At 33.8% G+C, this 243,007-nt stretch overlaps 35 protein-coding genes and 1 long non-coding RNA gene across 51 annotated transcripts; 17 read left to right on the forward strand and 19 right to left on the reverse strand.

The window, feature by feature from the left end:
• Positions 1 to 3,363: 3,363 nt before the first annotated feature.
• LOC658384 (uncharacterized protein) lies at positions 3,364 to 8,738 on the forward strand. The gene is made up of 7 exons (XM_964778.5): positions 3,364 to 3,898; positions 3,945 to 4,229; positions 4,282 to 4,442; positions 4,561 to 4,696; positions 4,745 to 4,950; positions 7,520 to 8,247; positions 8,296 to 8,738. The coding sequence occupies exons 1-7, from the start codon at positions 3,683 to 3,685 to the stop codon at positions 8,424 to 8,426; spliced, it is 1,863 nt and encodes a 620-aa protein (XP_969871.3). The 5' UTR covers positions 3,364 to 3,682; the 3' UTR covers positions 8,427 to 8,738.
• A 2,118-nt stretch (positions 8,739 to 10,856) lies between these two features.
• Positions 10,857 to 11,290, reverse strand: LOC103314691 (uncharacterized protein). Its single transcript, XM_008201315.3, has one exon. It carries the CDS (start codon positions 11,288 to 11,290, stop codon positions 10,871 to 10,873), a length of 420 nt encoding a protein of 139 aa, XP_008199537.1. The 3' UTR covers positions 10,857 to 10,870.
• On the reverse strand, positions 11,287 to 12,363 carry Mesh1 (Metazoan SpoT homolog-1). 2 transcript variants are annotated; one of them, XM_064359956.1, is made up of 2 exons: positions 12,170 to 12,363; positions 11,287 to 11,828 (listed from the first exon to the last, which is right to left on the reverse strand). In XM_064359956.1, the coding sequence occupies exon 2, from the start codon at positions 11,824 to 11,826 to the stop codon at positions 11,287 to 11,289; it is 540 nt and encodes a 179-aa protein (XP_064216026.1). In that variant the 5' UTR covers positions 11,827 to 11,828; positions 12,170 to 12,363. The 2 variants fall into 2 exon arrangements, with proteins under 2 accessions (XP_064216026.1, XP_064216028.1); XM_064359958.1 differs by lacking the exon at positions 12,170 to 12,363 and adding an exon at positions 11,951 to 12,067.
• Positions 11,911 to 16,058, forward strand: LOC658539 (gastrula zinc finger protein XlCGF49.1). 2 transcript variants are annotated; one of them, XM_964921.4, is made up of 2 exons: positions 11,911 to 12,052; positions 14,806 to 16,058. In XM_964921.4, the coding sequence occupies exon 2, from the start codon at positions 15,251 to 15,253 to the stop codon at positions 15,866 to 15,868; it is 618 nt and encodes a 205-aa protein (XP_970014.2). In that variant the 5' UTR covers positions 11,911 to 12,052; positions 14,806 to 15,250; the 3' UTR covers positions 15,869 to 16,058. The 2 variants fall into 2 exon arrangements, with proteins under 2 accessions (XP_970014.2, XP_064216016.1); XM_064359946.1 differs by lacking the exon at positions 11,911 to 12,052 and adding an exon at positions 12,072 to 12,141.
• Positions 16,059 to 16,081: 23 nt separating this feature from the next.
• Positions 16,082 to 20,264, forward strand: LOC103314692 (HORMA domain-containing protein 1). Of its 2 annotated transcripts, none has more exons than XR_001574610.2 (9): positions 16,082 to 16,216; positions 18,504 to 18,755; positions 18,807 to 19,032; positions 19,084 to 19,235; positions 19,292 to 19,429; positions 19,490 to 19,583; positions 19,636 to 19,879; positions 19,943 to 20,045; positions 20,092 to 20,264. XR_001574610.2 is itself a non-coding variant. In XM_008201317.3 (9 exons), the coding sequence occupies exons 1-9, from the start codon at positions 16,178 to 16,180 to the stop codon at positions 20,177 to 20,179; spliced, it is 1,347 nt and encodes a 448-aa protein (XP_008199539.3). In that variant the 5' UTR covers positions 16,082 to 16,177; the 3' UTR covers positions 20,180 to 20,264. The 2 variants fall into 2 exon arrangements, 1 of the variants encoding a protein (XP_008199539.3); XM_008201317.3 differs by having other exon boundaries at positions 19,932 to 20,045.
• Positions 20,265 to 23,044: 2,780 nt separating this feature from the next.
• LOC658826 (uncharacterized protein) lies at positions 23,045 to 26,588 on the forward strand. Its single transcript, XM_015978004.2, has 2 exons — positions 23,045 to 23,173; positions 23,222 to 26,588. The coding sequence occupies exon 2, from the start codon at positions 23,307 to 23,309 to the stop codon at positions 24,477 to 24,479; it is 1,173 nt and encodes a 390-aa protein (XP_015833490.2). The 5' UTR covers positions 23,045 to 23,173; positions 23,222 to 23,306; the 3' UTR covers positions 24,480 to 26,588.
• Positions 26,589 to 26,693: 105 nt separating this feature from the next.
• LOC658900 (opsin, ultraviolet-sensitive) lies at positions 26,694 to 30,594 on the forward strand. Of its 2 annotated transcripts, none has more exons than XM_015978005.2 (6): positions 26,694 to 26,842; positions 26,894 to 27,082; positions 27,138 to 27,484; positions 29,786 to 29,958; positions 30,015 to 30,280; positions 30,324 to 30,594. In XM_015978005.2, exons 2-6 carry the CDS (start codon positions 26,898 to 26,900, stop codon positions 30,436 to 30,438), a joined length of 1,086 nt encoding a protein of 361 aa, XP_015833491.1. In that variant the 5' UTR covers positions 26,694 to 26,842; positions 26,894 to 26,897; the 3' UTR covers positions 30,439 to 30,594. The 2 variants fall into 2 exon arrangements, with proteins under 2 accessions (XP_015833491.1, XP_970344.2); XM_965251.3 differs by having other exon boundaries at positions 26,732 to 26,838.
• A 56-nt stretch (positions 30,595 to 30,650) lies between these two features.
• LOC135267057 (uncharacterized) lies at positions 30,651 to 136,413 on the reverse strand. Its single transcript, XR_010335307.1, has 3 exons — positions 136,273 to 136,413; positions 30,918 to 31,040; positions 30,651 to 30,871 (listed from the first exon to the last, which is right to left on the reverse strand). It is a non-coding gene; the product is annotated as an uncharacterized LOC135267057 (long non-coding RNA).
• Positions 30,713 to 70,033, forward strand: Dhc16F (Dynein heavy chain at 16F). Its single transcript, XM_008201319.3, has 37 exons — positions 30,713 to 30,852; positions 33,668 to 33,752; positions 33,810 to 33,915; positions 33,967 to 34,171; positions 34,230 to 34,614; positions 34,666 to 34,804; positions 34,854 to 34,950; positions 34,998 to 35,178; positions 35,226 to 35,392; positions 35,442 to 35,668; positions 37,967 to 38,523; positions 38,571 to 38,699; positions 38,748 to 39,005; positions 39,051 to 39,620; positions 42,362 to 43,733; positions 46,594 to 46,865; positions 46,919 to 47,131; positions 47,179 to 47,972; positions 50,607 to 50,818; positions 50,871 to 51,799; positions 51,847 to 52,037; positions 52,089 to 52,261; positions 54,055 to 54,238; positions 54,296 to 54,623; positions 54,678 to 55,051; positions 55,108 to 55,353; positions 59,406 to 60,132; positions 60,185 to 60,357; positions 62,527 to 62,707; positions 62,766 to 63,514; positions 63,566 to 63,767; positions 65,330 to 65,570; positions 65,623 to 66,236; positions 69,002 to 69,274; positions 69,321 to 69,521; positions 69,576 to 69,693; positions 69,745 to 70,033. Exons 1-37 carry the CDS (start codon positions 30,713 to 30,715, stop codon positions 69,972 to 69,974), a joined length of 12,243 nt encoding a protein of 4,080 aa, XP_008199541.3. The 3' UTR covers positions 69,975 to 70,033.
• Positions 75,492 to 86,266, forward strand: LOC659045 (facilitated trehalose transporter Tret1). Of its 2 annotated transcripts, none has more exons than XM_008201321.3 (2): positions 75,492 to 75,631; positions 84,832 to 86,266. In XM_008201321.3, exon 2 carries the CDS (start codon positions 84,864 to 84,866, stop codon positions 86,202 to 86,204), a length of 1,341 nt encoding a protein of 446 aa, XP_008199543.2. In that variant the 5' UTR covers positions 75,492 to 75,631; positions 84,832 to 84,863; the 3' UTR covers positions 86,205 to 86,266. The 2 variants fall into 2 exon arrangements, with proteins under 2 accessions (XP_008199543.2, XP_970477.4); XM_965384.5 differs by lacking the exon at positions 75,492 to 75,631 and adding an exon at positions 81,394 to 81,509.
• Positions 101,141 to 124,207, forward strand: LOC103314693 (N-myc protein). Of its 2 annotated transcripts, none has more exons than XM_008201323.3 (3): positions 101,141 to 101,412; positions 103,526 to 104,319; positions 122,638 to 124,207. In XM_008201323.3, exons 2-3 carry the CDS (start codon positions 103,638 to 103,640, stop codon positions 123,147 to 123,149), a joined length of 1,194 nt encoding a protein of 397 aa, XP_008199545.1. In that variant the 5' UTR covers positions 101,141 to 101,412; positions 103,526 to 103,637; the 3' UTR covers positions 123,150 to 124,207. The 2 variants fall into 2 exon arrangements, with proteins under 2 accessions (XP_008199545.1, XP_008199547.1); XM_008201325.3 differs by having other exon boundaries at positions 103,529 to 104,319.
• Positions 124,449 to 128,273, reverse strand: LOC659205 (uncharacterized protein). Of its 2 annotated transcripts, XM_965532.4 has the most exons (8): positions 128,156 to 128,273; positions 127,878 to 128,034; positions 127,267 to 127,404; positions 126,679 to 126,914; positions 126,495 to 126,633; positions 126,333 to 126,448; positions 126,070 to 126,280; positions 124,449 to 124,764 (listed from the first exon to the last, which is right to left on the reverse strand). In XM_965532.4, the coding sequence occupies exons 2-8, from the start codon at positions 127,995 to 127,997 to the stop codon at positions 124,465 to 124,467; spliced, it is 1,260 nt and encodes a 419-aa protein (XP_970625.1). In that variant the 5' UTR covers positions 127,998 to 128,034; positions 128,156 to 128,273; the 3' UTR covers positions 124,449 to 124,464. The 2 variants fall into 2 exon arrangements, with proteins under 2 accessions (XP_970625.1, XP_064214736.1); XM_064358666.1 differs by lacking the exon at positions 127,267 to 127,404.
• Strump (Strumpellin) lies at positions 128,314 to 138,080 on the forward strand. The gene is made up of 10 exons (XM_008201322.3): positions 128,314 to 128,642; positions 128,690 to 128,792; positions 128,837 to 129,028; positions 129,081 to 129,292; positions 131,638 to 133,276; positions 136,617 to 136,846; positions 136,896 to 137,342; positions 137,394 to 137,599; positions 137,650 to 137,803; positions 137,850 to 138,080. Exons 1-10 carry the CDS (start codon positions 128,521 to 128,523, stop codon positions 138,004 to 138,006), a joined length of 3,462 nt encoding a protein of 1,153 aa, XP_008199544.2. The 5' UTR covers positions 128,314 to 128,520; the 3' UTR covers positions 138,007 to 138,080.
• Positions 138,081 to 138,362: 282 nt separating this feature from the next.
• Positions 138,363 to 141,698, reverse strand: LOC659420 (uncharacterized protein). Of its 2 annotated transcripts, XM_064358660.1 has the most exons (4): positions 141,634 to 141,693; positions 141,303 to 141,558; positions 139,945 to 141,250; positions 138,363 to 139,177 (listed from the first exon to the last, which is right to left on the reverse strand). In XM_064358660.1, the coding sequence occupies exons 2-4, from the start codon at positions 141,364 to 141,366 to the stop codon at positions 138,484 to 138,486; spliced, it is 2,064 nt and encodes a 687-aa protein (XP_064214730.1). In that variant the 5' UTR covers positions 141,367 to 141,558; positions 141,634 to 141,693; the 3' UTR covers positions 138,363 to 138,483. The 2 variants fall into 2 exon arrangements, with proteins under 2 accessions (XP_064214730.1, XP_970821.2); XM_965728.5 differs by having other exon boundaries at positions 141,303 to 141,698.
• A 580-nt stretch (positions 141,699 to 142,278) lies between these two features.
• LOC659487 (thioredoxin, mitochondrial) lies at positions 142,279 to 142,994 on the reverse strand. Its single transcript, XM_965791.4, has 3 exons — positions 142,740 to 142,994; positions 142,567 to 142,690; positions 142,279 to 142,516 (listed from the first exon to the last, which is right to left on the reverse strand). The coding sequence occupies exons 1-3, from the start codon at positions 142,904 to 142,906 to the stop codon at positions 142,397 to 142,399; spliced, it is 411 nt and encodes a 136-aa protein (XP_970884.1). The 5' UTR covers positions 142,907 to 142,994; the 3' UTR covers positions 142,279 to 142,396.
• A 36-nt stretch (positions 142,995 to 143,030) lies between these two features.
• On the forward strand, positions 143,031 to 150,870 carry LOC659547 (arf-GAP with dual PH domain-containing protein 1). The gene is made up of 4 exons (XM_965845.5): positions 143,031 to 143,233; positions 146,829 to 147,054; positions 147,112 to 147,890; positions 150,088 to 150,870. The coding sequence occupies exons 1-4, from the start codon at positions 143,152 to 143,154 to the stop codon at positions 150,150 to 150,152; spliced, it is 1,152 nt and encodes a 383-aa protein (XP_970938.2). The 5' UTR covers positions 143,031 to 143,151; the 3' UTR covers positions 150,153 to 150,870.
• Positions 150,871 to 151,079: 209 nt separating this feature from the next.
• On the reverse strand, positions 151,080 to 153,204 carry LOC659610 (uncharacterized protein). The gene is made up of 5 exons (XM_965901.4): positions 153,034 to 153,204; positions 152,853 to 152,978; positions 152,697 to 152,794; positions 152,391 to 152,639; positions 151,080 to 151,929 (listed from the first exon to the last, which is right to left on the reverse strand). The coding sequence occupies exons 1-5, from the start codon at positions 153,095 to 153,097 to the stop codon at positions 151,120 to 151,122; spliced, it is 1,347 nt and encodes a 448-aa protein (XP_970994.1). The 5' UTR covers positions 153,098 to 153,204; the 3' UTR covers positions 151,080 to 151,119.
• A 183-nt stretch (positions 153,205 to 153,387) lies between these two features.
• Positions 153,388 to 154,218, forward strand: Mnat9 (microtubule-associated Nat9). The gene is made up of 4 exons (XM_965963.3): positions 153,388 to 153,530; positions 153,577 to 153,686; positions 153,734 to 153,790; positions 153,845 to 154,218. The coding sequence occupies exons 1-4, from the start codon at positions 153,454 to 153,456 to the stop codon at positions 154,195 to 154,197; spliced, it is 597 nt and encodes a 198-aa protein (XP_971056.1). The 5' UTR covers positions 153,388 to 153,453; the 3' UTR covers positions 154,198 to 154,218.
• Positions 154,219 to 155,863: 1,645 nt separating this feature from the next.
• crc (cryptocephal) lies at positions 155,864 to 165,994 on the reverse strand. The gene is given in 3 exon segments (NM_001293577.1): positions 155,864 to 156,594; positions 164,217 to 164,543; positions 165,902 to 165,994. Coding segments are annotated over 2 exon segments (957 nt in total). The 5' UTR covers positions 164,443 to 164,543; positions 165,902 to 165,994.
• LOC659748 (pyrimidodiazepine synthase-like) lies at positions 165,904 to 169,055 on the reverse strand. 2 transcript variants are annotated; one of them, XM_966025.4, is made up of 4 exons: positions 167,567 to 167,735; positions 167,349 to 167,519; positions 166,999 to 167,303; positions 165,904 to 166,481 (listed from the first exon to the last, which is right to left on the reverse strand). In XM_966025.4, exons 1-4 carry the CDS (start codon positions 167,589 to 167,591, stop codon positions 166,269 to 166,271), a joined length of 714 nt encoding a protein of 237 aa, XP_971118.1. In that variant the 5' UTR covers positions 167,592 to 167,735; the 3' UTR covers positions 165,904 to 166,268. The 2 variants fall into 2 exon arrangements, 1 of the variants encoding a protein (XP_971118.1); XR_010336377.1 differs by lacking the exons at positions 165,904 to 166,481; positions 166,999 to 167,303 and adding exons at positions 168,709 to 168,879; positions 168,931 to 169,055 and having other exon boundaries at positions 167,567 to 168,213.
• On the reverse strand, positions 169,055 to 170,204 carry LOC659887 (pyrimidodiazepine synthase). Its single transcript, XM_966154.5, has 4 exons — positions 169,978 to 170,204; positions 169,762 to 169,932; positions 169,418 to 169,716; positions 169,055 to 169,371 (listed from the first exon to the last, which is right to left on the reverse strand). The coding sequence occupies exons 1-4, from the start codon at positions 170,000 to 170,002 to the stop codon at positions 169,147 to 169,149; spliced, it is 720 nt and encodes a 239-aa protein (XP_971247.1). The 5' UTR covers positions 170,003 to 170,204; the 3' UTR covers positions 169,055 to 169,146.
• A 199-nt stretch (positions 170,205 to 170,403) lies between these two features.
• On the reverse strand, positions 170,404 to 172,344 carry LOC659949 (uncharacterized protein). 2 transcript variants are annotated; one of them, XM_015978011.2, is made up of 4 exons: positions 172,209 to 172,344; positions 170,945 to 171,151; positions 170,700 to 170,899; positions 170,404 to 170,647 (listed from the first exon to the last, which is right to left on the reverse strand). In XM_015978011.2, the coding sequence occupies exons 1-4, from the start codon at positions 172,262 to 172,264 to the stop codon at positions 170,463 to 170,465; spliced, it is 648 nt and encodes a 215-aa protein (XP_015833497.1). In that variant the 5' UTR covers positions 172,265 to 172,344; the 3' UTR covers positions 170,404 to 170,462. The 2 variants fall into 2 exon arrangements, with proteins under 2 accessions (XP_015833497.1, XP_971308.3); XM_966215.5 differs by lacking the exon at positions 172,209 to 172,344 and adding an exon at positions 171,210 to 171,321.
• On the reverse strand, positions 172,276 to 179,377 carry LOC103314694 (putative ATP-dependent RNA helicase TDRD12). The gene is made up of 8 exons (XM_008201331.3): positions 178,923 to 179,377; positions 178,488 to 178,872; positions 177,529 to 178,087; positions 176,927 to 177,081; positions 176,756 to 176,881; positions 176,075 to 176,555; positions 175,562 to 176,027; positions 172,276 to 173,634 (listed from the first exon to the last, which is right to left on the reverse strand). The coding sequence occupies exons 1-8, from the start codon at positions 179,264 to 179,266 to the stop codon at positions 172,377 to 172,379; spliced, it is 3,774 nt and encodes a 1,257-aa protein (XP_008199553.1). The 5' UTR covers positions 179,267 to 179,377; the 3' UTR covers positions 172,276 to 172,376.
• A 193-nt stretch (positions 179,378 to 179,570) lies between these two features.
• Positions 179,571 to 187,406, forward strand: Polr3H (RNA polymerase III subunit H). Of its 2 annotated transcripts, none has more exons than XM_008201334.3 (5): positions 179,571 to 179,775; positions 179,822 to 180,005; positions 180,053 to 180,306; positions 180,362 to 180,413; positions 186,885 to 187,406. In XM_008201334.3, the coding sequence occupies exons 1-4, from the start codon at positions 179,665 to 179,667 to the stop codon at positions 180,410 to 180,412; spliced, it is 600 nt and encodes a 199-aa protein (XP_008199556.1). In that variant the 5' UTR covers positions 179,571 to 179,664; the 3' UTR covers position 180,413; positions 186,885 to 187,406. The 2 variants fall into 2 exon arrangements, with proteins under 2 accessions (XP_008199556.1, XP_971430.1); XM_966337.4 differs by having other exon boundaries at positions 179,577 to 179,775; positions 186,913 to 187,406.
• Positions 180,455 to 187,551, reverse strand: LOC660141 (uncharacterized protein). Its single transcript, XM_064359969.1, has 5 exons — positions 186,907 to 187,551; positions 183,159 to 183,450; positions 182,912 to 183,107; positions 180,938 to 181,086; positions 180,455 to 180,885 (listed from the first exon to the last, which is right to left on the reverse strand). The coding sequence occupies exons 1-5, from the start codon at positions 187,549 to 187,551 to the stop codon at positions 180,737 to 180,739; spliced, it is 1,431 nt and encodes a 476-aa protein (XP_064216039.1). The 3' UTR covers positions 180,455 to 180,736.
• A 2,612-nt stretch (positions 187,552 to 190,163) lies between these two features.
• On the reverse strand, positions 190,164 to 191,605 carry Dph1 (Diphthamide biosynthesis 1). The gene is made up of 2 exons (XM_966458.5): positions 191,458 to 191,605; positions 190,164 to 191,410 (listed from the first exon to the last, which is right to left on the reverse strand). The coding sequence occupies exons 1-2, from the start codon at positions 191,470 to 191,472 to the stop codon at positions 190,199 to 190,201; spliced, it is 1,227 nt and encodes a 408-aa protein (XP_971551.3). The 5' UTR covers positions 191,473 to 191,605; the 3' UTR covers positions 190,164 to 190,198.
• A 21-nt stretch (positions 191,606 to 191,626) lies between these two features.
• On the reverse strand, positions 191,627 to 195,196 carry Arpc1 (Actin-related protein 2/3 complex, subunit 1). The gene is made up of 3 exons (XM_015978006.2): positions 194,977 to 195,196; positions 194,594 to 194,924; positions 191,627 to 192,414 (listed from the first exon to the last, which is right to left on the reverse strand). Exons 1-3 carry the CDS (start codon positions 195,047 to 195,049, stop codon positions 191,691 to 191,693), a joined length of 1,128 nt encoding a protein of 375 aa, XP_015833492.2. The 5' UTR covers positions 195,050 to 195,196; the 3' UTR covers positions 191,627 to 191,690.
• A 416-nt stretch (positions 195,197 to 195,612) lies between these two features.
• On the forward strand, positions 195,613 to 197,262 carry LOC103314695 (zinc finger protein 142). Its single transcript, XM_008201337.2, has one exon. It carries the CDS (start codon positions 195,613 to 195,615, stop codon positions 197,260 to 197,262), a length of 1,650 nt encoding a protein of 549 aa, XP_008199559.1.
• Positions 197,263 to 198,406: 1,144 nt separating this feature from the next.
• Dnai2 (dynein, axonemal, intermediate chain 2) lies at positions 198,407 to 206,380 on the forward strand. Of its 2 annotated transcripts, XM_966625.4 has the most exons (4): positions 198,407 to 198,871; positions 198,924 to 199,137; positions 202,377 to 203,076; positions 205,529 to 206,380. In XM_966625.4, exons 1-4 carry the CDS (start codon positions 198,741 to 198,743, stop codon positions 206,347 to 206,349), a joined length of 1,866 nt encoding a protein of 621 aa, XP_971718.1. In that variant the 5' UTR covers positions 198,407 to 198,740; the 3' UTR covers positions 206,350 to 206,380. The 2 variants fall into 2 exon arrangements, with proteins under 2 accessions (XP_971718.1, XP_064216038.1); XM_064359968.1 differs by lacking the exons at positions 198,407 to 198,871; positions 198,924 to 199,137 and adding an exon at positions 201,983 to 202,068.
• Positions 206,381 to 206,503: 123 nt separating this feature from the next.
• LOC660449 (membrane protein BRI3) lies at positions 206,504 to 207,291 on the forward strand. Its single transcript, XM_966679.4, has 2 exons — positions 206,504 to 206,675; positions 206,720 to 207,291. Exons 1-2 carry the CDS (start codon positions 206,627 to 206,629, stop codon positions 207,004 to 207,006), a joined length of 336 nt encoding a protein of 111 aa, XP_971772.1. The 5' UTR covers positions 206,504 to 206,626; the 3' UTR covers positions 207,007 to 207,291.
• Positions 207,292 to 207,386: 95 nt separating this feature from the next.
• LOC660510 (uncharacterized protein) lies at positions 207,387 to 213,863 on the reverse strand. 2 transcript variants are annotated; one of them, XM_966737.4, is made up of 8 exons: positions 213,721 to 213,863; positions 213,330 to 213,668; positions 211,714 to 212,183; positions 211,475 to 211,666; positions 211,239 to 211,422; positions 208,767 to 208,873; positions 208,034 to 208,216; positions 207,387 to 207,985 (listed from the first exon to the last, which is right to left on the reverse strand). In XM_966737.4, the coding sequence occupies exons 1-8, from the start codon at positions 213,749 to 213,751 to the stop codon at positions 207,473 to 207,475; spliced, it is 2,019 nt and encodes a 672-aa protein (XP_971830.1). In that variant the 5' UTR covers positions 213,752 to 213,863; the 3' UTR covers positions 207,387 to 207,472. The 2 variants fall into 2 exon arrangements, with proteins under 2 accessions (XP_971830.1, XP_015833480.1); XM_015977994.2 differs by having other exon boundaries at positions 211,475 to 211,675.
• Positions 213,864 to 214,017: 154 nt separating this feature from the next.
• Positions 214,018 to 224,820, forward strand: Nak (Numb-associated kinase). The gene is made up of 10 exons (XM_008201338.3): positions 214,018 to 214,370; positions 214,424 to 214,542; positions 214,601 to 214,846; positions 214,901 to 215,104; positions 215,157 to 215,289; positions 217,127 to 217,230; positions 217,280 to 217,875; positions 219,712 to 219,989; positions 220,044 to 220,172; positions 222,522 to 224,820. Exons 1-10 carry the CDS (start codon positions 214,244 to 214,246, stop codon positions 223,925 to 223,927), a joined length of 3,342 nt encoding a protein of 1,113 aa, XP_008199560.1. The 5' UTR covers positions 214,018 to 214,243; the 3' UTR covers positions 223,928 to 224,820.
• Positions 224,821 to 225,427: 607 nt separating this feature from the next.
• On the reverse strand, positions 225,428 to 228,271 carry LOC660630 (uncharacterized protein). Of its 2 annotated transcripts, none has more exons than XM_008201339.3 (3): positions 228,092 to 228,271; positions 227,434 to 227,777; positions 225,428 to 227,382 (listed from the first exon to the last, which is right to left on the reverse strand). In XM_008201339.3, exons 1-3 carry the CDS (start codon positions 228,119 to 228,121, stop codon positions 226,968 to 226,970), a joined length of 789 nt encoding a protein of 262 aa, XP_008199561.1. In that variant the 5' UTR covers positions 228,122 to 228,271; the 3' UTR covers positions 225,428 to 226,967. The 2 variants fall into 2 exon arrangements, with proteins under 2 accessions (XP_008199561.1, XP_971939.1); XM_966846.4 differs by having other exon boundaries at positions 227,998 to 228,119.
• A 1,010-nt stretch (positions 228,272 to 229,281) lies between these two features.
• LOC660685 (mitochondrial import inner membrane translocase subunit Tim23) lies at positions 229,282 to 230,564 on the reverse strand. 2 transcript variants are annotated; one of them, XM_966897.4, is made up of 4 exons: positions 230,378 to 230,564; positions 230,086 to 230,326; positions 229,758 to 230,039; positions 229,282 to 229,409 (listed from the first exon to the last, which is right to left on the reverse strand). In XM_966897.4, exons 1-4 carry the CDS (start codon positions 230,439 to 230,441, stop codon positions 229,400 to 229,402), a joined length of 597 nt encoding a protein of 198 aa, XP_971990.1. In that variant the 5' UTR covers positions 230,442 to 230,564; the 3' UTR covers positions 229,282 to 229,399. The 2 variants fall into 2 exon arrangements, with proteins under 2 accessions (XP_971990.1, XP_008199564.1); XM_008201342.3 differs by lacking the exon at positions 229,282 to 229,409 and adding an exon at positions 229,440 to 229,711.
• Positions 230,565 to 231,286: 722 nt separating this feature from the next.
• Positions 231,287 to 233,427, forward strand: LOC660747 (centrosomal protein 43). Its single transcript, XM_008201344.3, has 4 exons — positions 231,287 to 231,783; positions 231,841 to 232,250; positions 232,302 to 232,349; positions 232,401 to 233,427. The coding sequence occupies exons 2-4, from the start codon at positions 232,170 to 232,172 to the stop codon at positions 233,250 to 233,252; spliced, it is 981 nt and encodes a 326-aa protein (XP_008199566.1). The 5' UTR covers positions 231,287 to 231,783; positions 231,841 to 232,169; the 3' UTR covers positions 233,253 to 233,427.
• On the reverse strand, positions 233,378 to 233,944 carry LOC660800 (uncharacterized protein). Its single transcript, XM_008201343.3, has 3 exons — positions 233,744 to 233,944; positions 233,626 to 233,694; positions 233,378 to 233,581 (listed from the first exon to the last, which is right to left on the reverse strand). The coding sequence occupies exons 1-3, from the start codon at positions 233,843 to 233,845 to the stop codon at positions 233,483 to 233,485; spliced, it is 270 nt and encodes an 89-aa protein (XP_008199565.1). The 5' UTR covers positions 233,846 to 233,944; the 3' UTR covers positions 233,378 to 233,482.
• Positions 233,945 to 243,007: the final 9,063 nt, after the last annotated feature.

The following is a 243,007-nucleotide window of genomic DNA, read 5'->3' on the forward strand; positions in this document are numbered from 1 at the left end:
TACCGTTTGTAGCATTAAAAATAATAATAATAAAAATGAAACCAAAAAAATGTTTATTTGCATTAAATTTTGAGCAAGCCACTTTCATTCATTGAAATTAAAGTCAAAATTATTACGTGGCAATAAATTGTTTGAGTGTCTGATTTCATTTATAGTTACTGAATTTAAAACGTGTCACTCAAACTATGACTTTTTAACACCGTATTTAGAGCCGGTGTACACAACATTGTAATTGCAATTAAATTTTATGAAATTATTGGTTTGTGAAATAAATAAACACGACACAATAATAAAATGGACGTACCTGTATATCGCTTCCACGTTGGCTACCGTTTGTAGCATTAAAAAAAATAATAATAAAAATGAAACCAAAAAAATGTTTATTTGCATTAAATTTTGAGCAAGCCACTTTCATTCATTGAAATTTAAAACAAAATTATTACGTGGCAATAAATTGTTTGAGTGTTTGATTTTATTTATAGTTACTGAATTTAAAACGTGTCACTCAAACTATGACTTTTCAACACCGTATTTAGAGCCGGTGTACACAACATTGTAATTGCAATTAAATTTTATGAAATTATTGATTTGTGAAATAAATAAATAAATACGACACAACAATAAAATGGACGTACCTTCATATCGCTTCCACGTTGGCTACCGTTTGTAGCATTAAAAATAATAATAATAATAAAAATTAAACCAAAAAAAATGTTTATTTGCTTTAAATTTTGAGCAAGCCACTTTCATTCATTGAAATTAAAGTCAAAATTATTACGTGGCAATAAATTGTTTGAGTGTCTGATTTCATTTATAGTTACTGAATTTAAAACGTGTCACTCAAACTATGACTTTTCAACACCGTATTTAGAGCCGGTGTACACAACATTGTAATTGCAATTAAATTTTATGAAATTATTGATTTGTGAAATAAATAAATAAATACGACACAACAATAAAATGGACCTACCTTCATATCGCTTCCACGTTGGCTACCGTTTGTAGCATTAAAAAAAAATTAAAACAACGCCAATAAAAAAAGCTTTATTTGCATTAAATTTAGAGCAAGCCACTTTCATTGATTGAAATTAAAGACAAAATTAATACGTGGCATTAAATTATTTCAGTGTTTTATTTTATTTATAGTTATTGAATTTAAAATATGTCACTTAAACTTTGACTTTTCAACACCATATTTAGAGCCGGTGTACAGAACATTGTAATTGCAATAATTTTAAGGAAATATTGGTTTGTGAAATAAATAAATACGACACAGCAATAAAATACACCTACCTTCATATCGCTTCCACGTTGGCTACCGTTTGTAGCATTAAAAAAAAATAATAATGAAAATGAAACCAAAAAAAAAATGTTAGCATTAAATTTAGAGCAAGTGACTTTCATCGATTGAAATTAAAGACAAAATCAGTACGCGCCGCTAAATTATTTGAGTCTTTTATTTTATTTATAGTTACTGAATTTAAAATGTGTCACTCAAACGCGATCACTAGTCACCGAATTTAAAATTTAAACCGGAAAATTTAGATTAGCTTGAGCACACGTCCGTTCGCAACAACGGCAAGTAACAAACTGAATAAATTGAACGAAACGGCACAATACACAATAATTTAAATAAACCGCCTCAACTCACCCCGCTTCGCCTCGCTTCGCCTCGCCTCGCCTCGCCTCTACTCTCGCCTCTCGCTCCCGCTCCCGATCTGACCCGTGCCGCTGCTCGCTGTCGACTGAAGCGCTCTCGCCGCCTGCGCCGCACACCTAACCTCGTGACACGTCACGGATGTGACGTCAGATAAATCTAAAACAGATCATTACCAGAAATATTCACTGGACAATTCGTCAATGTAGAAACCTTCATACACAGAATTATTAAAAATAGAACAGTATTGATCTAGAAAAATTAATTATGACAAATGTATTTGTCCATAAACGTCTAGAATTTTAAAAGTTTCGCATGCAGTTAATAGAAAAATAAAAGTGCATGTTTTTATTTAAAGAGAAACTGGCAATGTGAAATTTTGGTGCGAAAATTAGTGGGATCGTATAGCCACAAATTGTTTGTTTGGTTTGTTTTGTTGAAAATTCGGTTTATTCGAAAAGTGGGGTTATGTTGTTACCTGGAAATGTAAAATTTTACACTTTTACGAATTCTGTCTTTATTTCTGCTCTTTCAGAGCGTGATTTAGGGCAGAAATATATACCTTGTATCAAAAATTTATGTGCTGCCAGATAAAAACAAAAGTTAAGAAAGTAGAATTATGCTCTCTTCTGAAGTGTTAAATTTTAACTTTAATGGATTTTGTGTGCTTTTCTGCTCTTTCAGAGCGCTATTAATTATTATTGAATATGTTATGGGCAGATAAATTTATCTTTGAGTCAACGACATCAACTTTAGTGTGATTTATTGAAATGTATAAAAGGCAAAAATGAACATTTCGTTGATGAGAAAGGGCATGTTTCCATTTATAAAGGGCATGTTAAGGTGTGTTAAGTTTACCACATAATACAACATTAAGTACAACCTTTTTTCTATAAAAAGGATTTGGCAAAATTCTTATTCATTATTTTCACTATTTTCCTCTTTTCATTTGTGCAAACGAACCAGTGATGTGAAATTTTGGTGTGAAAATTAGTGATTTCGCCACAAATTTTGTTAATTTTAGGTCTCCAGAAAATTCGGTTTTAAAAGTAGGGTTATGTTATCATTTGGAAATGTCAAATCTTTCATTTTTATGGATTTTGTGTCCGTTTCTGCTCTTTTAGAGCGTTATTAATTATTATTGAATATGTTATGGGCAGATAAATCTATCTTTGAGTCAACGACATAAACTTCAGTGTGATTTATTGAAATGTATAAAGGGCAAAAATGAACTTTTCATGTTAGACATTTTGATGAATAAGGGCGTTTAATTGTTTACAAAGGGCATGTTAAGGTGTGTTAAGTTTACCACGTAATAAAACATAAAGTACAACAACTTTTCTATAAGAGCATTTTGCAAAATTCTAATTCATTATTTTTACTATTTTCCTTCTTTCCTGTATTAAATGATTTGCTCTTCGGGGGCAAATGTAATGTATTTTTAAAGATAAAGTTTGCGTTTGCGAAATTGGGAAATTTTAAAGAATCTTTAAAAATTTATTAGGGTCCCAAGGGGTGTTTGTCCGAACATGATTTTTTTACAGTCGAAGGCCCTATCGAAAGGCTTAATCTCCTGCAAAAATAAAAAAATTGAAGGCTATAAAGGGGGTGAAAAAAAACAGTTTGCATTGCTTGAATATGAGAATAAAAAATGCAGAAATTAAATGCAGTTGAGTTTTAATTTGTAATAGAAACACATTAGAATGGCCAGGAGATGTTCTACAAATATGATATGCAAGTCAGGGTAACAGCTTATTGATGTTTTTATAATGATTTACGATTATTTTATAATTTTCCTGGTGTGAACTTGGCTGAATGAGGGGAAATGGTGCTAGCTCAATGCGCGCAGCAATTGTCTGGTCGACTGTAATGTTCACAGTGCTGTCTTCACCGACATGATGTGAGAACTGTCATTGTCAAAAAATCACGGAATATTTTATTTCTAAAAATTCCGTTTTTGTAATTGAGATAAGCCGTGCTGTTTGTTTTGTTTATTGTTATGCCGGCGCGGCACGTTTCGGCACAATGGCCCTTTGTGAGTACAACAATTTGAAAGAGTGGGCCCCCTTGACTGACTTGTTCAGCAAGTTGCCTACAAAAGTCCAGAACGGGTTGTTCACTCAAGACGTGAAGTTGACCTGTTTGGACGTTTTGCCCGAATTTCTGGCGTTGGGGACGAACGTGGGTCTCGTCTATTGGTACGATAGGAAAAAGAAGGATTTGCAACGACTTCGTTGTGAGGTATTTATTTCTTCTTAGTTGATTCATATTAATGCATTTTTGCTAGAAACAAAACGTACAAATAACTGTGGTTCGGATCATATCAACTGTTGATTTTATGGTGGCTTGTGGGAGCACTGATGGGTGTATTAATATTTTTCAAATTCCTAAATCGCACCCTGACTCGATTCCGGATAATTTGAAGCCGAAAAGTAAGCAAGTGGAGAGGTTTACGGTTTCTGACTTGCACAAAAGTCCAGTGACGGCGCTCGAGTGGTCCAAAAACGGAATGAAACTCTTCTCAGGTGATAAAAACGGATGCATTGTTTTAACAGAAATTGACTTCTATATGGTAAGGTTTTTGTAACATTTATTGTTAATTTATCTCAAATCATACATTTTAGCACATTTGTAAATCAGCGGAAATTCTAAACGAATCGTATCAAGTAATCCAACTCAGTTACAGCCAACAACGACTCCTAGTCTCAACAACTTACAGAAGTATCATTTGCCAAAGACTGGACAAGTGGAAAGTGTGTCAAGTGGGCAAGAAAGACAGGAAAATGTAATGCACAGCTTACTTGTTGCAGTTTCGCTTCACCTGGCCCCATAGTAACCGCCAGGTGAAGGGAAACTGACGTCATTAAACGTAATGAATTTTCATCACTTGAAGCTTGTTATAGTTTAGGCCCTTTCGGAGGACTAATTCATCAAAACGGCCCTAAAACTACCGATGCGGTTTTATATTGCACGAGGCCGGGGCTTCGAATATGGGTGGCTGATTGTGACGGTAATGTCAATAAAACTCTCTTATTTAAGGTTGTATTTTCGCACAATTGAATAGGAATTAAACTGAAAGTTTTGTAGGATCTGTTGAAAAAAGAATGCTCAGAAGTGCCAATAATTAACCCGATTTCGCGGAATTTAAAAATGCTCAAGCCGTTAAAGGAACCCTCATTTGGTGTCCTGCTTCCGTTTAGTGAAAATTTAATTCTAACTTACAATAATGACGTGATTTATGTCCTAGATCCGGAACAAATGACAATTATTTCAACCATGAGCCATTTTCGCAGGTAATTACTTATTTGGGATTTTTTTATTACCTTGTTGCCTCAATAAGGCACAGCCTCGAGGTTAGATAGAGGGTAATGAAAGGGTCTATCTGTATATACATGAGCTAGATGCCCCAGCATTTATTTTCAGCTAAGTTAGCAATAATAATCCTTTTGGCTTAAAAACTAACTCCTCCAATAACTGGAATACAAGTATACCAACCCTTAACTGTTTAAAAACTATAGAAATGCCAACGTCGCATTTTCTCTAAAAGTTAGTTGTTATAAATGATTTGTGCACTTCAAACCATTAATAGCTAATGTAATACATATATAGTTTAAATAAGAGATCTAATCATTAAAATAGGAGACCAAGCTCCTCTACTTTTCCTCGTCAACGAAAGTGAAAATTATTTATTCAACATTAAATTCAAAAATCTGTGAATTTTGTATCCTGAAAGCTAAAGAATTGATCTGGTAACATAATAGTAAAAAAATTCTGTAGTTACAACTGTAACAACTCCACGAAAATGAAAATACAGGTAGGTGCGAAAACACTCAAGTACTGATGATGATGCCGATTTTACCAAACAATTTTGTATTTGTAAATTCGATAAAAATGACGATAGATTTTATTACATTCCTGGTTTCCTGAAACGTTGCCTAAACTAATAATGTACCAGAGAGCTTATGTGCTATTTTGCATAGACGCTGTATATTTTCGTTGATTTATATCTTCATTCAAAAATTGAAAAATTGAAGGTTGACTTCAAGATTCAAAATAAAAAAATAACCTATGTATGTGTGATTAGCTGGTCATAAAAACTTACTTTGATTTTTTATCATTTTCCAAAAGACGTAGAGAGTAGAGAGAGAACAGTGATAACCTTCTTGATAATAAAAAACATTTTTTACGAATAGTGTTATTTAGAATACTTAGACTGTTTTTCTCGATGGTAGTGATTAATTTTGAATTTGTGTGTTTTCAATTTTCGACAAATTAGAATGTACTCTAGATATTATTATGGATAATTTTAACTAAATTTGCGCTCATCTTTTTGCTACTAAGACTTTACTCGTGAAATTTCTCTAGCGAAAGTATTCGGACATTTAATTAAAATTTTAGGGATTGAAAAAGAAATTTTAATTTTCGTATTTGTTAATGCACAGCGTTGTAGAATTTAGATTTTTTTTCATTTAGTAAAGAAAAATATAGGGTATTTTACTTGGAAAAATTGCTGGATTTTCAAGTGGCAACATTTGCAGCCACTTAATTAAATATAATAACTCACAATTATCATAAATGATTGTTTGGAGAAGTTTAAAAAAAAAATCACATGCATAGAGAAAACAATTAAGTACGTCTAGTTGTATTATCAGATAAATTCAGTTTTAACTCCAACACAGCCAATTTTTATTAAAAAAACACGACTTGTTTCAACCAGAATGTGGTCATTCCCAGATGAGAATTGCTGTGAAATTGGGTTTGTGTTCAAAAAATAAATAAAGTAGATAGTAAATTTTTGAGATACAATACTTAGGCTTATTTGAGTTATTTGTTTACTTAAAAAGTGGAGTACTATCGACAGTTTTTAAGGAGTAAGATACGGTTTTTTTTAATAAGGAATTTTGCGCTGTATATTCTATTTCTAAACTAATTTTCTCTTCTAACTGATGGATTTTCATGGCACTAAATTTAACACCAGTTCCATTATGTCATACAATTTTTCCTGTTTATGGAAATTGAAAATACAGGGATATAATGTTCTAATGCCGGCGTCTAAAAGAAGTCGCGTACGACAGAAGACTTAACTTACAAAATCGAGACATGCATATGATTCTTGTGTGTTGTTATGAGTATCAAAGCCCAGTGATAGGGAATTGTCCTTAATTTTTTTGGTAGGTGGCACTCAAGAAGTTGATGAAAAAAGTTACCCCCAATTAAAAAAATTTTTTTTTTGAGTTTTTAGAATAAATGTACAGACTGATCCAGAAATACTGAGTCTGTTGGCAACACTGGACTTACATTTTTAAGGATACCAATGGAGTACGCTTCCAGTTAACAACAATTTAACATTTTTGTGGGGTTGTACGTCAAATAATTGTCAAGAAAAATCGAATTCGGTTGCAATGACAGACTCAGTATTTCTGGATCAGTGTGTATAAATCAAAGAAAAATATATGTAATCAAGCTCTAAATGCTCTACAAGTTTGCCTTGAAATTATTTAAATACCTTTATTAGTTATTGAGAAACAAAATTAGTTACGGGTTGGTGCCCATGTATTTCAGTTATGGAGAGGCTGGCGATTTGAAATTTTTCCAAAAGTTTTTGTGCCAAAATGTTATAACGCTGACATACCTACGAAAATAAACGTTGGATTGGGGCATTTTGTCCATGCATACTTACTGTTTCAAAACTAAAAAATGGCAACAGCACGCTTACATTTTTTTGGGGTCAAAGTCATAAATTAAAAGTTTATGTGACCAAGAAAACACACTAAACATTGTTTTTATAGTTTTGAAACAGATATTATACGGCTAGGCCTTTCCACGATAAGTGATTGTGTTAAAAATTGAATAAATTAACAGTGTTTTGGGTGTGGCGACCCACAAAGACGAGATTTTCATTCTGGAAGAGGACCGAAGTGTCGTCCGAATCTCCTATAAACCGGAACAAATCCTCGATTGTGATCAAAACTCTGCTTCGCCTGTCGCTAGTATGTTTCTTCCGATCACAACATCGCTTAAAGATATCACAACTAAGCTCCAAACCGGAAATATCCTCCCGGATGTTAACATCCACACTGACGAATCTCTCATAATGAACGCCGAGGAAGCGAAGGAATCGCCCATAAAAACACGTGCGAATCCCGAAATTGAGAAAAAATTCAATGATATCGGACGACAACAATTCGAGGAGAAAATCCTGTACAGGCAAAGTAATAAGCACCGAAAGCGCATGTGTGCGAGTATGAGTAGTTTGAGTTCGAATAGTTCAGAGGAGAAGGAAGGGATCAAACCGACTCTGATGACTTTGAGTTCGGTCGGGGTTTTACCCGATTTGAGGAGTCCAGAGTCTATACAAAACGATATCGAATACAAAGAGCGAATTCTTGCCGATATGCTGAGTCTAGATACGATTAAGATATCATTAGATCAATTACAAGAGAATAATGAGAGCTGTGATGATGATTTAATCAATGAACCAACTTCAAGTAATCCCGAACACATTCCAGAAATTAGTGATGAAGTTGTAAAAGATTCTAGCCCACCACAAAGTAGTAAAAAACAAATAGTACACAACGAAGCACCTCCTGGTAAGTCCAAATAAGTCGAGTTTTCTCCCTTATTTTTGTTATTTTCAGTATGTTTAAACATTCCGAATGACTGGAAGTTGGCCGATATTCGTCTAAATGTTAAAACCGAACCGGAAGTAATTCCGAAAAATGATACGTCGCTGACTGATAATTCGTTAGCGGATTGGGAAATCGTCTAAAGTGAGTCAGTTATCTTGTTAATGATTATATTTGAGTTGTCATAAACAAATCGTGGGCTTACTGTAAAAAGTGGCCAAACTGGCCTTAAAAAAATGATTTTTTACATTTATTGATACCTTTTCATGCTTATTTTCATTTAAATACACATTAGTAATTATTTCTTTAAAGATCTTAAGAGGAAATGGCAAAGACGCATTTGCATGTTTTGGAGTGAAATCAGACTCTATTCGGAATTGAATTTAGCGTAAGGGCTAGGTTGAAAACAATGACCGTAAATGGCGGGAAATGTTTACTCGGATATTTAGAGCGTTGTACGAATTTTGAGACTTCTCAATTAATATACTGTCTATTTGTTTGTACGAAATGACTGTAGTATCTTTGGTGCGAATAACGAATGACTATATGTTCACTTTATATACTTTATTGTAAAATAAAAAAAATACATTGAAAAGCCTACCTTTTGAAACAGTCTACGTTTAAATGTATCAGCAATTGTTAATCTTAATTGCAGTCTATACAGAAGTATTGGTATGTGGGAGCCCACAATCTTTATTTTCTTCCAACATTGAAAATCGAACATTAGTTTTATACTTTTTTAATAAAAAAGCAGATTCTCTATAATTAAAATCTATTTTATAAAATTTGGAATCCCTTGATAAATTTGACCCCCACAATTAAGTTATATTTTTAATTTGTTTTTTTTTTTAATTATGTGTTTCGTCTTTTTAATATCGACACTTATTAATTACAAGTAAAATCTCTTTAATCCATCTAACCTCTTTTTGGTAAATTCCATACAGGTGGTCCATGAGTGATAATGAGCCTGAAAAAATTGAAACGCAACCCAAAATACATAAAATAAGATTGAAAGAATCAAACATTTTTTATTTATAATAAATGCAATAAATGCAGTTTTGTCCCTCGTTTCTGTCACGTGTTTGGTAAAAGGATGTTTTAACACGCATTATTGTTTCGGAGTTAAATGGTCCACACTATTCCATTCAATTGTTAACACCGGTAGCTGTTCGTCCTCGAGTTTTTTTTTTTTCGCAAATGGCCAGTTTTCTCTGAAGAAACTTTTTCTAGTCTTTTAAAAATGGTGTATGCAGGTGCTTTTCTTTCAGGAAAACATTGTTAATAAAGACGGGTTTTTTGGCATTCACCGTAAATTAAGAGCATATCTATCTTTTCGTCATTCAAATATATTTTTTTAATACTTAGGTATGACAGAAACTGACAAATTTTGAACTTTCCGTCAAATTTATGCATTATTTATTATATTTTTTATTAAAAAAATTAAAACAAGAATCTAAAAAGTAATGAAAATGCATGTTTAGTTGCGTTTCAAATTTATTCAGGCTCATTTTCACTCGTTGACTATAATTTTTTAAGTAACCAAACTTGTAAGTTTAAAGCAAAAAACTCCACAGTCTATAGTCGTAATTCCAAAAGAAATAATATTATTACTAAAAATTAAATTTCCTATGGTTTCCTGTTTTAAAAAATATTTGAAATGAACAAAACAATTTCGAATAAGACCATTGTATCGTCTTTTTAGAAGAGATAAAAACTGGTATAGTTAAACTTTAGGAAAAAATTCTTTTACTCGTCCATAAATCAAAAAGGAACAGACAATAAAATTATGCATTGTCTACCTTTAATAAAATAAAAAATACATAACACCGTAGTTTACTTAATTTAATTGAAAAAGTTAATTCGATACCTGTAATTGTTTTTCTACTAAAAACTGTTTGCAATTGTACACATTTTATTTTAATTTTAGGGATGAATAGTACATATTTGTAATTTAAACTATAATTTTTTATTATTTTAGAAACTTAAATTGATTTTCAAAGTGATCATTTTTGACCTGACCTGACCTGACGTGAAGAACGATGTATTTAAAGACATAGCTTTGTACAGCACAGTTATTGTAACGGTGGACATTAGTATGACCATATTTTTTGGAAAACTATAAACATACAGATTCCCACAACACATAAATGTTTTTTGTTTTATTAAATTTCTCACTAAAAGTGTATTTACAGAAAACAACTTTCAGGGCTGGTTGATAAAAGAGTTATTAAATCACCAATCTGGCAATCAAACACCCTATTAACTAATCACGTGGCCAAATTCAGCCAGTCATATGCGCAGATTCACGTCCTAATCTCGAATTCACTTTTAATTCAGCCTACTGAATTAATTTTGACTTGGTCATTTTTTGCAGAAGGCCACGAAATTCGCACTGTTTTTATTGTTTATTGCCTGACAACTACTCATTCAAGTATAGTTATTGGCAACTTATAATTCGCTGACTGTATTTTAACTAGTCATTTATTTTATTGTGCAATTATGCGATTTATATTTTATGATTTATTATTCAGTCTCTCTAATTTTTTGTCATAGGGAAATAAAAAAAAAAACAGTTGAAAATAATAACTTATCCTTTATAATCTAAAATACTTTGCCTCCTTAACAACAACTTGGCCCTAGTTTCGTCCACAGATTCGTACTCGGGGGCGTAGCACACGTGGAGGATCCCTCCATAGAACGACTTATTATCAAGCAGTCTTTTGGCCTTCCTTGCCACTTCAAACTTGTCGTAGACCACGTGGAAACATTCGGTGAAAATTTCAGTTTTGTGGTCTGCGACTAGATGAAACTTTGCTAACTTCCCCTGTTTGGCACAGAGGGCTTTGAGTTCGCTGAAAAGATCGATTTTAGGGACACCGTAGACGAATAAATGTCGCGATTCGTTCGCGATGGTGTAAGTTTTCACAGCAGTAAGTCGCCGGCCTTGTCTGTAAGCAGGCCTGGTTTGGCAAAGACTTTGCTGTTTGTGGTGCTTGACTTCTTTCATATTTGGACGCGATTCCGTCGGAAAACCTGGTCGAGGCTGCGTTCCAGGGCCGGGTTCGTGCCCCTCAGCCCCGCCACGACTTTGCTGCTCCAGGTGAAGTACTCCTGGATCCGTTGCTCGCTCCAGCCTTCCGGGGCAGAGTTCTCCAAGTCTCGCAAATTGTACAATTTGTCGGCGAGTTTCACGAGTTTGGCCTGGTGTGAGGCACCTGGGGCGTGCTCGATTTGTAGTCTTTTGCGCTCTTCCTTCGGCAGACTTTTATCATCGGTTACCTCCTCGACAATGTCACGGACTCGCCTCCCGAACACTTGCTCGATCTCCTCGAAAGTCGTGGCTGTGTCTTCGACAGTGTCGTGTAAGAGAGCGGCTTGCAGCACTTCAAGATCGTCGATTTCGGCCTCGTGTGTGAGGATGTAGGCCACTCCAATGGGGTGGTTGATGTAGGGCGTCTTTGAGGGGTTCTTGCGTCGCTGGTCTTTGTGTTTCTCGGCGGCGAAGTTGACACACTTTAGTAAATCCCCGGCAATGTTTGTCATCACTAAAAAATAATTTATTTATTGAGGTTATGGTACATTTTGACGTTTGGGCAAGATGGCGCATTGCGATTTAAACAATTTTGAAAATATTTTTGCTGATATTGAGAGACGATGTAGGACTTGCCTCGGTATTTGTGCCGAATTTAACGCGCTTTCGAAGTCTGTACAAGTCGGCGAGAGGAGTTTAACACTCATTGAGATAATTCAGGATTGTGCTTCAGTACAGGTAAGATGCTTGTTTTGTGTCATTTGAATGTAATTCAAGCCATATTTGGTAGTTTACCGAGTTATTAAAGACTTCACGGGCTTTATGTTGTAAGCTGATTGATTTTTTTTAACTTACCGAGATAATTTCAGTTGTGCTTCGGTGCAGGCAAAGTGTTGTTTGTATGATATCAGGGCTAATTAAAAGTTTATTAAGACATTTTTTTAGTTTTTAGGAGTCTGAATTTGTTGAGTAAATCCTTTTTTTGTCAATACTTGAGATAAAAGGTGGAATTTAACCTCTAAACATGTGACAGATATCACGTGACCCACCTGTCAATCAAATTTAGAGTTAAAAAAATAAATATTAATAAAATCCTTTACAATTCAAAAACCAAACGTCCTAGAGCAAAACGGTTTATTCCAGCGAATTCTACGGTTCATTTTACGTGTTACACATAGGATAGTTTTTATGTTCATTTGAGTTTTTGAAATTTTTTTGTCTAAAATTACTTTAAAAAAAAAACAAAAACTTAATTTTTAAAACTCATAGCAAAGTTTTATAAGCTTTTCGAAGCCTTTAAAACCTACTAAAGTTTTTAAAAATACAAGAAAACGCCAGTGAGTTTGATTTTAACATATTAATTTTTACTATTTTTGCGAGAATTTTGTCCAATTTCCGTTACCCGGAGCATTTACTGTGCAATAAATTGATTATCGATGGAAAGCTCTGTTAATTGTCTATATTTTTTGAAAAAGGTCATTGTTCTCCGACTAATAGTTTCCGCGAAATTTACAGCAAAAATAGATAAATTGGAAAAAAAGTCATAATTTAAAAAATTATTTTGAATTTGGCGATTTTCTCAACCCCAATCGATTCCCCGGATCATTTTACATAGGCTTACATGAAAATAGTTTGACTGTTCCGAAAAGTTTTACCGTTATTGAGAAAATAAAAAAAATGAAAAATTAAGAACACCGATTTTGAAAGTGTCTCAAAACCGATTAAAATCGCTTTGAAACGTGAAACCTATGCCATTTTGTAGAGTTGTTTAAGCCGATTCTAATAGTACTTGGTACTTTTTTGATAGCTTTAATAGTTTCGTAGCAATCGGCGCTTTGAAACGTAAAAAAATAACATTTTATTGAGTTTTTTTTTCGAAACTACGAGGATAAATTGAAAAGTCTCCGGCCTAGCTAGGGCGTTTTTCTTGGATTTTTTGTTTTAGCTGGTCCAGCAGGGAAGCATAATATGGGCCGTTGATTGTTTTTCCTTTTTCCAAATAATCTATGAAAAGAATACCCTTAGCATCCCAATACTGACTTTTCCGGCCGACCGAAGTGTTTTCGCTTTCTTCGGAACGGGTTCCCCCTTTGCAGTCCATTGTTTAGACTGCTGTTTGGTTTCGGGTGAATAATGGTGAATCCACGTCTCATCTACAGTTATAAATCTTCGTAAAAAATCCACCGGATTGTGTTGTAAGCGGGCCAAACACTCCTCAGAAATCATTTTTCTAATCAATTTTTGCTCTGGTGTGAGCAGTCGCGGCACCCATCGCGCAGATAACTTTCTCATATCCAACACTTCAGTTAGGATGTAATGTACCCGCTCCGTTGAAATGCCCACAGCTTCTGCTATCTCTACCAATTTTGACCGGCGATCATTCAAGACAATTTTATGGACTTTTTCTACAATTTCTTTGCACGTAGCGGTTTTTGGTCGTCCTGAACGTGGTGCATCTTCCGTGCTTTTACGACCACGTTTAAAGTCCGCGACCCAAGTTTTAATTGTCGTGTAAGAAGGAGAAGAGTCGCCCAATGTATTGTCCAGTTCAGATTTTATATCCTTTGAGGATAGCCCTTTAATAAAAAAATATTTGATCACTGCACGAATCTCAGTTTGCTCCATTGCGCACAAACACCAAACTACATCGAATTCAAACAACTGGCAAATAATTATTATTTGACCGATGTTTTTGATATTCCAAGGCACGACTAATAAAATATGAAAGAATATAATGCCATAATAAAATCTGCCAAATTTGCATCCTATCTAGGCTAGGCCGGAGACTTTTCAATTTATCCTCTATACAACCAAAAAAGCATCAAAACGTGCTTGAAATTATCTATTACCTTGTAAAAACCCGAATGCTAATACTGATCGATGTAGAATTTAATTCTCTACGATTTATTAAAATAATAAAACTTGTGGTATTTTATTTGAAAAAGCTGTGGGTGCTTAAAGTTCTGAAAACTTAACTTTTAACATTTGGGGTTTGTTATTCATTTTTAGAAATTTGAAAACACCAAAGAAAAGATCTAGGCTTCCTCTTTCAAATGAACTAAAAAATATTTTTAAATTTTTAAAAACTGCAGAGTTATCGATTTTTGAAATGCAAGGTGTAAATTCAAAAAAAAAAATTAAAAACCGTTAATATTTCTTAAACGGTCAAATTTAGGTACAGGGAAAGCTTGTAAAAACTATTGTAAAATAACTGCTAATCCTAAAAAGTATTAAAAACTATAGCTTTCCATTCAAAATAAGGAAGTTGATACCGACTTCCGATCATTATTAGACCCACCAATAATTTTAATGTGGGTTTAGACGAAACAAACCTTATTGGGAAATTCAGCACGAGATTTTACGTCAAAAAAAAAACATATTTGCTGTGATATTTATTTTAATTTGTCAAGAAATAAATGATTACTCAATTGGCTATGATAATTTAATAACTTGGAAAATGCCAAACCAATGAAAATTAATTTTCTTTGCAGATATCTGAACAAGACGAGTTTCCTCAAAGGATATGCGAAAATTGCAAAGATGCGGCAATTAAATCGCACTTATTTAAAACTCAGTGTGAAACATCTGATAAATATTTACAAACACTTGTGCAAAAAATCACGTCGAAAAAAACGCCCCCAACTGTTGAACCATCAAACACCGAGACAATAAAAATCGAAATAGAAAAAAACTTCAAAACAAAACACTCGTGTCACAGCTGTGACGAAACCTTCGCCTCAAAAAAATCCCTCTCAAACCATCTCAAAACGCACAACCGAGGCGACACCACCACACCCCGCACTTGCCCCATCTGCTCCAAAGTCTTCCAGTACCGCACCAGTATGCTCAAACACAAAAAACGCCACACTGCGCCCCCCAAAACTTGCACCTTTTTGCCCCTTTGAGCCCAGCAGCCCTAGCAACCTCTCCAAACATATGGAACAAACACACTCGCATTTAAAATCGTTCAAGTGTTCCCTCTGCTCGAAATCCTTCTTCAAGAAGGCCAACCTGCGCCTGCACGTGCAAGTGCACTCGGGGGTGAAGAAGCACACGTGCGAGATCTGCGGCATGTCTTTTGTGCTGCGGGGCAACTTGTCAGTGCACCGAAGACTCCACACGGGCGAGAGGCCCTACACGTGTTCCACGTGCGGTCGGGGGTTCACACAGCAATCGGCGTTGCGGTCGCACGAAGCGGGGCATTCAGACCGGAAGGATTTTGTGTGCCCCGAGTGTGGGGCCGCGTTTAGTCGAAAGGGGGCCTTGCGGAATCACAGGAAGAGGCACTCGGGGGCGAGGCCGTTTGAGTGCTCGGTTTGTGCGAAGAAATTTACGTTCAGTTCGGAGAGGAAGAGGCACATGTTGATACACACAGGGGATAAGAATTTTGAGTGTGAAGTGTGCGGGAGGCGGTTCACAAGGGGGACGAACTTGCGGGTGCATAAGCGGATACACACGGGGGAGACGCCCCATGTGTGTGAGGTGTGCGGGAAGGGATTCATACAAGCGCATTGTTTGAGGACGCATATGAACACGCATTCAGGGGGGCAGTGATTAATTTATTAGTAAAATAAAGGATCAAACTTTGAATTTTATGCAACCAGTTATACACGGTTTGCACCTGTCATCAAATCAAATTCAAGCGCATTGTTTTTGTACTCATCGTACTAAAGTTTTATTTTCCAAATAGTAATTGGAACGATTTTTATTATAATATCACAATTAAAATTTAAAATGGAATTTTCACCAGTTATTTATTTTTTTTTTCTTGGGTTGGCGCGCTGTTGGGTTCCATTTTTGATTTCGATTTTCAATTGTTTTCAATTATTGTGACGCGAGTTTAAGTTCGTAAAAAGTGGAAAAATGACCGCTACAAGGGTGAAAGATGGGGTTGTTTCGTTGGTAAGTGTTTTGAAACATGTTTTTCGTTATTTGTAATGTGTTTTATTGTATCGTTTTTACCAAACTTGTTCGTATTTGCGAGTTGTCGCAAGTGATGAAATGTTGGTTTTGCGAGTGGTTTTTCACAGACCAAACCAAAAGTAATGCATCAATTGTTATCTATTATTAGTCATTTTTCAAAAAAATCCTCAAACAGTGTTCCTGTCTTACGCCAAAATGCAATTCCGGCTTGCAAATATGTTGGAACCATTTCAAAGCGTTGCCAGTAGATGGCGCTGTACAAGCTGATTTTTTTTAGGATCTGCATTATAAACTTTTTTACTTCTAATATAAGTTAAACTTTAAAATTTTATATTCGATCCAAATCGACCATTCTGATTTCAACTAAATTATTTTCGAAATGGTTGAACTTTTGGAACGATAAGAAATTGGCACTAACTTTGAAATTTTAAATAGGAACCACCTATTTTTATTGCATTTTTGAATTCACCGTTAGAAACCGAGTAAAATGTACTCCTGTTGTTAGTACTTAATTGTCATAGTTTTTGACGTATGTCAATTTTTTATCTGTGAAATCTAAGAAAATAGAGTCGTTTCTTTTGAAAAAACTGTTATTATTATTATTTGTTAACCATTTTGAAAAAATCATACTAGCCTTGAATTTTGACAATTGACAATTTTGAAAACTTTAGAAGGCTTTGCAAACTTTTGATTATCGAATACAACAAAGGACTAGGTATTCACTTAACGCAGAGTTCAAGGAATGTGATATTTTAAATAAACCTTTTCTTGTGAATTTTTTTACTTTCTGATTTAATTATAAATTAAATTAAATTAAGTGTTTTTAATTAACTTATTCGTTCATTTTTACATTTTACTATTAAGTATCGGCAAAAACTGTTATTTCCTGTGTCATCTGAGAACAATATAAGCGATACTTAAAGTTGTTTTGTGATAAAAATCTTTAAAAAATGTTGTTAGTCTCAAAAAATAATGAAGTAAATATAAAAAATTCAAATAAGTTAAATAAATTTTAGTTTTAGCAAAAATTTTTATAAGAATTTTTTTCTCGAAAACATTATTTAAGCATTGTAGTTTTAGAACAACATTAGCAATAATGAAGGACTTTTATTTTACTATCATATGCAAAATGCAAGAAGAAAATTACAAAAAAAAATTTCTAGTGAAGTTTTTTTATTTTGTTTTTATAACAAATTAGTTTTATTTACTAAAAAAATAAAAAAACAAATTAAAATTAAAAATTATTATTGATAATATCACACTTATTTTTATTTAATTTTGTTTTTACTTATTTTATATGAGGCAATTGTTTTTTTTTTTTTTTTTCAAATTATTAACATTTCAACATATACATAACATGAAACCTAAACACAAAAGAAAATAAATAACGACTTTTTATGTTAACGATTTTTTTATTTCAGTATATTCTTTTTTGATTTTTCACTTTATTTTCTTATTTTTTTATACTTACCAAAAAATAAAGTAGTACACTATCAAACACTAAACAAAAATGTTGGTTGTTTAAAAATGACAAATGACGTCAAAAATGTTGATATGAAGTCAAAAATGTGGCATTCACAAAAATAAAATGAATCTGTTTGAGGATTTTTTTTTTGAAAAATGATCTGAAGGTATGAAATTTGTTTATTACTGTCGGTTCAGTCTGTATACAAAGTGAGTCTGTGAAAACTGTTTATTATATCTTATATCTCAAAAACTATAATGGTCGCATAGAGATGAGCGTTTAGTTTGAAAATATGTCCGGAAAAGATTCGTTGGTTGTAATTAAAATTTATATTTTTCTCGACATTTCGATTTTTTTATTAAATTTTCATCAAGCTACAATATTTACACGTGACACATGACACACATACCGCCTATACTGGCATTTTTTTCCTAAAAAAAATTACATAGAGATAAGACTATTATGTTTCCACTTAATTGCAAATGCTGAATTCTGTCTGATTATTAGTTTTTGAGATATTATCGCACAAATGTATCATGTGGTCATTTGAATGTATAATTAGAGTAGGCTTTAATAATCAAATAATCAAGCTGAAGAGTCTAACAATAAAATTTCAAAGGGTAATATTTAATCAGAATATATTTTTCCCCTCATCAGTTTACACTAGTTTTTCGTTCACAAATAGTTGTTAACGCCTACTCTAATTATATATTCAAATAATTGCATGGTACATTTAGCAAACTTTGCAGCAAAAATTTTGTTAGCTTTGTGAGCACCTGTCTTTAAAAAGTGTTTTTTTAGACTCTTACAAATAGTAACGTGAAACAGGCCGTTAAGTCGTACACAATGTCCAAGAGATACATAAATGTGATGCTCAGAGCATCTGTAATAAATATTTTGTATCATCGCCTCAACATTGACGAGAAGGAATATATCACAAAGGCTTTTAACAACGTCACTTACAAATCGTTCAAATCAAAATCGAAGAATCCTTTCATCCGCGAGTATCACAGTTACATGACTGCTTGCAAGGACGCTTTGGAGAAAAACTACGTGAGTATAAAATACGAGTAAATGAAACGACGCGAAACAACTATTTTTCAGTTGAAGGAGTTTTATTTATTCTTCATCGACGTGGCTTCAGGCGACATTTTAGAAAATTACAAGTTTTCTCTAAAATATCACACCGATAAAGACAGTCGCACACAAGTCCAAAGTGAAGACTTAACTGAAAACACTTGCGATTTGCTGAAAACTTTACAAGACTTGGAAAGGCTCGAGAAATTGAACACTGAGATACAAGTCAAAGTTGAATTTTCGTACTTTGACGGTTGGTACGAAAATTTGAGCGAAATTGTAGTTATTTGTGTTAAATTTTCAGATACTCCTGATGAATACGAACCTCCAGGTTTTCGTAATATTTCCCAGTCGGAAGCGTTGATTGAGAAACTCGGCACTGAGGGAAATTCGATTGTGATCGGAACTCTTTTTACCGGTTTTCACAAACTTAGATGCAGGGGAAGAGGACAGGTGGTGAGTTATTTTGGTCGAAAAATGCATTTTTTGCGATTATTGAATATTTTTTTTAGTTCAATACAAATACTACCAATAAGCGTACACCTGATGATGATAACAACGATTTTCAATTAAATTTAACTGAGGATGAGAACAAAGAATTGAACACAGATTCTAGTGTCATTGTTGCTGTTGATGGTGGATTGTTGACTGTATTTAAACATTTTAAATCTTGCTTAGAGATATTGATGTTGTATAATACTTACTTTTAGGAAGACTTGTCGGAGCCAGAGTTTAATAAACCGAATTCAACAAATAAAAAGCGGTTCGATGATACGTACATATCTCACGTATCTGAATACATTGGTAAGTTACCTGTTATTTAACTGATTTAGTGTTTGTTTTCTACAATTGCCAGATATTTCGAGTGATAATGAAGATGCTCCGGTTAATTGTCAGTGTGGAATACCAGCTTTAGATGATTGTTCTCTTGATAAAGTAGAGTGCAGTATTTGCAAAGTGATGTATCATGCACCTTGTCAAGGCTATTTGGATAAAAGTTTTATTGGAGGAACATTTTCCTGTATTAACTGCCGAGACGAAGTCGATAGTATAGTGGATCCAAAAGATGTTCGCAAAACGAAGACGGTCTACAAAGTCAGGTTGGTACAAAAATTATATTTTTATTTTTACACTATAGTATCAAATTTACAGGTTCTTTGTAGCTGTGATTTACAAATATGGTAAAATACCGGAAAGTCTTAATAAGCCATTGTTTAATCAAATAAGGAGAAATATCGAAACTCATAATGTTTTTACGATTGAAGGGTAAGTAAATTTAATGTGACGCTGTGTTTTTACCTAACTTTTTCAGAAATGAACTTGTCATTCAAAACATGAACGTGTTGAAGACCTTGTTCAAGTTTCACCACAAGAAACCAGATTTACGTAAACAAATATAAACATTAAGGGAGTAATTTAATTTTTGTGTTAATTGTTATAATTTATTAAAAGTTGTAAACCTAGAAATAGAAAATGTTAATTTGATTATGTTGTGGATATTGTTTTTGTAATAAATTCGTTACGCTGTCCAAACAAGTGTCGATTTTGCCCAAAATCAAATGTTTGTGACAAATTTTACTTATAAAAAATACAAATAAGACTGAAAAATTCGAAAAATTGATTGCAAATACAGTGATCTACTACACTAATTGTTAGTTTAGCTATTGCCTTCTAGGTGTCTCTGCCTAACAAAATGCAGTCAGCAATACAACAAAGCGCATATGGCTTGCCTATCTTTAGAAAATTTAAAAATTGTTTTTAGTGTGTAATTCTACAAATAATTTAAATAAAACTGTTTAAACAATAACAATGTTGTGTTTTTATTGTAAACATTACAACTGTTTATCAGTTTTAAATCGTTACCACTATCAAATGTTTTTAAAAATTTACAGATTTCTGTAATCTGTTTACTTAAAATTTGAAACATAAATAGTACTATTTTTTTTTTCCAGGTTTTTACAAAGCTATCTTTAGGCATTTGATGCAAAGATGGCGCAACTAATTTAAAATTTACAGTGTAAATTTAACAGTATAAATAAAAAATAAATAAAAACGATTTTAAAAACCGAATTAAATTTAACGAAATGCAATTTAGAAAACATGAAATATCTCCGTTCCTGTTAGAGATAGAGGGGTGGTTCTGCCCTTTTGAAAACCCTACTGCCCCGTAGTATTTTTCCTGGGCTATCGAATGGACTAGGTCCCGTTCCCGTATCTCCCTCAGGAATCGAAATAGCATTGCACATTTTTAAATCGGGAATCGGAGTAGATGACGTAATAGTGCTCCAAAAGTTACGTGTGCATGCAAAATTTCAAGTTGCTACGATAACAGAAAGTGTCTCAAATTTAAGTTCAAAATATTTATAATTCCGAAAGACAACAAACAAAGCAAATTGAATAAAAACTCTAATAAAAAACTTCAGCTTTTTTGTTAAAAGTCTTTATTTAATGCGATTTATTTGGAAACATATTTTGCGAGTTAATTTTGGGGCACTTCCTGTTATCGTAGCAACTTGAGATTTTGCATGCACATGTAACTTTTGGAGCACTATTACGTCATCTACTTCGATTCCCGATTTAAAAATGTGCAATGCTATTTCGGTTCCTGATAGAGATACGGGAACGGGACCTAGCCTATTCGATAGCCCGGGAAAAATACTACGGGGCGGTATGGTTTCCAAAAGGGCAGAACCACCCCTCTATCTCCTACAGGAACGAAGATATTTCGCATTTTGTGAATTGCAGATTTTCTTAAATTTTTATAAAAATTTTTAAAAGTGCGAGAAAATTGTGTTAATGTGAAACAATTTCGCAAAATTTTAAAAATGGATTTCGTATCAGGATCATAGGAACGCAAAGAGGTCACGAAATTTTTAGCGGCGTTTGCATGCAACCAATTATACATAGGCGTGTATTTTGAGTTATATATTTTTTCTCATTACCCTTTTGCGTTCCTGTGATCCTGATACGAAATCCATTTTTAAAATTTTGCGAAATTGTTTCACATTAACACAATTTTCTCGCACTTTTAAACATTTTTATAAAAATTTTTAATATTGAAAAAAATTTTGGTAGTTTACGTTGAAATAAAATAGTTTTGCTCAATTTTAAAAATTGATTTTGTAGCAGGATCACAGGAACCCAAAGAGGTCTTGAAATTTTTTACCTCTTTGCGTTCCTGTGATCCTGATACGAATCTTATTTCAAAAATTTTAGAGAAATTGGGAAAGTTAATAAAACAGAATTAGTAATTTTAACATTTAATCCATTTTCTGACAAGAAAAAATACAGATTCGCCGTCTTCATTCCCATTGCAATTTTTTGGCCGGTTTCGCCCTTGTTGGGGCTCATCAGTGCAGCGCAGTCCCGCAAATGGCATGGCCCCTAATAGTTATTTAAAAGGGATATTTGCAGGAGCCATATCACTCATGGGACAACCGCAGACCGGTTTTACTGCATTTTTAGGTGAATTAAGAATAAAAAAAGTTGCGACCCCACCTAGAATCTTTTGATCCATAATTGGACTTCAACTTATATATTTTTTTTTAATAAATAGAAAAAAAGTGGTCCAGATAAAAGAAATTGGACCCAAAATGTAGCAAATTCTAGAGCCAGCCCATTCCGTAGACACATACAGCCCCTTGATTCGCGTCCTACCGTTGTGTCGTTGTCACAAACGAAGTAATTACTGTGATTCAAACATAAATTTAATCCCGTAAAGTGTAAAGTGGAGCTCCAGACAGCTTCAATTTTGAGTCCGTTTTGGTGCAGTTATTATTATGAGATATTTGACCATAAGCGGGTGCAGCATAGGCTGTTTCCGAGTACGTTTTTCAAAATACATTTTTGTACTCTGTCTAAAAATTCTTGCGATTTTCCAGTTCTGGAAAAGTTAATAATTTAAAATTTTGCAATTTGCTGTAGTACTGTATGCAACCAACTATACAAGAGCGAGTATATCATATTGCCTGACTCTAAATTTAAAACAAAAATTTAGATAATTATGCCTTCGCTATTTGATTCCAAAAGACGTGCAGTTTCTCAGCGTTTATTCCCTGGCGTAAATTTCTTAAAATTTCGAAACTCGAATTTGTGCTCTATTTCACTCCAAAAAATGCAAATCCGTTGTTGCAAAATTCTACTAACAACTGAAATAGCATATAATTATTATTTATCACACTTTCAAATTACACTCTACTTACACTAACGAGCAAACGGTAAAAATCCAATCACTTGCGAATCCGCTGGCACGCCACTGCATTTCAAACCTCCCCTGATTTTGAAAGTAGACTCGCCCGACTCTTCGGACAGAATATTCGATTCAAACGACAATCGGTACACTTGGACTTCCTATCAAGTTGAATTCGGACGCAGTGTGCATTATTTGTAAACTGGTAATTATTGAAATAAAGGAAAAACAGCAACAAAACAACATTTTCCAGACTTCACAAGGTGTTAAACAGCGTCCAAATGCCATAATAATCTACAAAACTGTATCCAGCTCCGCAAAATTTTGAGGTTAGAAAAATGTTACCTGGAATTGGTTTATTTGGCACCGGCCCTATGGTAAAACTCCTCGTGCCAATTCTCCGCGAGAACGGCTTCAAAATCGAAGCTGTGTGGAGCCGCACTTTGCTCGACGCTCAAGAGACAGCCCGTGAGCTCAACATCCCCTTCTTCACCAACAAAATCGACGATGTTCTACTACGCAAAGACGTCGACCTGATTTTCGTTTTATGCTCCCCGAATTTACACGCCCAGATCAGTGTTAAAGCCCTGGGAATCGGCAAACACATCGTTTGCGACAAGCCAGCGGGGCTCAACCAATGCGACGCCCTTAAAATGGTCCGAGCTGGCCAATACTACCCCTCGTTGATTTCCCTTATCAACCACCCGTTCCGCTTTTTACCCGCCTTGACCCACATGAGGAAAGCCATCAAAGAGAATTATCTCGAGTCAAGCATCACTTTGATCGATATCAGGATACAGAGTGGTTCCTTATTCACTGACAGCGATTGCTTCGACTGGAAGTGTGACGATGTGATGGGGGGCGGAGCCCTGAACTTGATCGGGAGCCACGTGATTGACCTCGTGACTTACTTGACCAATCAGCGGGCGGTTCGAGTCCACGGTGTGGTTCGCACATTCACTAAAACAACACCAAATATCACCGGAATCAGGCACATCTCAGCCCCTGATTTTTGCACGTTTCAAATGGAGCTGGGCAATGGTATTCTGGTGACTGCGACCCTAAACAGTCACACCATGGGCGGGAACTTCCAGCAGGAGGTGATGGTGTGCAGTACCAATGGGCATTTGGTGGTTCGAGGGGGCGATTTGTTTGGGCGCAGGAACCGAGGGAATGAGGAAGTGTTGTATTTGGATGTGGAGGATTTGCAGTGTGCTGCCGTTGTGCCCAATTCAAGTCTCCCCAAGCCGTTTATTAAAGGGGTTTCGAAGATGGTGTCTGCGTTGAGGGAGGCGTTTTTGCCCGTTAAAGAGAAGGCAGGTTGGGTTAAGGAGCCTGTGTGTTCGGCTGCTAATTTCGATGATGGGTTGTATGTTCAGGCCGTTTTGAGTGCGATTAGACAGTCGTCGAATACGAGGCAATGGGTTAAAGTTGATGTTTTGACGAAGCAACCGGATACGAATGCTTTGTTGAGTGCGGCGGTTAGGAGAACGGCAATTTCCATGTCGTGAACGGGCGACTGTTGTTTGGACTGGGGCGGGTTAAGTACCTGGAGGTCCAAGGGTACATGTTGAAAACATCCATAACAGAAGAAATTAATAGTGTATTATACTCGTATTATAAGAATAGCTTTATGAGCAGATGCTGATAAAAAAATCAGTTAAAGCACATACTTACTGCTTCAAAACCACGGAGATGCCAATGTCGCATTTTACCGAATTATTTTAATATGGGTGATAAAAAGTAAAAGCTATTTATGATTAGATTTTTCATTAAAACTATAAATACATTAGCTGTTAATTTTTTGAAGTGCATGAATATAATTTATAACAACTAACTTTTAGAGAAAATGCGGCGTTGGCATTTCCATAGTTCTGAAACAGAGAGTATAGCGCTTATACTCTGAATAATACATGAGGGTGCCCCAGATTAAGTATAGGAGCCGTGAAGCACATGATCTTGTGTGAGATCTAATAACAAAATCGAAAGAAAAAAATCCAGGGTCAAATAGTTTTGCAGTTATAAATAAACGTTATATACTGACCAATCATGAAGCACTTGCAATTAAATTTTGTAGGTGTAATCTGAAAACTCACTTTGTTACCGAAGTAACGAACAAAACTTAAATGATTTTTATAACAATTCATTTTTATAAGAGTAGCTATTTCTATTTCCCAGTTTTGTGATAATATTGAGCTGCAAGGTAAGGTATTTTTAATAAGAGCTCTTGTATTGGTCAACTTATACTGTTTATAACTCAAAAACGAGACCTGGAAATTTTTTCTTTCAACATTGTTATTAAATCTCACACGTGAGTTTATATTTTCCTACACTTTATCAGGACCCCTCTGTATACTATACTTTTTTCCATTGTGTTAGAAAATCACAATTCCTGATTGACAAACACTTTACATTCTAAACAACATTTAATTTAATGCTCCTCTAAATTCGATTATGAAACTGGCCCTTAGCTTCTTGATCTGCAAAAATGATTTAAACGCAATCTGAGGTGAATTTACTCGAGTCAAAAGATTTTTCTCAGTGTTAAAATGTGTTAATAAAAGTATTTAAGAAACGCGATAGAACCCAGATACCAACAAGAAATTTTAGACGGAAGAGATACTGAACAATTGATGATTTTCTTAAAGCGAAATCAAGATGAATGTATACTCAGTGTCAAAAAATTGCAACACCAAGAAGAAATAGGATTTTTTTGACGAAACAAGTGGTAAGAGAGTTTTTAACACTTAAGCTGTTTTACCAGTAAGTGTTGTTCTTCCAATTTTTTGCTTTTCTGTTAATTTTTGCAGTGTTTTTTTAATTTGTTTAGTTTTAAATGTTATAAAAAGGAAAATATGCCTTGAGTTTGCCAAAAAGAAATTACCAACAATTAAACAAATTTTAAAAAAGTACAATTTTTGCCCTTGAATAGGGGTTTTTTCATTTAGAGAAATTGCGATTTGTTTGTTAAGTAATCCAAGTACCATTATGCGATGTTATTAGTCATTGATTAGAAAAGGCCCAGCATAACGCAGAAGAGGAAGCAGATTTAAAAAAAAACAAATAAAGTCCAAAATGGTCATCTTCAGATTATGGCAATAATTCAAGTACAAAAAAAAATTCTGTGCAATGGTGGAGTTCGAAGGTCGTCGTACTTCACTTCTGACTGTTTATCATCGAATTAGGTCATTTGGACTGCTTCTTGTTGGATTTTGTAGGTATGGGAAGGATGTGCAAAAACACAGCCTAAAAAATAGTCAGAAAAGCAAGAAATTGGAAGAACAACACTTGCTTGTAAAGGGACTTAAATGTTAAAAAAAAACTCCCTTACCACTTGATTAAAATCATTCAAATTTTAATAATTTATTACTCGCTAATAGTCGACCATTCGTGCCAAGTTTCGTCAAAAAATTATATGCACACATATTTTTTTCCATTTTGAGGAGATGGGTCTAAAGGTCCCAAAAATTTTACCGCCCCGACAGCCCAACTTAATCCGCCTCTAGATTTGGATGTGGCAGCTTGAATTAATTTATCTATTTATTTATTTATATCTTTGTTATTTTACGATTTTTACGTTAACAATTCATTTTAATAAATCTATTACTTTTTTTGATACATTTTTTCGTTTTTTGTGCCCCTTACAACAATATATACTAAAAAAACAGTCATCTCGTTTGTCCTCCACTTATCCATTTAATCCCAAAATTCCACGCTGCGATTTAATAATATTAAAACCGTGATTAAGGTCACCTCGATCCAATTAAACCTTCTATAAAATCCCTCACAACCCCCAATACCTTTGTCACTTTTGTGTAAATCTCTCAAAATGCTACACAACTTGACCGCCACACCTTTCCACCAAGCTAGGTATGTACGTAGTACACCCTTTCAAAATCATCCGAAATAAAGTAACAATTTTAAGAACAATGGAAACCATGGCCAACCATCTCGGTTGGAACGTCCCCAAAGACGAACTTATTCACATACCCCAACATTGGCTCGTATACCCCGAACCAGAAGCCTCCATGCACTTCCTCCTAGCTTTAATCTACATCGGATTTTTCATAATGGCAACGATCGGAAACGGACTCGTCATATGGATATTCTCAACGTAAAAATCAACTCTAAACTAGAAGTAATCTAAAAAAGATTGGACTTTTTTCCAGATCAAAAAGTCTACGTACAGCCTCCAACATGTTTGTGGTAAACCTCGCCATCTGCGATTTCGCAATGATGATCAAAACTCCGATTTTTATCTACAATTCTTTTTATCGTGGGTTTGCTTTGGGACATTTGGGCTGTCAAATTTTTGCGTTTATTGGCTCGTTATCGGGAATTGGGGCCGGTATGACAAATGCGTGCATCGCATATGACCGATATACCACCATAACCAGGCCATTTGATGGTAAAATCACAAGAACCAAAGCTCTGGTTATGATTATTTTTGTTTGGGGGTACACCATTCCGTGGGCAGTGATGCCACTACTCGAAATTTGGGGCCGTTTTGCTCCAGGTAAAACATTTTTCCGCAAAATCATCCTCTCATCTTTTGATTTTCTTCTTTATCCTTTGTACCCTCTATAAATTATTGTTTTATTTTTGTTTGTGTTTGTGTAAGCAATAGCAATAATAATAATAAAGGCTATTATTTAACGCCGAGTTTACCCCTTTTGTTCTCACTCGCTTTCTCATTTTATTCTTTCGCATGATTACTGTTTTAAAGTACTTCTGTTTTTTTCTCACTCTTTTATTTTTGTAACTTCTTGTTTATTCTTTAAATTTTTTCTTTATTTCGTTTCCACTCCATTTTTCCACTTTTTGTCTTTTTTTATCTTAATTTCTGTCCTTTCTTGCGTTTTCTTTTTCTGTTTTTTTTTCTTTTTTTGCGAATATGACAACTTGACAAGTGTTTTAACTTAAACTTAAACTTATAGTATCACAAAGTTACTACTCCTTTTCTATGTTTATTGTTTCATGTGCTATTACATTTACTTATATTTACTTTTGCTTGTTCCTTGATGTTATAAGAATCCTCTTTTCTCTTTCGTTTTGGCAGCATATTTAATCCTTTAAACTCCTTTATCATTTTTATTTTCCCCTGGCTTTAAAATACTAATTTTTATCAGATTTTGCTTGTTTTTTTTAATTTTTATCTGTCATCCTTTTTCTCTTCTCTTTTTTAATTTCTTGCTATTTTTTTCTTTTCTCGTTCATTGCCCTGGTATCTGTCCCTGTCCTTCTTATTCTTTCTTGAGATCTTTTTTTTATGCTCTCTTATCTCTAGACAATGCCTTGACTGATAGTAATTGTTTGTAGTCACTTAATATTTATATTGTTTCCTTGTATTTCGTTTTTTTTTTCTTTCTATTCTTTTCCTTCTATTTTCCTAGTACTCTCCTTTTGTCTTCTTATTTCCTTTCTTCCTTCTCATGAGATAAACCTTCCATTCTTGTATCTGCTCCTCTTCTTCTTTTTATATCTTAATATTTTTCTTTATACTTTTTCTTTTTCTAAACAGGTTGTCCGAACGAGTTGGAAAAGTCCATTATTGATGTTAAAAAATTAATCCTTTTTTTTTACAAAAGTCATACGTAAATACAAACCCCCTGACTCACCAAAAATTATTTTCTAGTATACAGGGTGTTTCTGAAATTAGCCTCTACAATACAAATTTTAATACAAGTTCATTAAAAGTTAAAATCTTTAAATGAAACACACTCGAGAATTTTTATTTTTTATTTTTGCATCTTATAATTTTTGAAATTATCTCTCTTAAAACATTAACAGTTAAGTGTTTTATCTTATTACTCAAAACATATTTAACTTTAATTAAAAAAATTTAATGTACCCCTAGGCCACTATTTGACATTTATAACAGTGAATTAACTAAAATTTTAATATTTATGGCGAATTTTTAAATCCCCGTATGAACTACAACAAATGATCTGTTGGTGGAATTGCTGTGGTTGTAGTGTGGTTTACTATTGTAACAATGCTCACGAATAATGTGCATTGTTGCTGAAATTAACTACATAAATATCTTTTTAGTTTTTAACTTTAGCCATTTGAAACTTTATGTTTTTATATAGACATTTTTAATAATCTCTGATAAACACAACAAAAAAATTGGGTGTTACAATTAACTTATTAAAGTTACTCAACGTTTAACAAACACTCTTAATTTTTTAAAGTTTCTAATGTTAAACAATTGGCATAGCTCTAAGTCTGAATTTTTCCCTTTAAAGTGGTAAACTTTTCTAGGATTCTTAATTTTTGTGTAATTTAAAAAAGACGTGTGTTTGTCAAAAAAATTAATTATCTAAAAAAATTAGCAACCAATAAGAATTTAGCTTAAAAATATGTGTTAAAAGCTACATCCAAATATGCAACCAAATTTTAAGTGTTCCATTTAAAAAACCATAAGTTTGTATTTTTTGTTTCCTTGTATCCCAGCATATTTAAAAATAATTTTGGAATTTTGGATGACGCAAGGGTCTAGTATCTACGACTTTCGTAAAAAATATTTATTTTTCAATTATTTAAAGGTCAATAATGGACTTTTTAACTTGCTGGGACACCTCTAGATATTACCTTGATTGGTAATTGTTTGTGGTCTCCGTTGTAGCTTTTTTCTTTTCTATTATTTTTCTTCCATTTTCATAGTCCGCTTTTTTTCCTCTTTTAGTTTTTTTGTATTCTTTTTTCCATTATTTTATTATACTACTTTCTTTAATCTATACATTTTCACTTTTTTTTTTCATTACATTGATGAAAATCTTTTGGTAATCAAATAAATTCCACTTTATTGTACCAGAGGGGTTCTTAACGGCCTGCTCTTTCGACTACTTAACCGACACCTTCGACAACCACATGTTCGTCACATCCATATTCATATGTTCCTACGTCATACCTATGTCAATGATAATTTATTTCTACAGCCAAATTGTTAGTAAAGTGTTCAGCCACGAGAAAGCCCTTCGAGAACAAGTATTGCAACCCCCTTTATTACCATTTTCCCTCCCAACTAAAGTAAAATATCGTAGGCAAAAAAAATGAACGTCGAATCGCTCCGAAGCAACCAATCACAACAAGCAAGCCAATCAGCCGAACTAAGAATAGCCAAAGCTGCTATTGCCATTTGTTCGCTATTTGTAGCCTCCTGGACCCCATATGCTGTTTTAGCTCTGATTGGGGCCTTCGGAGACCAATCTTTGCTCACGCCTGGAGTCACGATGGTCCCGGCTTGTGCATGCAAGTTTGTGGCGTGTTTGGATCCTTATGTGTATGCCATAAGTCATCCAAAATACAGGTTTTATAAAATTATGAAAAAAAAACGCGATGATTGTTTGCAGACTTGAGTTGCAGAAAAGATTGCCTTGGCTTGCGATTAAAGAAACAGCGGCGAGTGAAACTCAGTCAACGACCACAGAAAATACCACAACTCAAAGTGCTACGACTACGACTTAAAAATAATTTATTACAAAATTACCAAAAACAACGAACCGCGATGATTATGGTCAAGATTTTGGAATTAATTTTTATAACAATAATTATAGTACTTACTTACCTCTTCAGTTTTGTGTTAAATCCTTCTTGCTTTCGAATAAATTCCTGATTAAGTGATCTCGTTGTTTTCCTGGGGGAAAATTGAGCGGGTTGCCACGGCAATGAAACAACAGTTTTGTGAAAATAAAATTCGTGTATCTGTGTGAAGTGAATACAAAACTGTTAATTTTTCGAAATGGATGAGCCATTTGGTGAAATCCCGAAATCCAGGCTGAGTTCGAAAACTGAACACAGGTTTGATGAGCTCGAGCGGGTCGACGAGAAGGGCAAAGTCGAAAATAAGCTCATTTGCAAGCCCGTTCAGTCGTTCCACAGGTTAGTCCACTCACGGGGGCTGTAATTGTTAGTGAGAAGGGGGCGAAAATTCGGAAAAAACTTACATTTTGGTTGGAGAAAAATTTTGACAGGTTGCAACCGGACATTTTGGCCAAACAATGGCCGCTTGTTGCGTTGCTAGGGCTACGACGGTTGAGCTCACTGTGATTTTTTTCAAAAAATGACTTCTGAAAAAAAAGTTAAATCGAAATTTAATTCTCAATTCAAGCTAAAATTTTATAAAGCTTTCGATTTTATTGTTTTTCCTTCACAACATATTTGCACCAAATTGTAGATACAATTTTTTATATGGCAGAAAGTGATTCTGTGTCATTCTCCGGCGTCCTTATCGCGTATCCAAGAAAATTGCGACTTCTAGAGCACATTTATTAAAGTTAACAACGCGAATGGACTAATCAAATTGCTTCAATTTAGTCACGTGACCAGTTAATCAGGCATTTAATTGCGAATTAAATTAATGACGCTTCTATAAACTGGTCCCTAATGAAATAAAATTCTTGAAATTTTACACGTCTGACTGTACACTGATAAGAACTATTCTATAAATTCTTAGACTAGTAAGTGAATCCCCTACCTGCTAGCCCATCGAAATGGCGGCAAATCACAAAAATAATTTATTTATTTATATGGAATCATGTTTTTTTTTGTCTAAACCTACGTTACTTTACATTACCTTATAAAGCTATTCACGTAGCTTTAGACTTAGAAAAACATTAATGTTTTTCAACGTGATTTTTTCGTTTTTCTCGGAAGCTATAACATCTATTAGCTTAAAATTAGCAGTCTCCTAGTCAAAAGCCGGAGCCGCTCCGGGCAATGGTTGCAGTCACGGAGGCATTTTTATTTTTTTAATAAAAATATTCATTACTCGAATAACAGTGATAAAACAAAACATTTTGTTCCTGCTAATTCCAAGGTTCATTTGATTTATTATACTAATTTTTCGGTTTTTTTTGAGCTCTCTGCAGCAAGTTTTACGGATTTTTTTATGCCTTCTAAAGTTCTTATCTCTTAAAAGGGCTAGAAAACGTCAAAAGGATCGATTTTAAGAGATTTTATTTTACGATTTTTGTCGAAATTTTGATCGATTTCAGGTAACTGGAGCATTTATCAGGCAATAACTCTGGAACTATTTTTGCGGACTTTAATTTGTCTATTATTTGACAAAATAATTAATATTGTTTCAAAAAATCAGTCGTTGCTATGACTATCGTCTATCGATCCACTGCACTTATGATGAGGGTGGATTGGAAATGTAAATAATTTTACAATTTTATTGTGGAGATCTAGTACCAAAAAAGTTTGTATGCAAAACTTCCGCAAAATAGTTTTAGAGGACTCATCTCATTAAGAATTCGACTCCTTCGTCGCCTCGTCCTTAATCCGATTCATCCGCTAAAACAGTATTTTGCGAACTCGTTACATTAACAACTATTTTTAACTTTTGAAATTCGTTTTAATTATTTAACTTTCTAAAAAAATATCATCATGATCTTCCGACTTTAAGAGTTTTTGTGTAAATTGCTAATAAATGCAAAAGTTTATGTGTTAATTATTAGCAAACTAACATGAATTGTCCAATTTGCTTGCCGGCAATCAATTCTCCGAAGAGTCCGAACTATTTCAAAGTCGTTTGAAATACATCCTATTTGGCAGAATGTGATTTGCTCTTTACGAAGGAATAAGTCTTTTTCTTCTAGTTAATTTAGTTTCACCGTAATCAGCGTATAAAAATTAAAAAAAAAATCGAATAAGGTAGCGCCCTGGAAACAAATCGTAGAACTTTTGAAGTTCTAATGGTACCTATTGTTATTTTTTGTTTAGTTCCTATAGCTTCGTCGAAATCGGAAGTGAAAAATTCAACAGTGTTTTTGCGTTTTTCTTGAAAACCCTAAAACTTGCAAAAATATGAAAGCTTCGGAATGCGTTTGAAATAATTTATCTACTCGCAAAAACCCGGAACCGCTCCGCGCATCGGCTCCGGTTACAGACTTAGGGAGGCATTTTTTCAACCAAATTCTAAGTTTCATTTTACGTATTATACTATAGTTTTTACAACCTTTGAATTTAAAAAAAAATTGCCTAAAATTATAATCATTTCACTTAGATTCCAAACTTAAAAAAAATTAAAACTCGTTACAGCAACGTTTTATGCACTCCTCTGTGTCTTTGTGTCTTTAGAACCCTCTAGTATTCTCAAAGTGCAAGAAAATGTCTGTTGGTTTGACTTTAAATGAAGCGAAAAATACAATCTCCAGAATTAGTAACTAGATATTAGATATTTAGGGTCAGTTTTATTTTCGAATGTTGTATATAGTGTTCTGGATACTACGGATTTATTGAAAAAAAAATCACATTCTGAATCAAATTGATCTTAAAGTCCCTTTATTTTTCGACACTGTCAAAATTTTCGATTTTTCTCCTTAAGACAGTTTTGACAACTGTTTGGCATTTTTCAGTACGAAACGTCAGATTATTTTTAACAGTTTTAAAGCAATTTTAAGCCTTGTTGAGTCTAATACGAAGAATAAAATATTGTATTCAACTCGTTTTCGTGTTAGCTTGCGTACACGTAAATTTTGTCATACAAATTTTGTAGCATTTTGGCTTTACTTAGACCAAGGAGGTAGACTCGAGGTAGGATGTAGAACGTCCTTGATTTGAACATAAAGGAAACACTTTGTAAATACCAAAAAAATTAAATTTTGGGTCAATTTTGCCAAAATAAAAAATATGTTTTTATTTTCTTTATTCCCATTTTCCACAATAAAATTGTGCACCTCCTTATTTCCAGAGATTCCAATGTCATTTCATTTCACATTCCACACAAGAAACTTCTCGAAAAAATCGAATATAAGAAATCGCCACCCGAACCTTTGGTAAGTTGCTTCAAAAATTAAAAAAAAACAAACAACTAGAAATATTGCGGCTTTTAGGCCGGTTTCTCAAACATCCAACAAGACTTATTAAGTCGCAAACGAAGCGCTTCTGAAGACCTTAATATCAGTTCTTCGGACGACGAAGAATCAATAATCAGTGATGGTAATTTATAAAATAAAAATAAAATAAAATTTGACACGGATATTACTTTAGTTTCACGATTTGCTTTAAAATACCGACGGAGTACTCTTTCGCCGTCTGTGGCAAAAGAACCCGTCCTTCCTCACGCCAAACTGTACGATGTCATGGATCAAAACGAATGGATCGCAAAATTACGACAAGCCGCCGATGGTTATTTCATTTATATGACTTACACGGTACCACAATCTTCGGAACTTTACTCCCCTTACGCCCTTAGGTATACTATTAAACACATTAGACAAAAAAATACTTAATAGAACACGATTTTCTTGCAGCGTTGTGCCTTTTCCAAAAGTAGACAAGAGTAATTTTTTCACAATGAGTTCCAAAGGGGTGATGCAACACCAAGGGGTTGAAACGGTGTTCACCCCTCTGGACGTGTGGGAACGCGAGTTTCAAATGTACTGCAAACTGATGCACTTCCGCACATTTTATCGTTTCCGATTGTGGAAAGGTTTCTACGTTTGGCGGAAAGCTGTAGTTCGTAAAAAATTCAAATCGGCACAAGTTTACCTCAACGAAAACTTGTTTATTTTAAATAATGAACTGCGAGCGGGTCTCTTGGCCATCCAACAAATGTGCTACAAAATGACGGATATTTCCTTCATTGACGACGACACCATCGAGGATTTTCTCCTATTTTATTTCATTGAAAATCAGGTGATTTTTTCGCTGTGTTAACAAACTAATTTTGCGCCCTTTCTTTTTAAGATGGAAAAACTCGAATCAGTGTCGGACAAACTGCAAGAATTTCGCGAAGTGGCCAAAGATATTGTCGCGAATGCGTGCCATGGGGCTCTTTTAGCCAAAGGTTTCGTCCCAAATGAGTTACTCGTTGAGCCAAGCAAAGGTATTCAAAATTAGGATACAAAATCAAAAATTGCGACAAAAAATTTTAGACCGTAAACGTGGTGGTGTTGTGACCAAAGCTCAGGCCAAGAAAACCTCGTACATTGAGCAAGCGGCCAAGAAAAAATTCTGTATGCGTCTCACGTGGTTGGTTTGAGATAGTTTTACCAAAAAATTTGAACATCAAATTTCAGTTTTATTATTCTTGCCGATTATTTAATGATTGATTTGATGCACAATTTGATTACGCGGTCGACGCGCGATCTTAATGCCATTTTGGAAAAACACGTTCAGTTTTTGCCCTCGAAGGAAAAAATCGAGGCTGCGACCATAACGGAGATTTTGGAGGAGCCAAGACCAGAGGAGGCTCCTCAGGTTGGTATAATATTGACTGGTGTTTCAGAAATAACACTGAATTATAGCTTCCTTTATTTATCATTGATGTTGTTTTGAATGCGAAAAAATTGTCGCTGGATCCGTCTCTCAGAGTCACTTTGAACATTTTCAATCAAGTGATGGATTTGTGGCAGGAGCATTGTAAAAAAATTAAGTCGTTTACGGCCGATGAAATGTATCGGATTTTCACAAAGTAAGTTTCAAATTTTCAAAAGTGAGAAAAATTCGTTTGTTGTTTTCAGTCCGATAATAAATGGTAAAGAGGAGGCTCGTATTTGTGGCTATGGCCCCACTTTACATTTCTATTTAGACGACGATAAAAAATTGAAAGATTCCATACAACAAATCGTTGAACATTTCGTCCATAATTATAAAATGGCCAAACTCTACGTTAGTAAATATAATTTCATACGGGAATTTTTTGCCGAAGACGAGCAAGTCAAGGAAGAAGCCTTGAAGGAAGAAAGAGGTGAGGAAAATTGTCAAGACGAGACACAAAAATTAGTTTTTTCGTTGACCATTTCTTGGTGTCAATACTGATTGAATTATTTTGTCTAAAAAAAGATCTACATATTATACATATTTTTCATAACATAATTTTTTTCGTGACTTTGCTCTTTCAACATTTAATTCCTGCTTTATGGGGCTTTACAATTCATCACCTATCTCTTTCAAGTTCATTGAGGTATAGTCACTAAAAATAAAAATGACGCGCCCATAAACAAACGCACTTGATCAACCAGGTCCTATAATAAATTATTATTAGAGATCGTAAACTATAGAAATTTGATCTTTGTTCTTTGAAATACTTGATGATTTTTTGTCTGAATGGGTGGTTAAGACAAATGAGAAATAAAATTTGCAAGTTCGTGGCAAATTTTCTACACTTTGAAAGAAAGTAAAAAAATTGTTGGTTTGCTTGTAAATTTAATTCACTACATGAGCCGGGTTATAGAAAGCTCAATTAAAATTCAATGCTTTTCCACTCGGTTTAATTCGTTTTTAAATCATTTATTTTACAAGATTTGGTCAAAAAAGTCGAAAATCCACAAAAATGAGTCGAAATCTGTGGTATATTATTCACTTTTTGGGCGAAATTGCGAAAAAACCAAACAAACACAATGTGCTGTTATTGTCAAACGTGGTGTTAGCCTTGCCTTTTTAAGACTCCTAGCTGAAAAATCATTTTACCAATTATCAATTTTGCTCGATTTAGAGCTCATTATTGAACAAGAAATTAGTTGTACAGAAATTTAAGAATAAATTTTGGTTGTTAAACTCAATTATCCTCCGAGATTTTGCTAGATAACACCGAAAATACACCTAGTTAAGTCAATCACTACTTCAATTTTGTTTTGTTTTTTGAATGTTTTAGCATATTTTCAGTCAAACATTTAATTATTTCGCAAAATTTCGTTAAAAATAAGTTATTACTAACCAAAATATGTCGAAAATGGTAATATTTTTGTCTTTTTCAAGAGTTTCCGTACAATTTTTGAGGTCAAAACATTTTTTTAAATTTTACTCACAGACTAATCTACCATAAAGTTGGTCGAAAAATGTGTAGTTTTTATATTTTTCCAGCAAGCAAATACGTGTTATATTTAGCAATTATATTTGCAATTTCTTGTAAAAAAAATGAATTTTGTCGTATAAAACATTTTTTCTTTTTCGAATATTTTGAAAACAATCAGTAAAAGTATTATCTCATCAAAATTTTACGAAGTCAAACCAAAAGTTGAGTAAATTTGCGTTTTTCTAATTTTTAAACAAGTTTTTGAGACAAAAAATTTCGCTAAAAATAGTTATGATATTTCAACCAACTCTCAACCACAGATTGATTAGAGCTAAAATCTCGGTTTTTGTCTTTTTTTGAGCAGATTTTTCAGCCATAAACGCAATTATTTTACAAAATTTTGTAAAAACAAACCCCAATTATATTAAAAGGATGCTATTTTTGCTTTGTTCTAATCTTGTTAAGGTGAAAACTAAGTTTCTTTCAAAAAATTCGCTAGAATTGTATGAAAAATCACCGAATTTAATTGAAATTAATGTTATCTTAGGTCTTTTTTAGGTCAAGGCTGATTTATTTTACAAGAACTTGTCAAAACACCCAAAAAATCACAAAGTATATGTTAGAAAAATTTAATTAATCTTGAATTTGTTCATTAATTTGAAATGGTATTCTAAACAAAATAAGTAAGAATTAAGAATCCGTGTTTTGTTATACGTCAAATTTTAATCGCATCTTAAAACATATTTTGCGACTAGATACCGAATCAAGAGGTAAATACATTTATTTTTTTTTACTTTTCTTTAAAGTGTGGAACGCTGCGACGAACTTGAAAATAAATAGTTTTGTTTGTCATTTGTCCTGACCAACCATTTTTAATAAAAAATCTTCAGTTATTTCAAAAAACGTTAACGAAATGGCGAACTTCTCTTAAATCTAGTTCACGATTTCTGATAATTTGCAATAGGTGCTAGTGGATTTTTTACTGAATTTCCACCGTTTTTCTTGCATTGACAGTAAATTTAACTGCTATCAAAGTTGTAACTGAAGTTAACGATTAAAGTAAAGTTAAAAAAAAAGATTTGTCACTAAAAATAAAAATGTTTGTGGTCAATATTTTTTTTTGTAAATGTGCGATTAATGATCTCATCTATTAAAAGCACTCACTCGTTATGCTCGTTCGTGCTTTAAACAGTATCGATTACTAATCGTTTTAATTATCAAATTAATTTATTAAATTCCTATTTTCCCCAGATATTGAAACGTTTCGAAACATGTGTAACCGCTACCATAAAGAACTCGACATTATTGACGGTGTTATCGTATCGCAATCTCTTGGAATGTTAAATTTGCAACTGAGCCATTTGAAAGAATGTGCAAAACCGGAACCGGAACGCCTCATTTCGGCCCTTACACACATACTTCCTTGGATTGGTAAAAACGAAATTGATCGTTTGATTGAAGAATCGGAGAATATGGAGACGAGTCTCAACCAACAACCCGTCACAACAGTTGACTACGTCAAGTATTTGGAATATTTGGACGATGCTAATACCAAGCTGAACGATATGGAGAATAATCTGGACTATTGTAAAGAATTGTATGACATTATGGAGGAATTTGCGATCCCGGTGCCCGACGAAGACATGAACAATTATCTAGGTGTTAGCGTAACGATGGCTTCTTTGCGCAATTTGGTCGACCGAAAGTTGGACGAGATTAATAAAACCATCAAGAGTTTTAACGACCAGATGAACAAGGATATCAGTGCTTTGATTTCGGAAGTGGGAGCCATAAAAGACGAATGCATGGTACTGGCGTTTTATTTTTTCAATTTTAAATCATATTGTTATTTAAGCAACCTTGGTTGTACGATATTGAGTCAAATATCGGCGAAGTGACCGAATTTTTGAACGATTTGTACGAACGACTTGTCACTTGTCAGCAGAGAGCGGCTGAATTTAAAGGCTACCAGAAACAATTTAGGGTACTATGAACAATAATTTCAAAAATAACGTACTGAAGGCAATTTTAGTTGGAAGTGACACGTTTTGATATTTTGGACGAAGTTATGGCAGACGTGAAGTTACGTATGCTCCTGTGGGAGAGTGTCACCTCCTGGAGCAAAACCGTGGACGAGTGGTACCACTCTGATTTCAGCGAATTGAACGTCGAAGACATGAACTTGTACACGGCGAAAACTATCAAAAATATCAATCTTCTGGAGAAGGGATTGCCCAAAAATTTGATCGTTCCGAAACTAAAGGACGATGTCGAGTTGATGAAGACCAAGGTACTTCTTTGAAAATTTAATCAATTTGTTAATTTTGTGTGATAGTTGCCAGTCGTTGCATATTTGCGGAACCCAAGTCTACGACAACGCCACTGGATCCAAGTGGAGAACATCCTCAGCTACAAATTCAAGCCGGACGATGAAGTCACACTTGAGCTTTTGGAAAATTTGAAAGTTTTCAGTTTTGCGAATGAACTTCAGGAGATTTCGGGTCAGGCGAGTAGTGAGGCGAGTCTCGAGCAGCTTTTGAAGAAGGTGGAAGAAGCGTGGAAGACGCTCGAGTTTCAAGTTATGTTGCACAAGGATTCGAAGGATGTTTATATTTTGGGTTCGCTGGAGGAGGTTCAGAGTGTTTTGGATGATAGTACCATAAATATAACGACAATTGCGAGTTCGAGACATGTGGGTCCGATTAAATCACGTGTGGAGGAGTGGGCCCGACAGTTGGATTTGTTTTCGAGGACGCTGGATGAATGGGTGGCTTGTCAACAGAGCTGGCTTTATTTGGAGGTGATTTTTTCCGCGCCTGATATTCAAAGACAGCTTCCGAGCGAGTCGAAGCTTTTTATCATTGTGGACAAGTCGTGGAAGCAGATTATGCGACGGACCGCAAAGGTAAGAATCGTAATTTATGGTTGTGTTTGCTTGTTGTGCTAAGTAAAGATTTAATTGTATGCTGTTTCTATTTTAAAACACGGGCGTCGACCAGGTACATAAAAATACATAGTATTGGTACAGAGCCTTTTGCTTAAATAATGAATTAATGAATATTTTCCACAACAATTTGAAAAATATACCTACTCGTATCGTATTCCTATTTATAATATTTCTTTGTTGCTGATGTTTACTTTAAAATTACCTAAACTAATCCAAAATTAGAATAAACTGGTTTTTAACACGTTTTTTTCTTGTTTAGACAAAAAATAATTTTTGTATGATTTTAATTTCTTGATTGTGTGCCGTCATAAAAATTATATTGTAAACCAGTGTGAAATAAAGCGTCCGATTTACACTCAAATTCATGTAATAAGTAAATAAAACGGTACAATTGAAAATTAGTTATTTTGAAGCTTGTACAAGTGATTTTAAAAAACTACAAGCGCTGTAACATTTTTTTTATCATATCAATTATATTTAATTATTGATTTAAGGGTCGGTTTCCCCAACGATAAAGAAATCAATCGTCGATCAGTTATTTGACCCCTTTATTTTAATTTATTGTTTAATAAAAAAATTGTTTCAGCAATTATAAGCTCTTGTTACTGATTATCCAGTTAATTACGAATACGATGCATTGTTTTTAGTAGTGACGTTAGAAAAATTGTTAAATCTGGAATTTGTGCGCGTTAATTTGTTAAGAAGTTAATTTATCTGATACAACAAATTCTAACTTAAGTTGGTGAAACAACACATTTATTTATTTAAAAGATAACGCTATTGGATAGTTATTTTATTTAAATAGGTATGGTAAAGCCGAAACTATTGGGCTTGTAATGTAGTATGAGCTAATGCTTTTAAGTTTTTTTTAAATGTTATGGTATATTTTGGGTTATATTCAACTTTATTAACTTAAATTGTATTTGTAATTGTAGTTATATCTATTTTTCTTTTCATAATTTGAAAGATATTAGTTGTTTGTAACACGGTTGATTTTTACTGTTAATTAGAAAACAAAAATTGTTAAAATGCGCAAAGGAAACTGGTGGAAAAGTGTCTAGGTAAAATGGTGGATGCGCCGGGATCAATTTTTCTTAAATGTAAAATAAAATCAGCAAAAAAGATTTTATTTATACTACATGATTACATTAATACTAGGTACATTAAAAGGCATTTAATTAATATTGTTAATTTTTGTAATCGGAACAAATAAAAGTTTACAGCGCCTCTCGTTTTTAAAAACTATCCTGTAATTTTGTGTATTTTTGTATATCAATTTTTTATTAAAGCCAGCAATACTTTTTAAAAAATAAGGTAAGTCAAAGAATCTACAGAGTGATTTAATAATATCGGACAAACCTTCGAATGGTGATAAATTGCTAAAAGACGTTGAGCTAAACATAAAAGTGGATTCAGATTTTTTCAAGCAACTTAATTAACTTTTGATTACTGAAAAAAAATGTTTCCTTAAAAACTGTCTTAACTTTTGCTCTTTTGTTTCCAATGATATCAAATTTAATTTATTGACGAATTTTCTAATTCTTTAAATGTTTTATACACCAGAAAATAATAAGAAATAAGTTGGAGTAAGATATTTGTTTTTAACGAATCAACCTATTTTGCCTATTTTGCGATATTTGGCACTAATTCAATAAAAAAACTAGATTGTATATGTTACGACTAATGTGTATACTTGGCTTGTTTGTGAACTAGCTGCTTAGTTTGTAAACTGGCCAAGCCAGTGGCTATTTTAATAGAAAACACAATTTCAACTAAAATAGCAGCTAGTTTATAAACTATCCAACTATTTTATCTGTCAAGCAAATTAGCCAAGATTCTTGGTTAGTTGGTAAACTACCCAAGATTTTTAGCTAGTTTGTAAACTAGCCGCTATTTTAGTTGAAACTGCTTTTTCTATTAAAATACTTAATGCTTTGGCTAGTTTATAAACTAACCAGCTAATTTACACATTAGCCGTAACATATACATTTTTTTTGTAATTAAATCTAGAACATATTTGTGCAACTTTCTTGAATTTAACAAAGTCGCCAATATGGAGCACTAATTGAAAAAAAGAAAGGCCAGTCATTAAGAAATGTTGAATTTTTTGCATAACTTAACAATTTTTTACCAAGCAATTTTTTTAAATTTTGATATAGTTATCTATGGAAAAAAAATATGTTGAAATCTTTTTTCCGTAATGGACAACGGATTAACTTAACTGTCATGCATAACTAGATCAAAATTTTAGAAAATCGCACGGTATAGCAGATTGACTGCTGTTGAACAAAATCAGCCAAAAAATGTATATTTTAAAAGTTGCTCTTGTGATTTTCTTCTTCGATTTAATAGAATTCTCTTACAATAATCAATTAATAAGCGACGTGTATATGATTTGCTTCATCAAAATAAAGAACAAATCACGTTAAAAACCGCTCGTCTAAACTATATTTTTTTATATGTATGTATGTTGTAATAAAAAATAAAATAAACAAAGATATTACCTTCAGAAAAAATTGTTTTTTTGGCTTTATTTTATGTTTGATTCAAGCATCAAAGTGAATATCCGAAAAAAAGTTCTGTATTATAGCTTTGATTATTTTTTTTAGTAAAACTGAAAAAGTCGGCGCCTATATAAATATAAAACGCGTAACGTTTGGCTTGTTTGCCAAATTGCCAATTTTACAATTTTTTCCTAGATGCCCCTAGCTATTGAAGCCGCTTTCTATCCCGACTTGCTCGAAGAGCTCCAAAAAAACAACGCACTTTTGGAACAAATCATGAAGTGTCTCGAATCCTACTTGGAAGTGAAACGTGTGGCATTCCCTCGTTTCTACTTCCTATCAAACGACGAACTTTTGGAGATTTTGGCCCAAACCCGAAACCCACACGCCGTCCAACCCCACTTGCGTAAATGTTTCGACGCAATTGCTCGTCTAGAATTTGCAGCAAAAGAGGAAGAAGTCGGCATAACACCTGGCGGTGACGAAGATGTGAAAAAATCCAAATCTGTGACGATGCTCACGACAAATATTTCGGCAATGATCAGCCCTGAAGGCGAACGCGTGGCACTGACTAAGGGCTTGAAAGCGCGAGGAAACGTCGAGGATTGGCTGGGAAAAGTGGAATCGTCTATGTTTTTCGCTCTGAGACGTTTGATGAAAGGGGCACTGATCGATTTCCAGCAAAGTCGGAGAATTGAATGGGTGGTGAGACACCCGAGTCAGATCACCTTGACTGTGTCGCAAATCATGTGGGCCAGAGGTGTCCACGCGATTTTGGACCACGGAAACGCCCACAGTAATTTGGAAAAGTTTGAGCAGAAATGTATCGGAGATTTGAACGATTTGGCCACTTTGATTCGCTCGGATTTGGATTCAGTGACTCGAAAAGTCTTGATTGCGTTAATTACGATCGATGTCCATGCCAGAGATACCATCAGGAACATGGTCGAGCACGGAGTCAAAAAAAGCGATAGTTTCGACTGGTTGAAAGTCCTGAGGTACTACTGGGACGAACATCTTGACGATTGCGTTACAAGAATGTCTTCGGCTTACTACATTTACGGTTACGAGTATTTGGGGGCGTCTGGTGTCCTGGTTATAACCCCCTTAACCGACCGCTGCTACCTCTGTTTGATGGGTGCCCTCCAGCTGGACTTAGGGGGCGCTCCTGCAGGTCCAGCGGGAACTGGCAAAACCGAAACCACTAAAGATTTGGCCAAAGCTTTGGCCATTCAGTGCGTGGTGTTTAACTGTTCGGAAGGTTTGGATTATAAGATTATGGGTCGGTTTTTTGCCGGATTGGCACAGTCCGGTGCTTGGAGTTGTTTCGATGAGTTTAATCGAATCGATATTGAGGTGCTTTCGGTGATTGCGCAACAAATTATCACCATACGGAACGCCAAAGCTGCGAAATTGACACGGTTCATGTTTGAGGGACGCGAAATTAAGCTGGTGCAGAAGTGTGCCACTTTTATTACGATGAATCCGGGATATGCCGGAAGGACTGAACTTCCGGATAATCTGAAGGCTTTGTTTAGGCCTATTGCGATGATGGTCCCCGATTACGGTTAGAATTTGTTCTTTTACAGCAGTGCCGAGACTAGGTATAAATTGACGATTAGTTTCAGTTTGGCGCCCGTTGATATTTATTATTTTTAATGCAATATTTAACCTTCTGTTCAAAACAGAATACAAAAACCATAATAATAATAACTTTATTGCCAAAATACAAACGTAAAAAAGGCAAATTCGAAAAACTGAACACTTAAGATTTAGTACCAAGCGTTCGTTAACAAATAATAACAAAAGAAAAGAAAAAGTAACATAACATTCTTAAGATAGGAGAAAACATAAGATAACAGAATAAAAAAAGATATAAAGGAAGTAAAAATCGCTTAAAAATTAAGTCGTTACAACAAAAAAAATCAATCTCATTTGAAATACTGTTGTACGACTGTAAGGTGAGTTAAACCCATAGTTTATCCGGTGGAAATTAATATTCAATAAGCCGTTACAACGAATGGTATAAGGGGGAGCTCCAGAAGTAAATAAATTTATAATATTAGGACAATCCAATTTACCGTGAATCGCTTTGTAGCCAAAAATTATTGCCTGACTTTTGAGGCGTGATTCAAGGGATTGCAAGCCGACTAGGTACAGTCTCTCAGAGTACGGAAGACTATCTTTGTTAATTTTTAGTTTTAGAAGAATAATATTGATCATTGTTTTCTGTACTTTTTCAATTCTATAAATAGTTGTTTTATAAGTTTATAAGTTGTTTTATGAGTATTGTATAATGCTACAATATTCAAGTTTAGGTGAAACAAATGAACAAAATAATAAAACCACAAATACGAAAACTGTCAGAAATAATACGATCTATGTGAAGATTGAAATTTAGTTCAGAGTCAATAAGGATCAAACGCAAAATTAAAAAAATAAACAGTCTCATTGTTTTCCCCAATTTTGCCCAGATTTACTCACTTGTGAGTAGAAATGAATGCTTTATCTCACTAGTGAGAGAAATTTGATTTCTCTCACCGAAAACAATGGTATAATGTACCTAAAAAACTGCACTTGTAAAATAAAAAATATTTTTAGTCTGTGGACTTGAAGTCGTTCTATTGGATAATGAAAACGGCATGGCAATATTTCAAATAGCAAAAAAGTTATAGACCAATTACTCACTCCTGGGGCAGCCTATGTTTGGATATTTTTGGGAGCAAAAAATTTATGCTTTTTGAAGGGTTTTAGGTCGTTTTCGGTTGTTTGCTTAAAAGTTAAATTTGTAGGAATCTGTCTTGTTTTTTAAGACGCCACAAGCCCTGGTCCAGAAATAACATTTTACATTCTACTAACAGTTCCTTGAGATTTTTTCGCAGTTACTTTATTTATACAATAACTAAATACATACATGCTGTCCCAATGATCCAAAAAAGCTCCATAACTTGTTTAATATTAATGATATTGACTTTTATTTTTTTTAAACTAAATCTGCGTTCTTGCTGCATGGTTCTAAATTATTGCGGTCTATATACAAAGTATTCCAATTTAAAAAAAACACTAAAGTTATGTTTTTTCAAATATTAGAACACTATAGATTTTATTGCATTTTTGGGCGTAGCTTATATTGCAGATGATTTTAATCTTAACTTGTATTGGTCTGCTTAGTTTTTGAAATAATTAGTTTTTTTTGACAAATATGTTTTATTTAAAAATTTATTACACAAAAACTGAAAATCGCAGAAAAATAGAACTTTCACCACTTTAAAGGGAAAAGTTCAAATTTAAATTTGTTCCAATTGTTTAGCGTATTACAATTAGAAACATAGAAAAATTAAAAAGTTTGTTAAAAGATGAATAACTTGAAAAACTTAATGGAACATCCTATTTTTTGTTCTTGCTTGCAAAAATAAAAATTTGGTTGTTCCATTTAAAATTTTTAAGTTATTCAAATTGCAACAAGGCTCTTCATTTTTTATCTTCTTGATTGAAATAAGCTAATAAAAATAATACATTCTTGAAGTTTGAACTTTCTTCTTTAAAGTGGTCAAAACTCTACTTTTCTGAGATTCTCAGTAATCAAGTAATTTCAAAATCAAAGCAAAATCGACTAATAACTAATACCTAATAACAAACATCAGTATTAAAAGCTACTAGCAAAAATGCAAAAAGTATAAGTTGTTCCATTTAAAAAAAGTTTGTGTTGTAGCTATCTATAAACTTGAAAATAATTTTAGATGAGTCAGAGGGTTAGTGTTTAAGGCTTTCGTAAAAAAAAGATTAAATTTCTTACATTTAAAGTCCAGTAATAGACTTTCTTACATCGCTGGGACAGCCTGTATGTATATCAACAATAACGAAATATATTTCTTGCTGAAGACTGAAAATTTCTAAACTGATTATAACTTTACAACTTACAAAATAATTTATATCAGGAAATAGTACCATGCAATTTTTTTTAATTTTGATCTAGTTATCCATGACAGTTTCGCCAACAGAAAAACGAATTGCGTAAATAACTTCAGCATGGCTTTATCTTTAAATATGTCGAAAATGTTCACTGAAGAACATAAAATAATTATGTTGGAATCTTATTTCCGTAATGGACATCGGGTTAACGTAACTGTCATTGATAACTAGATCAAAATTTTAGAAAATCGCATGGTATAATCAGAAGCTGCACAAAACATAGTAGATTGACTGGAAAACGAAACTATATGTTTTTATATATACTTGTTTCATACTGAGTCACATTTTCATAATTTTTGAAAATAAAATTTAGTTAATTTAATATTTTGGGCCTTTGGGCTTCACCTATATCCAGTTTCGGCACTGCTTTTTAGTCCAGGAGATTTTGCACTTTTACAAAAAAATCCCCATCTCCTGGACTATTTCAAAATTAGAAACTCAAATCAAACTTTCAGCTCTCATCGCCGAAGTGATTTTGTATTCGGAAGGTTTCGAATCGTCAAAAGTTCTCTCCCAAAAAATGGTGCAAATGTATAAGCTTTGTAGCGAGCAATTGTCCCAACAGGACCACTACGATTTTGGGATGCGTGCCGTTAAGAGTGTCTTGGTGATGGCGGGCTCCCTGAAGAGAGCAAACCCCGACCGAAACGAGGACGTGGTTTTGATTTGTGCGTTGCGCGACAGCAATTTGCCGAAATTTTTAGCCGACGATGCTCTCCTTTTCCAAGTACTTATAATTCAACCACCCGATTTTTATCTCACGTTTGCATAATAATGTAGGGAATTTTGAGCGACTTGTTTCCCGGAGTTGAGTTACCGGAACAGGATTACGGTAAGTTCCAGGAGGCCATCGTGGACGTCATGGTGCACCAACAGCTCCAACCGGAAAAACCCATGATTCGAAAAGTGATTCAATTGTACGAAACCATGATTGTTCGATGGGGCGTGATGTTGGTGGGGCCCACAGGGGGTGGGAAAAGCACAGTTTTAAACGTGAGGGGTTGTCTTTTAGTTGAAAAAGTTTGAATAAAATATTTCAGACTTTGAATAAAGCCTTGACGAAAATGTACAATGATGGTATCGAAGGGCCTTATTACCACCCAGTTCACACTTATACCATGAACCCGAAGGCTGTAACCGCTGGTGAGTTGTACGGAGAAGTGAATATTTATACGCTGGAATGGCGCGATGGTCTCATGGGTATCATGATGCGAACTGCTGTACAATGTACGGAAGAAGACCACCAATGGATTATTTGTGACGGTCCAGTGGATGCTGTTTGGATTGAAAACCTAAACACCGTTTTGGACGACAATAAAATGTTGTGTCTTGCAAATTCGGAGCGGATTAAACTCACACCTTACGTTCATATGGTGTTCGAAGTGATGGATCTGGCACAGGCTTCTCCAGCTACTGTCAGTCGTTGTGGTATGGTCTATATAGACCCTGATGAAATTGGCTGGTTGCCTTATGCCATATCGTGGGTGCAAAGACGCGACGAAGAGCTTCTTAACCACGAATTGAAACAGTTTATGATTGGTTTGTTTGAATATGCTGTTGAAAATGGTTTTGCTTTTGTGAAAAAAAATGGAGATTACTCTATACACCAAGTGGATATAAGTAAAGTTGCAATGCTTTGTGCCATCATTGAGAGTTATTTGAATACACCGAATGCGTTGGAAAATATCGGCGAAAAGAGCAAAGTTAAAAGCTACTTGTGTCAAGTGTTTATTTTCGCCTATATTTGGTCACTTGGCGGGAATCTTACCGACGCGTCAAAGGAAAAGTTTGAAGTTTATGTGAGGGAACAGTTTGATGATCATCCAGATGCAAGGTTTGAAATTATCAACACTCATATTTTTTAAGAATGTTATTTTAATTGTATTTGATCATTTTTTGACAACAAATTAACCCTTCAAATGAATAATAAGAGAAAAATAAATTATCTTAAATCACGTAAAAGTTTAAGTAAATGCCCTTATCTGTTGAATACGTCATATCTCAAGAAATTATAAACTATAATAAAAACAAAGCGCAGAATGTTTCAGTTCAAAATCAACGTAAAAGAAATTTGTTGATTCAACGTTAATGTAATCAATAAATATTCAGTTTATTTAATTCCACTTACGTAGTTATTAATTAATTTCATATTTTCTCAATCCAGTTTTACCACATTATTCACCGGAAATCCTTTTTTTTTCATTAAGAGTGACAAAGTTTAGATATTTATAAACATGTTTTTACCTTCAAGATCACAATGATATTTAATCTTTTCAGAATGGATATTACTTTCCAATATTTGCTCTCAGACATGCTTTGGAATATCCATATTTTGAATTATGTATTTTCTTAATTGTTCAGGTCCATTTTCTTCAGAAAATCTCGCTTCAACTTCAAGAACAACTATATTTTATATAATTAAGTAGATTTAGAAAATTTTAGCAAACCTTGATTCTGTTCGATTTATTTAATTTACCACACACTGATTAAGAAGTTTTTAATTTTGTTCGATTTAATTAGATTCCAGTCTTGGATAATTGATCGAAAATTGACTTAAAAGCACGATTTTTGCTAAAATTATTAATGTTAATAAACTTTAGCAACATTTCGACTTAAGAAAAGTTTTGTTATATTATGTAGTTAACGGACTTCTTCAACTTTATTTATAATAATTTAAATAGTTTTCTACTGAAACCGGAAAAATGTTCAATTTGATTTCAGGTGTCTAAAATTAATTCATTCTGACCTATATTGTCTATTTTTGCTAGTTTTAAAATTAATTCGGTGTTTGAAGATTTTTTTTAGTTAGTCTTGTATTTATTGGGTTTTAGTTAATTATTATTTATTATGACTTTTGACTTAGTTATTAAGTTCAATTTTTTTAATTTAGTTCCTGATTTTTAGTTATAATTGTTTACACTTTGATTCAACTTCTTGATGTTTTTACTCGTTTTAATAATAGACCTTGATTTAGTTTATAAAATTATTGTTTATAAACAATTGCCATTTGTTTAAAAACATTTTGGACCTTGTGATTAATATAAAAAATTCGCTCTGTGCCAGGTTGTCTAGTTTAAATTTAGTTGCAGAGGAAATACACAGAACCGATTGTTAGTAACATGATTGTCTTTAACTGTGTATTAAATTCATCCAAAGTTGGTCAACCACGTCTGTAATATAAAACAAAACAACAATGGTTAAAATTCGCAAAGGAAATTAGTGGGACAATGTTTACATAAAAATGGTGGATGCGCCGGGATAAATCATCAATTAATAAACATGAAATAATATCAGCACGAAATGTTTTATTATTTATTTATTATTCTGTTAACTCTGTGTTTTATTTAATTATTATGCATTTCATTATTAAAAAAATGAGATCCAGACAGATAAATAAAAATTTACAGCTCCTACCATTTTAAAAACCGGCCTGTAATTTTGCATAAACTGAGAAATTTATAATTAAGGGCAGCAATCCTTGGTTAAAAATAAGATAAACTTTAAGGATCTACAGGGTGATTTAAAAGTGGTGAACAAACTTTCGAATGGTGATAACCTCATAAATACGTGTTTTCGGTTTATTTTCATAAAAACTAGTGTGGTGCAAATGACTAACCTGTTACCATAACAGCTCATAAAAATTAATGCCAAGAGTACGCTATTTACACGACAATAAACACAAAGAAACTGCGCGGCTAATACAGCTAAGCATGAAAATCGTTACAATTTTTTTTCAAACAACTAAATATTTAAGTTTTTATTGTTAAAAAAAAATATGTTGCTTATCATCGGTCTTAATTGTCGCTTTTTTGTTTTATTCTTTGTTGGATAATTTAATTTTTGACAAATTTGCTAGTTTATGTTGAAATTATTCTTTTTTTGCTTTTTGAAATAAGATCAAACAAAGTAAGCTGAGAAAAATTAAATTTAGAACATATGTTTTAAATAAGAGAAGTTTTCATAAAAAATAATCAGCTGATATGTAGATTAATTCAACAGAGAATGGGAAGTATCATTCAAAAATATGCTAGATTAGACGCTATATAAAAAAATCTGCAGTTTTTTGCATAGATTAACATATTTTTTAAATAAGAAATCGGTTGATGTTGAACACAATTAGCTTAGAAATGAAAATTTTAATAACTAGTATTGTGATTTAGTAAAATTCTCTTTCAATAAGCAACGTGTATTGATCTGTTTATCAAAATAAAGAACACAAGTTAAAAACCCATGTCTAAATTATATCTTTTTATTTATTTTAATAAAAAATAATTAGCTTTAATAGAAAAAACTATACCTTAATTATAATTCAATGTGGTAGAGCCCGCGCGGACAATTTACATTCAGCACCTCAAAAAACATTGAGCACCTGGCACCTCATTATTTATTTAAAAACTGTTACTCCCTAATAATCAAATTAAAAAAATGCCCTAGAAATCAAATTAAAAAAATGCACTTTGTGCGCTAGGTTGCCTCCAGGAGTCGACCTCTACGGCGTATTTATGAACACGCAAGACCACCGCTTGGACCCATGGGCAAAAATCCTCCCAACCTTCACCTACAAACAAGAAGTACCATTTTTCGAAATGTTGGTACCAACCAACGACACTGTCCGATTTGGTTACGTCATGGAACGTCTAATGTACGTAAATTATCCTGTACTATTCGTCGGAGATACTGGTACTAAACCTGACCCATACCTGGTAAATCCCTAACCCGTTAAAATCCCCAGGTGTTGGCAAAACAGTCGTTGCAAAAGACGTCCTTAACCGTTTATATGAAACGGGTCAATTTGTTCCCGTTACTATAAATTTTTCGGCTCAAACTAGCAGTTTTCGAACGCAGGAAATTCTCGAATTAAAGCTTGAAAAAAAGAAAAAGACACTTCTTGGTGCCCCATTGGGCAAAAAAGTGTTACTTTTCGTCGATGATGTCAATATGCCCAAATTGGAGACATACGGGGCCCAACCCCCGATTGAATTACTACGACAGTTTCTAACCTATGGTGGTTTGTACGATCGGGAGAAATTATTTTGGAAAGAAATTCGCGATGTGATTGTGTCGGCGGCTTGTGCACCTCCTGGGGGCGGCAGGAACCCGCTCACGCCCCGATTTGTGCGATTTTTCGCAATGTTGTTAATCCCACCACCGAATGAGTTCTCCCTCAAGGCGATTTTTAAGGCGATTTTAAAAGGTTTTTTCTTTGATTTTTCGAACGAAATCAGAGATTTGGCCGATTATATGGTGGGAGCCGCCGTTGAAATTTACATGCGGATTGCGACCGATTTGTTGCCAACTCCTGCAAAATCTCACTACGTGTTCAATCTTCGAGATCTGTCGAAATGTGTGCAAGGGGTGCTCCAGGCGGATTCTGGCACCATGAGGGAGGAAAGTGCAATGTTGCGTCTGTTCTACCACGAATGTTTGCGCGTTTTTCACGATCGATTGATCAATGTTGAGGATAAATCGTACTTTTACTTCCTGATGAGGGAGATTTGTGGTAGAAATTTCGGAACTGCGGTTCTAGCTTTGCCAGATCAGCCGGTTATAACCAATCCGCCTTTGCTACTTTTCGGCGATTTTATGCAATACGGCGCCAATAAAGAAGACCGGATTTATGAGGAAATTAGGAACGTTGACAAGATTCGAAGCGTTTTACAAGTAATCGCCCCTAGTCCAATTTTCCTAGTTGTTATTAAAAATTTTAGGATTATTTGGACGATTATAATCTTCTTGAATCGAAAGACATGCGGTTGATATTTTTCATGGACGCGATTGAACATTGTGTTCGTATCGCTCGAATATTGCGATCTGAGAGGGGAAATGCCCTCCTTGTGGGGGTTGGAGGAATGGGGAAGCAAAGTTTGACGCGATTAGCTTCACACGTGAATGCTTACAAGTCGGTTTCTTTTTTAATTTAGTTGGGAAATAATAATTGAGGCATTTACAGGTGTTTTCAAATTGAACTGACGCGAAACTATGACCGGTCGTACTTTTTTGAAGATTTGAGAAAAATGTATTTTAATGCTGGAGCGAATAATGCAAATTCGGTTTTCCTGTTTACCGATACGCAAATCGTGCAAGAGGATTTTTTGGAAGATATTAACAATATTCTAAATTCGGGTAAAATATTTCTAGTCCATTGAACAGAACAGAATTTTTGACTTAAAAAATAAGTACTTGTTTTCTTTATTTGCTGTAAACTTTAGAGGCATTGGCAACTTATCTTACCTATATCTTATGTTCTAATGGAAATTGAAAATATCGTTTGTTTCATACCTGTAGATTTAAAGAAAAAACTGGTGACTAAATCCTTTTCTCCAACAAGTTTTATTTGATTTAAGCTACAAAAAATGTTGTCGTTTTTGAGAAAGAAATCATCGTTTTCGGCACCAAAATTTCAGGTTTTCTACAGCAAGTTTTACTATTTTTGTGCAAGAAATTGTCCAAAAACCATTGATTTTAACAAGATTTGTTTTGAAATTGCGGAATTTTGCTAGTCTAAGGTGATTTTAACTTTTGTACATCGAGTTTTGCAAACTTTCCGGTGATAAAAATAAGCAAGATGATCGCTTTGATAGAAAAAAATCAGTCGCTTTTCATCCACAACCACAACCTCTCATTACAAAACCCTCTTATCACTCTCATCCACCAATTTATCAGTGAAGTTAAATGACCATCAACCGTACTGCTTTATTCAGGACAGTACTCCTTTTTGTAGATGCGTAATAGGAATAAAAAACAGCAGAACAAATGTTTTTTCAAGTTTTTTTTGAAGTTTAACCTCCTTCCAGCAAAGATTAGTAGGTAGAAAAAAGAAAGAAATATACTTGCGATTTCGGATAGAGAATAGAGCACAGAATAGAAGATAGAAAATAAGGATATATAATATACAGGATGATTCCAAAGTCGCGGACCATCTCTTGGGTACTACTGATAGTAGACATTTAACTTAGTTTAAAAATTTTTAAGACAAAAAATTGTTTCAGCCTTTTTTTCCCGAGATATATCTGTTCAAAGTTAGACTTTTGATTTTTAATTTTTATAATTATATTTTTTTGAATTTAGTTAGTAGAAATGACAGACTTTGCAACATTAAATAGATACCTACTGAAAAAAAAATCACCATATCTTATGGTGTATGAAATATTTACCAAACAAGCGAAATCTGATAACATGGAAAAGAAAAAAGCAACAAATGAGTGTGGTTGTAGAAGAGAAAGGAGACAAGTTAAACTAAAAAGAAGAGACAGAAATATCAGAGAGGGTAGGTAATAAAAGACAGAAGACATAAAATAGAGAAAATCAGAGTAAAAAAATAGGGCATCGATCTACAGAAACATTTTTTTTCTTTAACCTAAAGAAACACCCACAGTTTTAATAATTTTAATTGAATCTGTTATTGAAATTTTGTTGATTTTTATTTTATTTTTGCTTGTTTGAAATAAATATCTTCTTGTTAAAACCGGTAGGTATTTTAATATCACGGCCATCTTTTTGAAATAGGTAATTAATAATTCATTCGACTTTAAAATTAGAGCAAATGCTCGAGAGGTGGTTAAGACGTCGTAATTTCAAGTTTAAATCAAAATAACTTAAGTTAAACAACAGATATAAGTTATAAAGAAAGAAACGGTTTCTGCTATTGTAATTATTTAAGATAAAGTAGTTTTTTAAGTTGCCAATGACTTCAAACTTTAAAAAGCAAATTTTTGTTTTAAACATTATTTGAGATAGAAAAAAAACACCATCTTGGAGCACATTTTATCTGCTTTAATTTTGATCATCACAAATTTTATCGTACTGCGTACCGTTTCCAAAAGCCCAAAAAACAGACAAAAATTCTGTATTATTTTGAGCGTTTACTGATTGGACTATTGTTCAAATTGAACTTTATTTGACTGTGGAAATTATAGGCGAAGTTCCGAACCTTTTTGAGGCCGACGAATACGAAAAAGTGATAATTGCTACCAGAGATCCAGCAAAAGGTGCAGGAGTCGATCCTGCAAACCGTGACGGTATTTACGACTATTTTATCAGCAGAGTTCGCAATAATTTGCATTTGGTGATTTGTATGAGCCCGGTGGGTGACGCTTTTAGGTACTAAAGCAATTTTCAGTATTTAAAAAAACGAAATAATTATATAAAAAATTGTAGGCGCCGTTGTCGCATGTTTCCCTCTTTGGTCAATTGTTGTACAATTGATTGGTTCGAAAAATGGCCACATGAAGCCCTATTATCTGTGTCTCAAAATGCTTTAAAAGACCTGGGAAGTGAGGAACTTTGCCATAACTTATCGACGATTTGTGTGACGATACACGAAAGTGTGGAAGAAATGACTGAACGGTTTTATCTCGAAATGAGACGACATTATTACACGACACCGAGTAGCTACCTCGAATTGTTGAAACTGTACCGAAAATTACTCGAAACGAAAAAGGAACAAGTTATTTACAAACGATCCAGAATTAGTAACGGATTACAAGTACTGACGGTCATTTTTTTGTAATAATTTTTTGAGACTTTTGATTGATTTTAGAAATTGTACGAAACGAATTCAGTTATCGAAACAATGAAAGAAACTCTGATTGAGCTGGAACCAGTTTTGGCCGAAAAATCGGTCGCTGTGGACGAACTAATGTCAGATTTGACTACGGAACAACACCAAGCCGACAAAGTCCGAGCTATTGTCAAATACGACGAGGAAATTGCCAAAGCAAAAGCCGAAGATACTCAAGCATTGGCTGACGATGCTCAAAGAGACCTGGATACGGCAATGCCGGCTTTGGAAGCTGCAACCAAAGCTCTTGAAGCACTCAACAAAAACGATATCAACGAAATTAAAGTGTTTCAAAAGCCGCCGAAACTTGTACAGTATGTTATGGAATCGGTTTGTCTGCTACTAGGCGCCAAGTACGCTTTAGAATTAATTAATTATAATTTCAAGATAATCTAAATTGTGGTTTTAGAACTGATTGGGCCTCAGCTAAGATTGTTCTCGGTGATGTTAATTTCTTAAAGAAGCTTCAGGAGTACGACAAGAATCACATAACTGAACAAACTCTACGTAAGTTGAAGTCGTACGTTGATAATCCAGATTTTGTTCCTGATAAAGTCGGGAGAGTGTCAAAAGCGTGCAAAAGCATGTGCATGTGGGTGCGTGCGATGGATATGTATGCAAAAGTTTACAAAATTGTGGAGCCGAAGAGAAAGAGGTGAGTCAAATTTAATAGTTGTTTACATTAACAGTGAGGAAGGTGAAGCTTTCGTACACCACGTGAATTACGTGAACGAAAGAGACCTTACTGTCGAGTGCAATAATTGTTCTTGTTCGATACCTTCATATGCTGCGTTTCAGAATTACATTTAAGAGATTTAAGAGCCGATAATAGATTATGTCACATCCGAGGTGTGTGAGCTTTTGATAAATAAAAGAACCGATTCGAGCCAAAAGACATAAATTTTGGGAAAAACATCACCTTAAATGTCAAGGTGTCAATTTTGTCTAAGATTCTGGCCAATTTCGGATTATTTCTTGGTCTAAAATGAGTTACTGTAGAAATTTTCTCATAGTTTTACACTGTCTGAAAACGGTGAATTTCACAGCCACTGTCTTGAAATCGGTTGATTTTAGACAGCTTTTTGCTAACTTATGCATCATTTTAAATAAAAACGGTTGATTTTTTTGTTTAAAGCGAGAAAACAGAGGAGCCTGAAAACTACCCCACAGGAGATAGTTAAAATTTGTCTAGTACGTTTTGTCTAATAAAGCTAATAATTTATTTTTGTTAACATTAATATTTATGACATTACTAACTAAAGAATATTTTCTTTAACAAGGTTAATAATTTTTTTAATACAAATTAAATACTTCTGTACATAATTTTGATTGTTTAAAAAGATTATATATACATTACGCATTAGTACCTAGATGCCAGGTTTTGTTAATGGTTAACTTAAGGTATATTAATATTTTTAACAGATTATTTTATTACCATTTAATAAACTTTGCGACTATCCTTATTTTTAATTAGAATTCTAATAATGTGTATTATATTTTGTATGGATTTTTTTCTCTGTGTGCACTTATGAAACAAATTTGGAATTTGCGTTTTTGGGGTTGTCATTTCAAGTCACTCACGTCACAACCACTACAAACAAGCAACAAATCTGATGCAAATCTGAGAGCTCTCTCTACGACCTCAGAGCGAACCGAGTATGCTCTGCTAGCTCTGAAATGTTTTCGAAAACGCATAGAAATTTACATCTGTTTGCTCGCTCGGAATTAAAAGAACGATTAGAGAGCTCTTTGAGGTAAAAAATGTAATTCTGGAAAAAACAATAATTGGATCTTTGTATTCGAAATTATTTGACATTATTAACATTTAATCAAAAAAAATTAAATAAAAATAAATCACATTGTTGAAAAGAGAACAAAAAAATAGTGAGCGAAAATGAGTGGACGAAAGTGCACCCATCACTCACGGTTACCCATGAAGTTTGGTCACTTTCTAAGGAGGTATCGAACGAAAAGAATTTTTGTAAATGCATATTAAATAAAAATAGTAAAAATGATAACTAAATAAAATTTAACTGCTCAGTTTCGTTCAGTTAGAGTTAATTTATCTTGTCAAATACCGTGCGATTTTCTAAAATTTTTATCTAGTTATAGTAATAATAATAATCTTTATTGTCCAACGAGATCATCAGTTACAGGACAAAAATAAATATTGTAATGTTACAATAAATAAAAAATTATAAATAAAAAAATTATTAGTTATCCCTGACAGTTACGTTAACCCAATATTTCTTACGGAAATAAGGTTTCAACATAAATTTTTGTTCTTCGGTGAACATTTTGAACATATTGATAGATCAAGCGATGCTGAAATTATTTAATACATTTCACTGTTTAGGTAACTGTCATGGATATCTAGATCAAATTTAAAAAAATTGCTTGGTACATTTTTCCTGAAGTCAATGAAACAGAAATTCCTACATTTATTTAAAAGTTAACGCTATCTAATTTATTTTATTTTATTTAACCCAACAAAAGGCTTTAATCTACATTAAATAGTATTAAGTGATTCAAAAGTGATGGACAAACTCTCGTATTGTGATAAAAGACGTTCAGTTAAACACAAAATGAAGTTAAACAACTTTTTTTTGATATTACTACTAGTCTACATTAAGATAAACTGTGCCTGATAGTACAAAAAAAGAAGCATTCTGTAACATTTTTTATTTTGCAAAAATTGTTAATTACTGACACTTTATAATAAATATTATACAATGTTTTTAAATTTTTCTCATCTAGTCTGTGAATTTTCCATGTAAAATCAGAAATGCCGCTTTGTAGCATTAATGACAGGCATTTAGACACATAATATTACTTACCATTTTCCATTTATTAAGTCTCCAATTCAGAAATAAGCTTCCACAATAAAAGTGTTTTCTTGCACAGTGTAACAATTTAGTTGCATTTTAACGAAAATATTTTTAAATTTTATTCACAGTTGACAGTTCTAACAGAGAATTCAACTGAGCAGAGCGGCACAAATTTTTTTACATGTAAACCACTTTCAAAGTTAACTAGATGAGAATAATTTGAAAACACAAGGCAGACTTAGGGTTAATTATTATACCGGTACCCACCTGATTTCATCTACTAGTAAAAAACGTTATAAACTAATATTATTATTAATAAAACATTTCAAAAAAAATACATTTTTTTTATATTGAACTGGTTATTGGTACTAATATAATTTATTGTAAACATGACTCGGAACAAAGACTGAAATACTTGCCGAACTTACAAAAATAGTAAGGATATCGGATCTGGACTCAGACAGACGAATTTGTATTATGACTAAAAACAACTTTTCTTTTGGACAACTATAACTATTTATTATGTGTAACTAAAGTTGTCGAAATAAGGTTTAAGTGTACAAAAACAATTGTTAAGATACACAAAGAAAATTGGTGGAACAATGTCCATGCGAAAAATGGTGGATGCGCCGGGATCAATATTATTATACAGGGTTATTCATATTTGTGCGACAAAAAATGAACCTCAAAAAGGACCTATAAAATGATGCTAATTGAGATTATAAGTCGTGTCCTATCGAAACTGATAAGAATTTTACAGCCCTGGGAAGTAGGGGTATGGAAAGACGTTTTTGCACCATAACTTTGGAATCATTTGACCAAATATTACAAAACTTGATAGACTTACTAAAGAGAACATGCCTTTTAATCTGGTAATTATGAAAACCGGATACATCCACCCAGTTTCCGGTTGCAGCATTTCCGGGTCACATTTTTTGTGTTTTTCTAATTTTTGCCCTCTTAACACTACTTTTTTATTGCCTAAATCGATAGAGTAATCAATTGCGAATAAAAAAGGTATAACCTTTTACACCGCTAAAATTCACCATTTAATAGTTATTTTAATTAACACAGGCATGCACTTGACCAAAATCAAAAAAGTATAAATTTTGAGCAGACGATATCCGTAGCAACGAAAGTGCATCTGCACTCAAAGCGCTGTCAAGTCCTGTCAGACACTTGTCAACTTTAACTTTGGACAATTTGGGGCTCTAAATTGAAAATATTTAATAAAAGGGTTTAGTTCAGTCTCTTAATCTAACCTACAAAAAATTTAAACCAATCTGGTAGCATTTTTCATTGATTAATTCACCGAAAATTCACAAAAAAAGTCTTAGTCGGTACCTGATTATTTGTTCCATTCTGTACGTTTAATACACCAAATTCCGAATAAAGACATTAAAACTCTTGAAAGCGTACCCCTACTAAGTGGGTGCATCTACTCGCTTGTCTTCCAGACACTACAATATCGCTAAATGAACCACTCAGTTCACATTATTTTGTAAAAAAGCACCGTTATTTTTGACTTAAAGAATTTTTTTTGAAAATATTGTTATATAACGTTTAATTTATTGGTATGACCAGTTCAAGAATTAATTAAATAAAACGAAATAAGTTAAACAACTTTTGGATAATTTTACACAAGGTACTTTATTTTTCTGTTCTGTTTTTATTTTATATAAACTTTTGTACCTTTTAAAATAAAATAAGTAACCTGAATTCCGCGGTCTCTGACAATATAATGATATTATTTTTCGTGCTTTTTTCTTTTCTATATTCTTTAAAATTCAGTGATATCAATTCAATTTATTTTCGTAATTTTGAAGCACGAAGCAATAAAATATTATTATAAGATTATCCAAAAAATGTTGTAATTTAGATTGGAACAAGCCGAAAAAGAGCTCAACCAAGTGATGGGCCTTTTGCGCGAGAAACAGCGCCAACTCGCCGAAGTCGAAGCAATGATTGCTTCACTCGAAGCCAAATTCAACCAAACTCTGGCGGAAAAAGACGCCCTCGAGAACGAAATGGAATTAACCTCCAACAGATTGAACCGTGCCGGCCGTTTAAACGTTGCTCTCGGCGACGAACAAGCTCGATGGGAGCGTTCAGTCAAAGAGTTCGCCGTAGAACTCCAAAACATCATCGGCGATGCTTTAATTGCCGCTGCTTGTGTGGCCTATTTGGGCGCTTTTACCAGCTTGTATCGCAACGAATTGGTCGATCTATGGGTCTCGCAATTTAAAGAGTTCCAAATACCGGCTTCGGATAATTTCAGTTTGATTCGAGTTTTGGCCGATCCGTACGATATTCGCATGTGGAACTCTTTCGGACTACCCCGTGACACTGTTTCGACTGAAAATGCAATTTTGGTCACTCAGGCTAGTCGCTGGGCCCTTATGATTGATCCGCAGGAACAAGCCAATCGTTGGATTCGTCAAATGGAAGCTGCGAACGATTTGCGAGTGGTGAAACTGACCGATTCGAATTTTTTGCGCGTTTTGGAGAGCGCGATCCGAATTGGTAAACCAGTGCTTTTGGAGGAAGTGGGCGAGACGTTGGATCCGACTTTGGGCCCGATTTTGACCAAACAGACGTTTATGCAGGTTTTTGGGTTCATTTCGTTGTGTTTGGATGTGGTTTGATTGAGGTTTGTAGGCTGGACGGCTTTTGATACGTTTGGGGGATTCGGATGTTGAGTATGATCCGAATTTTCGATTTTATGTTACAACGAAATTGGCGAATCCGCATTATTTGCCCGAAATTTGTATTCAAGTGACGATTGTTAATTTTACGGTGACCAAGTCGGGGTTGGAGGATCAGTTGTTAGCGTATGTGGTTTTTTGACTACGAAAAGCGGGAGACAAAAAGGAACCAAAGATCAAAAACTCGTTTTTCTTTAATAACGTCATTAACTTCTTAATAAAATAATCAATTTTTTCATAGTCTTGAAACAGCTAATACTTACTTATAAACAACTTTACACATCCAAAGCTATATTTTTGTTATAAATTATCCGAGTGGCGTAACTAATTCTTTTTTTATTCGAAAGCTCTAATATTTTTAAATAATTTTTGTATCTTGGTTTTGAAGTAAAAAAATTATTTAATAGAATTGTCAAAATTTTTAACGTTTGTCATTTACTAAATTAATATTATTATTGTTTTATAATCCCTTTTTTTATATTTTGGTTTTAGTTATTTTATGTACGTTTATGTTAGGCAACTATAATGTACTTAATTAGATATGAATTTAACTAAAAATCTGCATTTTTTCACAATCATGAATTTATAAAACTTATTTGATTTCTACAAAACCCAACTAATTAAAATTTACAGTGTCGTTTCAAAAAACATTATAATTATTTCAGTAGCAACGATAATAATTAGTAGATAATAACTAAAACATAGTGATTTTTTTTAATTAATTATAGAAAATAATTGGCGAACGTTCAAAATGTTGACACGTCTATTTAAATAATTATTTTACTACAAAACCAAGGCCGATACATGCAAAAGTTTCAAAATGCACCCGTTTTCAAATAAGTGCCCCAAAATTTTTATTTTTTGTCACTCTGCAACATTTACAAGACTATAGCCAAAGTTTTATTAGAATAACGTGGCCAAAGTTATCTTCGATAAAGACTATTCCTTTAAATAATTTTTTACTACAACCATTTTTACAGAAAAACAAGCATATATGCCAAAATTAAACTGTAACCTCCACGCATTTAGAACTGGTATATTTTCATAAAATATAATTTTTGTAATTTTGTTGCTAAGCTCAAAACACCCAGTAGATACATTTTAGTTTGTCTTTTTTTTTGTTATCCCGCTACAACTGAGGGTTAAAATAAAATTGAATGCAAACCATTTACAAATTACTCAGAACAAACACTAAAAAAAACGTTAACAGATGCAAAGTATAATATCAATTTGAGTCTTGCAAAATGTTTAACAAAAATTAAAAAAAAATATCTCCCTTCAAAAATATCTGAATTTGAAAAAAAAAAACTAACAGATACTACTGTATTGGTTGAATTGTATTTTTTTAGAAACTATCGAGTACCTAAAGCTCCAGCAAATAAAATACACTCAGGCAAAGTAAAATTATTTAATAAGTATTTATACTAAAAAATACTGTCCTATGAAATTGTTTAAAATTATATTGCTTTTATCTAGTTCTTTTTTGGAACCATGGTATTGTTTTTGAAGAAGTTATTGTTATTTTTACACTTCTTATGCTAAATTATAATTTCACATCTATAACAAATATTATTTTTGCTACAAACAGCTGTTTTATTTTATACTGTATTATTCACTTAAGATTCCGTGCTTAACCAGGTAAAAATGTAACTTTACAAAGCATACAGACATGTTCTAAATTTAAAAATCAAATAAGCAATTCAAGTAGATTTCAATTAATTATGACATCATACCAGAAATTTAATTTGCAGTACCGATCCAATCTGTATTTTGTATTGCATTTTCTACTTGGTCGGCTGGAAGTCTTATGTGAATAACCCTGTATATTTTTTTATAATACAGAGGTGAGTCAAAAATGACCCATACAATTCAGATCTTTGTTATGAATTATTTTTGAAAAATGTCCTGAAAGAGGTCAATTTTATTTTTACAAATACTTGACTTTGACAATATTAAGTAGGTACAACAAAAGTTATGACACCACATTTTTTTTAAATGACGTCATTTCTTATTTTGTTAAATGACAACCGACGTTTTTATTTACTGTTTTTGATAGCACACTCCTGTATCTTTCTGGTAAGTATAAACAAAATTAAGTATAAAAAAATTAAATAAAACAAAATAAGTCAACAAAGTTTTTGATAATTTTACACAAGGTACTTTATTTTTCTGTTCCGTTATTTTATAAAAACTTTTTTATCTTTTGAACGATGCAACTTGATTATTTTGATTTGGGTCCTTTTTGTCTTTATAATTTCATTACACCCTGCGTATTTAAAAAATTTAAATTTCCAGAGATGTTGTGCGTTTAGAACGACCCGATTTAGAGTCACAAAGAACAGAATTGATTATACGAATCAATAACGACAAAACACAGTTGCAATTAATCGAAGATAAAATTTTGAAATTGTTGTATCAGTCCGAAGGTAATATTTTGGACGATGAAGAATTAATTGAGACTCTAAATGAGAGCAAAGTATGTTTGTCTTTAATTTGGTACTTAATAATAAAAATATAATTTGGCCCAATTGTAGGAAACTTCAGCTGTGATTGCGGCCCGTCTTTTAGAGACCGAATCAACGGAACGTAAAATTTCAGAAGCGCGCGAAAAATACCGAACTGTGTCCATCAGGGGCTCAGTTCTTTATTTCGTCATTGCACAACTGGCTGAAATTGACCCAATGTACCAATACTCACTGAAATATTTCAACCAAATCTTCAACACAGTGATTGAAACCAGCGAAAAAAGCAACGATCTTAAAGAACGGCTCAAGATTTTGTTGCGCGAAATCACCGCATTTGTCTACACAAACGTTTCAAGGGGTTTATTTGAGCGACACAAACTGGTTTTCAGTTTTATGCTTTGCGTTGCGATTCACCAAGAAAAGGGAGAAATTAGCGACAACCAATGGAATTTTTTGCTCAGAGGTCCAGTCGGGGCCAAAATTGAATTGCCCCCAAAACCGGATTATCCCCTAATTACGGACGCTATGTGGCTTTCGGCCAATTTCTTGGCCGTTTCGATTCCAGGCTTTGAGAAATTGCCAGAAGAGATCACAAATGTGATAAGTGTTCGTATTTCTGATTTCCAGCAGGATATTTCGGTGGTGCCAAATGCCAAGCCGAGTCGAGTCAAATGGAACGAACTTTTGGACGATTTTAACAAGTTGTTGCTTTTGAAAACCTTGAAAGAGGAGAAATTGGTGTTTGCCATCACCGAATATGTTAAAATCAAACTGGGGAAACAGTTTATCGAAAGCCCGCAAGTCTCGCTTCAAGTTTTGTAAGATGATTTTTTTTGCCCCAAATAAAGTTACGTAAAAATGTTGTTTAGGTATCAGGACACGTCAAATATAACTCCTTTGGTGTTTATCCTGAGCACGGGTTCAGATCCGTTTGGGTCGTTCCAACGTTTTGCCGATGAAATGGGTTTTAGGGAAAGGATCAAGTCGATTTCGCTTGGACAAGGACAAGGTCCTGTTGCTGAAAAGATAATCGAACAAGGATTGGAACGTGGCGATTGGGTCTTTCTCCAAGTAAAAAAACTATTTAAAATTTCGTTTTTTCTATAGCAGATGTTGAACTGATTCGTTATCAACGTTTTTGAGTTGATAAAATAGCACTTTAACCATTAAGGCAGATAAAATATTTTAATAGTAGTTTATTATACAAGTAAAGGAAAGTTGTACATTATAATATTTTATTCAATTAATAGTGCTTTTCTTGAACTTCTTTCACCATGTTATTGCTCTATTACTGTAAAAATTACAGCTGTAAACTCTATTACCCCGTTACCTCCTGTTAGCAACATTTCTACAGTAACATTCATTGTTACTGTATTTTTATGGCAAAAATCTTGCCATCTACAGTAACAGATCGTGAATTTTTGCGATGTTTTACCAAATTAAAAGGAAATTGTATTAAAAATGTAATATGTGTATAAAACTAAAATCTTAGAATCACGTATACAATTCCACCTTTGGTTGTTTAAATGTTAAAAATCAAAAAGGTAAAAAAATAAATTCGTATAATGGTGCAAAGGTAATCTGTGACAATGAACACCACTTAAAAATTATATGGGATGGCAAAATTTGAATAAATAAAAAATTTAACACCGTGTACTCTTCATTTTGGTTACATTATTCCGTGAGAATAAAACATGGATTTTTACATTCGTATTATCTATTCCAGAATACATTTTTTGTCCTTCAATAATTGTGACAATTTTGTCAAATTGTGACTCTTTGCATATATTAATTTGCATATAAGTTCTCTACACCACAGATTAAAATAATTTTAATTCAGTTCAATTATTCGACATAAAATCCGGCAAAAATTGTTCCAAAACCAAAAATGTGCTTTTCTTCCAATAACAAAGATATTCTTCGCTCTCCTCTTCACTTGTCGTTTGCATTCGTTTTTTTTTTCACGTTTTAGTGGATTTTTTGCTCAAAATAATAATAATATTATGAAAGCAAGTGAGAACATTGTTACCCTTATTTTAACAGATAATTGCAAATTAGACAGCTCTGATAAGCAGTGTCTATTGCTAACATTCTACATAAACGTAACAGAATAACAAAGGTATTTAGAGAATACCACCATAAATTTACAAATTCTAACATATTAATTTGAAAGATTAGCGGATAACAATAACTTTTTGTCTCAAACTTAAAGTCCTGCTCTAGAAAAAAATGTCTTGTTGTATCGTAAACGATAAAATTGTGTTTTATCTATTGTTTTCTTCATGGTAAATTGTCTAGAGACCGTCTAGAGGTATATGCTTCACAACCATTATTTGACGTTGACGACTATCAATGAAAATAACTCAATAATTCAATCGAAATAATAGAGTATGAAATAAAATTTTATCGTCTTGTATAATAATAGTTATTATTGATGCAAGACGATAAAATTTCATTTTACCATAAAGTAAACAGTGGATGAAATACCATTTTATTGTTTACGACGGTGACTGTTTACCTACTCGTGAAAAGTGTCCAATCGTGACTTTGTCACTTAACTATTTCACTCGTAGATGAACAATCTCTTTATTGTGTTGTGTAATAAATAACTATTACTTTGCCAAATTTTGTAGAATTGTCATTTGGCAACGTCTTGGATGTTGGCAATGGAACGCCTGGTTATAAAAATTGCCGAACAGTCGTCCAAAGTCCACAAGGAATTCCGCCTCTACATGAGTTCAATGCCATCGAAGTCGTTTCCCGTTTCAGTTTTGCAAAATTCGGTCAAAGTGACCAACGAGCCACCGAAAGGGATTAGGGCCAACATTAAAAGGGCCTTCACCGATATGCAACATGACTTTTTCGAAGATCATCGTAAGAGTCGAGTCAATTTTCCGGTTTGTCCAATTTTGACACAATTTTGTAGCTTTAAAGCAAGACTGGAGATGCATGATTTTCGGTACTTGCATGTTTCATGCAATAATACAGGAACGGAAAAAGTTTGGCCCTTTGGGGTGGAACATCACTTATGAGTTTAACGACAGCGATCGCGAATTTGCGTTCAATACTTTGAAAATGTTTTGTGCTGAAGGGACGATCCCTTGGGACGCTTTAGAGTATTTAACAGGGGAGATTACCTACGGTGGACGTGTTACTGATTATTGGGACTTGAGGTGTTTGAAAACGATTTTGAAAATCTTCTTCTCGCCTCAAATACTTAAACCGCACTATAAGTACTCTCCTAGTGGGATTTACTACTGCCCTAGCTACTCTAAACTTGAGAAATATCAAGAGTTTATCGACGGGCTTCCGATTTTGGAAGCACCGGAGATTTTCGGAATGCATGAAAATGCGAACATTGCCTATCAAATCAAAGAGACTCAGAACATACTTTTGACGATTATGGAGAGTCAACCGCACACTTCTGGCGGTGCTGAAGGGCAACAAACCGATAATATTGTCTACGATTTGGCGAATTTGGTTACTGACTCTTTGATGACGAAAATTTCGACTGACGAGGCTAACATCAGCATGTTTAAAGTACGTTTCTCTTGATTGTAGATTAGGAGACGAAACGGGGATACAAAATCGAACGATTTTATGTTCAAAAATGAGGACGCTTTGAGCGTTATACCGGCGCCAAATTGTTTTAAATTAATTTAAATTCAATCAGTACTTACTAATTATTTCAAAAAAAAATACAGAAATGTTGAGCTTTGCATACTTAATAGGCTGCAAAAAACTGTCGATTAAAATTTTCACGAGAAACATTTATCATATGCCTTTTGTACCACCTTATTGGCAAATTATAATCAGTTTTGTTGAATATTGTGCAACAAAAGAAGTAACTAAAGCTAGAAGTAGCACATCTTCATCTCGAAAATATTAATTTGCTTATTGGTTGTCAAATACTGAGGGTAAGGTGACCAACCGTCCTGATTTTGATACAAACACAGTGAAATGTCCCAATTTTAATATTTGCCACATAAAACACAATGTAGTTACATGAAGTTGTAAAAAAATATTTTATGTAAACGGCTTCATTGAAAAAATTAAACGCGTATCTTCAACTCATAAGGAACAAATTACATTTTTCTTTAACTTTTCATAGATTTTTTACAAAAATTTTGCAGAAAACAAAAGTAGCTCATTCAAAAAATGCAATGATAGTCTTTAAAATAATAACGAATAATAGTGAAAAAACTGAGATATTGCTTAATATTATTCTACCAAACTTTTAAATTTGAAAATTTGAAAGAATACCAAGAATGTCATTATTTTGACAAGCTCGGTATATTGGTACACATTGGTACTTTTAATTTGACATAGTGGCACCCTGGATGAGTTAGATTTTTTAACTCGAATATATTTATCAAGTAAAACTTTAAATGAATCCAAATTTTAAATTTAATAAAAAAATACAATTTTACTTTGTTTATATTATAACTTTCTCATTTCCTTTGAAGTACATTAAGAAGTAAGACAAATGGGGTCATTTTAATAATTATAAAAAAGAGTACAAATAAAGATAAATCACAAATGAATTTTTACACAATTACACAATTATCAATTTGCTTTCCACGTTATGTTTTTGAGAATACGATTGAAGATACAAAAAAGTAAGAAACACAGTTATAGAAAATTAATTTTCTTACAAAAAATCCGGACAAAATATTTCTATTTTCAATTGTTTAGATTTAAATCGAGGTTTAAGTTATTTTTCTAAATATTGACTATTGGTAAAATGAAAGGAATCCCTTTCTTCAACAGCTTTGGCAATAAGGTCTCGCGGACTTTTCTGTTAAAAATTTAATTTTTTATATATGTAACTGAATCGCAATGTTTTGAAAAATATGGGGCAGAGTGCATTGGTAAAAGCAGAGGTAAAAGTTTTTTTAATATACAGAGTGTCTCAAAATTGGTGAATTCCGAGTTCAGAGCGTTGTAGACAATCACTTCAGTAATCCAAATTACAGGGTGCTCAAAAAATGGCGCACCAACTCAATGGAGTGTGGTAAAGAATTGCTTACATATAAAGGTAAAAATAGTAAAAAAATTCTTTGCATTAAAGTTATTGATAAACAACGAATTTTAAATAAATGATATGTGGCAACATTGTCTAACAGTCGTGATCGCAATAAAATTTGATCAACAATAAAAATAAATTATTTTTGAAACGGTTTCCTAGGAAGTAACTCCCAGCGTTGGCACATCTACAAACTGTGATTTTTTTTGATGAATTTTAATTTTTTAAATTAAAAAAACTGCTAAAGTCTTATGGGAAATTTAAAAATAGTTATTCATCGTTGTGTTAGGGAACGATTACTTAGTGTGAAACATAGAAACATTAAAAAATAATGAAAACTGAAGAAGTTAACAAAATAAGTTTGTAGCTCCAGATTTTTTTAAATATGACTTTAGGAATTTTTTCAAGATTTTTCCCGTGATCTACACATGCTTCTCAACAACGTACCACTGAGTTGGTGCGCCATTTTTTGAGCAGCCTGTATATATAAAAAAAAATAAAGATTCTTATTAGCTTCCCCACAAAGATATAGCACTAGAGGTCTGAAGATCACTCTTTGAATTGCGTTTTCTTCAAATACAAGCTAAAAGTTTCATTGTTTATTGTCACCATTAGATGATTAATGTGAATAATAATGTAAAAAAACAATTTTACGAAAAATTTACTCTACTTTGGAGTAAAAAAATCCTGAATTTTTGTAATTTACCGATTCATCTTTAAGAAAAATTAAAAAAAATAAGATTTTTTACTCCAAAATAAAGCTATTTTTTCGAGAAATTGTTTTACATTATTATTCTTCACACTCATCTATCTACACCATAAATAACAATAAACACTAAAATTTTTAGCCTGTATTTGAAGAAAACCCAATACAATGTGCACCTTCAAACCAATGTATCTTGGTGAGGAAGCCCTGAATCTTTATTTTGTTTCTATATTTGAACTACTCAAGTAAATATCTATAACGCTCTAAAATCAGAATGTGCCAATTTTGAGACACTCTGTAATTCACGATGTAATTTTATCTCTTTTATCTCTTACTATTGAGAATTTAATGCTCCATCTGCCTGTATTTTTTTGTCTTGAGTTCACCGTTATTTAATCTTTTTTTTTTTCATTGGTTCCTCAAAAAACTTCCTTGTCGCTCTTTAGAACCATTAAGAACAGGAACGTTTTAATAATTAATTAATAAACGTTAATAACGTTATTAATAACCGTTGTTTTATATCTTAAGCTAGAGTACTGCGTAGATAAAATCATTTGTAAAAATTGATTTTAGAGAGACGACAAGGGCCGTTTGCCCTCACTCACAACAGTCCTAATGCAAGAAGTCGACCGTTACAACATTTTACTCAAACTGATACACAGTTCGATGGATAATTTGAAGAAAGCAATCAAAGGTTTGGTCGTAATGTCGGACGCTTTGGAGGAGGTCTACGTTGCATTTACCAACAATCAGGTGCCAAAAATGTGGAACAAAAAAGCCTACAATTCGTTAAAAAGTCTCGGAAGTTGGATACGAGACTTGGTGTTGCGGCTCGATTTTATTAAAGTCTGTTTTCGTTTTGTGAATAATTTTTTCCTAAATCAAATTATAGATTTGGGTACGATCGGGTCCACCGTCTTCCTATTGGTTATCAGGGTTTTATTTCCCTCAAGGTTTTTTAACTGGGACTTTACAAACCCATGCCAGAAAATACAACTTACCGATCGATCAACTCAAATTTGATTTTGACGTACAAAAAGTGTGGATTGAGCAAGAGCAAGTGAAGAAGGTTCATGATGAGGAACAACACGAAGTGAATTGAATAAAATTTAAGTACAATTGTTTTAATTATTTTTCCGATTTTTAGAATTTGGAAGTTTATAAAGGTTTGCATCATCCGGAAGATGGGGCTATAATTCATGGTCTGTTCCTGGATGCAGGTCGCTGGGATTCCCCGACTCATAAATTGGTTGATGCTAAACCAGGTGATTGATTTGTAGTAGTAAAAATATTGTATGTGATTGGTCATATTGTAGGTGAAATTAATCCATTGTTGCCGGCCATTTGGATGTTACCAAAGACTTCGTTACCTCCTAATGATAAGAGATATGTCACTCCGTTATACAAAACTTCAATACGTGCAGGTGTCTTGTCCACAACAGGGCACAGCACAAATTTTGTGATTGCTGTCTTGTTACCAACCGATAAACCACAAAGTTATTGGATTCTTAAAGGAACTGCATTATTAACACAAGTCACTGATTGATTATCTTTTCTTAGTTGTTTTTGCAATGTATTGTTGCTTAAGAATAAAGTGTTTTTTTTTTAACTTTCTCCACTTCCTACTAATAAATTGCTCATTTTAATATACAGGATGTATCAAGAAGAGTTAGATAAGACATTAAAAAAAAACTGATCTTATTTCATTTTCTCAAAACATTTTTTGTGGAATCTTTAGCCTCCTGAGTTACCCCAAAAATTCAAATTATATTTTAATCTTTAAAAACCTGTTTTTTCTTTTTTATAACCATCCGTTATAATTGAGATATTAAGCTTGAAAGTCCTAGCTGAGACACGCTGTGTTAAATCTTATTATTAGAACATAGATTAATCAAAAGGATAATAAATATGAAATAAAATAAATCAAAATAGGTGAATAAAATGTTTATAGATTTGATTCATTCTGCAATTGACAGTGGGAATAAAGTAACAAAAATTAAATTTAATTCATTCTTTTGACTCATTTTATTTAGATATTTTTGTGTTAAAGCTGACTTAGAGAAAACAAACTAGGCAGCCAACATAACACGTGTTATTATTATTGCTTGCCTACAAACAACTTCATTCCTGCGTTTTTCAATATAATTTATTAATTATCGCTCACAGTAATTAACTCATTAACGAAGCCTCTTTTCTTTCGTAACGGCATAAACACAAGCCCACTTTTCCTTTTCTCCTTCACATTAAAAAAATGCAAGACACAACAGTTAAAAATCAATTTGAGAGCCACCACGCCTTTTTTTAATTCGACACAAGTTTTTAATGACTTGTACTAATTGTATGCCCCTACACACCTGTAATGCATTTTTCGGCCTATCAAAATACCATTTCAAACTTAATTCAATCAAGTTTTGAGGAATTTAAGGTCATTTGAAATGTCAGCAGTGGCCTATTTGTCACCTCAACATTTATTTAGTTACAATTTTATTACAGCGATAAAAATCATTCGAATTATCAACAAATAAATAATGTGAACTACTCATCAAACATTCTAATGCATTTTTGCGCTATTAAGCAATAAAAATAACACACCAAATAATTATATAATAATGCGCCATAAATCCACAACAAAAACAGTGTAATATTATTGAAAAACATTTTTAATTAGATGAGGTCACTTATCATTTCGCGAAACGCAACAGATTTAAGGATTTAACCCTGACAAAGTCTAATAAAATTTACCATAATAACATTAACGCTGACAAAATTGATAAATTCGTAATCAGGAAGCGATTTTCAAAACAAATACGCGATTTTACGCACACACGTGGAAAACACACTAGAAGTAGAAAGTCGTGTAATTACAAGCAATAATAAAATTTTTGCAAGTGACAGTTGTTGTAATAAACAAATTTTTAGCTAATAGAGACATTAATAACGGGAGTGGCCCCAAATCCTGATCCGATTCCACATCGAGATTATTAATAATCACCTCTTAAGTAACAGAATTAGACATGTAAATCTTCATCAAAATAAACGACTCTATAAATTGTGACTGATTGGAACATTATTCAAATTTTTGTCATCCCGTTTTTACAAAACAAAGCCACATACTAATTAATTAATAAGCGAGAAAGTCGATTAAGTAATCGAAACTAAAATTATCATTAGTTGTGTCTTGGTGTAGGTAATGTACGATTTATTTACTTGAGTGTTTTTGCAAAATTTTATCAATTTCCTGCATCAAAACACTTTAAATTAGGTACACTAACCTTGTGTGTGTTTGCACACGCAAAAAGGCCTTAATAGAGTTTTAATAAAAACGGAAACTTTACACTAGTGAAACCGTTTATTATCTAATCGTAACATAAATACATTTACCTTGTGTTGACTTTTCACACTTCCTGGTAAATACCGAAAGGTTTCCAAAATTTAACTACTTATTTATTGGCGGCGTTTTTTCGAGGAATATTCAATTTTCAATAGAAAACAAACTAACAGTACAGCTGCTTGCGTTCTTTGTTGAAAGTCAAATACCTTCGACACCAAGAATAAATCGATTTTTAGGAATTCGAAAGCGATTATAAAGTGAAAATTCATTATTTAAAGAACAGATAAATCCTTGGTTGTGATTAAAAATGAATTACACTAATTAGTAATAAATTACAATAGCTTTATTCATTTTTGTAAGTTTATTAAAAAACTAAAAATTTTATCGAGAAGAAAAAATCCATGAAACTAAATTTCAATAAATAGGTACAAACACTAAATACAGGCTGAACCAGAAGTAACGCACACAATTCATACTAGTACTTTTTCAAAAAAATCTCAAACAGATCCATTTATTTTTTTATGCGACATTTTGGCATCATAGTGACATTTATGTATTTGTTTTTGAGTTGTGACGTTATTCTTTTTTTTTTTTTTAATGACAACTGACATTTTTGTTCACTGTTTTATTAGATAGTACCATGCGATCATTAGAATTTATAATTAGAGTAGGCTTTATTATTTTTTTAACTTGTATGAAAACGCTGATTTTCGTAATAAATTAAGCTGAAGATATAAATAATAACATTTCGAACGGTAATATTTTATTAGAATGCCAATTTGATCGGATGGTATTATGGTACGCATCTTCATCTTTCTGGAAATAAGAAAAAAAATTAAAAATACGTACAGTATTTCTAATAAAATAGAAAAATATTGACAATTAAACCTAATTAATATTATTATTCTTGTGTTTATTGGGATGATTCAGGCAAGTCTGTGAAATTAAAGTATGGTAATTTGTCGAAGTTTCGCCGATTTTTATTTTCAGCTTCTTCAGGACAGTACAACAATTTTAGTGTAAGGAAGGTTTAGAAAAAAAAAATTGCAACAGCGTATTTACATTTTTTGTGGTGGAAAATCTAATAATTAAAAAAACCAAATGTGAAAAGTGACTGTTGTTTTTATAGTTTTGAGACAAATGTTAGAGGTATTTTTGTTTTGTTTTCATTTTGTCATCACATTTATTCTTTTTTTTCGAATTTAAACATAGTTATATTTATTTTATTCTTTATGTATTTTCTTTTCTATTATATTGAGTTAAGTTGGAGTAACTTTGGCTAAACTTTGCCCTTAATAAAGACTATTTATTATTATTATTATTATTTATTAGGTTAGATTTGTTTTTAAAAATTAAATAACTAATGACTCTTATAAGATAAATTAAATTCTTAAGTTGTAGGTTTTACATAGATTTTAATATAATTTTTATAATTTACACATTTACAGTACCTATTTTTTTTTTGTTTATTATGCATCATTTCGCTAATTAGCCGTCTGTGGTTGTTTATTACTTAGTCTACAATTTTTGTGTTACTGATTTCTTTTCTTTTTCTGTTTTATCTTTAAGTTTATATTAAAAACTTTGTGTAATATGTAAAAGACTAAACAAATGTTATGTGGTCTGAATATGTTTTGGATTTTATTTGAGAGTACATAAGAAAATTTTGCATAGTTAACGTTTAATTTACTGTTGTTTTTAGTGAAGAGTATTTTTAATAATTTTATTATTTTTCTAATATTGATTTAACGTATTCATTCGTTAAATTTGTAATACCGTTCTAAAGAAGCTGAAAAAAAATCAGCAAAACGTTGACTAGTTACTGTAGGTATCTTTAATTTCACAAACTTGTCCAAATCATCCCAATAAACACAAAAATAATGTGTTTTTATATATTTTTTGTATAAATAACATGAAAACACTTATCTAATATGATACCTAAACAAAATACAAAAACAAAAACAATCACCTCGTATAAAATAAAGATAAAGCTCTCAAAAAATCTTTTTTTTTCCTACGTTTTTTTTAATTCTTTTATGCTTTATTTTTTTTGTTTTTTTATACTCAAGTACCAGAAATATAAAAATATGTAAAAGCAGTGCAGTCTCTTAGCGTCCACTCCCTAGTGTGAATTTCTAAAATTTCGCCTTTAAACGGGCAAATATGTTTAAAGAGCGACTTACACTAGCGAATTACATGCAAATTACACTAGAAAGTGGACGTAAAGGAAATGAAATTGCTATACTATCTAAAACACTAATAAAAAATGTTAGTTGTCATTTAAAAAAATAAAAAATGACGTCATTACTTAAAAACGATTGATGTCAAAAATGTAGCATTTAAAAAATAGAAGCGACCTGTCCGCATTTTTTTTTTTTTAATGACTCATAACAAAGATACGAATTTGGTACGTTACTATTGGTTCAATCTGTATATTAAGATCTTAGAAGTGAAATTGTTAAGTTTAAAAAACAAAATAAATTAAGAATTGAGAGGTTTTCTAATTGTAAATATACGAAAATCGCGGATTCTAATGCAGACAAAAAATTAGCATAAAGCAATAAAGGGCGGTTGGCGCCCTAGTCATGGCACATTAGATGTTTTCGAGTGTTGAATTCCGCCCATATCAGTAATGAATTTGATTGCAGTTAATTACAAGCTGCAATCAAGAAACAATCTCGCTCGTGTGTTCAAGTACCGAAAATGATGTTTGGCGAAGTCAGTAACACCGAATGAATGTGCGAAAAAAAGCTATTCGATGACGTAAATGCGACTCGGGCCAGTTCGCCCGACATCAATTAAAACTTTTAAGTTTTTGTGAATTACTCTCAAAGGTCACTAGAAAGCAAGCCTCCAGCACTGTCCGATATTAAAGAAATTGACTATGCTATGCGTTTGAGTAAAAGTGTGCAAATATTTCAAGGTGGGTCGGTTTTAGCGAAAAATGCAGCGACATTGTGAGATAAGAGTGCACAATTAAGGTGGTGACCGATTGCAACATCAACATGCATTTTTTCGCTCCACATTCATAATCATTTTCAAATGGACATTTCGATCTAATTGCATTATTAACGCACGCCTCTAGTCCAGATTTCTATGCAAAATGAAATGCTTTTATAGAGACGTGAAACGCTCGTAAAATGACACAAAAACTGGTCCAATTTCGAACGAAAAACAAATGTCAATGAACATTTCGGTTAGGTGACACTGCATGTTGTGGAATTTTACTAAACTTCCACATTCCATCAAATGATTTATACTGCGTCCATCAAGTAACGGACTTGACGAAAAATCGTAAAACTGAGTTTTTGATAAAGTTATTAATTGTCAAGGTCGTTTTTTACACACATTTTTTGCATAACCGGCCACTTCTGAAAAATCGACTAAATCTGTTACGTTACAAACTATAACAATGTTTTCCTGGCTAATTTTTCGTTTTTTTTTTTAAAGTTTTCCACTCATTAAAACTACTTAAGCGTTTTCAGATAAATAAATCGCAAGTGCGAAAATTAACAAATTTAAAAGCCCATTGTTACTAATAGTTTGCGACAAAAACGGAGTGTTTACACATTGATTTTTCCTCTTGAAACTCTCACTTTCATCACCAATCCTTGAGCTCTAGGTTACTTCCTTTTTCGCCGTTAATTCCTACATTACAATAAATTTCTCACTTTATGTCTCATCAAATTTACAACCCATTGTTTGGGAAAAAAGTACTCAACTCGAAATGCAATCATTTCCACGATGAGGTGGACTTTTCCAGAATCTGGAAATTGGACTTGCGCTGTGGAAATTCCAGACGATATTTCCATGTCGAACTGGAAACGCATTGCTCAGGTCATGTTTGGATATTTAGCCATCGAAAGCTCAGGGTATGTTGTTGGTGTAGTACTGACTGTTATTAGAGTATTTGTAGGTGCGTAACAATATGTCAATAATTAATCCTGAAGAGATACTGATATTGTTCCAATGAATTTATTTATAACTACCAGCATTGGTCAATAATTTTTTTCAATGGTTTAGAGGTGATTTGTGCATGCTTGGAGCAACACGTGGGTGACTATTGCGTTAAGTTTTCTTAAAAAAATTGGCTAATTTAGTGGCAGGCATTGATTGAATTTTCCTCTTGAAGGGTCATAAAGGGACGTAAACATCGTGTGATTAAAGTCTTGTGTGTTCATGGTAAAAATAGACCAAATTAATCTTTAATCAAATTGATCACAAAAGCATTAAATTTTAATAAAAATATTGAACTTTTTCCGCTTTCAAAGCGACTAACTTACTTCACACTTGTATTTGTTTGAATCAAAAATAAAAAAATATATTATTGTTGGTTTTAGGAAAACAGAAAACTTTTAGCATAAATGTATATATTCTCTAGGGTGTAAAAACGCCACAGACTTGGAAAAAATAAAAAGACGTTAAAAACTGATTTGTTTATAACGAATTAATGTCGATCGTCATTTACTTCCCGTTTTGGTTAGGAAGTCAGTGGCGTAGATTATCTACAAGCTGGTGAATTCTAAATATCCGAATTAATAGAACTACGAAAATTAAAGGTTTAGAAATAAAACATAAACACATTTTAAACCTGTTTTTTTGAGAAAATAATTTAGTCTCGCTATCGTCTGTTATTTTGTTAAAAAATTAAAAAAAAATATTTATTCTTTATTATCAAAACAAACATTTGAAAAATAAAGACATTATTAGAGAGGCACTTTTTTATGTAGAATTTAATAGTGTAGTCAGCGGTTTTTTACCCATTTATTAGTAATGACAAATTTAAATGTTTAAATAGAAATTACCTATAGTTGGCCATGACATTTTTGATCTTAAAAATATAGTATAAATGCAGTTCAGTACTTACTTTTATACAGCCAAAAAAAGGACCGTGCGATTTTCTAAAATTTTAATCTAGTTATCCACGACAGTTACTTTAACTCAATGTCCATTATGGAAATAAGATTCCAATATAAATGTTCTTCGGTGAACATTTTAGACATATTGACAGATAAAGCGATGCTAACTAGTAACTTTATTTACGAAATACGTTTTACTGCTGGCGTAACTGTCATGGATAACTAGATTAATTTTTTAAATCATTAGGATGACGTCATAATAATATTTTTTAATGACATGCTATTATTTTTTAGTGTCCATTATGATATATTTTTAGATTCTTACATAGGATTACTGATAAAAAAATAAAACTAAAAAAATACAAATAGTGCTCTTTTGGTAACACTATGGGCAGGTATGTGTTGAGTAAGGTATTACTAATTAAATTTAATTGATCTGAGTGACAATAGGATGTTTGCTTTACTTCCAAACTTTTTGAATTTTAGAGCTTTTTATTTTGGTTACTTATTTTAAAAAAGTTTAAAAATTTCGAAGTAAATTGTAAACACCCTACAGTAATCTAACTTAATTAATAAGTCTGTTGGACCTTGTTCATCAAGAAAGCACTGTTTGCATTTTTTGTTAATTTTTAAAACTAAAGGTGTGGGTAAAAATTTTTTAATTTTTTTTTAACAGTAATGCTTGAACCGATTTAGAAATAATAAGAATATGTAAGAAATTAAAAAGGAATCTTAATGAGCACAAAAAAATAACACCATACAGTTAAAGAAATGTTATTATGACGTCGCAAGTACTTTATTTGGGACACTCTGTATAATCAAAAAAATTTTCCTGAAATGCGTACTTGAGTATAAGTAACATCAACAAAATAAAATTGGCAAACTCTACAACTTTAATTCTGTTTTAAGACATTTGCTTGTTTTTTATTTCGTTTTATACATATTTACGAACTGACTGTCTACAATTTTATTAAATTCTCTGTCAAAAAGTGCATGTACAACATCATTGTTTCAAGCACGTGTCTTTTATTACAAAGTGGGATGTGGTGTTGACCAAAATTATTTTCTCAAGAAACATGCTCAAATGAGTTATTCGTTTTTTTTTCCAAACCTGTTGGTTTCAGAACATTCAAAATGCACCACTCTGTATACAGTCGGTTTATTTTAGTTAATTTACCTAAAATACTGCTTTCTTCACAAAAGCGCCCCAAGATACTGTACATTTTTTAATATGATAACAAGCGAGAAGAAGGGATGTTTGTTTTTGTTGGAATAAATTTTTGATTCAAGAGTTTGTTGATTTGTATGATCAGCACAGCACACGAGATGAGTTCGAAAATTTGTTTCGGGGATGTGCAATATCGAGGGAAAGTGTGTGGAAACGAGGGGAAATAAGCTCCGACCTTGTTATAATGCAGTTCAAGTATTCTCACCCCTGTGAGTCCCCTGAAAAATTTAAATAGTAATCATGTAACACACTGCCAACTCATTGAAAAACGCTTTGAATAATTTTCTCATTCAAAAAAAGGCACGCTTGATGTATTGTCATTCATACAAATCAGGTGGTTGGTCACTAAAATACATTTTTAACGGCTTTTCGGTCAACAAAAAATTGTTTTCGATTCCATCAGCGAGGAGAATTTATTATAACGGCGCTTTTTCTCACGAGGCATTATCTATCTGTCGATTTTTTGCTAATCACTGGACGTAATAAAAATGGATCAGAAAATTTGTCAACACCCACTTGTGGCAACTTTCTTTCTCTTTATATGCAAATGCGCGATAATGTCAAACAGTCACTGTCAAGTGCGCGATTGTTATCAGCAGTTGCGACGTTTCTGCAATTAAAAACGTCTATCTTCAGAGTATTAAGTAGTTTCTCTGAATGACCCATTTTGTCCGAATTTCTACTCACGACTTGACATCCGGGTGCAAACCTGTTGCCATTCGCAAAAACTTTTGTCAGTGGGGTTCCGCTACATATGAAAGGTTGAGAAATACGGTTTTTTATCTCGGGCCAATGTTTGATTGCAATCTTTAACGAGCTGTTAAATGGATACGTGTAGCACACTTTCGATTTTCGCTGCCGGATTTTTAATTACTTTTAAAGCCGGCGAACCAATTTTTCAAAAAATCCAAGAAGTTCCCACTACGAAAATGCGTTCAGTTCCCAATTTTTTTGCAGAAATTAAAGGTATTTTAATCTACCACACCTTGACATATTGGTAGTAATCGCTCAATAAATTAGCTTGATCGAGAGTAGTCTGTTGTTCCGATACTTTCTCGGTGTTGGGCGATACTAAATCTTTCGGATTGTTAGGCGAATAACACACGCTGGAAGTATTTTCTACGAGAATCTGGTTCACATTTGTCACAATGAAAGAGATTGGAATCGCAGACCGGTAATGATAAATAATTCTATAATTATAGAACAGATTCTTTCGGTATTTGGGGCCCAAGTGCCAAGAGGGCGCTCTAATGAGATATTATCAAAAACGCATTAAAAAGGTTTGATAGATAAGGGCGTTTAAAAATGAATTTGGAGTTTCCGGGTTTTGTCCATTGTTCAAAAAATTACAAAAACTATTTGTAAACTTTTTTTAATCAATAAATATCAAATTAACTGAGTATCTTCAAATCTTCAAATATTTTTGAGGTAATAAAAACTGCCATGTCACTTGAATTGTAAATCTTAAAACAAAATTGTTATTTACCTAATGAGTTTGAAAAATGCAATTTCTCACATAAACACTTCCTTTGCTGCACGAGCGTAGCGAGTGCTGCATGAAGTGAAAATGTGGGAAATTGCTTTCAAAACAAGTTGAGTACGATATTTTTTGTAACGAATCTCTTAAAAAAAATAAAAATTTATATTTTTTATAATTTAGTTTTTTTTGCTAATGGGTAACAAGACAATCAAAAAATTGACAAGAACTGTCACTTATCGTAAAAAAATAACCGTTTCCATCTCAAGGGTAGTGATACCAGCCGATTACATGTCCCTAGCCATTGTTGAAAAGTAAAAAACACCGCAGTGTTTTTCACTGTCTAAAAGCTATAAGTACAAGAACAAAGTTTTTGAGTGGCCAGTACAGGGTAATTCTTTTATGGCCTACACATGAAACTTTTTAACTTCTAAAATAGCTAGTGCCTTAAAATCTTGTGTAGGTTCCCAATCGACCATTCTGAGTTCAACTAAGTTATTTTCAAAATGGATGCACTTCCGGAACTACGAGAAATTGGCGCCAACTTTGAAATTTTAAGTAGTAATTACACAGTTTTATTGCATTTTTTGAATGTCCCTTTCAAAACTGAGAAAAATTTGTTTGAGTTTGCACTATTTGTTAATATTTTTGACATAAATATATTTTTTTTGTTAAAACTTTTATTTCCAGAGGTTTCTTTTAAATATCACAGCCCTTGAACCCGTTACGATAAGTGAATAAGTTTTTTTTGCATTTGATAACCTTTGGTTCGAAGAGCCTGCTAAAATTTTCAAAATTCTCAACTGTCAAAATTCAAGGCTAGTTTAATTTTTTCAAAATGATTATCAAAAAATGGCTATAACTCAGTTTTTCAACTACAACGATTCTATTTTCTTAAGGGAAATCGAAAGAACATTGTTATTTATGGTGATTTTTATCAACACGTCCTATACTATCTCTTACAGTTTTTGAAACAATTACAAAAAACGGATTTTATTTTGTTACTTTCATCGTTAATCAAGTAGGCCTTGCAAAATGGCCAGTAACTGTCAAACTTTACTTTATTTAGTTTTTAGCTGGTTTATTATCAAATAAGTAGTGAAACAATAATATTAATTTAATTATGACTTGTGAATTATGTAAAGTAACACACTCAGTCTGATGCCATTAAATTCTGAACTTCTTTAATGAAAATAGTGGACAAATCGAACTTTTCTTTTAATTACTAGCACAATTTTATCGTATTTTTCGAAAGTTGACTCTATTAATAATGAAAATAATGAGCTAAAATTCCTTTTTATGCGATTATTTCAAAAAATGTAAGAGGTAGATATAGAAAATGTGGATAAAAGTCTCTATAAAAATCGATGTTTTTTTATTTTTATTGAAAAAACACGGTCATTACTTTTGAAAAAACTATGTAATGATCATTTTTTGATTCACATTTTCAAAAAATCAGCCTTGCAATTTGACAGTTGACAATCTTAAAAACTGTAAAGGATCCTTCAAACCTTTGATTATCAAATGCAAAAAGAATTATTCGCTTATTGTAAAGAGTTTAGGAGCTGCAATATTTTAAATAAGACCCTGCAAATAAAACTTTGTATAAAAAAATTGACGTGCCTCAAAAACTATGACAGGTAGGTATGGACAATTAGGGTACATTTTGCTCAGTTTCAAACAGCGAATTCAAAAATGCAATAAAAAAAGTAGGTATGGTCATGGTTCCGAAAGTTCATCCATTTTGAAAATAATTCAGTTGAACTCATACTGGGCAATTTAGATCGTACACAAAATTTTAAAGCTCTAGCTAAATTAAAAGTTAAAAACTTTCTAATATATTCCGTAAAAGAACCACTCTGTATATCAAGTCCAAACAATCACAATTTATTATTAGAAAAAAGGTAACAAATTGCATTTATTACAATAAAACCTTTATCTCGTGCGTTTGTATAGATTTTCGTCATGAACATAAAAAAATTATAAAGCAAGATTTGCATTTTAATACAGTTATAATATTACTCAGAGTAAACGACCTAAAACAACGACTTTTATTGCTTATTTTTGAACAGTATGATTAAAATTTAATGATTAATAACTTCGACCGTAAAAAAATATTGATACATATAAAGAAAAGTCTACTTATGACTTCCACTTCGTTATTGTTTCCCCAAAATGTGCCATAGGTATGTAAACCCAACAATTATTAATTAATCCTAATTGCGTAATTATTGGCCAATCCATTGTACACACATGTTGCGCAGGTGTTTTTTCTTCTTGTTAGTTTAATCGGTAGTGACCTCGGACCCTTTTTACCTGCAAGCTCTTTAATTCCGGTCGTGGCATAAAATATGTTTATTTTTTCTAATGCAGTCAGGAATTCTTTCGACTGGAGTGATTCTTTGATGTATAAATTGGAGCCACTCTATATATAGTTGCTTAAAATGTAACACAATAATACCTCACTCAATTAACACCCACGGTCTCGAATAGCCCAACTTGACGTTATTTTTACGCTTCCAGAGGCTAAAAGAACCGTTTAACAGCTCTAATAGGTTTTCTAATGGGATCAATGAAAAGAATTATTGGAAACAAATTCGTAAAATATGCGCAATCATTACTACAACTATGATAACTCGATGCATTTTTGTTGTTGTTGTCATTCAAAAACCGTTAAGATTGGAGAAAAATTCAGACAATTTCAAGTAAAAATACCAAGATAAAAATACCACTAGTTCTGCCTGTAAACCATTAATTGAGTTATATCTAGCCTACCCCTACAATGATAATTACCACGAATAAACACAAAATAAAAATCGAAGAAAAGTGTACGTTATTGCTTCCCTCATTTTTCCCCCTTGGAAGAAAATAACAACTTTTGAAAGTTCAAAAGTTGTTAAAGCTCTCTAAAAAATTATACACTGAGGGTTTTATTTTACTGACATAACACAAATAACTCGATTAATCCTACGTTCAATTAAAAAAAATCATATCAATGCATTAGAAGAGTCCTTGGATCTTCTTACATTATATGGTAAAGAGTTTATTTCGCTGAACATTACATAACACACATAACACTATTAATTATTCCATAATCCTATGTTCGGTTTTCAAAAATCCAAATTCAGTTCAGGAAAATAAAATTTTCACTGTATGTATAACAGTAGAAAAAAGCCTTTTATGATTACTTGAATTCTGAGCAGAAATCACAAACTTATTTTTTTTTAATGAAAACTACCTAATCATAGAAAATCATCGGCTTATTTTTCGGAAAGAATTATCATAAAGACGATTAAAAGAAAATATCGACCATTACTTGGCTTTTTTAATAAAAATTTGTCTGTTACTGTTAGATTAGTGCCAGATATCGCAAAATCGTCTAATTTATCAAATGAAACAGACTTGGCTTATTCAAGAACAACTTTTGTCGATATGAAAAATCTCAAAAAGAAATTTCAAGTTTGTAGTTTTTGGCAAATTTCCATCGACTAAATTGGCTTTTCAGCAAGAATTGCTTTTTTCATAAACATTTTCAATTTATGCAAAAATAACGTTTGAAATGAGTTTTTTATTTGTTTATGATTTGGTTGATGAATGAATAAAATAATTGTTTTAATTTTTCTTAAATTATTGAAGGGACAAATTGCAAAAATGTGTTCTAAATTCAGTTTTTTTGTTTGTTTTGTTCGATTTAGCTCATTTTTTATAAATATCTCTTAGATTTGGACCAAAATGATTAACAAAAACAAGAAATAATTTTACTTATAGAAAATAATTAGAAAAAAAAGCCATAAGTGTAAGTAAACATTTTACATGTATGTAGGTAGTTTTTTATTCTTTTACACCAAAAACTAATGATGATATACAAGTAAATAAGTGAATCATTTATTAATGTTGAAAATTTTACAAAAGAAAAATTTAAATTTAATAAAAAAAACAAATAGAGTATTAATCTAGTTAAAATAATAGAAATAACAATTACAGAAACATTTGCCAGTAACAAATAAGAGAAGGTTTTTGCACATTTTTTGTTTAATTTTTGTTGTAATCATAAGGTTTTACTGCCTTTACTCTATCCCAAAAACTAATAATCACTTTATAGGATTAAAGTTTGCTATTAAATTAGAACCTACATTTTTCTTTCCATACTTTAGAAGAAATTATTTTTTTTTTGGTACAAAAATTGCAATATATTCTACTTTTATTAAAAAATACTTTTTAAAAACACTACCAAACTTGAGGAAAAATAACAAAAGTTAATAAAATGGGACTGTATGGTATCAGTTCATCAGGAACTGCCTTCATTGTTTTGTCAAAAAAGCAGCAAATAAGTCAAGTATTGCCAACATTATCGCAACATATCTATGCCATTAATAAAATGTTCATTTTAAAGAAAGAGTTTACTTATAAAAAGAATATTTTTAACGTCAATATTTTTATTCACATCATGCAACTAGGTTTTACTAGCTTTTATTAGACAGTTTTATTGTTAATAACTTTTCTAAGCAGCAATTTTTAGTAAAAGTATATAATATTACATATGTTTGTATCAGAAAAAATAATATATCTTTTAAATTATAACGAAAAAAAAAATGGGCCCCAAGAAAGTTATGTCTATATCTCTTACCTAAAACATACTATGACATTTAGAAAAATTTTAACAGCATAAGCTTACATATTAGCTGTTTCAAAACTATAGAAATCCCAACGTCGCATTTTCTCAAAAAGTTATATTTATAAATTATTCATGTGCTTCAAAAAGTTCACAGCTAAGGTAATTTATATTTCAATGAGAGATCTAATGATCATTAATGACTATTTTACTTTTTTATCAACTTTATTTAAAAAAATAATTCGGTAAAATACGGCGCTGGCATTTTTACAGTTTTGAAATAGCTAATACTGATTAAAAGCCATTTAACTATTGTTTTTTTTATTCTTAGTCTATCAATAAAAATTCTTCAGCGCCTGTCGTTTTAAAACAAATCACTCTGTATTTTAAATTAGTTAAATTATTAATATTAAGTCGCTGCTCCAAGAAATAATTACTTAATTAAATACTTTTAATTTTAAAGCTATAGCAAAAAAAGAAACTGAAGAAAAATTATAAAAAAAATACAAAATTATAAAGTATTTAATAGAAAATACTGAATTCTGTGTTCTTAGTTCTTAGTTTCTTAGTAGTATAACAAAACACAAATCTAAAGTATTTTTGATATTACAAGTGACTAAACATCGCGTAAAAAGTCTCGAAGAAAAGAACAGAAATGTATAGTTGCAATTTTTTGTATAAAAAAATAAACAAGAACACTATTATTTCGTTCAAATTCCGACACCCGGAAGTTTTGACTCTTTCCAAACTTAAACTCTCTCAAGTTTAATTAATATTTTACCGACCAGGTGTCGACGGCATACAAATTAATAACACCATTAGAATTACCAACTAATATCTTGACCATGACACCAAATCAAGCACCTGTTGTAACAACAAACTTCATTTTGTTCCAGATCCAGTGCCCCACGATGAAGCCCACTAAAAAATGCGCCTCTTCAATCGTCTCACTAACACCATGAGCGGCCAAAAATCGCAAATTTTCCCCCAAATCCTGGCCACAACCATCGTCTCCTGGCTCTCCATAATCGTCGGCTACTCCTCCGCCTACTACTCCCCCGCCGAATCAACAATGATCACCGACTTGAACATGACAAAAAACGAGGCGTCCTGGGTATGCAGCCTCCTCCCGGTGGGGGCCCTCGTCGGCAGCCTCTCCGGGGGGCCCTCCCTCGACTGGCTCGGCCGCAAGGGCACCCTCATCCTCACCGACGTGTTTTTCCTAACGGCTTGGTGCATCAACTATTTTTCGACAAACTGTTGGACCATGTACACCAGTCGGATTTTGAACGGTTTAAGTGTGGGGATTGCTTCGTTCGCACTCCCGGTATATCTAGCCGAGACGCTGGAGCCCGAGATCAGGGGGCGCCTGGGTCTCTTCCCCACAGCGTTCGGGAATTTCGGGATTTTGCTGTGTTTCGTCACGGGGAGTGTGTTCGAGTGGAGGGGACTGGCGGGGATTGGGGCCCTGCTCACGGTCCCGTTCCTGGGGGCTGTGTGGGTGGTGCCCGAGACGCCCCGCTGGTACATGTCCAAGAGGCGGGTTCAAAGGGCACAGAGGGCCCTCCAGTGGTTTGGTTACTCGGACAAGGGGTTGCAAGACTTGAACCAGAACAAACCCAAACTGAGATACTCAAAGTCGCACTTGAAGGTGCTAGGGATTGTGTTGGGATTGATGTTCTTCCAACAGTTCAGTGGGATTAACGCTGTTATTTTCTACACAACTCGGATTTTTCAGGAGGCGGGTTCGTCCCTAAACGCCTCACTTTGTACCGCAATTATAGGCTTAGTTAATTTTATTTCAACGTTTATTGCGGCGATTCTAGTCGATCGATTGGGCCGGAAGGCCCTTATGTACACTTCTAGTGCCGTTATGGCCCTAATGTTGGCAGTCCTTGGCCTGTACTTCTACTTGTTGCGGCAAGGAGTGGAGTTGGGGTCGCTTGAGTGGCTCCCACTGTCCTGTTTTATTTTCTACGTTTTGGGGTTTTCGTTCGGTTGGGGGCCGATTCCTTGGCTCATGATGGGGGAGATCCTCCCGGCGGTTATCCGGGGTCAGGCGGCGTCCATTTCAGCGGCGTTCAACTGGAGTTGCACTTTTATTATTACGAAGACGTTTCCGCTTTTTGTCGATTCAGTTGGCGCACATTACGCCTTCTGGTTCTTCTGCATCTTTATGATCTGTTCGATGGTTTTCCTCAAGTTGGCAGTGCCGGAAACGAAGAAGCGGACACTCGAGGACATTGAGAGAATATTGGCTAGTAGTTAATTAGCATACTTACCACTTGTACATATTCATCAACAACTGCAAATAAATTTGGTGCAACACCACATTTCGTGTGTTATTTTCCGGCAGCGCCGCTATTTATAAAGACGATCCGGAATTAATTAAGCGTTGGGTTCGGGTTACGTGTAAACGCGGCCTAAGCTAGTTTTTGCAATAAAACGAAAGTAACACGTGTAATTAAGCACATTATTATCCAGTCTATCGGCTTTTATGAATGAATTTACATATGGTACGCTCAAATTGCAATTCATGCATTTTATTATGCAATGAGTGATTAATCTAAAATTGTACAAGCGGACACGCACGGGAAAAATGGTATACAGGGTGTGTCAGTGAGGTTTCATTTGTGGCGACCTCAAAACAAAAAGAACAGTATTTTTCAATTAAAAGTCACGCAATTTTTGGTTTTTCGAAAGCTTAGGGAACGTTTTTGACACTATTTTTTGTCCAGAAACGCACTCGTTAGGCAAAAGGCATTCCAAAAATACGTTACAGGATGATTCGGATGAAAAAGACCAAGTTATCGTGTTTAGAAAGTTTAAGCACGTTTTAAACAGAGTTAAAAATTTATTCAATTAAGTTGAATTAAGTGAATTTTATTGTCACTTTTGTATTTATTTGATTGTAGCTTTTTTCATCCAAAAACGTAATAATTTCGTAAAAGGTCATCAAAATAAGGCAAAAAATTGCATATTTTTGCATTTTTCAAACTTTGATAAACGTTTTTGATCTAAAAATTCAATTATTTCGCAACATTTCGTTACAAACCATTTTTTTTTAGCTAAAAGCTTAGTTTTTCTCCAGATTTTTTTAAAATAAACCGTCTAATCGCTGAAATCCATATAATCTAAAATTGTAGGAAGTAGTTATTTATTATTTATTATATTTGCACAATATGGTTGGGTGTGTAAGATAAAATTTCATTTATGGTGACCTCTCTAAACTACATCAGTTTAAAAGAAAAACGTATTTTTTTAAATGGGGACGAAAAATCAATTTTGATTCTGCTTGAAAATTGTCGCTGTCCGTCCCTGTGTGTTCAATAACACTCAAAACTCAAAATAATAATAATAAAGCTCAAACTGCAGTTTATGCACTTTCTAATGCAACTAGTGATTAAAGAAACTATTTTGTGGCTTTTGTGGCGCATTTTTCGTCTAGAAACGCAAAATATCGTTGAAAATAAACCCAAAAATATCAAATTTTTGCTTTTCTCAAGCACATTTCTCACATTTTTCATCCAAAACCACATTATTTCCTAAAATTTTGCAATAAATTACAGTTTTTGTTTAAAAACTGAGTTTTTCTTGAAATTTAATAAACCGTAACGTAAAACATACTTTTTTTCCAAATAGATCCCAAAAATCTCTACTAGAAATTTGTCAACGTCCGTTTATTCAATAACACCAAAAAAATGCTCAAATTGCTCTTTTATTACGCAATTATTAGTGATTGATTTAAAATTGTACTATCGTATACAAACTGTAAATATATTCTACAGGGTGTGTCAAATGAGATATTATTTGAGGCGATATCAAAACAAGAAACAAGAAAAACAATTATTCCTTTTTCGAAAAATTACAAAAATCAGGCAATTTTTCGGTTTACGAAAGTTTTAGAAAAGCTTTTAAACCGAGTTGAAAATTCACTCAGATTTTTCTTCCAGAAAAGCAATTGCTTCGCGAAACGCATGCTGTGTTGGAGAGAATCATATTTTGGCGACTCCAAAACAAAAAAAAAAAGATTTTTGGTCTAATGATCCATGTAAAAAAATACTTTAATTAAATAGATGTTTTAGATCCTCATACTTTTAATTAATTTTTTCTACATTTGCAAACAAATATAAATAAAAGGATAAAGACCCAAAGAATTTTATTAAAAATTTTTATTCAAAGTACACTAAAAGTGTTTTAAAAATTTAATCATGTTTTTAGAAAAAAAAAACATTTTATCGCTTTTGTATAAAATTGATTGGCACTTTTCTTTAAAATGCACCTTGATCTACTTGACAAAGTTAAAAAAAGTAGTTTAACATCTACCATAAAAAAATATTGTTGACAATTTGGATACAAATTGGATTGCACTTGAGATATTACCTACTATTGAAAAATAATTAATTAAGTGCAAAATTTCGTTAAAAATTACCGTTTTTAAATTAAAAACTTAATGTTTCTAAGGATTTATTAAACCGTAACTTAACACAAACTTGTTAAACCAAAGGGAAAATTCATAACCTAAATTAACTCAAAACAAGAATTATTTAAAACTGAAATTATGTTGTCCCTAGTATGTTTAATTGTCACTTTTTTCCTCCAGAAATAGAAAAGTTGATAAAAAATAAGTCTCAAAATCGCCGATATCGTATTATTTTCGCATTTTTCGAGCCTTTATGCACAACATATCAATTATTTCGCAAAATTTTGTTAAAAATTATTATTTTTGAGCTAAAGTACATACCTAGATTTAAACTGAAACATTTTTCTGTAAAAAAATATAGCTGGAAAATTAATTCTTACTCCACCAAGGTTTTAAAGTTCGTCCCTATTTTGAGTAACAACAAGAATTAAAAAAAAAGGTTCCAAAAACGTGTCTTTTAAAATAAGTACTACTTAGATACAATTAAAGGGTTTCAGTAATGTATTTAAACAATAAAAAGCCTAAATTGAAAAAGCTTTTCCATTTTCCAATGAAAAATTCTTAATCTTTCGAACGGCACTGAAATTATTACAATCATATTAACAGGTTGTTTAGCAACATGCCACTATTGATCCTTATTTTTTACGGTTACTACGATACAACTTCTTGAGAAGTCAGTGGCGTAGAATAATAAGAAATAATAATAAACGATAAAGGGTTTAACAAAAATTGTTAACTTTGTTTCTACATATTAACGTCAAATAAAGTTATTTTATCTTTATTTATTTTTAAATTTGGTGTAATTGGACCACAGATAAAACAAACGAAACTACAACTCATGTTTGAACATTTCAAGACATTGAAGATTTGCTACAAGGTAACCTAAAAAAATAATCCACTCGATTTAAGCTTCCTTTTTTCGCAATTAAGTGTTTATAAAATTGTTAATTGGACCAAAGATAACACACACGAGACACTTGCCATTAAAACATTTAGATAATGATAAGCATTAGAGAAAGAAAGTGAAAAAAGTCTAAAAATACGTCTATTCAATGGTAAATATTTATATCGGGAGTTCTATTTACAAATAAAACGTGGAAGTATAAATTAGTGAAGCGTGACAAGTAGTAGAGAAAAGGAAAATGAAGGCCGATGAAAATGTAACACAGCTGTTGCTGGATTTTCGATTTTTTTAAAGTCGATAAAATACGCACGTGAAGTTTTGCGTTTTTTTTATTTATACACAATTCGAGGGCCCGGAATTTTTATTTCTAAGGGGTTATTCAGTAGTTTCCAGGTCAGACAAACTAAAAAAGGCGGAATAATTTTAGAAACTTTAAGTAGACGGAAAAAACTTTGATATTAATAGAATTCATGGGTGATGTATCTAGTTGTAAGCTCTTTACAGTAGTTTAAATTTGGTGTGACACGAAACGTCACCTGACTTTTCTTTTCAGACAAAACTCTCCCACTGCCACGTTTATTTTGAGGAGAAAATATTGATTTTGTTGTTGTGAGCATCATGTTGTGCAATATTAAGTGCATTTTGATGACAAAACACAAAAAAAATGCAGAAGTTGGGATGACTTTACATTTTTTATGTCTTGCGTTGACCATGAAATTTTCAAAGCTGTCACCGGTTGTCAAACCAAAAGTAGGTTACATCTGTCGATTAAATTATGAAAATTTCGGACAATAGCACAAAGGATAAATACAATCTACGTTTTAGTAATTACAAGGCTGTGACCACATCGTTTCCACTTTTTTCTAATTATACACGTGGTTTAAAATAAATGCGACGTTTTTCAGGTCTTGACCTAAAGTTCTTTGTCCTTTGCAAACTATAATTTCATTAAGTGCCACAATATTGTTATTGAGATTTTCAGCAAAAAATTATCGCATTCAGGGTGACCATAAAAATACTATTGTTATTACACTACATCTGAACATTTTTTTCTAAATTCTTTATTAAAACAACATTGACAGCATCAACCAATTTAATTAAAATCAATGATTTTAATGAAGGAATTTATTTCTCGATTATTAAAAAAATTAGTTGCAAAGTCAGCGAATTTTTCGAGCAACAAATTGGGCAAATTATCGCCAGACTTTGTACGCAGCTTTTGCGTCTTAGTTGCATTTATTTTTAATTTTTACGAACAATATTTTTAATTTTTTTCAAGTTCAGAAATCATGGTGACGTCAATTTTTGATAACCACTCAAAATCAATTTTTATTTATTTAGACGAGTGCATTTTTTTGACCTACTTATCGATAAGGAAAAACAAACTAATCAAAATTTCGTTATATAACTAATAGATAAGTCAAACCCTTTACGATTTTTTTAAACAGTTCGCATACCAACAATTGTCTTTTCGTAATCCGTATCAATAAACTTGATCTACTTTATCGCAGCATAGACATGCCAGATAAACTAATTAGCCAAAAATTTAGACGTTTTTATCAATGTGAATGTGGCCTTGAACTGTATTTTTAGACCGAAATCTAAATATTTGCAAAGGTCAGAATTGAAACGCAAAAAATGCGCCAAATGCATTGAGAGCAGAAGATTTTTTTCCTATTTCCTCCTGATAATAATAATGTATTGAGGCCACGTTGCATCGGTGGTCAATGCATTCGTTCTTTTAATAAACTGGTCTTCTACATTCACCACTTATTTGTTTGTTGATACGACGTGTAAACAACTACTTTCCCCGACCAACGGCTTGCCAAATTATTCTTAATGAAACAAAGTTATTTTTAAGATATGTCTCCTGACATAAATACTAAATGGCAGGTAATACTCTGCTCCAGTTCACTCATCGTATTTTTAGTTCAAGCCCGGCTCAAAGTACTTTTAATTAAAAATTGGTACCTACTTACTTTCCGGTGTATGTATGTACAAGTGGACACACCTTATACCGAAAACAGATAACGTGGTTGGCATTCCTGAAAACGCACTTGAAAGCTTTTATCTGTTCCCGGAAATTTTCACTTTTTATTTAACCATCTATAGGACCGCAAAATAAAAACATTTGTAACTAGGTATGAAGGTATGCCAAGCAGAACTTACAAAAAAGGCTTATTTTTTATTTTGTTTCAGTCGGCTGTGATTGTATTTTTCTATAAGGTGTCTCAAGAATGAGGTCTCCAAAATTTTTTATGATTGATTTTTTGAATTTGTCAAATAAGTAAAAAAATAAGTAAAAGTATAGGTTTTGTTTACTTTCAAGTAATTCCATTTTTTTGACATTTTTTTAAATAATAAACTTTTCCATTTTTTATAGTTTTATAGTTTACACTATAAATTATGTATTTAGTAAAGACGTTCCTTTTATTTAAAAATATTTTTTATTCATATATTTAAAAACTATTCTGTTAATGATGCTGTAAGTAATTTAAATAAAAAAATCACATTTTTATTTTTTTTATTTACCTTTAATCCAACGTATCTTTTTTTTTCTATATTTGGACCACCGAAATGGTTCTCTATAATGCTCTGAACTCGGAATTCGCCAATTTCGACACACCCTGTATATATTTTTAAGCAAAGCATTTTTAGAAATGATAAATTTACTTTTAAATTATTTGAAAAAATGGCAACAGCACATTTGCTTTTTTAGGTGATACTAGTGAAGAAATAATTACAAAATATAATAGTTTATGATAAATATTTGAAGCAGAACACAATCTAGAAAATTAAATAAAAAAAGAAAAAAAAACTAAACTTTAAATAACTACTTAACTATTATTTTAAAACACTCTTTACTTGAGGCGGTGCCAAATTATTACAATTTCTTTTAAAAAAAGTAAGCAAAAAAGAATAAAGAAACTGAATTTTTGTTGTATTTATTTAATTTTTATTGTAAAATATTTTTTATTGTAGTATTCTTAAACCGAGCAACATTCCAATAATAAGTGCAATTTTGTTCTTTCTACTGCAATATTGCCAAAGTATTTCATTCAAAAAAACACTATTTCACTATTAATTGAATTTATTTTTAAAATCGTAAGATGACTTTCTTTGAAATTCAATTGCATTATTGTCTATTGAATTTATTGTTTACACTTTGGTCACAACTTCACCAAATCATTGTTTTCTTCAAAAAAGATTAAAAAATGTACACATTAGGTAAAATAATTATCATAGAAGCTATTGCTTAATATAAACTGAAACCTTAATATGACTTAAGGTAAACAAGGCATCTGTAGTTTTATTGTTTAGTCATAATTTAACGTATTTATTAAAAACCATAATACCTACAAGTCGATAAAATTACCCATTTTTTTCAAATAATTTAAATAATCTTTTTTTTCTCTTATGTACTGGTATTAGATGAAAGTTTTCGTGTTTTCAATTCGCAAACATCATAAAAGTACCAATTTTTCTGACTAAATGTCATAAGTAAAAATTTTATTTTCACCCACAGAGTAAAAGTTCTATTTTTGTGCTATTATCATTCACCAATTTTTACCCTGTATCTCATTCTAAAACAAATAAGAAGCTCGAGTTAAAGAACGAATATATTTCGAATTGGTTTATCTTCAGCCCTTTTTTTAATTTGGTTTAAATTGCAAAAGTGAACATTTCCATTCAATATCTTCTCTCATGTGGCTTTACCACGGGAGTACGTTTTACTTTTTTAATTTAATTTTTGTTTTATAATTTAGTCTAAGATTAAAAAAAACAGCTGAATATGAAGCAGTTGGTTCGAAACTTGTTTTTTCTTTTCCATCTTTAATTTTGTTACAATATCGCCGTTAGAATATACTTAAGCAATACTGACCATTTTTCACCAATTTTGAAATAACATAACACTGATATTAGCTTGTTTTTGAAAAAATTGTCTTTGAAAACCCTATTCTAGAAAAATAGTAAACCGACTCTTCTTACTTCTCACTTCTTAGAACTTTTAACAAATTTTTTGGTTTTCTCAAAATATTTTGGCATTGGCTTCTAGAGGAATCATTTTTAGGCAAATCATCAGTCAAAATGTTATAATTCTTGTTAAAAACAAAGCTCATTAGAAGGGCCCTCGACTTTAAAAATATAGTAAACCGACAATTACTTTTTAAGTCTTTAATGAATTTTTGGTTTTGTCGAAATATTATGGCATTGCCTTGTTTTTAGTTGATTTTATTACCACTTATTATACGCAAAATTTTCCAGATTTTTGAAGGAAACAAAGCTTAGCAAATAAGCCTTCCATTGCAAAAAAGGTATTGTAGAAGTAAAAGCTTGATAAAAAAGGCTTTTACCTTTAAGTATCATTTAATTTACTTAGGATTTCAAGCTACAGGACACTTGTAGTTTTTAATTTCCAGTATTTTACTTTAGACAAGTGACAAGAAACAGTGTAGTGTAGACAGATCTAAAAATGCCTTTCATAGATCATCATAATTTTCATTTTACTTTTGGAAAGTTGCAACTTTTAATTTCCAAAACGAGTCAAAATCAATTTTTGAAAATTGTATCGAGGTCTCCACTCCCGGATATTCAATGGCCAATTTTACTTGAGCATAATTTCGCGCATCATTCACCGTCAAAGCCTCTTATCTCTAGCTAATCGCCAAATAGCCCACAATAGAATTCCAGGAAAGCCAAGAAGAACCTCTCAAGTCGGAATAATCTATCTGATCAAGTAAAACTAGCGTCAAATGAACATTTCTCTCAATAATAATAAGTGAATTTTTTAGTTCGATGACTCGGTGGTAAATGCACCGACCTTGGCGTTTATTATGCAATAAACCCAACAATGGGGGAATTAATTTAAATGGCCGTTACAAGATTTTCATTTAGATTTCGCGATCATAATACAGTTATTCCGAGAGGTTCGTGTCGATGATAATAAAATATGAAATTAGATTATATCTGATCGCTACAGATACCTGGATTACTGCAAGAATTTACAAGTCAAACAAATAAAAATTTTCTCGCAACTCGTAAATCTCTCTTATGGCACTCTCTCGGTGTCAAGAGAAAATCTACCTGCAATTCTTGTAAAATGCTGTACTTGGAATTACGGCCCTTTGCCGAGCTGGTACCTAATTTCTCGTATTACCTGCCACTTGTTTGGCTGGTTTGATGCAGTTGTGAGACTTCAGCACTAGTGTTAGTTTACAAATTTTATCAAGGTGAGTCCGATTTTTGGGTCAAATAAGATAAACAGATGAAATAGCATTTCGTTATCATCACAGACGAGTGGCGCTAAGCGAGGTTTACTTAGTCCCAAAATGATAAAGAACGAATTTCGACAGAAATCGCCGATTTTCTGGCACCTACAACCGTCCTACATTTAGGTTTTTGAGTTATATATTATTAAACAGTAATTTATGGCTGGTTAATGACATTGATTTTATTTTAAGTAAATAAAATTAAAGTTAATCCCTTTTGGGGCCTAGCAACAAATGTACAGTGGCTTATCGATGATTAGCATGGGCCTGGTATCTAATCGCCGATGAAGTAATAATTTCTAAGCCAAATAAAAACGTGAAAAATCTCCAGGTGGTTTAAATTTGGAGCTAATCAAAGTGGCATCGTTACCGCTTTCACTGCGACGTTTTAATGAAGCAACAACCTTCCTGAAGGATACACATTTAAATAATGCATTGAACTTGATTTCTGGTTTCGGTGTTTAAATAATTAGAATTATTTAAATTTCAAATTTAACATAGCGAAATTCCAAAGACGCAAAAAATTTTAGTCAATAAACTGGTTGCCAAATTGACTGATAAAGTTTATGCGATTTTTACTTATTCTCAACAACGCGGAATGAAAAAATTGGTTGGCAGTGGCGTAGGTGGCTGGTCTAACACTATGACTAAACTAATTTATTAATTTTATACACCGGCTTCTTCGTATTACATCTTGAAAATAAATTAATTTAAACTGTTGGTAATAATTCACCTGACAAAAACTGGTATTTCAACTTGGTTTATTTCCGATTTCGTAAAACAACATTAACATGGAAATATCAAAATTATTAAAAACATATTTTTTCAAATTGACGCGCAGATACGTATTGTTCTACAAAATCTAACTACAACTACTGAAAGCTTTTATTTCCAATGCCAATTTTTTTAATCACCCAGTATTGTTTTTTAATAAGTTGTATTGTTTCTTTCGGAAAACGAAGAGGAAACCATATTTTTACAAAAACGTAGTGCTTTTAATTTAATTATACAGACAACCAAAAGCAACGCACAAAAATCAAAACTTCAGTATTTTTTAATCAGTTTTCAAAAAAATCCTCGAATACGCCATTTTTATTTTTAAAATTCTACATTTTGACATCTTAATTTTTTTAAATGACTACCGACAGTTTTGTTACTTTTTAGTACACATCCTAATCTTTCTGACAATAAGAAAAAAATAAAAAAAAATAATATAATAAAAAATTGACGATTAAACATATTTTTTTTGTTCTTGGCTGATTTTGTAACACTTAAAGACACATAAACCCCTTATAAAATAAAACAAAAATGAAAAGATAAAGCTCTTTGTGGAATACTCCCAATAACTTCTTCTATTTTTGAATATTTTAATTTTTATTTAAAATACTAATCAAAAATGTCAGTTGTCATTAAAAAAAAATAATAATAACGTAAATACTCAAAAAATGAATGACGTCATAAATGTCATTATTGTGTCAAAATGTAGCATTTAAAAAATAAAATCGACCTGTTCGAGGAGATTTTTAAAAATGAGTCATATCATAACATAACAAAGGTATAAATTTTGTGCGTTACTTTTGAGGCAGTCTGTATACAGTGTATACAGGGTTAGTCTCCTAAAAGTATTTTTAATGTATTTCAAAAGTTGCACAGAAATCAGCGTTTGCTATTGGATAATTTATTTTTTTCTGAATGCATGTAAATTTTTTCAGAATTTTTCTATCTCGCCTTGTAATTAAAATTAATTAATTAAAAATATTAACAGCTATACAATTATAAAAAATTTAATTCTTAATTGGGTTTTCGTAATTTCTAATACTATTCTAAAATTAAAGGTACTTAAATGTTGCTTTGAGCAAAAAAATCTGAAGAAAATTAGTTAGTTCAGATTTTTAATTATTTCTTAACTGATTATATTTTATGGTTAATGACATTATTTTACGATTTTTTGCTTAAAACAACATTTAAGCATCATTGTTTTAAAATGACAATGAAATAATAATTTTTTGTACTTAATAGTAACCAGTTAATTAGGACATTATTTTTAATTAGAAGGGACTGTAGAAAAATTCTGAAAAAATTCATATGCATCCAGAAAAATATAACGAATTTGATAGCAAACCCAAAATTTTGTGTAATTATTGGTTTTTAAGATCTAGTTAAAATACACTCACCCTATATTTTTCTCAATTCATCATAAGATCATGCATATTTCAATAAATAATTTTTTTAACCGACCACTTTGGTATACAATAAGAAAAAATCTTCGACTCATCCCCATTGTTTTGTATTACGATTTTTTTTAATGTCTATGTTCATAAGTTTAATCTTTTTAATTAACATATTCTCAAAATGTACAAAATTCCAAATTTGAGTTGGCAACACTGTATTAGTCTATAATACGGCAAAGTCACAGCCAACTTTGATTAGGTAGTTAATTAAAAACGCAGTAAATTTTAAAAAAAGATATACCAATTTGATTTTGTCAATAAATAAAGCATAACGTTAAAAATTGTGTTTGCTCAAATTCTTTGATTTATAGAAAAAATATTGTATGTAAAATGTGCTAACAGACCTTTGAAAAACTACAAGTTTTGGAGGGTGTTATAGCTTGTAATTTCCAAAATTGTGTAGTTATTAATTCCAAGAAAAAAATAGTCGCATTAATAGGATCAATATGTGCCTTTTAGTTGAAACATAAGGGTACCCCTAGACTTTGTCATTTTCAAGTATACCATATATTATTACACTGAATGTAGTTCTTAATGACTTAATAAATTAAGAGGGTGATAGGTACAATTCATAGAAATAACGTGTGTTCAATTAAATGTTTGATCATAGTGGCCTGTGACATTGGATTACTAAGTTGTGTTTTGTTTTCGGTTAGTCATTTGTTGGTAAACATTACGCAATTTGCTTGGCAAAGAGGGCTAGATGGGAGCAGTAAAATAATGAACCCGATTTTGTAACATTATATCACTCGATCGATAAAAAAACAATGCTAAATTTCTTTATCGCAGTCTCGAATCGTCTAGTCTCCAATTAAGTGAATTTTTTGGAGCCGGTGTTCTTCCACCGTAATTAATTTAGCCCTTGAAAATGGTCAAAAGTTTCTCTAATTACCAAAACAAAACATGATTTAGTTATTCATTCAAATTAGATAGGTATAATAAACAAGACAATTTCTATTGTATAATTGAACATCCTCCGACGGCTTCAATTTACTAATTAGGACTGGACTTGGCCGAAAGGACCATTGACCGTTCTTGGAATTCGCTGCGAACACTGTTATTTGCCCAAATTGCCGTGCAGTAATGCACTTCTCTTCTCACACACACAAAAGCAGCCAAAATTCGTTTTTTTCAACGGTTATTTTGGCACCACTGACCCTGCTTTTACAATTCAGGAAGTGTTGTTGCCACAAATCAAAATACACGTGGGACATCAATTGTTAATTCAAAGTGGGTCACATCCACGTGGAAATTCAAATTGTGGCGACAGATCGTGTGCTGTACTCAAATTCGAATGATAAGAGAGTAATCTGATGACATGTCGAGGGTGCAGTTTAAGTAGGCTGTGACCGGCAATTATCGCTATCAAGACTTTAGCCACTTCCGTCTCATTTTTGTAAAAAGTTTCTGATTCGATGCACAATGACGCTTTTTATTTTCGTATTACTAGTTCACTATCATTACATGAATACAATGAGTAATGTTGTGCAATGGAAATTATTAATAGAAAAAATATTATATTCATGTGGTGATAGCATGTAGAGTTACAAATGTTATTTATTACCAATAACGAAGCTATTGTTTACCTTGTAATTAATATCACAAGAGGGTTAAATTGTGACTGCAATTCAAATTACGAAGAAATTAACTAGTAGAAACTTGTCTCGAACCCCAGGGGTCATAGGGATAAGATAGCCATTATGTCCAGTATTTCCCAAGATTAGAAAGCTGGAACTTCCACGAAAACTTGGCTATTAGCATAAACTATCGAAATAAAGCAACAGTTGGTTACATTATAACGGAATAAAGGTTGTCCTAGGAAGAAAAACTGAAAATGTTTGATTTTCCTTATATTATTTTGAAATTTTATTTGACTACCCAATTTCCTACCCTAGACGAGTCACACATGTCAGTAGCTTTGTATTATTGCTATAGAAACGTACTGAAGTAGTACATAACTATATCAACTGATATATTAAAAGAATAAAATTGTCATAGGAACAGTGCAATAGACAATACACACCCAGAGGCGGGTAATCAGCGTTTTTGGTGAACAAATATGTATTGCTAACGAAACTGTTTCTAAAAATTAACCAAACTTAAAAAAAATAGACTATTTTTTGAAATATAATGTCGGAATAAAAGGTACAGCAGGACAAAAAAAATGTGTACTGGATATCTGGATTAAAAAAAAAATTCAGAATTATCGAATTATGTTGCAACAACTTTATCGAGTTTCAATAAATTTGGCCGTTTATAAAATTTTTAGAATTCTTTATTTTTTTTTAGATTTACACCTTCCAATTTAAAAATCGATAATTCTGTAATTTTTTAAATTTTGAAATCATTTTCGCCTTATTTGAAAGAGGAAACCTATATCTTTCCTTTAGTTTTTTTTTCAAGTTTCTAAAAAAGATAGCAATCCCCAAATTTTTAAGGAACTTTAAACACTCATAACCCATTTTTTTCAAATAAAATGCTTCAATTTTTACTTCACCGAATGGTAGAGAATTTAATTCTACATCGTTCTGTGTTAACATTCCCTATTAAGTTTAATAGTTTTTAAGATACAATAATTTTTATTGGGACTGAGAAATTCATTAGCCAAATAGCCATAGATTTTTCTCATAGGTTGCCATAAAAAGCAAGGGAAAAATGTGAGAAATCAAAGTTTTTCAAACCAAAATTCAATGAATTTTCCAAAACGCAAACCAAATTTTGGACATAATTTGTCGTTTGTTTAATCAGAAATGTTTCTTTGGCAAACTATGCAGTGGCGTAGCTAGATGACAAAAGACCGCGGTGCGAAATGCTTTAAGCCCCCGATAAAGTTTATAACAATAATAGTAATATTAGTATTTTTTTTTAACTTTTACTCCTAACTGTCTCCTAAGCACATAATCAACTACACATTATCACCGTATGTAAAATTCTAATTTTTTCTATAGACAAAATGTCAGATAGGCTAAAAAATGCCTGGTAACAAATTAAAATTCACTTCAAAATCGTTGCAGGAAGTTTGTAAAAGTAAACTACCATGATAACAGTTAAGCAAGTAAGTGGCTGAAAATGGGTTGGAAAATCCCGAGTTTGTTCTCCGTTTCAGAAATACACCCAAAAAGCCAGTAAAAGTGCAATCTGAACGTGTATTCTTAACATATTAATGTTAACGTTGGAAATCAAATAAATATGTACTCTCAGATTATTTCCGGATTAGATAAAAAAGTTAAGGTAAGTTAAAAAAGAACTTTATCATTTCAAGTAGAACAAAGCACACTTGACAATCTGCAATGTAAAAAATAATTCAGTTACTGTTTTTAAACACACAAAATTGTTAAAAAAAATTTCGAGCCCTTCAGGGGCCCCTTGAGATACAGGGTGCTACCTTATGGCAGGTACGCCACTGAAACTATGCAAAATAGTTGTGGTTAGTAAGTCGTCCAAACTTAATCTTAAAATTTTAGAGTTTATTAACTTCTATTTCCAATTTTCAGCGCATTGAAGACAGATATAGATTTTCTATTTTATTTTTCCAAATAAGATTAGTTATCGATTTTTGAAGAGAAAAAGGCAAATCCAAATATTTTCAAAAAACCTTAAATATCTTGAAAACCGCTAAAGTTAGGTATAGGAAAAGCTGACAAAAATTTCCTTAAAATAACTCGATTAATCCAAATCGCAAGGAAAAACATATCTTTCCATTTAAAATAAGAAAGTTGAGTGATACTTCCGGTGTAACCGGAAGAACTAAACGATTGTGGCTAAGAACCAATTTCCAGATAAATATCATTACTAGAACTTCCAATACTTTTCATGTGGCGTTCAGAGGGAACAGTCTGTATATTATGTATTTCTAATAAACCTTCGTTTATCAGTTGGTGTTACTGCATTACTTTTATTTTTATTAAGATATTAGTGACGGCTATTTCCTAGCAATCGAATGACATTTCTCTTTAAAACCATGACATTTGGATTAATAGTCAAAGTAGCTAACTTTCTCACAAAACCCAATAGCTCGGCATTTTCCAGCGCAATCCGGTGTCAATAGGGCCCAATGCGCCCGAATCCGTCTCTGGCAAGCGCAAACATCCGCATCCAAGTTTGCACATCCTTGATCTCTCTATTTTGTACACCCCTGAACCGCGTCATGCCGCTCCGCTGCGAAAAGTAGTTCCCGAATTGATGTAAAATTTTACTGAAAGTACGCATCGACAGCCGGTTTGTGGCACCAAAATCGGTTAAACCGTTGCTGGTTAGTGTGTTAGGGAGCTGACAGTGCGTAATAGCCGGTTAATAGTGCAATTAGGAGCGAAAACGCCCAGGTTGGAGCGGCGCGGGGGGTCTCCTAACCTCGTCTACCGCCCATCATCCAAAGCCGGCTCGATGCCGGGGCGTGCAATGTGCTCAATTCTTCCTTCAAGTCAGTATTTGTTGGGCCGTTCAAGCTCTCAGGCGTTCAGGTCTCTCCAAGAGATATTTTTCATAAGCATGTATACAAAGTTGGTCATAGAGATTAAGGAGAGTGGTTTTATTAACAACGTGTGTCTCATATTTTCGTCGATCGCTTTTGTGTTACATACACCGTGTGTCCGAAAAAAACTGTAAAAACTGTACGAGAAGTGCTTTACTGAATACCTCGTAGCTTTAAGGTGAGTCTGGGTTTTCACAATTTCCACGGAAAATCGCATTTTTCAAAGTCGTGACTCGATTGTTCATGCAATTTCCCGCGACGCCGCCAACTTGTGCAATTTTGCGTCGAGACGAGCAACAAGTTCATTCAACGCTTCATAAATAATTTGTTTAAACAATTCGGTCATAAATCTGTGGCGAATTCCTCCAATTCCAATAATTACACAACGTTGCCGCCATCGACCCGGTCTTATGACGTTAGGTAACTAGATTTATAGTATTATGTCTGAGGATGGGCACAAACCCGACGAAACGTCACTTTTAAACACCTTGACACATAAATCACCTCACGTGGATAAGTACCCCAATCATGGTATTTCGGAAATTTCACATATGGTAGAGCAAAGCAATTAGCTGTGTAGGTGCAACTTTCATCGGAAGTAGACACGTTTACAGTGTTTCACATTCACCGCATTGGGAAAAATGGTTTTTGTGGCGACCTTGCCGATTATTTTCTCGGAAAAAGTTGGATGCACTTCATTTAGAGAAGTCAACACCTGTTTTAATTTTTTACAAATTCGGTTACTAGATTTTGACGGGAAAACCCCCTCAAGGACATGTTCGTAACACGTGTGCTTCGCCAATCCACCTTAATAAAGATAAATAAGATAATAGGTTTTTTCAAAGTAGCGAATGACTTTTTTACTACATTGTGGATTTTTTGATAACTAGATCAGGCACATCAAAATTATATGTTTATTTTTGTTTTTCTTACCGATTTATCTGAGTGCATACAAGTTTGTCCTCAAATTAAAAAAAATCTTATCACATTATCTGTGTTATAATTTTAAGCCGTGTTTTTATTTTCCTCGGAATTTTGTTTGTTGCAAGTGCATATTTTTTATTCATGGTTTCAATTATAAAATTTCCGAGTACATAGATTAGCAATTAATAATAATTATCGGCGCCAGAGCGTATTTTTATTTAAATCAGCTACAAACAAACGTATTGTTCATCTGCTGCTCGTGTGCTGGATAAATAAGAATGAAATTTTATGAAAAATTGTGTGCAAATTGTCCCATTAAATGGCCTTGGCTCGATGACATTAATATGGATTTTTTCATACATAATCCCGATTCACTAGTAGCGTCTAATTTCTTGAACATATTAACATTGCACATATTTTCCCGCCTTCCGTTGATTGCGTGACTCATGATAATTTAGTCGTAAGAGGATGATGCAGCGCTGAGAGGAATTTTGGACCAGATAACAAGATTTTTTACATACTATTAATTAAATACGCTCAAATTGTTACCAAGAATAAATAAGTGACTAAAGCCCAGTCTGCGTATAAGTGAAATTTTTGACTAGAAAAGTATTTAATTCAGTAAAAAAATTTATTTATTTTTCAAACATACTGGCTTAATTTTTTTTTTGAACAAAATGTAATTGTAATAATAAATAAATAAGTCACTAAAGCCCATCCTACGATGTTACAAAAAAAAACAATAAAAAAGTATAAGCAAAAATTTTGACTAGAAAACTAGATCTAATTCAATAACAAAAATTTTAATTAATTTTCAAACATGTTGGCTTCCTCTTTTTTCTTTTGAAAGAAAATGATAATGAATAAAAGAAAAATTAAAGTCACTAAACTCCAGCCTACAACGTGGCATCGTTTTTTTTTTTAAATGTCCAGTGTTGGCACATCCACAAATTTTAATTTTTTGAGAAATTTTAATTTTTTATATTCCAAAAATTGCTAAAGACATAAGCAAAATTTGATATTTCTATTCACGTTTTCTTCATTTTTGGATCAAGCAATGTAAGATTTTACGATTTTCGTAATTTACTAAAATTTTTTGTAAGGAAGAATTATATTTTTTAAGTAGAACATGAAAAAAAATAGACATTGAAGTTAATGAAGCGCCTTAGAAAAAATCTTGTATGCCACTCATGCGGTCTGGGAAAGTGCTATTGTCGTGATTTCTGTCCGAATCAAACGTGGGGTGCCGTCCATTACCATAAAAATACCCCCAGGTGGCGTCATCTTTGCCCCGTCTTTGATTCCGTAATACGGAATGAGTAATAGAAAGGCAGCTGCACTAATGTTATTTTCTTCTTGATTTCCAGCAGCTGCCGTCTCGGCGGGAGCCTCAAGTCAGGGCAAAATTGTGATATTAGTGATAGTGACGTAAAATAGTAATTAGTTAAAGAAAGTAGACGAAAAAAAATCCGAGAACCCATGGATGAATTTAAAATCGAGTTCGACGCGACGTTAACCGACGACTATCTCCTGTCGGACGACATCTGGAAGCAGTTCCAAATCGAAGAACTGCAACCGTTCTCGTCGTCGTTTGACTGCTCAACGACCTGTTCCTTCCTCTGCGATGAGAAGAACTGTCAAGTCAAATACGACTGCATGTGGAACGGCCACTGCAAAGGCGCCCACGGAAATCGAAGCTGTAATAGTAAGACAACACCTGGCGATGTGAAGCCACCTGTCGTGCAGGTGCCCCAGCAGAGCCTCCTCAAGCCAGACCTCAAAATAAGCGTGGATCCCAACACCGTGGTGCCCATGATGCCCTCCTTGCACTACTCGATTCAGACGCCGCCGATTTCCGACGATGAGGACACTAAACCCACGCAAATTCTGCAGAGCTTGCAATCGGCACTCTCTGAGAACGAGTTGGACGATGCCGATCTGTCCGATTATTTCAAAGACGACGACGCCTGGGGTTTCTTCGACGATGGTTTAGACGAGGAAGAGGAGGAGGAGGAAGAGGAAGAAGATGAAATCGATGAAGAACGGAGAAAACACGAAAATGACATGAGGGCCTTCTACGCCGCCACCGATCACAGCTACCACAAGGGGACGGCGCCAGTGCATTCCGGCAGTTTGGGCATCGACACGCCCTCTGATTCCGGTGAGTATTTTTTTTACGTTTTTATTGAATCCGACTTGGTCATGGAAATTTGATAATTTTGACAAAACTTGTCAAAAATTATAAATTGGTATTTCCCCCCCCTGTATTTTTTTAATTTTCACAAAGAAGTAGGTACATATAACAAATCTTCTAAACGCTTAATAAATGGAATGGTAATTGAGTCAGGCTATCAATTTTATTTTGCAATGACATTTGTTAAAAAATATAAGCTTTTTTGCGCCATTTGATAGGTAATTACAATTTATTTCTAATTCAAAATATGTATTAGACTTAGAGTTTTGCCGTGGTCAAATGACACAATTCTCTTTGAACGTTTGACCGGTCAGAAATTTTAATTTTGTGTGATATTTTCACAACAACATTCCATTGAAATTAAAAATAAAAATAATAAAAATTGTAGAAAAAAAAGAACACGCATATTTATTATATTGTCAAATAAGTCAATTGACTTTTTAATTTACCATTCAAATGTCAAAATTTGGCTGGTCAAATGTACAGTCACAATCGTAAAGAATGATACTTCTTAAACCGCAGCCACAAATCTTTTGTAAACTAATCTGTTTGTTGAAATTTGACCTAAAACATTTTAGTCATTTGCTATCAGGCCCGGTTGGTAGGGTTGACATTCTTTTTGATTGTGATTGTACAACTCTAATCACAGCCTTACTTCAGAGCAGTGTAATAATAGATAGTAATGATCGTTAAAAATTGTAAGATCCAGTGTGTTAGCTGCGTTAAAAACTTAGTGACCCTTAAAAACAATTTAAATTCATTGTCAATTTATAAAGAAATTACAATATACAGGGTTATTTAAAGTAGTTAAGGCATACAATTCGTATCTTTATTATTGCTCATTTTTTTGCTTTTTTTATAGTCCATGCCTCCATTTTTTTGGTAAATATAAAAAAATAAAACAAAAAATTGACAAAAGTTCCTAATACAGGAGAAAAACCGAAAATTGTAACAGTGTTGAACAATAAAAGAAAATAAAAGTAACCCTTTATAAAATAAGAACAGGAAGATAAATTGTCGAGAGAAATAATCAAAAGAAATAAAAATAAAAAAAGAATGTTTAAAGAAAGAAATAAGAACAAAAAGATAGAATATGTAATTAGTTAATTACTAATAAATTATGGATAAGTTTTGTGATTTTTATTTAATTTTTAATTAGGCGGTAAGAAAAATGTTAGATAATTAAAAATGACCGCTCACAAAGACGAATTTTATGCGTTACTTTAATCATATCTGTATTTAGCTTGTTATACTTTTTTCTAAACATTAAAAAAAATACCTAGGGGGCGGGTACCAGACTGAATTGTTTTAAAAAGAAAAAAGTTGATATTTTTTCTTAATAATGTCGTTGAAAAAATGTGAGTGGCCTTTGACTGTACGATGCGCACGTGTCAATCATATCTTCAGTGTGGCCAACTTAATTTCCAAGTCACAGGCCGGTAATTTTACACCGAAATTTGGTCGCGGCCAGCTGCGATCCGATTAAAAATCCTGGATTTCCTTGCTTGTACTACGGTCTAAATCGGGTCGTGGTGTGCGATGTAATTATTTATAACATGCGATCCATAGTTTGTCTTTTTTTTAAAGCGTCAAGGCCGCGATTTCGCAATTTAAATGTGTATACTCTACTATTAATACTCGGTTTAATATTTATCTATTGACGCTCGTAATGTCCGAATTTAACTCGAATTGGATGCGTTCACCTCTGACACTTTAATGGGGTCTCTTGACTGATTGGAAAATTTTGTCAGTTTCTCACGGCCATTCAATTTCCCACAAAGTCAAGCTTGATAAGAATAGTTGTAGTTTAATCGGTGTGTGAGCCGTTATTTGCATGCACATGTAAGTTTTAATGTTTTTCCGGTTTCGATTTTATTTATAGTGGTTTTATCGCGAAAATAACCGCCGTTATGTAATAGAATTTTGAACAACAAGAGGAATTTTCTATGCAAAATCCGTGCGCTGGCGACTAGCTGGAATTCCATTGCAAAAGCAAAATGGAAAGGCATTGAATGCATTCCAAGGAATGTAACGCCGGAATCCAGTCATCAAATATTAGTCATTTAAGCGGCCGGTCTCTTATAAACTTCGTGGAACTAGCACGCGGCCGGAATATAAAAAGTTTAGAGTTGAATGGTTGCGCCTTGGTGGCGGAGGTTCGGCGCCTTCTCCCGCCAAATGCGCACGCATTTGCTATATGCACCCAGATCTACTATGCAACGTACACCGGCGACTCGTTCATACCAGATAATCACTGGAAACGCTTTTGATTCATCGATACAACACAATTGCGACATGTGTTGTTGTTTACACTGATGGAAGCATTTCCGGTGGAAGGAATGCAAGACAAGGGTCAAAAAGCAACAACACCAATATTTTTCCACTAAACGGCCTTCCTATGAGCCGGTATTAAACGAGATTAAAAGGTCATGGTGGTATTATCTCATGGGTTGCGTAACAAGGAATTTTCCTTTTAGTCTCGTTTAGGGACAGAAATAGATTTTCAAGAAACATTATTCATTGGACCAAAAATAATTATTTTTTCTTACAACTTTCTAAGTTGATTTTTTTTAACAAGGTTTACGAGTACTTTACCTGGTTTTTACAGAAATAACAATTGATTTTGAAGAAGAACTTTTGTTTTTTAATTTTGTATAATTTTTAGACGATTCACAGCGTGAATGTGGTTGCAGTTTTCTTTTCAAGGTTAAGATTTTTTGGCAACGTGATGTTTACTGGACAAAATTTAGGACTCTAATGACAGACATGGCAGATTTTAAGGTTATTTATGAGCAATAAAAAACATTTAAATTTTTTGAACTCGACAAAATTTATTGATTATAGAATTATTAAAAGTCAAAATTACGATAGGATTGCAACCAGCTAAAATCTCGACTAAAATTTAAATTTTTTGTTTAACCGTTAAAATTCTGTGGTCCCTGTGCCTGTGAATTGTTTTTTTTTTTCACAATTCCTTAAGTAGTAGTAAAATTTCGATTTTAATATTTTTAATTTATTGATGTTAATAGATATTTTTATTGAATTGTAGTTATAAGGAGGTATAGAAAAATTCTCTAAAAAATCATACTCATGAAGAAAAATAGTTTAAAATTGTATTCAATAGCAAACGCTAATTTCTCTGCGGCTACCTTATAACAGACTCATCCTGTATATTCCGAATTTTGGACTCAAAAGTTGAATTTACAAATCCGGATTATTAAATTTTTACTTTTAGAATTTAAATGTTAATTTAGCGCTCAGAACTCAACTTTAATAATTTAATAATAAAAAAAACTGGTTTAAAAACAATGTTTTTTTTAAGTACTTTATGATGTATTAATTGTTTTTTTAAGGTACATAGTTTAGGTACAAAATCCTTTACTCTTGATGCTTTTACCTAACTCTGTATGCTAATTAAAAATCGATCTTTTTTTAATTCCGACTTCGAAAATTTACATTTAGAAATTGAGATTTTTATTTATAATTGGGTTTAAGAAAAAATTCCGTATTTGAATTGAAGTTCAACCATAAAAAAATTTGGAACTAAAGGTGCGAAAAGTTGAATTCAGTCGTCATTTTTGTTGCAACTGTTTTGTTAACATAACGACTTTCAAATACGTAACTTGTTGAAAATTTGACTAAAAACTCCAAAAAATAATTATATTGAAGATTTCAAAAACGCGGCTTGCCTTTATTTGGATTTAGGCTTTTGATGTTCCTTTTTTCCGTCTGAGAGTGGGTTTTTTGATGATATCCAATCAAAATAGACTTAGTTTTTTTGAGCGTTTGGCATGAAAGCAAGGCTCGTTAATTTGTGTTTATAATTACCGTCTCCTGACCCCAAATTCTGAAAATACGTAGGGCGTTTGAACTTTGTCACTTGCCGCTTCCGCTTTAGTAAAAACCGTCGACGCACGTGTTATGTGATGTGTGGTCACCACCCTTTATTTTAATGAATCGGTGCCAATTAAGGGCCGTAAAACTCGTCTCAAAAATTTAAAAGTTTAATTCAAGTAATAAATTAAGAGAGAAATATGGAAAAGGATCTGAACCAAAACCTATAAGTTGGGTGATTTACATTCAAAAATTAACTTAAAAATGGCCAGACGAATATATTAACAATTAAATTTAAGGTCATACGGACAATACATCTGAAGCCTTGTAGTATGGACAAGACACGTGCGTGACATTCCTCAAATTGAGGTGAAAATGAAGAAGAATTTATTTATCAATCGAATGCATCGTTGCTTAATTGGATTGTCATGGCTTATTATGCAAATGGCCGGTGGATTTCCTGTAGGGAGGGAAAATGGGTGAAGAAACCTGTTATGTCACATTTAACCTACTTGCGGACGATTGTTTTCCAAGCGACTTAACCTTTTACGACCCCCCTCTGATAAAAAATACGACTTTCGTCGTGAGAAAAAAAACCGTGATAAGTTGCTGCTGCTTTATCAATGAAACGCCACAGTGTTGCTAATTTTACACGGCGACACGTGTATTTTATACTACACTGCATTATTTGTGAAAAAACGAGATAACGTATCTCGAAAATTCAGATTGTTTAACCTTCCTCTTGACAAGGCGTCAAACGGGATAAAGCGTCTGAAGAGATGTCGCAACAGCTCGGAAACGGCTACTGATTATCATAGATAATTTCTTGGCGAAATAAAAAAGTGTTTGGTTTCGGTAGCGTGGATGTTTGGGGTTTTATTCCAAAGATATTCTATTTCGTGTAACAAATAACAAATCGATGTGATATCGGGCGTAGGGGGCGTCCTATATTCCTGTCGAAGCACAGATGGCAGATTGCGTCATGTCTTTCCGTGGGTAGTTAGGGCCCTCGAGTCTGTTTCACATTATCTCAGATTTATCCAATTACAAGTCAGCGAAGAAAAACCATCACTTTGACGAGATAATAACAAGTGCTTTTCCGTTTCACGGGAGAGTTTGACTATAATTAAGTGACCCCCAGATGTCGTATTACGTACCATATGTTTGGTATCATTTCGTTCGAAATGAAGAAAGTTTTACAATTAATTTAAATTTGCATTGTGCAAACACACCTACGAAGTGATATAGCCTACGCCAAATTTGCTTTGGCATTATTATTATTATATGAAAGCGAGAGATAACACAAAAGGCACGTGCGGTCTTGAATTATGTCTCGGGAGTTTACATGTTCGCTGAGAGATTAACACCCGAAAACAGGAAAAATATAAACAATGTTTTGGTAATCGATGTTAGTGGTCCACTTAAGAGGCGTTATCGCATGCTAATGGGTTTGTTTATTATTTTACGACACTCGGCTTGGTCTACAAACGAAAATCCACTGATAAAATAATCGTAATCCAGATGTGCAACCGCTTTTTTCCATAGTTTAAGTCCCAGTGGTTAAATTGTAGAATTTGAAGTCAATTGAACTCGGAATTTTACAAATTTTGACTTTGGAATTAGAATTTAGAATTGTGGGTTTTAAATTCTGTTGTGAATTTTGACTGAAACTTTGGTTGATCTGAAATTTTTGAATTTTTAAACCGGAATACTGATTTTTTACTTTGGATTTTAGAAAACCCCGGACTGTAACTGTAATTAAGTTTTATTTAAAAATTAAATCTAATGGTTTCAAACTCTAAATTCATTTGTCATTTAAGTGAACTAGAATTCTGATTTTTTTCTTTTGAATCCGAAAAAACCTTCAGAATTTCTTAACTTCTAACTGTTCTGAATTAGGAATTCTGGTTTTAAAGTAGCTGTACTCAAAATTCAGTTTTAAACATTTTTTTCAACAATGTAATTCGAAATTTCAACACTTGAACTTTTTGGAATTGGGAAATCGGATTTTGAAACAGTCAAAGTTTAGCTTTAAAAATCGCATAATTTTACTTTTTTAATGAAAGTCCACTGATAAATTTATCGTAATCCAGATGTGCACCGTTTTTTTTTCTATATTTTAAATCCAAGTTGTTAAATTGTAGAATTTGTTAAAGGTAATTGGACAAAAACCGGAAATTTGTGTTTCAAACTCAGAATTTTAGATTGTGAATTTGGACTGAAACTCTGGAATTCTTAAAATTCCGTCTCTAAGTCTAATCTGAAATTTTTGTGTTTTTAAACAGGAATTCTGATTTTTTACTCTGTATTTTAGAAAACCCAAAATTTGTTTTATTTTAGATCCAATGGTCCCAACCTTTATTTAATTTTTTCAATTTACGTCATTCACTTGAAGTAAATTTCTGATTTTTTCTTCAAAGTTCTTTTACAAGTTCCGGAACTTCACCACTTTAACTTTTTCGAATTGTGCAAAGTTTAGCTTTAAAAATCGCGTAATTTTGAGCATTTTATCAAAATCTTTTATTGGTGACCCTGAATGGTCTAAAATCGTGTGTAGATGAGGCGAATCGAAGGTAATAATTTTTATCGGATCATAAAAACGAAGTAATTTGGTAGCGCAATCGCTCATAGGTAAATAGTAAGTTAATGACCGTAATAAATTAGTTTCGATAAGTGTCGCTTATATCTCCGATAGCTGAAAACTAGCAACAAAGTTGCAGATTATCGCATTTAACCCAATTCCGTTAATTGCTCCGGCTTTCATGTCTCTCGTTATCGCCTCTTCACCCACGTGTTGCGACCACGTTTTCTTCATCAAGTTTAAGGTCTTGGCAACTTGGCTCAATCGATTTTTAAATCGCAAATTCGCTCGACCTATTCTTTCCTTGGCCTTTCGACGATTTGCATACATGGCAGTTTTTATCAGCTTGCGTCGCGAAAATCGTGTGTGATGATAAGAGCAAGGTTCGCGATTGGACGTCGCAATTCGGGTGTCCTTCTCCGAGTGTCGATGACCAGGAGAACAACGTAACTCGAAGGTCGAGTCTCTCTCTATTCGCGAAATAAAATCATTCATGAGCTAGCTGCTAGGTCAGACGGCGGGCAAATTTATTATTATAAAGTTTGGTTGGGATGAGGTGGAGAGAGAAAGGACGCAGACTCCGGGCCAGACTTTGTCTGCTGCAGCTGCCGGAGGAGAAGACGACGGGAACAGACAGGTCGCGACTTGTTCGTGCCCGCCGGTGGCATTTGCGCAACATTCTCACACAAGAATATTAATATTTTGCTTGTTTACGACGAGACGGTAAACAAATTTCAGGGCTTACAGACCATTTTTTGCCAAATTCAGACCTTTTTCTTTTATTCGAAGCGCTATAATATTTCAAAACCCGGACATTCTTTCGACGAAGGCATTTTAAAGAACCTTGGCTCTCGATATACTGGCGTGGAATCTCCAATAAAATGCATTCGATTGATTAAGCGTGCAAGTCTTCGGGTCAATTTTGATGACTTGGGTTTTGTTAACCTCTGCACTTAAAATTTTCCGCAGGGCGGATTTTTTTCGGCCAATTAAATTGGGATAAAAATTCTTTTAAGCAGAAGAACAAACACATCTTGATTAAATAAAATTATGGAATTTCGGGTGTATAACAACAACATTCCTAGTTTAGAAGGAGAAGGCGGAATTCTGCAGTAAATTTTAAGTTGAAATTATTAAAATTAATTAATTACTAAACAATTACTTTTATTACATTTATGGACGTTTTGTCGTAAAATCATCAATTATTTTTCGTGTAAGATTTTTTTTCAAAATGGATTTTTTGTAACACAAGACATCCTCTCTTTCATGACATTGAATAACAACATATAAATTCAAAATTTAGCTTATTTTCATTTATTTTATTTATTATAGTCGAAATTCTCAAATTACTCAAAGTTTTGGCAATATGCTGGGTTTCACATTCAATGCATGGAAATAATTTTGCAAGACCTAAATTCGAAACTACAAATTTAAAAATTAGTTAATTAAAAGTTGTCAAAAAGTGCTCGCACTTTTGAATTAAAGCTTTCAGTTAAAACACCACGAATAAATTTAAGAGAATAATTTCCATTGTGAAAGTGTAAATTCGGAATGTAGTCTAATTAGTGTAAAAGTGAAAATTCCAAATTTAAAAATTACAATTCCTGGATTAAAAACCAGAAATCTAATTATAACTATAAAATTGTGGTTTTAAATTTGAAATTTTGGGATTAAGATCGAAGGATTTTCTAAAAAAAGGTCTAAAAGACTTCTTCTTATGACCAAAAATTGTTAGTCTTTTCTACAGCTCTTCAAAGTTAAAAAAAAAAGTTGCTTGAAAAAAAAAACCTGCTGAAGTTGTTCCGACACTTTTGAATCACTCTGTATATGAAAAATCAGTCATATTTCCCGTTTTATATCAATGCAAAAAAAATAGTTCCCAAAGCCAACTCCAGATCTGAAAAGACGAATTTTGGACCTCGCATGAAAAATAAAAACTTCAATTTTAAATGTTAATGCATTTTTGGTGTAAAATTTCCAGCCAAAAAATGTTTAGAATTCGTATGTCGTTCATTCTAGCCTTAAAAGCAAAAAAATCTGATCCTAAATAAAAATTCCAAACAGACACTAGCAACAGAATACGATATTATCTTAAAACATAAAAAATCGGTAATAATAAAATAATTTATAAATATAACCAAAATTCACTCTTTATATTGAAAATTCAGTTGAAATGGGAATGAAATTTTCGATTTTAAATGTAATAAAATGGTACTTAAAATTGAGTTTTCGGAATTAATAAAAAAACGGACCTTATTTAAAATGTCTATTTCAAGACGGTGCTATTTCGTAATATTTACGAATTTTTCTTGGAGACAGATAACTGACGTAACAAGTCATCGTTTTATCACCGGTTAGTGGTTTGCGTTTTTTATATTATTTGCAAATTTTTTAATCAGTCATTTCCCGCAAACTTTGTAAATATTTATTTATTTTGAGGTTGATTTTCGAAGCCTTGAGAGTTCCTTTCCCTGCATCGGAAAATTCCCAATTTAATTACCCTCGTAGTCTTATTTCCATTTAAATCATTTATGATAAGAAGGGTCGTCTCGTCGCAATGCAGCACTCCATTCATTAAATTTTCTCGCACCTCGGAATTAAAATGCGCAGTTTCATTGAACTGGCTTCAAGTGTGCCAACCGCTGTTTTATTTTCGTCTATGGAAAAATCAAAGCTTTCGCTTTCCTCGTGTAACCTAAACCAGCCTGACATGTTGCACATTTTCTATTAATTTCGAGCTAGGAGTAAACCGATCCCATGGATATTCGTTACACTTCCGCTTCGTTTTGTGTCCATTCATGAGTTTGAAGGGTTGGCATGGGAAAAATTCCAAGTGGCAATGCCCTTTCGCGAGGAAGCGACACTCGTCCTTTTTTCGAGTACAGGTGTGCAAAACGAACCACTTAGCAAATTCATCTAGAAATTATTAAAAATTTCTGCTTCATGCACCACAATGCGAAAATCGCCGCTCTCGTTTGACCTCAACAGCTCTCTTCAAGTTCCTGTTTTTCGTTTGGATTTCCGTTATTTACCACCGACATTAGATAATGTTCAATATTTCTTCACGTCTTATCTTATCTCGAACTAGTCCATGAGAACCGTTTTGTAATCTCTAAGCGACAAACCCTGAAAATTGTTCGAAAACGCCAAATTAAAACAATTAGGAGGCGACTGCGTATTAAATTTTGACGGAAATGTAAGGAGCGTGGTAAGGACAACCATGAATTATTTAACATTATATTATTTGCAAAGTTTGTTAACCTTTTCGGAAAATTACATTACGTTTCATGAGCACCCAATCTTCAAGGATGTGAAATCAAGTGTGAATGATAACTAAAACACGACTTTTTATTGTAAATATTAAACGATTTACTTGCGTGACGTCACTCATCCTTTTGCATTATTAAATGTAAAGCAAATGTTGATGTTTGCTTCAATTTCCGCTAAAGTGCAACGACAAACATGCAAAAATTCTGATAACCGGTTATCTAACAGTTGTGGAAACGACCTGTTTAATTATACAGAGTGATTCAAAATTTATCACAGTTTTCATACTTTCGCAATACATTCACTCGTACATTTCCAACACAAAGCACACATTTTTTGGTATTTTGTAAAAATCGAAATAAATTTTAGATTCATTTCGCTTCATTGAAAATATTCAGAATACTGAGAACGTCTGAAGGCGAAGCGCGTGAACGCAAAATTTGAAAGAGTTTTTAAGAAAAGTAATAAACAAAATGTTTTTTACAATTGGATGTTGTTCCTAAATTGAATCATTTTAAATATTTGTAACCTAATTGAAACGGATTCAAACTCAGTTGATGTATTTTTCTATAAAAATTACGTTTAAATCGCAGAAAAAAATAGTAAGTTTCTGGCGGGCTTAGCAACAATATACAGGGTCTCCCAGGCGAGTTGAAAAAGTCTATTTTCGACCTTTAAATAATTGAAAAATAAATATTTGGTGACAAAAACCGTTATTTTCAATTATACAGAGTGTTTCAGAAATAAACTACAGTACAAACTTACGTTTTGTTAAATGGAGCACTCTAGCTTTTAATACTGATGATTTTGATCTAAATCTGTATTAGTCAATTATACTTAGATTTTGAAGTAATTTAATTTTTTTGACGAACATAGGCATTTAAAAAAAGTACCACTTTTAAAATATTTCTTAAAGTTTTAAAAAAAATATTTTCTTATTCATTTTATTATTAATTCTTGGTGACAGATTCATTTATGTATCAAGTAATAATTAAATTACTAATGTAATTAGTCACATTAGTACATATCAAAAAATAAATTACCATTTGACAGAGATTCTAGGCTAACAAATTTTCTTGTAACAAAATCTTGAAAAATATTTGCCATTTTCTATGCAAACCCCATACCATTAGAAAAGAAAGCTTATGCATTAAATGTTTCATTTGAAAAAAATGAGTTGCGCGCTTTGACACACTCTGTATATTATCTGCGTGCTTCAACTAAAAGTCGACTATTTGCTGAAACTACGAGGTATTCTAAGTTTTTCTGTTGCAAATTTGCCGGAAAATACACATACACCCACGTTTATTTTTAATAGAAGGTAAAAAAAATTCATAAAAAATTTAATTCTCGATATCTGGAAAACTAAAACTAAGTTAGCTTTGAAAATACTGTTATTAGCGATCTGTCACTTGTATATTATCCCAAAATTAAATAATTACTTTAACAATGCTACATTTAAGTGAAACGGAGCATATAGAAATTTTTATGATGGTTGTTTATAACGACAAAAAATCAAGAAATCAGTGGAAATCATTTTGAACATCTTTTTAACATTAACAACATGTTTTTCGTGTTTAAGCTTTTTTTTATTAACATGTATTCTTTTACAGTTAAAACTTATTTTCACAATTATTATTACTTATTTTTTGGACAAAGTTGAAGCGGCAAAGAGGTAACGAGAGATAAAGACAACAATTCCAAGGCTAACAAAACTTTACCTTTTTTAAAATATTATTAGGTAGTTCGATAAAAATACGTTATGCATGTGTTACACCATAAAACTCAGAAAAAAATCTCTTCTCAAAAATATAAAATTTGACCCTTCCTGCTATTTAAAAAAAATCAAGTTAGTCTTATATCCTCAAAACAACTGAAGATAGAAATTCGATAAACATCTCTCTTAAGAATATAGCAAATTTCAATAAGTTTTGATGAACAGTTTTTATAATATTAAACTGTATCCATACTTTTTAGCGACCCCTGTATAACTTTGGTTCACCACCCTGTATGCAACATCCTGTGCTTAATAAATATATTTTTAGTTTGTGAACTTCAACTTCAGCCTATATAAATATATAAAAAATAATGTCATTTAAAAATAAAATAAAAAAAACAACAACTGGTCTGTGAGGAAGTAAAAAACTATTTTGTTTATTATTTTTCTTAAACATTGCTTGTACAGTGTGCGCAGTGTAGTTTTCCCTTGAGGGCACATTTTCAACTGTGTCGGGTGTACCTAGTTTCGCATCCCCTTTATTGTTTTTTTGTGCAAAAGTCGTAAAAATCCGCACGTGCTGGGCCGGTGTTGCGTTGCCAAAAAAAATGTGTCAGTGCAGCGTGTCCGAGTAGGTGGCTTAATCTCCTCGTGTCCCTGATGGAAGAGAAACGGCCTGGCAGAGATAATCTGCGTGCACGCATGTCGCGACTATACTATACGATATAATATCCCGCGCTTTTTTTTTCATTCATTATGTCAAGGTCGCCGACGTCTATTACACGTGTTCGGTTTCCTGTCGCCGTCGTCGCGTTGCGAAATTTAACGCACGCGCGTCCGATGGGAACCCTTTCGATTTTTTTCCTTCCGTCTAACGGAAAAGGACTTCCTCTCCCATGTGTGAGAAATGCGCATTTTGCAAGTTCAAAACCGTGGCATTGACACTTGGAAAGTGGCTAAAAAAAGATTTTGCGTGTTTATTCAATTTTTCATTGAAATATCGTCGGCAATCGGTGCCAATTTTTGGACCGATTCGGAAAGGTCGGGTGATAATTCTTGTGATAATTTCTAAATCTTTCTACCGGTCAGGGTAAAAAGTTCAATTCCAAGAGGGTCAGGACGATACCGAACGAAATTTAGGATGCTTTACCAAAAATTGCCAACTGATAAATGTAATCCTTCAGATTTTGTTATTTATTATTTTATGAGTGATAAAAAATGCTTAATCCGGGTAAAAGTCAAAATGCATCAAAAATAACCATTTTCATAGTTTCACGGAACCAGCAAGCTAATTTCGTTTAAATGCTTTTCGCTTAAAAATACGTACGTTTGGTAATTTCGTAACTTGTATTTCAAGTTGTAAAACAAATATTTTCGCTACTATTGTGGGAATATGTACATTTTTCTTTACAAAAATACATTGAAGTTATTTTACTTCCAACTTTTCTGAAACTGAAACATTATATTATGATTATGACTCAATCATAACTGATAAAAAACATAAGATTTGATTGTAAGTGTACAAGTATGTAAATTAAATACAGACTGAACCAAAAGTAACGCACAAAATTCATATTTTTTTATGAGTGATTTTTCAAAAAAATACCGATCATGTCGATTTTATCTTCCTAAATGCTACATTTAGCACCATGACATTTCTGATGTCATTCATTTTTGAGTAATGACGTCAATTTTAATTTCAAATTAATTTTAAACTGTCATTTTTGATAGTGTTTTAGATAATACACGTTTTTATCTTTCTGTTAAAAATGAAAAATATTTGAAAAAATTGAGCCAAAAAAGACAAGGAAATAAAATAAAAATGTTTTAAAAAGTTATTGACAGTAAGAGTGAAACCTCCCTTAATGGACACCTCCGAATAACGGACACCTCTTCACAATGGACATTTTTGTAGGAACGTAACAAAACGTATAGTAAAATTTCTCACCTCCCATTAGTGGACACCTCTCCACAACGGACAATTAAAAATTCCCCATCGGTGTCCGTTGTTGAGAGGTTTTACTGTATTACACGAAGAGTTTTATCTTTTCATTCTTCCTTTATTTCATAATTTCTTAATTATTTTATAGGGTCTTTTTTGTATTGTCATATTATGTGTGTTTTCATGTCAATTACGCAATAAATAAAAAACTTGAACGGCACTAAAACTTGAAACACCTTGTATAAATATTGTATTTAATTTCTTAATAAGACAGACATGTCTGCGTAAAATCATGACAAATCGTTATTTAATAATGAGTACAATCTCGAGTGGAAGACATCTTCTATTAGTCTAATGATAGATATATGATATCAGTGAAGAACAAATCTATCTTCAGAATCTTTGGAAAAAAGTAAAGGTTATTGGTACTATTTTAGTATACGCCAAGCTATCACATTTCATTTTTAAAAGAGTAACAATTATTACTAGAACATACAAAACCGCAATAATACAACAACTCATAAAGTGAAAAGTCTTAGGGAAATTTTTCATGCAGAATTTTTTAAAAATTTAGTAATGTTCCTAACTTTTTTTGATAACTTTATTTTATAAGGGCGAAAACTGATAAGACTACACTTTTTGAATATTAATCTATAGATAATAGTTCGATGTTTGATGATGATACTTATAGATATATTCGGTTCACTTACATAAAAACTGTTGTGGTGCAAATAGCGTACTGTTGGCATTAAGTTTTATGTGAGTTGTCATGGTAACGAGGTTAGTCATTTGCACCACAATGGTTTTTATCAAAGTGAATCGAAAGTAGACTTTTGATTTTCAGAACAAATCTACTTGGTGCTTGTTAAGTAGCGACTAGATTTGTTATTTTCAAAAGTAACTTGAAGATGATTTTACTTAGTTGATGAATCTTATTAAATTTGTAAATTCTTATTCAATGCGAGCCACCCAATAATTTAAATTTAAAATTCCATTTTCCTTTAATTTATTAATTCCGTTTCGTTATTCATTCCCTCCTCCACCGACCTTATCAATATTCACCAATAAAAACCCAAATTTATTCTAATTATCAATTAACATTTCCAAAAGGTAAAACGTAACAGTGCGTCGTATCTTTTTTTAAATTTTACGTAATAGGTGAGTGAAATTTTCGAGCTGCGTCGTGTCGCGTCGCCGACCTTGAGACACCGCCGTTTTTCCCTCCCCGGTGGCGGCGGGAATACCCGCCGCCGGAAAAGTGCACGCCGCAAATACCGATCCATGCGTGGGCGTCGTCGCTTACGCATCGCCCTGGACCGCAGTCGTAAAAGCCCCATATCTAAATATATCGACGCGGCAAATGACCTCGACGGCTAGACGCAAGACATCGCGACGCATAAGGTAACCCCACGAGGGGTCGCCGCCCCCTGGCGGGGCTCTGCCCCTTTTCTCTGCAAGTTCATGGCCTGATGAATTTTTTTGTGAATTTCGGGCCGGAAGCGGCCCAATGGTCGGAGTGGCCTCGTCTGTTTATTTATTCAAATTCGCAGAAGTGCTTTGAAAAAGGCCGCAACCCGAGGCTGCAGCTCTTTTATTATAATAACGACAACTTCCGAGAAGAACCCCTTATTTAGCGCGTCGCAGGTAAAGAAATTGGGGCCGTTTTCGCAGAGAAACTTTGACTTTTGTGGAACACAGGGACGGGTCTAGATAATTTTAGCGCCTAATTCCATTTTTGAAAAATGGGGTGTTCAGTACAGACGAGTTCTGAGTTACGAACTTCCAAAATTGGTTAATATTTTGCAAATCTGTTTCATTAAGATGTGATGGCATGAGTTTTTTTTCAAATTAAAAGCTTTTTTTACTTGTGAAAAATTTGTCCATGTTACTACTGCATTTTTCCTCCTATTTTCTAAAACCGTACTCCCACATAAGTTATAGTTCGGGAGCTCGTAATAAAAAAGTGTAAGGTATAAGGTAAATGAGTAAAAGAGTAAAGGTACAAATTAGTACCAATCTTAATAAAAAAAATACAATTTCTGGTAATGCCAACCTGAAGGCTCTTTGACAGTTAAATATAAAAAGATAATCGACTATAGGGCATTAAAACGGGGATTTCAATTTCATTCGTTGTATCCTAGCATTCGTTGTAAACGAGTTTCACTGTATTTGAAGATCAAAGTGACTATTGCAGCCATGCCACATTTTCACTGTTGCCAACTTAATTTGGAAATGGCAGGCCAGTGGTCGAATTTCTTGGCGATTGCACATGTGATATCGACAGGTTGTCAGACAGAAGAACCGCATTTTCGGTCGAAAATCCGTTAGGTACTCGCGATGGAATGTGAAAGGAGGCAGCGAACGAAGAAACAAGAAGCAAAGCAGTTGGCGGATCCAGTTTCTTTCGGGGCAGCATTCTCCAAGAGGGACTAGAGAGCTCCCGTCTGATCTCACAATTAAAACTTATCGGAATAGCTTTATTACCGGTTACAAAATTCGGAGCGACTGTCGGGTAACTAACCGGTCACAGAGACATTGTTCCGCGTTCCTATTATACAACAAAACACCCACACTCGGTGCAGGTAAAACAGCAACAATGCCCTTAGCTGATTTTGAATACAATGCAAGGATCAGAACGACCCTATTCAGGGGGTACATCAAGCAAATACAACGCTTTTGCAAGAAAATTAAACTAGATTGAGAAAGGGGCCAGGTGGTGCCGGAGGTACGGCTCAAAAGGTCTTATCGGTTTTTTGCACCGAGATAAGGAGAGGGAAGAAATCTGTTAATTTTCCCCAAACTCAGAGTGGTACCGAGAGAACGCTTCAGAAGGAAGTCTTATCGGGGGTTTTTTGACCACTTTTTATGCGATAAGGCAGAGCTAAAAATAAAATCTTTGACATAGTAACGAAATAAAAAAATCAATGTCACTTTGTTATAAAAGAGGTTATCGGGAATGAGTAGAAAAAGTTGAGTCTATTAATAATCAGATCGTCTAATTTTAGAATAAAGTGAATAAAATTCGGCGTTTTTTGACTGAATCGAAAAACTGTATTAGCCAATGATGGATTCGATGATTTGCAATTTCGTCTTATAAGGGAATGTTAGGTCAGAAGCCGGAAAAAACCTGCGTTTAGATCATCGCTTTTGCGTGAAAATTTGTCGAAAATAAATTTTTGCATGATGGTAGGATTCCAGTGATTAGACGCTAATTTTACTATTTAACCTTCTACGAGATCAGTAAACTCTTTAAAATTGCCGACTTAATGCTCAGACAACGCATAATTGACGTGCTCCATGTTGACTTAACAACTTACAAGTTTATTATAATTAAATGTAAGCGATGAAAAAAACGCGCCGTACATACCTACACGCAAAATGTCAACTTCTCTTGAGAAAGTTTCATTACCTAAGTAAGAAATAATTACGTACATTAACGACGATTGCGAAAGGGCCCGTCCTCGTTTGCATTTTTCGGTAATTTTTGGAGAATCATGAGAACCGAGCGCTCCAATTTTACAAGAAAACAAATAGCTTTTGTCATTCAATTTTTTAAGAATCGGCGCATTCGCTTCCTTGTTTAAAATTAGAGGCCAGAATGAGGTCCCGGCCTGAAATCACTCGCCAATTGAATTTATCAAATAATGCACCTACTTTTCTTGGGTTCTAATTCATTTATTACATTGTTAAACAATTTTACATCTAGTTTTTCTCCACAAATAAAAAAAATCTAATATTAGATACCGAGTGATACTAAAACTAAAAATCGAAAATATTATCACTAGACGAGAGTTCTTTAGTTTAGGCTTTTAGAAAAGAATGAAGACACACGTGTTTCATACTTTTTAAAAATTCCACCCCCAGGAGGGTTATGTTAAACAGGGGTTAAAGTTTGTATAAAAATCTTTAATTTTTTAAAGTTAAATCCGTGATAATTGAAGTTTGGGTTTTCAGTTAAAGATGAAAAAGGTATTTTAGAATTTTCGTAATTTCCAAAAATTTTGGAATGAAACTTTTAATGTTGGCATGTTAAAATATTTAAATAAATTGTACAAAATTTATATTTTTTTACATAAAACGCCCTCTCTATACTGTGTGCATTTTTTGATATACGTAGTTGTTAATCACAATGTTTTGTTATTAAATTTTGCTAAGTTCTTGAAATAATTATTTCTCATTGACAAAAACAACACTTCTTTTAGTAAGTAAAAAAACTACAACATAAGAGACAATACAAACAGTTTTTACTCATTGAAAGAGTATAAATTACATTAGCTATTATTTGTTTTGAAGTGCATGAATAATTAATAACAGCTAAGTTTGAGAGAAAATGGCAAAAATTGGCAATTTTATAGTATACAGCTAATACTAGCCTTGAATTTTGACTGTTGATACTTTTGAAAATTCAGAAGGTTTTTGTGTTCGTTATAACCGAGTTCCACTGTACCAATAATTGATAGGAACAAAAATTCTTGCGATTCAATCGGATGATGATTTCACACGTCGAGGAATTCGAAACGAGTTTTACACTTAATTTTTTATTATCTCTAATTTTTTTATCGTTGCACTTGTATTTAATTAAGTTCTAATCAAGCCACCGAATTTTGATAATGATAAGGATTCCTCGAAAAACGTAGCCGGATGTAACAATGATTATCTAATACAAAATGAATTGTTTCAATCTGTTATCAAATCGATAAGCAAATGACATAATCTATTTTAACCGAAATTATTCACTTTGCATCCGGTCCCCAAACAATAAAAATTTTTGCCTCGAGCTCGCTACCACGCCCAAGTCATCGACGTCTAATGTCAATTCCACGTGGTCTCGCGAAAATGACGCAACGTCTGCGGGGCCCCCTTTGGCCTCGCTCACAGCCAACTCAAGTCATTACCCTCGCCCGAAATGACGCAGCCAAATTTACCACAACTTTTCTCTTTCAGAAGAAGAAGAGATCGATGTGGTGTCCCTCGAGAAGAAGCCCCCCGGTGGGGCCCTGCCCACCAACCCCTCGACTAAAGACCGCCGCCAGATCCAGCGCACGATGCAGAGCCGCTTCCCCCAGGGCCTCAAGACCATCATGCCGGTGCGTCAGCCCCCCAAGAAAGCCCCCCGACGAGTCAAGCAGAGCCGGCAGTACAAGCGCCGCCTGAACTACAGCAGCGACAGCGAACCCGAACCGTCGGAAAAACGCCACTTGCATAACAACATGGAGAGACAGCGGCGAATCGATTTACGGAACCTTTTCAACGATTTGAAGAAATTGATTCCCGATATCAGCAAGAAGCAGAGAGCTGCCAAAGTGCTCATTTTGCGGGGGGCTGCCCAATATTGTCGAGATCTGCAAAGCACCCACGAGGCGCTGGCGAGGCGAACCGAGGCGCTGAAGCAACAGCAGGCCCGGTATAGGGCGCATTTGGCCAAGTTGCGGCGAGATTGCGCCGCCAAACGCTAACTTATTCGAATAGGTAATAGCGCAGCCCCCTTGAAGGACAGGAAACTTTGTTGCAACATTTTCGAGGTTAGCGCAATTTTCAAGTGACAAACGTCAACTGAACAGACTTGTCTGTCCGGCAAGGGGGCTGTGGGTAATATTAACTGTGATTTATCAACGTTGTTTTGTTTATTACTGGCGGGGGTTTTGATTAGTTGCCCCGCCAACTAGGGGTAGGATGAATTTTGTGCTTGTTATTTTTATTTACCCGATTAGGAAATATTGTTCATTTGCAATAAGGCATGCATGTTTTCTAGTTTGTGATGATTTGAATTTGTTTGTGATACAATGCTCTGATCTATTTGTAAGAAATCGGTGTTTCAGTTTTGTTTTTCATTTTTCCAAGAGTTGATTTAGTCGAGCAATAATCACACGCAAATTGCTCCTCGATTGTACATTATTTATTTTAAGTCTTTATTTTAACAGTTTTTATATTATTATATGTTATGTTTGTCGAGGGATAAGGAAAATTTTTTCAAGGACAATATTTTTGTTTGACGGGGCCCACTAGTTTCCAGCCTCCTCTTTTTATCGATCAAAATTTACGATTCTGTGGCCATTGAGTGCCTTCCTAATCGAATGACAGTGGAATTTGTAAAAATTGGTTAATAGGCGAGGTTCGGTTCGGTTCACGCGCTACATGTTTTGTGATAGTAGATCATAAGTTTGTTTAGTTTCGTGGGCTCCTGTAGAATCAATTCACAGTGTGTATATTATGTGTGTATTTTATAGCGGTTTTTTATGTCATTGATTTGTATATATTGTCCATTTTTAGTCTTCCTGAAGCGCGTCTGCTCTGATAGTAGTCGTAAGATCAAGAGAATTGTTGTGTTCATGATATTTTACAGTATTTTATACTTTTGATAAATACGAAATTAAACGCAAAAAAATGAGAAAAAAATAAAAGAAAACACAAAAAAATTGCTTTGCGATGTTCGGTTTTTACTGCCATTTTCTGCAAAGTTCATGTACCTGTGATGTAAACCTCGCTGTTGACCAAATATATAGTTTAAAAAGTTTTTCCTCTTTTTCATACAAGTGCATAGTGACGCAGGGCAATTCTCTAACTTATGACCCTCTTGTGGTAGCGCAAATGTTTACAAGTTATAACCACATTACTTTTAATTTTTCGTTTTGTTATTTGTACTTATAATACAATAACTACTTGTAATCATTGGTTGTAATATAATTAGTCTTATAGTTTTTATCGGTGGTCGCGACCACTATTCTAGTTCCTTTAAGTTACGAAATACACATTGCTTTATAAAAAAATGGTTTATTTCTTAAGCTCCTCCTTCAACAACCTATTCCTCCTCTCAATCATTTTCTTGTGCCGATTTGACCTCAAATGCTCCCTCCACTGCAAACTACCGACAAAAATGCGCTCACAAATGTCGCAAAAATTCGTATCATCCTCAGAATTTGGCACTGAAGTTGCAACTGGTTCCACAGGAAGTGGCTGGTATTTACACTCACTCTGATTTATAAAACTCTGGATAATTTCAATCGCTGGTTTAGTCACGTTTTCCTCCCATTTATCCAAGTTGGTGACGTCTAAACCGTACATGGGAGGCACCTAAGTCAAGTGCTAAGTAACTGTCACACTTTAAAAATCACCTAATTACTGCCAATGAGTTGGAAAAATCCATTATTGACCTTTAAATAATAATTGGAAAAAAATTTTTGGTATATACTAACTTGCATCTCCTAAAATTATTTTCAAATAAACAGAACGTTTCGGGAAAGGAGCTACAATACAAACTTAAGTTTTGTTAAATAGGACACCTTTTTTTTATTTTCTTGATTGCAATGAGCTACAAAAAATTGATTGGACACCTTGAACACCCTTCTTTAAATTGGTGAAAGTCCCACTCATTCATAGAATTCTTAGTTTTGAGTAATAAATGTTTTAAAGGAGCCTGTTTTCTTTAAAAAATATTGAAATGGTATTTCAAAAGCTAAGTAAAATCGACCAATAAAAGTTTAGGTCAAAATCATCAATTCTAAAAGCTAGGGTACGGTGGGGCAGCTTTGGACGACTTTTTTTGGAAACCTTGAAATTTTTTTAAACGTTTTACAGTTTAAACGGTTGCATTTTTAAAGATCTTATATACAATTAAGTACAATTGTAAAAAAAATTTCAACCACTATATTCAAGTAGTTTTTGAATAGATATTTAATTTAAATGATAATGCATTTGTCCAGATGTGCCCCTACGGTGGGGCGTATTTTGGACATGGATGGTGTAGAACGGGTAAGCTAACTAGATAAAAAATAATTTTATTTAGACAAAAAACAAAAATACCTATCGAAGAATAATCTACTGAATTTAATGTGCAAAAAAAATTCGGCAAACTTTAAAAAAGAGGAGCTAGAAATTACAAAATCATGTGCAGTTATTGTCACATGAGGCAATATGCCAGCTTTCTGGGTTATAATGTAGGAAACTGAACCAAATTTTATATGTATTTTAGGACATTCATGCAAATAATAACAAATTAAAATAGTATATCCTAATAATGTTGAGCATGAAAATTTACCTTGAGACAGTTAAAATACAAACTAAACCACAAACCACACAATATCATATCATAGACATTGTTTCGAATCACTTCACCAATTAGTGCACGCCCAGGCTTAACAAAGGCCATAATTTTAAAATATCAACAGCTGCCCCACGTCCAATACTGCCCCACCTTACCCTATATGTCAAAATGCAAAATTAAAAAAAACAAACTTGAATTGTGTATAACCTCGGCTTTTGAAAAAAATAGTAATTTTCTAACATTTAAGAGGTCAACAATGGGCTTATCCAACTCGCTTGGACACCCCGTATAGTCCAAATGAAGTAACGATCAAAACAATTCACTGCAATATTTACCTCCCTGTCGCGTCGTCCAAGAAACCGATTTCTAGTCCACTTGTTTTGTTTTCTCGCATATCGTCTTGTGACCAATTTTAAATCCTCAATGCATTTTTGCAAACTGAGTTGGCCGTTTTCGGAATTTTTTTCCTCTTCGGACATTGTGAGATACGAATGAAACTCTTTGAAACCAATAGATTGGAAAACACCTTTCGTATAGTCTGGAATTCTAACGAATTGTTACCGTAAAAAATTCTTCCCTTGATTTTTAAATTTTTTACTCCGAGTTTTTGATCCGATTCTCGTTGTATAGTTTATGGAAGTTTGCGAGTTCCTGTAATAACCCTTGTTCCATCATTTTATCGACTCGATTATTCAATCTTTCGTTGAGTGTTTCCTGAAAATGCCGCTAAATGCCTGATTGTGGTTTAGTCAAGTTTTACTTGTTCGCATTCTAGTTTGAGAATCAGAGCGTTGGCGAATCGTAGGGGCCCCCCTGTGGCAGAGCCCCCTTTGGCCCCTTGCTGCTCGTTTAAAATTTGGCTGTGTGGTTTGCCTTTCTGCTGCAAAACCTCCAAAGATCTGGAAGAGAATGGTCGAAAAGTGCGGGTAGATTGGCATTTTCACCTCAAAATTTTGCGCTTGTTGTTGGGGTGCAGCCTGCGGGCCATGGCGGGGTCCAGAAGCTGCAATTTTTTGTGCAGCTCTTCGCTGGATAATTCATGGTCGATGTGTCTGGATGGTAGCGCTTTTACATGGTCCCCGGGTTCTTCAATTAAAATTTTCCACAAGAGGGACTCGATATAATAATTAGTTCCACCAACGATGATGGGTAATTTATTTTTATTTATTAAATTCTCGATCTGAATAAAATTTAAGGAATCTTGGGGAAAAAAGTGGGGCATTCTTGCTTTTATGGCTAATAAAATTCGGGCGTTTGATATGCAAAAAATGATTCATTTGTTCCGGGGATTAATTATTTTTTCAAATATGCTTCATGAATAAAACACCTGCTGCAGAGAGGAGGAAATAGACGCAACAGCTGAAATTGTAAGTAGGACCTAAATTTATTTTATAGTAATTTTATTTCCAAGGTCACAAATTTCGGTTTCAGCCTTGATTGTGTGGTGTAATGGACTACACGTGGAAATGGGTAGAGGAAACAAGTGACGAAATAAGCAAACGTGTTAAAATTTCTTAATTTCTGAAGGATACAATTTTTAAAGCGCTATTTCGGTACTGGACCACCGTAAAAGTCTCATGAGGCTCCAGAATGTCAATTAGGTGGTGAGGGGCCACGTTTTGTTCCTCTTTCGTTGCTTTCGCTGTTATAATATCGAGGCCTTTGTACACCTACATAATTTTTTGTTACGTATTTCGGAAAATAATTAATTAACTTTTAATGTCGTTGAACTTGGGTAAGTAAACATTTTCAAACATTCAACCGCAATGAAATCATAATTCAGACGATGATTTATTATTCCGACCTTTGCTCGGGACTTCTTTCATACAGGTGTTAACTTTTCGTCAAGTTAATCATTCTAAGTGCTAAAACAATTTGGTAGCCTTGAACGTGACACAATGACCGAGCAAGGCTACCGCCTTTGTTTACATGGAGTTTACGCCAATTTAACAATTTCTCATGTTTGAGACGGGCGGAATATTGTTAGAAAATTAAAAAAGTTATTAAATTTAGTGACCTTGAGTTATGCAACCCATTATGCAAGGTGTATAATTGGTTGCACACCGATTTAAATCAATTTTACCCATTTTTTTGTGATAAAAAAACAGAATTAAATAAATCATGAATTAAAATAATTAAATACCTGCATCGAGTCTGCACTTATTATCTCCCCTTTAAATTTCTGCGCCAGTTCAAGGGATAATTTGGTTTTACCCGAACCGGTAGCCCCCAAAATAACAACTAATGGTAACCTAAGGGCCATTATTGGGCACTAACAAAGTTTTCTCATTTATTTGGGGCTGGAATTAATAATTTTCACAATTAATTAACTTTTACACAACACGTGTTTTTTTTTAACAATTTATGAATAATTTGTACTTGACACTGTTAATAATAAATAAAAATTAATAGTATAATTACCTGATATCAAAATTAATAAATGTTGTTGTTTTTTGAGTTTTTATACCTCGTGTTTTGGCACTTTTTCTCAAAACTAACCTCAAAATGGACTGTCAGCTGATTGTACACTACAAGTCACTTTTAATGACCCCTGACTAATTTTCGAAAATTTAGATTTACATATGAATAATAATTGTGGTGTGTTGTATCGGGTGCAAGTATGTAAACGGTTGTCCAATTAATTCTGTAATTGGATATTAAATACAATCGTGTTTTCGCAAGCTCATTATTTCGTCCTATGACTGTACAACCTGTTAATAACTGTCATCAAAAGTGAGGTTATCTGTGATTTTTTTTATGTAAATAAACAAGATTTTTTCACGAAAATGCCGGATTTTCTGGCAGAAAATAACATTTGCGGCCAGACAATTCTCCAGTTAGTCTCACGAGGCAATGCCATCATTGCCGAACTGCTCCGCTTGAAAGACTACATCCCCCAAACTTACAGGTTTGCAAAACTAAAAATTTGATTTTTCTTGTATTAAACACTTGCAGATTGGGGAGCAAGGAAGAGGTTCAAAAATACGGCGAGATAATCATGGACTTTAGCTATTTTAAAATTGAGGAAGCGCAGAATTACAAAATTGAGAATTCGGAGGTAAGGCTGTTTTTGGACAGAGAAACTAAATTAAAAAAGTGTAGTTGTTGCAAGATTTGGATGAGGAGTTTCGTGATAATCACATCGAGATGATTAATCGGTTTTATCTCACGTTTGAAAGCATCCACACTTATATTACGGATTTGAACCACTTTCTTGACGAGTTGGAGGAAGGGTTATATATCCATCAGAGTCTAGAGACGATTTTTGCCGACATGGAGGGGAAACAACTGCTTGTAATTGGTTTTTACGTAATTGGGGGGCCAATGACGGAGTTAATTTTTCTAGTGTGAAGCTTTATTTTTGTACGGTTTAATGCTGCTAATCATAGACACGTATATAGAGGGCCCCATCCGTGAGAGACTCCTAGTGTCTTACTATCGCTACACTCCGCAAAGAAGCGACACTCAAAGCCAAATCGACGATGTTTGCCGATTATTACGCGACACAGGGTTTCACACGGCGAAAAAACCCAATAATTATCCTGAGGATTATTTCCGGTAGGTTTGTAATTCAATTCGCTGCTCTAGTGAACAGGTAACTTTGTTCTTACCAAAGTGTCTCACTTCGAAAAAATTACTAGATATGATGAAATTTCATTAGGCCTGGCAAGGCGACAGACATCTCGTGATTTTTAAATTAGTTATAATTTGAAAATACACAACCTTCTTTGGTGAACAGAATTTCAGAAGTCGATGGATTCAGGGATGTAATTATTTTGCATAAATATTATTATTTTGTAAAAGATACGACGAAAAATCGCCAAATTGTGTCTGAAAGGATGTAATTTTTACATTTTACGAGAATTTAAGAGGTTTTTAAATTAGGGTTTTGTGGAGTGTCGCGTAACCGGGTCGAAAAATCACTGAATTTTGGTGCATTTTTCAGCCAGAAATATATTTGTTTAGCGCAATTTCATCAAAAATACCCCTAAAATTGCCAAATTATTGCGAAAAATGAGTAGTTTTTTTTGCAAACTTTTGCTATATCGACTTGCAAAGATACTAAGTTGTATCGAAAATGACATCTTATTTTTGCATTCTATCCAAAACTTTTGGTGAAAAATAGGTCGAAGAAACACCGTTTTAGGCCCAAAATAACGTTAGTTCAATATGCTTTCAGCTAGAGACTGCATTATGTTAAAAATTTAAAAAATATGCAATTTTTGAATGCTAAACCACTTCTTTGATATAGAACGCAGTTTTTTTGTAAAATTTTGCTAAACTTTTGTTTAAACAAACACAGAATTGGATAGAAAATCATATTATATTTAGTCGTGATTACTGTATAAGCCGAAAAATCGCCGCTTTAGTATTTAAACAAAATTTTTGTTTAAATGTTGTTATTTTTGTCTTTCCCCATCTATGTATACTTACTTAAAGTCAGAGACTCAATTTCCTCAAAAATTATACAATTTTTGAATAGAAACGTGTAATTTTGCTGTACCATGTTGAAAAAACTATAAATTGAAATTGGAAAATGACATTTTTTGCCGTTTTGTATACAAAGCGATCAAAACGCCCTTCTTTCAAGTAGGCGTACAATTTGAGAACGTACAGTTGTGAACACAAAAAAAATGGGACAAGTCTTGTAGCAGATTCTCGATAAAAGTTAGTTCATTAAAACGGATTTTCATCTTAAGTTTTATTTGGGAATAAAATTAACTAAACGTTCTTTGGTGACGACATTTCGTACTTGCCGAAAACAGTACTGTTAATTTCTTACATTAGAGTTTAAAAGTATGTGGTGGTAAATACTAGTATTGCGTTTAGTTGTGCATTTTTTCGTGATTATAAAGTATTTGTGGATAAAAAGTGAAACAGATTTTATTTATGATTACAAAGTGTTATTAAAACAATTGCGTAATCAAAGACTATACGTATTAGATTATAATTTATAACGGAAAGCGAACACATGTTGGGCTCAAAACAAAAACAGTTAATTATTATTGAAGTGTGTGAATTTGAAGTTAGAATTTTTCCACTGAAAAAAAACATGAAACACTTGCGTGAATCTACAGAACTGATGAAGATTAACAACTGCTGATACATTTAAGCATAAATTGCTCTAAAAGGTAGGTTTTCAATATCTTGTTAATAATTATAATACAATAAAGTAAGTGAACAAACAGTCATTCCGTTATTCGTGTTTTTCTTGTGATTTCTAATGTGTCAAAATTCGTACCTTGCACCAAATATACAATAGCCCAAAATTCATACAATGCTCTAAGTATCTGAATAAATATTCTCCCGCCAAAAATCCAAAGTAATCAAAACTATCATCGTCAACATTAGCAATTTGGTTAAAAAGGAAATAATTTCTAAAGCTAAGAAAGGTTTCTAATCAAAAGCAAGATTAATTTACAGAATTAATTCTAATTATAATTAGAATCTCGATCGCCACGAGAATAATTATGTTACACCAGCGAAAAAAATAACTGACGTTATTATACGTAATAGTAAATCGTTTTTATCCCAAAATAGTCTTAAAACATTTAACTGGATTTTCTAAATACACCTCTTGAAAACTTGCAACATAACAATAATTTGCTTAATTTTTTTGACATTTGGCTTGGGTTCTACGCCTACTTAATAGAAGAACTTTTCGATCGCTTTATATTAGCACGAATCCAAAATTTTTCTTGAAAAATCCCTGCTTTTTGGCTCAAAAATCTAACTACAGTTTTCAGCTAGAGACCCGCTTTTATCAAAAAATATACACATTTTTTACCTCAAAGAGGTGCAAAAATACAAAAAATATATTAAGTAAGCTGTGTGTTCACTGAAGTTAAGAGCAAAGTTCCCTGTCCATTCAAAAACAGTAAAAAATAAATAAATATTTGTAGACGCGTTCCTCTTAAACCGAAATACGTTGACATCGTAATCGGTCATTTGCGCTCCGACGACATCTACGGACAATTATCAGTGTACCCCCTTCCGAAACACCGAAGCACCGCCCTCGCCCACCAAGCCTCAATGCTTTACGTTTGTCTCTTCTTCTCACCGAATATTTTACATTCTCAAACGGCAATTATGCGCGAAATCGTCGATAAATACTTCCCGGATAATTGGGTCATTTCCATTTACATGGGTTTTATCGTAAATTTGGCCGAAAGCTGGGAGTGCTTTAAGGCGGCGAAAATGGCCCTTAACAACACCCTTGAAACCGTAAACATCAAAGGTTACGCCAGTTCGTACGGAAGCAGCGTTTTGCCCCTCCTCAAATCCACAAATTTGAAGCTTAAAGAAGGCAACATCACTAGTGACAACCTCCTCAAAGACGTCAACAACATAATAAATCTTTTGAGGGATTGCAACTTCACGATTCGATGGCTGATGCTACACACACTCCTCAAACCTGGCAAAAACGACAAAAGCAAAAAACTGAAACAATTGAGAGAGCTGGTTATAACCGAATCGCGGTTAGAGTCAGTTCAACTGTTTAAACTGCTCCTCAATACGTCACAGTTAGAGTTAATCACGCGTGAAATTTACAAAAACTTGTTGCTGGAAAAAGACAATCAATGGTCGGAATTGAAAAGTGAGAGTTTTAAGAGTTTGGTTGAGTTGAGTGAGGTTTTCAGTGGCGCTAAACCTTTGACCCGAATTCCGAAAAATGAGAATTTGCAAAATTGGTTTTTGGAAATTTCGAAACAAGTCGATTCGTTGTGTTCACAAGACGCAGCTTCGTCTCGTAAAATCGTTCAACTGATTCAAGCACTTGAGGAAGTGCAGGAGTTTCACCAACTCGAGTCCAACATGCAAGTGGTTCAGTTTTTGTCCGAAACTCGCAAATTCCTGCACCAAATGATCCGTAACATGAACATAAAAGAGGATGTTTTGATTACGTTGCAAATAATCGGCGATTTGAGCTACGCCTGGGAATTGATCGATTCCTTCACTCCTATCATGCAATTCGGGATTAAAAAAGAGCCAACTTTGGTCATTAAACTCAGGGCGATTTTCCTCAAACTCTCCTCAGCGCTTGAAGTCCCGCTTTTGCGCATCAATCAAGCACACAGTGAGGATTTGATTTCAGTGTCGCAATATTACAGTAGCGAGCTTGAAATCTATGTCAGGAAGGTATTGCAAATAATTCCGAAAATGATGTTTGAGAAAATGGCTCGTGTGATTGAGATTCAGACTTGTATCTTGAAGGAATTGCCCACAAGGCTGGATAAGGATAAGTTGAAGGATTTTGCACAGTTGAATGAACGGTTCGAGTTTGCTGAACTGACGCATTCGATTTCGGTTTTTAGTCAAGGGATGAGAATGATGAAGAGTACGCTGGTTGGAGTGATTTGTTTAGATCCGAAACAGTTGCTCGAAGATGGGATTCGGAAGGAGTTGGTGTTATATATCTCGAAGGCGTTGCATACGGGCTTGATTTTTGGGCAAAGGGTTAAAGTTGAGGAGTTGGAGGGCAAGTTGGAGGCGGTGGGGGTGATTATGGATGGGTATAAGAGGTCGTTTGAGTATATACAGGTAGGTGGCGCTCTTTTTTATTTATACTGATGAGAAAATAAAATCGAGATTTATGAAAATTTAGGCATACAAGTAGAATCTAGAAAATAAACCAAAACTTTTTTCCAAAAATCAACAACCGAAAAAGGCCTAAAATCCTTCAAAAAGCATTAATTTTTATTCACCCCAAAAGTAAACACACGAAAAAATAGGGTAGGTTCTACAAAGTAGTGTTTTCCCAAAAGTAAACATTCAGAAATGATCTAAAAAACTTATAAAATGCCTTGTTTTTAAACACCCCAAAATGGCTTTTTATTTCTGGACCAAAATATTTAGCATCTTAAAAAACACGGTAGAAAATTACAAATTTAGCTGATTGCTCAAAAGTAAACAACCGAAAAAGGCCTAAAACCTCTCAAAAAGCATTAATTTTTATGCATCCCAAAAGTACTCAAATATCTGTAGAGCACCAAAAATTGGGCACATTAAAAAACAGGGTAGAGTCCTACAAATATAGTGTTTTCCCAAAAGTAAACAACAGGAAATATCTAACAAACTTAAAAATGTCTCAAAATGGCCTTTTATTTCCGGACCAGGATATTTAGCGTCTTCAAAAAGGCAGTACCATAAAAATTTTGCTGTTCTCCCAAAAGAAAACAACTGAAAAAGGCCTAAAACTAAATAGATGTAGACCACCAAAAATTGGGCACACGAAAAACTGTTGAAATTGCCCGAAATAATGCAAAATTACTTTAAGAACGCCCTAAAAAACTAACAAAATACCTTGTTTTTAATCTTTTTATTTCTGGGCCAAGCCATTTGGCGCATGTAAAAAAAGGAAAAGCAACACCAAATCAAAAAGGTATATTTGGCGCCTTACAAGACTAGGCAGAATTCTAAAAAATTGTGTTTTTCTAAAAGTAACAACCGAAAAAGACATGAATCCTTTAAAAATCAAAATTTTTATTGCGCCAAAAAAATACTCGGAAATCAATAGACCACCAGAAAACTGTTGAAAATTATCCAAAATCAAACATAATTACATTAAAAGCACCCAAAACTACTTATTTCTAGACCAGGACGTTAGAGCACTACTTTTTATTGATTTCGCGATAATAATTGGCAAAATAAAAATAAAGTTTTGTCTGAATAGGTTTAAAATTAGAATACAAAATTTTGTTAAATAAAAAATTAAAACTGTACATCTCTGATTATATTACCAAGATTGTCATCTAATAAAATTTTGGTAAAATCTCTTAACATCTATAACATATTCTGGCTTCCAAATTCACTCCATAAAGAATATTTTATTTTTCCAAACTTTGTCTTCTTCATCTACATGGATTCTGATAGTTTTATCTGTTTTTTTTTTCATAATATAGTTTAGATCAATTAGACACTAAAAACCTAGTAAATTCTTATTTAAATCCCCCGATTTTCAACACCCCAATATTTACAGACTCAATCTATTCTTGCAATGCTATAAGACGACAGCTTATATCGTTTATTGGTATGTCTATCGAGGAGAATCATCAGTACAACCATCAGTCCTGAATTTGTCTTCGACTCATAATTGCGTTTATTGCTCAAAAACACTCGAAAAAACCATAAGATAAATAAGATAGATAAATAATTAAGATAATTTTAACTTAAGAACGATTAATCATCTTAATTAATTATTAATACCTAGTATCTTATTATTTTAACAAAACAATCTCAAATAAAAATTGAAAATGTTTTGACCAGATTTTCTATTTGTTGATCTTAAAAATAAACTTGGTTACTTCAGAAACGTGTAAAAGCCAAATTTATTCATGTTTTTATCTAATTTTTTACGAAATTTTGTAAAATAATTGTATTTCTAACGGACGAACGTCTGAAAACACACGAAAATAGAAAATAAAAATAACGTAATTTCCAACAAAATTTAGTAATTTTACAAAACAAAACCACTATTTTTGAACAGAATAACGCTCAGAAAAAGCAAATTCGATATCATTTTTGACAACAAAACAAAACAAAAAAATCTGATAACAAAAAAATTGTTTTCTAATATGCCGAGGCGTTGTAAAGAACAAATTTTTACCACATTTGTTTTTTCGATTTTTTTTTAAATAAATTTTCGAACAGAGATCAGCTAGAATCCGGAATGAAGAAAATAACGTCAAATAACTTACATTTTCGATTTAATTTCGTGATTTTTTTAGGCAATTTGAGAAAACTTAAAAACTTGCTTACGTAATCGAAAAAAGCAAACCTAACGACGTTTTCTGCTTAATCTTGTAATTTTGGCTAGAAAGAGTACAAAAATGATTAATCATTTTCTTAGTTTCAATAGTATTTAGCAAAATCTCACAAAAAAACATAGAGAATTCCTATCAAAGACACCTTTTCGGCTAAGTTTTTTTTATTTTTGAAAATCAGTATGAGTTTGTGGCATCTTTTAATCAAAATACGAACTGATATCGAATGAAACAGACGAAAATAAGTTATATCTACCAAAAAGGCAAACTAATTTAATATCATTTTCCACGTGATATAATAAATACATTTTTTTAAAACGAGTCACCCTAAATATCTCAGAAAAATTAGAAAATCCTGATTTTCATTTTCACGGGGACACTTTTTTTTTAAACTTGTAACACCAACTCCCTTTGTAGTACAAACAACTCCTTTAAAATTTTAAATGGCATAGCCCCCTTTATGATACCTCAAATAAAAGGTATTTACACCAGAAATTCGGCTGTGATGTTGCCCTGTCTCGTGATTTTTTAATTTTTTGTTTATTTTCGGAGATATTCAGGGTGGCTCGTTTTTAAAAAATCACACTGTACATCAGTCATATCCTTGCACAGGGAGAATGTTTATTCTGTGTCAAGGTTATTTTTACAACAAAACAACAAAATCAAAACTTGATGGGCTTTCTGTGCAAAAAGTATGTATCCTTATCGTTGTTATAATTAAAGACATCGCAACATTTTTTTGCATACATATAACCTAAAAGAGAACTGACTAACCTTAGTTACTTGTCTTCAAAAACGGCTCGTAGCAGCTCCAGAAATCCGTATCGAACTAATTTTCACTGGTTTTGTCTCAAAACACGCAAAAATCAACCCGCAAACACGAAAAACTTAAAGGAAACGACGCGCATCACATACTAACTAACGCTTGACATCACGTCGCTGCCACTTGATTGGCTGATTCGTCGAAGCGCGCAATTTGAAATTTGCTAGCTGATTTAAAACATGTTATTGTGAATTCCTTTAACAAAAACGAGAACTTAATTAATTTTTGTTGTGGTGGTGGTACAGAAAGTGTAAAAATACCAGTTTTGGTTCTACTTTGTTCATTTTTCGGACAGGATTACATCAACATCAACGGTTTAAAAATCTGGCAAGAGGAAGTGACTCGAATCATCAACTACAACGTGGAGCAGGAATGCAACGGCTTTTTGCGCAACAAAATCCACACTTGGGAAAGCGCTTTCCAGAGCCGTTACGTCCCAATCCCGCTCTACCCAAGCACGGACTCTTCTAGCGAAAATTTCATCGGGCGATTAGCGCGCGAAATAATCAAATTGACCGATCCCAAGTGAGTCAAATTTTCGATTATTGTGCAATTTGCTCCAATTTTTTCCCAGACAGTCCGTTTATCTCGAACAAACATCGACTTGGTACGACATCAAAAGTCACAAACCAATCTTCAACAAAGAAACCATAGCTCTAGTAGCGTCTGCTATCGAAATTTCGGGCTTGGTGGGCCTTGACCGGCTCTTCTCCTTCATGATTATTTCAAATTTGCAAAAATTGTCCGGGTATTTGGAAATGAAAAACGCCAAAACGAACGCATGGCATAACGTTTTGGCGAGTATTCATAAAGATATGATCGGGAGCGAAAATGTGAACAACCCCATCAAGTTTTACCAGAACTGTGTTAATCGAACGACGAAAATTTGGAACGAGTTTCTTGATTGCATTTTGTTGGTCGGACAATTGCAGCTTTTGAGGAACTTAATCGCTTTTCATTTGAATAAATCCTGCAAGTTTAATGCGAAAAATTTAGAATCGTCTCTACGTTCACTCAATAAGTATAATATTTCGATTTTTTTTCACTCTCTTAGGACTTAAATAATTTTTAGGGCTTTGTTACTCGACATTGTGAACGGCGAGTGTGCCCCAAGTGAGGACATCATGTCCAAACTATCGCATTATTTCGATTATTCGGGCCTGAATAATCCCTTCAACAAAATATACATCACGTCAAAGTTTGACGATAATCATTACATTACTATTTTCGTTTTTGCGATTGCACATTTTAGTAAACTTTTTTTTCTACGTCAGTTAGGTAAGACACTTATTTGCTTGCTTAATCGATTTATTAACTTAAAACTTTAGGAAACGCCAACAAACGAAATGCGGATCAAATCGACGGAACCGCATTTACTGTCGCAATCCACACCCTTGTCAAACAATTCCATAATAAATTAAACGAAAGTTTCATCAAATTATTATCCAATTATGTCGTACAGTTGACTAGATATAGCATAAGGTGAGTAACACTTGTCGAGTTTTTTAAGTTTGAAGCATTTTTTCAGTATAAAAAATACCGAATTGCCTTTGGAGGTGTCACTAGCTATGAGTTTTCTGGAAACGTACACCAATTACTCAGAGTCTTCCCGAAAGTGTTTGAAAGAAGAAATTCCCGATGAAATTTTGCATTTACAACAAACTCTAGTCGCCTCTGCTTCCTAGACTGATTATTTAGGGGTCGCATTGTGTGGCGCCATCTGTTATTTTTTTAATAAAATGTAATTTTTCACTAAAAAGTATTACGTTATTTTATGCATTGATTATTTTATTGATGCGTTCCATCACAGAAAAAAACTCTTTTTAAAAATATTAAATTTGATCCATCTTGCCATTAAAAAAATAAGTTAGCCTTGTTTTCCCAGAACAAATGGAGATAGAAATAGAATTTAAATACTTTTAAACATATACCAAATGTCAATCAGTTTTGATGGATAGTTTTTATAATATTTATACTTTTTAGCGACCTGTACATAATGCAAACGACTTTTGAACATGAATTTTGTGAAATAAAACAAAAATTTACACTCAACAAATTGTTTTATTACGATCCACATTCTAAATAAATATCACAGCTTCAATCAGTGTAATTAAATTAATTAAATTAAAATTATGAAATGTGGCAAAATCAATTAATAAACGTCATCGGTCTTTACTGTGCTTGTGTTTCTTTTTATGTGAACTTTTCTTCTCTTTATGCTTCTTCTTTTCCTTGTGTTTCTTCTCTTTTGGTTTTTCCACCCACTCATCATCGGAATTATCGCACAATTTTGGTTTCTCTATCGAAGTTGCAGTGTTTTTAATCAATTTTTCAGGCAACTGTGGTCCATAAGAAAGTGGGTCTTGAACTTGTGGCACAGTTCTTGTTTCTTCATTTACTTCCGTTGCCTTCGATTCATCGAAACGTGAAAAATCCATATCTGACAAAATCCCCGATTTGATTGGTTTAATTTTTGGTAAAAACGAATCGGACAAAATACTCGTTTTCATTTCGGTTGTTTTATCGGTTTTTTCTCGTTTCTTCTCCTCTTCTTCATCTTCTGATTCGCTACTACTCAAGAAAACCGCTTTGAACAAATCCATGTTTTTGTCTACGTCGATCTTCTCGGTTATGTCTTTAGAAACCTGCGACTTTTCCTCAGTTTCTCTTTTTTCTTCCTCAATCGTTACGATTTTTTCTTGCACAATATTTTCATTTTTATTGTTGTCACTTTCAACGTCTGTTTCTTTTGTAGATAGGCCTGGCTTTAAGTCAATTATTGAAGCTTCAGCAAATTTCTCATATTCAAAGATCAGATTTTTTGTCCGTTTTCTAGTTTTCGAAGCGTTCAGCTCACTAAAAAAAACAAAAAACAACATTAGAGTTTAATTATACTGCACTAATAGTAGATTATGCAATTAGGAGTAAAAATAATAGTTTATTTGGCGATTTATTTTAAATAACTAACATGAAAAAACTTATGAGACGTAAACACAAAAAAAATTAAAATATCATATGTTATACAATAAAACCAGAACAGAAAAATCTAATTTTCTTTTTTTATCTATTTTTTTTAAATATTACCACAAAATTTCTTATCGGATTATCCAAACTTTGCTGTATTTTATTTTTTTTAAGTCATCAGAAAAATACACAAATAAAGGAATGTACTATCAAAAACATTAAACAAAATGGTCAGTTGCCATATATAAAAAAATGTGATTTCTCAAAAATTAGTGAAATTAGTCATACAATTTAAAATATGTAATGTTAGTGTAGTATTTATAAAAATAAAATCAACCTGTCCAAGAATTTTTTTAATAAACCACAACAAAGATGAATTTTATGCGTTACTTTAAACTCTCTCTGTAAAAGGTAAGAGACAAGAAAGCAACAACATTGCTTTGTCATGGTAAAAGTAAAAGACACTTAAGCACAAAAACAGAATTTTTACCCCATGGCTGAAAGGTAAAAAAATTTTCATTTGTAGTCATAAAAAGGGTCACTTTTGTGACATTTTTATACTAAAAGTGCTATCAATGAAGTATTAAAAAAATAAAAAGTATTAAAAACTGAATACTTTACGGAGTAAAATATTTAAAAAAAAAAACAACAAAACTTACTCAACGTGGGGCTCAGGCACGTTAAACCTCTTGCACAGAAGACTACAGGGGTGCCAATCACTGGAAATTCTCGTCAAAGGCCCAAACATCTTCATTTTAGCCGCATCCCTCATTTCTTGGGTTCCATGCATACAGTCAGACTTTTCCACCGTTTCGAGAATATTCGACGGATCTTCAGGTTTCGAAGCTGAGACAAACCGATCAAAACCAAGCGCCAAAGTGAGCAAATTTTTAGGCTTTTCTTCACTTATATTTTCCTCAACTTTGGACTGTTCTTCAGGTTTAGTTTGCTCAATTTTCGATTTTTCTTCAGTAACGACAGTGACTGTTTCCTCCCCCAATTGTCTTGCCCTTATTTCAGGATTCATTTGCTTCCTTTCGGGCGTTTCAGGGGTTGGTAACGGTTCAAACCGTGACCTTTTCACTTTGTGTTTCCCAGTGAAACTGTGCGGGATTGTTGGTGGTAAAAAAATTTCTCTTGGCGGTAAGGTATTTTTACTAGGGACGAAGTCGTCGAAAACGGTTTTTTCTTTGGTGGTTTTATCAAATTTGGTTGTTTTTTCGCTAGTTAGTTCAAAATCGTACCGACTCATGTCCTCTTTCACGTAAATATCTTCATCTTCATCTTCGAAAGCGCCAACACCGAACGCTTGCCCCGTTATGGAAATTTTCTTCTTGTTTCGCTCCCTTATCACCAAATTCGAGCTTTTAAACAAGTTCACGTGGCTCTTATCCAACCCAACATAACCCAGCCCAAAAGTGTTATCCTTAGGCTTTGCCAAATATTCCTTGTAAATATCCGGGATAACGTATTGGCAAAACTCATCATCTCGTGATATTTCATAAGTCTTGGGCATTTCGCACCCGTAAACCCTTTCCTCCCCCTCACTATTTTTCCCCTTCAACCCGATATTCTTCAGTAACAAATACCCAATCGTTTCGTTACCACTCGTCAACAACGAATGAAGCACAGGCTCCCCAGGAATCGGCCCCTCGTTAAAAACCTGTCTTTTCCGCTTCTTGCTCGTTGAATAATCACTGGTGGCCCTCACAGTCTGGGGGGCTATCCCAAACTGGCCCAAATCCTCATCATCCATGAAATCCTCCGGTTTTTGCGATTTACTCGCCGCTTTGTCTTGTCTCGTACTCTTAAACTCGCTAGGAGTCCAGCCTTCGAGGGACCCCACTGTGTTGAAAAAACCCGCAGAGAAGCCGCCAGTGAAGGCCCCGTGGAAGCGCCGTCGCCCTTGGGCATCGGTGGCGATCTGGTCCTCCACCGAAATGGGCTTTTTCTTGGGGAAGGAGTCTGAAACAGGCCCCCATTTTGTGGCTATTGTTTGCAAGAAAAACGGCCTTACCTTCATCATAGGGCTGCAGAGGCTTGCCGAAGAAACAATAGTTATCGTCTTCTGAATCAGACATGTTCACAATCAATTAAAAGTTGTGTATTTAGGGACTGTGGCGATATCACCTAACCCAACTTTTTGGATTTGTTTGGTTGGGGAAATTAGCTACCACGGCCAGGCATTTGAACTACTTAGAATGGGGCGAGTTTAATTAAAAATGTAGCCTTTTAATGTAAATTTTGCTCCTGCAAACGGTGATAACAGAGATCTGAAATCTCTGAAAAAATTAAAAATGTAGCCTTTTAATGTAAATTTTGCTCCTGCAAACGGTGATAACAGAGACCTGAAATCTCTGAAAAAATTGGATTCAAATTGGTTTTGTTTGAACTACTATTTTGAAATAAAATTATTGTTGGGGGCGCCACTGAGCTAGTGTTCAAAAAAATTTCTTTTTTTTTATTTGTTATTATTTATTAATAATTATTAACTATTCATGAGAGAAATTTAAACTTGGGTCACGCTGAATGTTCACTATAAACCATTTAATTACGCAGTAGTTGTTTTAATAACACTTTACGATCAAAAATTAAATCTTTTTCATTTTATATCCACTTTCAAATTCCATCAAAAAAGCATGAAAAACCGCATAAATAGAGCCAAAGCTAGTATTTACCATCACAAACTTTTAAACTAATTTTCTCTAATATAAGAAATTAACAGTATAAACGCAAAATTGCTAAACAATTATTAAAAAATTTACTGTTTTCGAAATATCAATTCATCATAGAAGTCCAGTTAATTTAACAAGTTCGGTCATTTGATCTACTTTTGAAAATCCATACTTTATTTCGTAAACTTCTATTGCAAAATTTGGCCTTATCTCTTATCACCAAGCTTTTAAAAAGTCAAGGTCGGCACATTGCTTCACTGGAATGATAAAAAATACAGTTTTATACCGAATTCTGGGTTAAAGAAAAATCAATAGAAATTTAATTAACACTCAACGTTATAATTTATTGTTTAAAGTTTTAAACCAGCTAAAGTACATCGTTTTAACAATTAAATATTTAATTTTGTTGCTTCTAATCACATATCGATCATTTTCCCTACTTTGCTTCCAAGACCTTGTCCACCCAGAGACTGAGTTTGTCCTCATCCTGTAGCCCAGTCAGCCTTTCCTGGACTTTGCCATTGCGAAAAACTACTAAAGCTGGAATTGTACTGACCTAAAACGCACTGCTGAGCAAAGTTTTACAAATTTTACTGATTTTTTTACCTCATATTTGGCGGCCAGTTCGCCCATTGAATCAATGTCAACCTTAGCCAACGTGATTTTGCCGTTTCTTTTGGCAACGATATTTTCCAACCTAGGTTCAAGGGCCTTGCAAGGGCCGCACCACCTGAAAAATCACAATTTCACTTCGTGACCTTTGAGCTGTGCAAACTCACGTCGCAAAGAAATCCACAATCACCGGTTCTTTGCTGTTCTCGACCTTTTCCAGAAAGTCCTTGTCGTCCTGGACCTTAAACGAGCCATGACGGACGCAGCCTAGGCGACTGGCGTTCACAGCCTTGGCCAGGCTTCTGATGGCGTTAGGCTTCAAAATCGAATTCATTTTTGTTTGTTATTCACACGCGAATTTTTACTGCTTAACGACCGAAACGTCAGGTTTGACAAGTCGCAGGAAATCCATACTGTGCAAAATACACACGCAAGTTAATTAGTATTTTTTCCGTTGCGTCACGAACGCCACTGTCAAATGTGTCAAAACAACAGTGAGGCAAAAATGGACGACACGACGGCACCATTGTGCGTTTGAAAAGTGTTTTGGTGTTGGTTTTTGTGTTTTACGGACGAATTATGGTCGATCGTAACGAGAAAGTGTTGTTGGAACTGTTGAAATTGCCGGGGAATAACACGTGTGCCGATTGCGGGAGCAAAAGTGAGTACAAGTCGGGACCATGGCTCCAAACTTGTAAACAAACCCACGAAAGGGAGCAATTTGAAGCTTTTTGTCGAAATAATTAGTCCCTTGACGCTTGTTTATCATTGCTGTTGTTGACTCTTGCAACGACTTATTTTTGTACCGAGGATTGAAGCACGTAGTAAATAACCGTTACTTCAATTTTATTAATGAAAAACGGTACCTACACACAGTTGGCGGCGACAAATTGTCATTTTTGACTGTTTTTGTCACAGCTAACTGTGACCTCGTTCCCACCTTATTAAAGTAGGAGGCAATGCCTTGACTTCTCTTTGACATACATCTGTCAATCATTTCTAATAATGCGTGACAACTTTTGTAATTATTCCAAAGAAATTTGATTGACTTTGAAGGGGACGTTGTTTGTTCGAAATGTTACGAGACTTAGTTGGCTGCGACAAAATTGGCCGGTCTACTACGATGGTCACACGTTTGTAAACAAAATGGTATGGAATTTGATAAATCGATTATTCCTTCTTGGAATAACAAATACGGAAATTTTTTAAGGTGAAATTTATTATCATTAATGTTCTACAAAAATTCTGTGTATTTATATTATCATTTGCACAACGTTTACTTTTGTCGCAATAGTAACTGAACTAATTTTAATTTGTTTGTTAATACGCTGAAACTATTCTCGTTTAAGAGAATAAAAAGTTGGAACTCTTATCTAGACCGGAATTGACGATTGATAAGCAACCGAGAAGTGGTAATCATGATCCAACGCCCCATGATTCAAGGGGATTGGATTAAAAAAAATGGTACCAAAAGCTGGTCCTTTTTGTTGTTTTTCCAAAATCAAAAGGAGCATTTTAATGTGTTTGTGTACTTCTTTTGACATTTAAATATCACGTATCCGTAGACGGTGTGATAGTGATAAGTATTCAGATAAAACGCTAAGTATGACTAAGGTGTTAAGAAAAACGTAAATGTTTCAGTTTCCTCAAAATATCAAAAAATTATCAGTTTTTTGGTACCAGGTGTTCGGTTTAATTTTGCATGATTTTGAAATTATGTTGGTAACCTGAAAGAGAAACAGGCGATGCCAAAGACTACTTTGACCAGTAATATAATTATTAAATTGAATACACTTAAAACTTTGTCATTTGCGCTATAAAGATTTGTTTTTTACCTAACTAGAAGTAAGTACATGCGAATATTTATTTTTTGGCAAATGTGGATGAATATTCAGAAAAACTGTGACATTTTTTATGTACTAAGGCAGTAAAATGGATCTTTACTGCCTTGGTAGTTTGTACATAAATAGCTATTATTTAAAAATTGTACTAAAAAGAAAAAATAATGTTTTTCAATATTTTAAGGAGAATATTTAGGGAATTATAAAATTTATGAAATGTTGGTATAAAATTAAACATCGATTTTAATCCCTTTACGGACTAATTGACTAAATAGAATTGCATTTTTACGGAGATTACGTAAGTGTGCAAAATTTCAATTCATTCGGACAATAGGAACCTTCTCAAATTTGGCTCGGAAAATATGAAACAGACAAACAAAAAGCAAGTCAAATAAAAGCTTTTAATTACAACTGTAATAAAAGTTAAATTTCGCAAAGGAGTGGTTTGTTTTATTATTGCAAATTCTTTACTTTGGGATTTTTTAATTTTAAACTAATAATTAATTAATATTTGAATGTAGCCAAAAAAGAAATTATAAAAGTACACCGACTTTTGCAACGTTTATTAGTCAATTTTATTAATATTTTGGTAAATAATTTATGTTTATTTTCGAATTATTAAACAAGAAAACAAATCGGTGATGGTGAAAAAAGAATATGTAGGTATTCGTAGTTTCGAGTATTTCAAAATAGAATAAATAACATGTTTTGCACCCTGGCTTGAAAAGGTCGAAAGGATTCCATTTATTTTTAGATCTTTAACGATTTTTTAGATACAAAATCACAGGCTCAAGTTGTTAACTATAGTCTAGAAAAATTGGTTTTAAAATGTAGGTAGTTATCCAATTAATATTGAATAAAAATTGTTATTCCTATATTTTTTTCGATCGAACGAGAGATAATCTTTTCAGTAAAGCATTTTTCTTTGGGTTTTCAGTGAAAACCCAAAAAGTGCTGCTTTCTTATTACAGGTTCTTTGAGACAAGAATTTTTCCACTTTTGATCAAAATAAAATATTCTTCAGATTTGAAAACATAAAAAGACTTAAATAGGTACTGTTGGAAAAAATTGTTTTTAGTATATTTATGTAATTTGAGTCTGGTAAGAGTATATTTTAAATTTTTTTATAATTCTATAATTATTATTTTTTTATATTTTTTTTAAATACAGGTCGCCAAAAAGTATGGATAAAGTTAAATATTATAAAAAATATTCATCAAAACTTACTGAGTTTTGGTATATGCTTAAAAATTTTTAAAGTCTATCATGTTTTCTGGGGATAAAGGCTAACTTGAGTTGTTTTAAATGACAAGAAGGGTCAAATTTAATATTTTTAAGAAGAGTTCTGGATGTAAACATGTATACCTTATTTAAAAAAAATATCGTACTAATAAAATTTTGATAGTTTTGAAAAAGTTGTATTTATCTATCGTTAACTCTTTATCGCCTGAATTTTGACAAAAAATATGTAAAAGTTAATAATAATTGTTAAAATAACACTTTTAATTAAAAAGTATACATTTTAATTGAAAAAATATTTAGCTGTATCCATACTTATTACTATTAGCGACCCTGTATAAATTAATTTATATCAAGTCGCTACAAAAATCTATTACATATTTGTACATATTCTTATGTCAAGCTATGCTTAAATTTTATTTGTACAAAAAGTTCGTAAAAAATGACACCGCAAAAATCAACAAATTTATTAAGAATTTTCTGCTAAAAACATTATTTAAATATTGTTGTTTTAAAAGCTAACTCTAGAAATAATAAATTTATATCAATTAATATCTTTATACTTTTAATTTTACTGTTACTATTAATATTGTCAAATAATTTTAATTATAAGGACGTAAAGAAGGGTGAAAAAAAATCATATCCATGGTGAAAAAGAAAACAAATCTTTAACAGCAAATGTTGATTTCTATGCGAATATTAGTTTTTTAGTATAAAAAAATACTTGCAGTTGGCTCCAAGTGGAGGCCACTTTTCATAGAAAAAAAAAAAAAACAAGTTAAGTGTTGTTTGTTGCTATAGATAGAGTGACTTAGCTAAGATTGTCCTGATAAATATCTGTTATTCATAAAAATACGTCAAATGTATAAACATAGTAAAGTGATTATACAGTGATATAAAGCGCAAACTACTCCCTTTTGTTGTGTTTCTTTGGGATGATCTGTTTTGGTCTTTAACATGTCATAATTTTTCGGACCCGTCCAATAACTTAATTCCTTGCACTTAATAAATAAAAATACTATAAAAAGTAATAATAAGGTTTATCTTGTACACATCTCATCTGGTAATGATTTTTCAATTTAGACTTTTGCTTAACTGTCCAATAACTATGCACTTTACCTAGTTTTTTTTGTAATTTAAGATAATTTTTTTACAACAAACTGTAATTTCAACTAGATCCAGAATGGGCGTCATACAACTTGGGCATCTTCATTTGCACCCGATGTTCAGGTGTTCACCGAAGCATGGGCGTCCACATAAGCAAAGTAAAACATTTAAAGCTCGATCGTTGGGAGGACTCTCAAGTCGAACGCATGAAAGAAGTCGGAAACATAAAATCAAAAATGAAGTATGAAGAACGTGTACCCCCTTGCTATCGAAGACCGAAAGAAAACGACCCACAGTGAGCCCCCTCACTTTTCAATTACCGTTTCATTATTGAAATAATAACAAATTTCAGAGTGTTAATCGAACAGTGGATCCGAGCTAAATACCAAAGAGAAGAATTCTGTCAATCGCAAAGACTAGTCTACGTTAGCGGTTACATGGAGGGCTTCCTCATGAAACGTGGCAAAGAGGACAGCCGCTACCATTCGCGCAAATTCGTCCTTTCCGAAGCCGAAAACACCCTCAAATATTTCGTACGCGAGAAGAAAAGTCCAAAAGCTGAGCTCGAAGTCTCCGAATTGAACGTAGTTTTCGCGCCGGAAAAAATGGAATATCCAGCTTCGCTCCAGCTTACGTTCCTCAAATACGGCACAACCAGGCACATTTTCGTGTACCATGAAGACGGCGAAGTGATCACCAACTGGTACATGGCCATACGTTGTGCAAAACTACATCGACTCCAAGTGGCCTATCCGTCGGCAAACGAGGCCGATTTGTTGGGCTTTCTCACCGAGGATTTTGCCAAAGAGGGCTGGTTGTGGAAGACGGGGCCCAGGACGAGCGACGGCTTCAAGAAGCGATGGTTTACGTTGGATAACCGCAAGTTGATGTATCACGATGAGCCGCTGGATGCGCATCCCAAGGGCGAGATTTTTCTTGGCTATGCCATGGACGGGTACAGTGTGAGGATTGGGGTGTCGGCAGGGGTGAGGGATCAGGGATTTTCGTTTGCGTTGACGACGCCAGATCGGGTGTTTAATTTGTCGGCTCAGACGGAGGCTGAGAGAGACGAGTGGATCGAAGTGATCGAGAGGGTGTTGGAAAGGCCGCTGACGAGGCAGGACGAAGCAAGTGAGTTTTTTTTATATAATTTTCTTTGTTTCCACCTCATTTAAGTTTAGTAACTTGTTGCCCTGAACGGATGTGGAATAAAATTGTTAAGTACAAAACTGTTGAACATAAAAATATGAAAATTTAATTCCTTACAACTTTGTTTTTTGCTATTTTTTTGTATTTTCATCTGAATACAGAGTGGATCGCAAATTGATATTTGCAAAAAAATGTTTGCACTAACTTTATTTCTGACAATCTATTTCACTTCCTGCAGAGGAAACGTTTTTGGATTGTACAGGGTGTCTCACCTAAGACTTTCGTGCGTAATATCTCAATTATTTAACAACGGATTTTTATGAAATTTAAAGTGCACATATTTTAAGAGGTGGTTTTTACAAGTTGAAAAATGTAATTTTAATTAAACCCAATTACCAATTACAGCATTAAACCCCAAAAAATAGATGGCCATTACTAAGCAACATTTTATACATCACTGAAAAAACTGTCAGTGTGTGCGCTGTTAGAAAAGTAAAATTAAATTTTGTTAAAAATAATCTGTTTTTTTAACTAGAAACTAATCTTTTATTCTAAAACATTACAAAAAAAAAAAAAACTACGTCAGAATCCATCTTTGGCTAGTTTCGCTCGATTTAGTTCATGTTTGAAATAGTAACTCTTTTATTTTAGTCAATTTTGTTAAAACACGCCCAAAAATTAAAAAAAATATATTTGAAATTAATGCCTGTTTTACTCAATTTAAAAAAATAATCCATCTAAACACAAAATTTGGTCAAGAAAGGTGTGTTTTATTTTTGAAACCTGTTCTTGATCTTGATTTTTTATCAATATTTTGAAAATTTATGATTTTTTGTAAGATTTCGCTATCAAACTAAGTCAAAATTGACATTGTTCAGCACTTTTTGTATAATTGTAGCTCGAATTTCAACCAGAAATACAATTATTTAGCAAAATTTCGTCAAAAGCAATTTGAAAAATTACAAAAATGGGCAAAACCTCATGAAAATTTTGATTTTTTTGAGTGTTTGAACATGTTTTAATGATAAAAATTGAGTTCGAGATTGATGTTATTCTTTTAAATATTGTTTATTCACTCGCTGTAGTTTGTTTTTTAATCTGAGATTAATCTATTCAATAATTAATTAATTAAATAAATTAATCCTACTATAATTACTGTGGTATTTTTCAAAATTTACCCCTAAGACAAAGTTATCCGACGATTGTAAAATCTGCCCTTAACCAGAGACAAAAATCACAAACTATTTTTGTTTTTTCGTTTTTTTTTTTTTTCAATCAGAAAACGCAATCCTTTAAAAAATTTTCGTTAAAAATCAGCCGCAAAATCACAGAATGTCACAAAATTGGTATTGAGTTTTTTGGGCGTTCAAGCATGTTTCTGAGCCAATAAACCCGAAATAAAAATCACTAAATTCTCATAAAAAAAATATGTGTAAGACATACAATTTTTATTCAACTCGTAGAAGTCAGTTTGTAGAAAGAAACTGAGATGGAAAAGTAAAAGAGTTTTAAATTATAAACTTAATTTAAAGTAGCCAGAGATAAAATTGTGCACACTTTATTGAGAACATTATTAAAAAAATATAATCAATTACTAATTTACGCAGTGCCTTGTATCGGAAAGGACAAAAGTAGTAGAAAATTAAAATTTCAAAAAAGTCCACGACGCCATATTTCTCTCTTCAACAGTCTAGGTTGTAATTATCTACAGCCTTCTATTTTCCAATTTTTTTATATCTTCAACGCTATTCGCAACGATTGAAAAATATGGGACGGAGCGCAAATATTAATTTTTTAATATTTTTACTCGTTTTTGTCGTGAAAATTTTAGTCGTCAAGTTCCAGCCTATTAGAAATGTAAGGCTTAACACTTGTGCATTTTTTTTTCAAGTAGTTGCTGAACAATTTCCATTTAAATTAGTCTAAACCCATTTTTTGAGTATAGAAATAAAATCGAGACATATATCCAGTTACGTCTCCTTTCTTCTAGTGCATATTTAGTTTTCCATAGTCTTGTATTTTTGAATGATTTTGTGATATATTTGTTTTTAAGGAGGTTAAATATTTATAGTGAAATTTTCTCGTTCTTTTCATTTATTTCCAAAAATGTTTGTGCTTGTAACAGCATTTGTTTAAAAACATCGTAATTTTGGACGTTATGTGATAAAATATGTTCCAGTTTGCACCCGCCTGGTACGGAAGAGGGCCAACACGAACTCAATAACCCGCTTCTCTCCGAGGTAGTCATAACATATCACAAACATTTAACTTTCATTCATTCATCACCATACCTAGTCCTGTATTTATTATACAATACAAACACATTTATCCATTCGTCATTCATAAATACTCATCTCGAAGTACAGGTAACTATTTTATATTATGTGAAGTGAAGTGAAAGTAATTTGTAAATAAATAAATAAAAAAACTACCCACTCTGGATGTAATAAATTGTTTTGAACAATGCTGTACTACTGTTGCTCTCTCTCTTTACAAAAAATATGATCTCAATAATTGTTTTGTTCAATTTTCTTCATTTCTGCAGTTATCAAGCAATAATGTCTCGTTATCTTTAATTTTATGATCTGTACAAGAAAAGGAAAACAATTGATACATAAATAAAAGCATTGTTTTAGTTCGATCACAATAGTTACAAATATATTTCACTGCCACTTATTTTCTACACTGGCTCAAATGTATCAATTTGTGTTTCTTTCGTTTATATTTATTTTATATTCCGAACGGGAGCGAGGATCAGGCGCTTCATTTTCTTATATCACGGGAAACGAACGGTTTTATTTTTAGTGGTTACAATCCCAAATATTATGTTATTTTGCACAGTGTTCGAGTTGTTTGTTTGACTCTTGCTCCTTAATTTTTTAATTATAAGTAAATATTTACAATGATAGGTACCATTGTTTGTATTATCCATTTGCCAAATATAAGATATACACCGCGCGAATTGAGCTTTTATTTCAAGTGACGTCAATGCGGTTTATTAGGCAATTAAACAATTGCGATAAAAATCATGACGCAAGCAAGTGTGAGGAAAACAACGATCACGCACGATTTTTCCAAAATCAAGGCTGCGGTGTACAACTGTCAATTTGACAATTCAGATTGCACGTCACAGCTTACTACCTACATTTTTTTTACCAGTCTAAGTAAAAATTTTCATTACAGGAAACTGTAATTTTTTTAATAAAAGAAACTACAATAGCGTCTGCATTTCTTCCATAAACTGCTTATAGGCGTCATCTTTCGTATGTTGCTCTGGGTGCGTATTTTGATGCAAATGGTACTCTTTCTGCTTCAACTCGTGCAACGTCCTCGTATTTGGCTTGTGTTTTTTATCCTCCCTTTTAACCCTCAACGCCGAGGGCACAAACCTCGTCACATCAGCACTCAAGTTGCGAATTTGGGGCTTCGCCGAAATCGTCGCCCCCTGTTTGGTCGACTCGACCCGATTTATGAGTTGGGGGGCTGCCGACAACACATTCGGGGTCCCTAAGGGCAAATTGGGGCCCCCTGGGAGCGTAGGCGGGGGCCCATGCAAGCGAATCATCCTAGGTGGCGCTGGTGGGATACGCAGCGGCATCCTAGGCGGCGGTGGTAATCCCGGTGGTGGCGCTGGGGGGAGAAGGGGACGGCCGGGGGGCGGGCCTGGAGGCAATCGAAGTCCAGGATTGGGGAATAGGAGTGGAGTGGGGGGCTGTGGGAGGTCCGTTCCGGGAGGGATGAGTGGTTCAGGGTGGGTTTTAGCCCGGGTTTCGTCTTCTTTTGTTTCGAGTTTTTTCTGGACGACTTCCATTTCTTTCATGAAGTCGTCGACGTTTTGGCCAGATAAAGCCACCATTTTCTGTTGGAGGGAGGTGGGCTTGGAGGAGGGGTCTGTGTCGGAGTCTTCAGTTGTTTCGTCCTTTTCGTCGTCGGTTCGAGTGAAGTCTTCCACTTCGCCGTCGTCGTTGATGTCTGGTGGCGGGCCGGGGGGGCACCCGGGGGGCTCACGCACAGGCTGGCCCTAATTTTACAAAAAAAATAGCAATTTTACTTTAACGACTTCTCGAATTTTTTCAATTTTTTTGCTACCTTAGTAGGTTGTAAAAATAATTTTGAATGTTTTTGCAAATGCTTTATTTTGGAGTTAAGAAAACTTTAGTGCGTAAAAATCGAGTGTCGAATAAGAGTCAGAGTGCTCAGAAAATTTTATAAGCATAAAAAGTGAAGATACATGAGGAAAAGCGAATTAGGAAGCTCAGATACATTTGAAAGAAGTAAAATAAGTAAAAGATCGCCAGATCGACAAAATATAGTGCCCACGATGGAATAGATAAAAAGAATGTTTGCATAAATGCTCGAAGGAATAAAAACAGTAAAAGAAAAATAAAGTAAAAAAATAGTAGTTATAAAATAGAAGTGTAAAACTTTCATTTAATACAAAGTTGTTTTTATTAAGTTGCCAATGCTTTAAAAAATACATACCAGTGCTTGCAACTTTAGCGCGGTGGCTATGGAATAAATCGTGTGCTCTTGTTTTCTTTCCGAAGGTAGCGGGATTTGCGCTGGGGCATTACTTGGTTGTTGGGGTAGTTGTGGCAGAGGAATTTCATCAACTTGGACTTGCTGTGCACTCTTAACAGACTCATAAAATGCGACTAATTGGTTCCTTTTATGTTCATAATCGGCTTGTCTTCGTTTCAAATCGGCCCACTTATCAGGATCGTCTTTATACTGAAAAAAACAACGATTCGACACCATCCAATTAAAATCCCTGTCTTCAGCACTTACATACATACTAAGAACTCGATCTAACGTATCCCTTAACTTTTTTCTCTTGTCTTTTAAAACTTTCTCATTTAAGGGCGACGGTTGATAAACATTATACTCTAAAAACACAAAAACAGTCAATCTTCCGTGTTATTCAAGCCATTACAAGAACTGTACCCATCTGATCAATTTTTTCCATTTCTTCTAAAATCTGTTGCGGGTCTTTGCCTTTCAAAACAGCGGCCCGTACCATCTGTCTCTGCTTTTTATTCTTTTTTAATTCCTGTTTCCGGGCTTCTTTTCCTGAAAATTGGCAAAATTTTGAGTGACCTAACCTCAAACCCAAACATCGTCTTACTGGCTTGGTCGGTGGGATTCATGTATTTACCACTCTTAGTGGTATTAATCGACCGGCGCCCCATTTTAACTTAATATCACTTTATTTTCACGTAAAACTCGTAAAATGCACTCAAAACATCATTGCAAACATTACATGGCGCGCGGTCGAATTGACTTGCAGCCGAATATTCTGTGGTCGAAATACAAAGTCAATCACTGAATTCTGTATTATCTTATTCTATAGAAATATGTTTAAACAGCCTACCAAAACATTATATTTTTCCATTTAAAAATGAAGCACCATTATTTAATTTATCTACAACAGTCAAAATATTTAAATTAATATTTAATTTTTCGGTATTCGGTCACAGATTAGAGTGATTCGGTACCAAAGTTAATCGGCTACAAACATCAAGACATAACCTTACATAATCTAAAAATGTTAATAAACAAAAACACACAAATTATCGGCTGCCGGACAATTTTAGTGCCTTACAAAGCCGAACATGTCTCAAAGTAGGTGAAAATAGCGTTGTTTCGTCATTTTAATAACAATTTTCAGGTATCACAGTTGGATGCAATCTGAAGAACTCCAAAAGCTGACGGCTTCGGAGCCCCTTACTTTAGAGGAGGAATACGACATGCAAAAGTCCTGGATGATGGACGAAGACAGTAAATTGGCACACTTTACTTTGCAATTTTCTAGTTCATTTTTTCAGAATGTACATTCATAATTCTTGATAAAGAGAAATACAACAGTTGTGGAAACGAAATTGGTAAATTAGTTAGTCTAGACAAAAAGCACGACGAAATAAATGCACTGTTTTAAGAGTCAATGATTGGCGACACAAATCTGTTTTTTGCAAACGCTGACGACAGGATTTGTGCAGAGGCTGAAATTATGATTGCAGAACAATGGGCTAGAGGTAGGAAATGCGGTTCTGAAGCCATGCTACTCATGTTTCTCTACGGAATTGAAACACTCGGTGTAAAAGAATTTGTTGTAAAAATTTCAGACGATAATGATGTTAGCATCCACATGTTCAAAAGTTGCGGGTTTATTGAAACTGGTCGTAGCGAGATTTTTAAAGAAATTACTTTCAGTAAAATAGTTGATGAGACGTGGATAGCGTGGCTTAAAAGTACAGTTGGCGATTATGAGGTGGTTGAAAATAAAACATAATTTTTTTGTTCATGCTTTAAATTTAGTGCCTTTTTGTTTCCTCACTTTTAATTCGGTCCTAAAGCTTATTCAAACTTTGCTCAGTATTTCCTAGGTTTTGTTGCCTAAAATCCTTAGACATTACTTGGAAATTTATATTTTTGAAAGCTCAAATAAAAATTTAAAATAAATAAGTGATTTAACCATTTACAATTTACAAAATACCAAATAAAATAATTGAAACATAAGTGACTTAATTTACATAAAAGGACACTAAAAACATATTCATTCACTAGAGAAAAATATAATTCGCGTGAAAGTAAAATAATAGAGGATGTTTCGTTTAAACCTCATATTAGAAGAAGACATCAATTTTGTTCTTTCAAACAGAAAAAAATACAGGCTGTTTCACATAATTTTAAGAGGCCTGCGCCTGTTAAATGCCCCCAACGATACATACTCCGGTACGAACTCGGTTACAAATTTTGAAAAAATGGATAGTCACCTCTAGCTTGTTCACCCTTTCAAAAATTACAATATGTTAAGTTAATTAGTGTTTAAATTATCTTAATAACTTAGGGCCGGTTTATAGAAAGCTTCATTAAATTTTAATTAGTTGTTAAAAGTTAACAACGCGAATAGACCAATCAAATTGGCTCAGTTTGGTCACGTGGTCAGTTAATCATGCATTTAATTCCGAATTAAATTAATGACGCTTCTGTAAACCGGTCTTTAGTCTCATTCATGCCATCTCTTGATAGAACATTGTGAAAAACAGCGTAGGCTTTAATATTTTTTTAACTTGTATGAAAACACTGATTATCATAATTAACCTGAGGAGCCAAATAAGAAAATTTCGAATGGTAATATTTAATTAAATACTTTTTTCTTCACTTTGCACTAGTTTAGAGTTTACTGTGACGCTAATAAGGCAAGTTTGTTCTTTATCGCTATTTTTTTTTCATCGTTTTTTTTTTTAATTTTTACTAACACTAATCGAAATTTAATTCTGGGTTTACAGCATACAATTTTTCTTTCATTTCTACATAGTTCATGATATACTTTTAGCCACAGAACAGCTAAGGGTTACTTTTAGCAGACTCACCTTGTATATAAACTGAAATAAAAAAATGATCGCGTACTAGTTACTACACAACGACTTTTATCTGGTGGTTATCTTAACTTTTATTAATTTTTTTTCTAAGGTTCAAATTTTCCTGAATGAAATTTCTTACATCTGGGGAATATTAATATTTTTTAAGTCTACCAACCCTGACTAAGTCATTGGAAATTTCTCTCTCGCCTTGTTCATGGGAAATTTCGCTAAACAAGTGAGTTTTTAGCCCACTATAACTGGTTTGAACATGTCTACCTAAAAAAATTAAAAACAAATAGTGCCCACCTAAAATTGATCCTTTATTAGTACTCCAAGTTAAACTACAAGTGTTAAGACATAAATGAGCAAGCAATAAAAATATTGGAACGACGTAATTAGCACATGCCCCAATATCTCATAAAAAAACTACGTAAAAACTTAAAACTAAACGATTAAACACTTAAACATCTTTCTTGGACAACAACAAGCTATCAAACATTACGGAGACGTAACCTAAATTTAAGGGAAAAAAACATATAAAAAAGCCTTAAAAGTAGATATAAACCTAAAAAGTGTTGCCAATTGTGTTTGTTAGTTGATAAGTCCCTTTGCTTTGAAGAGATCACGCATGAGCCCCTTCAAGTACTTGATTTCCCGCTGAAGATCGTTAATCTTCGCATCCAACTCCTCGTTCTTCATGGACAGCTGCTTCTCCTCCGACAGAATCACCTCGACTTCGGCTTTCTTCTTCATGCGATACCTCGTAGCTGCGTTCTTATTCTGCTCCTTCTTCCGCGACTTCTTATCCACGGGCGAGGTGCGCGAGTAGGGCTTTGCCCGCTTCCGCGCTTGCTTCGGAGACGAGGCGCTTCCGTCGTAGCTCTCCACCGGCTCAGGCATCCACTCGGGGTCGTCCGACGAGCAGTCGCTGCTGTTGGGCGAAGACGGCCCGCTGCTCCACTGCATGTCCTCCACGCGGGTGCGCACCAGCTCGTCGACGACGGCCAGCTCGTGGGCGATGTCGGGCTGCGGCGTCATCGCCGTGGGGTACGCCAGCTTTTCAGGTACAACGGGGAGCTGGAGGAGCGGCTCCAGAGTGGTGAGGATCTTGTAGTCGTGCGGGGGGCTCTGAGGCGGAGTGAGGGTCTCGTGGGTGAGTTCGACCACGTCGTAGACATTTTCGAACTCTTTGAGGAGGAACTGGGTGTCGGTGTTGGGGACGTACTCGAGCTTTGTGGGAGGTGGGGGGAGTATGGCACGGGCTTGGTCCACATCGTCCAGAATGTTGGGGAGGATTTTCTCGTCGAGGAGGAATGATGGTTCTGAAATGGGAAAAATCCGATTTAGTTTAAGAGGTTAATTTGCTTGAAATTGGGGTCAAGTGAATTCGACGAAGCAATTAGTTCAAAGGAGGATTCAATAGTGTAATGCACTTTTCTCAAGTTGTGAGTACAAAGTGGACGAAATTTTGTATAATCGGCACCAATTATGCAAAGTGGATCAAGGTTACCCCTAAACATATTGGTTTAACTTTTGGCATAAATAACGTATTCTTCTTGAAATCTACCTTAATCTGTGATAGCAGTCAGTTATGGTGTTTTGAAATACAAGATTTCTTAATTCCCTGATTGCCACTGGAATTTTAGATTCTAAAATATTTAAATTGCATTCTAAATGTTGCTTTACTTTTGTCAGTAATACAAATTAAATGTCACAAAATTCTGCCGAAAATTTAATAAAATTTAATTATTTATCGTTGTGACGTAAGTTCCGAATTTGTAGATGGCACAGAAAAAAATATTTTGTTTCGAGAAATAAAATAGAGTAGAAAAAACTCAAATTTCTGGGTTGTGTGTTTATACAGTTTCAAAGAACGCCAGCGGCTATCGTTAGATTTAGACAATTTTTGTCTTCTGTAGTCTTCACAATACGAAATTTTGGATGTACTAGTTTTTCATGCCCATTGATAGTACCATCAGTTAAAAAAAATCGCATACACTGACTTCGTTGGGGCAAATAGACCTTGTTCTCGTTTAATTAAAAATGTTAAACTTAATAGAGAACAAAAAAAATTATAACAGTGTTGATCTGTAAGAGAGCTGTTGCGGATAACTGATCAGAGTTTTTGCTCTGCTGATAAAAAAAAAGATAGGAACAGAAATTTCAACTCCTGAACAAGATGAAGCTTTCTCTAATCGCTTACGAAATGATCAATTTAAAACAGGTAGGGTTGCAGAAGAATTAACACTTTTAATTTGAAAAATTCAGCATGTGCCAGAAAGGAAATTTTGACAAATTAATAAACATAAACAAGCCCTCATTTTGTTGGAGATTTTTGGCCTCAAAACCAAATTGAACTGTGATCGGCTATTGTAGATAATTGAGAGAGAAGTTAAGCCTAGATCAAAATGTTTGGCAAAATTTGTTTTCTTCTACACCTCGGAGACTCGCTCATTGGAAGCAAACGAAGCAAAGCAATGACAAAATGTTCAATAAATTATTGATAATTGAAAGGATAACTGTTTTAGTTCTGAATTGAATACTAATTACTACAAGTGTGTGAAATTGGAAATACTAATGAATTCTAAGTTTTTGATCTACAAGTGTATTTGTGGAAAACGTTAATTAAATCTATTGCAAGAAAGCTAAAAACTTTTTTATTATTGTCTATTTTTATTTTATTTGTGACTTAATTTATTTGGTGCTTTAAAGATTCGGTACACAACTCAAAAACGAAAATATTTCGGGCGCTGTTTCAGAAGTAACTGTCTAGTGAAAATCACCAAAAAAAGTTCTGATTAGCTAATTATCTCTCACGCCGTCTGGTTTGTAGGAACTTATTTTCAGTTTGTTTCACTTTTTGACCTTTTAAATTGTTTTAACTTATCAAAAATATCACAAATTGCCAATTTTTATTTTTAAAAAAGAACGAAAGTGCATTGGCGCAGTGATACGAATTGCTCCTTATTTCAAAAGCTATCAGTTGATACAAAAAAAATCGGAATTTGAGTAGTCATTAGATTTCCATAAGACGGAAACGTTCTCCTTTAATGAGACTAAGCTATTTATAACCAGGAAACAGATACAATTATTTGATTTGTTGTGTGGTTTGTCGTTTTTTTGTGTGGAAACGGATTTCCTTCCTATTTTTTCTACATGTTGGTGTCTTATAAGAAACTGGTTAATGTGGATATAGATTTTGCTTCAAAATGATTTTCGATTTGTACTTTTTTGAGATCGTTAAAAATATATTTTTGAAATATATAGTTATTAAATATTTAGAAATTAGAAATAGTTTCTATACTTGGTTCATGTAGCCATGTAGTCAGTAACTTAAGAATAAGAAAAATTCAAGTAAAAAATTATTAAAAATAAAATGCTGGGTTTAAAACGACTTGAACCATAATCGGTAAACGGATAATCGAGGTTCCACTGTAACGCTTTCAAAGGACAAAAGAAAATCCTAAATCCATAAGAAACAATTCTGACGAAACTTTAAATGAAAAAAACTTTAACATAATATAATTTTTTAACGAATTTGTAAAGAACAAAACAAACAAAATTTGTGGCCATGTACTATATAAACTGCTACCAATTTAATCACTGAAATGTAGGCAATTTCGGTTTAATTAAACCACGAACTTTATGTTATTTTACCCATCATTGGTCTGATTAGTAATTACATATTTTATAGTTACCATAACAATATTAATTTTGTACGTTTTTGTGACCATAACTTTTAGTGCATTTGTGAAAGAAATGGGCGAAAGCACTCACATGTGCGACTCGTGTGGGATGAAAAAAAAAAGAATCTGCTAGTACAGAGTGATTCAAAAGTGTTGGCCCAACTTTCGAAAGGGTCTAAATGAGGTTCAATTAAGCATTAAAACGAATTCAATTTTTTTCCAGACAAATTAATTTTTAATATTCATTTTTTCCTTTGTCTTAATTATTGCTCTTTTGCTTCCAATGTTGTAGGTGTCGAATTGACTAGTGTGTTAAATGTTGAGCACACCATAAGACAAATTGGCGTTTTTTTCAACAGTATCTGTTTAACGTTTAACATCTGCCATTTCCGCTAGTTAAATTCAAGAAAAGATGATCTGAACCCCCAACTTCAACACTACCTAGCACCGTTTAAGAGATTTTTTAATCATCCTGTCGAGTATCAAAAATTTTCGAGTCTCGTCAATTTTTTGCTTTTTTCCAAAATTCAGTTTATTTATATTTGTCTGAAAATATAAGGTGTGTTACGTCATTTGCATAACTAATGGGATGACTTGACAAAAATGAAAACCAGATGCTAGTGTAAAACATTACGTGAATAAGACTAAATTTTGGTCAATTGAGGGAATTTAATTGATTTGTTGTCGGCGTTAGTGAAAGTCTTGTCTTACGGCCTTGCCTCAAAGGAGCACAGGAAATGTGACTGATTAAATGTATATTAATAACAATTACAAAGGCGACAATAACTTATCTCTAGTGATTTCCAAGTGGCATGTTTGTAATGTAAATTCATGTCGACATTGTTTTAATAAAAACATTTATGTAGGTACTTCATTTAGTGATTTTCCCTTTATTAAATCACGATTGTGCGAATTTAGGTGTGTCACCTGTTTCAGAAGGTCAAAATATAAATTTTAAAGCCGGTTGTATAAAAACACACGCATTTTCTATTTGACAATTTGTGCAAAAAACACACGAAACGAACTCATTAAAATAAAGAAAGTTGATCTGATATTACGATAAATTGGAACGTGTTTCCCACGGGGATAACCCGACGATGTTTACAAGGAATCGACAGCAAGGGGGTCAAAGTCCAGGATTATAATTCCAATTATGTAAAAAAATGTCTCAATGTACATAAATTGTTCCAAGGATTTTAAATGTTTCCATATTCATTCAATAAATGTCGCAGTTTTTTTCTCGCGATTTTTGAGTTTGGAAGAGAAACTAACGGTAGATTACGTTCAAAACAGGGCGTGTATGAAAGTTGTTCCAATCATTATAATTATCGCAAACTTTTTCTCATTGTATCACATTTGCGTAGCTGCGTATATCACAGTGGTAGGCCTTGAAATGCAGATTTTTTCATCAATCTGAGATAAACGCGTACCACCCGCACTCAAAATAACTTGCAATTTAATTTGAGCAAAAAACCCCAACTTTGACCTATTCTTCCGAGATTAGTTATCTCAACAAGACCACTTATCGAAAGGCAACAAACTTATTTTTCTCGAAAATTGCAGATTTATGCTAAGTTTATGCAAAATATTTCGCCGAGCAGTTTTTAATTAATTCCTTAAGCAATACAAATAATAAATTAATCGCGAATGAGTTGTTACGGCAACTAGATTACCTCGATTTGACCATGCGTAACACAACACCGCCCAACAACATTCACGAAGACATTGAGTTTATTCGCAAAATGAGAGTTTTTCAAAAATTGTACCAATTCTTCCGCTCCATAAAAAATTAATTGTTTCGTAAATAGGTCGGTAAATATGACAATGTTTGTGGTTTTCTTTCATTTTTACCGAATAGTAAACGTGGAAATTTTCCAATCAACCAATCTATTGAGGGTTCAATCACCAGGATATACAGTGTGATAAAAAACAGACGACTCCAATAATATTGTATTAGTAATCTTGTACATGACTTGCTATACTTTCGGTGAATGAAACTAGTACACTTTAAGTACTTTATCTCAAATACTAGTGCGATGATTCGCACTTTTTGGACTACTTCCTGCTCTCAAGTACAAAACATCTCGAACTTTTGTTATAATTAGAGATTGCGAAAAATCCGTTTGTTTGCGAACCAAAAGCGTGAAGGCCAATCTAGTACCGATTTATTTAAATTATCAACTCATTTGATAAAACCAAACCAATTAGTGCATTTTTAGCTTTCACCCAGCTTTTTGAAAGTTTGTCAAAATGTAATCGCCAATCAAAGTTCGTCCTGTGATAACAGTAACCATCCGCAAGCGTTCCTTGAACTGACTTTTAGCAATTCAAATATTTTGCTTTAGTTGCGAACGTATCCAGTCTTGGATCAACAAATCCAGGTCGACCTACCATAACAAACAGCCATTATGATGATTGGCAGAGGTCACCAACTATCAAACACACAAAGTCAACAATTTTATTATGGCAGTAGTTGTAGAAAAAAGAAATTGCGACGGCGTCTGAAGGGACTTTTGGACGATGATTTCTATCTAAATCAGCGTCTTTTCACCAACTTCTGTGAATTGAACACAATTTCCCGGTTCCAGGTGTAATGGTAGCTGCACTTCATGCTACACACGACACTGGTCATTTGTACGATAATTCATCAGGATCTGAACGCAGTTATTGCACTTTTACTCGAACTTTATACGAAATTTTTTCAACCACTCAAGAAATAAGTCGTTCGACTGATCGCTGCCGAGCTGCGCGTGGATTCCGGAACGAATAGTGGAATTTGACTGGATGTAAAGTGGTGAGTGGTCGTCCCTCAAGCGTCCCCACCAAGACACCATGTGATGTAAAGATACCAACTTGATAACAATGAATCTATTTATGGTAATTATTTGACCACTAATTGGTGAGATTATTTCAAAATTGAGTGGAAAACAGGTAAAACACGCACTTTTCTCTATGGAAAATAACGCCGAAACGGCGATAATTCGCTATAGAAAGGTCTAAGATCAATGTCGGGCATTTTTTTCACATTATCAGTTTCACAAATGTCCTTTATATTCAAATTCGCGATAATTTCCTGTAAATATCCACTCGCACGTTGTTTTTTCTTATGGAAATTACGTTGACTCAACTTTCTTTACATTTGTGATAAAAACCAACAAAGTAATGTTTTAATGTTTAAACTAACTGTTTTTTGTGATTATTTTTTCCCAAACTGGCAGCAAACAAATAAATACGCACATACGCGTTATCTGAAAAAAATCTAAATTAATGCTTTATTGCAACAACAGCAGGGTTGCAAATGAGCAAGGTTACTGATATTTAAAAGCTTAATAACAAAGCTGTATTATCAGGACCTTGGCTGTGTTTGTGAGTGGAAAAATGATTTTTGTAGACCGTTGGACATTAATTTTTTCAAACTAGTTATCGCATTTTTGGAAATTATGAAAAAACTCTACGCATAAACACACATTTATCAAGGAAAAATGACAATCAGTGAGGCACAAATGGTATCAAGTGCAGCCCCAGATTAATTTTTTTATCGTCTGCTAAATGCAAAAATTCGATCTATCTCAGTAAGCCATGGCCAGGTCACATGATATTTTACCGTCAAATGTTACCAAAACTTTTGATTATCTGACAAGTGCAACCTTTGTCCACATGTCCACCAAAATAACAAAACTGTGACTTGTTTGTGACAATTTTTTTTATTTTCAGGGTTAGTTGGTGCCAGACTATGAAACCTTAGTCAATCTAATTGGTGGTTGTCATGGCAACAAAACGTAATAATTCAACAATTTTTAAACTATTAAAAAATGCAATAAATTTACGTGTTCAGTATTTACTTCATTGGGGTAAAAAAGAAAAATAAGCCAAAGCTTCACAACTACATTTTGAGTTATATGAACTAAAATACATTATCACTAATAAGCATGGATGCAGCTAAATATTTTTATTAATATGTGTTCTTTTTTATTAATAAAATCAAAAAATTAATCAAAGTTCAGGCGGCAAAGAGCTAAACGTATGCTTGTGTTATATCACAGAATTCAGAAAAAAATACTCTTCTTAAAAGTAGAATTAGTTTTTTTATTCATTTTTTTTAATTTTTCAACAAAGTAGTAGTTTCAAGTGCAGGGTTTGTCTTGATTTGTGTTTTATATTTTAGGGATTTTTGTTGTTGTGCATTCTTTCTTTTTTGGATTCGAAGTATTTTAACGGGATTCAGAATTTAAATTAAGCGACACACTACGTTCAACAACCATTTTTGGACACATTGTATTAAAATTGACACTTCTTACCATTAAAAAAAAACGTATCCCAGAACAAATTGTCAGAGAAATTTGATAAAAATCTGAGGCACTAGAATTTAAATACTTTTAAGCACATACCAAATAAGTTTTGATCAAATATGTAATTGTATCCATACTTTTTAGCGACCCTGTATGCTCTTTTTCGTATTAATGCGCAGTAGATTGTGGAAATCTAAATTAACTTTATTTTGAAATTAAAAAATCAATTTTTTTGTAATTTGCCGTTTCATTTTTAAGAAAAATTACAAAAATTTAAATATAATCTAAATAAAGCTAATTTTTCGAGAAACTATACATAACAAAAAAACACTGACATTTTTTAGCATGTATTTGAAGAAAACGCAATTCAAAGAATGCACCTTTGTGGGGAACCCCCGAATTTTTTTTTATATTTGGACTAGTAAAGTGATTCTCTACAATGCTTTGAGCTCGAAATTTGACAATTTTGAGACACCTTGTGGTTCTAGATAGTACTCAATAAAATATTATTTTATTATTTAGTAAGAGTTATAGGGAGACCAAAAATTAAATTACAATACAAGGTGAATTGTGGTTTAGATGCAACCAAAAATAATAACATTCACTACTGATTTTAATTTTTTGACTTATTTGATTAATTGAATCAAAATTAGTTTTTATGTTTTAAATAATAAGTAATTTTATCAGAACTGTCAACGTCGACAATACTTAAAACAATGCAATCGTTGATCAACTTTGCAACTTTAGCAATAACAGATTTGGACAGCTGTATCTGACATTACTCACTGTGTAAAAAAAATCTGAAATAACCCATAACAGACCCCTGTATTTATAAGAAAAGTGAAATAATAGTGTTATTAATAGTTTCTATGGATATAAATCCAACAATGTATAATTGGTTGCCTAACTAAGAGTGGGAATTTTACCCCTTTTTATTACGATTTTTATTTATTTTTCCAACATACGCACCTTCCTTGATGAGTTCGTCCAAATTGATAAGATTTTCCAGATTTTCGAGCATGAGAGAGGCCACTTCCGCCTTTGATTCGCAAGGGACCAAATCATCTTCGAATTTGATGTGTTCGTGCTCCGTTGATGTTTGATAAAAAGTGTCATCTGAGAGCCATGACACCTCTTCATTGCTGAGAGGTGACAATGGCTCTTCCTTCCATATAATGAACGGCGCACAACTCATTTTGTTGTTCGCTGTTCAAACTTGACAAAGAAAGATTGTTTAAGTAGGTTTCTTCAGCCGAAAGGATTACGGCGGCGGGCGTAAGAGGTGCCATTTTGGCTCTGCAATAAAAATTATTAAGTTTTTATGAGAGTGATTTCATACAGGAAGTTCTTATTTTTATACGAACAAAAAAAGTTCGAGTATTAGATATTAGATAACGCCAATGAGAAGCTAATTATAATTAACACATGGTTTGGGAGTGGTGACTTGTAATTAAACCGTACGTACTCGAGACAAAAACAATTTGGGCGCCTGAACAAATTAGGCATTTTTTATATTGCGAATCAGAAATTTCAATAAAGTTGAAAAAGTCTGCTGTGAAAAAACAGTTGCATGCTAGCCTATCGGTAAACATAATACTATCTACAATCTGGATTACTTCCAATCTAGACTGTATAACGTAGCTGGCTAGGTCAAACAAAGCCGACTCTGTTATTGATTCATGACACGACTTGATAGAATGTTTGGTCTACAGTTTGGACGTACTAAATAATTCAAATTATTGGATCAATCAATCAACCAAATAAATATTTAAAAAATTCTTAACTATTATCTTCCACATTCTAACACAGGGTGTTCCATCTGAGATTTTCCCTTTTTTCATTCAAGTCCTAAAATCAATCAACATGAGGTGTTAAAATATTAATTGTATCAAACAAACTTTGACAGAATACGTAAGTGCAACCTAAATCGAACTAGTTTGATCTTGAATTGAATTTTAATTAATTTTTTTGTATATTTTGAGTCGCTAACCGGGTTATTCTTATCAACTTTTATGCCCATTTTTAGTTAACCAAGTTTGGCCAAAGCGAAAACTTTAGAAACCACTTCCTTAAACTGACATTTTAAAACCAGCAACCTACTTTTACTTTGGATGTTTTTACTAGAGATCGATAGTGGAATATATTTTAAGCGTTAGAATTAACTGGATTTTAATCACGCTTCTTAATTTAGACATTATCTTTATCGCTCATTACTAAGAACTGTTATAATACTAAGAAAAAAAAAAGAATAGTTTGACGTTTCTCGGAATTCATGGCATGCTTTGATGACTGAAGTTATTGTAACAATCGGTGAGACACTCTGTATACAATTATAACAATTTACGTCACACAAACCGCGAGATTAAATTACTGATAATGATAAATTATTAAACTATTAGAGAATAGTGATAGCAGTGATACGAAAGATGACAATTGTGTTAAAAAAATACACAATGACGCAGGTGTCCACCTGTCTGGGGCCAGGCTCGAACTGTGTCTGTTTTGATTAAAACCGTGTGAATTTATGCACAATCGCGGCATTTTATGACGATTTAAAATAGATGACGACATCCCACAATATGGTGAAATCATCCATCACAACACTCGCGCTACTAGTAAACATTAGTACAAGAGGGGAAAAACACAATACTTACTGCATTTTGAAGGTTGTAGTGGCACACTTGCGTGTGCAAAAACTTTAAACGCTAGTCCGACATCTTGACAATGCGATGAGCCGAGGAGAAAAATTAATTACACTTTACTTAGCCATTGATGAAATGATAATGGCGGTCGAGGAGGGCGGGCATTTTTGCGGAACCGGAAAACGTGCGCAGACGACTAGAATTTGAACGGCGAAGCTAAAACGCATGCGCACGGTTTTTGGCGCGAGGAATTTCATTTGAACTCAAAATGCTTTATTATGTAATCGATCGGAATTTACAATAATGTAATGTAATGAGATGTTATTACGCAAGCAAACGTGCGCTCCGATTCGCCCAAACACTTTCTCTCATCAAAACGTTATTTCGTTTTTAAAAAATTCAATTTTTGTTGGACAACAATCCAATGTTCTTCCGGTTCGTGGTAAGTTTCCTGGCAAATTGGATTTTCAAACATTGCCTTGTTCCATTTCTTCAAAAATTTAAGCTGATTTTCGTCGAAAGGTAATTGTTCGCCGTAAGCAATCGCTAACACACCCAGACGTTCGCAAGTGGGCCACAACAGGTAATCAACCTGTAATTAGTGAGAATTCAATAAAATTAAATAATAAAAAAAATTTCTTTTACAAGTCAAAATTTTAGGTACAAACATAATTATGTTGGTAGCACCGTGTTTCCATAGCTACCATCAAAATTGTTTGTATACAAAATTGTTGCAAAAATAAGTTTCTTAACAATTACAATTAGTACAATAATTACAATTACAACAATTTTAAAGAAGAGTTTTTTTTCACCGGAATTATATTCACTGAGCTGTTTGTTGTTTGTGTTGGCAGCAGCTTATTTTCCATAGCAACCAACAATTGTTTTTTTGTTTGTAAAAATTTTTGTTTAGTTGTTTACATCAAATTTGTGTTTTTGTGCAAAAATAAGCATTTAGCTTAAGGAAAATTTGTTTTAAAAAGGACTTGGAGGTATTAGGAAGGTAAATATGCCTTTTTTAAATTTCGTTTGACGTTTTTTTTTTTTGAATGAGACAAGTCATAGGTTATTTTTTAACATTGATTTAAATTTTCAATCTTCGACTTTACCATTCCAGGTGTGCGCCCCCCGAAAAAGGGGCTCCCTCTCGCTGCTAACTCCGTCTCAAATATCTCAAATTGGGGCACGAGTTCGGCCATACACTGCCCCAAAGTTTTGACTTTGTGGCTCAACACACATTTGAAAAGTGCGTCGCTAAGGGGTGATAGTTTTTTGACCAGTTCTTGGTCACGTTTTTTAGCTTCAGGCTCAAGGGGGTATAGGGGGTTTTTGGGGTACTGCTCGTCAAGAAACTCCACAATGTCAAGGCTTTCAATGATGATTTTTGTGCCGGTGTCAAGTGCTGGTACTTTTTCTAGCGCAAAAATTGTTAATTTGAATTTGAGTTAATTTAAGTTACCTTCAGGGTGGATTTTTGAGTACCATTCCGGCTTATGCGAGAGACTAATATTAACAATATCGTGCGGTATATTTTTAGCTTTTAAAACCAATCGAACTCGTTGGGCATATGGGCAAAATTCGGCCGAATAAAGTCGTAGTTTTCCATCCACTTTGAGTGGTTGTTGTGACCCTGAATCAATCAAACAATCAGTGTATCTAATAAATATAAATATTTACCAGTCGTTAAATGTGTTACAGACATGTTGGTTAATAACAATTAACTCACTCAAATAATTTTATTAACTGATTAGTGATTAGATATCAAATAATACAAGTCATGCAACAAGTATTCATTTATACATTATCGTACTCGGGGGGCGCTTTCCTAAATTTAATTTGTATAATTTTCCAGTATTTTTCCGGTCCGTAATACAACCCGTCACACACGGGATCCCCCCGCATGGCCTTCCTCCATTTCCTCAAAAGCGGAAATTGATCGGAAGCGAATGGCAATTGTTGGCCGTGAGCGATCACAATAGTACCAACCCTCTCACCCCAAGGCCACAACATGTAATCCACCATTCCTGGCTTTTCACCCCCGAAAAACGTAGTCCCCCTATTGGATAATTCCGTTTCAAATGTTTCCAAATGAGGGACAAATTCAGTGGCCCACTCTTCGAGTGATTTATTCTCGTTTAGAGAAATGCAACGCAAGAAAACACCATGCATTGGTTGGATTTTTTTGAGTAAGTCTTTGTCGCGTTGTTTTGAGGCGGGGTCTTGAGGGAAAAGTGGAGGAGAAGGGTATTTTTCGTCCAAAAAGTCGCAAATGTGCAGGCTTTCGATGACGATTTGGGAACCGGTGTCTAACGCGGGAACGTAGCCTGAAATAAAAATTTATTTTATACCAAGGGAGGAAAGATATGTTTTCCTCCAGAGTTGCGAGTTGAAAAAATAAAAATTTTCAAAAAAAAATAATAAGTAAAAACGATCAGTAATAATAAACAAACTTCACTGTTATTAAAAGCTAAAAAAGTATGGTGTTTAAAAAAATAAAAAAATAAGTTATTGTATTAATTGTATCTAATTTCAGAAATAGCCTGTATATAATTTTAGGTGAGTCAGGGACTTCCACGGCTTTTGTGAAGAATTATTATTAATTTTTTAACATTTAGAAGTCAATAATGAACTTCATCAAATCGCTGAGTTGTATAGTTTTTTCGACGGCTTCATCAGAAAGTATTATAATGTTTCATCCTAATATTCCATGAAAGTACGTTGTTTTCTTCCAAAGAAAGAAAATGAGGGAGGAAAATACTACGTTCCTGAGTCCCTCAAAAATTATTAACTAAGATTTTTTGTTTTTTTTTTTAACTTGCCTTGAGGATGTATTTTGAAATACCATTCCGGTTGATTAATCAGGTTAATGTTGACAATGTCATGCGGAATATTTTTAGCATTTAAAACCAACCGAACTCGATGCGCATACGGACAATATTCCATTGAATAAAGGCGCAATTTTCCCTCGATTTTGGGGGGCTGTGGTGACCCTAAATTAATCAGAAACTTAATATTTGTATCAATAATTTGTGCTCACCTACCGGTTGTCAGATGTGGTTGAGGCATTTTACTGATAATTCACATTCACATGATCACATGCGCATTAAATATTCAAGAGAAAGTCAGGGAAAGGAGGTTTGAGGATCACAAATAAATCAAAGTTGATAAAAAGTATGTAAAAGCAGATTTATTGTAAATTATAACATTATAACACATGACCCTCGTAAACATGTTTATCATTTATCACAAATCCATAATTAAATACTATCATAATCCGGTGGCAAATTCTTCAATTTCATCTCTACACACTTCCAGAATTTTTCCGGCCCGTTGTAGATCTCGCTGCAGATTTTATCCTCGCGCATCGCTTTCCTCCACTTCCTCAAACACGGAAATTGATCACTTCCGAAAGGCAGTTGCGCCCCGTGAGCTATCGCAATAGTACCAGCCCTCTCACCCCAAGGCCACAACATGTAATCAACCTGAGAAAAACAAAAAATAACGGCCCGAAATGACCACAATCCGTACCATTCCGGGCTTGTCCCCTCCGAAAAACGTGGTCCCCCTTGCGGCTAAATCTCTCTCGAAGACTTCCAAATGGGGGACGAAGGCTTTGGCCCACTCTTCTAGTGATTTGTTCTCGGTTTTGGCCACGCATTTGTAAAAAAGATCGGTTATGGGGGCTATTTTCTTGATCAATTCTTTGTCCCGGTTTTTGTCCGAGGAGTATAAGGGGTTGTTGTTGGGGTATTCGGCGTCAAGAAAGTCAGCAATATCCAGGCTTTCGACCACTATTTTTGAGCCAGTGTCGAGAGCCGGCACTTTACCTAAACAATTTTTTTAGTGTGTTTTAGAAAAACAATTTTTTGTACCTTCAGGGTGCACTTTGGTGTACCATTCGGGTTTGTTGATCAAATTGATGTTGACTATGTCGTGGGGGATGTTTTTTGCTTTTAAAACCAAACGGGCTCGCTGGGCATAAGGGCAAAACTGCATCGAGTAGAGGCGGAGTTTGCCCTCGATTTTGGGGGGCTGTTGTGACCCTAAACCAAACGGTGAATTTGTGTTATCTAACGGTAAATACGTACCGGTTGTTAGATGAGGTGAAGCCATTGTAATTCTGTGTAATTTAGCGGATTTAGTTGTAATTACGCAGCAATTATTCAATTCAAGGCCTTTTATTCTTAAAAAAGGGGAAAAAACGTTGATAAACGCCGTGAATCGATTAGATAGTTGCACACCTACAGGAATGCGGAGACTAAAAGCCGATGGAATTTCTCTCTGTCGCTCTATATAAGTGCGAAGGAAAGGGAGATAAAACAATGAATGTAAAAATAAACAAAATAGAATGCAGATAAACCGGTTTTGCCATCTTTTAAAACACGGACGAACTAAAGCGAAGCACTCTGTACATTTTTTTCCTAATAATGACGATTTTCAAACTCTGTTGCTTAGCCGCCTTTTTGACGTTTTTTTTTTCATACAGAATTGGAGACAATGGAATCGAAAACGAATTATTTTTATCATTTATTTGCTCTGATTATAAAACTTAAATAAAAAATCCGTAAATCGTTCATGACCTGTGTTTTTTCCTAAAATGCATTTTTAAATTGTTCATAATTGCCGTCCTCTGGAAGAGAACTTCTCGTCTACAAAACGAAGACATGATCGCCGGGCACTGATACGAAATATTTTCTTCACAAAGTGCCCCTTTTAGTGTATCATTCTGTGAGAATTTAAACTCACTTTCTGAATCGACTGCAACAAAAATCATCAATTGCAAATGTTTATTGTTATTTTCTGATCTTACGACAAAAAAATCCAAACAAGAGACAAGTCTTGTGCACCGAATTAATCAAGTAAATGTTTTCCTTCGGTTTGGCTTTAACTTCAAAATGTGCAACTGCCACGTTTCGCAAGTACGGCCAATGCGACAAAAATTCGGAATATTGCGTTGAGTACTTCCAATGGTCGTAATTGCCACTTTCTGCCAAGATTGTAAAATCGATTCTAGGGGGGACAGTGTAGTTGAATTAGTTGAAATTTTTTACTTACATTGTCGGGTTTAATAACTTCATGTTGCTAAAGTCGGCCACAAACTCCCACGCATCATTAGGGTGGGTTTCAGGGAGTACGACCGAAGCTTTGTGTTCGTAAGTTTTGATTCGGACGGTCAGGTAAAAAGAAACGAGGGAGATTACAAGGTAGAGGGTTCGTCTCGATTTCCACTGAATTCTGTTCATCTTGGCCGACTTTAATGAACTGGGGATACATAAAACATTGTCTGGAGGACTGATTTTAAATTGAAATCGGAGCTTACTGAAGCAGTGACTATTATAATTAGGTTTGTTTATCGGAGAGAGGTTAAGATAAACCAGCAGCCTACGCAAAGAGCGGTTCAGGAAGCTTATGGTACGCTAAAAAATGTAGGGTAAAGTGCACAGTTATTGGACAAGCAAAATCTCAACTCGAAAAATCAGTACCGCCTTTAGAATTAAAATATAGGTAATTCCGTGATTCCAAATTAAAAAATTGAAATGTGTAGAATATGCTAATTATTATACAATGTTACAAACTGGATTTAATTTTTTTCCTCAGCATTTTTATTTATTTAGTGCAAAAATTAGAGGTATTGGACGCCGGAACTACAATTATTGGACAGGGATTTTCATGCCCAAAATAGAAATAAAATCAAAGTTATTTCTTGTTTATGATTTTCAACAAAGTTTCAAATCTAATCTAATTCTTAATTAATAATTTACGTGATATAAATCATCTCAATCACGATCACTCTGATCATTTTGTTCTTTATCAGTTTTTTCCTCTTCGTGTTCGGGTTCTTTATTTCTTTTTTTTCTTCTTCTTTGTTAGTTGTGTCACTTTCTGCTTCTATTTCTCCCTCATCGGCATATATTAACTTACCCAGCTAACATTCACTATGGTCATCCCTATAACGGAGATGACATACGTGCAAGTCTTGATCTTCATCATTGGTAATATAATGCTCCCTATGTCTTCTGGGAACACAAGGGTTGTGAAAGAAGCTTTCGCACTTCACACATGTTGAGAATAATTTTCTTAGTATTTCTTTTAGGCAGGTTGAGCATATAATTTTAGACTTTGGAAATTTCTCTTGTTTGGTTTCCTCTTTCATTTTCTGTCTTCTCGATTGATCTTACCTTTTTTCTATTGTCGTGCAATATATTTTCGATGAGTTAGAAAATAGTACTCTTACCATTTGTATCTTTCCTTTTATTTCAACTATCAAGGTCCAATAACTGTGCACTTTACCCTATACATAAATTTTTTGATTACTTACTTGCAAATAATATTTTTCAAATGGGAGTTCAGTGAACCATGACCTTTCAAGGACATAATAAACAACCTTGTATCAAATCGTCGAATTTATTAAAAAAATTAAAGTTTGGTCATAATAAAACAAGAAATAAACTTTGGTAATAATAATGTCAAAAAATCAATTATAGACCTATAGATCGGACTCACTCGAATCGATCTCTTCATCAAACTCGCTATCCATGTCGGATATCACATGATACATCGGTGCTTCCCCGTCATTTTCGTCGCTCTCATCGTCCGTAATATCAAGCTGGAGGAGCTTTCGTTTGGCTTCTTCTTTAAACTCAGGCACTTCGTAATGAACAAACCTCATGCGTCTTTGAGTGCCCGTCAACTGTAACCACTCCACAGGCTCCAATTTATTCAAAACAACCACAACTTCTTGCCCCAACGCCCGATGATTTGCCATCTTGACCGGTTTGTGTAACGTAAACTTCAGCTCGTAATTTTTCTCATTGAGAAGCGAACTAAATGTAAAAATTCGTTTCTGAACCACGTTCGTTTTGTAATTTTCGACACCGATTAGCTTGATTTTAAGCTTGACGGTGTTTTCGGTTTGTGACCAATAAACGTCCGGCGTGAGACAATTACTTTTCTCAACAGTCTGGTCAATTTGAGAATTGATCGGATCATGAATGGTTTCAGTGTGATTTGAATCACTATTTTCTAAAGCTAAGGAGGGATTTTCACGACGTGCAACCCCCAAAACTTCGAGAAATTCCTCGGCGTCAATTATTTCCAAATCAAAATCGTCTCCAAAAATTTCTTCAAGATTAGGTTCTTCTGGACCCACCTCCAAACACCCAGCATCCGAATCCGACGATTCCTCCTCCACGGCCTCCGGTCTCGGTATCTCAAAATCATCAATTTTGTCAAAAATCGACGTCGCAAACCCACAATCCAACATCAACTGGTTGATCAAAACGTTGTTATCGCCAAACCCGTCCTTCATCAAGACGGAATAAGTCGTTTTAACTCTCATCGTCTCGGAAGCATCCTTACATAACGTTTGTACGTATATTGACCGGAAAACATCTGACTGGGGTTCAAACATGTACTTGTATAGAACATCAGTGGCTTCATCGTCCCATTCGCCCGAAATGGGGCTCAACCCATACAAGCGACACTGAATCGCTTGAAACGGCAATCGAATTAGGAATTTCGATGGCAACATTTTCAGTTTCGAAAGCTCGACTATGGCTTCGTCACCGTAATCCACGTAAAAACAAAGCGCCTTCGAATCTTGGATATTTAAAATGAGGACGCGCGAATACAACTCGTAGTGAGAGTCCAAGGCCAGGTAGTACTTTCCGATTTCGATGTTCAAATGCTTCTCGGGGATTCCCTTACTGATGCTCTCCTGAATGTCCCTTTCCAAGTTCTCCAACCTGTGAAACAGTTATTTACCTAACGTGTTTGGAAAATACAATTCCCACATAGGAATTTGTTTGCAGCACGAGCGCAGGGAGTACTGCATGAATGGCGAATGTGGGAAATTGCTTTCCAAATAAGATAGGTACATATTTTGTTACGAAAAACTCAGAAAAAATATAATTTAAATTTTTTTTGCTAACAAGTTGTTAAATTAGTGGACAAGGACTATCAGATTTAGGTTTTTGTCACTAAATTGTCTGTACCTGAGAGCGAAAACAGCCAAGTCTAAAATACTCAATATTCAAGACTAATTCCAAACAAACATTCTCGTTTAGTAAACAATGTCACAATTTTATTTTATGGATTTTTTTGTTGCAAATGGATCTAGCAGATTAACAAAGAGATATTTGATTTTATTCGATTTATAATTAATAAAAGGCAGGCACTAAAAGGGCTTAACACTTTAACCGCTCTATATATACAAAGTTTTTTTCAAAACATGTGCAAAAAGCTAAAATGAATTAACTCCAAGAGGTAAATTAATGTTTAATGCAATGGAATTGTAATGAATTTTTTTAAACAATTTAAATACAGTAGTCCCTCGTTATGTAATAGAAAAAATTATATAATAGATAATTATAAATATTATATTATAAAATATAATGTATACCTATTATATTTTTCTCCGAGACTAACACTACTGACACCAGCCACTACCTTTTTCAAAATTTCGTGTTTTTCTTTGATACCTAAAGTATCCTCTTCTTTTTTTTTGAGCCATTTTGAATATTTCCTGTTCTCCATTGCAGAAAAAATAAAGCAAAATAAAAATATAATTTGATGAAAACAAAAAAATTAAGCAAATTACTTTTATCCTAAATGAAATCTAATTCGGTAAACATTTTACTGAAGTTATTTACGCAATACATTTCACTGCTAAGGTAACTATCATGGATAACTAGATCAAAATTTAAAAAAAATCGCATGGTATTTAAGTCCGAGTCTTTTCTCTCGAATAAATTAATGTCTCTCGTAAGCAGGATAACTATTTTTGTGATGTTTAATATGCTGTTATTACATTATTCGGGATTTTGTTTACGGAATTTTTTTCTCTTTGGTCAGCTACAGTTATTCCAGTTTCAAACATTTTTTAAGAGCTTTCCGTAGAAATCCAGTATTAATTGAAAATGTATTAAGAAAAAATAATTTGCAGACTTTCACTTTTTGCGTATTAATTTGAAAATAAAAGTTATTGTGTACAGTTCTTGATCCTGAATTTGAATTTTGGTCTGAATTTTTTCTCGGTCTGTGTCTAACAATACTTTTGGCAAAAATCCGTAAGAATTTGTTGGCGTTGTTTTTATGTTATTAAGGATGTATTTATTCCAACGCAAATAACCACATGGTGGTTTATTGATTTTTATTTTGGTTCCACAATAATTTTTTTTTAAGTTAGTTACGATTCACCTCTCTTTTTTTATAGTGTTTTTTTCCTTTGCTAGTGGTAGTCATGGGGTCTGCTTTTAATTCCACTCTAAGTCTGTCAAGGAATTAAATTTGATTATTTAATTCTTTGAAATTTAATAAATTTCAAGAAATAATTTCCACAAACTTTACAATATTGCACAAAAAACTTCACGTTGAACATTACGCTGGAAAAAAATTTCAATATCTATAATTTTTGTAAATAGTGCTGTTTGCAAGATGTTAAGCATTGTTTCAAATAGAAAATGTGTTAAATGTTAACTCACTTTTAATTATTTATTTACTTTTTGAAAAAAATGGACTAGGCTGTTGTTGCTCTCAGGTACAGAAATACCATAGAAATAATAAATTTTACTCGTCAAAGTGACATTAAAGGCGTCAAACTGGCAGTTTTAATGTTAATCAAGTAAAATCCAGTTGGTGGTTTTTAAATTTGGAAATCAGGGGTTGGCTTACAGTGGTTGAAATTTGGCCAATCGGACGTAGAACTCCTCAGGACTGACGGCTGAGCTGAGGATCACTTCGTGGACATTATCGTCTAAGAAGGCTCGTTGCGCTTCGACTTCTTTTGCTTTCGAGGCCTTTTTTGCAGTGTGTTTGAGGTAGCAAGGGAGGGTTATGCCACATTTCTCACATAGTTTGTGCAGGCTGGTGATTTGATTCGAAGATAATTCGACGACTTTTAAATTCGTTAAATGCTTAGTTAGATTAAATTTAATGATGTCGCAACCATCGACTTGTAAAACTTGAGCGATGTTATTCAACCAGAAAGTTCGATCCAATTGCAGATAGATGTCACCGGTTAAAATCATATTTTTATATTCGACAGTTTGTAGGGAATTGTGAGTGACGTGAAAAGATCGCGCTGAAAACATTTCATCTTTGAAGGGGGGAATAAGATTGCACATAATGACATCCACGACTGAAAAAAAAAAGTTACACAATTGGCGATAAAAATGATCACCTTACTCTCTAAATTTGGCGGAAGCTCGTACAGTTTTCTCTGTAAAGTTTGCAAAACCAACTCATTTGCAAATTTGACTTCAACGAAATTATCGTTGGGGATGCTCAACACGTGACACAACATGAACACATCACCTTCAGGGGTGTAGTCACAATGTGCGTAAAATTTTCCCACTTTAATGTTTTTGGCACGTTTTTCTGAAACTGTGAGGGGTTTTCTCAAATCGTCATCATTAATTTCCTTCACTTTCCCCTCCAAATCGATGTGTCTAATTACCTGGACGGAAAACTGTGTCACATCTTTAATATTAAGAATCTTAAATACGAGTTTTCCACTCTTTGGCAGATTTTCCGAAACGTCCAGTTGTTCACAAACGAAATGTCGCTTCTCACACAAGGAATCGCCACATTTCCCAAACAGTTTCAATGTGTTACAAATCTCAATCCCATTGTCGATTTTCTCATTTTCAGTTTTACTCTTGAACGCCTGTTAATTAATTAAAATGTGCCACTTTGTGATTCAAATACCACGGAATCATTTGAATTTATAATTAGAGTCCACTGTGTTTGGTAAACTAGTGGAAACTGAAGGGAACAAAATCTTATTTTATTATTATTATTATTTAAAATTTAAAAACTAATAAAGCCTACTCTAATTATAAATTCAAATGATCGCATGGTACCTACACTGGCGTATTTTTGGTAACTTGGAGGCAAATCCTTGCTCAAGCGGTTGAGTAAATTGAGGACTTTTGTCATTTGTTGTTCGCAGTTTTCGTCAATCATCAAAAAACATTTGGGTTTGACTTCTTCCTACAAGAATTGTTAATTTTAAATTGATTCAGATGCGAATTATACTTCATTTGTTTCCCAAGGACTCTTGTAATGTGAGGACAAAGCGCTGAAACGTTTGATAAATCGGGTCCAAGTTGCGGAAAATGAGTAACTGACGAGCCACATGGCGTCGGTGATGCACAATAATGAGTCGAAAATAAAATCCGTGCACAGTAACACTGAAATTTAAAAAAATCGCCTCATTTTATTAAAAACAAATCATATTTTACTATATTATCAGAAGCTATAAAGTGTGTTTTCACCCGTAGTTGAAGGACAAAGATAAAGGTGACATTTTCAAGGCTAACAAATCTTTCATTTCTCAGAATTTTGTTAGTTCGATAACTTTTTTAAAGTTTCCATTATTCAATTGAGAAGAAACTGCTCTTTTTAAAAATATTAAATTTGACCCTTGTCAAAAAAAATTAAGTAAGTTTTGTATCTCCAAAAAAATGGAGATAGAAATTTGAGACGATAGAATTTAAATACTTTAAATACCTGTATAAATAGCTATTAAGTGAAAACTGTGGTAACGAATTACCAATGAAGGAACTTAATACAAACAAGTAATTTTAATTTGGTAATTAGGGCAATAATATCAATAGATGGAGCCACATTAAACCTACCTTTGTATTGGCCACCTCTCATAAAAGCCCATTCTTCCTCACAAACCTCGATTTGTTCCTTAGTCGAATCATCATTTAAAGCCATGACTTCGATGCCGTTTCGAACCAACCATTTATTCAAATCGCTTATTTCATTATTATGGCACACAACAATAGTTTTAAAAAGATGACTCTTGTCTCTTAATAATCCTTCAATGTAGTGTTTCTTGTTTTGTGACACTAAAAACTTTACTTCGAATTGGATGTTCCCATATAGAGCTGCTTCCAAATAATTCCCTATGCAAACAAGTGGTGTTACATAAATCGATTTGAGTAATTTTTGCAAATCCGATGTCCATTTTGTTGAAGCTACTATGAATTGGACTTTGGTGCTACACATCCTGTGTTCAAGCATTTCATCAGTGACTTCCAAAATTTTGTAAATTTCTTCGTGATTGTTTTTTAGTAAACAACTCGCGTCTTCTAACACCAAGTGACACATTCGTTTCAAATTAAAAGTCCGAGATTTAAGGCAATGTGTAAGAGTGCTGGGGATTGTAATCACGATATCAACGCTGTTCTGAAAATAACAAATGACTAAAAAATAGTCAAGCGCGATCATTTGAATTTATAAAAAGAGTAGGTGTTTTTTTCTTTGTGATTGTTAAGCTGGTGCAAACTGAAGGAAAAATCTATTTTAACTGAGTATTACCGTTCGAAACAGTATTATTACTTGACTCTTCGGCTTGATTAATTATGATAATCGGCGTTTTCATATAAGTTAAAAAACTAATAAGCCCACTCTGGTTATAAATTCTAATGATCTCATGATATGTTTCCCTTCACACGATTGGTCGCATTCGTGTTATTGCCATGGTTATCTGCTGTAACTATGGTTACAAGAGAATTTGTCAGTGGAAACCAACAGATGGCCCCACACAATGCGACCAGCTACGTGAAGGGCAAGCTGTGTGACTTACAATGTGGTGGACTGGATATGTCATGAGGGCAATTTTTGGTTTAGTGGCACTATTTTCAAACAGTTTTTTCATCAAATCGTATACATCTTCACAATGTTTGCTGTTTGGACAAATAATAACCACTAACGGGCCCTTGTACTTTGATAATTGTCGATATTTTTCCTCTTCAGCTGTACTGAAGGTACAAAGGGCCGGGAGATACGACATGGTTTTCCCCGACTTAGGCCCCCCTACCATAACAACATTCAATTGTCTGAAAATTGCGGGCCAGACGAATGATTGGATTGGTAAACTATACTTGTAGTTAAGGCGACCCAAAGCAGCTTGAATTTCGTCGCTAAAGTAGGTGTCTGTTAGCAACTTTACAGGCTGGGGGATCACCTCCCTGAAATTATTTTTCAATAATTTTAATTGGTCTAAAGTGGCGCAAAGTACCCGTGAACTAGGGTCTTCAAGTAGCTTTGTTTCTCAATTTTTGTCAATGTGCCAGGATTGAAAGTGAAGATCTTAGGGGTTTTCCCTGGATGTCGTGCCGATCGTAACAAGGGTTGAATCTTCCGCTCTTTGCAAACACGTTTGTGGTGCCCCTCGAACTCCAAATCCGGCGTTGTCCAGTCGGCGCTTTGGGTCCAATGGACGCAGTTCTGGCACTCACACGCCGGTTTCATGAACATCTCTGGATTGTCGATTTCGGGCTCAAAAGTCTGCTTTGGGGCTCCATCACTATCGGAGTGTTTTTGCTCGTCGCTGTCGAAAGGGTCTTTCTCCCTGGTGGCCATTGCGACTGAAAGGCCTTAAGTAGGGCAAAAACGTGTGCAAATTCACAAAAACACACCACAACAAAACACAACAAAAATTATTTAATTCTAGGGACTTCCAAATTTGAATGATGCAACCTGTTGCAAATATGAATAGTCTCCAAAAAGTAATTTTCGGAATTTCGGCTTTAAAACAATTACTGAAACAGTTGCATAACTAATCCCACGGTAAATTGTTACCAAATTCGGGTTTCTTATTGTAATAACTTTGCGAAATTAATTTTAAAAACTCTGGAAAATACGTTAGTTTATTTGGGTTTATAGATTGGTACCACTATTCCATGTGTTTTCGGCGCGTCCTGTGCAACACAACCTCAAAATTTCACGAAGCTGTTAACAAGTTTAACAATTGTTAAACGATGTTTATAGTGGCTGAAATGAAAAATGTGACCCGAATACCCCCCGAACTGTTCAACTTGAAACTAAACGACGCCATAGCCGGAGAATTAAACAAAAAACTAGCAAACAAGGTGAGATTAGAAGCACATTTCAGCCCCTTTTAACCCCCAGTTTAAGGTAGTCCTCAACGTTGGTTTGTGTATAGCTTTATACGACATTACCAGTCTCCAAGAATCGTTTATATTTCCCGGTGATGGGGCTTCACACACTAGAGTCAGCTTCAGGTACATCGTTTTTCGCCCCTTTATTGAGGAGATTCTCGTGGGGAAAATCAGGAGTTGCAGTCAGGAAGGGGTTCACGGTACGACAATTATATTGTGAAATGTTAAATATGATTGCGAATTTTAGTGACTCTTGGTTTCTTTGACGATATTTTGATCCCTCCCAGTGCCCTTCAGCACCCTTCAAAGTTTAACGAAACTGAACAAGCATGGGTGTGGGAGTATGACACAGGAGACGGGTGCAAACATGACCTTTTCATGGATGCTGGTGAAACGATCAAATTTCGCGTAACTGCGGAGTTTTTTAATGAGACTTGCCCCACTGGTAGTTTACAAGAAACACAAGACAAGTCCGAAAATAAAGTGCCGTATAGTTTAACTGTAAGAAAAAAACTTGGGTTTGTATGACTTGATTAAAATTATTTGTTTGTCACAGGGGAGCATAAATGAGCCAGGTTTGGGATTGTTGTCTTGGTGGGATAATTAAGGTAATTAATTTTATGGAAGGGATATAAAGTATGAACGTGTGTAAAATATCATTCTGATTTACTTGCGAAACATATTCTCATTATTTACACCACATTAACTAAATTAAAACTAGGGAAAAGTCGAATCAAACACGAGACAAGGTGACGAACGATACCGAATTAAACCGTAAAATCACAGCTTTCTTGATCAGTAACACATTGTGTGGCGCCATCTGTTGTTATTTTTCTGTCAATTTGTGATTGGTCAAGAAAGCCGTGTGTAAAATAATCGAGTGTTATTGCACAATCTAGTATCAAATATAACAAGTGGACAAGTGGTTCACTTATTCTATAACGAGGCAACGCGGAAGATGTTCTCTCAAATAATCGAAAAGTTCTTTTGATGCCCCTGGACAATTTGTTAATTCTAATTCTCTCATATGTCGTAACTGAATCAGACTTGATAAACCACTAGAAGTCAATAATGGACACCCTGAAATTTCGAATTCAGTTATTTATGTCATTATTTGTGGTATGTGGCAGACCTGCTAACGATAGTATTTGCAAATTTCTCATTCCGCATAAATGCTGAAGTCCAAAGTCTCGAATTTGTGAACACCAGCGCAGATAGAGTGCAGATAGAGACAACATTGTTGAAATGTAACCAATGCCAATGTCGGTGATGTGAACACATCTGTGAAATAAAGCGAATAAAGCGGATTGCGTTTTGATCAGTGGCCACCAGTTATTGCAACTTTAAAAAATACATTAAACACAATGCAAGTGTTTCTGCTAAAAGTATTTTTTACTATATCTCAAAAACTAATAATCGCATAGGAATCACGGTGTGTTGCTTTATATTTAATGTTTTTTTCCACACAAGTGAATTTTTTCAGAATTTTTTACCCTCCCTTATAGAGTTATTTATAAAAATATTAAGATCAGTATTAATAGTAATTAATACTAGTAATTAATATCAGTAATATCAGTAAAAATAAACATAAACTAATGGAAATTTTATTATTTATAGTGTTATCCTGAAACAAGGTTTTGGACAAAAAATTGATAATAAGCTTAATCTACCACCGCAGCATGTATTTAAATATTTTTTAATTAAAAATTAAAAAATAAAAAATTGGGAAAAATTACTTTTAGGATTTTTTGCACAAAATAACATCTTAAAATGCTTAAGAAATAATTAATTAATACAGATTGGAGTTTTATGAGGTTAAAACTTACTTTAATTAGGAAGCAAAAAATATTGGAAAAACAGAAATTACGTGTTAAAATCTGGTATTTTCCGATATATTTTTTTAATTCCTACATCAGGAATAATAAAAACATATTTTTTATTGTAAAACATTCTATTACAAAAACAAACAAAACGAAATATCTTTTGTAAAAAATTTTCTTGTTGAAAAAAATTGTTATTTATTGTATAAGGGTCTTAGATGTATTTTATCTCCGTAAAGATTTAAACTCGAGAAGTAAATTCGAGCGTTTAATTAAGGGGATAAAAAAAGAAGTTAATTAATCGTTTAACTTAAATATTGTTTTAAATTTGCTGGTGTAAAATTGGTTCGTTTTCTGTAAGAATTTCTTTCAACCAAAAAATGAACTCACTGTATCTATTTTTTATAAAAAAAAATTACACTACTTTAAACATTACAACATTAAAAAGTAATTTAGTCTGCAACTAGCATTTTTCCCTAGAAAGTAGAAGATACTGAAAATGAGAAACACTAATAATTGAAACACACAGTCTAAAATAAAAAATCAATATACTCGTATTAAGAGACTGAAATGCTAAAATGCTTACAAGCTGAATTAAAAAAATAAAAAAATAGTGAAATTGAATTCTATACACGGTGATTCAAAAGTACCGTACAATTTCTTGGGTGCTGAATTAAAAGTTCCTATGACAAAAAATTGTTTGAACCCTCTTTCACGAGATTTAGGTCTTCAAACTTAAATTTTTAAGTTAATTTTTGTTTCATATCATACTTTTTGACTTTCGTTAGCGAGCTCTTGCAACATTAAACAAATACAAATTAAAAAAAACAACAATTAATGTATAATGATGTGCAAAACAATTAAAAACTTGTAATTTCAACAATAAATTAAATTCAATAACCTAGAAAACAAAAGAGCAATAATCGATACCGTTGCTAAGGAAAACAAATTAAAAAATATATACTCTTTCAAATTAAATGATATCTCATCAGGCTGTGGAAATTTGAATTTAAGTTGGTTATACAGTTATTTTTAGTGTTTCATATATTTAATTAATTTGAAATATAAGGAATTGTAGAAATTTTTTTAAAAAATTCACAGGCACAGGGAGAAATATAAAGTGTTGAATAGCAAACGCTGAATTTTGTGTGGTTCTTAGTTTTAGAGATATAGAGATATACTTTTAATAAATGAATTTTTAGCTTAAAGTAAGGTAATTTTTGTCGTAATTATCTAGTTTTGCGTTGTGTTTAAATGAAATTGTGGCTTATAATTTGTTTGGTTACCGATCGAGTGTAAGCTCTTCTAATTGGTTGAGATCGCACGCGATATACTCCAAGGCAGCATCGGTGATTCGAGGACACCACGACAAGTCGAGCGATCTCAATTTTTGTAAATTCTCAGCTATGAGTTCGACGCCGTCGTCGGTGATTTTGCTGCATCCGGAGAGGCTGAGGACCGTTAGATTCGGGAGAGAATGAACTGCAAATTGATTTTTTAAAATTGTTTTTTTTTTCAATGAGAGTATGTTACCAATATTTACAACTCCGTGATTGGTGATTTCCCAACACGAGTGCAGTCTGAGGATATTGAGTGAGTTGCTTTGTTTTGGCGAAAAGTAACCTAAAGCGGCGTCCGTGACATGGTAGGCCTGGAGGGAGAATTCGTACAATGCAGGGAGGAGTTGAGCCACAGCGCCTACAGCTTCATCGGCAACATTTATACAGTCACTTAGTGTCAAAGAGACGATTCTAGGATTCAGACAGGCCCATAAACCAGCCTCCGTTATTTCATTACAGCCTGCTAGTTCCAATTCGTAGAGCGCCTGGAATACAGAGTTTTCGGTTTAAAACACTGAGAATTCGGACTGAAATCGTTGGTTTATTATGGAAATTTTATCGATCTGAGAAAGTTAAATAGCGTAGCATTTCGACACGACATTTTTTTAACGTAAAGAAATTATTTAGTAAAATGTAATAAGTTGGAAAAGTTTTAATTAGTGTTGAGTGTTGGAGTTTTATTTTTCCAGATAATGAAACAAATAACTTTTTCTTGATTTGCATTTGAAGAGAATTTATTGCATTGTTTGCTCGTAATTAAGGAGATAGTTTCATGGTTAACAAATCGATCCTAGGCTAATTTACGAGAGAATTACTCGAATCACTGGAACAAAAACAAAACTACAAAAGGCTGTTTCCGTTTTTCTCACCTAGCAACAGCTTCAACTGATGTACAATCTTTCACCCTTAAATCGAAGCTCGCGTCTCTTATTTCCGATACCTACCCAAAGGTCAAAAGGTAAACAATATAATGACCTTTGAAATGCTGTGAACAAACAGCTTCCGTACCGTAAAAGAACTAATGGTTTATTATCTCACATAAATTGGGAATAAGAGTCTTGTGTCGCTCTAAGCTCGTGATTTAAAGGATTTCACAAAGTAATTCAGCCCTTTCCGACCTCAATGGTTCGGATAATTATATTTTATAGCATCTTTGTGTGCTAATTGATAATTTCTGCGCTAATCCGATTTTCCACTGTTTTAACCCCGAAATCAAAATCAATACAATGTTGTGTCGATAAAGATAAATGGTTCAGCGGGCTTTCGAGGAAAAAAATGTTATTAATGACGTCGAGACGTCGTCGATTTTTATTAAAATGCTGCGGACGATATTGTTATTTGGACGCAAAATTTTTCGCTGCTTTCATATTACGTCAATGTGATTACATAGTCTATAATGGACAAAAATAAATGTAGACGATACAGTAGTAGAAAAAAAGGGACACAATTAACGCATAACCATATACAAAAACGTAATAAATTATGAGGAAAACTATTGTAGAGACTTGACCTTTACTGTTATTTCCTTAAAACGTTGTACATAGAATTAATACTACGGACCCCAAACAATGCAACATTGTTCAAATTTGGATGTAACTAGAGCGAAAAATAACATTTTAATTGATGACACACTTGTAAATTCATTTGTTTTTCTACCTATTAAAAAATAAAAAAAATATGTGCAACATTTGTTTAGTAGTATTTCTTAGAACTAAATTTTAAATTTAAATGAAGTTTGGTTGTTTTTGATTAAAGGATAATAAACATAATAATTAACAAAAAAATAAATTACAAATTTAACAAATTGTACTAACAAATTGTAATTTTTTGTAATTAAATTACAAAACATCATCATGGTTGGGTTCATCTTTTCAATTTAATAAGTTTCAAAAGTAAAATTTTTGTAAAAATACAACTGAAAAAGAGCTAAAAATTTTATTTACCGTTTTCTGTAGTTTTGTCACATTGTTCTTATTAATTTTTTTGCTGGAACTGTTTTGTATACAGAGTGAGTCTACTAAAAGTAGTTCCAAAACTAGTAATTATTTTTAGAAACCAGCGCAGCGTTTGGTGTTAATATTGTTTATATATTTTTTTCTCTCTATGCATTAATTAATATTGAATCGCTGAAAAGTAATATATTTTTTAATAATGTCAATAACAGCGGATTCTCATACATACAGAGTGTTCAAAAACTGGCGCACTAACTCATTGGTACGATGTTGCGAAATATGTGTAAAAATCTTAAAAAATTCCCAGTCATATTTTAAAAAATCTGGACCTACAAACTTATTTTGTTATCTTTTTCAGTTTTCATTATTTTTTAATATTTCTATGTTTCACACTAAATAATCGTTCGATGAATAAATATTTTTATATTTTACTGTCAGTATTGAGCAGTTTTTTTAAATTTAAAAACATTAAAATTAAAAACAACAATTTTTCCTAATAACTTTTTTTCAAAACGTTTTAGTTTTTGAGTTAAAATTATTTTAAAATAATTAATAAAATTATTTTCACATTTTTTACACGCCATTGGAAGCAAAGTTACCTAGTCGACTAGGTTATTTATTATTATTTTTCTTTGTTGGAGCATTTCATAAAAGGCTCGTCTATTTGTAGGGGGAAAAATGATTTAAAAAAATGCGATTTTGAAAAAATGGTACATAGAAAAAGTGTTTGTCTTGATGAGTTCTACCACTGGTTAAAATTAATGTACTCGTTTTGCTTCATTTTTCTGCCATATACCATTAAGTTAGTGGGCCGGTTTTTTAAAAACATTTTAAAAAAATGTCGAAGGGTACTATAATTATAAATTCAAGTGATTGCTTTGTGCTTTGCAAAATCCAAAAATCGCCGTAGTAGGTTGGCATGAAAAAAAAATAACTCTAAAAAAATTTTTCTTCAAAAATGAGCAAATTTTTTGAGTTTTTAAAGTTCTCTCTACAACGAACCCTCTGTATAGCGGACACGGACAAAAAAATCCCCAATTACTATGATATTAAACATCTTACAACTGACAGACCGGAAGAACGAACATATTTTGTAGAAATGGATAAAAAATTCTATACCGAAAATCCAAAATTAAATATTGATGAGTGTCTAAATTTTTTTGTTAGAAAAACCTGTTAAAAAGATTGATTAAGACGATTGTGATAAGGGGAAAACTTGGCTTAGAACCATAGTAAATTCATGCTGTCTGAATAATTTGAACCTGTTAAAAAATAGCTGAAATTATGTGTCTGTAAAAAATTATTATAAAAAGCAAGGCTCCTAAAAGCAACCACACAAAAATTGAAGATTTCAAGTAAAAAATCTGTTTTTTTTTTAATAATTTTAATTTTATCTTGAAAAGATTTTAGTTAATTTATTTAAAATTGTCCACCTCTCACCAGTGGTTACCTCTCCACAACGGACAATTAAAGATTCTTCACCGGTGTCCGTTGTTTAGAGGTTTTTTGTAATTAGTTTTTTTCGTAAGGTACGTAGTTTAGACACAAAATGCTTGATTCCTTACTTTTGCCTAACCCTGTATGAGCGTCGTTTGTTTCAGAATGTCATTACAAATACATCTTTTTCAGCGACTTAACAAACAGTTCTTAATTTAGTTATCTATTTAAAATTATTTTCAACGTTGAATGTCTCCCTAATTATCGTTGGAACTTATTAAAAAAATATCTGGTCTGAACTAATTTAAAAGTTTAAAAATTCGATTGTTTGTTTTTTAATAAATAAATTCAGATGTGATGAATCAAATTGTAATTGAAAATTGTAATAGAAAAATCAGTAGCTTTGAACTAGCGTTACTCGTTTACTTTTTGTAAGTGAACAATGAACATCGATTAGACTTTGGTGTGAATGACCAAAAAATGAGCGTGTTTGGTGTTTGTGTATAAGAAATAAACTAATCGAAAAAAAGGTGTATGTAACCCTGGACTAACCTGCAGATGGTCAAGCAGCGACTCGAGTCCCCGATCGGTGATGCTCGAACACCTCAAACTCAACGTATGTATATGTTTCGAAGCTAACGGAAACGAATTAATAAGATCGAGCGCATCTTCATCGGAAGCCCCCATCAGACACAAATTATGAAACCCCCTCCTCAGCAGCGACGAGTACAACCTGGAGCGCTCGTTCCCTTGCGCCGCCCTCATCTCCCGGCACTGCAGCACGGGCACCAGCCCCGTCCAAAACCTCGGCGACCTGTACAACACGTCCCTCCACCTAGTGCACACCTGCGCCAGCACGCACCGCTCGCACGGACTGAAATACAGGAAAAACCTGGCGAGGAACTTGTCGTCGACCACCAGCTGCTCCCAGGGCATGTAGGTCGGGGGCGGCCGGGGGCGGCGGCCCGGCTTGGGGCCCCCGCGGCCGGGCAACAGCCGCGAGGGCTTCTCGGGGGCGGCCACGGCCGCCGCGCTCCCGCCGCCGCCGCCGCCGCAAAACACGTTGGTGACGCGCTCCATGACGCTGCCCCCTTTGGTCGAGTGGTGCTTGCTGCCGCGGAGGCCCAGGCCGTTGATGCGTTTGGAGAGCTCCGCCGAGGCGCGCTCCACCACCCCCTGGGCCGATATCGACGACATGATGTGTAAGGGGTGCACTCACGAGGGCATCGCGATCACTGCACCACTCGATACGGTCGCGTTCACCCTCGCTGCTGATGGACCGATCAATACGGGAGAAAACGGGGGTGAGTGCCGACAAACGGCGAAAACGAACGGATAAATTCGGAGGGACAAAGCGTTGCGTAACTTGATTTGCACTGTCTTTGGATTTATCTGAATTAATTATTATTAATGTGATAATTGCTAGCGTAAATCGTGGACAAGAGTGCTTCGAATATTTTATGAACGTATGTCTTGAATACTAACTCCAGTTTTCATAAATTACGTTATTAAAGAAATTAATAAACGTTTATTAGAAAATTAAAACCATTTTTTTATGATAAGTAGCACTAAACAATAAACAAAGAATACAACAACATTAATAAAAATAAATTGTTTTTTTTTGTATAGGAACTATTAGAGTTTAGAGAATTGGTAAGGAATCTTATTTCTTTATTTTGAGCAAACATTGTTTAATAATAGTGGGAAAAAATCATTTTTCTACTAAAAATGAAGCAATTTTTCCCACAGTCTCTCCAAAAGTTTAATAAAACAAGGGTTACCATAATTTGACTACACAAACTGAACTAAAAATCATGTTTAAATTTTTCGCAATACCTACCGTAAAAGAGCGACCTCAGAAATTTGTAGTTGACCAGCAGAGTGACTATTTAGTAAAAAAAAGGGTTGCTTACTTAACATTTTTTGTATTATTTTCCTATTTTAAAATTCATTTTCTTTTTTTTTTGTCTGTGTCAAGGTAACTTTATAAAATCGGTTTTTATTCCATAAATATTTGCTCAAAGACCTTGTTCGTTGGCTTTGCAAAATTACAAGGTGAGTCTGCTAAAAGTATTTTTTTTTTCTCAAAAACTATGAATCATACAGAGATTAGTGTTTGCTATTAAATAAATAAATACATACTTAATTTTTTTTCTCCATGCAGGTGAAGTTTTCCAGAATTTTTCCCCAATTCTTTATAACTAAAATTGAATTGAAAGTACTAACATATTCTTAATCGAAATTTAATAATTTCTAGTGTTATACTAAAACAAAAAATTTACAAAAAGCCCAAAAATTACATTATAAAATGTAATCTCAATAACAAGAAGCTTTATGTAGCGATTATAATGAGCTTCAGTATGTATAATAAATACATATTCTAGTATAATAACATAGTAATGCTATGAACAATTTCCAATCAAATTTTAACGCGCCAAAGCTTATTTCGAAAAACACATTTTTTTTTTCATGAAATTAAGTTTTAATTAATTCGTACATATAAAGAATCGCATAATTAGCCACATTTTTTAACATATTTTTTTGTACAAAACAACATCAATTAACGTCATTTGTTTTAGAATGATGTTAGGAAAATGCAATCAACAACACCGATACGAACTCAGTTACAAAATTTGAAAAATTAGAGTCTTCCCTAGTTTATTCACCCCTTCAAAAATTACAAAGTTTTTAGGTAGTGATTATGTGATTAAGTTAGATAGAATCATATCCATTCAGTCTCTTGATAGAACACATGGAAATTGTTTCTGAAAAACTGTAATTTGCGGCTATTACTTAAACAGTGATTAGTTTGCCAACTCCTGTCATGGGTTTCATAAAGTTCTGTGAAACACTTTATATTTTTTTGTGCCGCGGCTTAGTATTAATTAATTTTAATTAGAAGGAATTATAGAAAACTTCTGAAAAAATAACATTTATAGAGAAAAAATAAAGTATTTCATAGCAAACGCTAAATTCTGTCTGATTATTAGTTGAGGAGACACAGTAAAAATATGCTTTTAACTTTTATACAAAATATCCTAAATTTCACCTTCCAAAAAATAAAAGTATGGACTTTTAGGTGGGTAAAAACCACGATAAAAAAAATCTTTTAACGCAAATGAGTAAGTTTTAATAAAATGCATTTAATTTAATAATTAAATTTCTAATCCAAGTGGTCTGTAGTTTTGTAAATTAACAATCTCGTGAATCCTGATGGTGTCTTCCAGTGTTGCCAGCATAATTTCCTAATCATAGGCTACCTCGTTCAGAAATCAAATTGAACGCACATTAAATGTCAAAATACCTACGAAAACACTAAACTTCCGTTTTAATAAAAAAAAATAATAAACGGAAAAAAGGAGCAGTGTTTTACTCATGATACCTCATCCATTTAAATTGTGTGGATTCGATTATCATTTCTCAGTTGCTTATCAACCGTTTATTCCGGTCTAGTTAAGGGTTATTATAACTTTTTATTCTTTTATACGGGAATGATTTCAGCGTACAAAATAAAGTAAATACAATATTAAAAATTATTATTAAAATTAAAAATTATAAAATATAAAATTATTAAAAAAATTCCGTATTGTTATTCCAAGAACATAATAGGTTTATCAAATTCCATACAATTTTGTTTACAAATGTGTGACAATCTCAGTGGGTCGGCCAATTTTGTCGCAGCCAACTGAGCTTTGAAATATTTTAAATAAACAACAAAATGTTACGTCTTATTAGGAATGAATGTCCTACTTTAATAAGATGAGAACGGGGACTCGGATTTTTTTTAATGATGATGAGAAAAAATCAGATTCGTAATTAAAATAAAACATTTATTTCTACCCTACTAAGGACATTTGCCACAGCATTTATCAATCTTATCAGCATCAGGCTTGTGGTTGGGGGTCCAGGGCCCCAGACTGGCATTTGCGTAAAAGTCCATTGGATAGCTAGCTCCCTCTTTATGCCACTCAGCATCCCCTAAAGCCACCGCCATTTCATACGGTGTTAGAAAAGGCTTCGAAAAAGCAAGCCCCCAATCAATCGAAAGCCTTGGACATGCAATTTGAACAAAAGCATCGCAACTAAATAAATCTAACTTTTTCGGAAAAATCTCAGACAGTAAAATCACGACTGCATTTTTCCCCAACTCTTCTAACCGTCGTTTCAAATAATCGACAACTTTGGGGCTCCCTTGCCGCCCCAAAGTCCCCATAATAACGCCATACAATTGCGCCTCTTTGGCTTTCATCACACTCTCTTTGCGATTTTTCTCCATCAAAGCGTGCTCGTAATATTCCCTTGTGAATTTTTTATCGTACGGATCGTATCGGTAAGCTTGCAATTTCGGATTTGCGATCATCGCAGCCTCGAGATGAAACCTACCATCCCCTAAGTAAATTATAACGTCGCAGCAGCGTAACACAGGGGCAGTGCACCCCAGAATCTCGCCGGGCGATAAAGGCTTGAACTGCGGTATCGAAACGTCAAAACCCACCTCTTTTAGCTTCTCTGCCACGCTTTGTAAAGTCGTGACGAATTGAATTGTGCTCACAAGTCCCACTTTTGTCGAAATGGGGAAATTTAGCTTCACAGTTTCGATGAAATGCCCCGGATCGATTTTTATATCAACGAAAATGTACAACACTTTAATCCCACTCGTCTGATCGATTGGGATAAGACAACTGTGCCCGTAGTGTATCAACAGCTCAACCCCCAAAGCTTTAGCCGTCAGATCGTCAATGCAGCAAGCCCCATACGTGACATCCCCCATAATCACCGAATCAGCCCCCGTGAACTCTTTGATAATATCAGCGAGGGTTGTGGCGAACAGCAACAGCCCCTCGGGCATCTGTAAGGCGACAGTTTGCGCTTGCAGCTCCCTAATCCGCCAGATTGTTTTATGCACTTCGAAGTTGTAGTTTTTGGGGAGGGATTCAATCGCAGCGTTGAGTTTCGTATCCTGGAGGATTGACTGAGGGATTTTTGTCATTTTCTTCGCCCCGAAAACCTTACGTGCGGGCTTTGCCCGCACCACAATAGCCGAGTCCCCCGACGCCTGTTGATATTAATTGTTATGTAACGCAACCAGGGGTGTTTACGCACCATTTCTGAAGTCATTTCATGAATGACATTGCGTTGTTTTGGAGGAAAAATGGTTAAATTATTACAATTATTGTGATAACAAGTAAGGTTATGTGACTGGTACCACACTGACGTGAACAAATTGCACCAAACAAATCTAGTCACTAGATTCAGATTCAAATGTCACAAAACTTTACTAACTTGTTTTATTAAAAAACACGTGTGATACATTTAATTAAATGAAAAATGCGTATTCAGGCGATTTTGAGCCCTTGTATGGCCTTCTCGAGCGAGTTGAGGTCCCAAATGACCAGTTGCCCGTCCAGCCCTGAGGTGCTCATCTTGGTGGCGTTGCCCTTGGTGCCCCCATAGATGCAGACACAAGTGATGGCATTCTGGTGGATTGAATCCAAGTTTGTGTCCGAAGTCTCGCTCCTCGCCTGCTTATCCAACGAGTGGAACATCCTCATAGCGGTAAGCCCCCCTGACTCCTTCTTTTGCGACGTATCCAACTTTGCGGTAAAGACCAGCTGGCCATTGTCGTTCAAAGTGTACAAAACCGGGATACAGCTGTGGCCCGCGGCCACGATTGATTTATTGGTGATCCAAGTGCAGCTCAAAAAGGGTAAAAATTCGGTTCGTAATTTAAAAACTGCGTTGCCTCGTGTGGCATCGGCCACGTTGATGGTCGAGTCGTGGGCCACCCAGCACACTTTGTTACCATCGGGGGAGAAGCTCACGCTTTGGACCCATCCGCCTCCGGCATTGGAGTTGGCGAATTCGGCCAAGAGGTGGCCTAGGGGCATTTTGGAGCCCCAAGGGGTGGGTTCGGGGGTCTTTTCGATGTCTTTGATGTAAGCCGAGAAAATGCGGACTTTGAAATCGGTGGATCCGGCGACTAGAAGCACGTTGTTTGGGTGCCAGTCCAGGGTGGTCACTGTGGACCTGATTGGCTTTTTGATGTGCTTGGACACCCACCTAGAGATTACGAAATGTTTAAATAATATATAGACATATCGGGTGACTAAATAGTAAAAAAATTATTGGCAACACTGACTTATTGGCCTTCCTATTAGTTTGTTACACAGAGCAGGGTTGTCAGGAGGTCGAGGGGTTTTTTAATTATTTTTTTTCTGCAAAATCTAGGTATTTAAAAAATCCAGAAATTGTTTTTTGCAATTCGCCTTATATGAATTCAACATTTCAATTCTTTTTAAATAATTCAAATTTAAAAATACAAGAAAAAAGATCAATTGGCAACACTGATTTTCCTGTTAGTCCTGTCTAGGGGTTTTTTCAGTTTTTTTCTGCAAAATCTCGGGCTTTTAAAAAATTTAGAACTTATTTTTTTGTTTGTTATTGACGTTATTGTATTCAGGGTTTCAGGTTTGAATACTTTTCAAATTATTCACATTTTAATGTAAAAAAAACGGAAAAAATTGAAGAAAACAAACATATCTCATTTCAGTTCTTAGTAGAATTTTGTACAAGCGTATTTGCATTTTTCGGAGAGAAATACAGCACAAATAGAGAATTTCTGTATAAGAAAGGAATTCTGTGTTAAACTGAATCCCAATGACAAATTTTGAGCCAAGAAAACCCACCAATTCAAAGAGAAAAATTATTATGAAAATGTACAGTTGTCGCTAAAGGTTAGGAAGATTATTGTAATTAGCGAAATTTTTGAACAAGAAAATAAGTAATTCCTATTAACGAAAGTGTCTCTTAACCAAGTGTTATAAATTAATATACCTTTGGCATTTTTCTACGCAATTCTCCCTATTTCTCTTTTCAGTTACAATTCAGAATACCTAATATAAAAAAAATGTTAAAGGTCTTTTACATTTATCACTACAGAGAGCCTCAGCGAGTTGATGAAGTCCATTATTGACCTTTAAGGGTCGCTTTATAGAAACGTCATTAATTTAATCCTCAATTAAATGCGTGATTAAATAATCACGTGACCAAAATGAACCAATTTGATTGGTCTATCGCGTTGTTAACTTTTAACAACGCAATTAACTTTAACTGAGCTTTCTACCGGGTGCTCAAAAACTGGCGCACCAACTCAATGGAGTGTGGTAAAGCATTGCTTACATATAAAGGTAAAAATAATAAAAAAATTCTTTGCATTAAAGTTATTGATAAATAATGAATTTTAAATAAATGATATGTGGCAACGTTGTCTAACAGTTGTGATCGTAATAGAATTTGATCAACAATACAAATATATTATTTTTGAAACGGTTTCCTAGGAAATAATTCCCAGCGTTGTCACATCTACAAACTGTGATTTTTTTGATGAATTTTTATTTTTTTAAATAAAAAAAACTGCTAAAGTCTGATGGGAAATTTAAAAATAGTTATTCATCGTTGTGTTAGGGAACGATTACTTAGTGTGAAACATAAAAACATTAAAAAATAATGAAAACTGAAGAAAATAACAAAATAAGTTTGTAGCTCCAGATATTTTAAAATATCACTTTAGGAATTTTTTCAAGATTTTTCCCGTGATTTACACATGCTTCTCAACAACGTACCACTGAGTTGGTGCGCCAGTTTTTGAGCACCCTGTATAAACCGGCCCTGAATGTTAAAAAATTTAATATTTTTTCCAAAAGCCATAGATACTGAAATTATTTTCATGTGTACAGGCTGTTTGAAAATTAATTACAATACTAACTTGGTTTTTTTAATGGAACAGCCTTTACAGAAATTTATTTTTTGATTTACTTTTAGTTTTAAGATTTTTTTTTAATTATTGCAATGAAAAAAGAAGTTATTAAAAGGTAAATAATAAAACCATCTAAAGTAAATTTTTTCTTGAAGTTCAAAATTTTGAGAAACTAAGACCCGTTTTAAAAAAAGCGAAATTAAAATTTAAATCCTAATTAAACAAATGCCAATTAAGATGTCATTTAAGTTGCGATTAAAACGTTACGTAAACCTGCTCTAAACCTCACATACTCACAACCTTAATGTGTTAAATTTATAGATGCAATTCATCTTTATCAGAAACTAGAAAACGCGTCACTGTAGAAAACGCAGTAGAAATTCTTTTGGTCTTTTATTTAAAAAAATTATTTGATAATCAAAGTTGCTACAAAATATTTTTCTCGATATAACAAAAGCAAATATAGAAAATCTCTTTACTCACCAGTCGTTTTCGGACTCGAAATAACACACAGAGATGAGTCTCGCGCCCGACCCTACGGCAAATTTATTCTCATTGGGGGACCACTTGACACAAGTCGCCGCCCGATTAATCCGCAAAAGCACCAAAGTTGGCTTCCATTTCTTGTCTTTATCCAGTGTCCACACGTATGCGTTACGATCAGCCGCACACGTAACGATACGGTTGGTGTTGGGCCCCCAATCAATGCCCATGACACGAAGATCGTGTTGGTTCAACACATCGAGGGGCTTCCAATCAGAACCACTCCGTTGGTAGATGTGCACTTCATGGTTATTGGGTGAAATGGCAATTTCTAGAAGAGAAAACAGTTTAACGACTTGAAGCCCCAATTTGGGGTTACTTACGAGTCTTGTCTTTGTTCCAGGCGTGACAAGTGATGGGGCTCACCACTGTCCCGAAACGGTGCTGTTCGGTCATTTTGTAAGAGAAACTAACCCTGTTTTCACACAATTCGCGGACTCTGGTCAGTCTACGCGAATTTTAATCGGAGTCAAGCTATTTTTGATAAGGGAAAGCCCCCAGATGAGTAACCGGGTGCGGTTAGTTTTTTTGACAGTTGCGGCAGTGTTGCCAGTCCAACAAAATCTAAAGGTGCCATATTTGAATTAATATTTTCTCTCGGATTGTGTGAACATGGCTGTAATGTTCATGGTGCCAGCACCATTTTTGGTGCTGTCTTCACCGACATAATTTCATATGCATTTGTGCCTAATTGTAACAATTTTTGTAATTCAAAAAGTTCTGAGGGATTTTTCAATTTTTTTAGGGATTTTGTCCCAATTAACCTAGTGGGCGTGGGAGTAATTAACAGCTGATTGTCAAACCTGTCAACAATCACATCTGATAAAAGTGTGAAAAGTTGGGTGAAAAAATGGTGAAAGTGCGTTGTTTCCGAGTTAGAACATTAAGCGAGCCACTGTGATGGAAAACCGTACGAAATAGCACCAGTTTCATTCAAAAATTGATTGAATTATGTAAGAATGGAAAGTGTGGAGGAGCCCCCTTGCACGTGTCAAGTGTGCGGGTTTGTGATACCACCAAGTCAGCTGAGCCACCACTATGAAAAATGCCACAATTCGCGCGAATTCAACTGTGACCGGAACCCCCCTGAAGCCTACTTTTGTACTTACTGCAACTACCATACCCCGTTTAAAGTCACCCTATACCATCACGTGAAACAAACGCATATCAGCAGGACCGACTCACTTGATTGCAATTTCAAGACACACACTTGTAGCGTTTGCAAGTTTCAAACGTCTTCGATTGTGTTTTTGCTGAAGCACGGGCTCGAAAACGACGAATGTGGCCAGGTATTGGACAAATCGTTTCGTTGCAATCAGTGTAACTACAAGTCACTTCGCAAGGCTACGTTGAAACGCCACGTTCAGATAGTCCACGCCACTGGCGACCCCCGCTTGCACCCTTGCAGTTTTTGCCCCTACAGAGCGCACACTAAAAGCACCCTCAAAGACCACATCAAGTTCAGACACACGCCCCCTGAGGACATCCAATGGTTCAAGTGCGAGTTTTGTTTGCACCAATCAAAAAGCAATCGCGAGCTCAAAGCCCACTTTGTGACCAAACACGCGGCGCCTGACCAGGTCACGTGGCACCAGTGCAGCCAATGCGACTACAAGACGAAACAAAAGCAGCTCTTGCGCTCCCACACCTACTACAACCACACCGCGTCCGACGAGATCAAGTGGTTCAGGTGCGAACACTGCGAATACCAGACGAAGTACAAGCACAACTTGCGCTTGCACGTGACTCGGAGACATCCAGCTGCGTTAAATGTGACGCAACAGTGGTTCAAATGCGAACAGTGCGATTTTAAAGCACGAACCAATTTCCATCTAATGGACCACATCAACGTGCAACACTCGGCAGGCGATGACAAGTCACTAATGTGTGACTTATGCTCCTTTAAAACCAATCACAAGTATTACATGGATCGGCACAAGTCAACGCACGAAATCAAGTGGCATCAGTGCCAGAAGTGCGACTACAAAACCAGGGTCAAAATGTGTCTCTCGCAACATATCTACAATAAACACACCGAACTCGAGGTGAAATACTACCAGTGCGAGTTCTGTTCGTACAAGACGCGGAACGGGGCCAAGCTGCAGCCCCACGTCGTGGAAAACCACTCGGACTCGAAGGAGGTGTTCTTCAAGTGCGAGCATTGCAACTACAAGACGAAGTTGAAGGGGCTGATGAAGTCGCACACGATTCGCAAACATGCGCCCCCTGACGAGATCAAGTGGTTTAGCTGCGAGCAGTGCGATTATAAAGCGCGGATTAAGTTTAATTTGACGCAACATATCAAGTCACACCACTCGAATGTGAAGGAGTTTGGGTGCCCGTTGTGTGCGTTTAAGACCAATCGGAAGTATTACTTGAAGCGGCATCACTTGCTGATCCACGCCAGGCCGGATGAGATCAAATGGGTCAAGTGTGATTACTGTGATTATATGTCGAAGGAGAGTCGCAGGCTGAAGGGGCACATTAAGAGTAAACATTCGGGGGTGGAGAATAAGGATGTAAAGTGGTTCAGATGTGATAAGTGCGATTTTATTACGAAAAGGCAACGCGTTTTGGAGAGGCATGAGAGTAATAAGCATGGAAATTGAGTGGAAGGGCTTCCGTTTTTGCGATCTCGAATGTTCTAATTATTAGCGAAAGTTGATGTTTATTGTGGATTATCCGTACTTTTTATATGCTTTAGTAACAAGAGTACTAGGATTCTTAGGGCCTTGTAAGTTGTCTAAGGGTCCTAGACATCAAATAATGCCTGTGGTTATATACAATGTTTTGTGTCCCACCTTAAATTAATATTTTAGAAGAATTATGGATGGATTATCCTGATTGGGTGAAACATACATTAATATTGTAGTGATAGGATATTTTTCCTTGTGTGTCAGAGTACAGAGTGCAATTTTATGATATTTAGCTAGTTTGTTTATTATTGGTTATTTATGAAATTTTGTATTGTGTCAGAAGCTGTTTTGTTATTAAATATTTTCGTATTGAAACATTTTATTTACAAGCAGATTGTGTGACTTTTGATTTTGATTCCCATTATATTATTAATTTTCAACTGATAATTTTGGGCTTGTTGAGAGCGTTTTTTGACGAATTTGTAGCTAGTAGTGTCCAAAAAGAAAAAATGTTGTTATTTAAGTCTTTACTAAGTGGTTTTGTCGACTTTTGTTATAAAATATTACAAAAAAAAAACCGTTTTTAATTCAAAAACGTGCTTAAATGCTTGTAAGAAGGCAAAAATAACACCGATCTAGACGTGATTTTGTGAATTTTTGCCCTGTCACTTATGAAATTTTGCGAAATAATTATTTTTGGCAGAAAAATGTGCCTTAAAAAAATAAAAATTGAAAATTTCGATCTTATTTTCTGATTGTACAGGGTAACTGGTGATTCTGATGCTAAATATTTTTTTTATTTTATATATATTTTTCCTGTAGACGTTTCAAAAACTAATAATCACACAATAATTAGCGTTTGCTAAATATTTAATTTTTTCTTTATGATTTTTTTCAGAAATAAGAAGTAAATATTAATAGTTAATTAATCAAATTTGGGACACTGACTTTTTTAAATTATAAAATCGAAAATTTCTTAGGAACTCACATATTTTGATTTCTTCTAAAAAGGAAAAAGAAAAATGTTTAGTAAGAATTGAAAATGACAGTATTTCGATATTTTATTAGAAACTTTTCTTAAGAACTCCAAAAAATCACATTTTTTTACTTTTAGACAATTTAGTGATTTTTTAAATTGTTTAAGCGAATTAGGTTTTGCAAGAAACTGAGCTTTTAGCTCGATGTAGTTTGGCTTATTTTCTACGAAATTTCCGCATTTCTTCAGAAAATCGTAAAGGGAAGAACATTATTATTCTCCCGTCGACACTAAAACTCTTGATAAAGGCAAATACGTTATTTATTTTGCCTTTTAGACGCAATAATAGTCAAAAGGTTCTTGTATTTGCTCACAATAAACTCGTAGTTATAGAAACATCGATTTAATTTCATCCAAAAGTCACAGGTCAAAGTGTCAATTTTTGCGTTTTTTGCCACACCAAGACTTGTAACAAATGGATATTAATTTTGTCTATCAAAAGAAACGGAGCGAATTCGGAAAACAATGCATGTTTTCGGACAAAGGCCCCGAACTCATCGACAATTTCCCATCAAACAAGAAACTATTACGCAATTATATTTTGAGGTACTTTGTTCGATTACACATTTTCGCACCAAAAAAATTAAATTTTTGATAGAGACCCAGTTTCACGATCAACTCATTGTGCCCCCGTCCAAGCCCAACATTTCCTCAACACAACACGCGCCGAATACACCAATGCTGCGATGAACCACATCGAGGGGGGCTGGCCCAAAGACGTCAATACAGCCGATGAGGAACAAACGAAGAGATACAGGCGCAAAGTGGAGAAGGACGAAGGATTCCACCACACTGTTATGCAGCTTTGCCGCGTACGTTTTTTTTAGTCTATTTTAATCAAATATAATTTGCAAATTGTAAAGGACTATATTGCAAATGGGTTGCTTAAAAAAAGCTTCAAGACTATGATTAAAGGGGCTAAAAAGCGTCGAATTTCAGTGTTTTAAAGTTATGTTAAGTAACATTTTTGAAACTTAAATCATGAAAATTGGAAAAAATTGGTGTTTTACGGCCGTTTTAAGTAACATTTTTGAAACAGGATACATTCCTCTTCTATTCGGACCGTAGGGGAGAAAGTCATTTTTAAGACGGTCATTGCTTTATTTACATCACTAAAAAATCCTGGAAACAAAAAAAAATGTGTTTTTTGATAATTAATTGCCATCAGCAACAATAACTAAGTGTTAAGCTGTCCTGTAGTAAACTTTTGTGATTAAAGTTGTTTCGATTTTAACTTGAACAAATTTGCGGAAATCAAATAACAACCACATAATATACCGGGTCCTCAAAAACCGCCGCACCAACTCAGTGGTGAATAAATTCAGGGCCGGCTAAAATAATTTCATGGATTTTTTTATTAATTTTTTTTTATTACGTCACCTGCTTGTATATCAAAAATTTTAATAATAATCGAAAGTTGAAGCCTAAAGATTATGGAAACGTTGGGTGCAGAGTGTCTTACCGATTTGAAAAAGTTTATTATTCACGTCTGTTATTCACCTTTAAATGTTGAAAAATTAATATTTTTTTAAAACCGTAGATACTATAACCCTCTGACTCACGTAAAATAATCGTTTTAAAGTATGCATAGTGTTTCCGAAATTAGTTACAAAACAAATTTATGTTTTCTTATTAAATGGAACATGCTTTTTTTTTTGATACAGCTTTTAACACTGGTGTTTTTAAATTAAATTTATTGTTATTGGTCGATTTTGTTTGGTTTTTGGAATAACTTGATTGTTTTTACCAAAACCGGTTTTTAAAAAAATACAACCTACATAAGAACTTTGAAACTTGGAAAGTAGGACTTACACCACTTTAAATAAAAAAAGTTCACACGAAAGGATCAATTTTTTTAATCACTGAAATAAAGAAGATTAGAAATGAAGAAATTTGTTGCAACTTAAAAATTTTAAACGGAATATACTATTTTTTATTTTCGCTTCTAATAGACTTTATAAATTGTCTCCCTAAAAACATTAACAGTCAAGTGTCTCTAACTTATAACTTAAAAAATATTTATTTTTAAGGATTAAAAAAATTATTAACTATTGTTTCAGTAGTCGAAAGTGAAATTTTGAAAATGATTACTTTAATGTTACCCTTAAGTCATTATTCATCATCTGTTACAGTGAAATAATTATAATTTTAATATTTATGGCGAATTTTTAAGTCTCTGTATAAATTACAACAAATGAATGTTCAATGTTCATGAGTAATGAATAATATGCGTGGTTACTAAAATTAACTTTTAAAAGTCAAATATTTTTTTAGTTATTAAGTTTAGGCATTTGAAACATGTTTTTAGGTAGACCATTTCATAATCTTTGAGAAGCAGAAACAAAAAATGGGGTGTTCTATTTAATTTTTTCAAGTTAATAAACCTTTAACAAATTTTCTTATTATTCTGTGTTCCAAATTGCAATGTATTAAACAATTGGTACAGATTTAATTTTGAATTTTCCCCTTTAAAATGGTGAATGTTCTACTTTTCTACGGTTTTTAGTTTTCATGTAATCGAAGAGAGGTCGCGAAATGGTCACTACGAACGTAGTGAGTGTGATAAGTATGTGTTAGATATTGTGAAACGTACGTCAACTGTACATCTAAAAATGCAAAAAATATAGGATGTTCCTTTTTTAAGAACCATAAGTTTGTATTGTAGCTTATATTTGAAACTTTGTATATTTGAAAGTAATTTTAGGTGATGCAAGGAGTTTGTATCTACGGCTTTTGTGAAAAAAATATTTATTTTTCGATTATTTAAAGGTCGATAATGGACTTTTTCCATATCAACTCTACTAAAATTTTTGCATTTGTTTTGTCTTTCGATTTTGATAAGACGAATATATTCTCCAATGGTTTAATATTTATTACAAATTTAAAAATACATAATTTGATAATTAAAAAATTGTGAAAAAATCAAGATAAATCTGCCGTGCATAGGTAACACCATAGGTAATAAATTTAATTCACGGGAAATTATTTTAAAAAATTAAGGAAAATCTTGAGGAAATCAGGGGAAATCAAAGCAAAAAAGAAAATCTGATATACAAAATTTGGGTTGCAGTTTACCCCTCAATATTGGATAAAAAGTTATTAATTCATCCGGTAATCAGATGGGTGAAGGACGTCTCTAATTAATTTGTATGCTTTATTATTCCAATTAAAAAAAAGTTTAGTTTTTGTTATTCAATGTAATCCTGGCTTCCAGATCCTTTATTCAATACAATTAGTACATTTATTGACGTTTTGGCTGATGATGGCATGTTTTACGTTTTAAAGTATATTATAACTCACCCTGTATGGTGTGGTTACAACTTCAACGCGACCGTTCGAATGCACTTATTTGAAACTTAATTTTTAAGAAAAATAATAATCAAATTGGTTTTGGATGTTGTTCCCGGATTAACTTTTTACCTCACAAACCAGTTCTTAGCTCAATTTAAATGTTTGTAACTAAATTATAACGGGGTGAACAAAGTGATAATTTTAATGTTGTTATGGAAAAACCTAACGTTCAAATGGCATGAACAAAATACGGACTGTTTATAACAGATTATATTTAATTATTTTATTACTTTGAAATTTCTGGAAAGTACCAGTTTTTATCTACTTGGACAATCAGTAAAACCAAATTTTTCATATACTAACATTGTTCTTTTTTTCTTGAAAGAAGAAGAAATTTTAATACCTACTACGATCCCTATATTCATTTATAGACAGATTGTACAGTATTACAAGTAAGTCATATACAAAACCCATAAAAAATTATCAGAAAAACATTTTTTATAAAAAATAAAATGACAAAAAACTAAGTTTTTTATTTTATTTTTAAAACGACACTAACTTTTTTTCAAATTTATTGTTGCTAAGGTCCCCAGAAAGTGACCATAAGTTTTTCATGCGATTTTAATAGAAAAATAAATTAATCGAATTTTTAACCCGTTTTCAAATTTTTCGTTCACGAGCTTGCTTGAACAGCTCCTCTTCGGATGTCCTCAATCTTAAATAAAAGACCTGGAAGTCCGAATTATTGTGTTTTTTGCAGAATATGGATAATTGCATTTTGCAAAACAACGCCATAAACATCTACCAGCAGTATTTTTCGGACGTGGAGCCCACCCCTTTGGTCGAGCGCAGCTCCGCTCGAACCGTCAACGTTTACCAGGACCAAAGTACCCCATCGCGACCCGTCACACACATATCTTGGTCCCCAGACAACCAAACTAAACTCGCAGTTTCGCACTGCAATCTCAGCTTTCAAGCCGTTGTCCCGAACCAGACCACACATTCCTACATTTGGGAGGTTGAAAACCCCAACTTGCCCCTTCATGTCCTAAAACCAGAACACCCAATCGTTTGTCTGGAGTACAACCAAAAGGACCCCAATTCGCTCGTTAGTGGCATGTTTAATGGGCAAGTTGCAGTGTGGGATACACGAAAGGGGCACGAACCGGTCGAATTGAGTGTTATTGAAAATAGTTATCGGGATCCAGTCCATAACGTGCTTTGGATTAATTCCAAGTCTGGGACTGAGTTTTTTGGGTCGTCTACTGATGGGCAAGTCAAATGGTGGGATACGAGGAAATTGTCAGAACCTACGGAAACTCTTATTCTGGATATAAGTAAAGATGATCAATCGATGACGAATGCGTTGGGGGCGTCGTGTCTGGAGTATGAACCGACGATTCCGACAAGGTTTATGGTGGGGACTGAGCAAGGGAAGGTTATTTCCTGTAACCGTAAAGGTAATAACTTTGTTTTATTGAAATTATGTTTAATTTTCTTTCTGTCAAACAACAGTGTGAGTTATTTTTTTATCACGCCACAGTTTTGAAACAAGCAATGTTGTTTTGTGTAAAAAGTCACTAGTCTCAACAAATAATTACAGTGGAACTCGGTTATAACGAACACAATGGACTTCAGAATTTGTTCGTTATAACCGATCGTTTTGTTCTAACCGAACGTCGTCTTTATGGAGTAATTTTCAAGTTAAATGAATTCTAAAAGTTGGAATAGATACACGAAATAAAGTATTCATCTGACTTATTAAGAAAGACAATTTTACATCTACAGGGACATTTTTTTAACTCTGAATATAGGCACTGCTATGTTCAATTTAAAAAAAAAACACACATCAAAGCATTGATGTAATATAAATTACCAATGATTCGCAAAAATAGTTATTTAATATCAAGTTATTCTACATAATATTTGTTATTAAAGTTATTTATGATTCCTTTTCTGTTACTGTAACCGGATGATTGAAAATTTTACAAAAATTAATTTTTCATTACATGAATAATCTTGCAAGATTTAATTGACTGTTTCCAGACAGCGTGAGGAATAAATAGTTGCATTAAAATACGCACAATGTATTGATATGTTTTTTCTCAAATTGAACACAAGGAATAATGGGTATGTTCATAGTTAAAAAAAGTCTTTGCTCACCCATATTTAAGAGTTTTTCAACAATACAACAATTTAATATCACAAAAAATAGCTAGGAGTAGCAACAAATGGCCCAAAAAATAGCTAGTGGAAACAAAAAATAGCTTGCAGGAGCAAAAAATGGCGGAAAAAATAGCTAGCGGTATGTAGCAAAAAATGGCGGAAAAAATAGCTAGCGGTATGTAGCAAAAAATGGCAAAAAAATAGCTAATAGTAGCAAAAATGACACCAAAAATAGCTACTGGAAGAAAAAATAAATGGTATAAAAAATGGGGCAAAAATAATACAAAAATTTAGCTTGGGGGAGCAAAAAATGGCACAAAAAATATTGAGCGGGAGCAGAAAATAGCACAAAAAATGGAGGAGAAAATGGAACGAATTCACTTCAAAATTAAAAATCTTAAAATGTACTGTTTATTTTTTGTTAATTTTTTGTAGAAGTATTGCGTAAAAAAAATGTCACAAAAATAGCTAGCGGGAGCCAAAAAATGCCACCAAAAAAAATAGCTAGCGACAGCAAAAAATTGCACAATAAATAACAAACGTTGTCTAGAAAAAAAGCTAACGGGAGCAAAAAAATGGCATAAACAGTTGCTTGCGAAAGCAAAAAATGTCACAAAAAATAGCTAGTGGGAGTAAAAAATGGCACAAAAATTATTTAGCGACAGCAAAAAATAGCACAAAAAATAGCTAGCGGAAACAAAAAATGGCACAAAAAGTAGCTAATTGTAGCAAAAAATGGCACAAAAAATAAAAAATGGCACAAATAATACTTAGCGACAGCAAAAATAGAGCACACAAAATCTAGCAGGAACAAAAAATAGCTAGTGGTAGCAAAAATTAGCACAAAAAACAGAAAATGGCACGAAAATAGCCAGCGGGGGCAAAAAAATTTTCAAAATTTAGTTTGTGGAAGCAAAAATTGGTTCAAAAAATAGCTTAGGGTGCAAGAAAAAGAACGAATTTACCTTAAATTGAAAAATAATATAAAATTTACTGTTTCTTTTTGTTGAATTTTTGTAGAAATATTGAGTTAACAAATAATAGCACAAAAAATAGCTTGCTGTAGCAAAAAATGGCACAAAAAATTGCGTGGAGGAGAAAAAATGGTCCAAAAATAGCTTACGGGAGCAGAAAATGGCACAAAAGTATAGCTAGTGGGAGCAAAAAAAATGACACAAAAATAGCTAGTGGGAGCAAAAAATGACACAAAAAATGTTTAGCGACAAAAAATGGCACAAAATAATAGCTAGTGGTAGCAAAAAATGGTACAAAAAAATAGAAAATAGCACGAAAATTGCCAGCGGAGGCAAAGAATAACCCAAAAATTAGCTTGCGGAAGCAAAAAATGGCTCAAAAAATAGCTTGGAGGAGCAAAAAAATGGGATAGAATAAGGCACGCATTAAAATCCTTTAAAATTTAAAATTAAATTTGTTTTTTAAGTTAATTTTTTTGTAGAAATATTGAATTAACAAAAAATTGCACAAAAAGTAGCTTGTGGGAAAAAATAGCACGAAAAATAACTTGCGGGAGCAAAAAGTGGTATAAAAATAGCTGGGGGGGAGCTACAAGTAGCACAAAAATAGCTTGCCTAAGAAAACAATATCACAAAAAATCGCTTTCGGGAGCTAAGAGTGCCACAAAAAATAGCTGGCGGGGTTATAATAAACATTCCAATAACAATGTTAAAACAATTCAAAAGGCCGTTTGTAGATATGTACTTCATTATCATTTAATTTGTGTTTAAGGTAAAACACCTCAGGAGAAAATGATCGGCCGATTTGCGGCCCATTACGGCCCTGTGTTGGCCCTTCAGCGCAATCCAGCATTTTTGAAAAATTTCCTAACAATCGGAGATTGGACAGCTCGCATTTGGTCCGAGGATTGTCGCGAGAGCTCCATAATGTGGACCAGTTTCCACAAGGCGTTGCTCACAGATGGCGCCTGGAGCCCCACTCGCCTTTCTGTCTTTTTCACCACTCGAAGTGACGGCATTTTGGACGTTTGGGACGTCCTCCAGCAGCAAAAACAGGCCTGTCTTGGGGTCAAAGTGTGCGACGAGTCGCTCAAGTGTCTCCGGACGCACGAAATGGGCCGTTTGGTGGCTGTGGGGAACCAAAAAGGGACCACTTATTTGGTCGAATTTAGCGAGAATTTAGCCATGTCGAATAAGAACGATAAAATGTTGTTAACTGCAATGTTCGAGCGGGAGAGTAAAAGGGAGAAGATTTTGGAAGCGAGGAATAGGGAAATTCGGTTGAAGCTAAAGGCTCGAAGTGCGCTAAATGTTCCGGAGGAAGGGCTGGAAGAGGAAGGGAAACCTTCAGCTGTTGATTTGTTTATGGACAACAATGTGGTGCAAGCTGAGAGTGATTTTTATGGCGTTATTGAGGCCGAAACGGCCGAACCGGAGCCCGAATTGCCCCCAGAAGATGAGTTTGAAGGGGGCTTTGATGACTTGGAAGGAGACACAGCGGAGGAGAGCCCCGAAGTGAGCGAACCAGTCGAAGAACCACCCAAAGAGAAAAAGAAGAAGACCAAGGGGAAAGGAAAGAAGAAAAATAAATAATTGAAAAAATAAATTGTATTCAAAACGTCAAGTGGGTGATTTTTTGTTCTTAGGTTGCCTTTTCAAGATTAAATTTTACGTCGGAAAATACACAATCAATACATTTAAAGCCCCCATGACCTAATTTATTAATTATCAGAAATAATTATTTTTACAATTTATTTAGACATGAATTTCGTGTTGGGTTGGTATCCGTGATTGTCACTCGTTTTGAAGGTTATTTTTTATTTGTCAGCTATACGTTTAATTTACAAGTTTGCTTAAAATTGTGCTTGAAATGAACAAAGAGGCGCCGCCCCCGTACTCCGCCGCGCCCCCATACCCAGGTTTGTGTTGTGCGGTCAAGGTAACCTCTAAAAGTGCGTTTCAGGGGTGCACCAGCCTCCTAACTACAACTACCAGCCGGGAGCCCCCATGATGCACCCGTATGCGTCGTGCCCGCCCTCGTATGGGGCCACAACTCAGACGACGATCATTGTGCCGGAGACCGAAGTCATAATCGTGGGGGCCTGTCCAGCCTGTCGCATTGGGGTTTTAGAAGACGATTTCACGTGTCTGGGGCTGTTGTGCGCGATTTTATTTTTCCCGGCAGGTATTCTCTGTTGTTTGTTGTTGAAGGAAAAGCGCTGTGGGAACTGTGGGGCCCGGTTTGGGTAAAAGAATGTTTTATAATATTATTAAAGTTATTTTAAATAGATTTATTAGAGATGGTAGATTTTATATTGCATAGAATATATCGAGAATTTTGTTAGTGTGTACAGTGGGATATTTACGTTAAATGTTTGCACATGTCGGGTGATTCATCCGACACTAGTCAACTTGTAACCGTGATATTTTTATCATTTTGCAATAATTAAACTGATAACGTTTATGTGTGTGGTTGAAAATTTTGAATCTCTAAAGAATGAAAGTGACAACAAAATAAATTAACTTCGGAAAACAGGGTGCTTTTGAAACTCCTTTGTTGGTTTTATAAACAATCAAGTAAAAAAATACGTTTTTCTTTCCTTTTCCCAGCTTGATACGAAAAAGCCTACAACCTTTACTAACTTTTATTCAACTAGAAATAAATAAACAACGCACTGGTAAAGTGTGAAACAGATCAAAACAGTGACTACAATATTTAATTTGTGGACGTCGTATTAAACGCATTAAAGATCCACCGACGTTCGATATTGGCTCCAATACCGACCAACTCTTGTTTAAAAACAGTAGGAAACCGATTCATCAACAGTTCGATATCTGACGGTCTCAAATTAGCCTCTAATTTGCTCACATACGACCAAATGTAATCCAGTCCGGCACCAAACGGGTGCACATTAAGAAACGCTGAAATAATTCCGACCAATTTAGCATCGCATTCGTTCAATCGTTGGACGTCACAAGTTGATTCAGACGTCGTCTCGGCTTGATTACTCTCACTATCGTCAAGTGTTATGATATCTTTATCGCTTTGTTTTGTCTCCAATTGCTTAATCTTCGATTGGAGATCCTTAACTTTGGTTTCTTCCTCAGTCTGTTTTCTCCTAGCTTCAATGAGTTGCTGCTGCATCCCTTGAAGCGTCTGTTGCAACAACTTGAACTGCTTGTCTTTGTCGTCCAACTCTTTCTTATAATCCATTTTAAGTACTTCAACCTTGATAACAAAAAACAGTTTTTGAAGTAAAAAAAATCACAAACTCACTTCATTCTTGTATGCTTCCATTTGGCACCTCAGACTTTCGTTCTCGTCCTTCAAGTTATTCCGTTCTTCGCTCGCACCGTCATTCCGATGCTTCTTCTTCGTCGGTTCGTCTTCGTCCGAAACGTCCATTTCATCATCGGCTTTGTCACTTGCAGGCTCGTCCAACTGCACATTTTTGATTTCCTAGAAATTTACTTCAGTTAATTCCAATCGTAAGCGAGTTTCGCAGCAAACTACGTACACAAAATCAAACAGAAATGAAACCTTTCGGGTGCATTTTGAAAATTATTTTCACACACGACGAGGACAACTTTGCTTTTACGTCTCAACTTACCGAATGGTTTTATTTTTGCCTCAACCTGAAAACTTCAACACTGACCTTTCTCGTCGTGACACCGCCCTAACTACCTACCACGTCGCGCAACGGGGGCCTGATTAATTATTTACAACATTTATCATTTTTCGAAAACGTAATACCAAAGTTGTCCATTCGTAATTGTGGCTTAAAATTAATTGTAGAAACCATCTCGTTGGTGTTGTTGTTGGCCGACCTTTTTCCAAACTTACCTTCACTTACCACCACTTTACACTTACAACATTAAATTTAATCATTAGTCGAAAACGATAAACTAATTGCTATATTTACATGCAAACCTTGGACGAAACAAAACTATTTTGAGCTTTTAAAAAAAAACATTTCAATCAGTTTTGTGTTGTTCAAGGTGGTACGTACCATAGACAGCTTTTTCCAAGTCTCAATATTCTTTCTTTGAGCTTTGGTGAAATGGTCCCAAACCTTCTTGTGACAGGCCGCCACGAACAATCGCTCAATTTGACTGACTAACAGGCACACGCAAATATAAATTAAACCACAGAACCATGATGAATGACCATTACTTAAGTGTTAAACTATACTGTATCCGGCTTGTATGGGCTGTTGTTACACGAAACGGTTACAGTATATGGAAATATAAGTTGACATACTTTACCACAAATACAAAATATTGCATTTTTGTGAAATTTTAATACAAATTTCCGAACGACCATCTTTTTGCTCGCATCTAGATCTTTGGTTAATGGTAATGATAAGAGTAAACATATCTACCATAAAGGAAAAAAAATGTTCAAATTAGATCCAAATAACACCCATTTTTGAATTTATAAATAAATTTTTATAAAAATAATGGTTTTATCGAAAAAATATTAAACGCCACTGGAGATACATTCATTCTTATACCCATAACTACACAAATACTTGATATTTTCCGTACCAATTATGTAAATCTAAACTCGCATTTGCGTTTCGTTAAGATGGGGAACAAGTGTCTTCAATTAAAACAAATAAATAAATAAATAAAGACCAATTTTATCCACGAAAAAATAGTTTAGCCGCACGAGACGAAGTCGAGTGCCATAATGCTTTTGAGTGAATAAAATTTCTTTCTTCACTTATATCACACAATATTTTTTCCAATTCCTATTAATAAAATGTTCACTTCTTTATATGAGCCGTCTAAATGTAAAACCCTCTCTTTCCTTTTGTAACAGCTAAATTCCTGTTTTATCGGTAAACTATGAATTTGTATTGCTTATGGCATTCAATTTTTACACTAACGAAAAAGAAAAATATTCAAGATTTAAATTTGATTTCAAACTTTTTTGCATTTAGACGGCTCGTACAGGGTGAGTCAATAGTGGGTTATTTCTGATGTTTTTTTATAATACTATTTTTTTTATAATACTAGAATAATACTGATTCCAGCTGACCAGATCAGTAATACTTAAAAAATGTCAAAATTAATCCACGATTAATTGTTCTGAGTATTGTCAAATCGGTCTTGAAAGTTTTGCTTTAAATTATTTAAAAAGTAAAAAAAAACAATGTTGATTCAATTAATGTTTTTAAAAAACAAACATAGGCCCGGTTTACAGAAAGCAAACTAATTCGAATTAAGTTGCCATTTAAAATGCATTGACAAATGTCCAGTTAATTTCGAATTAAAATTTGATTACAATTAAGATGTTCTATTATACAGAATTATTGTGTCAGTTAACAACATAGTATTTGAAAATATTAGAATAAAGGTTGCGCATTCTGGATCACTTTCTATAAACTGGCTCTAAGTATTCAAGTAGTAAGGTCAATTAGCATTTTTTGATGCATCTTAGGAGATGTCAGAAATAACCCATAAATAATTCACCCAAAAGGCGATTTTTTAAAACGACTGCAAATTTTTAATAATGGTCCGATGTCAAAAATTTAAAAAAAAACAAATTGAACGACTTTTAATGTATTATTAATACTTCTAAAATTTTCCTAAATGTCATAGAATATTTTGGCCTATATTTAACTTGCTTATTTTAAATTGAGGCCCATATTTTTCTTTTCATAATTTGGAAGACAGTATTAGTTTTCTTTTTAAATAAACTTTAATAAAACCTAGTTGCATTGGCGTTAAAAATAATTTTGTTACTAGTAAACTCGTTCTTTGAAATGAATTAATCACTTTAATTACTTAACAGAATTGTAAGTAGTATATTGAAAAAAATATTGGCAATGTTTTATGTTGCTATAAACATTTTTTTATTCTTTTGATTCATTAATTATTCCTCTTAAACTATTCCTTTAATAAGGGAAGTAACTCAATGTGGGCTAGTGCTTTAATATGGGCAATTATGATATAGTTTTTTATTGATAACAATATGAGACTATTACTTTAAAATTATATGTCTGATTGAAATTATACTAATAAAAAATAGATTTCTAAATAGTTTTGTATTTTTGACCCAAAAACAAAAAGGTAGCCCATATTTAGTTACTCTCCTCTACTAATAATAATGAACATTTTATCAAGCGAAATTTGGAAAGTTTTATCAAAAATTTACTTTTTTTAAGAAAAATTAACGCAAAATGCTTTCAAAAAAATTGTTGGCATTAAATTTAGTTAATATGATGAATTCTTAAACAGTAACATAAATAGGAACTTCTTGTTGACAATTGTTTTATTTTTAATTGTATTGTAATTTTTTGCAAGTTTGATCTTTATAGTAGACATGTTTATCGACTTTCCTATACACCAATAATAATTACTGTGCTTTTTACACTTTCGAAACGAAGTGTAGCACAAAATTCCTGATCTCTATCTCAGTATTTATACTTACAAAAACTTGCTGAATTTGGCAAAATAAAAAAAAAATCACTTACATTGTAACAAGATGCCTTGCATTCGCCCCTTCATTATTTCTTTGGCTTTCTTCAACTCCTCTTCGTATTGAGACTTTTCATTGAGCAATCTTCTGACATGTGAATTCGTCGACTGTATCATCGAGTAAAAATTATTCGCATTTCTTTTATTGCAATCGCCGCGTTCCAGCCATGTAATTACAACCTTTAACAAAACTTTTAGCCCCTGATTTTTTTATTTTTGTGGTGTTATCTACCAGCACTGCTTTTGTAAACGTATCATCCTGCTTGATTTTTTCGGCAATTGCAATCGCCTCGTGGTCTGTGTAATGGACGACAGGTGGCGGTGACGGCGGTCTCAATCTCTCCTCCTCCATCCTCTCTCTGTGTCTCTGTTCTCTTTGCAACTGCCTTTGCCGACACTCCCATTCGTACTGATCGTCTCTAGCCTTGAAAAACTGTGATTTTTACGACTACTGGGTATATAGCAACCAACCTGTGCATAATCCACGTGCAACCTTCCAGTATTTGGGGTATCACTATTCGAACCAATGCGGATTCGATAACCGGAGAGAAAAATCGCTGCATCAACCGATGCCTCATACACGAACCGTATATGACAGAAATTCTTTTTGCTCAGTCTTAAAGTTGTGATTTCACCGCAACGTTCGAAAACTTCCGTTATAATCTCCTCGGTCATATTTTCGGGTAAACCACCGACGAAAACAGTACGACAACCGGGAGGCCGTTCTCGTGTCGTAGGCGGCGGTGCATTGGGATTTGGAGGGAATAAGGTACAGGATTTACAATGGATTATTTCTTTGACTGGATTTATGAGCATGTTCGGGTCGGGGGTCATCATATTGGGGTCGGGGGCCATCATTGGGGGCATCATGCCGTAGTTGTTCATCGATATCATGTTCGGGTCCATTATCATGTTCATGCCGACCATGGGGTACCCCATACCTGGCAAAAAATTAATTTGGAGTGAGACATCTCGCGGATTTTTAACCAATTAAAATTTACAAAAAGGGGCTACTACGATTTTTATTTTTATTTTGAAAAAAAAAATTGAAAGTAATTTTAAACGGAAGATTATAGAGTGACGAACATAACAGAAATTATTAAAGTAGACGAAACTGTAGTTTGCAGTGGAAAACAGTTTTAATTTAAATATTAAAATTAATATTCACAGAATTCTCACAGAATTATTTCAACTCGGCGTTTAAATGATTGAAAAACAAGATATTCTCAATAGATAAAGGAAGCGCATTATAGAATTTAACACAGTAATATCCTGTGCTACTCCTTGATTTAGACAACCTTAAGAAGTTAGGTCTATACAAGTAAGTTTCTTGTGACGTTAATAAGAATAGGAGTCAAAGATATTCTTTGACTTCCCCTTCGCCTTTTTTATGAATGCGCATAATTTTTGAGACCTTTAATGACGATGGAAAACAATTCTCTAAAGCATCTATTTATAATTTCTGTTAGACGTTCTGTAGGAACTTTATTATGTTAACATTTATACCATATGGATCAAGTGAATTATTATTTTTAAATTCTTTTTTGGCATCTCTAAATGATTTAAAACATACATGCTGAAAGCTAGAGCTCCTATCTTCAACAGTTTAAGTAGAAATTAATTTCCAAATACTTAACTTCTGGGAAAATGGACCGAAATAGTCTCCTGAGCATCTTTAAATGTCCTTGGGACTTGAACTGTTGAAGATAGATATGGTCTCGCGGACATTTTTTAAAGAAAATTTAATTCTCTACAACTTTCTTAACAGTATTCGCAGCGTTTTGAAAAATGTGGGACAAAGCGCAATTTTACATTTGGAATAATTTGTTTCATATGTTTCTCATGAAGATTTTAGTCGGCAGTTTTTTGCAGCCTGTTAAGAGTGCAAAGCTTTGTATTTTTCCAAGTGATTAATGAATTGGTTGAATTTAAGTTAGTTTAAATCGATATTGGCGTCAAATAACGCTTGAAGCGCCCTCTTTTGTACTCTGGCGTACTATTTTTTTGGGCACAGAAAATCGTTCGTTTCCTAATCTATGGTCCTCTGTAGTTCAAAGTGTCTACAAATTGAATGAATAATTAATTACCCATCATGCCGCCCCACATGTTGGGCCCCAAACTGGACCCGTTTTGGATCGGGATAACATCCTGCGAGCTGGACATGTTCGAATCTGAATCATCGCGAGACTTATCGGTGTCCCTTCGATCCCTATCCCTTCGCTCAATGCGGCGTCTGTCCCTTTTGTCTGAAGGACTTAAACTTGAGTCGTCTTTGTCGTCCACTGAGCGTGCCACTGAAGTCTTATTCTTGTTCATGTTGAATTCCAAAGGAGAGTCGTTTAAACCGGGAGGAAAAATGGAAAAATCGCTGGCATCTGATGGAACGAACCCTGACTGACCTCCGGTGGGCACTATTGCCCCATTTCCTACAAAAAAGGACAAAAGGAATAACACAACGACAATTGCAACGGAATTTACCCAAAGGTTGGTTGTTGAATTGAAAACTCATGGTTACAGTGAGTTTCTAAGGAAAAATAGCAACAAAACAGTTCATTTTTTATCGACCTGCCAAACTTGCCGAGGATTGACGATTGAACTTCCCCGACTGTTCACAAGAACGAATTCGTTAAAAAAAATAGAAAACAATTAATTAGTAGAATTAGGGAGACACCAAAGAGCGTAGTTGGCAAAACTAATTCAGTTTTGGTCATTTTTGTGTTTGCTTATTGGAGTTTAGTATTTGATAAAATTTATTCGGTTGGGGGAACGTTCGGTTGGGGAGTCACATGTTAGTTGTCAATCTAACGTCAGACTTTCTTAAACGTCACTGACACTGTTATGCGGACAATTATTTTAATCAATTAATAAAAATAGTCGATTTGAAGCGGTAGCAAGTGTGAGGTGGGCTGTCGTAACGGTCTGGAGCCAGAAAATTGATGGGGAATCCGCATTCACTCACCAAACTCAATGTGTCATAATTTCCAATTAAGTGTCAATCACGATGAAAAAACTGTTTTCTAAAATCGAAACTAAAATAGATAACACTTCGAAGGAAGGTAACAGTTACATAGGAAAAGTGTTCACAGTCGGCCGCCAAACGGTAACCGTCGAGGATATTCTAGCCGAAGGTAGTAGCATGTTTCAATTCGGGGGGGCGTATAATCCCCATTGCTTGCTTTAGGTGGTTTTGCGATCGTGTATCTGGTAAAGGGCACCAATGGCACGCGCTACGCACTCAAACGAATGTACGTTAATAACGAGCAGGACCTTAACGTTGCCAAACGTGAAATTCAAATCGCTGTAAGTCACTTTAATTCATTCAAATTTTATTACTATTGAGGCACGTAACGGTTTTTAGAGCAGTTTAAGTGGCCATAAAAACATCATTGGTTATGTAGATTCCAGTTTGACGGCCACAGGAGGGGGCGTTTATGAAGTATTGTTGTTGATGCCTTATTGTCAGGAAAACGTTTTCGGTCTTATGAAACAACGTGGCAAAGCGAATTTTACGGAACATGAAGTTCTGACCATTTTCTGTGATACTTGCGAGGCCGTGTCACGATTGCATCACTGCAAAACTCCAATAATTCATCGTGATTTAAAGGTTTTTTGCACTTGATGGCAACACTCTAAATAACTCAGCTTTGGTTACTTGCAGGTAGAAAATATTTTGGTAGGTGAAAATGGTAACTACGTGATATGTGATTTTGGTTCGGCCACTGCGAAAGTATTAAACCCGGCTGATAAGGGGGTTGCTCCCGTTGAAGAAGAGATTAAACGGTACACAACACTGAGTTATAGGGCACCTGAGATGGTCGACATGTATTGTGGCAAACCAATCACGACGAAAGCTGATATTTGGGTAAAAAACACAACATTACAAAGTAATTTGTCTTTAATTTAATCAATTGCAGGCTCTTGGCTGTTTATTGTATAGATTATGCTTTTTTACGTTACCGTTTGGTGAAAGTACTTTAGCTATACAAAGTGGGAACTTTAGCATTCCAGATAATTCGAAATATTCGAAAGGTTTACATCAGCTAATGCGTAAGTTTATCAGTAGTAAATCTCCTCGAAGGACAGGGAACTTAATTAAGGGAACTTACTTAAATTTTGTCAGTCATTCCATTTTATCAGACGAGACACTACACATATTTTTAGATTTTATTTACTGTTTTTATGAACAGTATCAGTAGAAGTCAATTTAAACTGTTTGCAATCTACAATTAGAGCCACATTTGTAAAATTAGAAATAGGAGCAGAAATTAAAACAAATTGACGGACAGGACACAAAAAAGACTTTTTTATTGTTAAACAATCGTAAAATTTTGATAATTTAAAAGCACTAATTCTAACAATTATTTTTGAAGTAAGACTTTTTAAATTTTTAAAACCACGAAGTCGAAGAACAGAGCAATGTGTAACGACTTCTGATTAATTTACTTTTTGTTTACACATAACGGATGGGACAAAAAATCCACTATAATAAATCTTTTGGGTCATAAACATTCCTTCGTCTGCTCGGAAGCATGATGTTTTTTTTTTATAACATCAATTTTTTATTTTTTAATCGTGTAAATTATTAAATGTAAATAATTTACTCAAAATGTATTAATATTGTGTTACATAAATTAAATGAGTAATTATTTAATGTGTTAGCTTAAAAAGCTAAGCTAAGTAAAGTAAGGTTTTACTGTTCTAATTAAATAAAAATAATATATTTTTTTTAATATTTTGAACTCAACAACTAGTTATTTGTTTGTGTGTGTTACCCATTAAAACGGTCGATTTACTGGAGACGAACTAAACTTTCATTGAAACTGCACCAATTTGAATTTAGTTGTCATTTATTATGAATGGACTAATGTTAAATTAATCAGAAATTGAAATTTGATTGTAATTAAATATGTAAACGAATCATATGGGTTTTATTAGTTTTAGTTTGTCAATGTAAAATAAATTAAAGTAAATGAAGTGTGCAATCTCCCGACAGAACTTGTTTGAACGGAAACTAGGAAAAAAGAGTATTCTTAATTAAAAATTTAAATGAAAAGTTTTATCCAAACTCTTTGTGATAAAGAATGACAAAGAAAACTCCAATGATGGCGTTCACAATTAATTACGTTAGTGCTAATGCGTTTACAAAAAAAGACACCTTAGGAAGTTATAACAGTTTTAACGACGTTTATTCTTTTTATTCATTTATTTTGTTATAGTCACTTAATGATCAATTCACTTTTACAAATCATTACCTTCTTACTTTAAAATTAGCGCAGAATATTTTTTATAATGTAAGTATTAAATAATTAAAATTTTATTTTACCTTAAAAAAATGAAACATCAAATTATTCTTTACTCTCTTTACGCGATATAGTCATTTTTGATTAATTGAGGAGGTTTACAATTGCAATCAAATTTTTATTTCACTAATTTGACTTTTGTCAATGCAAAGTAAAAGATAACTTACTTTGATTTAATTTAACGACGTTTACGACCTAAAAGATTTATTGCTGTGGTTTGCACTCAGCCTCGTACTACCCGGGCCGGTTTATAGGGGTCACATTCTTTATGATCGTGACTGTACATCAGTTGTCAAGAATTTATTATATTATATACCTTATAGCCTACAAGGCAATGTATGTAAATATTACTTCAATTTAAATGGCTATTCTCTCCAATTTTAAATCTAGAATAAAAAAAAACTTTTCTGTTGCAAACTTTACTAAAATTATTTTGAAATTTCGGTGGCAAGTTGCATTATTTCTGGAATTGCTGTACTATCAGAGTGACATTTTTTAGTTGTTAAAGTAACTGTTCCCTATCCATCAAGGAGGTTGTGAACAAACCGGTAGGAATATTTAAATTTTATTATTTTTTTAATTAGGCTACATGTTGGAGCCCGATCCTGACAAAAGGCCTGACATTTTCCAAGTCAGCTGCGTCGCCTTTCAACTCCTTTCGAAAGAAAACCCCGTCAAAAACCTAATGGTGAGTTGGTCTTGCCTCAAAAACCGCCTCTGATTGGTTACTTTGCTAGAAATCGCCCATTCCCAAGCTGGAGGACCTTCCAGTGCCTCCGTTCGAGTCCGAACTGAAGAAAGCTCAAGTCAAAGTGTACAACAAAACGCCGGCAGCCCCCATCGTGGAAGGCACGAGTGTGATGCCCCGCCAGCGTCCCAAAGGAAGCTCCACAACACCTCTCAACCTTAACAACATCCCACTAACCCTAAGTCCCAGTCCTACCACCAGTAAAAAATCACAAAGTCCCGTAACTCAACCACCTGTTACCACATACCCTTCTAATTTTCAGACCCAACCAACATTCGAACCCGTCAAGCAATTGGACTCCCTCTTTCAGTCTTCCATCTATCCTGATCCCTTTCGAGACGATAATAATGCAACTGAATCGCCAACAAACGAGGCTAATAATGGGGGCGCCCAAGTCAAATCGCCTGCCTCACCCGAAAACCCCCTATTTGGTTCGGGGAATTTGAATCAGGGGGCACCCGCAAAACCGAGTTTGACTGAATCAAGTAGTTACGTGGGGGCGACGATGACGCCGCCCTCTACACCGACCTTGGCCGTACCCAAAGGACACCGGAGGAACATGAGCGACACGACGGCGTTTAATAAGTATGTACTTGTGACATCTGTTAAAGTGACAAGTTCGGAAGAATGACCACGTTTACACGTTTTTGAATTGAACAGATAAATTTTATTCGGTTGTCATTCTTTAATTTTTATTTTAGAGTCACATTCTTTTGCTTCTTCCACAAAAAGGTAGTCTTTCTTTTTTGCTGTTGTATCTCAATTGTATTATTCTTCTTAACAAATTAATGTCCAGAAATTCCAAATTTTACACTTTTTGTACTGTCAGTACTGTCACTAAAAACATCGTATTCAGCTAACTGAAGTTTGGTGAAACAATTTATTATTTAACTAATAAATAAAAAGTCTTGGTCAAATAACTAACCGACGATTTATTACCGTTGGGAAACCCACCCTTAATAACTTTTATACTTTTATATTTCATTTTCTTCTTTTTTTGGTACTTCCTAAAACCTTGATTGTAATTATTGTAAGAGTATTTTATACTGTAGAGGTGTCCGGAAAGTCGCGCACTTCATTGAAGGGGAGTAATTGGATAATCCCCCAGGATACCGAAAAAATGTTTAAAAAAATTCCACATGCTCTGTTTTTATATCAGAGCCTAAACAAATAATGGAAAAAGGCAACATTGCGCAAAGATTTACGTGAAAACTGACATTAAAAATTATAATTAAAGTCTTTGATATCATTAAAAGGTGTTGAACATATTTAATTTCTGCTCTTTAAAACCATGGTTACGCCATTGTTATTAGTCAGATTAGTTCGCGCATTATCGTAATTTTTTAATATGTTATTGAATGCAACTGAGCGGAGAACGGCTTTATTTATTGTAATAATATTTTAAACAACTTAAAAACCGAACAAACAATGCACTAAAAAATTATAACAAATGCTCAAAGGTTTGGCTTGCACCGTTTGTAATGTTTCTGGAGTGATCGTAGCACTAGCGGCATGATTTCGGTTCACCAACTCCTCACGAGTTCTTCTAAAATTGCTTCTTCCGCAGTAACGGTTTTCGTACCTCTGGGCCGACCAAGTTCCCTTGGTAAAAGATCCAAACGACTAGTTGATCGCATTCTTTGGTCCAGTCAATGGAAATTCGAGTTTTCGTCTGGATCGGCATCCTGACGAGCGGCTTCACTTGCATTTCCAGCGTATTCACCAAACAGCAAACACAAGTCACAATATTCATAGTAGGAAAACATTTTAATCCTTCACTAACACTGTTTGAAACTGAAAAATTACCGCTGACAGACGAAACAAAAATTTTAATGACATTATAATCACCGTAACCATGGTTTCATCTGAACAACAATGGTTTGTGCAAAGTGTTGCCAGATTTATTATCATTATTGACTCAAAAATTTTGTTAACGTTTCTTAAAGAATCTCGGAAGGTTTCTTCAGTTTTTGTTACTACGTCCTTTTATGTAATGTCATTTAACCACAAATGAATTTGGATTCGAAGTGGTAGTGCAAACACCTTCATTTTTAGCAAAGAATTTTTAATCTTTACTTCATCATATCTTCATCAATAAAAGACTTAGATTTTTTTTAACATTTTCTTGGTTGTCTAGGGCATCGGCCGATGATGTAGTGTCACAGCGGTGCGCGACTTTCCGGACATCCCTGTATGTTCCTAGATCGTTGCACGTTTTTACGTTGGATTATTTCACGTTGGACTGTTTTACTTTGGGTTAAATACTTTGGATGATTTTATTTTTGACAATTTTTTATGCGTCGGAAGTTTGTGTTTGTGTCAGTTATTAACCTGACCTGACCACAAGTGTCGTTCAGTTCACAGTTGTGTAAACGTAGTCAAATGTCATTTTGACATGTGTCCAAAATTTCCGAATTGCAGGGTTTATGCCTCGGAAACGTCGCAGTTTCTGGCCCCTTATGAGTCGTCCATGAAGCCGCGCAGCAGCGATTCGCCTGAAATGATAAAGGGGCCTCTGGTGCCCCCTGGCGTTTCGGCATCAACTGCTGATATAAACCACCCGATAGCCCCCGATAGTCGATCACTTTCGGCCGACGTGGCTGACTGGAATCCCTTCGAGGAGCCCCCTTTTAGTCAAATGACGGAAGACCACATTTTCGGTGAAGAATTCGATAAGATTAGGAGAGGAAGTCAGAGTAGTAAGTTAGGAAAAAAGACTAAAAGCGACCGTTTTAACTCATTTGTTTCGATAGGTATTCAAGGTGTTAAGTCAAGAGAAAGTCTAGTAATGTCGGTGTCTGAAGATCCGTTCGGTTGTGCACCGTTCAGTCTTCCAGTCAGGTCACGTGATCGTATTAACAAGACTCAGCTCCAGTTCTCAGGTAACCAATCCTAACCAAACCAACCTAAAATCATAGATTATATGTATAGAGACGCCTGTACAATATGTAAACGTTGCTGTTGAATGGGCCAAGTAGTCAGTGTTTAAAAAAACAATTAAAACAAAGTTTGAAATGAAAAAATTAGTGAAATTTCACAGTAGCACAGCCGCTTTGATGGCTAGAAAACGTTCATAGATGGCTGACAGTAAGCTGTAAGGTACAATTTTATTCGTTGTAATGACGTTTTTAAGGTCATTAGTTGGCTGCGACCGGCCGTGTAGGAACGCAGTTCCTATTCATCAAAGTGGCTGTGAGAAGTAGGCTTAGATAATAACTAGTGTACTTGATAATAATAATGCGTGATGGCAATGTTGCTTCGATTGTTTTCATCGCAGGCCAATATTTTTTCCCTATATCTGGCCTGCAATTTCTATAAGATCCCCTTGTTTAAATGTTCAAAATATCCAAAACAATGTGATAATCACTAATGAGAACATAATCTTTATAATACTTGTGTTATGTGGACCAATATTGAGTTTTTTCATTTATTATTAGAGAAGTAAGTCGTCCGTGTGCAATAGTTTGTATGTCGTACTTAAGATAGATAGGAGAGAAAACGATGGCTAAATTTTTTATCATTCCAAATGAAAGTTGAAAAAAAAATACAGACGGATTCCAAAGTAACGCACAAAATTTATATTTTTGTTGAGTTCTTTTTCAAAAAAATCCTGGAACAGGTAAATTTAATTTTTTAGATACTACATTTTGAAACCATAATGACATTTTTGACATCATTCGTCTTTAAGTAATTTTAATTTTTTAAATGACAACCGTCATTTTTGATTAGTGTTTTAGATGGTACACATTTTCATCTTTCTGGTAAGTATAAAAATTTAAAAACATAAAGCAAAATAAATTAAAAAAAAAAGAAGAAAACAAAATAAAAAAAGATTTAAAAGTTATTGAGAGGGTAATACAAAGAGATTTATGTTCTCTTTCTTGCTTTATTTTATAAGGGGTGATTATTTCTTATTTATTTTTTTGTGTTTAGGTGTCATATTAAAACAATTGCCGCATATAAAATATGTCAAAACAAAAAATAAAGCCCATTATGTTTGATTGTTAATATTTTTTTATTTTTTTTTTATTCTTATTTTTTTCTTATTACCAGAAAGATAAAATAGTGAACTAAAATGTCGGTTGTCATTTAAAAAAATTAAGAATAACGTCACTCAAAAACGAATGAGATAATAAATGTCACTATGACGTCAAAATGTAGCATTTAAAAAATAAAATTGACCTGTTCGAGGATTTTATTGAAAAATGGCTAATAACAAAGACATGAATTTTGTGCCTTACTTTTGGTTCAGTCTGTTTAATAAAAAAAGACAATTTTCCTAGTCAGATTAATTTTTGTTTATTCAAAAAAAAAACTATTGTGATGATCAAAATATTGCTCGCTTGTTATACAGCGTAGATTTAGTGTAACTTTATTTTCGCTTTTGAGACGTGTTGATAAAGTATACACGGAGCTTTGCATGTGCGACTAGTACAGTAGTACCAAAATAAAACAAAAAAAGAACGTTGGTCACTAAAAAATGGTCATTTGGTAGAATAGTTTGAGGGGTGAAGGGTTGGTATCTATCAAATGATCTTTTTTTTACTGCATGGCCTACTAAAAATAATTTATAAATTGCGCAACTTTCTAGATTTGTATTGATACAATTACGCAGTGCTTGACTATAAGCTATAAATCTAGGAAGCTGGCAGATTTAATGACAGTAGTTTTATTATTTTAGTGAAACGATTGTGATTTAATTTAATTTCTTTGAGAAATCATAATTTTGGAACAGCATTTTTAGAAGTATAGTTATTCTTATTCCTCGATATTATTTTTAACGTAGTCTTAGCCTGTTTTCTTTGTTCCTCTCATTTTATCAAGTTTAATCCTATTGTATGTAAATAACTTATATACTGGACATTTGTTATTGTGATTGTCTTTAGTCTTTACTAACTAAAACAACTTACATAACAATTCTTGTACAGCTATTGTATTTTATGCAGCAATAAAGTTGCTTTATGTTATTTTCTTCTCTATTTTATTTCCCTTAAAAACCAAGTGGAAATTTCGTGAAAATTCCCACTTGGACTCTCTCTCTCTCTAAAAATGGCTGTTCCAGAATGGTGGTGGGATGTAACAAATGATAATTAACCCAAACAAAAAACAACGCTATTTAGGCACTATCACTATCTGTGTAACAGCCTTTTTGACCGAACACCTGCTGTAAATAGCGTGGAATTTTGACTCACAACCCTCAAAAAACGAACGAATTTGTAAATTTTTTCCAGTTTTGACGCAAAAAATCAAAGAAGATGATCAAGAATTGATCGCTTATTCGCCCCCTCAACAGTCCGAAACGGAAGCACCTTTGATTCAAACCGAATTAGTCACATCACCACCGTACGTCAAAGCGCCACTTGAAGACCGTTCCAAGTACGAAAAACTAACACAGAGTAATTACATCAGTTCCGAAAGTAGTTCAGACGAAAATAACGCCGATAAAGTGAAAAAGAAGCGTAAAACAATACCGGAAAAACTACAATCGGTTTATAAAACTGTCGAATTGCCGATCAAGTTCCGCAACGAGAAAAAAACACAAAAGAAGGTGAAACACAAGAGTGACTCTGTCGATATTGAATCGGACGATTCGATTGGTTCGGCTAGTGATTTGCGAATCGACGAAGACACAGAACATGTTAAAGGGGACGCGATTAGCGAAACAGTTAGCGAAAGTATTAAAACGTGCGGCTCGTCGGCTTATCACGCTGAATGCGAAAGCATGGCAACGCACGAAGACGACAGCACTAATCGAATGATAAGAGCGAAAATTAAGGAGGAAGCAAAAAAGAGCACAGTTCAAGATGAAGACATGCTCTTCGTTGGTCATAAATACGGCGATAAGCCGTTGCTATTGGACGACGAATTGGACTCGGACTGTGAGGTCAAGTTCAAACAATGGCCTGAAAAACGCGCCGCCACTGATTTGTGGATTCCCCCATCCAGCAGTTTCGAAGACGAAGATGTTTTCGCTTTGGCGCCGTTCAACAAACCACGATCCAAATCAAAAACTGAGAAAAACTCAAACCCGTTCCTCGATTTTCCGAATCCGGTCCAAAGCACGTCGAGTTACGGCACAGTGACTGTAAATTCGAATTTCATTAATATCGAAATTCCCGCCAACTTCAACGTGACCCGATTCGAGTCGAACTTCACCGAAGTCGACCCCTATTTCCCGCCACCGCCCGAAACCAAAGAAATTATCTACGAAAATGTCAATATTCCCGAAAAGACCGAACCGGGGTACGATTTGTTCGATTTCGCACCCACCGAAGTCGAGCCTGTCTCGAACGTTACCTTTAGTCTAGAAGCCAGCCACCACAAACACAAGAAAGACAAGAAGAAGTCCAAGTACCATTTGATCGATGAGAGCGTTAGTGACGAGAGCCCCAGTATTAATTTTCCCAAGAGTGCGAAAATTGTTAAGCCCGGTTACCGGAAAGTGGCGAAAAACAAGTCGCACAAGTGCAAGACGAAATCGCAAGGTGGGTTTAGTAATATGAGTTTTGAGGATTTCTCGTCCGATGATCGCGAAGAGGTCGAACGGTCTGTGATGATGCCTTTTGAAGTGTTGCGTAGTCCCGAACAGGAGGATAGGAAATTTGCAACAAAACGGATCAGTAATCCGTTTTCTTAAGCAGCTTTGTGACGTAAGGCAGCTGTGGTTTTGTTACTATTTATTCAAATTCAAGCTTATGCGTGGTAAGGCCACGATTTATTTATTCAAACTGATGATATTGGCATACCTGGTTGGGGGTCCCCTTATTAACTTGTGTGACATTTATCAAATATGGCGTTAGGACTTTTTCCACGGCACTGCGATTTGGGTAAAAATTTTGAGCACGTTTACACGCCGTTTTGTGATCGTTATTAAAAGACCAAATCTAGGCTTTGTGCTTTGATACTTGATGTTAGGGGTCGTACAATGAATAAATAACACATTTACTATCACATTTCTAAACAGAAATTTCTTTATTTCCAACATTTTAATAACAACGCTGTGTAAACGTAGTCATAAATCACGATTGCCGTGAATGACGACATTTTGTTAAATGTCAAAAATTTAAGTGATGGTGATTGTGTCCAGGTATGTTAATTTATTTTTTGTGTTAGTAGTTGAAGACAAGACTGTAATTATTACGTTACTTAAGCATTATTTAAAGTCTGAGTAAAACTGCGTCAAGTGTTTCGGTGCCTTTTCCAATCAAAATTTGCAAAAGAATAACGAATGAAAACGCTACCAATCCGTTGATAATAATAAGCCAAAGTGTAAGCAAACTTGAATTTCCTACATATAGCAAGTCAATTAAAACGCTTTTATTGTGACATCTAGGTCCTGTTTCTAGTGTATAAGATATGAAACCTAGTTGATGTTTAAAAGATTATTTATTTATAAAAAAAGAAGTGTATACATTGTTCGTATAAAAACATTCCATTTATTTATATTTGTAGTACTATTTAAATATTAATTGCACTTTTGTAACTTGTAATATTTTATAAAACGCATACAAATAAATTTGTTGTCTTAAAGTCATTGTTACGTTACAAATACGGAGGACTAAAGCGTAGGACACGAAACGAGATACAAAAGCGCACGATATTCTGTACAGAAAAAATATAGTACGATAGAATAAAAATGAGGGCGCTGCAAGCGCCAAATAATCGTTTTAAATTAATTTAAATTCAACAAATTCACTAATAACTTCGAAGAAAATACAGAAATGTTGAGCTTTACATTCTTAATAGACCGAGTAAATCTAACTGCTAAAATTTTCACAAGAAACAATTGAAAATAGTATATTAAAAAACAAGTTTTATAAGCACAAATTCAGTTTCAAAAACGAGTGGCGTTATTCACGAGTTATTTGAAAGAACATGTGCTTCAAGGTCTAATGAAACGACCTCTTTATACTGTTTATACCCTTTTTTCCGTTTTTAAACAGAAATTTTTATTTTAATTGATTTAGGGATTTTTCTGACGATTAGTAATGAAAGTGAAAAACGTATTTTAAATTTTTGTTTTATCCCAATTGGGTCAAAAAAACAGGAGTATGGATGATAATAAAGATACTCTTGCAAAAACGCCTATTGAAATTGGCGAAATTGACAAAAATACGGTCGCCAATTTGCTTTCTGCCAATCTAAAATGTTTCGTCAAATAATTACTATTATGACATCACACTTGATGACGTTGCGTGCTTTAATATCTCTATTAAAGCGTCAAAATGGCGACAAAAAATAATTAAAATTTGCACTCCGTTTCATTTTACCACTCAATTATCAGAACCAAATGATAATTATATTTTTCTTTTAACTTAATTATATTTTTGTGAAGTTTCAAATGAACTTCACAAACAAAACAAAGAAAAAATTAAAGAATGAATCCAAATTTTAGATTTAATAAAAAATTCAAACAGGGTGATTCACATAATTTTTGACGAATTTTAAATGCAACCAGTAATACATTACTCAATTACTACTTGATTCAAAAACACTAATAATTATAAATTTGTTTGTGATTTGGTTTTATCTTCTATAATGTAACAGAGGACTCACTTTCATAATCAGCTTCGTTTAACGTTTGGACCAATTTGAAATGATAATTTTAGAACCCGGTTAATCCCAGTTTGCCTCCAAATTAGCCTCTAGCTGATATGTGGATTACTGTTCACAGTTTCCATAACTTTTGTCAGGATTCATTGCAGTCTCTGGCGTTTTTGGTTTGGCCAATTTATACGCAATTCAATCACCAATAAATGTATTTTACTTTGAGGCCTAAACGATCGAAGATATGATGGATACGGTCTCGCTTATTTTTTTTTAGAAAATTTAATTCATTTCAACTTTTTTCCTAACATTTTTATTGTTTCTGTAACCGCATTCCCAGCGTTTTGAAGACTAGAAGACAAGACAGAGTGCAAATTGCTAAAAGTTTTTTTTTGATATAGTTCACGATCTAATTTTCGCATTACTTTTGTCTTATATTACTATTGAATATTTAATGTTCTATCTGTATTTTTTCATTTGCTTTTCGCTAACCGTTGTATTTTTTTTTAAATTCGTTACTCTGAAAACTTGAGGTAAATGGACAGTGGCTTATTTACTTATGGGCTAAACGAGCTATTTGCCCAGGGTGGCAAAATTTTAAGGACGGCTTAATTTTGATTTATTTTTTAAATAAATAGTCAATAGTTTTCCTCATATGTTTTTACTTCGTAAGTTCTTAGATGTTTAGTTAATGAGTTTTAAAAAGTTTTTAGTAGTTTCAATTCATATTATAGAGAAATTTTACGATAAAAACTGGTAGAAAAAGTCTGAGTAGTGTACAATACACTAAATGTCTTTGAAAACAGTCAATGACAACATAATACCTACTATAGAAAATAATGTGTAAAAATGGCTTAATTTTTTGAAAAAAAAAAAAACAAAAACTTCTTAAATAAATAAAGGGTGATTTTTAGGTATCTTAGAAAATAAAGGTGACATTTAAAATTGTAGTGCATGTTTAAATAAATAAAGTTAAAAGCAGATACATATTAACTGCTTTGTTTTTATCAGATTCTGATGGGCGAAAATTGACAGAATTTGTTTAATGTTGAATAGTGTTTAACTTTTATTTGTACGTCGTTTCGTATCCTAACTTTAGTAATCCGTAGTTACTTTGTACTTTGTTTACCTTACTCTTGTACTTTTGCCCTCTTAATGTTGATAAACGAGGCCATGGCAAAAAGAATCCACGCGAAACACGCGGCTAAAATCCCGATAATTAGGTCCGCCCCTGTGTAAATAAAACCGTCCCTGTATCCGTATCCGCTACTCGGTTGCATGTAGTCCATAAAATCGAAAATGCTTTGGCAAGACAACCGTCCATGAATAACTGGAATTGCAGTTCCATGGACTCCTAATAAGATCTCGAGCGTCCTTCGATATTGGTTGCACGTGTGGTAGAACCCGTCCAGAAATATGGCAAAGTGGACGAGGGCGTAGACCGTCCATATGGACGTAAGGACGGCCAAAGTGACCCAAAACGAACGTGGAAGGGGGGCTGTGTCGTCGATTTGGACGAGACGTGTCTCCACCGTTTCACCAGCACTGAAATTTCAACTAAACCATAACGAATTTTTTTTAATAATTGCTGATTACTCGTTTTTGCTCATGACGGTGCGTGTCTTGACCGAACGTGAGCTGAAAATGACTCGATAGCCGTGGAAGCACGACATTGCGATGGTGAAGAGGACGTAGAAAAGGGGGCCGAAAGTCACCCAAATGCAAGGGGCCGCGCTACCGCCTAGAAATTTGGACGGTGTGTGTTGGCCGTATAAAATACAGCTGCAATTTTTTCCATTGACGCACTGGTCTAGAGTCAGCTTCCAGTGCCCCCATGCGATGCCTGTCGTGATGCTGGCCACAGCCCCCAATACTGTGCACAGTGAGTACGTTATAAGAAGCCTTTTTTCGGCTAGGACTTGACTCATGTCTGCGTTTTCCTGAAACAATTCTGTTTTATTTCATGTTTTTTTGACGAAACATCCGGTCGTGGTCGTACGCGTGTTTGTAACAAAGTTGTTCAAATAATTCGAGATAAAATAAATAATAAAAGATAAGCAGCAGAGGTGAATAAAAAGGCGTTGTTCAGGCGTTTAAAACTAACAAGAGTCTTGGAGCACGTTTTTATTTATGTATTTAACTTCAAATATTGATACTTACCACTAAAATACTATAAAATTTGTGTTTACAAACAAAACAACGCACTGTAAACACCCCACCTGTTTTATCTAAGCTAATTAACCATTCAGCCTACCTGTATAGGTAGATAGGGTTGTACAAACATTACGGTGATAACCGGATAACAAATTATTTATTTTGGGCGATTGCTTTAGCTAAAGACACATTTTTGTAACATATTTGATGCCAGATGAGTAGTTGTAGTAGTTTTAATTGCCGGTCCATTCATAGAGACGTAAAAGTTCAACGAATTTGTAATTAAGTTGGACACTCCTTTTTGTGTGGCAGGCAACTAACAATACACCGCGACAGTGTGTGTTGCACCAGTTGTATATTCTTTCAAATTCCACCGTAGGAGTGTTTTTAACGCTTTTTATAGAACTTTGCGCGCTCAATTGAAACAACTGTTATACCGTAACAATATTAAAATCTAAGTCTGAACTACCAAGAACTAAAACTTTTAGTTTGATATTTTCATTTTTTTATTTGTTGAAATTATACAGCGTGCTCAAAAACTGGCGCACCAACTCAATGGTGTGTGGTAGAGAATTGGTAACATATAAAGGTAAAAATAGTAAAAAAATTCTTTGTATTAAAGTTATTGATAAATAATGGATTTTATATAAATGATATGTGGCAACGTTGTCTAATAGTCATGATCGCAATAGAATTTGAGCAACAATAAAAATAAATTATTTTTGAAACGGTTTCCTAGGAAATAATTCCCAGTGTTGGCACATCTACACATTGTGATTTTTGGATGAATTTTAATTTTTTTAAATTAAAAAAACTGCTAAAATCTGATAGTAAATTTAAAAATAATTATTCATCGTTTTGTTACGGAACGATTACCTGGTATGAAACATAAAAACATAAAAAAATAATGAAAACTAAAGAAGTTAACACAATAAGTTTGTAGCTCCAGATTTTTTAAAATATAACTTTGGGAATTTTTTCAACATTTTTCCCGTAATCTGCACTTGCTTCTCAATAACGTACCACTGAGTTGGTGCGCCAGTTTTTGAGCACCTGTAGAACTGGGAGATTAAAACATGCAACCCTCCTACGTAATAGATTTTGATGTATTCTTTACAATAGAACAAGACTATCTCGTAGCTGATTTAGTTTCGCCGTAATCAGCGTTTTAAAACAAATTTATTATAGTAGTAAAAAACTAAAACTACTCTTTTTTTTAATTTTTGATGTTAAGAAATCGCTGAAATTTTGTAAATGCCGGCCACTGTTAACGCAAATAATTCAAGCTACTTAAAACGTGAATAAATTTATTAAATAACTTACAATATTTTCGCATAATTTGGAAATGTATTTACACTTATCTACAGTCTTGGTTAAAACCAGAGGGTTAAAACGGTTTCCTGGCTCGCTACCGTTGCCTGCAGAAAAATAATGAATTAAAAATAAGCTTCGAAAAAGAATAGTTGCAATTTTTATTACATATGTAACAATGGTAGATCACAGCACAAATTATATACAAACGATAAGTTGATAGAAAGTATAAAAAAAGTGGTAAAAATCGTTTTTATAACTTTCTATATCCTACCAAAAATTGGCTTGTCCAATCTAAATAATGACAATTTATTGGTAACACAAGCGCTCTACTATGTAGATAAATTGTACTATCTATGGAAATTGTTAAAATAATTTAGTTGTCTAGCCAATCAGTACTTAAGTTAACCTAAAACCTATGTTAAAATTCGTTTCTAAAACAAACAGAATCTTACGCCGGATTGAGTGGCCTCAACTGTGTGAATTTATCTCGCGAATTCCAGAGGGCGTACAAAACAGAGGCTCCTAATCCCACAGCCCCACCTAAGCCACATTTCCTTAAGCCAGCTGTGGACTTGTACAAACAACCAGTTGCCGTGGCTGCAATAATAGTGTTAAGATCGTCATCAGCCCCCCGTGCCCACGAGAGGAAAACGCCAAACGCTGAATAAATCACAGCTATGGACCCGAACGTGTTGGCTGTGGCACTGCCTTGTTTCATAACATGATTCAATAACCTACAATTACAATCAGTGAAAAACACTACCAATTGAAGAAACTCACTGTGTCCGTCTTAATTTCCCCGTTTGTCCTGCCAAAGTGGTCGCTTTCAAGCCGTTATAAAACCCGGAGGCGCCCCCCACCGAGGCCCCAATCATGCAAGAGCCCCCGATTTGGCCAAAGGCTAGCTCGAATCGCCCCCGTTGTTTGCTAGCCCCTTCGAGGAAGATGAACTCGGGTTGGGCTTGAGGCAGGTAACTGGGGTCAAAGTTGAGGTATGGTGACGAGAATTGTTTGTAAGATCCTGGAATTGGGTTTATATAATCGGGGTTTGAGGTTATGTCGGGGTTTTTACCTAAATTGCCGCTTGTGGTGTTGTAATTTTGGGAATAAATGTCGGTATCATTCAAGGCTGACATTTTTTGAGCACTGACACAGGAAATTTTCGAGTTTTTGGCCGAAATTTGGTAATTTGATTGTTACACACACACACATGCGACACGAAGGTCGAGAAAATGTCGGAAGGGGTAAATACAGGACGGATCTTGAGGGGATAAAGAAAAATTTTCGCGCATAAAATGGTTACTTTTTGTTGCTCATACTTGCAGTATTCGTGTTTTTTTTTTAATTACGGCCGTTTAGTTGAAATTTGGGGTAAAATAATTTTGGAAACCTACTCACAGGACGCAATCATTGTTTCTTTGGTAGAATCGGTTAAATCTAGAAATGTCATAAACAGAAACATATTTGTCGGATTTTTAGGAGCAGAAATTTTTAGTCTACTATTATTAAATTACCTCTATTAAAAATGGACTTCTCATGACTAACATTTTAATAAAAAAAGAGCATTTAATCGTTTATAATTTAATATAGGAACTCAATTTATACTACAGCACAAATTTATTTTGTGAGGCATTACATGCAAGTATGTAATATGTGCTTGACAGGTGACTGTTAGAAATGTAATACACGTAAACTTATATTTGAATTGGTGCAATCTCTATCACAGTGGCATATTATCTAAAACTTAGTAACAAATAAAATACTGGTTAATGATTTTTTTATATTCTTACAATTTTAAACAAATATCGAATATATTACTATTCCGTGCATTTTTTGTAATGAGGATGTGCGTTTTTAATAATTTACGGTTACGTCTTTCTTGTGCGTTTCTGTCTATGACTTGTTCAATGAGTGCACTTTTCTTGAGAGTAAAAACAGGACAGATCTTGTACTGCAAAGCTGAATTTTCGTACACGAATCTTTGCTGTTTGTACTTCCAACATTTAGATTTTTAATATTGCGGCCACTTAGTAAAAATTTAAGTTAAAATAATTTCGGCAAACTAATCACAGGACGTAAGCATTGTCACGAAATTGTAAAAATTAATTGAACTTTTTGAACGTTTGGACCTTTGGACGTAAATCAATCACAAATTATCTTGTAATTATGGCGAGACTTTATCGAGCTATTTTTAATTTTCAATCAGGTATTTAAAATTTGTTGACATGTGTCAAAATGCGACAGTTTGGCGGTTGGTGTAAGGGGCTATAACACCGAAAACATTTAACTGATCGAATTTTTGATGAGTTCAACTAATAATTTGTCGGATAAAAAGCCGCTATTTGGCATAAGCGTGTCAAGTTTCAAAATGCACACCGAGACATCTTCAAATTTTTCCGGGCGGCTGCAGCCCCACCAAGATGAGCTCCAATTATTAGGCGAATTGGCAGGTGTTCACATGGATGTAAAAGTTTTCAGGTATTTTTTCCTGAAACCTGAAATATCAACAAACCAGTAATCGTCAACATGTTGTAGGATTTTGGTCGAATTCTTGAACTTGGGGGTAGCCCCGAATACGATTTTTTCGGTCTTGAAGAGCATAAGGCGGTCGCCGTCAAGACGGCTATCACATTCGGCACATCACTGACTTGTAAATTTAATAATAAAAAAATTGAGCTGAGGTGTTTGTTTGGTGTCCGCTGGTTTAAAAATGACGTTTGACAAGTGACAGGTGATTGAAATGGGGGTTGAGGGAACGCAATTTTTTTTCATTTAGGTCTTGTTTTCTGTTGTTTTAATGAAATTGCTCAGTTGTTTGTGCTGTGATTGACAATTCGTTGCAAACCGTGTGTTTAAGTGGGAAAATGTCAGTTGAGGAAGAAGTGGAATTGCGAGACATGGTGGCTCAAACCCTCGAATTAAACGGTTGCCTCCCGAAAATACGAGTATTTAACAATGCCAAATTTGTTTCCTCTTCTTTATTAGTCTTATTTCAGGCACAGTTGAGAGCGAACCTATTTCTTGCCTTAGACGAAGATTCTAAAGTAATTCCAAGAAACCAACAGTCTCACACGATAATATATCGTTTGTTTCAGATAAGTAAGCAACAGCCATTGTTAAACACAAAAATCAAGTCATACTTAGAAGTGCCAGAAGGTCAGCTCATGTTTTGTCTCGTTAGAGAGTTCCTTGAATATTTTGACCTCGATTTCACTGCGTCTGTTTACGAGCCTGAATCATACGTTGGCAGCTTTTACAAGTACGAAGGACGCGACAAAATCATCGAAGATTTGGGCTTAAAACCGTCAGACAGTTTTTCCGGTCCTGTCCTCCAACACTTGCTTAAAGTTGCTCAAATCAAGTCAAAAACGCTGAAAATCAATTTGAATGTTAACGACGAACTGAAGGAAACTAACGGACACGACTCTGAAGCTGAAAACTCCATCCTTAGTAACAAAAACAGCCATAATTTAAGCGAGCACTCCACACATATCAATAACAATAAAAACGATAATTTAGATTCCACGTACATTAAGCGAGACGCTGAAAATGATGATACGTTCAATGGAACAAGTTCCATAGAAGAAGAAAACGGCAGCTGTGACAAATCAACGAATGAAGATAGTACAACGGATCAGGACACCAGTCCAAAATCTGAAGATAAGTCAAAGAAAAGTGACAAGCTTAAAACAAAACTCGAGTTGCCACCTTTAAACAAATCAAGAACTGATCTACTGCCTTCACTGTATAGCAAAAAGTCGAGCAAAGAGTACGATTTCGAAATTAAAGACGACTACGAGGAGGATTTCATGTCCGGGAGCGAAATCGAGTTATCCGGGGGCAAGCCGTTGTTTGAGGAGTTGCAACAAGCAAAGTGTGACAATAAATCAAGTAACTCAACGGATATTGAGACAAATTTAAGTGTGGAGACGAATTCTAGTCTCTAAGTTTTGGCCACAGCCTCCTAACATTTAGTTTGAATCAATAGGAGGCGGTGGTTGCGATCAACGCTCACTTGTACTTAATGGCTTCTCACTAGAGTTAGAGTTTTGTACTTAATTTTGAATGTGCCTTAAATTTGTGATTATTTTTAATAAAGTAGGTGACTACAAAACAACTGTATTTACAGATCATTACAAACAACACTATCTCATTCTACACAAGTGGCGTTTTCTTTTCACATGTTGTTTCGCTCTCTTTGGATTCGCAAACTGTACGCTTTCGAGACCAAATTCCACGAGTCCATGTACCTGTCCATACACATGGCTACGCATTTCTGGAAAACATTGGTAAGGTTAGGTTTGAAAAGGCGGAATTCACCTGTTCGGAACTGTCCAGGGACGTGCCCGGCTTGTTTATACATTTCTTAAAGCATTTTTCGGTCATTTTCTGTGAAAAAATGGATGGAATTTGAATCGGTAAAAATGTGCCAGCTTACAGTGAGAAGTTCTTGCGCGTTTGCGACGGCGATTTGTTGCTTGACTTGATCCATTAGTTCGTCTTTTTGGGCTCCGGTTAATCCACCCCCTAGTGAGTCCATTATTAATGGTTTAATTATTTATTTTAGGTGAAATAATTTAACTGCGATTTTTAGGTTATGACAGGCAAAGAAGGGGGATGCCAACCTAGATACGTTAAAATTACCAAACTTGGTAGTATTCGGACAAAACAGACTTGGCAGCGAATCCAATTCGGGTGATTTGTGCTTGTAAACATTGAAATGATTTTAATAAAAGTATTTGTACAATACCAATGCTGTTTTTGTTTTAAGAAAACCAGAAGGCTTACAGATTTTAGCCGATTTGATATCGTTGCAATCATAAAATTCTTTTCAAAATTTACAGGTTACTGTAACTATTTTCTCTAAATATCATAGACGTCACTACAAAAACTTACAGCTCTCTATAAGGCTGTACTTAGATGTTTCGCCTCTAGATGGCACCACAAATTTTAAATTTAAAAATAAAATAAAAACAATTTTAAAAACTCAACAAAATGCAATTTAGAAAACATGAAATATCTTCGTTCCTGGCTAAGATAGAGGGGTAGTTTTGCCCTTTTGAAAACACTACCACCCCGTAGTATTTTTCCTGCTCTATCAAATAGATCTGATCCCGTTCCCATATCTCAATCAGGAGCCGAAATAGCATTGCACATTTTTAATCACATCAAAGTACATGACGTAATAGTGCTCCAAAAGTTACGTGTGCATGTAAAATTTCAAGTCCCTACGACAACAGGAAGTGTCTCAAATATAAGTTTAAAATATTTATAATTCCGAAAGAGAACAAAGCATGTCTACGTAACTTTTGGAGCACTATTACGTCATTTACTTCGATTCCCGATTTAAAATTGTGCAATGCTATTTATATTTATAATTCCGAAAAACAACAAACGAAGCAAATTGAAAAAAACTCTAATAAAAAACTTCAGCTTTTTTGTTAAAAGTCTTTATTTAATGCAATTTATTTGGAAACATATTTTACGAGTTAATTTTGGGGCACTTCCTGTTATCGAAGCAACTTGAGATTTTGCATGCACACGTAACTTTTGGGGTACTATTACGTCATCTACTTCGATTCCCGATTTAAAAATGTGCAATGGTATTTCGGTTCCTGAGGGAGATACGGGAACGGGACCTAGCCTATTCGAAAGCCCAGGAAAAATACTACGGCGCAATAGGGTTTTCAAAAGGGCGGAACCACCCCTCTATCTCCTACAGGAGCGGAGATATTTCGCATTTTGTGAATTGCAGATTTTCTTAAATTTTTATAAAAATTTTTAAAAGTGGGAGAAAATTCTGTTAATGTGAAACAATTTCGCAAAATTTTAAAAATGGATTTCGGATCAGGATCACAGAAACGCAAAAGGGTAATGAGAAAAGATATATAACTTAAAATACACGCGTATGTATAATTGGTTGCATGCAAACCCCGCTAAAAATTTCGTCACCTCTTTGCGTTCCTATGATCCTGATACGAAATCCATTTTTAAAATTTTGCGAAATTGTTTCACATTAACAAAATTTTCTCGCATTTTTAAAAAATTTTATGAAAATTTAAGAAAATCTGAATTTCACAAAATGCGAAATATCTCCGTTCCTGTAGGAGATAGAGGGGTGGTTCTGCCCTTTTGAAAACCCTACTGCCCCGTAGTATTTTTCCTGGGCTATCGAATAGGCTAGGTCCCGTTCCCGTATCTCCATCAGGAACCGAAATACCATTGCACATTTTTAAATCGGGAATCGAAGTAGATGACGTAATAGTACCCCAAAAGTTACGTGTGCATGCAAAATCTCAAGTTGCTTCGATAACAGGAAGTGCCCCAAAATTAACTCGTAAAATATGTTTCCAAATAAATTGCATTAAATAAAGACTTTTAACAAAAAAGCTGAAGTTTTTTATTAGAGTTTTTTTCAATTTGCTTCGTTTGTTGTTTTTCGGAATTATAAATATTTTGAACTTAAATTTGAGACACTTCCTGTTATCGTAGCAACTTGAAATTTTGCATGCACACGTAACTTTTGGAGCACTATTACGTCATGTACTTCGATTCCGATTTAAAAATTTGTAATGCTATCTCAGTTCCTGAGGGAGATACGGGAACTGGACCTATTCCATTCGATAGCCCAGGAAAAGTACTACGGGGCGGTAGGGTTTTCAAAAGGGCAGAACCACCCCTCTATCTCCTACAGGAACGGAGATATTTCGCATTTTGTGAAATTCAGATTTTCCTAAATTTTAATAAAAATTTTTTAAACTACCTTAATTTTTTTTAGTACTTTTCCTGGGCTATCGAATAGGCTAGGTCCCGTTCCTGTATCTCCATCAGGATCCGAGATGGCATTGCACATTTTTGCATCAACATTTAAAGCACATGACGTAGAAGTGCTCCGAAAGTTATGTGAGCATGCAAAATTTCAAGTTGCTACGAGTTGCTACGATAACAGGAAGTGCCCCAAATTCAAGTTCAAAATATTTATAATTTCAGAATGACATTTTAACTGTCGCTATTTATACGTGATATTGTAAAACATTGACTTACAGAAATCTGTAAATTTTTAATAATTACAGAAACCTATAAATTTCAAATATGTATAGAAACCTGTAAATATTTAATTATTACAGAAACCTGTAATTTTTATATAATTACAGGAACCTATAATTTTTTAATTTATTACAATAACCTATAAATTTAGCAAGGATAGACAACTGGCAATACTACTTATTGCTTGTTTAATTCTTTGAACTTAAATTTGGGGCACTTCCTGTTGTCATAACAGCTTGATATTTTGTACACACATGTAACTTTTGGAGCACTATTACGTCATGTACTTCGATTCCCGATTTAAAAATGTGCAATGCTATTTCGGCTCCTGATTGAGATACAGCAACGGGACCTACCCTATTCGATAGAACAGGAAAAATACTACGGGGCGCCAGGGTTTTCAAAAGGGCAGAACTACCCCTCTATCTCCTACAGGAACAAAGATATTTCACATATTCTGAATCACAGGTTTCACCAAAAGTTTATAAAATTCTAAGGTGTAAAATAAATATTGGATTTTTTTTAATTGACTGAAAAATTATTTCCCAAATCTAACTTTAGTGAATTTTTCATTAAAGTGTTCCCCCACCAAAAAAACAACAATTGTATAAAGTTAATTTATTAAAATAAGTTTACTTATTAACAATTATTAATAGGCCAAATGTATATTTATTTGCTTCTAATGGTATCACTACGACGGTAAAATAACAAATAGGGAACTCTAGTTCCTTGTGGCTTCAAAACGTAGTCTTCTTGAACTGACTTGACCGATGCGTCATCATATCGTATCCAACTGCTGTAGCCGACATGAAAGGCATCCGTAATGTAATGACCCTTTGTTGCCTCTTTCCCATCATGATACACGACGGCAAATAACTTATACTGTTTCTCTTTTGGCGACATTGGCTTGGAAGATAACAGTTCTGCAAACACAAAACGATTAAAATGGAAAATTCCCCAAAAACTCGCCACCGCTCACTTGAATCAATCTTCAAATCGATAGGAAACTCCAAAGCTTTGACAATTTTTGTACATCCATCTAGCTTAAAATCAAAGCACTTTAAATGCAGAATTAAAATAACTGGAAGTTCTTCCAAAGTGACTTGTTGCCATGCCTCCACCTCCTCGTTGGTCTTCTCATTGGTGACGCCCTCCAGCTGATTTTTCGTAACAAGAGCCTCGAGTGCCTCACGCACAGTTTTGACTTTCTAAAACCCAAGTTCAACAGAAAAGGTTTTTAAAATGGCGCGCAGAAAAAAATACAACTTCTTTTTCTGAAAATATTATATTAAGTTATTTTGTGATGCTTGCAGAAAAGTATTCATCTTCTTCTCTTTGGAGTTACTACTCAATGCTCAATTAATTAAAATTGATCAATTAAGAATTTATTTTAATTCGTGTTTTTTTTTGGTTATTTGATCGTAGATAAAGTATAGTATTATACTCGCAAGTAAAGGTTTTTATCCACTCAAATGATTACATGCACTCGCCTTCGGCTCGCGCAGCAAACTTCATTTTTGTGGATAAAAACCTTCTTTACTTGCTCGTGTAATAATATACTATTATTATTTGATCGATAAGACCACATTTAAATCCAAAAACTGTCAAGTCAAATTTATCAGATTTAACTAATGTATTCGAAATATCATCAAATTCATAAAACATTTTATCTTTAAAGAAATATAAATTTCTATATCTGAATGCTTGCTTATATTTGGAGGTATTTCAGCAAATAATTCTGAAATAAGGCCATTTTTCTTTGATCTAAACAAATACTCTCAAACTCAATATACAAAACTTTATCATAAAATATATATGTTTTTCCAGAATAAGTTCTAAATATCGCATCAATTCTTTTTTCTTTTGGTATTCCTAAATTTTCAATAGATTGACCATTGTATCCACTTTTAACATTAAAACTTGGAAAATCAATTAAATAATATAAATTTTTAACAATTATTAAAATATCACCTGAAGGTCTTTGATAAATATGCAAAACTTCTTTAAAATCATTAGGCAAAAAATATAAATATATAATTTGCAATTAAAAATGTGTCAATTACTAAGATTATACGAAATGTTAGATAAATTAGGAAAAAGCGTAGCATATTATGATACAGATAGTATTGTATATATGGATGATGGAAAAAACACTGTTAAAACAGGCTGTCTATTGGGAGATTGGACAGACGAATTAGGTAAAGGTGTATGGATAATAGACTGGATATCAACAGGCCCAAAAAGTTATTGTTATAAAACCAACACAGGTAAAGTTGTTTGTAAAATAAAAGGATTTACGTTAAACTATGAAATATCCAAAAGGATCGATTCTGAAAGTATAAATAATATTTTAAAATACAAAGACAAAAAAAAACTGTACACAATATAGTCGAATTACCAGAGATTCTAAAACTAAAGAACTTTTAAATAAAATAGAAACAAAACAATTTGGTTTTGTTTAGTAAATTAACTTGTTATAGTTTTTTGAGACACATTAAATAAAAAAATAATAATTTTGAAGAAGTTGTTTATCTATCGTTTTTATTGCATCATATTACTTATCATACAAATTGGAAATTTAATGTACAAGTAATAAATAAATGAAGACATGTTAAGGTCTAACCTATTTATGAGAAGTTATAAATCTTTTGAATTTTGAAATATACATAAATTGCATGCAGCAGTAGTGTTAAATTGGTTGCCTATCTCGGAAAATTATCACCGGCTAGAGGGGTTGTGCGCATATGCAAAATGGCTGTTTTGATATTCTGTATTATTATTGATATTTTAAAGAAATGTCATCCATCTATCTATATTTTGAGGCCATCGTAGTTTCCACTCGATTGTTTTATGCCTGTCTGAACACCTTTAGGGAAGAACAAAGAACTGTTTTGTTTAGCACTTTGGAAAGAGCTAGCACCATGAAATTTCCAGCGGACCAGTCAAATCACGGATGTGCGTTTTCAGCACTTTGCGACGTTGCCACGTTTCTCACAAATTATAAGAAAATAAATTATTTACTCATTTTCTTTTAAAATTCAAGTGTATTGTTATTAAAAAAAATAAAGTAAATGCAATTTCAAACTTGTATCTTTGAAAGCAATGGGGGATGTAGATAGTTTACTAGTTGACACAAAAAGGTGAAACCGCCTAATAAAGGCAAAACAAAAACGAGAGGGCATGTTACCCAATTATTTAGGGGGCAGATTCCACCTAAATAAGATAATTCGTTAATTTCTTCTTCAAAAACATTATTTGAAAAAAAAAAAGTTAATAGAACGATATACTAATTCAAACAGAGGGTTAGATGTCTTCCCAAACTTTTAGAGGGTTGAAATTTTCAGGAAAGGTAGAGTATTTAATGGGCTTTCATGTGGAATGGGTTAAATGCGTCGACAAAAAGAAATAGTACTAAAAAAAAATATTTAATATTATCAATAAAATGTTGACATATTTCAAACTAAGGGTTGGATGTCTTCCCAAACTTTTACAGGATTAAAATTTTCAGGAAATTTGTTGTCATTTTTCTCTACCTGACAAAAATGGAAAGTTAATTTTGTAAGACATAAAAAAGCCAGTTGAAGCCAGTTTTGCACTTTTATGTCAATCAAATTACAATTCGTCCGAAATTCTGTATTTGTAATTATTATTTTTTTATAATAATTATGCTTATCTCTTTCTTGGCAGCGATCTTGTGATAAGTATCTGGGTAATAATAATAAAATCACAATTCGTGCATTTTGATAAATTATAAATTTTTGAAGAACTGCTTTTTCTCGTAGGTACCTTAAAACGAAAATTAGTTTATTGAAGTCGTGTTAATGAGCCGATCTTTACGAGATAAAAAGGTAAAAAGGGTATACCGATTATTTGGAAAACATTTTATTGGTCTACTTAGAATCATCCCGGCTTCCCGGCTACGCGGTATTTTCTTAGAATTTAGAGTAATCGTCTGCTACCTTATCTCTGTCTGCTATAACGAGTTATACCGATTCTCGATTCATCTGAATTTGCAATTATTGCATGGCTTTGGTGATAGCAGGTGTATTTTGCTGAGCTTTTGCGCGAATTAATTTTGTAAGAACCTTTTTGCTTTTCGGAATCTTTTCTTTTGTTTTTAGTTTATTGGTTTTGTTTTCAGCATTTATAATCGTTAGTTTTAGAATTTTTAGATTTTTTAGTTTTTGAATTTTTGGGTTTTTTTAGTTTTAGAATTTTTAGTTTTTAGTTTTTTATTATTATTTTTGCTGTCTACTTTAAAAAATGCCCAAGAATTTTGATTTCAAGGAATTAGCCGATTTTATCAAAAGTTTGGCTCCTAATACATCATTTTCATACATGGCAAATCTACCTTTAAGTGATCGGATTATTCATGAATCTTCTATTTACATGTTCCGCCTTTCTAAACCTAGCAAACGAAGGTTAAACGATTGTAAAAATCGTATTAAGAAAATTTTGTCGCGGAACGAAGGAAACATAAAACAGTTTTTCCATAAAAAAATCGTCGAATCCAAATCATTTCTAATAGTCCCGTTTTTTTGATAATCATTACACTACTGAAAAAAATGATTTTTCAATTAACTCACCAGAATCCATCAATCAGTTTTCTTCTTTCGATAATTACAATGATTTCCATATTACCGATTTTTCAGTGAATGACGTTCCAAATTCAATAAAAAATTTATATAACCAACCTAATAAATCAAAATTTACTCTTTTGCCAGAAAATTCACAAAATGATATATCAATAAAACGTTTAAAACCAATATCTTTTAAAAATTGTAATATTAAAGAAGGCACTTTTTCACTAAGTTATGAACAATTTAATGACATTAAATTTAATAATTCTTTAATTAACTATCAAATTACTGTGAGGAAGAAATTTGCAACAGTTAATAATATTTGTCCTCTTAATTTTAAAAAACACCAATCAGACAAGAAAGGAAAAAAATTTACAATTTATGCATATTGTGCACATGAAAATTGTAAAGTGTTTATCATTAAATTGTCGCCAGAAAAACATGATATTATTGGAACCGTTTTTAGTAATACACTAAATTATCGGCACGATAACCAAAAAAGGACAACTTTTGTGAGAAATTTTGAAAGACAGCTATTAGGAAATAAATTGCAGACATCGACTCCATTCATGACACGAGTTCGGGATACAAATTTTGTTCCCTCGGATCAAATTCGCGCAGGAAATTATGATAATATAAAATCCAAACATGTGTACAAAAAAAATCAAGTCACAGACTCTTTCTAAATTAGATAGAGATACAGACGAATTTTTCGATCTTATAAAAATGTCGAGAGAAAACCGCCAGTATATTTATCGCGTTTTTGAGCCCCTAACAGTGTATTTATTTAGTATTGAACAGTTAGAAGTTATTAAACATGCACTGTCTCAAACAAATAATGGGTTTATAGTTTTACATTTAGATGCAACCGGAAGTGTCGTCCATTCTCCCCCTGAGACGAAAAAACGTGTTTATTATTACGCTGGAGTGGTACACATCAAAGATAAAGAACTTGTTTGTCCTGTTTTCGAAATGATAACTTCCGAACATGATGGTTATTCTATTGGTTCATGGTTACAGGCTTTTGAATCATTTATTGTTAAAAGTAAACAGCTAAAATGGCCCATTTTTTCTTATGTGGTTACCGATTTTAGTTTCGCTTTTATTAACGCCATCACCACACAGTGGAATAAAATGGATGATATTAGTGTATACTTAAATATTGTATACGATTATATAACATCAGAAACGACTGTTCGACCAAAAATCACTTTAAAATTATGTTGCGCTCATTTTATGAAATTAATAACAAATGACATTAACAAGATTTGCGGTAACAATAAAACTCAAAAAAAATTTTTCAAACATTCTATAGCAGCTGTTTTTATGAAAATATCTTTACCTGAAGTGGAGAAGTGGTTCAATTACTTCAAAATAATTTTTAGATCTCGATGGGAAATTAAGCAATGTAATAAGCAAAATGTTTGATACATTAAATAATAGTAAAGATCTAGAAGACATAGATGAGGAAACTGAAACTGAAACTGAGGACACCGAAATTCCCCATACACTTTATCAAAAAAGCAAGTTTTATAGACATTTTTTCAAAATATGTGAACAAGATAAGAAAATGATTAATAGTGCAATAGATTCAGATAATATCAATATATTCTACAATCCTCTGATTTTAGATCTCATTTTAAAAAAATATTTACCAGTTTTACCTCTTTGGTCAAATATTTATCCAAATTTACGTGATCGTGATAGTATTGAAAGATTTAGCAATGCGCCTGTGGAAAATTGGTTTTGTCAGGTGAAAAATAATATTTTGAAGCCCACTGGACTAAGACTTCGAAGTACTAGATTTATTCGAGCAGTTCGAGAAGTTGTCTTGAGTAAATCAAAAGAATTTGCACTTAATATAGATAAAAATCAATGTGGTATCATAAAGAAAAAGCGGATACAAACAAAAAATATTGATTTAGGATTAGAATCAGAAGAAAACTGGAACAAAAAAATTAAATTCGAAAAGAAAAAGTCATATTTTGAAAAACCAATTAACGAAATTCATCCTTCCCGTTCAAAATTCAATTCCAAAGTAAAAGAAATTAAAAACGTAGATTTTTATAATAACA

The sequence above is a fragment of the Tribolium castaneum genome, chromosome 1, assembly GCF_031307605.1.
Source record: "Tribolium castaneum strain GA2 chromosome 1, icTriCast1.1, whole genome shotgun sequence".
NCBI classification, from domain to species: domain Eukaryota; kingdom Metazoa; phylum Arthropoda; class Insecta; order Coleoptera; family Tenebrionidae; genus Tribolium; species Tribolium castaneum.

Excerpts from the sequence above, each read along its gene's own strand:
- LOC660449 (XM_966679.4), top strand. The coding sequence starts at position 206,627 with ATGAACAAAGAGGCGCCGCCCCCGTACTCCGCCGCGCCCCCATACCCA. Across the intron at positions 206,676-206,719 it reads CGCCGCGCCCCCATACCCAG|GGGTGCACCAGCCTCCTAAC; the intron begins GTTTGTGTTGTG and ends AGTGCGTTTCAG.
- LOC658539 (XM_964921.4), top strand. The coding sequence starts at position 15,251 with ATGGAACAAACACACTCGCATTTAAAATCGTTCAAGTGTTCCCTCTGC.
- LOC658384 (XM_964778.5), top strand. The coding sequence starts at position 3,683 with ATGGCCCTTTGTGAGTACAACAATTTGAAAGAGTGGGCCCCCTTGACT. Across the intron at positions 3,899-3,944 it reads TGCAACGACTTCGTTGTGAG|AAACAAAACGTACAAATAAC; the intron begins GTATTTATTTCT and ends CATTTTTGCTAG. Across the intron at positions 4,951-7,519 it reads ACCATGAGCCATTTTCGCAG|TGTTTTGGGTGTGGCGACCC; the intron begins GTAATTACTTAT and ends ATAAATTAACAG.
- LOC659748 (XM_966025.4), bottom strand. The coding sequence starts at position 167,591 with ATGTCTGTAACACATTTAACGACTG. Across the intron at positions 167,520-167,566 it reads TGTAACACATTTAACGACTG|GGTCACAACAACCACTCAAA; the intron begins GTAAATATTTAT and ends TGATTGATTCAG. Across the intron at positions 166,482-166,998 it reads GGGGGCGCACACCTGGAATG|GTTGATTACCTGTTGTGGCC; the intron begins GTAAAGTCGAAG and ends CACTAATTACAG.
- Dhc16F (XM_008201319.3), top strand. The coding sequence starts at position 30,713 with ATGGATGAGCCATTTGGTGAAATCCCGAAATCCAGGCTGAGTTCGAAA. Across the intron at positions 30,853-33,667 it reads CCCGTTCAGTCGTTCCACAG|AGATTCCAATGTCATTTCAT; the intron begins GTTAGTCCACTC and ends CCTTATTTCCAG. Across the intron at positions 38,524-38,570 it reads CCATAAAAGACGAATGCATG|CAACCTTGGTTGTACGATAT; the intron begins GTACTGGCGTTT and ends TTGTTATTTAAG.
- LOC660685 (XM_966897.4), bottom strand. The coding sequence starts at position 230,441 with ATGTCAGCCTTGAATGATACCGACATTTATTCCCAAAATTACAACACC. Across the intron at positions 230,327-230,377 it reads CACCACAAGCGGCAATTTAG|GATCTTACAAACAATTCTCG; the intron begins GTAAAAACCCCG and ends ACCCAATTCCAG. Across the intron at positions 230,040-230,085 it reads GGGAAATTAAGACGGACACA|GTTATTGAATCATGTTATGA; the intron begins GTGAGTTTCTTC and ends TTGTAATTGTAG.
- LOC659205 (XM_965532.4), bottom strand. The coding sequence starts at position 127,997 with ATGGCCCTTAGGTTACCATTAGTTGTTATTTTGGGGGCTACCGGTTCG. Across the intron at positions 126,281-126,332 it reads AATCGGATCAAAAACTCGGA|AATTCCAGACTATACGAAAG; the intron begins GTAAAAAATTTA and ends ACAATTCGTTAG. Across the intron at positions 124,765-126,069 it reads TTGGACGACGCGACAGGGAG|GTGCCTCCCATGTACGGTTT; the intron begins GTAAATATTGCA and ends CACTTGACTTAG.
- LOC659610 (XM_965901.4), bottom strand. The coding sequence starts at position 153,097 with ATGGGGCGCCGGTCGATTAATACCACTAAGAGTGGTAAATACATGAAT. Across the intron at positions 152,979-153,033 it reads GAATCCCACCGACCAAGCCA|GAAAAGAAGCCCGGAAACAG; the intron begins GTAAGACGATGT and ends GCCAATTTTCAG. Across the intron at positions 152,795-152,852 it reads GGAAAAAATTGATCAGATGG|AGTATAATGTTTATCAACCG; the intron begins GTACAGTTCTTG and ends TTGTGTTTTTAG.
- Strump (XM_008201322.3), top strand. The coding sequence starts at position 128,521 with ATGCCGGATTTTCTGGCAGAAAATAACATTTGCGGCCAGACAATTCTC. Across the intron at positions 128,793-128,836 it reads ACAAAATTGAGAATTCGGAG|TTGTTGCAAGATTTGGATGA; the intron begins GTAAGGCTGTTT and ends AAAAAAGTGTAG. Across the intron at positions 129,029-129,080 it reads TGGAGGGGAAACAACTGCTT|TGTGAAGCTTTATTTTTGTA; the intron begins GTAATTGGTTTT and ends TAATTTTTCTAG.
- Polr3H (XM_008201334.3), top strand. The coding sequence starts at position 179,665 with ATGTTTATAGTGGCTGAAATGAAAAATGTGACCCGAATACCCCCCGAA. Across the intron at positions 179,776-179,821 it reads ACAAAAAACTAGCAAACAAG|GTAGTCCTCAACGTTGGTTT; the intron begins GTGAGATTAGAA and ends CCCCAGTTTAAG. Across the intron at positions 180,006-180,052 it reads CAGTCAGGAAGGGGTTCACG|TGACTCTTGGTTTCTTTGAC; the intron begins GTACGACAATTA and ends TGCGAATTTTAG.
- LOC658900 (XM_965251.3), top strand. The coding sequence starts at position 26,798 with ATGCTACACAACTTGACCGCCACACCTTTCCACCAAGCTAG. Across the intron at positions 27,485-29,785 it reads TTGGGGCCGTTTTGCTCCAG|AGGGGTTCTTAACGGCCTGC; the intron begins GTAAAACATTTT and ends TTATTGTACCAG. Across the intron at positions 30,281-30,323 it reads ATAAGTCATCCAAAATACAG|ACTTGAGTTGCAGAAAAGAT; the intron begins GTTTTATAAAAT and ends GATTGTTTGCAG.
- LOC660510 (XM_015977994.2), bottom strand. The coding sequence starts at position 213,751 with ATGAGTTTTCAATTCAACAACCAACCTTTGG. Across the intron at positions 211,676-211,713 it reads TGCACGTGGATTATGCACAG|TTTTTCAAGGCTAGAGACGA; the intron begins GTTGGTTGCTAT and ends TAAAAATCACAG. Across the intron at positions 208,217-208,766 it reads CTTGGAAAAAGCTGTCTATG|GAAATCAAAAATGTGCAGTT; the intron begins GTACGTACCACC and ends GTAAATTTCTAG.
- LOC660800 (XM_008201343.3), bottom strand. The coding sequence starts at position 233,845 with ATGGACTCACTAGGGGGTGGATTAACCGGAGCCCAAAAAGACGAACTA. Across the intron at positions 233,695-233,743 it reads ACGCGCAAGAACTTCTCACT|AAAATGACCGAAAAATGCTT; the intron begins GTAAGCTGGCAC and ends ATTTTTTCACAG. Across the intron at positions 233,582-233,625 it reads CCCTGGACAGTTCCGAACAG|AAATGCGTAGCCATGTGTAT; the intron begins GTGAATTCCGCC and ends AATGTTTTCCAG.
- LOC659949 (XM_015978011.2), bottom strand. The coding sequence starts at position 172,264 with ATGTCCTTGAAAGGTCATGGTTCACTGAACTCCCATTTGAAAAATATT. Across the intron at positions 171,152-172,208 it reads TTGAAAAATATTATTTGCAA|TTCATTAAAGTCGGCCAAGA; the intron begins GTAAGTAATCAA and ends ATGTATCCCCAG. Across the intron at positions 170,648-170,699 it reads CTTGTTTGGATTTTTTTGTC|TCGATTCAGAAAGTGAGTTT; the intron begins GTAAGATCAGAA and ends TTTTTGTTGCAG.
- LOC659487 (XM_965791.4), bottom strand. The coding sequence starts at position 142,906 with ATGAATTCGATTTTGAAGCCTAACGCCATCAGAAGCCTGGCCAAGGCT. Across the intron at positions 142,691-142,739 it reads ATTGTGGATTTCTTTGCGAC|GTGGTGCGGCCCTTGCAAGG; the intron begins GTGAGTTTGCAC and ends GTGATTTTTCAG. Across the intron at positions 142,517-142,566 it reads AACTGGCCGCCAAATATGAG|GTCAGTACAATTCCAGCTTT; the intron begins GTAAAAAAATCA and ends AGTGCGTTTTAG.
- LOC103314692 (XM_008201317.3), top strand. The coding sequence starts at position 16,178 with ATGACCGCTACAAGGGTGAAAGATGGGGTTGTTTCGTTG. Across the intron at positions 18,756-18,806 it reads ACGCTTTGGAGAAAAACTAC|TTGAAGGAGTTTTATTTATT; the intron begins GTGAGTATAAAA and ends ACTATTTTTCAG. Across the intron at positions 19,236-19,291 it reads GCAGGGGAAGAGGACAGGTG|TTCAATACAAATACTACCAA; the intron begins GTGAGTTATTTT and ends TATTTTTTTTAG.
- Nak (XM_008201338.3), top strand. The coding sequence starts at position 214,244 with ATGAAAAAACTGTTTTCTAAAATCGAAACTAAAATAGATAACACTTCG. Across the intron at positions 215,290-217,126 it reads AGGTTTACATCAGCTAATGC|GCTACATGTTGGAGCCCGAT; the intron begins GTAAGTTTATCA and ends TTTTTTAATTAG. Across the intron at positions 219,990-220,043 it reads TAGGAGAGGAAGTCAGAGTA|GTATTCAAGGTGTTAAGTCA; the intron begins GTAAGTTAGGAA and ends TTGTTTCGATAG.
- Arpc1 (XM_015978006.2), bottom strand. The coding sequence starts at position 195,049 with ATGACCGAACAGCACCGTTTCGGGACAGTGGTGAGCCCCATCACTTGT. Across the intron at positions 194,925-194,976 it reads CTGGAACAAAGACAAGACTC|AAATTGCCATTTCACCCAAT; the intron begins GTAAGTAACCCC and ends TTTCTCTTCTAG. Across the intron at positions 192,415-194,593 it reads TTCGAGTCCGAAAACGACTG|GTGGGTGTCCAAGCACATCA; the intron begins GTGAGTAAAGAG and ends CGTAATCTCTAG.
- LOC103314691 (XM_008201315.3), bottom strand. The coding sequence starts at position 11,290 with ATGAAAGAAGTCAAGCACCACAAACAGCAAAGTCTTTGCCAAACCAGG.
- LOC659420 (XM_965728.5), bottom strand. The coding sequence starts at position 141,366 with ATGTCTGATTCAGAAGACGATAACTATTGTTTCTTCGGCAAGCCTCTG. Across the intron at positions 141,251-141,302 it reads TCTGCAGCCCTATGATGAAG|ACTCCTTCCCCAAGAAAAAG; the intron begins GTAAGGCCGTTT and ends GGCCTGTTTCAG. Across the intron at positions 139,178-139,944 it reads GTGCCTGAGCCCCACGTTGA|TGAGCTGAACGCTTCGAAAA; the intron begins GTAAGTTTTGTT and ends TGTTTTTTTTAG.
- Dnai2 (XM_966625.4), top strand. The coding sequence starts at position 198,741 with ATGGATATTAATTTTGTCTATCAAAAGAAACGGAGCGAATTCGGAAAA. Across the intron at positions 198,872-198,923 it reads TTACGCAATTATATTTTGAG|AGACCCAGTTTCACGATCAA; the intron begins GTACTTTGTTCG and ends AATTTTTGATAG. Across the intron at positions 199,138-202,376 it reads CTGTTATGCAGCTTTGCCGC|AATATGGATAATTGCATTTT; the intron begins GTACGTTTTTTT and ends TGTTTTTTGCAG.
- LOC659045 (XM_008201321.3), top strand. The coding sequence starts at position 84,864 with ATGCGCCTCTTCAATCGTCTCACTAACACCATGAGCGGCCAAAAATCG.
- LOC659547 (XM_965845.5), top strand. The coding sequence starts at position 143,152 with ATGGTCGATCGTAACGAGAAAGTGTTGTTGGAACTGTTGAAATTGCCG. Across the intron at positions 143,234-146,828 it reads TGCCGATTGCGGGAGCAAAA|ATCCAGAATGGGCGTCATAC; the intron begins GTGAGTACAAGT and ends AATTTCAACTAG. Across the intron at positions 147,055-147,111 it reads CCGAAAGAAAACGACCCACA|AGTGTTAATCGAACAGTGGA; the intron begins GTGAGCCCCCTC and ends AACAAATTTCAG.
- LOC660141 (XM_064359969.1), bottom strand. The coding sequence starts at position 187,551 with ATGTCGTCGATATCGGCCCAGGGGGTGGTGGAGCGCGCCTCGGCGGAG. Across the intron at positions 183,451-186,906 it reads CGCTGCTTGACCATCTGCAG|GCGCTCTACGAATTGGAACT; the intron begins GTTAGTCCAGGG and ends TCTGTATTCCAG. Across the intron at positions 180,886-180,937 it reads GCAAATACTATCGTTAGCAG|GGTGTCCATTATTGACTTCT; the intron begins GTCTGCCACATA and ends TCGAAATTTCAG.
- LOC660630 (XM_008201339.3), bottom strand. The coding sequence starts at position 228,121 with ATGTTTGTACAACCCTATCTACCTATACAG. Across the intron at positions 227,778-228,091 it reads AACCCTATCTACCTATACAG|GAAAACGCAGACATGAGTCA; the intron begins GTAGGCTGAATG and ends GAATTGTTTCAG. Across the intron at positions 227,383-227,433 it reads ACCGTCATGAGCAAAAACGA|TGCTGGTGAAACGGTGGAGA; the intron begins GTAATCAGCAAT and ends TTGAAATTTCAG.
- LOC103314695 (XM_008201337.2), top strand. The coding sequence starts at position 195,613 with ATGGAAAGTGTGGAGGAGCCCCCTTGCACGTGTCAAGTGTGCGGGTTT.
- Mnat9 (XM_965963.3), top strand. The coding sequence starts at position 153,454 with ATGTTAATAAACAAAAACACACAAATTATCGGCTGCCGGACAATTTTA. Across the intron at positions 153,531-153,576 it reads AAAGCCGAACATGTCTCAAA|GTATCACAGTTGGATGCAAT; the intron begins GTAGGTGAAAAT and ends AACAATTTTCAG. Across the intron at positions 153,791-153,844 it reads CAGTTGTGGAAACGAAATTG|AGTCAATGATTGGCGACACA; the intron begins GTAAATTAGTTA and ends CACTGTTTTAAG.
- LOC103314693 (XM_008201323.3), top strand. The coding sequence starts at position 103,638 with ATGGATGAATTTAAAATCGAGTTCGACGCGACGTTAACCGACGACTAT. Across the intron at positions 104,320-122,637 it reads CGACACGCCCTCTGATTCCG|AAGAAGAAGAGATCGATGTG; the intron begins GTGAGTATTTTT and ends TTTCTCTTTCAG.
- Mesh1 (XM_064359956.1), bottom strand. The coding sequence starts at position 11,826 with ATGACAAACATTGCCGGGGATTTACTAAAGTGTGTCAACTTCGCCGCC.
- LOC659887 (XM_966154.5), bottom strand. The coding sequence starts at position 170,002 with ATGGCTTCACCTCATCTAACAACCG. Across the intron at positions 169,933-169,977 it reads TTCACCTCATCTAACAACCG|GGTCACAACAGCCCCCCAAA; the intron begins GTACGTATTTAC and ends CGTTTGGTTTAG. Across the intron at positions 169,372-169,417 it reads GAGGGGACAAGCCCGGAATG|GTTGATTACATGTTGTGGCC; the intron begins GTACGGATTGTG and ends TGTTTTTCTCAG.
- LOC658826 (XM_015978004.2), top strand. The coding sequence starts at position 23,307 with ATGTTACCTGGAATTGGTTTATTTGGCACCGGCCCTATGGTAAAACTC.
- LOC660747 (XM_008201344.3), top strand. The coding sequence starts at position 232,170 with ATGTCAGTTGAGGAAGAAGTGGAATTGCGAGACATGGTGGCTCAAACC. Across the intron at positions 232,251-232,301 it reads GTTGCCTCCCGAAAATACGA|GCACAGTTGAGAGCGAACCT; the intron begins GTATTTAACAAT and ends GTCTTATTTCAG. Across the intron at positions 232,350-232,400 it reads CCTTAGACGAAGATTCTAAA|ATAAGTAAGCAACAGCCATT; the intron begins GTAATTCCAAGA and ends CGTTTGTTTCAG.
- LOC103314694 (XM_008201331.3), bottom strand. The coding sequence starts at position 179,266 with ATGGCCACCAGGGAGAAAGACCCTTTCGACAGCGACGAGCAAAAACAC. Across the intron at positions 176,556-176,755 it reads GTTACCAAAAATACGCCAGT|GCGTTCAAGAGTAAAACTGA; the intron begins GTAGGTACCATG and ends ATTAATTAACAG. Across the intron at positions 173,635-175,561 it reads TTGGCCAAATTTCAACCACT|GTTGGAGAACTTGGAAAGGG; the intron begins GTAAGCCAACCC and ends ACTGTTTCACAG.